At 37.6% G+C, this 275,835-nt stretch overlaps 3 protein-coding genes across 9 annotated transcripts; all 3 read right to left on the reverse strand.

Moving 5' to 3' along the window:
• Nucleotides 1-6,510: 6,510 nt before the first annotated feature.
• Nucleotides 6,511-60,174, reverse strand: LOC120313877 (mitochondrial intermediate peptidase). The gene is made up of 19 exons (XM_039356261.1): nucleotides 59,890-60,174; nucleotides 58,167-58,340; nucleotides 55,656-55,744; nucleotides 54,110-54,196; nucleotides 52,211-52,274; nucleotides 50,983-51,165; nucleotides 48,248-48,404; nucleotides 46,350-46,398; nucleotides 45,931-45,991; nucleotides 45,333-45,385; nucleotides 40,844-40,997; nucleotides 40,230-40,307; nucleotides 37,736-37,940; nucleotides 34,859-34,968; nucleotides 24,346-24,420; nucleotides 21,675-21,794; nucleotides 14,475-14,596; nucleotides 12,542-12,615; nucleotides 6,511-6,718 (listed from the first exon to the last, which is right to left on the reverse strand). The coding sequence occupies exons 1-19, from the start codon at nucleotides 60,055-60,057 to the stop codon at nucleotides 6,621-6,623; spliced, it is 2,121 nt and encodes a 706-aa protein (XP_039212195.1). The 5' UTR covers nucleotides 60,058-60,174; the 3' UTR covers nucleotides 6,511-6,620.
• Nucleotides 60,175-62,209: 2,035 nt separating this feature from the next.
• On the reverse strand, nucleotides 62,210-66,705 carry LOC120313796 (complement C1q and tumor necrosis factor-related protein 9A-like). Its single transcript, XM_039356071.1, has 4 exons — nucleotides 66,623-66,705; nucleotides 66,117-66,283; nucleotides 64,572-64,634; nucleotides 62,210-63,330 (listed from the first exon to the last, which is right to left on the reverse strand). The coding sequence occupies exons 2-4, from the start codon at nucleotides 66,280-66,282 to the stop codon at nucleotides 62,537-62,539; spliced, it is 1,023 nt and encodes a 340-aa protein (XP_039212005.1). The 5' UTR covers nucleotide 66,283; nucleotides 66,623-66,705; the 3' UTR covers nucleotides 62,210-62,536.
• A 6,112-nt stretch (nucleotides 66,706-72,817) lies between these two features.
• On the reverse strand, nucleotides 72,818-170,636 carry SPATA13 (spermatogenesis associated 13). 7 transcript variants are annotated; one of them, XM_039356282.1, is made up of 13 exons: nucleotides 170,196-170,636; nucleotides 122,413-124,221; nucleotides 105,336-105,692; nucleotides 100,239-100,383; nucleotides 89,339-89,475; nucleotides 89,015-89,194; nucleotides 86,719-86,904; nucleotides 84,828-85,007; nucleotides 83,866-84,098; nucleotides 80,799-80,928; nucleotides 78,506-78,878; nucleotides 77,644-77,718; nucleotides 72,818-76,751 (listed from the first exon to the last, which is right to left on the reverse strand). In XM_039356282.1, the coding sequence occupies exons 2-13, from the start codon at nucleotides 124,063-124,065 to the stop codon at nucleotides 76,570-76,572; spliced, it is 3,831 nt and encodes a 1,276-aa protein (XP_039212216.1). In that variant the 5' UTR covers nucleotides 124,066-124,221; nucleotides 170,196-170,636; the 3' UTR covers nucleotides 72,818-76,569. The 7 variants fall into 7 exon arrangements, with proteins under 7 accessions (XP_039212216.1, XP_039212208.1, XP_039212227.1 ...); XM_039356274.1 differs by lacking the exon at nucleotides 170,196-170,636 and adding an exon at nucleotides 131,590-132,546; XM_039356293.1 differs by lacking the exon at nucleotides 170,196-170,636 and adding an exon at nucleotides 131,590-132,542 and having other exon boundaries at nucleotides 122,425-124,221.
• Between the last annotated feature and the right edge of the window lie 105,199 nt (nucleotides 170,637-275,835).

Below are 275,835 nucleotides of genomic sequence, written 5' to 3' on the forward strand. Positions count from 1 at the left end.
AGAACAATTAACCAGTGGAACAACCTGCCTCCAGGAGCGGTGAATGCCCCAACACTGGAAGTTTTTAAGAAGAGACTGGACAGCCATTTGTCTGAAATGGTATAGGGTTTCCTGCCTGAGCAGGAAGTTGCACTAGATGACCTCCAAGGTCCCTTCCATCATCATCATCATCATCATCCTTATTATTATTATTCATAGAGACCTTGGTGTCATTTGATCATGGTTGTTTTCCTGCAGATGTTTCATTATCCTACCAAGTAACATCTTCAGTGTTAGAAGGGAGTGGGGTTTCCCCTAGAGCCAGAAGTAGAGGGAAAAATACTCAGAATAACAGATCTCATCAACCTCTGCCTTACCATCTTTGGTTGATGGACAAATATATCAAGAAATCAGAGGAACACACACGGCATCCCTACTTTTAGGACTCATAACTATAATACGTTGTCTAGAAATTGTAGCATTCCCCCATGCATACAACCAAAAGTATGGATCTGCTATAAGTTAAAAAAGGAACAACTAGAGAAACAATCAACAAACAACCATCTTGCTAAAAATCTCATGTGTTCATCAAATTTCATGAAATTTCAGCAATCTCATTCTTGAACCTTTATATAGAATCTTAAATAAGAATATCAACATGTCATATGAGAATACTAAATTCTGGTAAGTTTGTGGTATTTCGGGGTTTTTTTAAAGTTTAAAAATGTGTTTCAGAGTTGTCTGAACTCAGGGATATCACAAATATTTTGGTAATCTATGAGTGGAGTTCATTCCATAAACTGTGGTTTATAATTGACAGTGGTTGAGTTCACAGAACAAACTAAGTCTAAACAAATAAACAATTTTCTTCTTTAACAAAAGAAGTTGTTGCTTAAGTTTTCCATATTTCCAGCAATCAAAGCACATGTATAACTTTATTTCAGATTTCCAGTTGAATAGAGAATAAGACAAAAAAAAATTAAAAAGGAAAATTGACAGTGAATGCTTCACTATTTATTTCAAATTTTATGACTACCGTAAATGCCGGCGTATAAGGTGACTTCCGTGAGCGCTGAAATCGGCGCCAAAGACGAGGGTCGTCTTATACGCCGAGTCGTCTTATACGCCGGAAATACTGGTAGTTTCCGGCGTATAAGATGATGTTCTAGGAATGCGGCCCGGCTATAAAGACGGGGGTCGTCTTATATGCCGGGTCGCCTTGTACGCCGGCATTTACGGTACCTATCTCATTGTGATGATTATGTGCAGCTGATAGTTAAAATTTATGCTGACATTTCAATCTTTATTTGTTCAATTGAACTATTTTCTTTCTCCTGAGGAAATCTATAACTATTTCTCAACTTACAACCATTGGTTTAAAGACTCTTCAAAGTTACAGCAGCACTGAAAAAGGTGACTTACAATTGGTCCTCACACTTACAAACTTTGAAGCATCTGCACAGTTACATGATCAAAATTCAGGCGTTTGGCTGAATTTATTTATTTATGATGGTTACAGCAGTCCAGGGGCATGTGATCACCATTTGCAACCTTTCCAGCCAGCTTCTGACCAGCAAAGTTAATGAGGAAGCCAGGTTTGCTTAATGACCACATGATTAATTTAACTGCAACAATTCACCTAACAGTGCCAAAAATGTTGCAAAACCAGGCACAATTCACTTAAGAACTGCCTTGCTTAGCAACATAAATTCTGGCCTCAATTGTGGTCATAAGTCAAGGACTACCTCTATTAATCTTGCAAAGGATAGTGTTTGCCTCGCAATTCAGTGCCACTTAAAAAAGTATGATTGATTTTCAAATGGAGCTGTATCAATTCCAAAATTATTTTTCAAACTGGAGAATCAGCTAAGTGGAGACATTTATTGCAAGTACCAAAGCCAACTAACTTGGTCTCCTGTTGTTCCTTATTCTGCAAACACACAAACACATGCTTGATTTATGTTCTTTCTCACAGACTATTCACAAAGACATAAAGCTAAGCAGCTGTTTAAATTTTTGCTCCATCTTTGCCTTTTGTTCCAGTATTTAACAATAATCACTACCACCACCAGTTGGGTAGCTTCAAAGCTTTAAGCAAGAAAGAGGGGAAAAGGAAAAAGAAAAAAAAAATCAAAGCTTTTCTAAAACTAAAAGAGCTGCAACTATTTTGAATGATTCATGAACCATAATATCCATCCACATGTTAGTAAAGAGTGACCATATCAACCAATCTGGATCAACACATCAGCAAAGAAATAATTCTTCACAGTCCAGATCTGTTTGCCCTATTTATTTATTACAAAAAAGCTCTGAACTCTGTTGCTATCTGTCATGCTTCTATGAAGGTTCTCTATTATGAAATCCTGCTGGAGGATGGAAGGCTTTGTTCATAAAATCAACAAAATAAGCATCAAGCTTTGATGTTATTTCTTCAATCACATTCATTTTTTCTATCAGTATTTCTTCCAAGAAGCTCTGAGAACATTCAGTTAAGGTAATGTTCAAAGAAGGCAATATGTTGTGATCGAATACAACTTTCAGATTCTAAGCAGAATGAAGAACAGTATAAAAATGTGTTAAATGCATAAATACAACCACAGAAAAGATAATCAAATCAGTCATAGTCTAATTCAGCCCAGTTCTCATCTCTTCCAGGATCCAATTAGCATTGTATAATTGGCTCTGTTTATATGCTGAAATTAATAAAAGAGAAGTCTGCCTTCAATTCTTGATCTTGGGAACTGGCAAACCTAATGAATCTTTCAGAGTATGCCTATTAGTAACCTGGGTAAACTATGTTTACATTTATTTTTTAGCATAATGAGCAAACCAGGTCACTATGTATTGTTCAGCAAAACATACTTAATCAAATCCTGGTTTAGCATCTTGTATAAATTTAGCCAAAATAATGCTCAGTACAAAGCCTCAGAAGCTTGCTGAGCCCCATAACCCTCAGTTAAAAGTTAATTTTTGTAACTATAAAAAGTCTGATTTCTTTGCACCATCAAGGCAGAGAAGCAAGTGGCAGCATTTATAGGGACTTAAGTAGTTATGCCTCCAAGTAGCAATAGCGTTTAGGCTGATATACCGCCCCATAGCACTTTAGAGCAGTCTCTGGGTAGTTCACAATGTTGAAACATTATTTGCATATTGCCCCCAACAATCTGGGTCTTCATTTTACTGACCTCGGAAAGATGGAAGGCTGAATCAACTTTGAGCCCCAATGGGATAGAGTTCCAGGCTGGGGGCAGAGTTTGCTTGCAATACTGCACTTTAACCACTGCACTAACAGGGCTCTGCTGTGCTGTGCTGCCTCATTGTGGCAGGTGTGTGTTCCCAAGAAGGATGAGTGAAAAACATCAGGAATCTTAAGCTAAAAGTATATATTCCCAGTAGGATCACCTGAGGTCAACCTAATACTGTGGAACAGCAATATAGGGAGATCTTGGAGGCAGATGATCACTTTAGTGACAATGGCAAAAGGCATCAATGGATATTGTTTGGAGAAGGTAATAATAAAGCACTGTAATTTTTACAAGAAAACCATATAGATAGAAAAATCTAAAATGATTGAGAATATGATGTTAGATGATGGGCCCTTCAGGTCAGATGGCATTCAGCATAAACTCAATATGAGCATGAATTCCACATGAACTCATCAGAACCAGTTTGGTGTAGTAGTTAAGGTGCTGGACTAGAAACCAGATGACTGTGAGTTCTAATCCCATCTTAGGTATAAAAGCCGGCTTGGTGAGCTTGGGACAATCACTCTCTCTCAGCCTAATTCACCTCACAGGGTTATTGTAGGGAAAATAGGAGGAGGACAGAGTATTAGATATGTTCACCACTTGAGTTATTTATAAAAAACAAGAAGAGTGCGACAAAAACTTAGATAGATAGATAGATAGATAGATAGATAGATAGATAGATAGATAGATAGATATAGAGATACATAGATATAGATATCATGGTATTGAGGAAGAACTGAGGATCTTTTGGAGTACTAGTGGTATTCATGAGGTGGCTAGATGAATGCCTTTGTTATTGATGTCGCCATATGGGAAAAGATAATCCAAAGCTGCAAAGATGGAATTACAATAGGAGCATAAAACATAGCAAATATGAACACGGGAAAGCTCAAAACAGTCAAATGAAACAACTATGTCTTAGGCATCAGGGAATTGAGATGAAAGGGATCAGGCACTGATCAATCAGAATCAAACAGTTCAAACAGGATCAGTCAGAAGTCAGAAGTTTATTACTTAGGATAAGAAAAACAAAACAGAAATTGAAAAAGGCAATCCCTGAGTAGGTGGCAACTGTTACCTTGAATTGCTCCGAGAAACAAACAGGTAACGAATATAGCTCAGGCAGAATTAGGATTATGTGTGCGGTATATCTGGCACTGTTACCCGCACAACCGTATTCTGCCCGAGTTGAAGTTTCCAAATGCTCTTCAGGAGCAACCTATGTAGAGTGTGTTGCAATAGTCTAAACAAGAGGTTACAAGGGGATGAGTTTATCACCCATCTTTTTCCAAGTGCAGGAAAAGAAAGGCTAGTATTGCTTTTGTCATTATGGTAACATTATTTACTTCATACTAAAGCTAAAACGATTAATTTAAAATGAACTGTACTTTTCATAAAAACCTTCTACTCAAAGAAAATATGATAGGTTCCCCACAGTTACAGTTAGAGCCAAATGAAGTGCAAAGCATTAATGTGCTTGACTAATTGTATGACTTCCTGGCATTGTGAGGAAAGCAAGCATGCATGGACACTTCTATTTTAAAAAACAACAACAGGATCAGTATGGCACAGAACTGCATCAATGTGCTTGCAAAAGGAGTGCCCTGCATACATTGTTGGAAAGGGGAAGGAGCCCCTGAATGACAAGCTGTAAAAACATACTTGTAAAGCTTAGAAAAGGCTTTAAGGGACAAAGTTATGTGCCTCGGGCACTCACAGAGTTTGCCACTGAAAAGCTCCAGAGAAAAAAGACGGCTACTTCTTATTGCAATCCGTGATCCAGGCAGCATTCACCTTCTAACCTGCAACTCACAAGGAAAACAAAATATTTAATATTGATTTCGTTCACTCTTTCTACTCCTGGATACTTTAACAGTGCATTTGGCCTTCAGTGATAATTTCCTCTTTTCTTTCCTCATTTTTCATCCCCTGACCTATATACTCTGGAGTAGAATAGTGAAGAAAAATCAAATGCAAGACTTAAAACAGGGGTCCCCAACCCCCGATCTGTGAACCGGCACTAATTTGCAGCATGCCAGAAACCGGGCTGCACAAACAAGCAAAGTCCTATCTGCAGGATGCAGGCAGCGAGCAAAACCGCACCCCCTCCGATCCATGGAAAAACCTCTCTCCACAGAACTGATCCCTGGTGCTCAAAAGGTTGGGGGCCCGCTGACTTAAAGAGAACTTCAAATACACAAAAGTGCTTTCTGAGCCCAGCAACCTGATTTAATCAATTTAGGCATAATCATTTTGAATCTTGGGCATCTAATCCAGTTGCATATTTAAATATATGTGCAATTCTTTAAATTCTTGATGTACTCTGCAGCAAGAGTTTCATTAGGAATACAGAAACACACAGAGACAAACACTTTCTCTCTTGCATTCGTTGCATCTAATGCATTCTTTTCCTTTATTTTCCTTCATAAAACTGCCAGATAAGATCCTGTATTTTCATTCTATTGTATCTTTCTTGTTCAAGATATGGTCTTTTGGTGACCTGGGAATTATGAATGCTTTCACGTTAATGATTCAGTCTTGAGACGGATGGCCAAGTAGCTGGGGAAAAGTTACGACATGCAAAGATTCAGAGGAGACAACGTTTGTCCAAAGCTGCATAAAAGAAATTAGTTTGTTATGCAGCAGTGAGAGTTGAGGAACATAACCGGAAGTTCATGGTGTAGCAGGAATGGGATAATTAAGAAAGAAATATATGTGATAAGAGAAGAATGAATGATGATGGAACACAAAAGTGGATGACCAGTATGAAAGAAGCACATTCAGATGATTTAATCATACAGAAGAGCTGAACAAGGATTGGACTATAAAACAAATATATGAAAGAAGAGAGAACAGAATGAGAGGAAGAGAAATACAAAAAAAGTCACGGTTGGATAGAGTTGATGAAATTCTTAAAAAAAAATAATAACAAGAAATTTAAAGAACAAAAGGCCAATACAAAGTGGAATATGATATATGATAAAGTGGAATATGATATATGATAGTGTTTACATAAACTATATTAAGGTATATTTCTTTTCTCTTACCTTTAATTTCTTTTGCTTGCTACTACTTAACCTTTGTACATGGCATCTTGGTGGTGGGTATGTATGTAACCTGCTTGCTGTACTGAGGATTTATGTCTCCTTTTTCTGAACATTTGTGAGGGAAGCAGTTATTGTAGTATACATATATTCAAATAAAAATAATTCCAAATATGTGAATGCTGCACCAAACATGCTTAAGTTCTTATCTTTCTATAAAGAAAAAAAAAACATTTTACTTTTCAAGTAAACCATTTATTTTATACACACATTTTTACAAATGCCAATCAGACAGAACTTCTATGTACACTGTTAATACATCCAAAAACTTTCAAAATATTCTTCTCTGTTATTCAGAATCCATAAAGAATGTTTCAAAGTCTTGATCTAAGTCTGAAACAAGGGCATCCACAAAATCTTCCACTGATGGTTGCTTCTGTAGCATACCTAGGAAATATCAAAGGGAGATACTCAAAACTAACTGAATGTTGCTTCTAAACACCTGATAAAAATTAACCATAACTGAAAGTACAATAAGCCCCACCACAGTGAATTGCCCTTACAAAGCTGTCCAGAACCTCTGCCTTGAAACATGGAATCAGTGAATTGAATTGGAAATGTCAAATTATCAACAATTAGCACTTTATTCCCCAGATAGTAATAAGGAACAAAATCTACTATTTTCAAAAGAAAGGTTAAGAAAATATAAGTCTTTCCTTCCTCTAGAACTATTCATTCTTCCTCCATATATTTATCTGGCAATTTTCTAGAGACATGCAGTATTCAGGTCCAAATCTGGAAAGCACGTGTTGGATTTGATGTCATTCCCCCCTCCCCCTCCCCCGGATTTCTACGGCTGTTCATCTCATGGCAATAACTCTGGACAGCATACAAAGTTTAAAGCAACAATTTAAATAATCCAAATTGTAAATGATGAAATCGCAAACAGCAATTCCAATTTATAGCAACGCAACATTAACCAGCAGAGATCAAATGTCTGGAGGAAGAGATGGGTTTTTAACACCTTTTGTTGGGGCCATCCATTATTTCCAGAGACATGTTCTTCTACAGAAGAACCACCACAAAGAAGGCATGACTCCTAAGTCCAACAAGATGACATTGTTTCATGGAAGGGACATGGAGCAGGCCTTATCTGCTAAATCTGGTGGGCAGGTGGCGACCTGCCAATAGATGTTTAAAAGAAGCTATGCCTTTTCTGGGCTTAAAAATATACATTAGATTGAAATAGACAATAAAGAATACTTTTAGGAATACCATACAAGTCTATAATCCTCATTCATGTTCACGAGGTGAACAAACCACCTCAACAGTTCTTTTGTGCTCATCAGTCACTTTTGTATTCAATCTACATTCCATCAGCAGTAATTCATTCTTAACCTATCCGTTCTTGTTTTACCACGCACACTTCACCCCACTGCATTCAACATTTATGTTTCTCTTGACATATTCCACTCTTCTATATGTCTAAGTGGGCAGAAGTACATTCTTATAGACAACTATTTTCATTTCTTCTGGCAAACATTCATTCTTTTCTACAGACTGCATACCACCCACATCCTTTCTACCAACATCTGCACATCAGTTTTTTTTCATCTGTTTCTCGTCTTCTATAAACATTCCCACCAAAGTACACAGGTTCATCTATTCGCTATAGTTTCCTGCCATTTATATATAATTTGCAATACTTAGGCCCATTTCAAGCAAAGCTACTGTGCTCCTTGATATATTTCTGAGCTGATATAGAGATAGTCCTCAACTTATGACAATTGAGCCCAAAATTTCCATGCTAAGCAAGACAGTTAAGTGAGTCCTGCCCCATTTTATGACCTTTTGTTGCCACAGTTATTAAGCAAATCACTGCAGTTGTTTAGTGAATCATGTGATCGTTAAGGCTTCCCCCACTGACTTTGCTTGTCAGAAGCTGGCTGGGAAGGTTACAAAGGGTGATCACATGATCCCGGGACAGTGAGACATTCATAAATACATGCTAAGTTGCCAAGCACCTCAATTTGAACTCAAGGGGATACTGCAACAGCCAAAAGTGTGAAAACTGGTCATACGTCACTTTTTTCAGTGCTGCCGTAACTTCAAACTATCACTAAACAAATAGTTGTAAGTCGAGGACTACCTGTATATTCTTCATTGTGTCACGCCCTAATTAAGGAGGAATATTGCAGGTATGTACCCAGGATGCAAACTGAAAGCACTTCCCAGAAATATCTCATTGTATATTAATATAATTAAGATTGCAAATAATTTCATCTTTAATACTATGATCAATGTATAATTAATATAGTCATATTGGGGTATTGTTAACAAATTGGAGGATATAATTTCTACTACTTCTCTTTCAACCCTTTTTCACGCCTCATTCAAACATTTATGTTCTAGTAAGAGGGAAGAGAGACAGCTAGTGTAGTGGTTAAAGACCCTGGGCTAGAAAATGGGAGCCAAAAGTTCTAGTTCCACCCTAGGCACAAAGCCCACAGGGTGACCTTAGGCCAGTCACCGTCTCCCAGTCCTAGGTACTGTATATGCCGGCGTACAAGGCGACCCGGCGTATAAGATGACCCCCGTCTTTGTCGCCGAGCCACATTCCTAGAACGTCGTCTTATACGCCGGAAACTACCAGTATTTCCGGTGTATAAGACAACTCGGCGTATAAGACGACCCCCGTCTTTGGCGCCGATTTTAGCGCTTGCGGAAGTCGCCTTATACGCCAGCATATACGGTATGTGGCAATGGCAAACAACTTCTGAAATCTCACCAAGAAAGCTGCAGGGCCTAGTCCAGTTGGTTGCCAGGAATCAAGACAGGTATGAGGACATGCCTGTCCCTATACCTCTCCCCTCCTCTCCCCAGAAAAGGTAAGACAGAAAATGGCCCTGCCACTCAATGATGTTTCTCTTCACTGGTTCCACCATTTTTCATAAGTTGGGTGGGCACAGGTCACGTACAGAACAAATTCCCTCACGCTGCTGGCATGAGGTTTTGATACACAAAATAACTTAGGAAGAACATTTCCGGGACTGCCTTTTGTGGAAAAAAGAGGGCTTTTCCTTAAACAAAACAGGCTAGCAGGATCAGCAAAGACACTCTCAGAACAGAACAGCCAACCTGAAGGCTGCAGCATCTCTTTTCTTTGCCTTAATTGCTACCTGGCTTGGAAGGATTCTTAGTCATGCCAAATGTGGGCAGAGTTTATTCAAAACAGCTTTCATACTAATGCTGCCGGTGTCTGTCCTAATCTCAGTGATACCAAAATTATGCATGGTGTGTTGTGACATCATGATGCAATCTCCATTCTTTTATGCTTGTTGAAATTGTACCTAAGAGGCATAATTTGCTTTGAGACATGTATTTTGTCATTTGCTTCCTGTACATACCTATGACTAATACATATCACCAGTGCTTTTTTTTCTAAAAAAAGGTTCCATCCAAAAAAAGGTGCCGGAATTCCGTTCTGGGCGTTCTATGAGAAAAAAAGCCCTGCATATCACACAACACTAAGAAAAGGTAGCTTGTAGAATATTTTTCTCAAATTTTGTTGCATCCAGAGATAGTATTTTCCAACTGCAATTTGAAGTTTAACTGTAATTTAAATTGCTTTTCTACTTTTCTAGTAGAGAATGCTGGATAATGATGCACTGGTCTTTGTAGTTTAAACAATCAATGATGATTCAGAACATCTGCTCGTTTATATATAGAAGGAAAAGACACAGCCTAACACACACAAGCATGCCTTTCTTGTACCATTAACATTTTAAAAGTTACATTAGGAAAATTCCAATATTGTTTAACATTAGAGAAACAAACTTTATAAAAACACTGCTTCTCTCTGATGTGAATCATTCCTTTGGAACTGCCAACATAAATATAACTTTAGTACACAATTTAGAGTAGTAGTACCTAGTAAATCGCTCAATTTGGTTCAGATATTTGGGTTTCTTTCTCCTTTTCTTCTTCTCCTTCTAGTAACACTACAAAATGCTTTTAGCCAAACTGAAATATTCCACTGAAGCCTTTAATATATATCTACAAGAGTCAACTAGCGTGAATATGCATTTTTGTGTGTACAATAGTAGTTCCCAAAAAGAAAAAAGAAACATCGGGTGAAAGCAGGGGTGTCAAACTCAATTTCATTGAGGGCCGCATCAGCACTGCAGTTGTCCTGGGGGGGGGGGGGCTGAGTGGGTGTGGCCAGGGTGGGCATGGCCTACTGGGTAGGCGTGGCTAGAGTGGGTGTGGCCTACTGGGTGGGCACGGCCAGCTCTACATCGTTCGCGTCAAGGGTGCCTGTGGGAGCCTGGGCAGGAGTGGGACAGATCTGAGAAGAAGAGGGTGGGACCAGGGCAAACGCCAAGGCATGGTCCACTGGAAGAGCCTGCTGAACCCCTCCCCTAGAGCCCATCAAGCCGGATATGTGAAGTAGGCGAGGGCCATTTGCTGGCCCCTTCCAGGCATTTCTTCATTCCTCACAAAGGGTGACACCTCCCCAGCGTGCACCGAAGGGGCGGGGCTGACGCGGCAGGGGCTGGTCCCTTGCTGTTTCCAGACAGCCTTGGGGAGCTAAAACTGAATGCGTTTCAGCATAGATGGCCACCACAAAATTGTACATTGGCTCCCGGGCGGCCAGGGCCGGGGCCAAGGCAGCGGGGGCCATTCCCTCACTGTTTCCAGGATGGCTTCATGGGCCACATGAAACCATGTCACTGGCCGCATCTGGTCCCCAGGCCTTGTGTTTGACATGTCTGTTTTAAAGGATAAATAGTGCAAATTAAAAAAAAACCAAACCCACAAAATAAAATGTAGCCAAACATTTTTACTTTTAACATTATTTTGGAAATTTGAATATATGCATTATTTTTTCTATTCCAGAAATAATAAGTCAATTGAATGAGAAGCCTTTGGACAAGCACAATGATAAATGTCCTCCTGTGCCACCCAAAAAAGCCATTAAATTCAGATCAACACTCAGACTCAAATCCCACCTCAGCTTGTAAGTTTAGAAGTAAAAGCCATCTCCAATATGGGAATAAAAAAGTCACTGAATGTACCATCTCCCCCAGCCACCCCCAGCCCCTGAACATACCAAATTTAATGGACAGCTCATCTATCATTCTTTCTTTGACCCTCTGGGGCTTTTTTTAAAAAATAAAGTACTATTTTATTATATGTTTTACCAAACCTAAAATGATACAATGAGGTCAAAGACTGAAAACCTACAGTATCCAGAAGCCGTATTAACAAAATCCTTTTTCTCATGAAAAGAACTAAGTATTTCCCTCAAATACAAACTAAGGGCAAGACCATATCACCATATCTTGGTCTTCACGTTTCCTGTATGAGCCCCAAGGATGAAATGACTGCAACAACCTACTCCTTTTTGAGATATGTTGTATATGGTGGGTGGTGCTGGATTTAAAAACAGAGCTTTTGTAAGCTAATGTATTTGTGCTAATTGTTTCCAAATCTATAGTAATTCATCCCAAATCTACAGGAACTCTAGGGATCACTTTAACTGAAGTCCACTTCCATATTAAAACATTAACCGTTAACCATGCCCTTCCTGCCCCCCCCCACCCCCCAAGCTTCAACCACCTGCAAACTGCATTCATCAAACATTGCAGTAAAAGGCTGCTATCTCATTATTTGGAAATTTTGTAATTATGCTGGTTCCACTACTTTGATTAAGTTACTATTTACTGCTGCTTAATTGCTAAGCTAAAATATCCATGACATCTTCTAAATGACACATACCTTTTAAGTAAACATTAAACTAACCTGCACTTACTAAGAAACATTCTGAGTCAAGATATCCACCAGCAATTGAGTATAGAGTATAGAAATACAGAGCTATGCCCAACAAATAGCCACTTTTTATTTTATTTCTGAATTTATATCCCTCTTCCTGGCTTCACTGTAGTAAAAGGCATCATGTGCCTGCCCTTGATAAGGAGGGGAAAATAATTACACTAATTATGGCACTAATAGTGAATACCATAAAAAATGAGAAAAAATAGAACAATGCTAGAAGATTACAATATATAACAGCAATAACTGAAAGCATTCTGTGGTTTCTAAAGATTGTCTCTGAAGAATAAGAATAGATGGCCATAACTTATGTTCATAAGGTTTTTTAAAATACATAATAGAAATCATGTTGAATTACAAACCACAGCCATTCCTGAAAGTTACTGAGGGAAAGTATTGTCAGAAGCAATAAAAGGGTAACAATATTTATATTACCTTGAACCATGAGCATTGGTTCTTTGCCACCACCATGTGCCAGCATTTCTTTCCGATAACGTTCACCCATTGCTCTGAAGGAAGAGATAGCATTATGGTTCCAATTATCTGTAATCACAACCAGTTCAATTTCACGTCACACCTCTCTCCAAGTTCCTCACTAAACTATCAAGAAACAAAATATCTAATTATTTAGATTTTACATTTAAAAAACACACGTGCCAAAGCACAAAAGCACTCACTAAATAAATTTATAGAGCACGGTAAGCAAATTTTAACAAATTAGTGGTTCCCTGTAAACATCCAGAAGAAATTAATAAAGAGAAATGGCAGCTCTCCATGTTCCTGACCATTTGACATGATGATTATAACTGATGGCAGCTGTACTTGAAGAAGAAACGAAGCATCACAGATTGCCCATTTTGGGTCCATGGAGGAGTGGATAGCTCACACATGGAACTTGATATGGGAATTATATATAGGTGAACCACCATGTTATCTAGACAGGTTAAGTGTCTGTACTGTAATAGAGATAAAATGATATAATCATATGGAAAAGTCCTCCTGCTCAGTACAGGAATCCAAATCAAAGCATCTCAGGTGGCTGAGAAACCTTCATTAATTCTCTGGGAGTTTGTTTCCACTCTGCTCTTACCATTCAGAAGTTTTTCTAATCCACTTTTCTGCAATTTAAATACATTATACTGTGTCTTAGACTCTGGAAGTTGAAGAAGAGGTCCTGACCACCTTCTAGATGACATCCTTTCATATATCGTCCTCATTAGTCAAATCTAAATATATTCATAGCCTTCGATCCTCCTTGCAAGCTTCACTTTGTAGTTCTCTGATCATCCTTGCTGCTTCCTCTGAATATGGCTCCAGTTTGTTTGAATTCTTCTTAAAGTACATTACCCAGAACTGAACATCAGATTTAAGCTGTAACTTGATCCTTAAAGAATATAGTAGAACTATTACTTCTCATGCTTTGGAAACTATGCATTATACTTCTATTGATGCACCTTCAAATTATATTTGCTTTCATTTGCAGCTTCAGTATGCTGCTGATTTGTATTCAGTGTGCAATCACTGAGCAGACCAAGGTTTCTTCCCCTCAGGAACTACTATCAAACTAGGTATCTTTTCTTAATAAGGGAACTGCTGATGGCTATCACAAATCCTTAATCTTTTAACTTTTAAAGCTAAAGGCAACGTCCTTAACTGCCTGCTCCATTGTACGCTACATAATTACAAAGTTTATTTCTATTTACAGCAGGAAAAACAGACAGAATTGACTAATCCGCTGTGTCCCCTACTTTAAGAAGGCCAACAGGTGCAGTGACAGTTCTCTATGGCTGCCCCATTCTTCAGAACACATAATTCCATGAGATATGCCTGGCCCCATTCCTTCCCTGCATTCCGTAAGAAACTAAAGAGAATTTTATTCCTTTGGTTCTGGGTTACCTTTATAGATATATGCATTTATTGTTTTTGTTCTCCTTTTTGTAAACTTTCCAGAATCTCCATGGACCGGACGATCAAAAAATATTTTAAATAAACTGCCAATGATTAAATTTGCATCATTCCAAATAGCCCAAATGAGATTCTCAGTTTAATTCATTTCTCAGCAGATGTGCGCAACAGAAGAATCCTATCACATCCTATATGTCTGCATACACCAGTTGAGGTTCCAAAGTGTTCTTCTTGAATTTCTCCCGTATCCAGAAGCGTAATGCATTTGGGCATGTATATAAACCAATGCCACAATAGGTCCCCATCTCAACTCAACTTACAATAAATGCTTTCCTCCTGGGCTTGATAAAAATATTGTAACAAGAAAAAGAAGAGCAGTATAGATGAAACAGTTCAATGATATCTGGAGGCTAATCAACATTTCTCTTTCAAAAAGTGCAGCGGTCTGCATTTCACTTCATACCTGTTGAATGGATCCTGTGCAAAGCACTGCTTCCATACCATAGATGATACAGCCCTAGACATGAGATAGGAATAGTACTTAGCACCATAACCCACAAGATGGCTGAATCGGAGTTGCCAGGCCTGTACAAGAAATGGAGTTTAAAAGGAGGAAATGGTAATTCTCAATTATTTTTGTTCTGAAACTAAAGTAACCATTTATAATTCACACATATGTACACACTGTATGCCAGTCACACTTAAACTAATTATTTTTATACAAAAATCGCTTTGCAAGTTAGAGATGCCATTGTATTTTATCTTCTATGCTGATAAATGAAATGCTGCAAATACAAAAAAACTTACAGTAGAGGTAGATCTTTGCTACCAGTCAAAGAACAACTTCCCACTTATCCAAATACAAACATGAAAATAAATTACTGTCAGCCCTTCAAAGTAGGCCAGGTCAGGGAAGACATCTCTCAAGGATTATGGAAATTCTATTTTATCACTGTAGGTTATAAAAACAGAATCTTGAAAGGCTTGCCAGAGTTTTCCTCTACTTCCTCTCATAGCAAACGAAATCATGGCTTCCTTCTTTCCCAGGACTGAATTAGTACTTTCTCTTACAAGTTCTAACAATTGTAATCTTCCTTTGTCAAGGAAATCTTTCTATTCCTCTGCAAATGTCTGTCTGTTAATTTTAATATTAATTGTCTGTAATGGATTAATTCGCTGTTTCTATTTTAAATACTGCTAATACCATTTCTGAGCAGTGTTTTAAAAGCCAGTAACATATCGCTAGGACAGTTGGTAATTTTAAGATGTGTGTTCATGCTGGCTGGAGATTCTGGGATTTGAAGTTCATACAACTTAATGTTGACAAGATTGAAAAACACTGCTGTAGGGAAAAAAAGGTTACCTTTGTTAACTGTTAAAAGTAAATTTAACAAGGAAGAGGGGTGGCTAAGAAATATGATATATATAAAAAAGCCTACTAGGGCATTTTGGGAATTTTTTAAGATGTCAGTTCCATTATTTCAACTTTGGATGTATACATATGCATGTTTAGTTTCAATTGCACTGAAAAAGTGATTTATAACCATTTTCACACTTATGATCATTGCAGCATTCCCATGTCATGTGATCAAAATTCAGATGCTTGTCAACTCGTTCGTATTTATGACGGTTGCAGTGTCTTTGGATCATACGATCACCTTTTGCAACTTTCTGACAAGCAAAGTCAATAGGGAAGCCAACTTCACTTAACAACTGCGTTACTAACTTAACAACTGCAATGATTCATTTAACAATTGTGGCAAGAAAGGCCATAAAATGGGGCAAACTCATTTAACAAATGTCTCACTTAGCAACATAAATTTGGGGCTCAATTGTGGTCATAAGTTGAAGACTACCTGTACACACCTATTGTATGCACCAGTACTAGCTAATTAATTTTGTAAAATAGAAAAATAGTTAATCAAAATATTGTTACTTTGATGGAATGCTGCACCATCGTATTATTTGGAAGTTATTCTCAATATTTCCAAATAAACTAGCACTCTACCCTGTGATAAAATTCTATCATTTTTTCTCAAATAGTCATTGGTCTTGTTTTTATAAAATGTTTGTTCTTATAAAATAAAGTGTTCCTTATGTTCTACCAACAAACAACTATTCTTTCTATAATTGCTTGCAGACTGCCTGAAACATAAAAAGAAAACATTAAATAAGAAGCATATTTTAGCTTTCAAATTAAAATCAGCATTTTTTCTCCCCACGTAACTTTCCTAAATCATTGTCTGATAATGTTTTCAGCTTCAACTTAGATTATTCCACTGGAAGAGCAAAAATATTTTGGCAGCAGTCTGTATACTTTTCCTCCGTTTACCTAGTCTTTTTCCCATAATACAAAACACAGAGAACATTTAAAATTACAATATGTAAGGGTTTTCTAAAAGTTTTGGTCTACAACAATCTTTTTCACCTGAGGGTTTAATGTTTCAATAGAGGAGAAGGAGGTTTAATGTTTGCTGTATTGTTTGAACAGAACCGTTTTTTCTCCTGATTATGAATTATTTCAAAAATGGACTAACAAAATTGTGAAGGAATACTATTTTTACAACTTCAGATTTTCCTCTCCCCCAGATGTCTGATAATGAGAGAATTATTTTGATTTTCCAGGAAGTGGTTTTCAAATGTTCTTCTTTGAGGAAGCTACTCTTGCTTGAGAACAACTATAGAGCACTGGACAACTGCTCAAGTTGAGCCTTGCCATCATCCCAAGTAAACTAACTAGACAAAGCTCAACCTGGCAGATTAATAAATTCCTTTTATTTTATTTTAGCCTTCCAAGAATACATATTTACCTGTGCAGTATGGCTCTATTATTTTTATCCTTCACATCTCGTCCACTATCTTCTCTTATTGCTATCATTATTACGATTATTATTTTGATATTATGATAATTATTACTTTGTTGTTTTGCATGTACACTGAGAGTTTATGCACCAAAGACAAATTCCTTGTGTGTCTATCACACTTGGCCAATAAAGTATTCTATAGGAATGTTACTACGTGCCTCTGAGATGCTCAGATGGAGGAGAGATCCTGCTTCTAACCCAGTAGGATTAACTCTTCAAGACTAATTGCTCTTAATACCCCATCCTCCATAAATTTAGCCAACCTCCTTTTAAATCTATCCAAGTTAGTGATCATTACCATATACTAAGTTAATGAATTCCACTAGTTAATTGTGCATTGCATGAAGAAACAGTTTGTTTTGTCTGTTCTAACATCTTGAACATGTTAATGCTCAGTTCCTTTTTTCCAAACTAAAGCGTTCCAGCCACCTTACCATTCTTATGGGTAAGGTGTTACAGCCACTTGATTATTTGAACTGTCTTCTTTTGTACCTTTTCCAGCTCCAAAAAGGCATTCTAAAATCATATAAAATGCTTCTATTGATGGCCCTCTAAAACAGAATGTGAATATGTCTTAGAAAAGCTCTACAGAAATTTTAGTTTGCCCAAAATATTTTTTAATGAACATGCATCTATTAAAATGTAAGATGATAAAATAATGTATTCCATAGAATTAATTTGTCAAGGATAACAAAAATCTCCTGATTTTGTTATCTACATAACTAGATAAGATTATTGGGGCTGAAATTTTACTTTTGAACTGCTTAAAAGTAGTTGTTGGAATTCAGACAGTGTACAAATGCTGACTCAGGAATTCTGGGAATTGAAGTCCACGAGTCATAAAAGAGCCAACGTTGCCTACCCCTCGTCTAGTGCTTTAATTAAGAAATTTATATGATAGTAAAATTTAATTAGTTGCCTGTCTCTTTAGAACACCAATATAATGTCACTTCAAAGTCTATAGAACCTATAGCAGTGATAACAAACCTTTGAGAGACCGAGTGCCCAAACTGCAACCCAAAACCCATTTATGTTTCATCGGGTGCTGGGTGGGTGTGGCCCATTGGGTGGGCATAACCCATTGGATGGGCGGGCCAATTGGGTGGGCATGGCCCATTGGATGGGTGTGGCTGTGGTGGTAACGGCACACTGGGTGGGACTAAAAAGTTCAATCAGTTCCAACTTTGCAAGAACTTTTTTTTTCCCGCAAGAAGTTGAAATTGATTGAACTTTTTTTTTTTTTTTTGCACACGGCGGTGGAGGCCTAAAGCGAAAAAGTTTTATAAAACCCAGCTGAAGGCCTAAAACTGGGGTGGACAGCGCACATGCCCACAGAGAGGGCTCTGCATGACACCTGTGGCACGCGTGCCATAAATTTGCCACCATGGACCTATAGAATTGGGTATGTCTAGTTTAATGAAGAGAAGGACAAGGGGGGACATGACAGCAGTGTTTCAATATCTCAGGGGCTGCCCCAAAGAAAAGGGAGTCAAGCTATTTTCCAAAGCTCCTGAAGGCAAGACAAGAAGCAACAGATGGAAACTAATCAAGAAGAGAAGCAACCTAGAACTAAGGAGAAACTTTCTGACAGCTAGAACAATTAACCAGTGGAACAACCTACCTCCAGAAGCAGTGAATGCTCCAACACTGGAAGTTTTTAAGAAGAGACTGGACAGCCATTTGTCCGAAATGGTATAGGGTTACCTGCCTGAGCAGGGGGTTGGACTAGATGACCTCCAAGGTCCCTTCCAACTTTATTATTATTATTGTTGTTGTTGTTGTTGTTATTACCTATGTTTGTGATAATGCATTAGTAAAAATTTGTTGAATTAAGATTTGAGCCTGGACTATAGAAAGATTTCCATTTACAAATAATATTCAGAATGCATGTCATACATGGAAGCAGGCATATATGTACCTAGTCCAGCATTTTCCAAACTCCATGAAAGTCATGTATGCTGTTTTGTGAAAAACTGTAACGAATGAGATGAATCACATCAGAGATACATGCTTTGGGGAAGTGAACCAAGGCATAGGGTATAAAAGCAAGATAAATTATAAAAAATACATTGTAAAAGGCTCAGAATTATTTCCAAAGAGAATTAAGACTTTGAAGATAGAGCAAAATTGGCTTTTAAGTCATCCTGTTAAGAAAAAATTAACACCTGAGGCCCTAAATCTCCTCAACTTTCTATATGTTCAACAGATCCCAAATTATAATCACTGCTTCCAACTCTACTACTGAATAAAACACTAGCATTTTATGATCTAGAAAACAAAATGGCCTGTTGCAAGTTGTTCCTCTTTCTAATTTTATGAAGGCCTTGTGAAGCCTGGCATTAGAAATTATTTAAGTGTTCTTTTTGTGTAGTTAGAAGTCTGGCATGTTTTTTGTTTGTACCCATTGTGAATAAGCAATTCTTTGTGTTAACTGTGATTTTTGAAATCTAGTTTTTAAAATTACATTATGCAGAGTAACAAAAAGAACATGTAATAACTTGAGAATGAAAGAAATATTTATCCTCAGGACACATAATAGTGAACAAAGTTCTGTGGTTGCATATTTGTAGACATTGATTTATTGCGTATTTTAGGCTTAGATTGAAAGTAATTTTGTACTCAGTGCTATTTAGACATACTTCATAATCTTCTGGTCATTAATATTATTACCTTTTAATAATGCAAACTTATGATTACCCAAAATAAATTTCACTGTGAGACTCAATCCCAGGTGTAGGGAATTATAACCTAAAATCATATATAAAAATAAATGGAACCCAAAAATAGAACGTAAAAAAAGATTTTAAAAGACCCATGACATTTTGAAAAGTGAGTTAAGTAAGAGATTAAAGGTTTCCATTTATAACGCTTCTCTGCTTTTATTAGCAACTCATAAATAAACCAAGTAGGACAAGAGACATAAATATTTTTGTAGTAGTTTATATTGGAAAAGAGGAAAGGAATTTCACATGCAGTTAAGCACTTAGGTGTTTTTAGAAAGATACCATATGGGTCTTGAATACAGAAATATACCAGCCATTATGGAGCACAGGACTGACATAACAACCAGTTGTTGGGATTTGAGAATCTTCACTGCAATTACTGAGACTAGTTATCAATATGTCCATTAGATCTCAATGGAACTTAATTCTGTTAATTCAGTAGGCTACCATTTGCCATGTGAGTCTGGGCAGCTTAGAAAAATAGTGACAGCCACCTGGGAGTCAGGAGCTGGAAGCTGGACCCATGTACTATCTATGCTGTGTTGTGGTGGAACAGTGGTTATAATGCAGTATTGCAGGCTAATTCTGCTGACTGCCAGCAGTTCAATCCTGACTGGCTCAAGGTTGACTCAGCCTTCCATCCTTCCAAGGTTGGTAAAATGAGGATCCAAATTGTTGGGGGCAATATGCTGATTGTGTAAACTGCTTACTAGTATAAGTTGAAGTGCTACTGCTATTGCTCTGCTAATTTAATGGATCTGTTTTTTAGTGTGGCTGCAGTTTTGTTTTCTGCTTTCTATACCTTAATATTTTTAATAACGTTAATCGCCCAGAGATATGACTTTAAGATGACAGTCATGTAACTTGAATTAACAAATAATAAGTTTAAAAAAATAAAAAAAACACCCACTAAAACAATGAAAATATCTTGTACTCGAAGCAGCTCATACATCCATAACAAATCAAACCAAATAAATTAGGTTCCCTTAACTTCCTGGCCCAATGCTGGGGGAAAATCCAGTTCTTCAATGCCTTACAAAAGACAGGCAAAAGTAGAGACCTCTGGGTCCCTCTATATGAAACCTAGCTGTGTCTATTTAGGAGTAAGCTTTACTGAACTCAATGTGATTTACAGTGAATATACAGCATTGCAATATTAATTTTCTCTATACGATGGTGTTATCAGTAATGTACCTGTTTAGATACAGAAATGAAAAGCTCTTCTTTGAAAAGTAGCCATGAAGATTTTGAAATTAATGTTAAATTTATGAAATGATCCCTATGAAGCAGCCACCACAGAGTTTTTACAGAACACTCCACAAAGAGGCTTATCCCATGTTCCACAAAGAGGCTTATCCCATATTCACTTCATGATCTGTTTCCTACATTCAGCTTCTTCAAGCTGGTTTTACCATGTATTTTAAGATGACCCTGTTCAAAGTACACATACTTAACTAACGCAGTAAATTACAAGCATTCCAAAACTTAGTGTTATTTTCAAAACTGATTCAAAAATGCAATTTTTTGAATTTCTGTTCTTGTAAACTGAAGTGATAACAATGCATATTTGATTCTAAAAATAGCCCACCTGCTTTTTATAAAATATTAACAACTCAAACAAACAAACAAACAAAAACCCTATGAGATTACATGTAATTCTAAAAGGTTCTCTCATTGGTGCATGTCAGAGTATATCTCTCTGGATATTCTATGAAGTGTACAATAGAACACAGGAAAAAAAAACAACTGGAGAAAAGGAAATGGAAGAGAATAACATTTATCCTGTGTTCCCTCTCCTTGAAATGTCTATAGCATCCCAAGTGGTTCCCATTAACTTTGATAGGAATTTACTTAATGGGAATGCACTAAAAGTAAAGCCGCAGAATGGGGAAAGTCAGGCAGTTCTTGAAATCCTAATTATGAGAATTTTAGGAAAATATAGTCATTAAGAAATCATTACAAAATGCTTAATAGGATGTTGAATATGCCACTAAAAGAAAATACCTTTTGGCAATTAATATGAAAATGACAATTGCTAACCTTTATTTTTCTTAATTTATGAGATATGCTACTCACAGTGTCAGGAACATACGGCAATCCATAAAATTTCTCTTGAGTTTCCTTTAAAATTTCTGTGGTTGACTTTTTTAAAGGATGTTTCCCATGGTATATTTGATCCAAGACAGCATAAAAAACCTAGACAAATATATTGATAGAAATCAAATGCAGAAATCCAACATACACACACATACACACACACAAACATACAGCATTCAGAATGATTAACCAGACTTGGAGCAAAATTTAAAAAAATAAGACTACAGTAGATGTACTTTTTGGTTCTTCTTCAAGAAAAATCATATTGAACAACTTACATTTACAATTATTTTGTTGATGCATTCAAGTTTTCAAAATGAATCCCATCTACTTTTATGGGACTGTAAGTTTGATCTTTAAATGATAGCATACTTTTGCATATAATATGTTTTTGTACATATTATATTCTTAGACTACGAAAATTTTACCCTGCAAGAAGTATGGATAAAACTTCTGTTATTTTATATAGCTGAAATAAATTATGGAATGATTTCTGAAATTAAGATTAAACTACAGGTTACACACATTTAGCTTACACATTTAGCTTAACACTGACTTAACTACATCCAGATATTTCAAATAAATCTAAGTAACCAATTATTAGCTCCAAGTTCTGTGAAAGTTGGCAGAACATTACAACCTGCCTTTGCTGGGACAAGTCATTTTGCTGGACATCTTTTTATTTTTTGCTCCAGGTGTCTGGGAGGCTATTAAATGTATCTGAGAACTTTTTAATTGCTAATTGTTTTTTTTTGTGGTGGGGGAAACAAAACTTAATACATTGGAGTGATTCAAGTATACTTTTAAAATATGACTTTTAATATAAAAATTAAACAGCAGTCCATCTATCTGCCTAATCTAGAAATTATTTTTCTGATATTAAAAATAAAAACTAAGCACCTTTATCATCATGGATTTGGTATTCTACATTTCCCAATATAATTATGGATTTGGAAGAGAAATGAAATGGAAATAGCGAAGAATTTAATTTACTATAATTATCTAAGCCTTGATATCCTGCAGTGACTTGGAAGAGACAGGCATGTAACCACAAATATGTTTCAGATTGTCCTCGTTCTTTGCAGGATGAGGTGGATGACCTAGGTATAACTCTTAATCCTCCTGCAATTTCCAATGAAAGCTTATGTCAAAAGAACTGTCTCTTTGCTCTTCCCCAAAAAAGTTTTTATGACTGTGCTATTATTACTCTTGCCCTCAAGGCAGTAAGGGCCAATGCCTTTCAGAATGGACTATTTTAAAGACAGCATATCTAGAGGACCAAGAGTCAGCATCTTCATTGGGACTTTAGGACACCAGATAGGTTCATTGACTGGTCAGATTCCTGCTATGTGTCATCATCATCATCCTATATTTTTTCCCCCAGGGGTGGGGTCCACTTTTCAGGTCAACAAGCACCATCTTGCCATCTTGATGGCATCATCTGATCCCTGCTATGAATATTGAAAAAAAAAGGCAGCCCAGGCATAGATACTTCCTCCCACCTTTTAAACTCTATCAGAGGTTCTCTAAAGCCAGAGCTTTGGGAACATTTTCAGATTTGAGCAAGATCCCCTCCTCCCCTTTAAAGTTAATGCTTCTTTAAAATTGCTCACAAAAATAAGAATCATTTCATGTTGTCATCAAGCTAATTACATGAAGCAAACTGAAGAGATTATTTGAACAAAGTTAATCTCCAAACAACCACCACTAGCAGAGTTAATGAGTTACATGGATTGGTTTTCACTCAATACCGGATGAATTGACTAAAATGTGGATTATGTGTTATGCATTCTCCCACTCTCAACAATGCATATCATTTTTTTTCACCAAGTAAAAAAGGGAGTTATTTTGATGTGATTTCCATCCCTACTGAGCTTGTAAAAATATTTTTTTACTGCTTAATCTCCTCAAAAGTTAACCTAAAGGTTTTTTCATTATTTCAGAATACACATGAAAAGTATTTTCATAAAAGAATATTTGATGAAACCTGTATTGAGTATTTTGTTGCAAATAAAACGAACTGTCCTTAAAATGAAAATAATGGAAGATGGGGAAAAAGTTAAGAATACATGACATAAATTAACCTTAAATAGATCAATTTAGGAAGGGAATAAATTAGATTTTTATTTAAAAACATGCATTCATATAAATTATGCTTTGGATAAAATAGGTTCATTTACTATAAATTTGTTCTAATTTATACATTGTTGTACACAACCCAGATTCACTTTTGATGAAATTTGATAAACACACAAATAAATAAAATGTAAACATTTTTAAAGGATTGTATCAGTCCTGTTTAATTTTTAATTTTGTAAAATAACAAAGTTAGATTAACAAACCATCTAAATCCACTCCTGCAATGTAAACAACCCTTTTCCTCTCCTCCGCAGATTATATTGTAAACTGGTGGTTTCCAAGATATTTTACTTAAGGGGCAAACAAACGAAGCTTCAACGCATTATATGATTACTTATTAAAATCATAGACAATGTTAAAATAAGATTTTTTTAATACTCCAGTGTTGTTAAGATGTTGCACAAACTCTACATTAATCAATTACATCTTACAATTTAAGACTAGTGGACTAATTTAAGCTTCGTTACAATTTCTAAATATATTTAACTTCACTTTGAATCAATTAACCTACCTGAAGTTGCATATCAGCAGCAGCACATACTTTTTTAGATTCACAGAGTCTTGACACCATGTTTTTAGGTAGTGACTTTAACAGAAAAAGAGAAGAAAAAGAGAACATGTTTCAAACAATTTTGATATATGATTAACAAAAAATAAATGCTAATAAAGGTAGGTTTATAAAATATCCTTAAGCTAAGAAGGAACAAAGTCTGGGTTTCTAATTGTTCTTTATAAAGAGATGCTTAGTTTAGCCCCACCTTGTTACCTTCTTATTACTGAAAGAGAAGTATTAGAACAAGTGGAAACACAACCAAAAGCACTGGAGAATAGAGAACTAAAAAAAATCAAAAACATATATATATATATATATTCTAAAATGTTAGGGTTGCATTGCCACCTGAGATGTTATTAAATTTCACTAAACCATATATCTTTTCAAAATATATAAACTGGCATTGTGCATGTTAATGTCTGCAAAGACCCCGATGCCTTTTATTGAGGAAAATGATGTCTTCTTTGGAAAAATGGATGGCTAAATGGTGGAGGCATGGCTCAATGTCTAGAATAAAATAGAATAACTTTGCATTTAAAAAGTAAATCTGATGTAGATTTTAATTTTAATTGGAGACCATTCTTGAATTACAATCTTATGCATGGAATCATAATACATAAAAAATGGACTTTATATTTTAATGTAATATAAACTTTACAGTACTGATTCAATATCTTTTTTGGTTATCTATAGTCTTTTTTTATTGATTTGAACTGTCTTAACCAAGCATTTTTAACTTAAAGCTCAACCGAGGACTACATTATCCAGGTGCAGCCTGCTACTTCTTAGGCCATGTAATCCTGCCTAATAAACTGAAAGCTTTTCTTAGCTTCTAAAAAGTCTTGGTAAATCTTCAATCACACCACAAACTTTTACATGTGAAATATATACAATATACTAAAGCAATACAAAGAGCAGGTCTGGTGTTGTGGCTAGAAATTGGTTGACCGTGAATTCCAGTCCCACCTTTGGCACAAAACCAGCTGGGCAACTCTTTCAGTCCTATGAAGGAGGCAGTGGCAAACCACTTCTAAAAATATTGCCAGAAAAACCAAGGGTCATTTATAACATGCAGTATAAGACAGACAGCTTAAAGACTAGCAGAGTATATTCATGATCCCCAATTAGCTGTGAGAAAATATGGCAAAAACTCCTTAAATTTCATAACACACAGACAGATTCAAAATCAATTCAACTGGGAAACTATTTGCATCTTAGAGCAAGCCAAATAAAAAATGCTAGGGAATTCCTGAAAGCCTGGCATTCAGACAAATCAGCCATTATTAGACACATAGAGATACCTACCTTTACACAGCATTCAAAAGACAATTTAAAAAAACAGGAAGAAAACAAAAAGACTAAAATATATCCCTTCCAGTATTTAGATAAATAATAATAAAAGTAAAGTTGGAAGGGACCTTGGAGGTCATCTAGTCCAACCCCCTGCTCAGGCAGGAAACCTGAAGAAAGTCTTTGAGACCGATAAAATGATGTATCTTATATATCATTGATATAGTCCTTTTATAGGCCAAGTAGTAGCTGATACAGTAAAGAAGCCAATGAAGTAAAGAAATAAAGAATGAATATTGACTCTGCCATGGATTAACTAAATTGTTAACTATCTTGGCTTATTTAACATTGACATGCCCCCTTTAGTAATATGGTTTTTAAAAGAAATCTGACTTTAATACATAGGCTGAGAAAGGATAAGGAATAGGCACATTTAGAAATATTTATTTTTGTTTTTTATATTAATAATAACAATAGTAAAGTTGGAAGGGACCTTGGAGGTCATCGAGTCCAACCCCCTGTTCAGGCAGGAAACCCTATACCATTTTGGACAAATGGCTGTCCAGTCTCTTCTTAAAAACTTCCAGTGTTGGAGAATTCACCGCTTCTGGAGGCAGGTTGTTTCACTGGTTAATTGTTCTCACTGTCAGAAAGTTTCTCCTTAGTTCTAGGTTGTTTCTCTCCTTGCTTAGTTTCCATCCGTTGCTTCTTGTCCTGCTTTCAGGCACTTTGGAAAATAGCTTGACTCCCTTTTCTTTGGGGCAGCCCCTGAGATATTGGAACACTGCTATCATGTCCCCCCTCATCCTTCTCTTCATTAAACTAGACATACCCAATTCCAGCAGCCATTCCTTATATGCTTTAGCCTCCAGTCCCCTAATCATCTTTGTTGCTCTTCTCTGTATTCTTTCTAGAGTCTCAACATCTTTTTTACATCGCGGTGACCAAAACTGGATGCAGTATTCCAAATGTGGCCTTACCAAGGCATTGTAAAGTGGTATTAACACTTCATGTGCTCTTGATTCTATCCTTCTGTTAATGCAGCCCAGTACTGTGTTGGCCTTTTTGGCAGGTGCAGCATACTGCTGGCTCATATTTAGGTGATTGTCCACTAGAACTCCGAGGTCCCTCTCACAGTTACTACTATTGAGCAAGATACCCCCTATACTATACCTGTACATTTGGTTTTTCTTGTCTAAATGTAGAACCTTACTTTTTTCACCATTGAATTTCATTTTGTTAGATAGCGCCCAGTGTTCAAGTCTGTCCAGATCCTCCTGTATCCTAAGCCTGTCTTCTGGAGTGTTGGTTATTCCTGCCAGCTTGGTGTCATCTGCAAATTTGATGATTTCCCCACCTATCCCCTCGTCCAAATCGTTGATGAAGATGTTGAAGAGCACTGGGCCCAGAACAGAGCCCTGGGGCACCCCACTACACAGTTCTCTCCATGCAGATACGGTTCCATTGAGGACCACACGCTGAGTATGGCCAGTCAGCCAGCTATGGATTCATCTGGTGGTGATGCTGTCTACCCCACATTTTTCTATCTTGTCAAGTAGTAGGTTGTGATCTACTTTATCAAATGCCTTACTGAAGTCCAAATAAATTATGTCCACAGCATTCCTCTAATACACTAATTTTGTCACTTGGTCAAAGGATGCAATAAGATTTGTCTGGCATGATCTATTTTTGACAAACCCATGTTGGCTTTTAGTAATGACTTTGTTTGCCTCTAGATAAGCAAGGATCCATACCAGGCAAACTATCAGGCAGAAAACAAATCAAGGAACCACCAAGGAAGAAACTATTTGGCCTGTTTTGCCAGGAAACTGTATGTAAACTGTATGTATGTTCTGCCAGGAAACTTGTATGTAAACAGGGAGCAAACCCCAACTCATTTGCAGTGATAATGCTATCTAATCGGGTAATGAATCAGCTGCAATAAATTCAGAGAGTACCAAGGACTCCACAGTTGCAAAATAACTGCAGGGACTTAACTTAAGTAACTTAAAGTTGCACACCCATACATACACACACAACAATATATTAAAGTCTATACCAATTATTATATCTGGTGAATAAAACAAATCAGCTGCATAAAAGCTATTCAACACAAAAAAAATTAAAGTGGAAGTGAAAAATAGATAAGGAATGTTCCTAAAAGTAAAGGCTTTTTTGCATAGTAGTCATTCAGGCAAGATTATAATTTTTCCATCCAAAAACAGTCATATAATTATAAAAATTTAGGAACATTAAATAAGCAACGCTGTAATTTTCTATAGCACCATTTAACCAACACACATTTGTTCCGTACAGTAGTAATGCAGCTCTTCTGGGCCTTATTCCCCAGCTTTGGATCCTTTGATTAGGGTCAGACTTTTTAACTAAAGAAATAGCTCTCTTCTCCTCTCCAAACTGTAAAGAACATAAACATACTCAAAAAACACAGACTTCAATGCCCGACCACACACAGTCCTAATTAACACCATACAGATGAAAGCTAAACAAATGGACACAATATTTTCTTCCTAGCTCTTCTAATAAAAGAAAGTAGCTGATAATTACTACTTTACCACGTAATCTTTTACTCCTCTGGGCTCCAGAACTATAGCCCATAATGATGCAGTGGTATGCATTGATTAAACAAGGATGTGGCAGTAGATATGGAGAACAGGCCTAAATTAAATACACATACAATACTGCATCATTGTGTTACAATCTACATCTTCACTCACACTGCAACATGATAAGTATGTTCAATACAAGAAGGGCTATAAGAGGTTCTAAATATTTTTGTTTTCTTGTTAAAGGAGGTTTATGGCATTTTTGGCCTAGCAGTTCTTAAAAGTAGGTAAATACAACCCTTAGATGAACAACAACACCTGACATATTATACCATGTCATTTATTTTTCCAAAAAGAAAGCCAAAATGGAGAAGCCACATGTAAAAACTAAGCAAATGTTATGATTCAAGAGCTTATAGAACAACCTTTAGCAGCAATAACGTGAAGTAATCATTTTCTGTAGGACTTTATCAGTCTTTTCACATTGTTGGGGAGGAATTTTGCCCCACTCTTCTTTTACAACATTGCTTCAGTTCATTGTGGAGTTGTGGGTGCTTTCTGAGCTTAGTTGTTTGCCTGAAAACATTTCATTACTCAACAACTTAACCTCATCAGTGAGAGTCTCAATCTTGCACTTATGTTACCTAGCTGGATAAAGAAACATCTTCAAGCAAACAGCCAAGCTCAGAGAGCACCAACTGCACACTCCAACTGTGAACTATATGTATTTTCTTCTTTCATGATTTTATTAAAAATAAAAGGAGGTGAACGAGCTCAATTATAACATGAAAGATATATGCAAGTCCCATGTTAAATTAAAGAAGATTGCCAGATTCCATGATTTGATCTTGAACATATACCTAACACTTTTTAGAAGAACATAAAATAACAACAACAACAATAATAATTCTCCCCTTCAGATATGCTGAATTTTGAGTCTAATTCCAAAATGGCAATGGCACTGGGTTAGGAAAACTGAAATTTTAATTCACCTGCAAAGCACTCAGCTGGGAGGACGATGCCTGAAAATAGTTTTCATGTTCAATTGTTCATTGTGCTGTTCATACTTGCTTTTGATATCAGCCTTCCCCCCCCAAAGGTGTTAACATTTTTTTTAAAAAAATGCAGTAGTGATCTCCATTATTATCTTCTCAGTTGCCTATTTGGTTTGAACAGCCATATGTTTTGCAAGAATAAGTAGTGAATGAGTGCACAAGGTGAAATGATTATGCAAGGCAATTTGAATTTATCTTGTATCATTCAGAATAACAGAGTTGGAAGGGACCTTGGAGGTCATCTAGTCCAATCCCCTGCTCACTATACCATTTCAGACAAATGGCTGTCCAATCTCTTCTTACAAATTTCCAGTGTTGGAGCATTCATAGCTTCTGGAGGCAGGTTGTTCCACTGATTAATTGTTCTGTCAGGAAATTTCTTCTTAGTTCTAGGTTGCTTCTCCCTTTGGTTAGTTTCCATCCATTGCTTCTTGTCTTGCCTTCAGGTGCTTTGGAGAATAGCTTGACTCCCTCTTCTTTGTGGCAACCCCTGAGATATTGGAACACTGCTATCAGTAAATGAAACCTTCATATTCAGAAACAGGAGATCTATGAGTATGCAAGGAGACATACCACAGAAGATGCTTTTTTTTGCTGCCTTTAGATGTGGAAAGAAAGAATTGATTTCTGATATAATTCAACATCTTCTTTCATTTTAAATGTCCTTTTGACTGGTTATGTCTTACTATGGTACCCAAAACATTTAAAACAGATTTTTCCATTTGCACATTTGGCATCTCCCCACTGAAGTATTATTTTTTTTGACTAAAAAACTAAAAACACTGGGAAACCTTTCACAGCAGTAAATGGGTTTATTTTATGGAGCTCTAATTCTTAGCAGAGCATCAGTCAAATTGACTTTTCCAATGTAATTTGCATTTTTCACAGTTTTATATTTTAACTGTTTCAAATCACATTCCCCCTCCCCAAAAAAGGGTTCTGAACTGTCAAATGTCATCCTGTTTAAGACAGGACACAATAGCAGAACTCTGATAATTGATGTTTTGGCAAACCACAATCCCACAAAGATACTGAATAGAAACTCAGGTTTGCAATTCCCTGGAGCAAATGAAGGGAGTTCTTTGTTATTGGGAATTGGGCAACACAAATAAATAATTTACCTCTGTGCCACAGTCTTTAGGATACTTGCAAGGAGGAAATACTGTATTATCCTAGCACAGTTGAAGCACCATATTAATCCTGAGATCAGAGCTTCAGCATCGGAACAAAGATGTATCGCACGTGATATTTTCCTCCATACCTTTTTATGGCAAAACCACATTTATATTCATCCTGTTGTATGTGAAAATTATAGAACAACTTATTTGGAAGACATGCATATTTAAAAATTGCTTGACAGCAACAGTAAATATGCAATTGTTGCAAATTATATGTATGCACTGTTTTGACTGACAGAAGGTCTTTAAACATAAGAAAAAGTCTATATATGAAGCACCTCTAATTATAATTTATTTATTTCAACAAGCTTTGAGCCAAGATACCTCAAATAGACAACTTACAAAATTTGGACCTCATGACTCCCATGGCACTGAAATTTGACAAAGTTCAGCATTGCCATTTCAAGACCGCCCTGCTGCTGCATTCAACCATAGTTACATAATAATCATTTCCAATCATCTGTAACAGCTTCCTCAAGACAATGGGGAAACCAGGGGGAAGGTTAAATCTGATTAGGATTGCTGATGCTCCCTACCATCTTCCCATAAGGGAAGTGGGGAAGTTGGCAGGAAGTTGCAAGTCCAAGGCTAGCAGGTAAGTAAGTGGCTGTTACCTGGTGGGGGAGGGAGCAAGGGAGTAAGAAGTGCAGCAAGGTCAGGGAGGGTGCAGAAGAATGCAGCGCAGCTCAGAAAGGGCGTACAAAAGTGGGGTCAGAGGAGGCTGTGGTGCAGGGAGGGTGTACAGGGTGGAAGACTGGAGGAGGATGCATAGTGGGATAGAACTTACCCACAAAACTTGCAACCTTTGCTGCCAGCTTCCTCACTGGCATTGTCCCTGCAAACTTTCTAAAAGCAAAGTCAGTGGGGGAGCTTGTAGCAAATCTGTAATGGTTTTTGCTCTCGCTGTTTTTTTTGCCTGCTCATGGTCATTCTGTTGAATGATATTTAGATAAGAAAATATCTCTGAAACAATGACCTAACTGAAACCATCACCCAATAAGTCATGGGTTTTCTAGTTATACTTAAGGCTAGAATTTCTAAATACCTGCTAAAAATGAACAGAAAAAGTATCATGTTAATGATTTATGACTCTTTCAAAACGTCAACATACCTTTTACAGAAACAATCCAGTAGACATTAATTGCTAATCATGAGTTTACGAGAGGCAACATAGCTTTTATTTACAGAACCAATGACAAATTAGAGGAAGGTGAGCCTAAATCTGGAGTACTATGTACAATTTCGAGCACTACATTTCCAGAAGGATAGTAACAGATTAGAACAGATTTGGAACACGGTGATGAAAATGATACAGAACTTGAGGACATGACCTATCGGGACAGGCCGAAGGAACTTAGGATATTTAATATGGAGAAAGAAGACTGAAGGAGACATACTATCACTGTTCAGCTAATAAATGGGTGCTGTAGGAAAGATGGTCAAGAACTATTTCTCACTGTCACAAAAATTAGGACCAAATATAATGGGCATAAGTTGTAATGACCTACATTTCATATATTTATAAAGAAAGAACTCCTAATGATAGAGTCAGTGTAATAGGGGAACAGTCTATCTACATATATTAAGGCTTCTCTCCATCTCTGCAGTTTTTTTAAGGGCCTGCATGGCCACCACTAAAAGATGATTTAATGTATGCCTGTATTATTAAAGGTGTTTGGTCTAGATGATCCTCACGGTCCTTTCCCAAGTCCATAATTCTTTTATTCTGTTTATCACATGGTCGAGATATTTAAATAAGCAGAACATGTATATTCATTTAAAAATGAAATTTAGAGGAGCAGCCCTCCTCCAGAAGAGTCTATTTAGGACATACCGAAACATCAGGAGGAAAGGATAGAACAATGACTAATTGGAAATAGATGTAAAGAAACAAATGGAGGGAAAAGGTAGAAGTATCAAAATCCTGCTATTCACGGTTAGATGATATTAGAGACCAGCTGAAACAAAAAACAGAGAAAGAGTAAAGAAGATAGTGGAAATCAACAGTCATATACACATATTGATGAACTCAGTGGGGTGTAGTTAAGTACACTAAGTAATGTATAGCTTATATTGTATAGGTATATACAGGTTATAAAATTAGGAATAGTCCAAAGGAATAGTCCTAAGTACACTAAGTAATGTATAGCTTATATTGTATAGGTATATACAGGTTATAAAATTAGGAATAGTCCAAAGGAAGTAGAATTCCTAATATATAATTATCAGTGGATTGATATGTGGATTGCACTGATAGTTATTCTCTTAGATGACTAGATAAATTCAAACACATTACAGAAATTCATACTGTTTCTGAAAAGCTTTAGGGCAGAGTAACTTGAAAGGTCCTCAGGCTGTAGAATTTAGTGAGAAATATGACAAACCATTAGTGAGAAAAGAAAACTGCCCTTGGAATTTCCTCAGTTTGATCTAGCAAAGCAAGTCTTATGTAAAAGACGATATACAGACTAGACTTTTATTGAGAAGTAAAAGCTGTTTTAAAAAGCACTATTTACTGAGTGTTTTCACATAATTCCTTTGTTTAAGGAAATTTCACTTCTTAGTTCTACTTTTTTTTTGTTCCATAACCAAGAATCTTTGATGAAAAGCTTTTTGCATAATTTTTTGTAAAACTGACATAATTAGGAGCACTAAATCAATGCAACACTTTTCAGTGAGCATAACTAATGAAGAAAAAAGCAAGCATGTTTTTGGCTCCACTTCTAAGAGATTGAAAACAAGATTTTCCTAAAACAAGATAGATTGTAAGCAAGCCACATTATCATAACAAACAACAGGTTTATTCTCAGATTCTGATTACACATATTTATATTTAAAATTACAAAGTATGAAACATTTAAACAATCATTATTTTTAAAATAATTCAATTTTTTTAAAAAATATACATAAGAGGCAAATATTTAAAATCATTAAAACAAAAAAGCAGTTTCAGGAATCAATCCTAATCCTACCATCCTGTCTATTAATCAAGTCAAAATTAAAGTTGACTCAATTGCTTCCTGGTGCACAGCAAGTTTATGCCAATCAATTTCCACAAGAGATCAGACTTGGGAATATGTAAGAAAGATATGGGTTCTAAATGCTTGGCTCCAAATTTGTAAATTAAAAAAAAAAACCTACAAATTCTGTTAAGGCATTTGAAAAAAATAAGAGATGGCAGGTAGTAAACAATAAAGGTGAAAACTGAGTCTATGGACCTACTTTAAAGAAAGCATGTTTACCATTATTCTGTACAAATAATTCCTGGATGCATTTTTCTTTCAATTCACAATTCTATTTCGTAATTCCAGAAAGTGATTAAAAAGTTAAATTTCCTTTGCAATAGAAATATCTATGTGATATTAATGTTAGATGTTTAGGTTCTGGAATATTTTTAATTTAATAAGCAGTATTGTATAAGCAAAACACTTCCAAAAACTGTTGGAAATAAAACTGCATGGACTCAAAGACTATGTGGATCATTTCTGCTCCAAAGTAGGAAAGGGTTTTTTGAAGGGCATGGGCACTGATGTTATACTTCCTCATATCTCCTTAGAGAAGCTGTGTCTTTTTATGGATTTGCTTTGTAGCTCTGCAATCCCAGGAAAATATGTATTGCGAGATATGGAGACACTGGCAGCCTGCCCATGCTGACTCTGAAACATCTTGACACATACTGTCAGCACTTCCTTACTTCAAACACATTCTTGGGAAAATATGCAGCTTCTTTAAAAGGATGCCAATAGTTGTGGCATGCATGCCCACGTCTTTTCTAGAACACCTTTTTTGCTCTATATATCAAAAGTGCTGCACCTTCATGTACACAAGCAGATCTACTGAAACCTCTTGAAGAACAGTCATTCCAACCTAATTTTTCAACTGAATTTTATAAAAATAGTCCTTTACCTACAACCTAATTCAAGGTCACGATGGCACTGAATAAATCGTCATAATTAGCAGTAGTTATGTTCTGGGCTCTTGGCAACCGATTCACACTTAGATGCAATCCTGCTTTATGACCATATAGTTTGGTGACGGAAATTCCATTTTCAACTGCCATCATAAGTTCAGGAGTACCTGAATGTCTGTCTGATCCTGATAAATAAGGAAAGTCTGCTATAAAATACTGAATATCTGAAACAGCCTTTACCATCTTTTGGATCCCTACTCTATTAATGTTTTGAAAAATCTTATAATGCATAAAAAGCTAAGATAATACTGATTTGTAACAGCCTGTTTTAGGAAGAGTTTTTAAAAGACAGATTCAACAACTACACTTCTGTTTGTATAATGGTTAATGTGAGAGGAGAAGTGAAGAAAATAAAATACTTTTTCACTTAACATTAGGTAATTGGAATGATTTAGGAAAAAAATGTTTTCCTACCTGACCCGTTTTATAGTGTCTTGCAAATTGGTTCACCACTCGGTAATCATTTGCAAAGTATTCCATTAAGATAGAAGGAACTTCAGCAAAGTCAGTAGAACACCTTGTACCTATAGAAATGATATAAAAAATTGATACACAGGAAGCTAAAACATTTTTATTATTTTTTTCTGTCTCTCTCAAAACCTTTCTCAACTTTCTGTTTTGCACTCATGATAAGCTGTAATAACTCATTGTCGTATAAATATTTCATTTTATAATATCACTCAACTTATTGGCAGGAAAGCTAAATTTATACAGTACTCCTACATATTTTCAGCAAATCACAAAGTAAAACAAAATATTTGAACAACCGGGCGAGGCACCTTATGAAGCTGTGAATCACCCCTTTTATAAACTTACGCCAGGCTGCAACAAATCTGGTCAAATGTCTAATTGCCTTAACTCTATGCTTTCTTAAAATATCAAACTATGCCTGAGAATTTAATCCTGTCTGCAAATATTATCATCCCCATCTGTTTAATGAGATCACATATCTAACATTCATATTGTTTCCTTTATTGTTTAAGATGTCAATCATTTAAAAAAACAAGTTTTTTGGTTTGCTGCTTCTTTTCAACTATTTTGAGACATCTGATGATGAAATAATTTCTTTCTATTACAAAAGTCATTCCTCAAATCAAGCTTTTCCTCTCCTATACTTGCCTATGTGCTTCAAGCCTTTCCAGAGTGCCAGTTTCTGGAACAGCAAATACAGAATCTGTTATTTTGCAAAAATTGTACCTAAACCTTCCTCAGAAAAGTTGCTTTTTGGAGCGGGAGACTCAAAAGACACAGCATAATAATGTCAAGATGTTAAGAGAATCATTGTGGCTGGTGGTCTACATGGAATATAGATTTGATTCTACCCATACTGAATGTGTGTCAATACACAGGACTTCTAAGATAATCCCTAGGTTGCACTTGAAAGGGTGTCATATTGGCCAAAATGTGTCTGAAGTGTCCAGTACTGTTCTTACTGTTATCAGAAATATGATTACAGCTGGTAATCTAGTTTAAACCTTATCCATCATACTAAAAAGTATGTGAAAGACTAATGGTAGGATGGCTAGCAAAGTTCAGCATCTATGACACCATACGGAGAAAACATATCACATGGAAGAGTGAGATTCATGTGTAGGAAAGTAAAAGCTAAGGCACGAATTAACAAAAGAAACAAAAATGCACTCAGCATATGCCTGTGACCCTCTTCAACACTGGAGGTTAGGTTTTAAAGAGGGGAGTGGACAACTATTTGTCTGAAATAGTATAGGGTCTCCTGCTTGAGCAAGGGGTTGGACTAGAACGGGGATCCTCAACCCCCAGGCTGTGGACCGGCAACCATCCAAGGCATGCCAGAAACTAGGTTGCACAAATAAGCAAAGCCCCATCTGCGCACATGCAGGATGCAGGCAGCATGCGAAATCAGGCCCCTCCCCATCCCCTGGTCTGCAGAAAATTCTCCACAGAACCAGTCCCTGGAGGCCAAAAGGTTTGGCCGCTGGACTAGAAGACCTCCAAGGTACCTTCCAACTCTGTTATTCTGTTAAGAGAATGGAGAAAGGGATATAAGTTTGAATAAAGATAGCCTGTTCCTATTGATTGATAAATGCGTGTAGGAAAATAAAGGCGGATAAGGAAAAATGCATGTAAGAGAATAACTATAACAAAAACGAAGTGAAAGATATTGGATAAGGCATACACAGAGAAAAAGATAGCTGTAAAGAATATAACGTGCAAGCAGCAGACAAGCATGTGAAGCTCCATTTATGCAAGCAGCAGGCACACATATGAAATCATCCCCTTCCTCTCGCTGCCACTGCTGTTCCACGGAGCCAGAAAGATTGGGGACTGCTGATCTAGGAGACTAAATTAAATTCTTGCAATTGCACATGTCAGTATTCATGAGACTACCAGCAGGAAAACATTTTTAACAACAATGGTATGCATGACAGGGTTGCAAGGAAAAAGTGTATTCTCCCAAAAGAACATCGCTACTCATTTAGAGTTGGCAAAACATTACATGGATAAGCCAAGCAAATACTGGAAAATTGTTCTGTGGATAACAAAACCAAAGTGGAATGTTTTGGCTTGAATGAACTTACCTGGATTTATTTAATAAGTAAGACTATATGTTGGTTGACCCATGATGGTGCAGTGGTTAGAATGCAGTATTTCAGGCTAAATCTGCCCACTGCCAGGAGTTTGATCCTGATCGGCTCAAGGTTGACTCCACCTTCCATCCTTCTGAGGTTGGTAAAATGAGGACCCAGATTGTTGGGGGCAATATGCCGACACCGTAAACCACTTAGAGCACGTCAAACTTGCGACGTATTGCGACTTTTTTCCCATTGCTGGCAATGGGGTGGGTGCGGTTTTGGCATGACGAATCCAGCCTGCAGGCCGGCAGTTTGACACGCCTGACTTAGAGAGTGCTGTGAAACACTATGAAGCAGTATATAAGTCTAAGTGCTATATAGCTATTAGTTCATTTTGACAGCTCTCCGCTACTAAACCTATTTTTAAAAGTTTTGAAAGTGGATGCATTTGTTTTGTTTCCACATCAAAACATGTTTCCATTCATGAAGACCTTTATATGCAGTACCCCCTAATAAAAAGCTATGTGTGACTAAAAAAGAATTGTGCAGACCTAGTTTGTGTCTTATTCAGACTAAAATATTTATACTGCTAGGAATCAGTTTGCATCTAATACAGAAGATCATGTTAAATAGATTAGAAGCCAGTATTAAACAAGGAAATTATTTTTTTATATGCAACAAAAACCAATATGTAGTGTACACATCATAAAATACTTGGCTTTTAATACTGATTGCTTACCTGTGACATGTTGATAACGTGTTCTTCCCAGCATGGAATGCATAGCATGTCCCATTTCATGGAAGAGATTCTCCATCATTCCAGGAGTGAGCAACGTTGGTGAACTATTATTGGACTGAGGTAAACTTAGCATGATGACGACAACAGGAAGTTGATATTCTCCATTTTCTTGCAGTCTGCCTCCACGGATTGTAAAGTGACAATCCTATATTTAAAAAAAAAAAAACACACAACACACTCACACAACCACTCTCTATCAGAAATATTCAATATTTTGCCATGTTAACATCTGAAAGTAATATCAGCACAATTTGTAAGAGTCACAAACTGTTTATAATTATAGCATTATCTAAAATTTTAATTTTTGAAATATATCAGAACTGATGTTGAAGTACTTTTATAGACTTGACTAAGCAGAACAAGGCCTTTTGCAGCACTTAAATCTTCTACATATTTTTTAGATTTCTTTTATAGTTTACTTTTAATTTCAACTGAACACCAAATCCCTGAATTCAACTGAAAATTTGAATGAAATTTAATGCACGCCTGCCAACCAATACGTAGTATGTTTTCTGGGCTTTGGGAGATCACATTTTCTGTAGATGATGTGTTATTTTTGAAGGATTATGGAAATTCCTATCTCCACTAAGCATTTCATTCCAATAGTACATGGGAATTTCCTAATTAAAGTGCCTTTTGGGAAGGTATGGGAACTTCTGGAACAAGGGAACAAGAAAAGCTCCTTCCATGAGCTTTCTCTCAGTCACAGATCCTAAAATGTAAGACAGTGTAATTTTATACTTTTAAACATATTCTCACCAAACCCAGAAAGCAATATCTTTACATAGAACTGTACTATCAGATCTAAGAATGGGACCTGATATGTATATTGCTTAACACAATGTTCCAAAATGGCCAAGACCAAGCAAGAAATATCTAAGATGATAGTGTTATTAAAACATGCAATTAATATAGACATAATTTTATATCTAAAGTAATCTAACCTAACCACTTTAAAGGAAAAAACAGTTTCCAAACATATTCATTCTGATTTGGAAAAAGTATAATCCAGTTTTAATGATTACCATTCTTTTTCAGTTGTGAGAACATCCTCCAGGTATTACTGAACTACAATTCCCATCAGCCCAAACCAACCAAGAATTATGAAGAATTATGAAAGTTATAGTTCAGCTACATCTGAAGAGACATAGATTCCTACCTAAATTCTGATATAATAGAATTCATTAGTTGAGTTATGTCTACTTTTCTGTCCTTAAAATATTCAAAGTTGAATGAATATATAAAGAATAATTTTATTAATTCCAATGTGGTTTTTGTTTCAATCACAGAATGTTGTCATTTAGTAGTAGTAGTAGTAGTAAAGTTGGAAGAGACCTTGGAGGTCATCTAGTCCAACCCCCTGCTCAGGCAGGAAACCCTACACCATTTCGGACAAATGGCTGACCAGTCTCTTCTTAAAAACTTCCAGTGTTGGAGCATTTACTGCTTCTGGAGGCAGGTTGTTCCACTGATTAATTGTTCTCACTGTCAGGAAGTTTCTCCTTAGTTCTAGGTTGCTTCTCTCCTTGATTAGTTTCCACCCGTTGCTTCTTGTCCTGCCTTCAGGTGCTTTGGAAAATAGCTTGATTCCCTCTTCTTTTACAAAAGGCTTACTGTATACTGCTATTTGAAATAGGGTTTTGGTTTCAAATACCAGTGTTTGTTTCTGATACAACAAGAAGGAAAAAGAAACTCATGCTCCACTGATCAATCAGAATACGGAAAAGTAAACTATCTCCTTGGATATGACTCAAGACAAGGGTCCCCAGCCCATGGGCCATGGACTGGTACCAGTCTGTGGCACACCAGAAACAGGGCTATGCAAACAAGCAAAGCCCTATCTGCAGGATGCAGGCAGCACATGAAATCACGCCCCCTCCAGCCTACGGAAAACCTCTCTTCGTGGAATCGATTCTTGGTTGGGGGCCACTGCCTTAAGAGAATATAGCCAGTGGTCAAAATATTCTCTATGCACTAAAATGAAGAAAGGCCACAAAAGAACTAAACATTAAAGCATTCTTTCCCCCAAAGCCCAAAGTGATGGGTTTTGTCATTCCCTCATTTAAGGCTATGTTAAATGTTTTATTAAGTTGTTTTCAAAACAATGGTTACTGAAAGTTGTCATCTTTTCAGGCCGTAATTCTGGATATCTGAGGTGGGACAGAAGGAATTTGCAAATATCTACTTCTAATGCAGGAGACATCAAAAAAGGAAAGTAGTTATTCTGATTCTCGATTATCTGCACTATTTTTGTATTCTTAAACATGTTATTATTGCAAAAATACAAAAAAAATACTTGGATTTAACTCAGATTTTTTTTTACCAAATGTAATTTTAGTGGCATATCCTTAATTTGCTCTGAATAATCAAATAAGTTTTATTGGAGGGTGGGGATAAGATAAATTCAAAGTGATCATTGATGTTAGAGAGTTACCTGATGAGGCTTGTCTGGCCTTTGAAAAAAGTCACAGTAAATATATCCCAATAATCCTTCTTGTTCATGGACAACTGCCTAAAAATAAAAGGTGAAAGTTGAAAAATTGGCCACGTAGTGAACATTGATAATTTCATACCAAAATCTAAACAGAAAAACTGTCTAACTGCATTCCACATTTGATTTTCATCTAATAATGGAGGCAGTTTGAAGACAGAATCAGTCTGAATTAGTTTTGTCATATGAGCATTTAGTGGAATCCTAGCTGTTCTCAGAAACCATCTTAGTGATTGCTAGAGCTTAAAGTCTACAAATGCACATAAACCTAGTAAATCTTATTTTTTCCTCAATCACAGATTTAACACTGAGTTTAATTTCCATACTGTTAATTTCTCCCAAGTCCTACTTAAATCAAATAAATTATGATTGATGAAATAGAATTTCAGCAAGATTAAAGCAGACCTAATTTAGCATAGATTCAACTCAAGTAGCATAATCAAAGCTTTAAATAGATAGTGGAGAAAGATTATTATTGTTATTTCTACTTAAAAGATGTAGTATATTTATTCCTTTTGTCTCTTAACTATAAGACATTTAGAAATTAAATCTCTTACCAGTTTACGAACATCTTCACACCACACTTCTCCATTCTCAGGCTGTTCAGCATAGAGAGAGATTCCTAGAAGCTTATTGAACAAAATGTTCAGTCCATCCATACATGCCCCAAGAGAGAAAAAGGGACAATATAGGGCTGGTTCAATATTATACCTAAAACATCCAAAAAGAATGTGTGTTACAAAAGAACACGAGGCTGTCCCACCTAAATACATCACCAACTGGGTGACTTTGGGTCAGTCACTCTCTCTCAATTCAACCCACTTCACAGGGTTCTTGTTGTGGGTAAAATAGGAGGTGGAAGGTATATATGTTCATTGCCTTAGATTGTTAATAAAGGCAGGATACAAATAAATAAAATAAAAATAAACTATCTCATATATATTGATACATGTATATGCACTTGCTAGCAAGACTGGAATTTTATGAAAATTGCTGAGCTTCTGCCCCCAAATGTAAATTATGTATAAAAAAAGGTATTTTAGACAGTTTGTATTTCCACTGGTCTTTATGCTTATTTGAATCACATTGATGGGACATTCTGTCTGAAGCAAGGAAACCCAACAACCTATTGACATCATGCTGGACATTACCGCTGGGTGTGAGAAGTGAGATCAGCTAGATGATGGACTCATAACAACATCTTGTTTTAGGCATGATATCAGATCACAATAGTTACACAAAACCTAATAAGCACAGTAGAGTCTACAATATATTTGGTTGCCAATATATTGATTGTGCCATATGAAGTAAGAAGACTTGATTATAGGAAACTGATATATTGATTGTGCCATATGAAGTAAGAAGACTTGATTATAGGAAACTGAAAGTATCGAGAATATAGCAAACAATGTAAGGACATAGTAACATGTACAAAAGATAGGTAGAAGACTGGCAGATGCATCTATAAAGACCAACTGTCAGTCAGAAAATATGATGAAAACTTTTTAATTTCACAAAATTTGGACAAATTCAACCACAGTTTCAACTGGCAATCTGATATTTTAGATCAAGCCAAATCCCCAAATGCTAGGGAATTCCTGGAAGCTTTGCATTCAGACATCATTTATCACTAGACACATAAACTCCATTTAAAAGTTATAATCAAATGCCTTTAAAAAATTTTAGAAATTTATGTGGCAGCCCATGTTACTTGCATAATTCCAGGTGGCTAATAAACCAGTTCATAAGAAAAATATATAACCCCTGTGATCAAAACAAAAGGCATAGTTAAGTTAATCAAATAAATGTGGGTCATTTTGCAAATGCTTCTTGGGAGCCTTAACTATTCCCAAAATACTGAGCAGAATATTCTTTTCTACCTTCTCTCTAATGTTCCTGCCTATCTTTATCTTTCTTTCTGGGTTTGTAGGCCTTACGAAAGAACTATGAACTACAGCTATTCATTAAGCTTTGGAGAGCCATCTGAAGCCTGGAAGCATTTTGAGAATCAAAGTGACATTCAAGCCTTGCTACAGCATGCCAGCTTCCTAATATAATGTAATTATTGTTGATAGTATAGGTATATTGTATTATATTGTAATATATTCTATTGTAATATATTGTTTGCTTTTTAGAGCAGATTTTGAAATTTATATCAGAAGTAACATTAGACTAATATATCACATAACCAACTGAATAGAAAACTTTTTATTGTGTGATAGCCCAACATACATAGCAGTAAAGTTGATAAATTAAAGAGGACATTGATTTACTTGAACTGAAATCCTGATTCATATTAAAAGGAACAGTTTGTAGGATCGGTGAAGGTTTCTGAAGAGGAAAGAATCCAAGGATTTCAGTTTGGCTCAATAACATTTTTATAGGCAAGAAGTCAGGTTGACTGGTCCAATGAAGTAAATAAAGTTTGTTCATTATTATTCATGAACAGCATGATTCAAACATTAAAGACTGCTACTAAAGGGCAATAATTTCAGTGGGCCATGATAAACAATTATTTCTAAGCCTGTATGCTTCCAATGGTCTAAATAAAATACAGGCATATACAATTACTCTCAATTAGTCTGTACGTTTGGGGAAAATATGTTTTGTAAGACTGCCATCAACTTTGCTAAATGGGTTTTTGATAGCCTTAATTATGAAAATTATTATATTTAAATATCTATTATAAATTATTCAGCTGAAATTTCATGTGGCATTCATTTACCACAGTTTGCAAGGCAAAAGATTCTGTATTGTGTTGTCAAGAAAAAAATAAACCTTTAGATAAAGGGTGTTCCACTGAGTGGCGATTTGCCAGAGGTCCTGTCATTTTGTCCACACTCTTGAGAATGGGAGGTTCCTCAACATATTTTCTCTAGAAGTCCTGGTCATACAGTCAATTTTGTCCACAAAATTGCCTCATGTTAGGCTAAAATATTGGATTTAACTCACAATCACCCATGGCTTTGTGGTTAAGACACATTTTGAAACAATCTACAGTATATTATATATATCCATTTTATGAACTCTCTCTCTCTCTCTTCAGACTGCAACCTTAAGCCGTCTTAATAGATCATCAATGTCTAAGATTTTTAACCTACAACATTTCCTGTGTAGCATCCATATGTGTATACATGTGTATGTGTATTTTTCCTCATTTATAAACAAAATCTGAATATATTTTTCAAAATTCATAGAAATGTATTTTAACAGTTAAAATAATACAGACCATCCAAAATTGATCACCTAGATGCTCAGTGTGCCTTCAACCCAAGTTTAATTTGATGTTTGAGGCTTCTAAATAAGCAAACATAGGAAACCCCACTGAGCTTCATGGGATTTATTCCTAAACATACAGTTACAATCTTAGTAATAAATATAGTCAATCAAAACCTGGTGAATTGTACCCTTATGCACAATTTTCCAACTAAGACTGGAAATTATGTTCATTCATAGCCCAATCCTATGCATGTTAATTCATAATTATGTCTTAGTACCTCATGCAGGACTTATTGCCAAATATCTATTTACAGGATTAGGGTCTTATAGAAGCCTGAGCATGTTTAACTAAAATTACGTACCATGCTAATAATTCTAAAATCTACTGGATTTTACACTCTAAAATCCAATAGAAGAGAGAATATGTAGTTCAGAGTTCAAGTGTCTTTAGTGCTCTCTAGGTTTGGTTGTTTGCTTGCAGATGTTTCATTACCCAACTAGATAATATCATGAGTGCTAGTGAGTGTGAAGTTTGCTCCCTGTTTGTATACAATAGTTTGCCCCGCCAGTGTTTGTGGGGTGTGTGGTTTTCTCCTTGTAGTTTCTTGATTAGAATATTATTTTCAGCTTGTTTATTTATCTAGTGTTAATCTCCACTTATTGGAGTATTGGCTGCTGGAGATGACGTGTTCTGGTCTTTTTGTTTCCTTCTGAACTTTTTTAGTGTATATTTTGAATGGCATATAAATTTGGTTTACTGTATTTCTATGTGTCTATGGATGGCTGATTTGTCTAAATGTCAAACTTCCAAGAATTCCCTAGCATTTTTTGTTTAGTTTGGGCTAGGATTCTTAGTTTTTCAGATGAAATTATTAATGAATCTGTCTATGTGTTGGGAGATTAAGGAGTTTTCACTGTGTCTGGGATTCAAATTCTAGAGCCTCAAACTGCCTGTTTCTGGTACAAGAAAATACACCTTAATTAATTAGAGACGGTTTAGCAATTTTTTAATATTAGCAATTTTTAATATATGCAAAGCAAACTTATTTCTCCCAAGAGCTGCATTTTTTAAAATGACATTTATTAATTTAATCCCATTACTTCATCTTGTATGCTACTCTGAAAACTCAAAGCATGTACAACTACAGTATTATATTAAAATACACAAAATTAATTGTATAATCTTAAACAACAATAAGTCCCTAGTGTGTCACTATCTGGGCAGCAAAATCCTTCAGATACCTCAAAATATGTCTCTGAGGAACCATGTTTCATAGTTTTTCAAAAATATAGTACTGAGGGGATTTTAATATAGAGTAAAAACAATAATGTATCACAGACCATTATTTAAAAAAATACAATTCCGAGTAGAATGCAAATCACACTGCTACTGTGAGATAGTAAATCTAAAAGACTGCTCATCCAAAATAAAACTTTACAGCGGTGGAAAAAAAGAGTTATATTTAGGCAAGAACTCCCTCTAGTGTTGAAATATCTGAAAATGCTATTGCGGTTATCATAGAGCTAGGCTGAAAAATTTTGCTGTGTCCAATAAGATTTATCTGCTTCCTTTCCCTTCCAAACTAATTCATTGCAATTATAGGATCCTCTGTATTGACTCTGAAGATAACTGAAGTGATTATTGGAAGATTTCTCTGCTCTTTGGTTTAAGATTCCAATTTAAGGTATTGACATGGTAAATATCTTATTTGGGCAGGAAGAACCCCAAAAGGAGTTATTAGGGAGTAAACCTAACCTTTCATGCCTAAGAACTCTTAATAATAATTAAAAAAAACTAGAGAGTTAACCGATGGGTCCAATGCTTACCTCTCAGCACGTAAGACACCACTAAGGTATGGGTGATCCCAAGGCATTAATTTCTGAAAATGAAAGAAACCAAATCTTGAAACACTAGCAGAGTATTCTAGCAGGTATCATATCGAGGGTTAAGTTATTATGAATGATATTTTAATATACTGTACAGAGGGTTGTGTTTCTGAAAGCTTTAACCGTATTATTTTTCAAATACACATGCTATTTTATTATTAGGGCTGTATAATTAAAGTATTAAAAATATAAAAACAAACAAAGGCAGAAAGGAAAAAGATAACGATCCAGTTTTATACAATATGTATAATTTCTCAAGTCTGATTTCATTCTTCTCAACCTTATATCAATCCTGAACAGGTTTAACTTAAGATACCATATTATATTTTCTATCTTAACATTTTATTTGTAATGTTAAAAGTAGTATCTGTCTTTTAGCATTTTATTTCTTAAAAAATATTAATCCTAAAACCAAAAACTGAAATGACATGAATAAAAACAAAATTCTATCAAGTCAATTTATTGTTGGAATTATTGCAAAATTTTTAAAATTAGGTTCAATTTAGATAAGTTAAACAGGAAAAAATGCATCACTTACTGATTTGAAAGGATATAGTTTCATTTTCATACCTTCCATCATTTCAAAATCCTTTTGAGTGCTACAAAACAATTTTATAATTAATTTTTCTTTAAATTCTTTAACTTTAATTCATACAAAGATAAACATAACTCAAGCAAAAACTGAATAAAACTTAATCAGAGATGCATATATTCTTCATTTTTCAGGCCTTTTCCAATAACATAATACTAAAAAAATATTGGGAATATTTTCTTCTCCCCATTATTAGAAAATAATTAAGAGTGTTTAATATTTTAATTAAGGTTTGAAAAAGAAAATAAAAAGAATGAGGATATTTTAATTCCTATTATATTATGAAATTACAATTACAAAATTATTTTTGCTTTGAAACAAAATTAATTTGCTTTCTGAATAAAATTAAATGAAAAAAGACTCACCGACTGAATAATTTATCTGAAAGCTTTGTAAGAAACTGCATTACTGTCTCTAAAAAAAAAAGAAACTTTTAAGAAATAACACAACTGTAGTTTTTATATAAAATATATTTACTAAACTGCCTACAATTAAAAACTGAATTAAAATCACACTAAAAAAGGCTGAATAGTAATCAGTATTTTAGTACCAAGGTAGCTATAAACAATGCTAAAACTGAAAATATATTGCTGAATAAATCCAAGTCTCTGAAGATAACAATGAAATGCTGTTTTTGAGCCTTGTAGAGAAATAAAATGGGCAGAATTTAATAAGCAGTAATATTTAACACTGAATTCAAGATGAAAACTTGGGTATGGTAATCCTCACTTGCCAACAACCTCATTCAGCGACCGCTTGAAGTTGCAACGGTGCTGTTCCCTTTTAGCCTGGCATCAGACATGACTGAAGGGAGGAGGGTTCTTCCATGGAACAGGAAACTTAAACCCTGACTTCTAGGGAGAAAAGGTGTTAACCCTGTCACATGATTGTCATTTACAGTTAGTACACATCCTATGCTTGACCTATGTTTATCCCCCTTGCAGAGCAGAGAGATTGGAGAGGAAAGAATGTAAGCACACTATAGATAATACACACTGAAAGCATTGCATTGGCATTTGTTAGCACACTATACAAACAGACTGGTATATTCCTTATTCTGTGAAGGGGGAAGAGAAAAAAAAGCAATTTCTGAAAGCAATCTCTTCTGTGTCTGACCTGCTACCTCCCCTCTGTAGAGAAGAGAAATTGGAGAGGAAGAGATTACTAAGTAATTAGGCACACAATGGTGTATATACTAGGCTGTTTGTGCAATGTGCTCTTGACTGCTAGTCCCAGTGCATTGCTTTTGATGTGTTTTTCCCTTGTGGATCTGCTTACTCTTTTTTAATCCCTTTCTCTCTAATGAATGTAACATGTAAACATTAATTCCCTTCTTGTTAATTATCCCAGCTTCAGGATGAGCATTCCAAAGGATGGGGGAGCAGTGTGATTAGTATTGTCAATTTTAGAGCTGGAAAGGACTGTGGTAGACTTAACATCTGTTTTGCTTAGGGACAGAGTTGCCAGTGCTAATTGTGGTTACTAAACTGGACTACCTGTATTAGTACGTAAACCCAAACATGGAAACTTCAGCATTAAACTAGACTATTCACTGAAATCTATACAGACAAAGAGCAATTTTAATGTGGATCAGTAATCATTGCAATAATAATAATCAACAATAAAAGAATAAAAGTGTTTCCATTTGCTGATTTTACTGACACTTGTTTCTTTGGAATTTTTTTCCTGTAAAGATCAAATTAACATACTGTGTTGATCATAGTGTGGCAAAATGAAAATCTACTCTAGGAAAAAAAATATTTTTTAAAAAATAAAATCCCGCAAACTTTTAGAACAGTGGTTCTCAACCTTTTTAATGCCGCGACCCCCAACCGGTCGTAAGTCGAGGACTACTCAACCAGTCGTAAGTTGAGGACTACTCAACTGGTGCATTTTGGCGGGCTCAGCAGGGCAGAGACAGCCTGGACAATTCCTATTGGCTTTTGAAAGCCAATAGAATTAGACTCTATTCAAGAGAGTCTATTCTATTGGCTTTCAAAAGCCAATAGAATAAAAGGGAGTAGCACAGCTAAGGAAAAGGGGGAAAAAATGGCGGACTGTGTTGTTTGGCGACCCCCGTGAAATGGTTGTTCGACCCCAAATGGGGTCCCGACCCACAGGTTGAGAACCACTGTTTTAGAAGATTACAAAATGTAACCATTATATTTCTAGCAAAACGCTGCTCCTAATTCTGTGCAGTAGTCTGTATAACTAGCACTGGCTCTCATCTCTTCCTTCTCCTTCAGTGCAAAGATGCATTTACCTGGGGTTTGGGTCATTGTTCCTTGAAGAGCTCGATGAGCAAATGTATCATAGCCAACTAACTGGGCCAGAGCATTTCTACTGGCAAGCAATTCATCTAAACATTGTAGTTGCTGAATATTCGGGTATAGAAAAACTTTGTAGGCGACTTCACGTACCTAGAGTTAACAACAATGAAAACAATGAATAAACTTATATAAAGTAGCATATAATGTTGACAGTTAAACTACCATCACCATATGTGTTTTATAATAAAAGGCTTTTACAATAGAGGAACTCCCAAAAAAATAGACATAAGCAGTTTACAAGTAAGCCCTTAATTTATTGACCTCAGTATCAGACTTCAGGTACCTTGGCTGTTTTTTTTCCTTCTCTGATAATGAAGTGGTTCGCTACTGATAATATGAAAAAATTGATCATTATTCCATTTGACAAACTAACAATATTTTTATGAATGTATCTTGTCTTTTTCCTCTTTTTTGTATATATCACATGTCACAGAGTCTTTTAAACTACACCTAATTTGTGACATTGCCTAATTTGGTGAATTCAGGACAGCAAAAGAACCAATTACAACACAAGCCCTTAAACAACATACTCAAGCCCTCACCTACTATTGCTCACTATTCTCCACTCTTCCCCACTGCTAAAATACTCCTTGTAAGTACTGCTAAAAAAACCCATCTCTTTCTGGTTGCTTTACTTCCACAGACACACACCTTCCCTCATGTGTATCACAGCACAGCTTTTATAGTCAGCTTTGCTGTACTGGTGAGAAGGCTTAAAGCAGGGATCTTCAAACTTGGCCCTTTTATGATTTGTGGACTTCAACTTCCAGAATTCCTCAGCCAGGCTTGCGAGGCTAAGGAATTCTGGGAGTTGAAATCCACAAGTCATAAAAGGGCCAAGTTTGAAGACCCTTGGCTTAAAAGGTCTGCAGAGAACACAGGTGCTAGCAATTTTCTACGCTAGCCTGCTCTCTCATAGGTCATCAGAAGATATAGCAGAGGGAAAAGAGCTGGAGTTGACAGGAAAGTGTTAATACCACCTTTTCTTCCCAAAAGGCAAGGTTAAGCTTCCTGTCCCAAATGAGGAGTCATTTTCCGTTCAGTCACATCTGATGCAAGGCTAAAACAGAATGCTCTGAACTGCAACTGATTGATCCAATTTCCAAACCTGAACTTCTGATGGAGGATTCTGCATAATTAAGCCTCAACCAAATTTTCAGAACCAGTAGGATGGCTTCCATAATTGAGTTTAATGCATACATCCTAAATGCCTGATGAATCTATTTTATTCCTGTACCTGAGATTCAGGATAGCTCTCCAATCTCCATCTCCAAAAACCAGAAGGAAAAAAAACAGCAGGGATTACCTCTTCTGCAGTATAAAATTCTGTTGTATTCCTATGCTTAGGTTCTGCTTTGTCCCTTAATTCTGGAATTCTCCTTTTTCTTGGAGGCAGGAGATGAAAGTTCTCCTTTTTCTTGGAGGCAGGAGATGAAAAAAACCTGTCATTCAGCTTTCATGTACGTTCTAGCTCATTCTTGTAAATGAAGAATACCCCCACCAGGCCAAATCTTTACAGTGATTTATTCTACCAGATTGTTTCTGGTTGTAGTGGTTTTTCTCAAATCACATGCCCACTTGCTAAAGGGCATTTTGGTTTTTGCCTCCTTTGCCTCACTATTGAGTGGGTGCTTTGGCTATTAAGGTTGGCAGCCCAAGACATAAGCATCTTTGTCTGCTATTAGAAAGAAGGCAGAGGTTTCAATTTTTGATAAGGAAAGAAAATGTAGGACTTCTTTGTTTGCAATTGTTTTTTTTTTCCTTCCTTGCTTCCCTTGTCCTTCAATATATCTCCATATTCATCATCCTTTAACTCACCAGACTACACTCTGCTAGCATAAGAAGAAACCTAGTGGCTCTGGGTTCTTGATTTACTGTTGTTTACTGTTAGCTTGTTTGTTTCAGTTGGCAGTTCCTTGATTGGGGTGTTGTCTACTTCTTGATTATTGTCTAATTAATCCTGGTGTTAATCTCATTTGGATGTTGACTGCTGGCTTTGGACTTTTTATTTCCTTTTTAAATTTTTGTCTCTTTTGAATAGCATGTAGATGTTGTTGATCTCGATGTGCCTGTTGATGGCCGATTTATAAACAATAGCCTAATGAAGGACTCACCAAGACCACTCCTATACCAATGCTGACAGAGTAAGCGATTAGTATATGACAGCACTCCCTCTAGCACTGATGACACTGCCTAATTTGGTAATGAAATGCCTGCAAGAAAACAACCAAGCTCAAAGAAGACCAAGGATTCCACAAAAAGAAGTCTTCTAGTTAGAAATGGTGGCGTTAAATGTTTTCTCTTGGCTTCACTTCTGGAGATTGAAAATTGAATTTTTCTTCCACTTACTACTGATTCTTCCACAAATCAAATATGAAGAAATTATAATAATAAAATAAAGGGAGAATAATTAGCAGCATATTTTGCTCTTATATCTTTTCTAATCATAAAATTGAACCCGCCACCACAGTTTGCAGCTCATCATATGTAATCTGAATATGCCTCACTTCAAATTACAAAAAAATCCTTCCTTCCTGTTTCTACTACTTGGATTATTTATTTTGCTCCATTTTAAAATGGTACACTGTAAAGATGACCACTTATAAAAGTACTCATATATTGCTAAACAATTATACAAACCATATTGGGCTATTTTATGCATACATACCAAATCATCTGGATTGTCTGCACTGAGACAACTGATTTGGGCAAAATTGCCTTCAACTGCAAAGTTATGGCGAATGTGTTCTGGTAACAAATGCTTTTCAATCTTGTTTGGAAGATGAGACCCCAGGAGAAATTCATTACATAAATCCAAAATTTTGACATTAAGATTTACTGCATTTCTGCGCTGCAAATAAGGAAAAAAAATAGGTATTTTTTTGAAGAATCAATATATTAAAATGTTTACAGAAAACACTGAAAATAGTAGCATCCATAAATTCCCATTGAGATTAGTACTATGTGCCTGTTGATGGCCGATTTGTAAACAATAGCCTAATCAAGGAACCACCAACGCTGACAGGGCAAGCCACTAGTACATAAAATGAGTGCAAACCCCACTCCATTCTAGCACTGATGACATTGCCTAGTTTGGTAATGAAATGTCTGCAAGCTCAGAAAGCATATTTAGCTTATCTACACAAGACAATTTATGGATTCAACTGGATTCCAGCAAGTTTGGGATATAACACGTGTGTTGCAAGAACTGCAGCATTTGTTAATGGTATCAGGTCTAATTCAAAGTGATGGTTATTCCTATAGAGTGCTTTATGGCTTGGGTTCTCATGATTTTCAGGACTGTGTAGTCCAGGCAATTATGTGCACTCAAGACAAGTTGGTCAAAAAAAGGAGGAAATTTTTCAAGGTGGCAACACTGTCACTCTGAAACTGCTTGCCTCCCATGTTGTAACCCAGCACTCCTCAACCTTTCCAGCTTGGTGACCCAGCCTGGCACGGGGAGTAGGGAATGTGTGAGTGGCAGGCCCACACAAAGCTCCATTCGCACACACATGCTCTTCACTCACACAAATGGAGCTTCCGCGCGAGTGGAGGATGCTTGCACTTGTGCACGAAGCTCTACTCGCGTGAGCGGAGACCACTTGAGCAGACTACCCAGAGTCACCTTGTGATGAGATAGGCAGCAAATAAATTTAATAAATAAAATAAATCAATCAATAAAGTCAGGATTGCCCAACTCTATTAAAAGTTTAAAATTTATTTGCAGGTTGACTAGTATGAAACATTCCAAATGGGGTTGATGGCAGTATGAAGGTATACAACATAATGTTTGTTTTTAATTGGCTGTTTTTTAATTATTGCAAGCCACCTAAAGAGTATGTGGCATCAAAACGACTGCCTACTTGCAATATTTAATTTCTGTAAGTAATAAATACCTGTTCTTCATTCAAATGAATACCACTGATCTCAAAATCAAACATGAAAAGTTCTGCCACTCGCCTGAAAGAATAAAATTCCATTGACAGAAAATAATGTCAGATGAATAATAATATAAACCAAATGTTACAGATAAAATACTAAGAGGTGAATTTAAGACATGCAGGTACAAAAACTATTCAGTTCAACAAAGCTCACAAAAAGGTAAGCAGCTACATTCAGATAGTCCTCAACTTACAACAGTTTGCTTAGTGACTGTTTGAAGTTACAACAGCACTGAAAAAAGTGACTTATGACCATTTTTTACACTCATGACCATTGCAGCATCCCCATGGTCATGTAATTTACATTTGGATGCTTGACAACTGACTCACATTTATAACCCTAACCTTTTGACAATCAAAGTCAATGGAGAAACCAGATTCACTTAACAACAGTGTTACTGATTTTATAACTGCAGTGATTCACTTAACAAATGTGGCAAGAAAAGTCGTAAAATGGGGCAAAACTCACTTGACAAATTTCTCATTTAGCAGTATAAATTTTGGGATCAATTGTGGTCGTAATTTGAGCACTACCTGTACCACAGCCTACTTGTTTCTCTATTCACAGTATCATATGTTTCTCTATTCACAGTATCATATGAAAAACAAAGATGTGTACAAGATGTGGTATTATTTAATTACTGTAACTGATAGAAATTCATTTAAAATTAAGACACATCCCCCTTCCGTTTTATGACTGTATATTTAGAAATAAGTCACAGTAAGTAAATATTGCTTGTTTTTAAGTTAGCATGCAACCTTAGTTATTAGGAAAATTATAGTTACTAGAGAAATACGGCAAATAGATGCCAGATACCTAAGATAGCACTTACAACAATAATATTATTTATAATTTATTGATTGACAGATGGTGCTGGAAACAAATGATCATATATAAATATCCATCTTTTAGACAATGGAATATAATTCTTTATATGTCTTAGTTAATAGGACAATTAAATAATTTGAATTCAAAAGAGAAGAGATTATTCAGAGCACACATAAGCACACACCTTTCATCTATTAGTTCTTCCTTAAATTAATCATTTTCCCTGTGATTCCATGGTAATCCCAGGAAAAGACATAGCTTTTTAAGAAGTTGACAGCAGGTATGACACCCACACCCATAATCAGAATCATTTTTTCCTCTTCAAAATCAAGACTGCTGCATGTTTTATCCTATTCAGTTACAACCTGTAGCATAAGCTAAATCTGCCAAAAACTAAAGGCAATCTTAGTTTGTAGATTAAACAAAACACATTATTTCATTTGATCTGATCTGTGTATACGTTGCACATATATGTATATAATTTCCTTGTCTTGTTGGCCAAATTTTATACTAGGTTGAGTGTAGTCTTAGTCAACTATGGTAAGAAGCATACAGGAAAAAGAATGCAAAAACAAAATTGTAAATTATGCCTCTAGAAAAAGAAAGAAAAGAAACAGAATTAAGCCAAAACAGAAACCAAAAATAATTTAAGCAGTCCAGAATAATCAAGAATGCCAAATAAGATGAACAAGAGGCAATTTTTCAAAGGTTTCTTTGCAATCAGAATTGGAAGTAGATTTTGAAAGGACATTAAATATGCAGTTGAAGAAAGGAACAGCTATCAAAGGAGAAAAGTGGAGGTAATAGGGATATTGATGCAAATAACCCTTGCAAAAATCAGATTACGGTGTTTTGTAAAAATTCTTCAAGATTGGAATAAATAATGCACTCATAGATATTATACAGTCTGAAACAAATTCACAATATGTCCCACAGTAACATATGTGCTGATCTAGTGGAATATAGTATTCCATGTTCACTTTGAATATTACAAGAAAATTCTTACTGTAAAAATTAAAATATACCTTGTTTGAGGGTCAAGAGAATCCATAACATCTTTATCAATTAACAATCTTCTCAGACTCTGACATAAATCCACATTTGTGTTTAATCTAGAAATATAAAAAATAGATATATTCAGTATTACATTTACAATTAGGTATTACCAGTTTCTGTATTTCTCTCATGTTTTATAAACTTATTCAACTTCAGAAAAAGTTATCTCAGACACAGCCAGCAGAAAGAAGACAGCAAAGCAATTTACATCACAAATACTTTTTTTCAGCATATCCAAGATATGTAAGTAACTTATTAAAATGATAAACAAGGCAACAGAAAATATAATCCTAGAGTGATTCCAATTTTAGATGTTAATATGGAATTACCATATCTTATACACTCACTTTTTACAGAACATCTGCATGATATTTTCATCCAATTATTCAATTACTGCCTTCCTGTGTTTTCTGTGATTTTTCCATTTTTTTTAAAGGCGGGAGAAAGTATGGCTTTTGGGGGGGCAGGGGCAAGAACACAAAATGTGAAGGATATAGATCACTTTACATCACTTCCCCCCCCCCCCTTTTCCTCTCTCTTCCTGGGTTGGGTTTCAGTAAACCAGTATACATCTAATAGTACGGTAGAACTGTGCAACCTAGAGGTCTGTTTCATGTATGACATTAAGACATAATGGATTGTTTCACATACTGCAAAAAACAAATCATATTTGTTGCCAATCACTATGTGTGAACAATATAAGAAATGATTAATCTGACAAGTAAACTTATAGCCACTCAACATTTTTTCAATTGGTGAATGTAGTTTCAAGAAACATGTTAGCTCTTATAATTCATTATAAAGACCTATAGTTTCGCCATGGCTTTTCTTTAGGAATATTTCTTTTCTTAATAAACTAGACTTTACTTCATGGGAATAAATAAGAATACTTTGCTATTGATTAGTGACTAATAGAGGCACACATTCTACCTTGAGTCAACTTCGATGATTATAGAATACAATAAAAAATGGTATAAGAATACTTTCTGCTGTATTGTCAGGCACAAGCAATTAGAACCACTCATGAATAGATTCAGGCTGTAACTTTATTGTTTATCATCTATGTTGTAAGAATCTCACCAGACTGCTTGCCTTACCCTGGGAAATGACCAGACAAGACTTTATATTTGGGGGGAAGTCACGCTTATGCAGTTTGTGACTGTGCAATGGCTCCAAACTAGGCCCTTGTTTGACCCCCTCTCTGCAATCTAGCTGGCAATTCCCTAATAAGTTTATCTGTCCTAATATTAAGTAGGTTTGACTCTGCTTAGTATTTTTTAAAACTCAGCCAATGTTGTTAGGTGCCATTTCCTGCTATCAAGTTATTGATCACTTCAGCGCAGATTAACCAGACAAACCAGCTTTCCTCAATCTCAGCACCTTTCAGCTACACAGACCTCAATTCCAAGAATTCTCAAATAATAGCCAGTCTGGCTGGAAATATGGGGAGCAGAAGTTCATACATCTAGAAGATAACTGTGGAAGGATGATACAAAAATATTGAATAAAGCATACTTTTCTACCATAGTACCAATGCTTCTGCAGGCTTCCTCAGCAGCATCTCTAAACGCAAGATCAGGATGGGCTATTTTCACAAAGTCAGCCTGTTATAGTAAAAAATATGAAAGCACAAAAAGATGAGAAATTATTGCATTAGCAGTTGCAGAAAAACAGAAAAGCTTGCTAACCGCATAAATATTGTACCTGATTTGAAATATTCATAATCATATATGTTTTCAAAGAGCTATTAATTAAAATTACTCCTTACATTAACATTTCTGTAACAGTTGAAGAAGAAAAAAATATGGATACATTGTTCAGAACAGTTTCAAGTATGGATTGTATACAAGATCAGGAAATGGTTTAAATACTGTCAAGCGGCTGTTTGACAGCATGTACATGCAATGGATAAGTTGCAATGTATCTATGTGTATTATAAAAAAAATCTGAGAAAAAAATCTGAAAAACTGTTATAGAGGACAATCTTTATGGGCCCACCAGTGAAAATCATGTCACATGGAAGACTGAAACTTGGAATGTAAGAGAAATAAAAAAATGATAAAGAGCATGAATAATGAATAATGAAATGTGTTGTGCATTTGTGAAATTAAAAGGGGAATTAAATAACGGATTGAATGAAGACAGTATGAAATGGAGTAGAGTAGGTCATTTCATACAAAGCATTGTAGAGATTAATCTTCCAACAAAAAGGGATGGGAAATAGACATAAGGAGAGCAAAGTGAAAACTGCTTGAAATACAGTATCTGGCATTATACTAATAGAAAGAATTAAAAGAATATTCTAGGTGGAACAATGGAATAAGAACAATAATACATAGAAGAGATGGATTACTAAAAATGAGAATAAGAGAAAGTGACTGAATAATGTGTCCAGCAAAAAAACATGCAAAGAATGTCATCAAAAGATCAAGGAATGGTTATGATTAAAAGAGGCACAGAATATGCAAAACAATTTTGCCGAAAATAGAAACATTGTTTAAAAAAAGTAAAATTGAAACAAATGCTATGTTAGTGTCCAAGAAAAAAGTTATAAAAACAAGTCACAAATGCTGTGAAACTCCTTAAAAAAAGGTAACCCTGAAGCTATAGATGGTGTAATTAGAGGGATGTTAGTTGTTAAGTGTTAAAATACAGATGTGTCCTACTTATAGAGCAGCAGTATGATGTGTACATTGGTGTCTCAAGCCTGGAAGAATGCCATTATTCTTACCTAGTACAAAGGGAAAAGTAGCAAGATGAATGCAAAAACTACATGGAAATTAATTTAAGAATGCCTGGAAGGTCTTTTCTACCCTTTCAATTTTTACTGAAAGGGTAAAAAAGCTAATATGTAAAATTTGAAAACTGTCATGCAACTTTTCTGAATCTGAGAGCATCAGATTTTTGCTCTCTTCCAGCAGATCATTCAGAAATGTATGAATGTGATGAAAAAAATGCTTGCATATTGAGAAAGTCTATAGCAGGGGTCCCCAACCCCAGGTCTGTGGACCGGCACCAGTCCACAACATGCCAGAAATCAGTCCACGCAAATAAGGAAAGCCCCATTTGTGGGATGCAGACAGCAAGTGAAACCACGCCCCTCCAGTCCGTGGAAAAATCTCTCTCCACGGAACCGGTACCTGGTGCCCAAAAGGTTGAAGGTCACTGGTCCATAGTAAAGAAAAAGGACGCATATAAAAGAAATAAGGCTTGCATGAGAAATATGGAATGCTTAAAGAATTATTCAGCATTACCCTAGTAGTGCCTCTGGAGCAGAGACTTCCATTTTGATAGCCAGTTTGGTCTAGTAATTAAGGCACCAGGTTAGAGTTCTAGTCCCATTTTAGACATGAAAGGTAACTTTGGGCCAGTCACTTTCTCAGCCCATAATATCAGATTCAGACAACAACCCAGTCAGTCAATTCTTGTTGCAACTAATCACTACTTGGTTGATACCGACCCCCCCCCAAAAAGTGAACCTTGCACTTGTAGGGAAATGCTAGGAAGAAAAAAAAAAGAATGATTCAGAACTAAGAAGAAAATAAAAGATGGATATATTATGTCCCCTTGGTAATGTTGATTAAAAGATAGCAGAGCAACAATATGCAATATAGAACAAATGTTTCAGACTGTGTAGAAGAGCAGTCTGCTGATTGATCCACATATGAAAGATATGTAAAGATATGTAAAGAAAAGCAAAAGTATGTTTAAAATAAGTAAATACAGTGGGAATGGTATATTTAAGGACTATGTGTGGTAAACCAGGATGATCAAGAATAGATGGGTGCTGAACAAAACTGGACTGAAAACACGTGAATGATCGCTGTGCAAGAACTACATTCAGGTAATTTGATTAAATACAAAAAAAATGAATTAAACCTTCCATAGAAGCATAGGTTTATATACTAATTTATAATTATAATTCATATTAAATTTCAGAAAGTTATAGAATTCAAATTAACCTAGAAGTATTGCAATGTCAATGAATTAACAAAACACAATTTCAAAGATATAGTATTGTCTTACCAGATCTGCTACTCTACATAAAGCATCAGAGAGCTGATCAAAAACCAACACAATCTCTTTCCCAGGAGGTGTAATGCATGCTTTTTGGACCAATCGTTCTGCTTCTTGCAATGAGTTTTTTTGAGCTTCTTGAAATCCTTCTGGACAATTAAGTTCAGGTACACCAAACAGACCCTAAAACATAGAAAAGAACTTTACCAACATATATTTTTAATGTAATATTCTAATCTACAATAATTGAATATGGTGAACCAAAATGTAATTTTACCAGATAAATAAGCTTTACAGTAATATGAATCAAAATCATAATTACATTAAATGCAACTCCTTTGCACATTTTCCTGAGTTCTCAATCAATTTTGATTTGGAGCCTAAATTACTTTTTCAGCATCTAATTCTGAAAAATTAGAGTTTGTTAATTTGGAGAATTCCAGTAAACTTCACATAAATCTTCTCCAGGAAAACTAGTCCTCATAACCCCAATCCAAAGGTCAGAATGATAAAACTCTATCATGTCTGGAGTGTTCAAATACAAGCCAATACAGATTTATGCTCAAATGAATGTCAATATACCAAAAAAACCATTGCAAAAGACAAATTAGAACAAAAATTAAAATAAGCAAGAAAATGGTAAGAGAACACCTATCTGAGTATAAATCACCAGGACCTGATAGATTACATAGAGTTCTGAGGCAGCTGGCAGATGTTATTTCAGAACCACTGCACCACATCTTTTAAAAATCCTGGAGCACCGGGGAAATACCCAAGGATTAGAAAAGGGCTGATGTCCCATCTTCAAGAAAGGGGGAAAAAAACAGACCCAGGAAACTACAGACCGATCAGTCTAAAATCAATACCTGGGAAGATCCTGGAAAAGATAATCAAAAAATAGATTTGTGAACAACTAGAAGCAAATAAAGTTATAACTAGTAGCCAGCACGGGTTTGTTAAAAACAGATCATGCCAAACCAATCTTACTTCATTCTTCGATAAAGTCATACTCTCTCAGAACCCACCTCACAGTGTACGGATAATAATAACAGTTCAGAGTTATCAAAAATCAATACTAATTCAAAAGCACTAAAATAATAACAAACGTGCACATCTGCTTGTCTCAGGTCCCTGGAAAGGACTTCATAGGTAGACAAAAATGCCAAATCCAGCCTGAACCTCTGAGGAATTCCTCTGCGAGGAATCATAACAATAATTAAATGCCCCTTTCCAATGTTTTGAACACAATATTCCCAACTTTTATAATAGTAACCATTAAACAACATCTGCCTATCCTAAATGCTTAGGAATAGGTGGATACCAAGAAGAAGAAGAAGAAGAAGAAGAAGAAGAAGAAGAAGAAGAAGAAGAAGAAGAAGAAGAAGAAGAAGAGGAGTAGTAGTAGTAGTAGTAGTAGTAGTTGGAAGGGGCCTTGGAGGTCATCTAGTCCAACCAGTCAAATCCAGTCTAAATATCTGGCTGAAAAAAACAATAAATAATAACGTGCTCTTCCAGCTCACTAATACAGCAACAACAACAACGTCCCGTTCCGCCTCTCTGAACGCAGCATCCCCCACATACATAATCCCCTGCCATGGCAGGGATGTGGCAAAGGATTACGGAAGCTGTAATCCAGCTCATTTGGAAGAAAGCTGCTGAGTCTCTTCCAATATAAAAGCCAAGGATGGTCTGGCCGTTTCCGTCCCCATCTCACTCCAAGCTCGCCTCTCACCGTTTTCTGCCCCACCGCCAGCCGCTGCTGTTGGGCATTGAAGGCAGCGCCCACCGGGGACCAGCTGGTGCTGACCCATTTCTTCGTGCCGCCGCAGAGCCGGCCCAGCCTCGCTTGCTTCAGAGAGCCCGAAGCCCTGCGTGCCACTCGGTGCCATCCAGCCCACATGGTAGCCAGGGGACCGCTCGCCTCGGAGAGACGCACCGCCCCCAAAGCGGCCAAGCGGTTCCGGATCGCCGGGACGGCCTCTTCCGCGGCCCGGCCGTGAGAAAGAGCGTCGGTGCAACCCGCTTTTCCCCGCCCTCCAGCGGTTTTGCTCTGCCTCGCGTATTCGTTAAGGCACTTACAGTACGAATAGGACGGACTTCAACTCCCAGAATTCCCCAGCCAAGTAATAGCAAATGCAGAACGCTGCAGAGGAGTGCGCTATTTACAGCAAGGCCGGGTGATTATTATTTTTTAGAAGGTATAGGTAGTCCTCGACTTACAACAGTTTGTTTAGTGACCAAAGTTACAATGAAAAATATGACTTATGATGGCTATTCACAACCTTTGCAACCCGTGATCATGTGATCAAAATTCAGATGCTTGGCAACTGGTTCATATTTATGACGGTTGCTGTGTCTCAAGGTCATGTGATCCCTTTTTGTGACCTTCTGACAAGCAAAGTCAATGGAGCTTCCAGATTCACTTAACAACCAGGTTACAAACTTACCAACTGCAGTGTTTTACTTAACAACTGGCAAGAAAGGTTGTAAAATGGGGCAAAACTCAAACAAATGTCTCACTTAACAACAGAAATTTTGGGCTCAATTGTGGTTGTAAGTCAAGTACTACCTGTACTTGGTCTTCAACTACCTAACATCAGCAACAGCTATTGATAGTAGTTTGTTTTTTCCCCAGCAGATAAAATGTAGTTTTCCCAAGTCTCATGAGACTTTGGCTGCTACCTGGACACACCTATACTATTTTCTTTTACAACACAGATTTGGTTTTCCATCTTTTTGTTCTGGGGGAATTTTTTCTTCTTTTCCAGTCTATCAGGAATAATAATAACAAGAACAACAACTATAATAAAGCAGCTTGATCTTTTAATCTTAATCAGCAAAAGTCCAATAAAAAATTATTAACTTTAAACAAGTAAATCAATTTTAACGTTCTTTCTTTTCCTTTACACAGGATCTTGTGATTTTCTCTAAAAATACAAAAAAAGAGATTCCATGTCTTATATTTATAAACAAATCTTCAAAATCTTTGAAAGATGAATTTCAATTATATTCTATCTCTTTTTTTAAACTCATTTTTATACTGTCAGACATTCTAAAGAGAAAGTTCTGGATGCATTGTGCCAAATATCCTTAAATTATCTATTCTTTATTAGTAGGTCTTCTGCTTTAATTATAATCTTTAATTCTTTCTGGTTGCCTCTAGTAAATACAGTAGTGACTGTTTAAAATGGCATTGAAAAAAATGGTTTATGACCATTTTTCACACATACAACCATTGCAGCATCCTCATGGTCACGTGATCAAAATTCAGACTCATATTTATGATGGTTGCATGTCCTGGGGTCATGTGATCACCTTTTTGCAAATTTCTGACAAGCAAAGTCAATAGAAAAACCAGATTCACTTAGCAACTATTACTAACTTAACAACTGCAGTGATTCGCTTAACAACTGACGCAAGAAAGGTCATAAAATGGAGCAAAACTCAACAAATATTTTGCTTAACAACAGAAATTTTGGGCTCAGTTGAGGTAAGTTGAGGACTACCTGTAGCCTTCAAGGTCTCTTATTATATTCTTTTCTCACCAGAACATTTTCACAGGAAGAGATTTCTTACATTTAAACTCAAAATCTTTATATATTTTTAATAAAATGTTAAACTATAGGAAGTATTCTTACAATTTTTTCAAAGTCTCATTTCCAGTGAATCTGTCTCCTTACCTGTTTAAAAACTTTCCAGAATCAACATTCTAATCACCCTTTTGCTTTTTATTTCCTGATTTATTTCTGATTTTGTTTTTTGCCTTTCTCAGATCCCAAATAATCACAAAACTCCAGGGCAATAGTAAGTAAAAATTTAAATAATTCAGATTTTTTTTTCCAGGCAAGGCATAATTATTTCTCTTTTCTGCAAGACAGACCCTGGCTTTTTCTAATATACTCAGGAAAGCATGGTTAAAATAAATCATGATTTAATGCAATATGTGATCAAGGAATCACTTGTTTTAAAGGACTGAGGACAGTAGGAATGAAAAATAAAAGAAACCCAAGATTATTTGTTCAACAAAATTTGTTTATTTTATTTTGCTTTATTTAAACATATTTAGGCATAAATATATAGTAGTGGATTTTGTGATTTTATTAATTAGTCTAAAAATATTTTTGTACTAAGTTAAACAAGTTTACTTGATTAAAACAATAACAACAAGGGCAAAATAATTTTTCTATCGTGATTTAAAGAACTATGTAAGATATTAGAATTTAGGAACCATATAAACAAAGTAATGCACATAGTATTCAGCATCATTCTGCAAAAAAATGCCTGGGAGTTCTTGATTTGGTTTCATGAATTTTGATGGAAACTTCATGTGAAAACTAGGCTGTGTCATATAAGTGACATACATATTCAAAACCAAGCAATCAGCTGGAGGGCACAGATGCTGGTGCTTCTGAGGTACTGAATAGAAGAAAGCCACTGAAGACAGTGTCATCATCTGGATCTGCATACAATCCGTTATAAGTCTCTCCTCCATAACACTGCAGCCATATCCGATCCCCTTTCTGAAGTTCCAGGACGATTCCTCCAGAGGCCTGGTCTTCGACCCCTTGGTACATATCTGCAGTGTGGAGCATCCTGTGCTCATTTTTAACTAGAGCTACTCTCATATTCCTTGAAAAAACAGTGATGTGGTAGGTAAAATAATAGACCCCAGGGATTTGGCAGGTGAACACTCCAGTTTCTGTGCTATAATGGTCGAAGCTGTTGTATAAGACTTTATCAAATTTGATGGGAACATTGAGTGGAGGAAATTTAGCGGTGAGGCCTACACTGAAAGCACTTTTGCCAATAACTGGGGTACTGCCAAGATTTCCCTTTTCTCCCCGTTCTCCCTTCCAACCCCTTTCTCCCTGATTGCCTTTACTGCCTTTTGGTCCGGGGCCTCCTATCTCTCCTTTAGGACCCACGTAGCCTTTTGGACCTACAGGTCCCCTTAATCCTATTTCACCTTGAATTCCAATTTCACCTTTATTTCCTTTGGGGCCAATTGGCCCAAGGTCCCCTTTTATCCCTTTCCTTCCTTGTGGTCCTAGCTCCCCCTGGTGACCTTTGTCCCCTACCGGTCCAGGAATTCCTTTTGGCCCAAATTTCCCAGGCCAGCCGCGCTCTCCTTTATCACCTTTGTTCCCTTTTTCTTCAACTCTGCCGTCAGCCCCTAAATGAAAAGGAAAGACCTTGCAGTTAATCTTTTACAGAGTTGTGAAAGCATCTGTCATCTGAGGGATGAAAGTATAAATCCAAGATAACGGGAAGAGACATTTATTATTTCTGTATTATCTAACACAAAACCAAGAGCAGATGAGGTGAGACTACCTTTGATTTTTGAGGAGAAGGAAAAAGCAGAAGAGGATACTAGGTTCCCCCCCAGGCAAACATATGAAATGAGAGAGTCTCAGATTATATCAGAATGAACAAGTTTGGAGAATTGGGGTCTTTGGAGTCTTCCTCCAGAAAGTGTGGGGTTTTTTTTTCCTTCTAAAACTTCTTAACACCATTAGGCCTGTTGGAGCTGGCCAGAAACCATATCCAGGCTCTTGACCAAGTTAAATTTTGTACTCCAGCCTAAGGTCAAATGGCAAAAAATGATGTAATCTGTTTTCACAGTGGCTGTGCTTAATGTAATGTTATGGCTTAACAGAAAAATATATATATTGCTTTAAAGAGTTTGAGACAGGTGACAAGTTCCTGCTTCTGTAAGCATAAAAATGCTTTTCTAGAACTAAATCTAAAGCAATGAACAACTGTACCCTTAGTCCATGATATCCAAAATGAAATTATGTGCTGAAGACACTACCAGTAGAAGAGTACAGAATTAAGCAGAAACATCACAATGCTGTCAGGAGATCAAATATGCTCTCATGAAAGGTGCTATGTTAGAATGGCCAAACTAGAACAAAAAGTCTTGATCAACGCTGCATGCTAAGCCTTCCAACCTGCAGTGGTATTCCAGTAAGTGGCAAGACATCACATTGAAACTGATGCATTGCATTTTCTTCACACAGAGTGAGAAACTTATGGGCCTCATCAGCTTTCCTCAATCTGGTCCCTGCCTATATTGACCATTTCTGGAGGACATCAGACTAGGGACAGCTGATAGATCCCATTTTTCTGGCTTTTTACAAAATTTTGTAAACATACATGATGATTGTCAGTTGTTTTGGGAATATTGCTGCTCACCTGACAGGATTTTAAAATTGCATCTTATATAATTTGTCCATGAGGTTATAATAAATACTTTACATGAAAATGAATTATTATATGGCTATTTAATAAACAACTACCCTCTTTGTTTTCCTGAAACAAAGCACAGGTTATTGTATGTATTATGGTCAGCAGAAGATTACCGGTGGATAAGCATATCCTCATATTCTGGATGAGACCAGCTTTGGCTCCTACCTTGTTCCCCCTTATTTCCATTGATGCCATCTCGGCCTGACTTTCCTGGATTTCCTGGGTCACCTAATAGTAGCAAAAGATAATGTTTGTTCATATAAATGAAATAACATTCAGAATTTCAAACAGACACCTTCATAATTCACTGGAGTATAAAGAAAAGGAGGAGCTACAGCACAATCAGGTGTGTAAGATTTTGTTGTCATAGCTTATCTCTATAAAATATAGTCCTAGAATTCCTCTGGAATTGATTTCTTTCGTATTTGTAGCAGGGCAGACATCAATGATTAAGTGACAAAGAAAATGAATAAAAGAAACAGACAGTGCTTACTATCTTGTGTTTCAGTCTGGCTAAAGCCATAATGAGATGATTTGGTTTGGGTTTAATGTGTTGTGTTTTCTAAGATATTGTACTTTCTTCACGATATAATGAGTATCAGTATGATACAATGGATGAAATATTGGGCTAAGATTTGGGAGACCCATCAGTGGATATTTAATGGGTGACAACACAGCCTGTCTTAAAAGGGTATTGTATGGCATAATTAAGAACATTGTCCATGGGGTCGCGATGGGTTGGACACGACTTTGCAATTAACAACAACAATGGCATAATTAAAGAATACCAGATATACTATTCTAAGTTCCTAGAGGAAAAGCAGAATAGAACTCTAACAAATTGAATTAATAATGTTATGGTTTAGCATGTAATGTGAACTTAGATAAAGATAAAACATAGTTAAACAAACCATGCTTAGCATGCCTGAATCAGGCCATTTTCTCCTTGGGTAGTATTTAACATGCATATATGCTTAATTTTGTTACTGGCAGTGACTCTGTGTCAATGAGGCATCTCCTGCTTTTGTCGATGAGCCAATGCCTTGAATGGCAGTACTATAGCTCTAGTATGTATATTCAGTACATTACATATGATGGACCTTTACTCCTTGTAAAGGACACTAAAATTTGGTTGACATTTATCAATCTGTTAGGTAGGGATTGTTGGTTTTATCACCTGGATGGTTCTGCTGTTATGACAGGGAGTAAGCTGCAGATTTCAGTCACACCCAATCATTCTTCATTCTTTCCTTCCAAATGTATATTCAGCATTTGAAAACAAATGTAGCTTTCTCTTCATGTAAATCAGTGGTTCTCAACCTGTGGGTCGGGACCCCATTTGGGGTCAAACGACCATTTCACGGGGGTCGCCAAACCACGCTGTCCACCATTTTTTCCCTTTTCCCTAGCTGTCCTACTCTCTCTTATTGGTGGCCACACCCACTTGGGGGTCACCACAACATGGGGAACTGTATTATGGGGTCACGGCATTAGAAAGGTTGAGAACCACTGATGTAAATGATGAGCCACATTTTTATAATATTTTCATTAACTATTTGGTATGACCTTCAGAAGTCAACAATCAGGCTGCAAATTGACTATTACAGCTTTGGACAAAGATTGGAGTATTTATTATTGAGAATATGTTTTTATGCATGCTTCAGAAATATTGCTGAACATACAGTTCATTGCAATAAAGCAATATGATACCTGTGTCTCCTTTTTCGCCCTTTGTTCCATCTCGTCCATCTCGTCCTGGTAAGCCATTGTGTCCAGGGTTCCCAGGAATTCCAGGAAATCTTTCAACACAGCTGTTTGGCCTTGGCATTTCTTCTGTGCTGACTGCAACAGCCAGCAAAAGAATCCAGAGTTTCATTCTATCGGATTTCAAATAGAAGAATCAATATATTACTTTTTAAAAAAAAAATCAGCAGTTACACTTTGCGAAGTAAATGCTAAACTTGAGTCATAAACAGATATTAGAGTTGCAGTGACCATTATTCATAATCCTGGAAAAGATATTTTAGTACATCATCCATGCCCAACTTGGTAGCTTCTTGGTAGCGTCTTGAACTTGGAAATTCCATTATCTTCCAGCCAATTTGACCAATAATATCCGCTTGAGGAAGGCTAGCATAGATAATATGGATCAATTATAGGTTTTATGAAGGAGGCTGATAATCAGTTATTCTAACTAGTTTCCATTCAAGGCTTACCTTTATTTATTGCTGCCCAGATGGATGTTTTCAGACATATATTGTACTTTCCTCCAATGGTTGTACATGAAGGAAAAATAAAGATAATCATTTAGTTGGTTACTAAGTTATAAAGAGTGTTATTCAATCTTCAGAAATGTTCAATGATTAATGTAGAGATAGATGCCAAGATGTTGATGTGGAATGATTTTGGTATTTAAATATTAATCTCCAGCAAACTGCCGAACACTGATATTAACTGCACAGAGTTCTATCACCTTCTACACAATGGGGGCTTCAAAGTTATATTGACTTATGGAGTTGTACTGATCTAAGCTTCTGTTTCCTTGTATGTATGTTTCAAGGGAAACATATCTTTGCCTCTTTGAAAAAGGATGTATATTGCATCCCTTCTCTGGAGCCACCTCGTAAACAGGCACTGCAACCAGGAAGATTCAGAACTGGCAGGAATCTGATTGCCTGCACAGAGCACTAACTCATTTCCCCATCGAAGTGATACCTATCTATCTATTTGCATAGAACATGCTTTCGAACTATTAGCTGGACAGAAGCTGAGATGAATGACAGGAGCTCATCCTGACATGCAGTGCTAGGACTTGAACCACTGGAGTAGAGATCACCTTCACCATCATTAAGCCATTGAGCTACTGCGCCTCTTTGCCTACCTGTTGACTACAGTATATAATGATACCATATCCATGAAGAGTATAACAATTATTCCTTCTTTTAAAGTTTTAAAATACAAGATAATATGTGAACATGGAAACTTTGACCAATGGATCTCTACTTGGGGGGGGCGGCTGATTTAATCCAAAAATATTTTTGGCAATTGTAATAGCATGTCAGTGGTTTATTCAAATCCTTTAGAGTTTGTTGGTTATGGAAAGATTCCTCAGAAATCTCTGGAGAATTAAATGGTTTGGCAGTGAAAATTAGGGGAAGTTGAACAGATCACTTTGTCAGTAGGAAATAACAGACTCCAGACATAAGCAAAACGTTCCTCCTTTGTGATTGGAGGAAAATCAGTAGATCAAAGCTGGCCATTTTTATTCCACCAAAACTGGTGTAATATATTAACATTTTCCAAAAAAGGAAGAGACTTGTTAATACCTAATCAGCCTCATAAATAATAAGTGATATTCTCAAAGGTGCCTTTTCAAACTGGACTGTTTTTTTCCTTGAGGAAGAAGAACAAAATGTTTCATTTTGATTACACAAACAAGTAGTGATAGCATTTTTAGAACACAGAAACAATAAAAAAGTGCCATTTTCAAAATCTCTATTGCTCTCTTGTCATTTTAGATATGATAGAAAACTCATTATCAACAAATGCCTTTGGAATGATTGCACACTAAATCGTCTTCTAGGCTGTTATCAACGTGAAACAAATGACACGGTATATTATATTGGTTGATAGAGAAGCTAATAGGACAGGGATCTTCAAACTTGGCCGTTTTATGACTTGTGGGTTTCAACTCCCAGAATTCTTAGCCAGCGTGCCTGGCTGAGGAATTCTGGGAGTTGAAGTTCACAAGTCATAAAATGGCCAGGTTTGAAGACCCCTGTAATAGGAGTTTAAATAATAACACCACTTTTGAAAATAATTATGAGGCTATTTCTAAACATTAGCTTAGGAATTAGGTTATTTCTGAACACCAGTTTATCATATTCTGTTTACCAGTTTTTCATATCCATTTTTCTATTCTATTCTATTCTATTCTATTCTATTCTATTCTATTCTATTCTATTCTTATTCTACAGGAGGACGATCGAGAGCATCCTGTCATATAGCATCACAGTCTGGTTGGGAAGCATCACTGCCTTAGACAGGTAGGTGGTGCAGAGAGTGGTGAGGATGGCCGAAAAGATCATTGGCAGTTCCCTCCCTCCCATCCAGGACATAGCACAGAAGCGTTGCTTGAGCAGTGTCCCTATTTGGGACACTACACATCCTCTTCACGACCTGTTTTCCTTGTTACCTTCTGGGAGGAGGCCTCGTGGTATCTGAAGCAGAACATCCAGATTCAGCCATAGTTTCATTCCATATAGCATTAACCTCATAACTCTCAAGCTTCCGCCTTCCATTATATATTTAAGATGGACAGTGTTTAATAATTTGTTATGTATACGTAGGAATGTGGATCTATACATGTGTTGTATATAGTATGTTTAGGTGTGTCATGTATGTGTTCACTTTGAGAGTGGGCAACTAAATTTTATTTTTGATGTGTGCCGTTGTGCCCACAGTAAAAAAATGACAGTAAAGATTATCTTCTCTTCTCTCTTCTCTTCTCTTCTCTGTTGTTCCATTCCATTCTTTCTTCACCAAGAGTTACTTTCGATAATGAAATAGACAGCACATAACTTAAATAAATAAATCAATAAACACCTTTTTAGAAAGAGTGCTCCAGAATTTTTCTGAGTGTCAGATGCCAGGTGCAGGATGAAGCAAGGTGAAAAACAAGATTGTGACATTAAGAACAGTTCCTCTCATTTCACCAGTGTTCTTCTCTGCCTGACATGTCACTTATACTATTTCTGAATGGAATGCAGTAAATAGAATATGTATGTGTAATTAAACATCCCACTTTGATTTGTGGTTTACTGTGAATGGCCATGCGAAAGCGAAATGGATGGTTTTGGGCCAGACACTCTCTTTCAGCCAAACTCGCCTCAAAGGGTTGTTGTTGTAGGGAAAATAGAAGGAAGGAGTATTATCAAGTGTTGCCATCTTGTGTTACTTATAAAATAATAAAGGTAGGATAAAAAAAAATCTAAAAAAAATAGCCCCGAGACTCAGTGGTCATATCTGATATCAGGAAGCAATGCCTTTTGTGCAAATTATTAGTGGTGAAATTATTTCTTGGTGTTAAGTATTAGGCTGATGACAAAGGAGTAATTTTAGTGAACATTCAAACTGTTCCCCTCCCTTAGTCACTTTGACAAATACACATACAGTTTAAGTGTAATTTATCAAACAATACAGTTGGCTGAATTCACAAAACCCATTAAGTTGCAGATTATAATATAGAGCACATGCTGGGATTTACAGGTCATATTTAGGCAAAAGCAATTATGACCATATAACATGTGACTATAGCAATATTAATGTAGAATGCAGAATATGTGTCCCTTCATTTGAGTTGAACATGGCAAACAAGGCACTTAATGTTTATGCACTATGCATTTCTATGAAAATTGAGAACATTCTTAAAAGTTTTTTGAAAAACAGAAGTAGGCCAAATAAATAAAAGCACTTTCTTTTTGCTGTCAATAAACTTCATTTTTAAATTTTCACTTTATGCACTGTGAAAAATCACACACACAAAAAATAAACTGTATAGTAACATTTATATAAGACACTGCTGGTAAATGTGCACATTAAAATATAAAGTTAGAAGATAAAAGGAATGTACATTTCTATATACATTGCAGGAAAACACATTTGATATAACATATTAATGCAGATAAATCTAGCTAGAGGGATTACAGCAAATACATAGCAGGCTAAAGGGACCATATACACACATTGAATTTCAGCTTCCACAGCCTTTTGAAAACGAAGACATGCTCTATGACTGAAACAAATATGGGTAGTGCTTGACTCATGACCAGAACCGAGCCCAAAATTCCCATTGCTAAGCAAAACAATTGTTGATGACTTTTCTTGCCATAGTTGTTAAGTGAATCATTGAAGTTGTTAAATTAATAACACTGTTATTAAGTGAATCTGGCTTCCCCATTGCCTCTGCTTGTCAAAGATTGCAAAAGATGACTATATGATCCTGGGACTCTACAACTTTCATAAATACATGCCAGTTGCCAAGCGTTTGATCATGTGACCATGGGGATGCTGCAATGGTCGTAATTGTGAAAAATGGTCATAAGTCCATAAGTTTTTCAGTGCCATTGTAACATCAAATGGTTACTAAACAATTGATTGTTAAGTCAAGGATTCTACATGGATGCAGAAAACAAACTGTATGAAAGAAAAAAGTCACAGAAAACTTGCAAAATAAAATATACAAGCTGAATACTTTGTACACACATATTAACAATTTAAATTGATTTTTTTTCAGAATGCATTTATTATAAAGAAATCTCATGTACACAGAAAAAAAAGCAATTGATAACAATATTGTTTTATTATGGCTAAGTTCCTTTGGCTGGAGCTCCAAGTTAACATCTAAAATATTATTATTATTTTTAAAAAAGTGCCCTCCGACAAAATTTCAACTAACTTCTTCACTAACACAACTTTTATAGTCAAGGTTTATTTTAAGTTAGAAATTCTGGTTTCTGAAATCCAAAGGGTGTCTGTTTTGCATAACACTTAAGAGCTGTCCAAGGTGGAATAATATGGCAATAGACCAGGGGTAGGCAACCTTGGCTCTTTTATGACTTGTGGACTTCAACTCCCAGAATTCCTGAGCCAGCAATAGACTGTATAGTAATACTAGCCAAGCTTTTCAGTTTAGTTCATGAGAATATAACCTCTAGTGAACTTATTTTAAGAAAGTATTGGTGCATTAAGTGTTTTGAGCTCAACATTTTCCATTCTGAGTTTGAAATGATTTTTAGTTTACGATAACTGTTCCAGCCAGTTCCAGAAATATTCCAATGCTGTTTTAACTATTCTGTGGTGTTCTGAACTTGAAACAGTACCATTCTGAATCCAAGACACTTCCAGGATAGTCAGATCAGCCTGGGAAACTTCCATAAATCAGAACAAGCCATTTGAACTTAAGACGTATTTTGAATTTGAAATATTGTTCACCTTGTTAAAATATAAATTATTAATGAATCAAGGATTCAGAATTTGGCACTTCTCTTTCTCAACAGAAGCAAGATGGAGTTTTCTGTTTATTCACACAAGGAGAATTCTTATTAATCTAGAGTTTAAAGAGGCTGTGTAAAAATGGCCTACAGTCTTCATACCAGTAACTTTCCAGATGTTGTCCATACCCAACCAGAATGGCTACTATCCTGAATAATAGAAATTGATCATACAAAATCTGGGACTCCAGGTTTGCACAACATTTAATATGAGAAATTTAAAACCATGGATGCTGGGTATTCAACTTTGTGTTTTATAATATTTTGTGGCAAAGACTTTGGAAGGAATCTAAGAAGTTAAACCAAGCAACAATCAAATTCAACAACCAGTTATCCACTTTTCTGAATGTAAGGTGGAATTGGTACAGCTTCAAAATCAATCATACTATTTAAAATTTGAAGTTCTTATCAAGCCAAGTTTATGATCAATTGGAAGCATAACATTCTGAAATGTAGTTTAATTTCCAGATAGGCCAGGTTTAGTTAACTTTGCATGTCCATTTTGCCTTTGTGTTTCTGAAATGAGAGTTGTGTACTGTTAGCAGTACGTTTTTGAAATCAGGGTTTTTAAATGTAAGAAAATTGAAAATTTCTGGGAAAAAATGTAGAAATTCTTATGTTTTGGGAAAGGGATCCAGTGACAAGTAGAAAATTTGAGAACAAATACTAACTTTGACTTGGCTTTTCAGAACTTAATCAGCTGAAGATGATAAAATATTACCCAGGAAATGTTAGGCACTTAATTTGTTAGGATAAATAGCTTACAAGAGTTCTTGTAGTAATCTAAACTGTGATCATTTTTATCAGATCTTTGTAGTATTCCAGACCAAATGATTGTTAATATTGAAAAAGCCTAATAATTTTCTCTCTTCAAATACTCTTGCAAGGTGCAAAAGCTTTTCCTTCATAGAGTATACAATTAGGCTGCAAATAGCTAGCTAACAGACTATTAACAAAAACAGTTTGCCAAGCAAAAAGTTGAATACAGCCTTATTCTTTCATAATATGAATGGTATAATTTCCCTCTCTGTAACATTTGAGGATTTTCTGAAGAATGTAACATAGTTATCAGTGCATCTGCAAACAAATTTGAAGAATTCTATTCTATTCATTTCAACCACTAAATCTACAGTGTTTACTGGAAAAGGAACTGGGAACACGCAGAGAATAGAGAATGATGTTTTAATCCTCTCTCTTTTGTCTAGACAAAATAGCAGATATCCCTCACTACTTCTCATACTGAACTAAAAGAGAGTACCAACAGTAATGGTGGTCTCTTCTTTTAATTATAAATAGCAGTCTCTCCATCTAAACCACGGGGGTCAAACTTGATCATGTCACATGATGCATCGCAATGGGTTTTTTTGCCTTTGCGGAGCTGGGGTGGGTGTGGCCTGCGCATGATGTATCTGGCCCACAGGCCGCCAGTTTGACACCCCTGATCTAAACAGTGTAAAGAAGACTTAAAGCATGTTTAACAGATCTTTCTGGGGTGGAAATATGAAAAAGTGAGAAGGGGAGAAGGAGGTCTTCCTGGAGAAAAATATGGCTATTTTGATATTATGATTAGAGGTAGAAAACCTATGCCTCGTATTCTAAAAATTAAGAGTACTGAAGTTTACTTATGGCTGCAAACCATAAGTAAAATTCTGCGACTTTTTGATATTTGGTGGTAAATAAAAGGAAGTAGATATATAAAACTTCCAACATGCTTAATGCATCTATTAAGAAAACTTTTGCCCAATTTTCAACCTGCCAAAATGATAAAAAATCCACATGTCCTCAAAAATTATTTTAGCATAGCGAGCCTCAAATCAGAAATGTTTGGTCAGCCATCTAAAATATACTATAGTCTTTTGTTACAAGTCCCAATTATTAGACACAATTTTAGGGGCACATTTTAAAAATATGAATTTTTCAAATTTTAAAAAGTTTTCATTTTAAGAGAGCATGCCAAGTTATTAAGATAGTTTATATGTGACAAAGGGGGATACAATTTCTCATTAGGCATGTTCCCCTTCACTGGGGTTTCCAGACTGCAGTTGGACAGCCATCAGTCAAAAGTGTTCTTGGAGCTCATGCATTGAACAGAAGGTGGATCTAGCTGGCCAAGATGGATGGAAACTAATTAAGGGGAGAACCAACCTAGAACTAATGAGAACTTTCCAGACAGCAGGGACAATTAATCAATGGAATGCTTCCCTTCAGAAGTTGTGGGTGCCCCAACATTGGAGGTTTTTAAAAAGAGTTTGGACAGCTATTTGTTTGAGATGGTCTAGGGTTTCCTGCTTGAGGAAGACCTCCACGGTCCCTTCCAACTCTGTTATTCTGAATGATACAAGACAAATTCAAATTGCCTTCCATAACCATTTCAGCTTGTGCACTCATTCAGTAGTTATTCTTGCAAAACCTATGGCTGTTCAAACCAAATAGTCAACTAAGAAGATAATGAACTGGAGATCACTACTGCATTTTTTTAAAATTAATAGGGGGGGGGAAGGCGGATATCAAAAGCAAGTATGAACACACAATGAACAATTGAACATGAAAACTATTTTTAGGTATCGTCCCCCCAGCAGAGTGTTTTGCAGGTGAATTAAGATTTCAGTTTCTCTAATCCAGTTCCACTGCTATTTTTGAATTAGACTCAAAATCCAGCATACCTGAAGGGGACGAAGGGCTGTTTTGAAGGATATGTTATGCTATGTACTGAGGCATATGTAGCATCCTTGTTATTAAAACTATCTGTTCATATTTAAACATTCTTGTTAGTAAAGACATTTCAATGTGTATTAAAAATGAAGATGCACCAATTCCTTTCAATCTATTCATAAAATCAGTCAGAGCTAATCAGGATGCATCTTTCGTTAGCATTTTCATTATATCAGAGGGTTTTTATTGTCTATTGCTGAAGCTGCCAATCGTTAAAAATCATTATAATACCATATGTGTGTGCCTGTATGTACATAAAGGTAATTGTCCAGTTGGGTCCGACTCTAGGGCACGGCGCTCATCTCCGTTTCTTGGTCAAAGGAGCCAGCATTGTCCGAAGACATTTCTGTGGTCATATAGCCAGCATGACTATATACCGAGGCACATGAAACACTGTTACCTTCCCACTGAAGTGGTACCTATTTATCTACTTACATTTGCAGGCTTTCGAACTGCAAGATCGGCAGGAGCTGGAGTAACAGGAGCTCACCCTGCCACACGGCACTCGGGTCTCAAACCTGGGCTGTTAGCTTTCCAGCTGACAAGCTCAACATCTTTAACCGCTGAGCCACTGTGCCTCCTATATGTATATACCACGGCACAATGAAGTCAAACTTTGGAACTACTGAATCTCCCTAAGTTCAATCTTTAATACTGAAGCATGTCTGAAAAGTGTTGCAGTTTAGCTGGATGGCAACCTCTCCTAGCTATATCTGCTCAAAAATAAGTTCCGATGAAATCAAAATGGTTTACTTTCTAAATTTCTATTGAGGAATGACTCATATACATGTTTTACATTTTACCTTATCTAGTTGAAGCCATAGCACTTCATACAGTTTAGCCTTTCTTTTGGGTCAAGCTGGCTAAGAAATTATAGTCCAACCTATCTAGGAAAGGCTTTGTAACAAAAATAATATAAAAATCCCTGAATTTGTTTTCGCTGTCATAAGTTGTTTATGAAATACTCTGAGCTAGTTTTGTTAACCATGGTTTATTGAGTCATGGTTTACAAACTGAGCCATGACTTACAAACTGCAGAGGCTGTGTTACTGTAACAGATTAAATTGAACACACCCATTATAGCTTAGGATTTTCAATATCCAGTGTTTTACTATAAGCATTAGCAATGTAAGAGGGTGACCAATAGCATGCCATAAACCCTAATTTATGGCAGTTGTCCCGAGGGAGGGTATTTTTAGAAACCCCGTGTTAAAAATCAATTTCATTTCACAGAAGAGAACAAACCAAATCAAAACAAGGACATATCATTTTAATAGTCTATAAATAGGCCATGTTTCTAATCACGTTTAATCAAAATTCATTTCTAATGTCACCAGATGGTCCTAGTGTTGGATACTCTTAACAGAATGCCAAACAAATAATTCCTAAGCCTTTTCTGGTTTGTCTGATGCACATAAGAGCAACCACATAAAAAGATCATGTTGGAACTTGTTTAAAGTTATTTTTGTCAGAAACCTGCAAACCAGATGGAATGAATATATTTATGGGATTGAGTAAAAACTCTCTCAGGTTCCTTTTTCATATCCTTATTTTTGTATAGCCACACTGAGGCCATTTAAAACACTCCTAAAATAAAAAAAACACTTCCAATTTTTCATAAAGTACAAGCAGGCATACCGGAAACCAATGATGTAATTTTCATGGACTCAAGAGCAGAGATAACAAAATGAAATCCATTTCTTGACGATCAGATACTATATACAGCAAAATACCGGTTTTGGTAAGATTCCACCCTGAGTCCAAGGGGGACTTTCTTCATATAAAAATACATGTTCATATATTTATGATATCGAGTTCACATTTTCTTCCTTTTGCCATGAATGTGTCCTGGAGGAAGTCTAAGTCTCACTTAACAGAACAACACAGCAAACAAAGACAAATAGGAATAACTAAGCAGTTTTGTCAGTACCAACAACTTGATGATGTAAGAGCTATAGGAAGGATGAGACCACCCTTTGCCAAATTCTGCACAAAGGCAGAGAAACTATCCTTCCTGTTTTTAAATTTGGTCAATCCATTCACTATTAAGCCTGTCAAAATGACTTAAAAGTTTTGAACCATTCCTTTGGTACAAGGATGACTTATGCACATGCCCTTTTCTGAGATAGCAGCAATTTGCTACTGTGGTCAAATGGTAACTCTCCTATCAGTCTGTTTATTGATTCAGGACCACATCCATTTCAGATCATTCACTATCTCCTTCAATAAACCATGTCTTCTTCATGTTGCTCAATGAAGGTTTTGGTGGAAAATCAGAAATCAACCCATATCTTCTATCCAGGGCAGAATCCAGATTTTCCAGCTGGACCAACAAAAGCTTTGCTGGTAAATTGTTCCCTTTTTCCAGATGGCCTCTCAGGTCATGGATGTTGGGCTGTTCATTTCTTAAATGGTGTCAGTTTGTTAAAAGTGTGCCAGAAAAGGGATGGTTTCCGCTTTGGTTCTGCTAGGGCAAACACCTGCTGCTGTGGAATACTAGTGGGCACTGTAACATGACGCTGATGGATAGGATGCAAACTCTGGTGTGGCGGTGGCACTGGGCATCCATTATAACTGACACCTGTAGAAGAAAACAATAGCCAAAGATTATAATTCAGGACCTATTCACATGACACTTTTTGCTATACATCAGGAAATAGGAATCAGAGGCCAGGGCAGTCTCACCATTAGGCAAAATTACAAGGACCAAACATGGTAAATTGGAGCCAACTCCCTTTGCTGTCCACCACTTTACTCATTATAAGTGTTAAGAATGGGAGTATACAACAGATAGAGAAAAAGCTCGTGGGGTAATAGGGCAATAGAAGAAGGGAAACTGGGAGATCTTCTTTTCTACTCAAGCAGCAGTCCTTCTCCTACCTCAAATAGCATGTTTTTTGAGACAGCATTGCTGTGATACTCTAGTTTTCCTGAAACTACATACCTGGCTAATTCAGAGAGCAGGATCCAAAAAGAAGCTGATCCAAACAGCATGTTTAACCAAATCTTCTAAAGACAAAATGTATTCATATAACTTGTTTAACCATTGTTAATTTCTTTTGTGTGTATTATGTAAACAGAGCATGCTAGTTTATGATTAAATTATTGTGTAAACCTAGAAAATGAAACATATTAACTAATACAGTGAATGGGTTCTGGGAGTCATAGTTCAACACTATATATATATCATAGGTTCATCATCCTGTTCTATTACCAGGGACCCCCTATATCTACAGTCATGTACTTATGAACATAATGATACATATGGATTAACAACCAGGAGTGATATCTTGCCAATATCCAGCTAGTGAAGCATAGGAAAATCTAACCCGTTGCATCTACACTGCCTAGTCTATGTGCCACTTCTTTATACCTTTAATACCCAAGAAAACAAGATTATTCATCTGAAAGGAAAGGTATCTTGGGTGAACCAGTCTTTGGTCATGGTGGGGGAAGATGCTTTAAATATTCACCTTTCATTTTTCCATTTCTTGACTTCCGTGCATTTTGCATTGCTTGCTTCTTTTGGTTTTCTGAGATTTCCATTCCTATGTTTGAAGGATAAATGATAGAAATTTTAATGCTATTTCAAGAACGAGATTGTAATATGTTGTTAAAGCAAAGTTCAATAAAAAGCATCACTGAGTAACAATCTAATTTCAAAAGAGGAGATGCATCACAATTTAATAAGAGTGTGGACTTTATACATAGAAAACCTCAGTTTCAATTCTCAACATCTCTGCAAGGATGTCATAACTTCTGAAAAAGGTAAACAAGCCATTGCCATTGAGTGTAGAGAATACTGAGAAAATGGACAAATGGTTTGATTCAGAATAATGCAGATTTGTCATTCCAGAACAGTTCTACCAAAACGAACTAGGTAAGTGGAAATCACAAGGAATTATTCCTGAGAATCTGGATTTGCCCCTTTCAGTCATAACAGTACATAACAACATATTTAAAAGTTGTTCATTATTTAAAATTAACCACCTAACTCTGGGTGTTGAGTCCATTGATACCAAAACCCCATCAGAAATAAACAAAATATTGCACCTTGGCTTTAATTTTAAAAAAATCAGTAATGCGATCCTTCCAGCCCATTGATGGAACGACTCTAAGCACAAAGCATTTAATCACAATCAAACTGAATTTTAAAAAATCATAAAATTTTACATGCTACAATCTCACAACATTTGGGTTACATCATGAACATTTTCAATATAGTTTTGGTGATTTGGGGAGTTAGGCAACGAGGCCAGTGGGAGAGACTGTGCAATGGGAAAATATTCCAAATTTCCACTCTAAAGTTTTCGCTTAGCAAAAGATAATACTTACCCATTTCTTTGTCTTCTTGCACTCGTCTCCTCTCATTTATACAAGCCTCCAGCCACTTTTTTTTATCACCTGGCTTTTTCCCACAAAATAGGTGAACTTCTTCTGTAGCATTATTTACAATTTTGAAAGCATTTTTTACGGAGATATTAAAGTCTTTGTCTTTGCCATCCTCAACATCTACCACCTCCATTTCGTCCATGTCCATCCGGCCTTTGTAATACAACATGTCCCTTCTCAATAAATCCTTCTTACAGAACACAAGCTGATGGTCAAAAAGAAAGAATGTTCTTTGCTGACTTTTGCCTTGTTTGGAGATTTTGGTCAATTCCCCTGAGTGGATTAATTCAGAGCTTTTGCCTAAGATGTCTTGCCCCTAAAGCATTTGTAAAAAAATGAAAAGAAAAGGAGATAGCAAATTTTACTTTATTAGCACCATGAATGATGTTAGATAGATAAATAATTCATGCTTCTATTAATCTTTACTATTAATCTATTAATCTTTAGTCTCCAATATGGTAGCCACCAAGCCTGAACTGCTTGCCACTCTTTTTTTATACCTATGTCAGTAAATGTAGCAAAACCTTCCCTCACCAGAATGGGGAAGACATCTCACTCCACCCCATCGCCAATTTAAAATATTAGAGCTAGCTGTTACCTATGTTAACTATCATCAATAGATCCCTGACAGGAGGTTCATTTGTCCCTCCTCTCCATCTCCAGTTAAGCCAGTGAAATGGTCTGTTGCGTACATAAATATTGAAGATTATTTCTTGGTGAACAACAGCCACAGACAATATCTATCCCTGTCAGAGACCCTTGTGGCAATACTCTAAAGCAGGGGTCTTCAAACTTGGCCCTTTTATGGCTGGCTGAGGAATTCTGGGAGTTGAAGTCCAAAAGTCATAAAAGGGCCAAGTTTGAAGACCCCTGCTCTAGAGTGTTTGGTGGGACGTAAGCTTTTCTCCCGTTATTCACCTGGAGCTACTATCTTAAAGTCACTAAAACATTGTTTAAGTCACTTAAGAGAAGAACTGTGAAGTCTAGGCTACACAAAAATCAAGACTTCAGTAGCACTTTTTCAGACTAATACTTTTATTGAAAGGCCTAAGCTTAGTCATAAAAGCTTATGCCTTTTAACCCTAGAGAAAAGAGAATAAAATATAAATGTACTTGCAATTGCAGCAGCTTCTTTTCTTGTCTTCCTTTATCTTTTCTATTTCACTTTTTGGACTTTTTCTCACATACTTAATACGTTACTTTCCTTACCTTTCTCTTTCAAATTTGTATTTCCATTAATTTTTTAAAATAAAAATTCCATAGGGATTTCTTTCTACTGAAGAACGTGATCTTTGCCTCTGTCTCTTTTTCTCTGTTTCAAACTTTGTGGTTGTGCTTATAACCCTGTTTTTAGTTATAGCAATATGTGCAGAGGCCCTAAATGATAGTTGGCCACTCCAAAACAGAATTGAACAGGCTGATTCAAATGTTTACTGAATTCTGAACCTAAACATACATGATTGTACTGGATTTTAGATTTAAACCAAATTATCTCTCCAATCCAAGGGTTATCAGAAAGGTACCTAAGGATTCCAGGATTTTATTATACTCTTAAATAGTGCCCCAGTCTCCAAGATCATGGACTATGATTGCCAAAATCTCTCAAAAAATGGAACTGTTTTAAAAATCCCCCCCCCCAAGTTGCCAATCCCAGTTCAATGAGATTACTTGCAGCAGTTTTACAAAAATAACCAAAAACTAGGAGAGCCCAGTTAAGTAAAAATGCCTCTCCTTTGCACAGATTATACCCTCAAAATGTAGAGTGTGAAGAAAAACTAACCAGTATTCAGGAAAAAGAAAAACCTATATTGACTCTAACTTCACCTCTTCTCAATTTCAAGTATACAACTAAATATCACCCAGCTGCTACAAAAATCTCTGTAAAATCCCCAAGTAAGTAAATAATTGAGTTCAGTGATTTCTAACATTGCTTCTTGGTTTGGAATGATTCTGCTGTTCTTAAGATTTTTTTAAGCCTTTTGGAGGAGAAGCAGAAACAATTTGGTGCAGCTGAGTTGTTGAGTTTTTAGGACATCAGCCACTTGATGAATCATTGAGAAAAATAAAAGTGAAATAAATTAATAAATTATTTGAAGTAAATCATAATCACCACAATGGAAATGAACAACCACCTTTTTACAGTGGAAGCAGCACAACATAAGAAAACACCCCTTGAAACAGTGGGGAGAAACCCTGGGTCTTCAAGCTTGAAAAATGCCTGGCAATGTTTCCTCACCTCCCAACTGACAATGGAGACTTGCCAGCGAGCAATCTTGTCTATACTTTCTAGCCTTCGTTTGCGTTCATTGATGAGGCAAGCTACGTTCTTCATGGTTTCGTGTGCTGCCTTGATATTGTTATAGTCACTGTTAAAGAAAGAAAGATACTGGTCAATCCCTGCAGAGGATGCATCTTATTCATTTACTAGATTAATATCCTACTTTAATAAAAAAAAGTGACCCTGAGCAGTTTATACCTACCTGATTCAGTAATCAAGCCAAAAAAATACAAAGTCAAAACAATAGCAAAAACCACAGGAATGATCAGTCTAATAAAGGAAAAAAAATAATTGTAATACTCCATAAATACATCGCATTAAGCATTCTCCTACAAGAGGGAATTATCCTATCTGCCAAATTCCAAAAGGTTGCTGAAACAGCAATGTCTTAATAGCCTTACAAAATGCCACACATATAGGAAACAATCTATAGTCTCTTTAGCATCTTCTCTGACAGACGTTTATGGGCAGTGGTGAGAGTGGCAGGAGACTCCATTTCTACAAGTACCATGATGGATTCTTCCCACCGAACAGAGACAATGGCTCTAACAGCAACCCCTTTGTTAGGCAGAGAGAACATGGGGCAGCTCAGATAAAAGGAAGGCTGAAGCCTTTTCTGTACAAAGCTCTACAAATCTTTTCAAAATCTCCAAGACAGCCCTGCATTAATCCCAAAGAACAAAGACAACAAATATCTCCCACACTCCTCTCTATCTGGAGTGTAGCTGCAGTTGAAAGGGATTTATATCCAAAAAGGGTGCATAAGATAACCAGCGCAATTTCCTGTCCAGGTTGCATATTAACTGTGTTTTTTTAAAAAAATGAATCCCACACTTAATTGCCTCATTGTCTGAGCACTTTTACAATGGAAATTAGAGCTTTCAGTCTTGTTGGAAAAAACAGATTGCCTGTGGAGCAATTTTTGAAACCACCTTTAAATTTAGAAAAGATGTTCCAAACAACCCCTACGGTACTTCTGGCATGATTCATCTAAGAAACCTCTAGCATGATAACAGTCCTGTAAAAAGACCGTATGATTTCAACAAGTACATTTTTGCAATTAACTGAAAAGACCATAAACTGAGTTCTCAACTGCTGCTATGGATACTTCAAACAGTGCAAATTTGCCATTTTCCTCTCATTCCTTTTAGAGAAGTGACCCACAGGCCAGGGGGCCAGCAAAATTGCCAAACCATTTACAACATTCCTAGAAAGCACTGAAAGACCAATACATTAAATAAAAATGTAACATTCAAAATCTTCCACGAGTATTAAACTCACACAATCCCACCATTTTCAAATCAGATTTCATGAGCTTATATGGGAACACTGAAGTCTTGTGAGTTCTTGCATGACTCCTAGATAAGGGTGCTAAAATCTCACTAGCAATTTAAAAAAAAATTGATGGCAAGACAGCCTGCATAACATTAGGCAAGAAGGTTCAGTGACTGAAAAGGTTATAGACCTCTGTAGCTCTGATAACAACTCCCTAGGCTCTTAAGCAGATTGTTCCAATTAAAATAATCACAGAGCTAGTACTAGGGTATACCTAGGACTGACCTTGTCTCTGAATTACAACTCTCTCCTTGCATAGTTACTGACTTTTATGTTCATTCTAATGGTGAGATAGAATGTGCTGAGAGGTACTGAGTGGCTCAAAGAAATCTAGGAAGAAGTTAGTTTGTGTTAGATTACATTTCCTTTTTTCATCAGCCTGCAATGTCCATGTAGGAAGTGGGTGATTTATACTGTTGCGAGGGTATAGGATTACAAGAGGGATGTACAGTCATGTAGTTTGAAAGTCATGGGAGCTGTCATCCAGCCTATCTTTAGAGCTCTCGGGTGAAAAGTTGGATATCAAGCAAGTAAAGTTCCTCTTTATTTGATTACGCAGTCCATGCACTTTCAGTCCATTCAGAATAGCAGAACTTATAACAGACATGTTAAGCAATCAAAAAGTATTAAAACTCTGAATCATAGTTTATCATCCAACAGATCACTTTCTCTCACACTAGTAATTTCCATTCAGTTTGTAAGAATTAGAAAACAGTTCAGTGAGGTGTGGAGAATTGATTGGTTTATCTTCTAAATCAATCTTTCCTACCTTAGTAAGTAGCTACAACTCTCGGCATTCCACCCATTGACTATGCTTGCTGAGAGCTACAAAAAGTTGTAATTCAAAAACTATATCCAGAAGGGCCTCAGCTCCTCAATCTGTCACAAAAATTGACAGTGCTGTCTGTAAATTCTGGGAGTTGTAAGTCCAGCATATCTTGAAAGTGTCGGGCTAGGGCGGTGTAAGGCTAGCTCAACTATGTTTTTAAGAGGTTGAGGATCCCCTCTCCACAAGGTTATAAAATTGTTTCAAAACAATTGTTTCATCTTATCCTTGTCACACTGCACAAAAAATGCTAAAATCTCAATAGGTCTCCTGCAAAATGATTGAAATCTAATAGGATTTTGTCATTCTTGTCCAAAAACTTTACGAGAGCCAACCATTTCCACTTTAAAATTTAATTCCATGGGGTATAGGGGTATCATGGGCTGCATGTGCTGCGTTCCAGTCCAATTTAACTGAATGCTCTCAACTAAAATACATAATTTACATTTCAGCACAGTTTAACAATTTTACCTACTTCTCAAGATGGTTTAGAAGTTTCTTTTCACTATCACTAAGAATTGTATATGAAGAGGACATACAAATTTAAACCTGTGCTTCTGGAAAAATTGAAAGGCAAGGGTGCAATTGAAGGGCTCTCTTTTTTATTTGTGTGCTTGTGATGGACATGAAAAAAGGAGGAATGTTTATTGCACCCATCATGGCTGCTTTCATTTGATCATATCCTTTTCAGGGGTAGTCAACACTGGCTCAGGAATTCTGAGAGTTGAAGTCCACAAGTCATAAAAGAGCCAAGGTTGATTACCCCTGCTTTAGATCATATCCTGCAAGCATCCTTGGTCAGTGGATAGAAGCTAACCTGAATGTGGAACGTTCCCACAGAAAAACCTAACCAGTTGGCCTTACCTATGATCCTGAGTGGTGTACTTCAATAATTCAGCAAGCTGCAAGGGATATTTACAGATTTTCTGAACAGGAGTGAGAAGGAAACCATCAATGGCAATGTCAATCATTTGCTGAAGGAGGCGACAAGCTTCAAAAAAATGGCGATATTTGCTCTGCTTCATCAGGTTGGAAAGCTCAAGGCAGGCTCCAGGGTGATTGTTACAATACTCAGAATAGATTGCAAATCCTTCTTGCTAAAAGTAAAAACAAAAATACAAAAACAATTTTAAAATATCTCGCAGCTGGAAGGAGAAAACTAAAGGCACAGATAAACTGCAAGCTGTAGAAATTGCTTTCGCAATCCTGCAGCTGTTTCAAAGTGAAGAAAGGGAGAGGACAGGGATGTAAGACACCTGGATTTCCTGCAAAGGCACAGAAACAATATGACTGTTTCTCAGAAAGCTGACTAAAAATGAATAATTGAGCTTGGCAATCAGTCAGGCATGCAGGACCCAGAATGAATGAATCCCTGCAGCAAAGCCCCTTAGTGCAGCCCCAGCACCAAACTGTTGAAAATCTACAGCACAGTTCTCTAACGTTTAGAGATGAGAAACACTAAAAACTGGTATAAGCCTAAAACAGAGGTGTCAAACTCGCAACGTCACATGACAAGTCGTGACGTATTGTGACTTTTTTTTTCCATTGGGGTGGGCACAGTTTTGGCATGACGCATCCAGCCCATGGGCTAGCAGTTTGACACCCAAGCCCTAAAATATACTTACTATAAACCCCCAAGTCCTGGCCCTTTTTGCATAATCAGCCTCCTCATTCTGACCTTTGCCTCTTCAGAAAACATAACTTTTACTGAATTATGCTGACGTTAATTCTGCAGTGTTGTCTCACTGTAGGTTTCTCCAGTTCACCAAATTCCCTTTCTCTTGCTCTTTACTACTTAGTCAAATGAGGCTATTTAACCAACTTACATGCTGAAGAAAGCAGGATCCTATTTCACTTAAGTGGGGCTCTTCTTTGTTGTACTGCTTTTCTAGATCTTTCAAAAATTTTCTTTGGAATTTGTAAATATCTTCAATATTTCCAAATATGGTGCTTAGCTGGGCCGATGTGAACATTCCGGTATGTTTGCGACATTGCCGAATGTATCCCTAAGAAATCCAACCGAAAAAGGTCTTAATATTGATCAGGGTAACTAAAAATTGAAGGTAAGCACTCTACCACTTTACATTAAAAGAAGTTCAGTCATAACATTTCCTTACTTGTCTACTGCAATCATTCTGTAGATTTCTAGGGAACAATTATTTTACACAACTCAAAGTCAATATACAGGGATTGAATTCTACAGCATTACAGAATTAATTTACTTTAAGGAAGTAACAACTGTTTTAATTCAGCATCTGGACAACACATTTCAATTTGCTCCCAGACATCTATATTATATTTCTATGGCAAGAAAATCTAGTGCAGTATACTGGAATAGGCTCATGACTTGGTTTTCTGCTGAAAAAACACACCATAGTCTGAGTAGTAGCAAATGCCTTTCCGTATCTTTTCAAAACAAAGTTGGGGAAATATTTATAACAAGTCAGTGTCTCTTTCACTTGGGAAAGTGATCGGAAGAGCTTTTGATAGACACAGGGTCAGTTGAGACAAAGCAAAAATATTCAATAGAAGTCATGATCACCAGCAACCTTTATTCTGTAAAACAGAAAAAGACTTTTTTTCAAATTTTATAATAAATATTTGTTATTATGGCACTGACTTATTAAAGGTAGTCCTCAACTTACGACTACAATTGAGCCCAAAACTTGTTGTTAAGTGAGACATTTGTTAAGTGAATTTTGTCTCATTTTACAACCTTTCTTGCCTCAGCTGTTAAGTGAATCACTGTGGTTGATAAGTTAGTAACCCAGTTATTAAGTGAATCTGGCTTCCCCATTGACTTTGTTTGTCGGAAGGTCACAAAAGGTGATCACATGATCTTAAGACACAGCAACAGTCATAAATATGAATTAGTTGCCGAGCATCTGAATTTTGATCACATGATCATGGGGATGCTAGAAAGGTTGTAACTGTGAAAAACGGCCATAAGTCACTTTTTTTCAGGGCCGTTGTAACTTTGAACAGTCACTAAATGAACTGTTGTAAATTGAGGACTACCTGTAGTTCCTTTCTTCTCTTTGCCCATGTTGCCTTTCCTGTCACTTTCTTCTGTTTTTCTCTGTTTTTTCCATACTGCAGCCTTATGTTGACTGACTCAGATGGACTGACCTGCTGGAAATGACTTTGTCCACAGTAATGACCTGATGTTCTTCCTGGACTGTGTGGACCAGATAACCTTGCTGGGATTTTCTCTTACATCATTATAGCTCCCATCCAAGCCAGGAAAGACCCTGTGCTTTGTGGTTTCTATTGACAGAATTTCTGCATAAACTCAACCAGTTGACTCACCCTTGTACTTGATACCTTCCTGTCTAATATCCATCAATGGACCAGGAACTAAATAAATATATAAAACATTTCTGTCACTTGGGCCATCACTATTTCTCAAACACTAATTTGTTCTGTACCAGGAAAAGACAGGGGAAGGTGGCCTTCCCAGTGGTCTGGGGAGCAAAAAAAAAAAAAAAAAAGATAGAAGTATAATATGGCTTGTAGCCCATACTTGCACTGGGGCAATGTGGATGTGTGAATCAGCTTAAATCACATCACAGAAAAAGAAAGGAACAGTCAGAAGGGTTTTTGTGATACTGCTTTTCATTAGGGACCACGTCACTTTTCTGGACGGCTCATAGACTCTACACGACAAAAGTTGGGTTCTTTTCTTCTCCCTTATTACATTATCATTTTATAGCTTACCTCACAGATGTCTTTCAGATGTTTGATATAAATCTTCTCTGTGTTCATTATTTCCTGAATTACATTGGTTCTCATCTGATCTTTGTTTTCTGCTATTTTTTGGCGATGCTTTTCAGGATCTATATTTGGCTCTTCATTTTGGAGGCCACTAGAATATTCTTCAGGTTCTTCTTGATTGACTCGTAGCTGGAATGAAAAGTAGAATGGAGACCAAACAACTGAATTGAAAAAGTACACCTATATCCAACATCATTCCAGAAATATAATGTCAATATGAGGGCAATGTACTTGATATTTTTTAAGTATCTTCTCTAGGTATACCTAGGATTATTTCCCACATTCATTACCATATTTCTACAACCGTTATCAAAGTTTCCCTACAAATAATCATGTCAAATAACATGATGGCGATTATATGACCTTTTCAGTTGTGCTATCCCATTTCTGAATGCCCTCCTTAGAGCAGGGGTGTCAAACGGCCAGCCCGTGGGCCATGACCATGGAGATGCTTCAATAAGTGGGATAAATGGTCATAAGTCACTTATTTCAGCGCCATTGTAATTTTGAATGATCACTAAATGAATGGTTTTAAATCAAGGATTATCTGTATTTCATATTTTCATAGAACAATTTTAGAGGCTTTCATGGCTATAAAATAGAGTAGGAGTTCCCTGTGCTCTGGACAGGTTGTCCACCTGTTGTTTTAGATATTACCAGTTAAAAATCAGTATGGAGAGGTTGCATTTTAATTAGAAAGATACAACAAGTGATCTCAAGAATAATTTCAATTAACAACAGCTTAACTGTCAACAGTGGAACCTCTTAGCCTTTATATTGCCTATTTAGCCTTTACAATATGCTTTTTGAAATCATTACTTATTAATGGTTTTCTCCTGCAAGCAGAAGAAAAAATGATATTCTTCAGAATCAGCAATTTGGAAAGATTAAATGCCTGCACACAAGGGAAATAGTATTTGGGAATGAAAAAATAAAGCTGACTTTGGTCTCTGTCTATGCTGATGATACCCAATAATACCTCTCCTTCCCTGGCTAAGTGATGCTATCCTGGTGCTGGACCAGTGCTTAGAAGCTGTAATTGATCCAGAATGCAGCAATGATGTAGATCTGAGTGCTCCACATTTTTCCTATATTACAGCACTGCTGTGTGAGCTACACTGGCTTCTGGTTTCTTTCCCAGTGCGATTCAAGATGTTGGGTATCCCCTTTAGAGCCCTAAATGGCATGAGACCAGGCTACCTGCATGACTGCCTCTTCCTGAGGATATTTGCCCATCCCACTAGGTCAGATAGATTCCTTCCCTTAAACGAGGGGTCCCCTGCCCATGGCCCACTACTGGGTCATGGCCCATTCGGAACCGGTCTGCAGAAGTGGCAGGTGAGAGCGCATGCGAGTGCAGCTCCATTCATGCATGTGGTGGTCATTTGCGCAAGCAGCTCCATTTGTGCAAGTGGCACGCATGCACACTTGTCTGCCACTTGAGCAAACGGAGTTGCACATGCTCGCACGCATGCCTGCTACTCCACGGAACCATCCTTCCCTACCACCACCAGTCTGCCAAACCAGAAAAGTTTGGGACCACTGCCTTAAATATCATATAGTGAGAGCCTCCTCTAAAACTGCCCCTGCAGTTGTGTTCCATCCTTTCCCCAGAGTTCAGGTAGATTCAACCTCCTTGCCTTCTGAAAGGTCTTGAGGAGCTGTCTCTTCTGGCAAGCATGGGGGTGGAAAAGGCAAAAGCCCAGCAAGATGATGATGTACGGAAGACTACTGCCCCAAGGTGCAATAATTTTACTTTATAATTTGGGGGCTACTAATGTTTTAGCTGTACAGTACCTGGAGTTGTTGCTACAATATAAACATCAATATAAGTCTTTTGAAATAAACAGACAAGCAAATAAATAAGCAAATACATAAATAAATAAGGTCTCTATACTAGATTGGGAAGCTGGAAAAAAAACACATCAGAAGAAGGCAATGGCAAATGCATTTGCATTATTGTCATAACATTACCCAAAGATGGTCCATGTCACCAAGAATTGAGCTCAGCTCAAGAAAGATTATTCTATGTACAGTACAGTACAAAACAAACAGAAAGAAATGGAAGAGCAGGACAGTAATGATTTTAATAGATGGGAATAACTTGAAAAATGAAAAATAATCCAATGAATCCCTGTAGTCTAGAGGTCTTGGTGGGAAAGAAAGCAGGACAGAATTTAACCAGGTCTCCAAGGATTAAACAAGTGCTTGAAAGCTAGAGAGGTCTTGCTTCACTTACTCTGACAAAACTGGCTGGAAACCAAGCTTCCTTGTCTTCATTTCTTCCCCACCACCAATCTTTATTGGAAGCTTCAAGGACTTGGATGACTTCTCCAGCTTTGAAGGCTAATTCCTGATCATCCATGGTCACGTGATCCCAGAGAGCCTCGGCACAGACCACATTTCCATCACTTATCAGCTGCAATAAAAACATGTTGTTAAAAGAAAAAGATCTTGCTATACCCAAAGGGTAAGGATCAGTAGCCACTGCAGTGACAAAAATGTGGAACCTTTTACATATTTTCGGTTGCAATGTCTGGAAATTCCAAAGTTAGAAATTTACCTCACTGACAGCTAGCTGCTCGCCTCCAGGCTGCAAGTACCTTGGGTGGGCATGGCAGAGTTCTTCATAGCCGTAATCCTCTTCACTGCCATTATCATCCACTAAAGCTGGAGATTCAGAGGTACCATCTGCAGCACCTGGCGGGAAAGGGAAATTCTGAGAAATTAGGTATTGTCAAACCATTACATATTTGTTTTACAAAATGCTTTCTTAAAATGGCACCAGATTCTGATTTTTTATTTATCATAACCACTTGCATGAACAGTAAAGCATACCAATCTACTAGAACAGAAAAAAGCTACTAAAAACATATTCAAAGTAAGGAAAAGAATTGAATGCATACAGGTGGTCCTCAATTTACAACCATTCATTTAGCGACCGTTCGAAGTTACAATGCCACTCAAAAAGTAACTTTACAAATGGTACTTATTTACAACTATCATATCATTCTAACAGCCACATGATCAAAGTTCAGATGCCTGGAAACCGGCATGAAACCAGCTCAGACATTTGTCTGAAATGGTATAGGGCAGGGGTAGGCAACCTTGGCTCTTTTATGACCATGCTGGCTCAGGAATTCTGGGAGTTGAAGTCCAGGAGTCATAAAAGAGCTAAGGTTGCCTACCCCTGGTATAGGTAGTTTCCTCTTTGAGCAGATAGTTGGACTAGAAGACCTCCAAGTTCCCTTCCAACTCTTGTTATTCTGTTATTAATTAGGTATAATGGAAGAAATCCTTTTTTTAACAGCTCCCCCCAATTAACTAAGGATATCCTTCTTCCCAATTTAATGCTTTGTGTCATTACACAGAAGAATATTGTTATAGGGTATGTTTCCAAGATTCTATCAACACAGTTGATTAGAAATTTTCTCATAATGTATAGATGAGAGTAGTCACCATCCCTTATTTATTTATTAGGCTTTTATCCTGTCTTTATTTCTTTATAAATAACACACGGTGGCAATTGTATCTAATATTCCTTCTTCCTCCTATTTTTTCCACACCAACAACCCTGTGAAACGAGTTGGGCTAAGAGAGAGAGTGACTGGGTCAAAGCCACCCATCTGGCTTTCATGTCTAAAGTGGCACTAGAACTCACAGTCTCCTGGTTTCTAGGCCAGCACCTTAACCACTATGCCAGGGGTAGGCAACCTTGGCTCTTTTATGACTCGTGGACTTCAACTGAGCATAGCTGACTCAGGAATTCTGGGAGTTGAAGTCCACGAGTCATAAAAGAGCCAAGGTTGCCTACCCCTGCACTATGCCAAACTGGCTCTCATTTTTGAAACAAAGCCTGAGAACCAATGAACAGCAAGGTGTAAATATATTAATTATTTAAATACTAGTGTTAATATATTTTCCCAAAAATTCTGTGCCTGCACATGCCTTACAGAAGGTAGGAAAGCCAGTGGCTTTCAATTGCTAATGTCCTTCCATATTGATTACGTTGGATGGGAGACCTGAGAATGGAATAGTTCAGGAGAACAAAACAGTCACAGGTTTTCCATTATCCAGAGTGATGTTAAGTCATCTTCTGAATAATCCTCATTTCAATGTTTGGAGAAATGTTCTCTTGTGAAAGAGAACCTTTTCAGTGGTGGTGGCCCCATAAGCTAGAGAAAAAAAGGCGCTCACATTGCTATCTTTTAATAAAGGGTGATTTTTTGTTCTACCAAAGTTTCTTTTCTTGTTTCAGATGATACCTATTTTAAAAAAAGATGTAAATTTGGAGGAATGGCAGAAGGGTATCAATAAATTCATTTGGGCTGGGAAAAAAACCAAGGGTTAAATTTAAGATTTTGCAAGATGCCCGAGAAAGAGGACTTAAAGCATCTAACTTGAAATTATACTATGATGCAGCAGCCTTAACTTGGATAAGTGATTGGCTTAATTTAACAAATAAGGATATTCTTGTTCTTGAAGGGTGGGATTTAATGTATGGTTGGCATGCATATTTAATTTTTAATAAGAAAGTGGACCGGGCTTTTAAATTACATATTTTGAGGAGTGCCTTACTTCGAGTTTGGAAAAAGTATTATTATAGGTTAAACTATAAAATACCTATCTGGGGGATTCCTAGACATGCAATTGAGGGGATTTCTAAGGGGATGAACTTTGATAAAATTTCGTATAAAGAATTATTAATCTGGTCAGGTTCGGATTGGCATTTAAAATCTCTAGATGTATTAAGGCAAGAAAATATTCTACAGTCATGGTTTCAATATTTACAAATAGTGGACAGGTGGACTGTAGATAAGAAAGAAGGAATAACACTAGAAGATGGAAATCTGGTTATTCAGATTAAAGATCAGAGTCAGGCCCATATAAAAAGAATTTACAATGCTTTAATAGAATTAGACTCTGAAACAGAATTGGTTAAAGACTGTATGATTAAATGGGCTCAGAATATCCAGGATCTGATCCCATTGGACTTATGGGAGACAATTTGGATTAGAAATGTTAAATTTACACAAGCTCAAAATTTGAGGGAAGATTTTTATAAAATGTTTTACAGATGGCATTTAGATCCTAAAAAATTATCTTGTATGTATCCAAATTTACAACCCAAATGTTGGAGATGTGGTAATATGGATGCAACATATTTTCATGTTTGGTGGAATTGTAAAAAGATAAAGGCTTTTTGGATTATGATTTGGTGGAACATTCAAAAGATTTTTAAAAGGAAGATAAAGTTTACCCCTCAATTATTCCTATTGGGTATCTTTGTGGATTTAAATGACAAAGAAACTACTTTAATGTTGAATTTATTAACTGCAGCAAGGTTAGTAGGCTCATATTGGAAGAAGGACTCATTGCCTACTTTAGAAGAATGGATATTTAAAGTTTCTAACTTTGCGGAAATGGCAAAAATTTCTGCTTATTTGAAGGATCATACACAAGAAAGATATACTATTGTATGGAGAAGATGGATAGATTATATTCAGAAAAAATATGGTACTATAAAGTTTCATTTATTTTATGAGTAAATTTTATAGTAACTGCTGTAGAGATTTGTTTATATGTTTTAATTTAAGGGGAGTTAAAGGTTAAGTATGATGTTTTTTTTCTTTTTTCTTTCTTTTTCTTACTTTTTTTTACTATTGTTAACCTTCTTATTAATAACCCTGTACTCTGCTCTGGGAAGCGAGGGGGGGAGGGTTGAGGGTGGGTGGGTGGGTGGGTGGGTGGGTAATGATAATATAGTCATGGCAAATGCTTGGGCATTTCCCCTATGCTGCGTTCATGTGTGTGAGAGGGATGAGAGGGGAGGAAGGAGTAGGGAGGAAGTAGGATGGTTAGAGGAGATGGGGAGGGAAAGAGAGTAGAAGGGGAGGAGAGAAAGAAGAGGGAAGTAGGGAAGGTTTAGAGAGGGTGGACGCAGCCTGGGGGGAATGGGCAGGCGGTACCAATGGTTAATTGTATTTTGTATGAATAAATGGAAAATAAAAACTTTTTTAATAAAAAAAATAAAGGGTGATTTTTGTGTTCTTCAAAAAAAATTAATACTTTACTTTTGTTATCCCAGGAACAGTGCATGTAAATAATGATCCATCAAATTATATCCTTTCTACTTTTGCTACTACAAGTTTTAATCTTTTTAAGGCACTGCATTTCAGGAGTCTTAAATTTTTAGAGCTGTACAAAATATTTAACTTACAGATATTTTAAAGTAGACTAGATCTGTCCTCCTGAAAGCTTCAGACTAATCTTTTTCTTTAACTTCTTTTGTTTAGAATAAATCAAAAAGGTAAGAGTAATTAGAATAAAGTATTTCACTGATCACAATCACAACATAGGAAATATTCCTATAAACAAGAGGCACACAGATTAAAAACTGATGAAGTCACAGAAATGCAAAACATATTTGAAAGCCATCTTCATTAAGATCCATCATTGGTTTCTAGCTTAATACTGCATCTGAATTTAATTGTCTAGCTTTTTAGCGAGTTTTAAAGCAGATACCCATTAAGAAGGTAACACAAATTGGAGCTGATTCATCCACCGAAATTAGCTTTGACTCTGTATAGCTAGCTTATTATTTCTTGTTCACTGTAAGTATCACTCTATTGTTTACTGTCTGAAGCAAATAAGCATGGGCAATTTTTAATCTCTTGAACAGGAACATCAAAACCAAAAGCAACAGCGAAGTCATTTTCATTATTTTTCAGTCTCACGATTCTACTAAGCTTTCCAGTTAAAACATGATATTTGATACCCAAGTCTAGGCCTATGTTTAAACAATTTAAATCCCAAATGCCACAAAGAATAAATGGAACTCATCTCCTACATCAACATACTTATCTGAAGGCTTTCCAGGCTCCAAAACCGAGTTTTATCCCCTCTGGCTACCATTCTGCTATCCAGAAGATCATTCACCTTGCACCTGGTTTACATTCAAACCAGGAATCCTTTTTAATCCGTAAACAAAATTTATCACAGGTCACGGAAGCTGCAGCTATTGGAAATGCCGAAATTGCTTATTCATTGCTTTGAGCGTCTGTTGCTGCATTTCAGCCAAACTGTGCTTTAAAATGACAGCTCACTCTCTGAATGTATAGCTGTGGGTTTAGTGCCCTCAGTGACATCATGGGAAATCCATAGGAAGTTATGAAAGAAACAAAGATATACAGACAAATAGTGCACATGCAGCATTCATCCATATAAGCCTAGCCAATTCTTTCCTTATTGTCATCAAAGCACTGATTTATTATTATTATGGTTGGTCAAACAGTCAACCAGATGTTTACACTATATCTGGCATTTTTATCCACCTATCAAGTTCTTTCCAAGGACCACAGGTAGCCAGATGCTGTTTGAACAGGTTACAAGATGTAATCTATTCTAAGTAAAGCTGCCTTTTGCAATTGACCAAGGATGATTTTTGTCAATGCCGATGGAGTTCAAATAGTGCTCCAGATGTTTGGGGATTGCACCCAAGGAACTATTACTATTGTTATTATTATTATTATTCTGAATTAGACTTTCACTGGTCATTCAGATCCATCTTTTTTAAAAAAAATATAAAACAAAAACCTTCACCTTCCTTTCCTCAAATGTTGAAGAGCTACATTTGTCTCCACAGCATTTACATAATAATAATTCACTTTATGCAAAATGTGCAGACATCGCATTATTGGAGAATGAAAAATTGCACATTTCAGCTCTTGATGCCAGGATTTCAGCAGCTGTGCTGGCCCACCAGCTTACTAAAGTAGTTGGGTAAATTAAATTCCATGGGCTAAGGCGGCTTCTACATCAGTAGGATTAGTTGCACAAAGATTTATCAGCTGACTCACAGTTCAAACCTATTTTAAGCCAGGGGTATAAAAGAGCTGGTTCCTCAGCCCACACGACTTCTCTTTAGTCTTGCCAAAAGACTAATTCCATCAAACTGCCATTAGGAACCAGTAATTTTTGTCAGTTACTAGCAACAAGAGAGATAGAAAAATAAATAAAGCCATTCCCTCTTACTGCTGAAAACTCAGCTTTATTATCTTCTCTCTTTGAATCCAAACCCATTGGCCATTCTGTAAGAACAGCTATTTAACATGAAGAATTGGACCTGAACCTGCTGCTTTTCTCCTCCCTCACCATCCTCTTTTCCTTTTGTGACATGATTTCTAAATCATATAGGCTTACAGGCAAGGGATTGTTTTTTTCATCAACTGTACATAAACCATTGTGAAAATCTTTATAGTCTAAAAAACAAACTCGAACTATATTACATAACTGTGAGATACCCCTGTCCATTTTTCGAAGTGCTGTTTCAAAGTCAGAACTGCCTGATTTTTATCTGCTTCTGGCCTTTCCCATATCATATCTGTAACCTTAGATCTCAGCTTCAAATATACTTTCTCAGCTTCAAATATACTTTAGCCTTTGGACTTCAGCTCCTTCCAACCTGCCTTTTCTGGAACATTTGCCTTCCGGACAGCCATTTGTCCGAAATGGTATAGGGATTCCTGCCTGAGCAGGGGGTTGGACTAGATGACCTCCAAGGTCCCTTCCAACTTTTTATTATTATCATTATTGTTGTTGTTACTTTTGTTGTTATTATTATGTCCTGAATATACAGTGGAATCTGCCTTTAGAGTCTTGATCTGCTGTCTCTGGAAATTAGCTTTGTGAGATGCCTTTTCTGGATCACAAAATTCAGTACCAATGGTGCCAATTGCTAGGATTTGAAATTGTTAATGAAGTAGAATGCCACCTCACAACTTCAACATCTACTCAGCCTGTGAATAATTAAATATCATTGTGCAGCAGCAAGATAATTTATTAAGCAATCAGTTCAACTTTAGTAGTTGTACAACTGCACAGACATTTTTTTTAAAAAAGTCAGAGAATTTTAATTTAGTGAAGGTAGCTTGTGGACTATTTTTACTTCTTAAAAAATATCAGCTGTACCACTGAAGGAGGAGAATATATCATTGACTGAAAATAGATATTAATAAATAAGTTACCTTAAACAATATGGATCTTATTTTCCATGGATAGGTAGCATATTATTTGGATAATCTTCAAGAGAATAGTATAAGAATTTAATTTTTAAAAACTCAATCTAATACACTATATATATTATTCTTTAGTAATATGTATTCCAGTGTGTCTGACAGAGAAAGTACATTTTTGAATTATGTTGGAATTTAATAAATACAAATGAAGTTTAAATGGTTGAAGGATGTTTTCAAAATGTATGTACTTGTATAGATTCTAGAAAAGCATTCCTAAGGACAGCATTGCCAAGCTAGATCTTATAATTAAGGCCTTATTTGCTTTTTTGTTACTTATTTCCTTCTATTGATTCTAAGGATTTACAGACATCATCCAGTATTCTTCAAATGGAGGTGATAAACCTTTTTCTTAAGTACTTCAATAATCCATTGGTACCTGTTACAATAATTGGAGACGAAATGATAGGAGAGAGAATACATCTTAGCTCAGTGATTCTCAACCTTTCTAATGCTGTGACCCCATAATACAGTTCCCCATGTTGTGGTGACCCCCAAGTGGGTGTGGCCACCAATAAGAGGGAGTAGGACAGCTAGGGAAAAAGGAAAAAAATGGCGGACAGCATGGTTTGGTGACCCCCGTGAAATGGTCATTCGACCCCAAATGGGGTCCCGACCAACAGGTTGAGAACCACTGTCTTAGCTGAAACCAACAATCACAAGTGCTTTGCTTATTTTTCTAAAAGTAGGCATTTGGTTTTCTTGATGCAGCCATAAGTGGCCCAAAACGTTATAGCTGTGCAAACCTTAAGCACAGAAACTAGCTTTGTGTACTGTTGCCTTATTTCCTAGCAGCAATGTAGCCTAAATCAGAAGGGCAAAAACAGATGAGAAATATGGGGGAGTGTACAGAAATTAGTTGTAAGTATCCATGTAGCTGAACTTTCCCACATCTGATGAAAGCAAGAGGCTGACCAGGGAACTTGAAATAATCTATGACAAGCTGTCCTTTCCCAGCACAGCAATGGTAGTTACAATACAAGGTCAGAATTTATCTCTTTAATGTCTGCACTGTGCTGATCTGACACATTAAGCAATAGCTCCTGTATCTTGCTGTATTTGACTTCCTTTCTGAAACTAGCAACAATGGAAAAGTCTACTTTTTTTAATCAAAAAAGTAACTCAACTGTACTGTATTTTGATGTTTTGCAACTCAGAGCTTTAAAAAAAAAAAAGCCAAAAACCCCTCAGTGCTCAATTCTGTTGGCCTTATCAGTGAGACACCCCACCCTCCTGGATCGCAGCTCTCCCACCGTTTTGTTCTCTTACTCAAAAGATCTTTGAGGCAATACTGTAGTTTTGAAATATCCATGCAAGTCATGTGGTTTCCTGGACTTCAGTGACTCAATGGGAAATGAACAGTCGGGCATTGTGTGGCAATTTCTACACTTGGTGCCTGCAGGCGTCGGCATTTTGCTACCTTTTGAAAGAAATGGCTCAGTTGTGATGGAAACAGCTTTCTATTGGTTAATATCAGCAGAACTCAGAATAGCTCTTGGGAGTTATAATGGGAATCTATCTAACACAAAATAAATTCCATCTTTAGATTCCAGGCTTGACCTACGAGATTCACTGAAGTATGCAGAAGTAAGCCAGAAGCAGTAGCATTTCTTTTTAATAGTTTTTATGATTGTTTATCACCCAGAGTCATTGGTTGGATAAGGGTGCTATACAAATTGAATAAATAAATAAATATCTATTTCACCCACATCAAGCTAACAAGTGAAAAATGTCTCTAGGAAACAGAGTACCAAGTATACAACCTTCTTAAGGTTCTTTAAAATTTTCTTCTCCACCACCAGTATTCCCATCCTCCCCCTAATCTGGTACAGGTATTTACAACAGTTCATTTAGTGACCATTCAAAGTTACAATGGCACTGAAAAGAGGTGACTTATGGCCATTTTTCATACTTATGACCATTGCAGCATCCCCAGAGTCACGTGATTTACATTTGGATGCTTGACAACTGGTTAATATTTATGACAGTTGCAGTGTTCCGGGGTCATGGGAATCACCTTTTGTGACCTTCTGGCAAGCAAAGCCAATGGAGAAACCAGATTCACTTAACAACTGTGTTGCTAACTTAAGAACAGCAATGATTCACTTAACAAATGTGGCAAGAAAAGTCATAAAATGGGGCCAAACTCACTTAACAAATTTCTCACTTAGCAACATAAATATTGTGGTTGTGAGGCAGTATTTGCAGTTATATTGGTACTGATACTGTTTTATTATTATTGTTATTGTTGTTGTTGAAATGTGTGTGCTGCCTGACCTTCAATGATTGAATCAAAGAAATGACAATAAAATCAATGAAAGATAAAAATAAAAGATGGTTAGTGCAATGAAGTGAGGAGACTAACTCACTTTAACTATCAAGACTATTGATAAAGCTCTACGATACAAGAGAAACAATTTTCCCCAGCAGGAAATAACTCTCTTGATGACGAAGCTACTTGAAGCATTACAGTACCTTTCTCAGGCTTGCAAATAAGCTGCCTGATAGGCTGTTTAAATGTCTCCCCAAAGTCCACAATTGACTACTGAGTTGCCAGAAGTATCAAAGCCTTAGTGCTATAGCTTTTCATTCCCAGTAATAAAATCCATCCAATCTACAAATTAGCTCTTTTTATTTTTCAGAAATATTGCACATGGAAAGAGAGTGCATTTTCTATCTCTTCTTCCAAAAACAGAGTGATACGTAGTTTGCATGTATACATTCAGGCATGGGAATCCATGTACATGAGTATGCACATGTGTGAAGACCACAATCCATCCAACATAAGAAAACAAAAAGGAAACTGACTGCCTCTAGAACATATCCAACGAAGTGGATACCCATGCAGCTTTATCCAAAATGTCTGACCACTCAGCATAACCAACACATACTATGAAAAAGAACACTAACATACATCAAAAATATCTCAGAAACAACCAACAGCTTGTTACAACTACATAGCATCACTGTGGCACAGAAACCAACTAAAATTCTCCAGAACGTCTCTAGTAAGCCAAAAGACACAACTCCAAGAAGAAAAATCAGGAGTCATCTACACCATTCAGTGTAAGGACTGTAATAGCCACAATGTAGGACAGACAGGCAGAAGACTAGCAGAGCACATGCATGAATACCAACTGCCAGTCAGAAGATGAAAACTCCTTAATTTTACAGCACATGGACAGAATCAACCATATTTTTAAATAGGAAACTGTGACCATTCTAGACTAAGCTAAATCCAGAAACACTAGGAATTCCTGGAAGCTTGGCACTCAGGCATATCAGCTACTAATAGACAAAGAGGTAGACCAGTTTATAAATTAACATTCAAAAGAGACAATAAAAAGTGAAGGAGGAAACAAAGACCAGAACACATCTTCCCCAGCAGCCAATACCCAGATAAGTAAGGATTAGCACCAGACAAACAATCCAGCAAACAATGCCCTAATCAAGGAACTATCAAGGAGAAAATCACACAACTGCCAAAACTGGAAAGAAAAACTATTGAATAAGAGCTCACTGGTACTAAGTCTAGTTGGGTAATGAAATGTCCGCAAGCAAACAGACAGCATTGAGGACTCCAGACAAGCCATCAACTAGCAGCTGAAAACAAAAATAAGAAACCAGGAATGTGAAAGTACATCAAATTGATTGTATGGTGTTAATGCTCTAAAACAGATTATTGTCCTGACTGCTTATTTCCAGCAGGACAAAAAAATAATGTAATAAGGAAACTGGTAGGTTGGGAAGACCAGATTAAAGCACACCAATTTTGCATGCCTGCTGAAATATAATGTGATTTTAGCAAGGAAGTTGCCAAAGCAATATTGTAGCAATCCTTTCTATTTTGAACAGTAATGTTATCATAATACATAACGTATACATATGGGCGTACACACACCCACATAAAGATGTAGGTTCGAGATGCATCAACATGCACATGTAGGGCACACCCCCACTCTCACACATGGATTGGTAACCTGATACTTTCTATATCTTTTAAATTATAATTCCCTTAAGAACACCACTTAGTTTAAGAAAATGTGGTGGCATCTATAAAAAGAATACAAATCTCCAGGCTAAAATACTACGCACGGAGCATACGTGACTCTATTCTATTTTTAAAATATTTATTTTCTTGATAAAAGAAGAAAGAGCCTTGCAATTAAGCAAACATACAAACATTAAAATACCACAAACTTCTAAAACTGTGATTCTGAGGGTACAGAAAAAAAAATCCAAGTTGAAAATATGTTTGAAGAAGACAATTATTTTTAAGAGGAATTTCTACAGAAGCTGAATTCCAAAGTGTGAGTGTTGAGAAACAGTAAAGTAAAACTTTTGAATATTCTGACTTTATTTACTTTTTTCATCCCAAATGAAACTCACCATTGGATGCTCTCATGTGACGCTTACACCCAACTTTATCCAGACCAATGGGAGTGCTTTGAGAAAAGGTGAAGGGGCGGAATCTGGCTGAGACAGCTTTGTAGGGGGGAACCTGATGTGCTGGTACCGGAGGCCGTGCCACAGGCTAAAAAGGAAAAAAAAAAAATCTTTTATTACAGCAGTGCAGGAAATAATATTTATTTGGAAATTGTTTTTGAAACAAGCATAAAAGAAGCTCTTGCTATAAATTAGCATTAAGCTTCCATTTTATTCTCAAGATCGATAATCTATTTTAGCGCTAATTAATTCTCCAAATACAAAAAGAGATAAAATCTGCAGGATATCCTATCTCCTATCCAAACTTAAAGGTTGGGGTGGGGGTGGGGGGAAAGGATAGCAAGAAATTTAAAAACAGCCCTGGAAATAACAAACCTGCTTGATGACCCCCGGAGGCAGGATTGGCATACTCTGGGTCCCTTTGTCTAGGGGAGGCATGCTTCTCTGTCACTGTTCTTCACTTTTGGAATACAGGTAGTCCTTGACTTACAACAGTTCATTTAGTGACCATTTGAAGTTACAACGGCACTGAAAACAGTGACTGATAACCAATTTTCACCCTTACGACCGTTGCAGCATCCCCATGTTCACATGATTTACATTCAGATGTTTGAAAGTTGGTTCATATTTATGACGGTTGCAGTGTCCCAGGATCATGTGATCACTTTTTGCAACCTTCTGGACAAGTAAAGTCAATGGGGAAGCCAGATTCACTCAACAACCCTGTTACTAACTTAACATCTGCGGTGATTCACACGGGGCAAGAAAAGTCATAAAAGAGGGCAAAGCTCACTTAACAAATTTCTCTTAGCAATATAAATGTTGGGCTCAATTGTGGCTTTAAGTCAAGGACTACCTATAGCATTTTCTCTAAAATTCCTATGGCCCATTTATTATGATTTTTTAAACTCTCTTTGCATGCCTCCTTGAACTACTTATGATTAGGTGGCTTTATAAATGTATTATTAATAACCGTACTAGTCATTTTCAGGGACAACTGATCAAGTAATGTGAAAATGGAGAAGAGAGGTAATATATTAGAACATCCGGAAGAAAAGATCTTGCAGGCTGACTGACATATTGAACAAACCATATTTTGCTGCAACATACTGTTCCTCTGCTACCTCTGTTTCTACTATGAGGTGAATATAATTTCTTGTATACAAGGGTGTCATTCATGCAAACATGGAAAATATCAGAGGGTTTGGGAAAAGTCTAAAGCTTGCAGATATTCAGAATATATTTCAGGAAAAAATAGTTTATTGAAAAAATTAAATCCAACAATATATGCTACCTGACTTCTTGGAACTAAGTGAAAGCATAGGAAAGAGAAATAAAGTGAAATAAAACATAGGATTATATAGCTTGCTGAAGCAATAAACAAAAGCAAAAGAACTTCCTTTTTTTTGCATGGCCCATCTATTATTTAGCATTTTAATATGTTTGTATTAAAATACATGCACATATTCTATCAATTAGAGTTGGGCGGCCATAATAAATTCAAATAATAAATAATTATTTCATATTCTAAAGAATCACTGAATTAAATGTTGACTAAATTTGGGAGGGGAATAAGAAGGGCAATTTTTCTTTTCTAGCTGAAATTAGTGATACTTGTATAGTTTAAACACTGAGCAATTGACATATATGAGGTGTGCACAGTAATTTTTGACGGAGTTCATTTAATGATGTATCAAGACTCTTAGAAGTTGATACAATCAAGTAAATATAGCAAAACTAAATTAAATGAAATGCAAACTTAAGTTACTATGGAGATACTAGTTACTCTAAAGCAACAGTCTCCATAATCACCAGAGTACTTTTCATTTGCAGTCAAAATGTACAAACACACTAAACCCAGAAACATATTAACTCTCATTAGTATTATTATATTCACCATTTAAATTCTAGGATGGGCTCAGGTAAATATAGCTTCCTATAAGCTCCCAAGAGCTTATAAAATAAATAACAGGGAAAATTTCAGACCCATTACTGAAAGGGTTCTTTTGCGGGGGGGGGGGGGGTTGCCATGTTATTAAGCATAGCAGGAAGCAAAGAAGCAACCCATGTGGGTCATTTTATGTTTATGGTTTATGACAAGGGGTTCTGCAGGGAGGGTAAAAAAAAAGTCAAGATGGCAGCTGCAACCGTACAGCTGAAGCTTCACCCTTACTCATCACTGGGGCTTTGATCATGGGTCACAATCATCATCTTGGCTTTTTTTTAATCCTTCTTACATAGGAAGGCCCTGGTTTATGATTTGGCTGAAACCATGAATCAGGGATAGAGCATTTGATTTTCATGACCTACTTTTTTCTGGTCCTGTTCACAAATGCAACACAACAAATATTTTTAAAAGCAATTTTTAATTCATGTTTTCATACAAATGTCTAACTCTAAGCTTCTTCTTCTTCTTCTATAAAAATAAAATATCCCTTTTCATTTTTGCTTATTAGCTCTTTTTAACTAATTTGCTCTTAATGAAGAGGAAGTGAGCACTTTTCACATTTCAGTTCTAAAGCTCTGACAACCTCTTTGTCAGGTTTTCACAGCCTTTCAAGTAGCTCTTTTATCTGGAAAGCTTAATATTCATTGAAACTGAAATGCTTCCTTCTAAATTAAATTGTCAAGCAAATGAAAGTAGTATTAGTAAGGGATTTTGTTTTGCTTTCTGGCATTCTACTAGCTTACAGTCTAGATTGATTTTTTTTAAAAAAGCTGATTAAGAAACAGAAATACAACTTAAATATCCTGGTATTTTTGTGCACTTTCCCTCATTCTTTGCATACAGCTGATTTCCTTTTTCTTTTTCTTAAAATAATATGATATTTACAAAAAACTTCAAAATCTGTTTTGATCCATCATCTTTACAGTGCTTCTTCTCTTCCAGTTAAACTAGATCAGGTGTAGGCAACCTTGGCTCTTTTATGACTTATGGACTTCAACTCCCAGAATTCCTGAGCCAGCATGGTTGGCTCAGGAATTCTGGGAGTTGAAGTCCATCAATCATAAAAGAGCTGAGGTTGCCTACCCCTGAACTAGATGGTTCACTAATAAAACCCTCTACGTCCCATTTTCCTTGTGGGTCCTATACAAGCACAAGGAGTTTACAGTGTTTTCTAGACATTTGTTTGCAAGCATTTCAGCTTTTTATTAACACTGGCAGTAAGATAGTATTTACTTCAAGCCTACATCCAGTAAATATGCAACAGAACAGCAAACTTTTACTGTAGAAGAGAGCCTGGGAGAATAGAGTATGAGGGAAGCAGGAGGGTGAATCATAGGTAAAAACTGCCCATCTTGTTGAAATTGTAAGAAAAGTAACAACATAATGAAACAATATTTGTGATGTTTCCACAATGGGAAGTTTAAAAACAATAGCCTAGTTTTTCCCCCAATAAATGAATAAATACTGTAGTGACTGTTACATTGTTAGTACAAAATGCTGCCCTGAAAGGAAATTAATATTAAAGTAAATAATTCAAGGGTGGGAGGGTTTTTGGTTTTTTTGCAAAACTTCTATATTTATCTGTGAAATAAAAAAAGCTGTCTTTGCAAATATTCAAAGGCAAGAACAGAGAACATTTCTAAACAAGGTATCTATACCAGAAACCTACAGATAATACAGCTAGACCTATTCAAAATCTACTGAGTTCAGTGAGACGTATTGTAAAATATAGTTTTATTTAAATGAACTCCACTATTTCACTCCACATACATCACTCACACAACTCAAAGTCTACACATTTACAGAGTTTGTATCACAAATAATTGTATTCATACATTCACAATTTGAATTCTGAGTGAATGAAATAGATGTATCTTGTTAAGAAAAATTATTTCCCCTTTTTTTGGTTATGTCTGCAAAATTTGTTTTTGGTTACAACGTGCCATCACACAAGCAACATTTAAGAGTGGGCTGTATGTCTAAAAATATAAACATACTTTTTAAAAAACTGCAAGTTAAAAATAAGAATTAAGTCCATATGTGTAATTGATATAGCATAACAACCTATAAATGAATTGCAGATGGGTATCTTGAGGTTGCAAGCTCTTGAGAACATTTGCAGACAAACTATTGTTTATAACATTCCTTCTTGGAATTGTAACACAATAATGTATAGCTTCCAATATTATAACTTGATTTGTATCTTCATTTTGTTTTTTAAAAAATCAATAGGCCCTTCGTATTTCTATGTTATTTATTACTTATACTTTCATAATCAAAAGGTCAACTTTAGATGAAAGTCTGCAACTAACTAGTCCCACAAATTAGAGTCATGATATATCAGATTATTGTGACTTTCTTAAAAGGATTTTATAATGATGGTTGCCTGCTTTGGTTTTTTTTTCTGACAGAAAAGTTGGATAATGAAAAATAAAAGAATAGACATAGGTAGCATCACAAAGCAATTCTTGCATAATACATAGAGGAATATATAACCATTCCTCTCGATGATCATATTATGTACATGATAACAAGGTCTTTGATTTTCAATAATTATGTTAAAATACCAATGAAATAATAACAAACATTTATTATGCTTTTAAATTTTTGTAATTATGAAAATCATATTCTAACTATCTAGGCCTGATTCATGAATCATCATGAATCATGGAGGGTCTCTTGTAAATCTGCATTAAATTGCTTATATAAATGCTCCAATTGCTATTCATAAATGTCTTAATACTCTGAAATATCATGTTACTTTTCTTATAATGCAACATTATCACTACTGTTTTATTACAGAATGAAGAAGTGCATAGTAAAAGAGAAATATCTTAAAGCCTCAAATAGAAGCATCAACATTCAGGGGGGAAAGTTAATATACTATTGTGTACAATTATAGAGCAAGGATTATCTATATAAAAGTATTAATTAATCTGATATCATGCTTTTAGAAGAATAATTATGTGGTGGTGATTTGGAAGAAGCAGAAAGAAGGAATAGGAGTGTCCACTATGTTGAAGGTTACAGGGAAGAAGAGAAGGATGATCTTTTGATTGAGTTTTTTTCAGTGAGTGAATTTTATTTCTTACTTGTGCAAGGAGAGCAGTTATTTCTTCTGTTTGGTTATTCTCATAGTAACTGACTGCACCAATGACAGAGATGGGTCGTCTTCTGTCGCCTTTTGGGTTGGTTACTGCACAAGTTCCTGATTTAACAGGGGGAGGCTTGGTCTCACTGTCATTCTCCAAAGAGTCCATTTCCTGGGAATCCATAGCAACAGAATCTTCTGGAATGGAAAAACTTCTAATTGCCAATTGGCCATAATCTGAGAGGGGCCGAGGCCGAGATCTTTTTCCAGAACTCCATCTTCTAGTTGGGACTTTTTGAGCATCTGTTTTTTCTTCATCTTGGAATGGAAACTTCTTCCAGTGATCATCAGTAACAACCTTTTTTCAAAGGTGAACAAGTCAAATAAACCAAAAATATTTTAAAATCATGTAAGGATTTAAGCTGTTCTAAATAGGGTCTATATATCATGCAATTTCCATTTCCATTTATTTAATTTAACAAAATTTATATGGCCACCCAATTTCTTCTCAGTGACTCCATGTGGCTCACAAGGATAAAAAAACAATATAAAAAAAATCAATAAAAAAACAATAACCCCCCATCCCTGGCAACAAAAGTAAAATAAGCCATTTGATGAGATTATACATATACAATCAACCATATTTGATAGCAAATGTGATAGACTGTGGTAAAACATTAATGGAAAAAAGCCAATGGCCAATTCATAGACATTTTTCTTTTGTTAGGAAATTTTACCAAAATATAAGCATTTTTTTTAAAAAAGGAGATATTTATCCAGTAGTTTCTAGCATAAAATAGACCAAGGCATAAAATAATGTTTTCCGATCTGTGATTTCCTGTGTGTTATAATTATAATTCTTACAAAGACCAGGTTGACTGTGGAATTATAACTGATGCAGTCAAAGGTGTCCTCAAGAGACTCATGAAAGAGAAATGATGGCACATGTATTAAGACATGGCTTATGGATTTCCATATGTTAAAATGTACTTAGGGAAACTACATAATTTAGTTATTTGTGCAATGACATTATAACATGTTTTGTTGCAAAATGCAATGGTTATACAGTATCGCCAACTGTTTGCTCTTAACTGAGGGATATTAATATTGAATAATGGGGAAGTTATGGGTCATTGTAGGACATGAAATATACGGCTATGATAATTTGAAATTACTTTGGAAAAAAGCCAAGATACATTAATGACTTGCTATCTCATTTTTCTTTTGTACTACTGTTATCAAAAGTGAACCTTATGCTTCACTCTGCAACTTTCTTGCTAAGTTGTGAGTTCCATGAAACACAGAGATTTAATTAAGAGGACACATGCATATTGTTACATTCATTTTCTTAGCTATTTTTTCAATTAATTTGCAGAAGATATTAGGTTTATTCATCATGATAACTCATTTTCTTTTATCCATGTTGGCTGAGCAAGCCAGAAAGGGCTGGTTTGTAAATCATGGCTTATGAAGCTTAACTCTTGATTTACATAATATGCTTAATGGAAAATGAACAGATCATCCCTATCCACCCCTGCCATACATACATATTGTGTCTCAGTGCAATCTGTGAAACTAGAAACTATCTTTATATTGGCAGATGATTTTGAAACCTTATCTGACGGGAATGAATAGAAACAATTAACTCAAAAAGATTCTAATATCTATACTTAAAAGAACATGCCTTCCTTTGAACAAAATCTACAGTACTCTTCCTTAACCCAATAACCTCCAGATATGTTGAATTTCTATTCTGACAATTCTCCAGCTGGCATAGGCCTATGCCATCTGGGAGATCATGGTAACTAACATAGCTAGAAGCATCTGGCTAAAGAAAGTTGGCTTGAAGCAAAGCTATAGAAGAGTCTCCTCAATAGTTTGGTGATACTTTCCAAAGGCCAAATGTCAATAACAATGGGGCCAAGTGACGACTTACATAATTATAGTTGCTCCTTACTTGAAATCGGCAGCAAGTTGTCATCACAATGAAGATATGAGAAGAGAAAAAGCAACTATTATGCTATCAACTGATCCATTGATCTGAATTTTGCTTATAACTAACTGAAAGAAAAGATGTTTGAGCAACATTTGGACTATGAAAGTAGGGACCCTACCAGTGGTCCAAAGTATATTTTCCAATCTGATACCTTCCAAGTATTATGGGGCCACAACTCCCATAATTCACTAGCTAGCATGCCTGGGAATGGCCATTTTAGTCATTTGGAAGGACTCAGACTGCAGATGATAAACATTCCAATTAGAAAATACCAAATATTGGTAATCATCTATACTTCCCACTCGCTTGCTAATTTCACCCTCTGCTAGGATTTCAAGACATAATGCAACATATTATTAAAAATAACATCCAGTTAGAATATATATTTTCAAGTCCTAAAGATATGAAATTGTTATGGATAAAGATAAGCAAAATATTGCAAAGGCTGTAATTTTAAGCACCATAACTGAGGAAAAGACTGTACTGAGCAGTCTTACTTCCAAATACTTACACAGCCTGCACTCTGAATTGTCCTAACTTTCACCTGCTTATTAAGAAACAACTCCCTGCATGAGCCTTACCTCAGGCAAACAAGTCAGCAATAGACCTGGGTAACCCACCTGATGAATGTTTAATTGAACATGCATCCCCCTATATTCAGAGTTACTCTTGAATATATCTGCATAAGACTGCAGTCAGACATCAACTTCTCTGTGTTCAAATGATTAACCCCTTCCTTTATTGTACATCCTTGTTACATAGTACAATATTAACAACTTAAATGAAACTCTTCAATGGTCTACTCCCATGCTCCCAACAGTTGGCAGCAATTCATATTACAGAACTTTCTTCTTCTAAATGTGTTATCTGATTGAAAACAGCATAACACTGAAGTTAAAAATAGTTATACTAGTTTACACTAGTTAAACACTTGAAATTATACACCAGACAAGGGCAAGCAAATCAGAAAGAAAACTTTTCCCAAGAGCATACCTTAGCATTGGACACAGTCACTGCAGACCCACATAGACAGTGAGACATTAAAATATTGGTTAAAGTCATCCTTCTGTAATTTTCATTTCATTTTAAAATGAGCTGAGTTTAAAAAAAAAAGTACGCCTCTTAACACAACTCACAGACTAATATGGTCATCTCCATGACCTTGTACCTTTAAACTAGAGAAGGACACGTCACATGTCCTCTTTTATGTGCTAATCCATTATTGCCCTAGTGTAAGCAATAAAACCTGGCGAACTATTGGAAAGATTACAACCAGCTACATTCTGCCCAAATTATAATAAAAGTACAGCTTGTTCTGCATTCTCTATGCAGAAGCCCAAATGAAGTCTGTTTATTAAGTTGCTTTAAATATTTTATTTCATTTAAGTTACTAACAGTGCATTATTATCATTTCAAAAAGAGATAGATCTAAAATTTAATATATTCTATTCAGAATAACCCCATTTATGGATTACTGCCTTGTCGTGGCGAAGGGGCTTGTGTAACTCAATGAAGCTATAAGCTATGCCGTGCAGGGCCACCCAAGACGGACAGGTTATAGCAGAGAGTTCTGACAAAATGTGATCCACTGGAGAAGGAAATGGCAAACCACTCCAGTATCTTTGCCATGAAAACCCCATGGACAGTACTAAAAGGAAAAAAGATATGACGCTGGAAGATGAGCCCCTCAGGTCGGAAGGTGTCCAATATGCTACTGGGGAAGAGCAGAGGGCTAGTACTAGTAGCGCCAGAAAGAATGAAGCGACTGGGCCAAAGCCGAAAGGACGCTCAGCTGTGGATATATCTGGTGGTGAAAGGAAAGTCCGATGCTGTAAAGATTTTTTCTCCATAGGAACCTGGAATGTAAGATCCATGAATCAAGGCAAGCTAGACGTAGTCAAAAAAGAGATGACAAGACTGAACATCGACATCTTAGGAATCAGCGAACTAAAATGGACAGGAATGGGTGAATTTAACTCAGATGACCATCAGGTATACTACTGTGGGCAAGAATCCCTCAGAAGAAATGGAGTAGCCTTCATAGTCAATAAAAGAATAGGAAAAGCAATACTGGGATACAATCCCCAAAATGACAGAATGATCTCAATTCGAATCCAAGGCAAACCATTCAATATCACAGTAGTCCAAATCTATGCCCCAACCACTGGTGCTGAAGAGGATGAAATTGACCGGTTCTATGAAGCCCTACAGCACCTTATAGAATTAACACCAAAAAATGATGTCCTTATCATCATGGGGGATTGGAATGCTAAGGTAGGAAGCCAAAAGATAACCGGAATAACAGGCAAGTTTGGCCTTGGAGAACAAAATGAAGCAGGGCACAGGCTAATAGAATTTTGTCAAGAGAATACGATGGTCATAACAAACACTCTTTTCCAACAACCCAAGAGACGGCTCTACACATGGACATCACCAGACGGTCAACATAGAAATCAGATTGACTATGTGCTCTGCAGCCAAAGATGGAGAAGCTCTATACAGTCAGTAAAAACAAGACCAGGAGCTGACTGTGGCTCAGATCATGAGCTTCTCGTTGCAAAATTTAGGCTTAAATTGAAAAAAGTAGGGAAAAGCACTAGGCCACTCAGGTATGAACTAAATCATATTCCTGATGAATATACAGTAGAGGTGACAAATAGATTTAAGGAACTGGATCTGATAGACAGAATGCCTGAAGAACTATGGATGGAAGTTCGCAACATTGTACAAGAGGTAGCAACTAAAACCATCCCAAAGAAAAAGAAATGCAAGAAAGCAAAATGGCTGTCTCAGGAAGCTTTGCAAATAGCTGAGGAAAGAAGGGAAGCGAAAGGCAAAGGAGAAAGAGAAAGATACACCCAATTGAATGCAGAATTCCAGAGAGTAGCTAGAAGAGATAAGAATGCCTTCTTAAATGAACAGTGCAAAGAAATAGAAGAAAACAACAGAATAGGGAGGACCAGAGATCTCTTCAAGAAAATTGGAGATATGAAGGGAACGTTTCATGCAAAGATGGGCATGATAAAGGACCAAAATGGCAGAGACCTAACAGAGGCAGAAGAGATTAAGAAGAGATGGCAAAACTACACAGAAGAACTATACAAGAATGAGCTTAACATCCCAGATAACCACAATGAGATGGTCATTGACCTCGAACCAGACATCCTAGAATGTGAAGTGAAATGGGCCTTAGAAAATCTGAGCAACAACAAAGCTAGTGGAGGTGACAGTATTCCAGCTGAGCTATTCAAAATCTTAAAAGACGATGCAGTAAAAGTGCTACACTCAATTTGCCAGCAAATTTGGAAAACTCAACAGTGGCCACAGGATTGGAAAAGGTCAGTTTACATTCCAATTCCAAAGAAAGGCAATGCCAAAGAATGTTCAAACTATCGCACCATTGCACTCATTTCACATGCTAGTAAAGTTATGCTTAAAATCCTACAAGCTAGACTCCAGCAGTATGTGGATCGAGAACTACCAGAAGTACAGGCAGGATTTCGAAGAGGCAGAGGAACTAGAGATCAAATTGCCAACATACGCTGGATCATGGAGAAAGCTAGGGAGTTCCAGAAAAACATCTACTTCTGCTTCATTGACTATGCAAAAGCCTTTGATTGTGTGGATCACAACAAATTGTGGCAAGTTCTTAAAGAGATGGGAGTACCAGACCATCTCATTTGTCTCTTGAGAAACCTATATGCGGGTCAAGAAGCAACAGTGAGAACCGAACACGGAACCACTGATTGGTTCAAAATTGGAAAAGGAGTCCGGCAAGGCTGTATACTGTCGCCCTGCCTATTTAACTTATATGCAGAGCACATCATGAGAAAGGCAGGGCTAGATGAATCAAAAGTTGGAATTAAGATTGCCGGGAGAAATATCAACAACCTAAGATATGCAGATGATACCACTCTAATGGCAGAAAGTGAAGAGGAACTAAAGAGCCTCTTGATGCGGGTGAAAAAGGAGAGTGCAAAAGTTGGCTTGAAACTCAACATTAAGAAAACCAAAATCATGGCATCCGGCCCTCTCAATTCCTGGCAAATAGATGGGGAAGAAATGGAGGTAGTGACAGATTTTATTTTTCTGGGCTCCAAGATCACCTCAGATGGGGACTGCAGCCAAGAAATTAAAAGACGCTCCTGGGGAGGAAAGCTATGGCAAATCTAGACAGCATTCTAAAAAGCAGAGACATCACCCTGCCAACAAAAGTACGCATAGTCCAGGCCATGGTTTTCCCAGTTGCAATGTATGGCTGTGAAAGTTGGACCATAAGAAAGGCTGAGCGCAAAAGAATTGAGGCCTTTGAACTGTGGTGCTGGAGAAGACTCCTGCGAGTCCCTTGGACTGCAAGGCGTTCAAACCGGTCGGTCCTAGAAGAGATCAACCCCGACTGCTCTTTAGAAGGCCAGATCCTGAAGTTGAAACTCAAGTACTTTGGCCACCTAATGAGAAGGAAGGATTCACTGGAGAAGAGCCTAATGCTGGGAAAGATTGAGGGCAATAGAAGAAGGGGACGACAGAGAATGAGATGGCTGGATGGAGTCACTGAAGCAGTAGGTGTGAATTTAAATGGACTCCGGAAGATAGTAGAGGACAGGAAGACCTGGAGGAATGTTGTCCATGGGGTCGCGATGGGTTGGACACGACTTCGCAATTAACAACAACAACAACATTCAGAATAACAGAACAGCAGAGTTGGAAGAAACATTGGAGGTCTCATAGTCCGTCCCCTTGCTCAGGTAGGAAACCCTATACCATTTCAGACAAATCCATATTCAATCCATACTGAATAATGTTTCTGTTTATGTGTCATTTCTGCCTTCCAACTATGTTGGAAGTGCAGTTCCCAGAATCTCCACAGTGGCTGGAAATCTTAGTTGTTAAAACCCGTCTTGGGTGTTATAGCCCAGTGGTTCTCAACCTGTGGGTTGGGACCCCATTTGGGGTCGAACGACCATTTCACGGGGGTCGCCAAACAACGCCGTCCACCATTTTTCCCTCCTTTTCCTTAGCTGTGCTACTCCCTTTTATTCTATTGGCTTTTGAAAGCCAATAGAATAGACTCTCTTGAACAGAGTCTAATTCTATTGGCTTTCAAAAGCCAATAGGAATTGTCTAGGCTGTCTCTGCCCTGCTGAGCCGCCAAAAGTCCCATCCTGCAAACGGTGTTGCACCAGTTGAGTAGTCCTCGACTTACGACCAGTTGAGTAGTCCTCAACTTACGACTGGTTGAGGGGTCGCAGCATTAAAAAGGTTAAGAACCACTGTTATAGCCCATCTGTAAAGCACATTTGGAGAATCCATAGTATATACGTGCATGTACACATAGACCATAAAATATAGTGCATTGTCAGGTAATGGAGGGATCAACTGTCTCAACCTTTCTTACCTTCACTATGAATTTTCAGACTGTGATTAAGCAGTTCCCCTTCCCAAACTGCTCCCATCATTTAGGCCTTCCGGAAGAGTATTAAAACTTGATTTTGTTGGCTGGCTAAGGGCCCCGAGGGGGACGCTCAGTGCTAGATAAGAAGACCTCCTCCTTGTGCTGTCTGTCTCTTAGTCCTGGTGTTTTGTTTTTAACGGCTTTAAATTTTTAATTTGCATGATTTTAATATTTTAAGTATTTTTCTATTTGTCTTTTCATAATCTGTAAGTTACTCAGAGTCACCCTATAAGGGAAATGGGTGACATAAAAATGTAATTAATAATAAAATAAATTACACTCTGGGATCATCTAAACCGGCAACTGATCAGCTTTCCATTTGTTAAGGGTTTTTTTTAACATCCAAAAGAGAAGAATAAAATTATCTATGTATCTTATCTACACTAATTTCTCTGCAGCTATTGAGCAGTCACAAAATGTAATATCACTTCCAATCTATAACCTAAATAACTTGTTAATTGTTATAAAAAACCAGCTGAGTTAATAGCTGATTAAGGAAACATGAATTTGTAGCTATAGCAAAATATTTTGATATTTAACTGCAGCTCAACTTTGTATTAAAAAATTTAAAAAATTCTGTTTCCTGTAAGCCAGACATGACAAACTCGCAACGTCATGTGATGTCGCGCAACGTATTGGGACGGTTTTGCCATTGCCACCAATGGGGTGGACGCAGCTTCCGGATGATGCATCCGGTCTGCGGACCGGCAGTTTGACACCCCTGCAGTAAGCCAACAAATCAATTATCAGTACCTTACACAAATCAACAGCCATATGACAAATTTTAATGCAAACTTATTAAAGTGTCATTTGGCCTTTATGTTGACAAGTTTTTGAAACCCAGTTCATTGAGCTTTAAATTCAGAAAGTTGTTTCCAAGGTATCAAAATTTAATCCTTTTCCATTTTTAGCGGGTTTTACAAATATGAGATGGACCAATTTGAGCCGAATTAAAAGTGTTTCAAGGTTCTCTTCCAGGAAATAACCCATATCTTCTTCAGGTGACTATGACTAATATATTCCAGATCTTATGTGCTGCCATAATCTTTGGAGATGATTTTTTTTAAAAAAAAAACAATTCTCGGAACTATGAGAAAACCCATCATTTTTCATAGCTTACCGTAAACTCTGTTTGTTAGTCTGTTTCCAAGTAACACTCAGAATAATGAATAGCCTGCATTTGGCTTCTCGTTTCTTGTTAGGAATAGGGCTTCTGCCTCTCCTGTCATTTAAATGGGTTCCATCATTCAGGTTAGCTCTTTCATAGTCCCTTCTTGTTTCATTCCTCTGTACATTTCATCATTTTTTCTTGACTGATGATTGTGTCAAGGAATGCAAAATTCTTAGCATTCAAAGTGGAGAAGGGACAAGAACACTGCTATCATTAAAAATCCAAATGGATTTTTTCCCCTTTTCTCTGATTACTCCTCTAGTCTCCTGATACTGAAAAAGAATGATCAAATTAATGGCTTTAATGTTTCATTTTCACTTGATGGAAACAAAGAATTCATAGAAAGATTTGTAATTTGTGATGCAGCAATGACCTTGCCTCCCATACTCCAGATGGCTTGAAATATTTGCAACATGAACAGGGATTTTTTATCTGTTCCTAACAAAATGCTTCTAGGACAACTGGCAAATGAGTTCATATTAGCCATGCAAATCTTCATTTACTCATTCGTCCAAAGCTACTTTTATTCTTACCAATCTAAATTGTAAAATCTGAACAATATATTTGGGAATATAATCCCTTATCTTAAAATCTAGGGGAAATAGCTGTGTGCACATGTAGTTTTTACTTGATTTTTTAAAATGTATTTGTATGAATTAAAAACATATTAAACATTAATATCAACTACCGACTAGTGTAATTCTCAGAATTCCTAACCAGTTTAAGCAACTAGCTAAAAATTGCCATTTTATTATATCTTTAGGAGGGAAACACAATCATGACCTATCTTAACCAGTCCAAAACTAAGGCAGTCAATTTCTTTTAGGTTAATTTTGTGACCAAGTTTTGTGATAATCACTGTAATTATATTACAATTATTACAGTTAATCTTGAGTGCATAGTAAAAGTTGAAATCCCAACAACTGGAAAACACAAGGTTGAGTTTTAGATTTTGGATGTTCCTGATAATCACAGTTACTGAAAGATACATTCAGAAAAATAGCTTCCTGAAAGTTGGAATGGGGTGGGGGAAAACAGTGATGGGTTTATTGTAAATGTTTTTGAAACCAAATAGCAAATTAAAACAATCCAATCTGATTTTCCAAACTCCCAAAATGGACAGAGTCAGTTTGGTCTAGTGCAGGGGTTCTCAACCTTGGCAACTTTAAGACTTGTGGACTTCAAGTTGCTGGCTGAGGAATTCTGGGAGTTGAAGTCCACAAGTCTTAAAGTTGCCAAGGTTGAGAACCCCTGGTCTAGTGGTTAAGACACCAGGCTAGAAAGCCAGAGATGGTGAGTTCTACTACCACCTTAGCTTATGAAAGCCAGCTGGGTGACTCTGGGCCACTGGCTCCCTCCCAGCCCCAACTCACCTTACAGGGTTGTTACTATGGGGAAAGTCAGAAGAGGAAAGTATGTTGGATATGTTGACCACCTTGACCTATTTGTAAAAATAACCAGGCAGGATGCAAATAAATAAATAGATATGGAGGTTAACTTTATATATACAATCCTGTTTAGGTATGCCTATTTCTGCTGTAGGGATATTCACATGAAAAAGGATCGACAGAGAATAAACAGAGGTGTTTTGCTGTAAATGTGAGTTTGATTTTTCTTCCTGCAGAAATATACTCTCCAAGCACAATGTATGAACAGTGTTATATAACGGACTGCAATCCTGCACATTCAGCAGGTAAAGCAAGATCCAGAGCAGATGCTGGAAAGATTGCATAGGCTTTGCTTAGCATTGGCATTTCTTAAAGTCAGCCTTCTTCAGTCTAGCAATTATAATTCTATTACTCTGTAGCACAATGGCTGGGAATTATGGGAACAAGCAGTCCCAAAGCTCTAGGAACCTCTGTCTTAGGATATTCAGTATTCTAGTCATATCCATATTATGCACACCACTCTCAGGAGCAGACATGCTATTGTGGCTTGTTTTCAGAAACGGTTCATAGAAAATACAGTATATTTGATCCAATATCAGTGCATTGAGCACAGAGAAATTCAGGAAGACTAGAAAGTTAAGCTGGTTTCTTCCATGCTGCAATCTGCAACTTTAAAATACCATATTATAAACACAGATTATTATTATTATATTATGCATGTGTGTGTATTTCAAGGCAAGGTAAGGCAGCAAAATATCTAACACTCTTTTGTCCTATTTTTTTTCCACAACATCTAACTGGCTTCACGTCTAAGGCAGGACTAGGGGGCAGTCTTCTAGTTTCTAAGGAAACACTTTAACCACGATACCAAACTGGGTCTCTGTTTCTCAGATGAAACATTATAGTCACCAAGAGACAAAGCTGATTCAAAGCCACAAAAAATAAAAAGAGTTGAGTGATAATTAGGTTTATTGTCTACATTTAAACATGTGAAATCTAGGTGATGCAACTGCACCTTGTGAAGTCAGCTCTACTGCTCTTCTTCTGCAACAGCTGACAGAGAGGAAAACTAAGCTGGCTTCTGCACCCTTATTATGGATAATGATTAATTCATTTGCTCAACTGTTTAGTTAATAAAGGTCACAGGCTTCATTACAGATCTAATTATATTGTAGTGCTTGAATGAATCGTGCCTACCATCGCTTGATTATATTTTTCTATAAATCAAACTTCATTATGAAGTTTATTAATCACGAACCTGGGTTATCAAATCACCATCTGCAAGGGGGGGGGAGAATGATGAAAACAGCATTGTAACATCAGTCCTGCTCCTTTTCTACATGTATCATAAGATGGCATGGTCCCTAAATAGGGAGGAGCTGCCCCCAAAATCCTGCTTTTGTCATTTATCATTAGCATTTGGCAAGCCACAAACAAGCCAGCATGCTGCAGCAGTAATATTGGCTTACTCCCTGTACAATTGTTATAAGGAATCAACATGTATAGATGTTGTTTTATTCATTTATTAGTAGATTTTTATTCCATCTTTATTATTGAGTTACTTTATATATAATTCAAGGCAGCAAACAGTCCTAATGTTCCTTCTTCTTTCTATTTCTCCCACAATGACCTTGTGAGGTGTATTGGACTCAGAGAGAATGAGTGGCCCAAAGTCGCCCAGCCAGTTCTTTATTCCTAAGGCGGGACTAGAACTTACAGTCTCCTGGTTTCTAGGTCACCACCTGTAATTATTTACAACTAATATGATATATAATAATAATAATAATAATAATAATAATAATAATAATAATAATATAAAAAATGGAAGGGACCTTGGAGGTCATCAAGTCCAACCCCCAAATGGTAACCCTATACCATTTCGGACAAATGGCTGTCCAGTTTCTTCTTAAAAACTTCCAGTGTTGGAGCACTCACTGATTCTAGAGGCAGGTTGTTCCACTGGTTAATTGTTGTAACTGTCAGGAAGTTTTCGATTTGTTTTTTTTTTTTTGATGTATTTTTCACTTAAAAAACATTTTCTATGTGTTTTCTTCCTTTGACAATGCATGTATTTTTTAAATGTTTGTAGGGGTTTTCTTCCATTTCTCTGCATTCTTTTAAAAGCAATAAAAGACTAACTTTAAAAAAGACAAATTGTTGTAAGGATGAAAGATGGTAATTAAGTTATATTTCCATTAACCCTACCTGTAATGAAAAAGTTACTATAACTCAGTAACTTATAAATTGAGCTCTAGTTTTTCAGTTAGGATAGATACCTGACATATAATATTATCGATATGCATTATCAGGAGTATGCACTCATTTTTATAAATATTTCAGAGTTGCTTTTTGGCCCAGAATGGGCCTTCAGAGCAGGTATAGTTTGTAAACTTAAAACAACATATACACATAGCAAAAAATACAGTGGAAAAATAATATATTTTTTCTGAGAAATAATGTTAATATAGTCAAATTCACTTAAAAGCCATGCCCGGGGGAAAACATCAGTAACTTGTCTAAAGAAAAAAGAAGGATCCAGCCAAGATCATCAGGATTGAAGCTATCAGATTATACCTGCAAAACTCCACTCAGCCACCAGAGGGCAGCAGACTTAGAGCTTTGTGTATCTCTCTGCTGCAATCTCATTATTGCCTGGAGTTTGGTAGTCCAGATCTAGAAGCTCCAATCAAATGCTCACACAGTGAACCTATATACAGGCAGTCCTTGACACAATTGGGACCAGCATTTCTGTTGCTAAGATGGTTGTAAGTGTGTTGCAGATATTTTATGACTTTTGCCACAATTGTTAAGCAAATCACTGCAGTTGTTAAGTGAATCACGCGATCAATATACAGCATATCCCAGCCCTGATGATCTTACACATAGAGGGAAAAATGGAATTAAAGGCTACTTTTCGTTCAGCCAGATACCATCCTTTGCCTTGTCTTACTGTGTTTTCAAAACTGAACAAATAGCAGATCACATCTGGTGATTAAAAAACAAACAAACAAACAAAACAGTGGGTACTCCAGGCACACCTTATTAAAAGATTCTGTAAATCTAATGGGAATTGCGAAATTCCAAAAATTAAGGGGATTTTCTGGATAATTAAAAGTTTTAGATGTCAGAATATCATAAATTTTTGAAATTTGAATCTGTTAAGTTTTCCATGCATACCACTAGGGGGCATGTTGAGAATACAAACAGATTGATCTCCAAGGCAACATGGACAGTTTTCCCCTTAAAAGAAGTTAATAAAATTAATGGAGGGCTTTAATTTTCCATCCGCTTCATGAAAAACCTGGATTTATAGGTTCAGTGATTATGAATGTGCTGATTTTGCTACATCAACACCAGTAAATTAAGTTCTCTGTGTTCGTTGTAGCCGATACAGATTAACATTTGAATTTTGCTTCTGAACTAGGAACACAAAACCTTTCAGCTTTTATTTCAATTTTTTAATCCCTGTGGAGAAAGATTCATTCTATCTATGGCTTCTCCATTAAATCAGTAGCAACAGTATTAATTTACTACAATCTAAAAACTTTATACTATTGTTCTATATATATAATTTATTTTGTGGTCACAGACCAAAATGCAAGAGCAACAAAAGAGAACACAAGAAAAATATAATCACAAACAATTAACACCAGAAGCCTTGGCTAAAGGGAATTACAACGTTCTCCTCTAGTAGTTACAGCTCTTAAAAGAAATTTAGAAACCTGAGAAGTAATATAGGAGGAGCTATCCCCTAGACAATATAAGACCAAATTACTAACATTAGAACCAGAGGGATCAATTCCAAGGAGAGACAATAATTTAATTCTGGCTGTGTTATACATGATAAGACATGCTCCACAGTTTTAACTTCAGCCCTGTTACAGGTGCATAATCGCTCACTAAACGGGAGCCTCTTGAATTGCCCGTTGAGTAGTGCTGAGGGTAAGACATTGAAACCGGCTAGGGAAAAGACTCTTCTATACTTGAGGATGGTTAGAGTATAGAAATAAGAGGTCATCCTCAATCCATAATTATTAGAATGGCTAAAGATCAAAGGGGAGCAGGTTTTGCTGGCTCTGGCTCTTAAGTATTGCAAATCTATGTCCACAAACCGTTGGACTACCCTAAACAGGCATCCTTAACTATTGTTCTATTATTGGTTTAGTGGCTGAACACACTGAATTTCCCCAAATCCCATACTTGGTATTCTTTTACCTGGATGTTGGAAATTATACCCTCCTGCAGTTTAAACCAGGTGTTCTAAACTGGGACCTTATAAGGCAAAGTGCGACTTCTACCCATTTTGCTATGTCAAATAAATATTCCATCTGATATATGCATCTCTGATTGATCTGCTGAAAGTTTATTCCAAGGAAGAACATGCATGGGATTCAGAGATGAATGTATATAAAACAGGTTCAATACAAAAACATTATCCATTAACTTTTCAGTACTGTTCTGTGGTCTTCTCTTTCATACAATGAGACCCCAACTATGGAAATAAAGTCTGCATTACTTTGTTAGATTTATCAGTACAGAGTCACTGGTGAGGGTAGGGACTTGGAAAGCCAGCTGGGGGATTTGGGGTTGGTTATTCTCACTTAACTCAATACACCTCACAAGGTGATTGTTGTGGGCAAAATGGGAGGAGGCATATTAGGTATCATATGTTTACTACCTTGAGTTATATATAAAAAATAACTGAGGTGGGATAAAAATAAATAAATCAGATGCAACAAGCCAAAGCCAGATAATTTTTCACGTATCAACAACATAAAACATTTTAGAATAAACTTGCAGAGTCTTCACACAGTTATAGGTAACTGCTCTAAATAAGCAAGATAGGATAACATCTAAAAAAGTGGCACAGCACATATTCAATGACATAGCCACAAACAGGAGGAAGAAAATGGTTTATATAATTCTTTTCCAGTACACTTTACTGCATCAGTGATAGAGCTGTTAAATTCAGTAAAGTTATGAAATCTATAGTTGTATTATAATCACAGAAAAAAGAAAGAACGAAAGAAAGAAAGAAAGAAAGAAAGAAAGAAAGAAAGAAAGAAAGAAAGAAAGAAAGAAAGATGCCTGTCTATCTCAATTTATATGGAAGCTTTTAAAAGCTTTCTGAAACATCATCACTGTCAGCGTATTTTGCAAGTTAAGAATCGTAGTTAAGAAACAGGAAGCAAAATAAAAAAGAGCAGTTAAGTTTAAAGCCACAAGTTGTTAACTCAGTTTCCTTTTCCTGTTCTTCCACACACTTCTCGTGTTTAGTTAGCATAGTTCTACTCTCAGGCTTCAACCTTCAAACTTTACAAGAACACTGAAAAGGCAAGAGATTGTAGATGGTAATTGGAGGACAAGGGCAAAATGCTTTTAATAGGATACTTAAGTCTTTTCCAGTAAAAATCTTGAGCAACCACAGGCTCTGGACCTTAATTACTGTAGGCAAAATTCAAGCCATTCTGTAAAGTCACAAGGAACAGAAATTTGCATTTTAAAAAATCAAAATGAATGCCCAAACCATACATACAAGTCTGGGTATTAAAATCTATAATGATTAAAGTTGTAAGAAGGACAATTAAAATGATCAAGCGGCGAAGCAGTTTTCCTATGAGGAAAGGCTGCAATATTTAGGTCTTTTTAGTCTAAAAAAAAAAAAAAAGAGGAGACATTACTGAGATATACAAAGGCAGTGTGGATAGTGAACGAGGAGAAGCTATTTTCTCCTTCCCCAAATATTAGACCTAGAGGTCACCCAGTGAAATTGAATCCTGAAAGCGTCAGGACAGGCCAAAGGAAATATTTTTTATACCACATGTAGTTTAACTTTGGAATTCACTACCTTGAAAGGCAGCTTGGCTGGTTCAAGAAGGGGTTGGATCAGTTCGTGGAAATCATGGGGATCCATGACTATCAGCCTTGATGATATTGTGATTATATCTGAAGGCCACTTGCTGGGAGACCAGAGGCTTCCTGTGTAGTTGGGTGGCTACTGTGAGAAGAGACTGCTGGATTAAATGGGGCAGGAGTCTAATCCAACAGGACACACTGCTTATGTTCTCAGGACGTAGCCAAAAACTATGACCACAACACTTTTCTTACTAATACAAAATAGCAATAGCAAAAGCAATTAGACTTGTATACCATTTCATAGTGTTTGGCAGCCCTTTCTAAGAGGTTTTACAGAGTCAGTACATTGCCTCCAACAATCTGGGTCCTTATTTTATTGACTTCGGAAGAATGGAAGGCTGATTCAACCTTGAGCCAGTGAGAATTGAATTGCTGGCAGTCGGCAGAATTAGCCTGCAATACTGCATTCTAACCACTGTGCCAACTCGACTCTTAACGCCACCACGGCTCTTAAAATGTTAAATATTTTAATGATTACGAGTTATTTGATGCTATATACCGTAGATTAGCACTGCTGAGAGGAGAGAAGCAAAATGTAAGGAAAAAACAAGAAACAGTTTACAAAAATCATAATAATTGCATTACATCCCAGATGATACTTTATAAATTGGTGATAGAAAATAATGGTATCCTTATTCTAACCAGTGGATATTTAAATAATTTACCAACATATATTGCCATTTAAACACAATATATGCCATATATGCTATACTGATATTCACATATACATTATGCATTTATAAGCTTAACAAGTTTGGCAAGCTGGTTGCCAAATCAGTTACCAGTTTACTACCATCAACACAATGGACATGTAGTTTGTACTATATGTTTTCTGTCAAGAATCCAGCAATCTTCACTACACCTGCTTGGTCTTGATCCTGCCCCAAGCTTCTAACCTTGTGAAATACAATAAAGCTGTCCTTGAAAATGTCCATAAGCAACCTTTCCACTAGAGCTATTATGATTCTTGTGTATAGGGAAGCAAAATAAATTAGTGCTACTTTCATTTTTAAAAAAAGTTCTATCCATGGGGATTTATTTCTGCAAAAATAAAGGAAAGCATTCTACGAAAGGTAAAATACAAATAGGCACAAGATAGCTAAACCACAGGACAACCATATAAAGCATTACCGATTGTTTTAAAAAGTGGCTTACTTTCCTTCTTACCTCTTCCTTCTTTTCATCAGCACTCATAGCTAAGTTGAGACTCAGCTGAGAATGGCTGCTGATGCCACTGTCTTCATTTGTATCGTCATAATACACGGCTTGCACAGAATCCTGGAAGCAAACAGGACTCCTCTTCCCCAACTTGGCAGACGACCCCTCCCCTCTTCCCTCACTTTCCACTGAGCTGAGCGACAGGGTACTGTACCGGTCTGGACAATGGACATCCATACTGCACTTGATGCTTTCAGCATTAAGACTCTGAGGCTTGGGAACAGTGGGTCTAGCAGGATGGTTGGGGGGCTCAGTGCTGTATGTAAATAGGCTGGAATTTTTTGATCCATCAAAATCTTCATGGAAAACTTCATCAGGAATTGACCCAGGGTTCTGAAGTGGAGGTGGTGAACAAACCAAGTTTGAAAGATTACAGGATGACATCCTACAGCCAGTAGCATCAACATTTAATGGAGATGGTGATCCAGCAGAGTCATCCTCGGAGCACTGGGTGCTGTACCTGGAAGGAACTGAGGCTGGGTGACGCCGGGATGACAAACACTTCTGCCAATCGTTCTCAGTGCTGCTGGAAACCCTGCGGGAATAGTCCTCATGGAGCCTGCTGTTTGGTCTTGTCTTTTGGTTCTGTTCACCAGGGGAAGAAATATCAGGCCTAGGACAGTCCTTCTTCAAAGCACCATCAGTTACGTTACTGACAAGTTTCAAAACTCTGTCAAAATCCCTTGCTCTAATTGGGCTCTTCCAACGTTTTGATTTCCGCTCCGAGTTCCTGTTGGTTTTGTCTGAGTCAGTTGACGAAATACTCGTGGTTCTTGGCAAATGCTTTTCGTTTACAGCTTTCAGGTCAGTGAGGTTTGAGGTTGACTTCCTTTTGAATGAACTCTTTTTGAGAAAATTCAGGTTATCACTGCTCTTACTCCTCCTATAGATCACTTTGGGACATTCTGGATCTTTTCCTACAATTTCACAAATCTGGGATTCCTGCATGACAGGGGAGACTATTTTAGTATTGCTCTGTGGGTCCTGGGTTCTATTACCATCTAATAAATTTATACGGCCAGTTGCATAAGCACGTCTGATGCTGCGTGATCGATGAGTGTTCCTCAGGAAGGAATCTTCCTCTCCATCAGAATTATCAGAAACCACCGTGATATCATTGGCGCTGTGCAAGTCATGTAAAGGTTCTGAATAAGAATACCTGTTTGTCTGAACTCTCACTGTTGTATTGTTAGGAATGTATTTCCTGATTTTGTTCTCTGGCAGGTTATCCTTTAAGCTATCTGGATCCTCTTTGGCTGGAATTCCTTGGAGAACTGATGATTTTAACTTTTTAAAAGATCCCATTTTTTTAAGGGAAGACAAAGCATTCCATGTTGACGAGTTCCCCATAACTATAACTGAACGAGGTCGTTCTACATTGGAGCTGGATCTCTTCCGAGGAGTGGGGAAAAAATGCATTATTTTGGAAGGACTGGTTTTATCATCCTGATTGTTATTTCCATTTTTGTTATTTGTGCTGATCCCCCCATTATGACATAATGAGGTAGTATTGCTCCCTGATTCTTTATTATCCATTACTATACAGATAACAGAGGTGGCATTTCCCAAGCCATTCTGCCAAGTTGTCATGTTTTCAGTTTTTGTACAAGAACATTAGGCGTCATAGTTCATGTTTTCTTGATTTTCATCTCCTCCATGCTGAAGCCTTTGTTAACCTGTACATTTTTCAAGCTCCTTGTTCATAGATATTTTCAATGAATTCAGCTCTTCGGTAGTCTGCACTGCCTGCACACAAAAAAAAAATCAAAGTCAGCATTTAGGATTTTTTTTCTATTCAGAAGAGAGAGATTCTCTGTATGATAGAAAAGGTTTGTAAGGCTCTCTTGAATAACTGAGAAAGTCTTTAAAGTGATACCATAGTAATCTTGTTATTAATTAAATGAATATTATCATATGTTACTTACTCTACTTACTTATATATTGGTAATAGGCAGTTATTTCTAACATTAATCCTTTCAGCCAAAGAAATTCAATCTACCAACCACATAACTTTATCAGAATCTATTTGAAGCTTCCATTGGTTTAGACCTGTTACTGAGTGACACATCATAATAAGCAAGCCATTCACAATTTGAATTGACACATCACACTAAGCAAATCATACAGTTTGGACATCTTGTAAATAGATGGGGGTCACAATTCAATCTTCCAGCAATGTAATTTTCTGTTAATTTTGTGCTGAGTAGGGATGGATATTGTAAGACTGGGGATATGAATGAAGCTTTTGGTGACTAAGCTGGTCCCATACCTGCCTTTAATCTCTTCCCCATAATCCTGGAAAGATACCAGAAATCACACTGTAGAAATCTGGCCATTTTAATAACTCACAACTGATCAAACTCACACATATTAAGCTATAACCTGTGGTTTACAAACCCTTTTGGTTGATATTTATATCACATTATGCAAAAACCAAGCCATAATGGCTTAACACAATTATGAACTCGACCTAAAATAATAGAACCTTGGAAATGGAAAGGATCATCTCAGCCATTGGGCTGAATCCTATCTTCAGGGCAAAAATCTAAATTAAAGCACCCCAGCAGATGGCTGTTCAGTACTGCAGGCCACTTTAGCTGACTGTGTTCAGCAGGTCAGCGGTTCAAATCTCACCGGCTCAGGGTTGACTCAGCCTTCCATCCTTCCGGGGTAGGTAAAATGAGGACCCAGATTGTTGGGGGCAATGTAAATATATATATACATTGCTTACTGGTGTACACCGCTTAGAGAGTGCTTGCACTTAAAGCGGTATATAAGTCTCATAAATAAATAAATATATTTCATGAAGGTGAAATAAAGAAATTGCCTCTCTGGATAAATAATTCCATTGTCAAACCCTATAATATTCAATCAGAATCTGCCGTCCTATAACTTAAATCCATTATTCTCTGTCCTGCATTCTGGAACAAGACAGAACGTATTGATCTTCTGTGTGACAATCTTTCGGGTGTTTGAAGAATATTCCCTTCAATTACCATTTTTGAAGGCTAAACATACCCAGCTTTTTCAACCTCTCTTGATAGACCCCTGACTGTGTTCATTGCCTGTCCCAATTTCTCTGAATTGTTTTCAAAATGAGGCATAATATGGAACTAGACCCAGCAGAGGATGTTAGGTCTAACTAAGGCAGAATAAAATGGAACAATTATTTCTTGTCCTTTGAAAATAGTTCTTCTGATGCAGTCTAGATTTTGATTTGCCATTTGGCAATGCTGGCTCACTTTGTAATGCACCGATATTCCAAAAATGTTTTACAAATATCGTTAATACACCAGGTTATCAACTATCTTGCACCTGATAATTTTATTTTTGTTTCCTAAATGAAAAATGTTTTGCTTTTCTCCCTGAGCTCATTTCTCCAACCTATCAAGATCACTTTGAATTTTACATTTCCTGTAAATTGTTAACTCTCCCTTTTAGTATTATGTCATCTGAATATTTGACAAGCATTTCCTCAATCTCTTCATTCAGCTAATTAAAGAAAATACTGAAGAATATAGTATAGGCCCAAGAATGACCTCTATTGCAGGACTTGTTAACCAGTGGTACGGGTACCACCTGTGGTACATTGGCACCTGGCAGGTGGTACGCGACCATCCTAGAAAAGTGGTAGCGGGGGAGGGGAATGATCTGAACCGGTGGCAGCATCGCACAAGCCTGAGCAACAGATGGCTGGAGATGCAGGGCTGTCAGGGCTCAGCGGAAGCGCCAGGATCAGCGCCAGGCTCCATCTGGAGTTAAGCACTGATCCTGGCGCTTCTGCTGAGCCCTGAAGAAGCACCGATCAGCTGGAATGTTGCAGCATCTTCAGGGTCTTATGATTTACATTCAGATGCTTGGCAACTGATTCATATTTATGATGGTCACAGTGTCCCAGGGTCATGTTAATTGACCAAAACCTGCTGCAACCATCCAGCAGATGGGGGGGGGATAAAAACCAAACACCCCCACCACACCCCCGCTGCCAATCCTCAACAGAAATGCTCACAACAATGAAAACCTCGGACAGGAGGAAGAGTGCCGCCGGGCAGGCAGGCAGGTGTCTTGCTCGGCTGTGGCTTGGGGGCACTTTTTTCAGTGCCATTGTAACTTCCAACAGTCACTAAGAGAACTGTTGTAAGTCGAGGACTACCTGTACTTTATCACTTTTTTCCCTTTTTTGGGGGGGTCATCAAGTTTTTGACACCTTGCTAGGTGACTGGTGGTACTCGGATGTTGCCATATCCTAAAAGTGGCACAATGGGTGAAAAAGTTGAAAAGCCCTGCTCTATTGAACCCCACTTGCTATCTGTTTTCAAATTGATGAACCATTAAGAAGCACTTCTTGAGTAAGATTCTCATGACACTCATATCCTTTTAATTATCATACCATCCAGCTTGCCTGGTTTCCTAGTCAGCATGTAATGGATATGGACTTCTGGTTCAAAGCCATGGCTAGCTAGATGTCCCTTTTTTGTAACATAAAAGCATTATGCAAGAACCAGGCCACCAATATCTCTCCATGTTAAGGGGAGAAATTGAGATAGACCATGTGAGTCTCCACATCAGCCTCTCATGAGTAAGCCATAGGGAAGTCATTTTACAATATGCTTATGGGTTAAACATCTGGAAATCAAGGGAGGAAGCATCTTTATTCATGGTCATCAACACCTTTTTCAAAAGAACATTAAGCTTAACCAAGCTTCACTGCTTAATTATTCTGATTTTGCATTAAGGATTAAGACCCTTCAGATCAGTAAATTATACCACATTTGCTAGGCAAGTTGCCTTCTCCCTAGAGCTTTTAAATATAATTTTAAAAGCTTTTGAAAAGTATTTTTTTTTCCAGATTAAAAAGAAAAAGGGTGCTTAGAATATGAGTTTTAGAAAATTTAACAACAGATTAAGGGCTCAAGTGGAGTTGCAATTACAATTTTAAATTTTTGGAAGAATTCTTCCCATGGGAAATTGTCCTTGTTTGCAGTTTCTTCAGTAAAAACAAGTTAATGGAATTTTAATTGTTGGACACTAGAGGAGAGCTAGAGGATAACAAAAGAATGGAAAGGCGAGACATATTCTAGCGGTGAGATTTTTTGATGAAAAATTATGAGAAGTAATTGCATAATTGAAAAATATTGACATTATTGTAAATGAATAGATGGACTGCTAAGGATGCAATGGAAGAAGAACAAATGACTCTAGATATGTTTGAAATTAATCTGAATGAGGATATGAATGTGACAAGTAATGAGGATAAAGAAAAAGATATAATGCACTTTCAAATGAAAAAGAATGCTCTAATTTATTTATCAAATGTACATGCTGTTCATCTCACGGCCTAAGGCAACTCCAAGTGGCTCACAACATACTAAGACAAGGATTAAAAACAATATAAATACAAAAACAGATTAAAATTACAAAAGAATAAAACAAACTAAAAAAGTTTAGAATAGTAGTGGCTTCTCTGTTATTACACTAGCTACCTCCAGCCAACAGCTGCTCCTTCAGGGCATTTAAAGATAATGGCCAGAGTGAATGACACCTTGAATGACACTCAGAAGCACATTCACAGCCAGAATAGCTTGTACAACAGTGGTGTTACATAGGCCACCTGACGAGCCTTCAAAACTGTCTGCACTGCTGCATTCTGGACTCACTGTAACTTCCAAATACAGGTAGTCCTCGACTTACAGCCACAATCAAGCCCAAAATTTCTGTTGTTAAGTGAGACATTTGTTAAGTGAATTTTGCCCCATTTTATGACCTTTCTTGCCACAGTTGTTAAGTGAGCTACATGGTTGTTAAGTGAATCTGGCTTCCCCACTAATTTTTCTTGTGCTAGTCAGAAGGTCACAAAAGATGATCGTGTGACCCCGGAGACACTGCAACCATCATAAACACGAACCAATTGCCAAGCATCCTAATTTTGATCACCTGACCGTAGGGATGCTGCAATCATCTAAGAGTGAAAAATGGACATAAGTCACTTTTTTCAGTGCTGTTGGAGCTTTGAAAGGTCATTAAACAAACTGTTGTAAGTTGAGGACTATCTGTACTCTTCCAGGATAGCCCCTTGATGCCTGATGCCTAAAGGAGATATACAACTATCAAATCAGAAAAGAGAGATGGATTTGTTTATTTATTTTGCTGGACCTACAAAACAGATCTGTTAAAGTTTTGAAGAATTTTTTGAGAAGTGACACAAAAGGATGAATCCCTCCTATGAGATGTACAAAAGAGACTTGCTGAAGTTGTAAAAGATTGGGGGATAAAAAAAAGATGACAAGAAATCAAGCTACAAGACTCTATTTGAAGGTGTTAAGAATTAAGTTGTTAAAAAAATTAGGGAAGGAATACAAGGTTGATTTAGTTGACAAGGGATTAAGTTATACCTGACAACCCCTACTGGACATTTGCTGATAAGGAATTCATGACAAGATGGATGTTGTTTTTAGCTAAGAGATGAGATATGAGGTGAAGAGAATATATATTTTAATTTAAAAGATGGTGATAGATTTAATTACTTGCTGAGATGAGAAAGTTTCTTCTATTTTGTTTTTCTCATTATATTTTTCCTTTTATATTTTTGAAGTTTGTATAGTTTTTATTCTTTTTAACTGTAGTCTCTAATAAAATTATTTGAAAAAAGCATGTTATGGTTATGTTTGCTAAATTATGTCTATAGCAGTGATGGCGAACCTTTTAGAGACCGAGTGCCCAAACTGCACCCCAAAACCCACTTAGGCATCGTCGGGTGCTGGGGGGTGTGGCCCATTGGGTGGGCGTGGTTGCGGTGGTAACAGCAGACTGGGTGGCACTAAAAAGTTCAATCAATCAATTCTAACTTTGCAAGATCTTTTTTTTCCCTGTGAGAAGTTGAAATTGACTGATTGATTGAACCTTTTTTTTTTTTTGTACACGGCAGTGGAGGCCTAAAGCGAAAAGGTTTTATAAAACCCAGCTGAAGGCTTAGGACTGGGGCGATGCTGCACATGCCCACAGAGAGGGCTCTGAGTGCCACCTCTGGCACCCGTGCCATAGGTTCGCCACCACTGGTCTATGTATTCCCGCACTTCATTAAGGCGATTAAAAAATGTCATAGTGTTAGTCTTCCAAGATTAGATCTTGACAACATGCTAATTTCTGATAATTGCCACATTATTTTGAAAGAGATTGCAAATCAATCTCTTTATCATCTGTTGTAGAATCTTCCCAGAAACCCAGGTCAGATTCACTAATTTATAGTTTCCTGAATTTTTGTTTACCCCTTTTGAAGAGAGGGACATTTGTCCTTCTCCAATCATCTGATATTTACCAGTTCTCGATGATTTCTTAAAGATAATATTCCTTTCAAATTTGGCCAACTCATCTGCCACTTCATCCATTAACCTAGGATGCAATTCATTTGTTCCTAAAGATTTGAATTCATTCAACATGATATTTCTTGCTTACATTTGTATCCATCTCTTGCTTTAATCTTGCCTCTTTATCCAGTCTTTAAAATTCCCTGACAAAACACAAACCAAATGCAACTTTTATCAAGGTCCTTCAAGCACAAATCACCTACAGTATTCTGGATCTGTTAATACTCAGTGGAAGCCATTCTTGTAAACACTTCTTGAGCTAATTTAGGAAAGAAAACCTCCCTTAGCAACCCAAGAAATTGGGGAATAGATTTGCAGGACCTGAAGCTACTATAATCATCTTTAAGCCTTTACTTTTAGGACATCCTTGAGATTTATGAAAGCTATAAATTCTACAGTCAAAATAACGAATGGAATCAATGCACTGAAATATAGAATTAATCAATATTACAGGGGAAGAGGAAGAAAAAGAGACATCTAGAACCCATCCACATAAATAAGCAATATATTCTTGACATTCCGTATGGAGTATTGCTAATTCAAACAACCATTATTAAGTATTTCAACCTTGTTTTAATTTCTAATTAAATACAAAAATATGCTGCTTAAGCAATCTTTTATATATACTCCATAAAAACTCTTGGAAATGTTTTGTTTCAATTAACTTCATCCTAAATGAGTACCATTTCCTTTATATTCTCTATTTTCCTTCTTTTAAAATTGACAGTACACAGCAGCAAACAAAAGCTTAGTGTGTTTCCCAGAGATATTCAACATCCTCCTTTAATTCTGTTTTCCCCGCTGCCCTATTCAAATCTTTTCAGCTTCACTCACCATTCTGCAACAGACATTTCTTACTCCCACCAAGACATGCTTAAATCTAAATATTTACAAGGGGCTGCTTTAAATGTTGCGGGAACTGTTTTTCAGATAACTTTCAGGAACTTCAGATTCAAATACTCCATCAGCATTTCTCTGCTGACAACTCAAAATTTGTTTAAAGTTAGTTTTAAAGTTTAAAAAGGGAGAAAACATGACAACTGTTTTAAGAGTCAGAATCCTAAACTTATGAAATAAGTCCGAGTGAAATGTTTACTTCTGAACTTCTCAGAGAACACATACGAGACCAAAACAATTAAAGACAAGGTTAAGAAAAAAGGACAGTGTGGAATAAGACTTTTCTCCCTTTGTGTATTTTCCAAGTATACTAGATTACCTCGATCACGTGGTATTTGCTGTCTGGAATGACTAGGGTTATATAGTTCAAAACATCTAGGGCACCAGGTTGAAGAAAGTTACAGCAGGACAAGACATTATAATGGAAGGCAGTCACCGCTTACACACAATACTTCTAAATACTAGAAGCAAAAGGCGTGACTAGACAGTGAAAAATAACATTGCAGCGAACAATGGCCACTCAAAATTATTATTTCAATGCATCGATTTCTCACTGGGCAGCCAAGGATGACGCCTCCCTCCTTACATTTCTGTCTTTTTACTCTTTCCAACTTTCTCTTTGCTTTGAACTTTTACACAACTTCTGAACCCGGCACCTGCTGGGCTCCCAGGCTCTCCTTTCAGGAATCCCAGAAAAAAAATTTTTTAAAAAAAGGAAGAAACACCAAGTGCAAAAAACAAAGTGCAAAAGTGAATCAGCAGCCACCTCGGTGCGCTCAAGCGACAAAGAAAGCAGGGAAGCCTAAGCACGAGTGCTCCTCCCTCCCTCCCACCAATGGTGGCAACCAGTTACCTGGAAAAGGGAACGGAACGTCTGCATGCGCCGAGCACCAGATCCGCATCGGACTGGAAAGAAGCAATCGCCCGGCGGGGGTCCCCTAAACGCTTCTACATGGGCGCAGGAGGAAGAAGACAAGGAGCAGCAGCAGCAGCCTTCTCATGCCTCCCTCTCTCGCTGCTGCTGCTGCTGCTGAGGCGTCGTCTTTTCCCCTCCCCTGGGTAGCGGAGGCTAATCTGCTTCCACGCATCACTATGGCAGCAACCGGAACAGAGGGTGGGGAAGCCCTACAGGCACACTGGAGCGGAGAGGAGAGTGGAAGGCGTGCAGAGCGCTTGGAGGGACCAAGTTGGTCATGAGAACAGGGACTTGGCTAGTATTACTATCGGGTTGCCGTGAAGTTCTCCCCACTTTCTGTTTGCTTCCCCCCGCCTCTTCTCGCTCCGCGCGGGCAAGAGGGGAAAAAGCGTTGCAGGCTGACGCTCGTCGTTGGTGCTTTTCAGCCCAAAGTCCACCTCTATTTGCAAAAGGGCAAACCGGGACTTTCGGGAGCGGCCGGGGTAAGGGTACGAGGAGACAGCCGGGGTAAGGCCGTCTGGCTTCTCACTTAGCAGGGCGCTCTCTTGGAGAAGCCAACACTCAAAGCGTCGATTTCCCCCCCTCTTCCCGCCCTCCTTGCGACCCCGCCGGAGACAAAGGGAGGCTTCTGGCGAAGTTATCTGAAGAACCAGTAACAACCGGGCCGGCCGATGGAAAGGAGCCGCTGTATTTAACGGGCCACCGGCGAAACTTTATTTTAAAACACACCCTTTTGTATGTTGGTTCAGGCAGGGCAGTGATGCATTGTTGTAAATCACTGGTGTGACACAACTTTTCTCATTCTGGTGCCCTCCGGTTCTCTTGGACTGCAGTTTCCAATAATCCCCATCTAACAGTTCACCAGATGGAGGAAAGTTGCTGTGAGTGGTAATGTTCATACAATCACTTTTGCAGAATCATAGGAACTAAAAGCAGATTTCAGTTTGAAATACATTTGTTATTATTAGTTGTGACCCATCGACCCCACGGACAACGTTCCTCCAGGTCTTCCTGTCCTCTACCATCTTCTGGAAATACATACCCAAGAATAAACTTTCAGTTCAATGGCTAGTTTGCCACGATTAGGTTCTTACTTACATGTCGCAGCCTAAACCATGATTTCCTAATTATAGTGACAGGCTTTGAAATAGCCAATGCAATCAAGTTAAGGCTTAGCATCATATAAACATCAACTTTAAACACAGAGTAATGTTTTTCAATTGGGACAACCGTAAGATATGTGGACTTCAACCCCGAAGATTCCCCAATAGGGAATCTATTGGGACTGGAAGTCCACACATCTTAAAAGTTGCCAAAGTTGAGAAACACTGGAACAGAGAATAAAGAAAGGAAGCACAAGCAGTTTAACAAGAATTTCATATAACTAGCTCTACAGAGCAGCACATCTCAATTATTTTACAAGCTAGAAGATTTAATTTTCCGTCCTGTTGAATGATAAAATACCTAATTCAGTCAATGCCTCTGCTAACAATAAAGGATGGGAAAGTCAAGTAAAGATTAGATAGTAATGAATGCAAAGGTTTTAGAGAACAAATTCTAGATTGGTGAAGGACAAAAGAGCTATTATCAATTGACAGGAATGACTAAATATTTATTGCAAAGAAGGGTTTAAAATATTAGGAAGGATAAATTATCCAAATGTTACAGGAAGCTAGTTGAACCAAAACATAGGCTATTTTTTTAAAAAAAATATGTTTAATGTTTATTGTGGTTTTTATGAGTTTCCCAACACATTTATCATGTCTATAGCATTTTAAATTTGCATTTATTTTTGCATCACACATTCTATAATTGTTGTTATTCCCATTTTATAAATGATTGCTATGATCCACTAACTCAGTGGTTCTCAACCTTTCTAATGCCGTGAACCCATAATACAGTTCCCCATGTTGTGGTGACCCCCAAGTGGGTGTGGCCACCAATAAGAGGGAGTAGGACAGCTAGGGAAAAGGGAACAAAATGGTGGACAGCATGGTTTGGCGACCCCCATGAAATGGTCGTTCGACCCCAAATGGGGTCCCGACCCACAGGTTGAGAACCATTGCACTAACTTATCAAAATGCTATACTGTGGCTGGGTTTATCCATCATGTTAAGTTATATGAATATGAATAGGTGTCTGCTGGGTTGGGGTAAATTACAAAACATTTCTTTCAATGCAAACTCTGTCTTTATAGATTTGCATATGATCTCATGATGGAGATACGTAAACAAAGAGCTTGTGCTGTGATACCACAACACAGTTTTCATCATTTCAGCTACGATGACTAGGAATGGACGTCTATGATGATATGGTTTCTTTGGAATGGCTTTATATGTTAATCAATGCAGCCAATATGGTTATGAATCATTGTTTATGGCACATGTGAATTTTAATCCTAACTATTGTTAATATTCATAACTCAAGGAAACTCCCTCAGGCCAGACTGACATTGTACTGTCTGTAGCACAGAAGAAATATACTGTACTTGCTTCGCTAGACTTTGCAAAAATAAATATTAATCTACTGTTATATGTTCTTTTGCATTTGGTTTATTGTCTCCACCTTTATTTTTCCTTTGGGCAGTTTCACTAAACTTTCTTTCAGTTCAGAACTAGTTTTTTGTTTGGATATCAGGGAGTCTGTGTAAAAAAAAGCAGATCTAAGTTTATATCATAATATACCATAATGCAGCATAGCATAGAAAGCCGATTTCCTATCAGGCTAGAAACTGGAAGACCATGAGTTCCAATCCTTCTTTAGGCACAAACCCAGCTGGGTGACTTTTATGCTAGTCATTTTCTCTCAGCCTTAGAAAGGACACAATGGCAAACTATTTCTAAAAAAACTTTACCAAGAAATCGGCAATAACTTGTCCAGATAATCTCTGACACTTGCATATGACTGAATGGAAGAAAAAAAATGTGTTGCATACCTTTACTAATTCTCAAATAAAGTACAGGTAGTCCTCGACTTACGACAGTTTATTTAGTGACTGTTCAAAGTTACAATGGCACTGAAAAGTGAATTATGACTGTTTTTCACACTTACAACCATAACAGCATTCCCATGGTCATGTGATCAAAATTCAGATGCTTGGCAACTGATTTATATTTATGACCGTTGCTGTGTCCCAGGGTCATGTGATCACCTTTTGCAACCTTCTGATAAGCAAAGTCAATGGGGAAATCAGATTCACTTAACAACTGTATTACTAACTCAACAACTGCAGTGATTCACTTAATAACTATGGCAAGAAATGGGACAAAACTCACTTAACAAAAGTCTCATTTAACAACAGAAATTTTGGTCTCAATTGTGATCATAAGTCGCGGATGATCCGTAATTCTTATGAATGTAATTGTTTAATACAATGTTTATGCTCTATAGCAGTGGTTCTCAATCTGTGGGTCGGGACCCCATTTGGGGTCGAACGACCATTTCACGGGGATCGCCAAACAACGCAGTCTGCCATTTTTTCCCCCTTTTCCTTAGCTGTGCTACTCCCTTTTATTCTATTGGCTTTTGAAAGCCAATAGAATAGACTCTCTTGAATAGAGTCTAATTCTATTGGCTTTCAAAGCCAATAGGAATTGTCCAGGCTGTCTCTGCCCTGCTGAGCCCGCCAAAAGTCCCATTCTGCAAACGGTGCTGCAAGTTGTCTGCAGCGAAGGCGAGCTATCTGGAAGTTTCCACCCCTCCCTGCTGAGCAACTACTAAAAATGTAAGTAAAAAAGGGCCAGGGGTGGGAGGCCGGCGAGCGCAGGGAGGGTTGCTGGTGCGCGTGGGGCCCGGCGGGTGCCTTACCTCCCTTGGGCTGGGCCAGCTGGTGGCCCAGCTGGTGGCCCAGCCGGTGGTCAGCCTGCGCCATCTCTGCCACTTGCCAGCTACGCCTCGGCCGGCACAGGGGGTGGCACCATGCATGTGCGGCATTCCCGGGCAGGAAAAGTCCTCGACTTACGACCGATTGGGTAGTCCTCAACTTACGACCGGTTGGGGGTCGCGGCATTAAAAAGCTTGAGAACCACTGCTCTATAGGTTTACAGAATTTAGGCCCAAATATTTTCATTCAGAGTTACTAGCACATACATAGATGTGTCTCTAAGAAAGATAGAATAAAAACAGCCTCAAATTCTTCTGCATTTGGCCTGCCACAAAACAGATTTATGTCTTCCTCGCTAGTAGAGTTGTGGGAAAGTTATCGTTGTCTGCAATGGAAAACTACAGCTTGATGTGGTTTCTATAGCATGAACCAGAGGTTGGAACAATAGGACACAATGGAGATATTTTTACAGGGCGAAGTTTAAGTGGCAGTATTGAGAGTGGAAATCAGGTGAAAATGTAGAAAATCATAGTAAGAAAAATAGTACAAAGATAGGATACATAGGGAAAAGGGAAGCAATGTTGGTGCCAGCAGAAGAAAAGACAATCTGTTGTTTAGCAATTAAATGAACTAAGAGAAAGGAAGAGAAATGAAAGCATCTTTGGAGATAAAGGATAAAGCAAATAAATGGAAACTGCTCTGTATGCACAGTTTCTACCTTTCTACCTAGTATCACATTTTCCCACCCTAGCTATGACTGAAATATTTCACTCAGGAAGGACAGAACATAGAATGTTGCTAAGCAAGATGTCTATGGAGATTCTCAGTCATCCAGGTCATAGTTATGCCAAAGGTGCTTTTTCACAAGGCAACTGGACTTTCTTGTTTTTTCCTTGAAGACATTTCACTTCTCATTCAAAAAGCTTCTTCAGCTCTGACTGGATGGTCAGAGCTGAAGAAGCTTCCCGAATGAGAAGTGAAATGTCTTCAAAGAAAAAAAGAAAGTCCAGTTGCCTCGTAAAAAAACCCTTTGGGATTGCTAAGCAAGACAGTTGTTAAATGAGTTGTAACACAATTTTACAATGTTTTTTGCCACAATTGTTAAACGAATCACTGCACTTGTTAAGTGAATCCTACAGGTAAGAGAATCTAGCTTCTCTATTGATTTGGCTTGTCAGAAGGTGATCACATGACCCTAGGACATGTAATCGTCATAAATACAAGCCAAGCCAAGCGTCCGAATTTTGATCATGTGACCACGGGGATGCTACTATGGTCATAAGTATGAAAAACAGTCAAAAGCCACTTTTTAAATGTTGTAATTTCAAGAGGTCACTAAACAAATGCTTGTAAATCAAGGGCTACCTGTAATTTACAAGGTTAAATTAAGCAGATTTCAATTATTTTATTGTTGACTTAAACAAAAAAAACCCCAAATTTATTGGGGGTTACAGTACTAGCCATCCAATTCAGTTTCATATTTTATATACAAGCTCATGGTTAAGCACATGCATTGGGCAAAAAGATGTCTCAAGGTTTCTTTTAATTTGAGAGATATGAAAATAACTTCCTATCTCCTTTTCTATGGATACATAACATCCATTATATTGATCAGAATAAAGCACGCCCCCTTAAAATAATGGAACTTATAATTTTAATAATGATGAAACTTATAATGAAATAATGAAACTTATCAAAAACATACGAAGAACGGTTGTAGGAATTGGGTATGGCTAATCTAAAGAAAAGAAGGACTAGGAGAGGGTCAGCTAATTTTCCAAAGCACCAGAAGGCAAGACAAGAAACAATGGATGGAAACTAATCAAGGAAAGAAGCAACCTGGAATTAAGGAGAAACTTCCTAACAGTGAGGACAATTAATCAGTGGAACAGCTTTCCTTCAGAAGTTGTGGGTGCTCCAACAGTGGAGGTTTTTAAGAAGATACTGGACAGCTACTTGTCTGAAATGGTATAGGGTCGGCTGCTTGTGCAGGGGGTTATACTAGAAGACCTCCCAAGATCCCTTCCAGCTCTATTCTGAATTGAATAGTTTTATCAGTCATCCTTCTTCCTGGTTGCTGAGAGCTTATAGCCCTCCACTTGGCACAGTGTTGTCATTAGGCTGAGAGACAAAAGACTGGCAGAATGATGCAATCTGAGAAACGAGACCTCTGCGTACCAGGTTACCATTATCCTCCCTAGGAACAGCTCTAGCCCACCCGCCCACCTTTCCCACTGCAGCTGGACACAGCTCAATGATGGATTCAGCCTTTCAGTCTGGAAGAAAGCTATTTATATCCTCATTCAGCCTATCTCTGATGCTATTATTGTGTTTTCTCCCCATCCCCAAGAGGCATTATCCAGGCAGCCTGGTCTGAAGAGATGCTTCTTTATTTCTTATTTATTATAAATGGATCATTGTGCGTAAACATAAAGGAAAACTTCCTGTTTCTAATAAAGACCTTGCAACTTAACATCTCCCCCATCCCCATCTGATTTCTAACTTAATGTTTTTAAAACTCAGAAGTTAAATCATGCATGTGGGGGGAAAAGGCCAGTCGTGGCCACTTTTCTTCAAATTTTAATTTAACTGGATTATCTAGGTTTTTAAAGCAATTAGAGCTAATAGGTTTCCTGTTAAATGAAAAGAATATTCAGATTCTACAGTGTCATATTTCAGATGGAAAGAGAGCAAAGAACAATACACAATCCATGCCTTTTAAATTAAATAGACAAAGCATGTGTTTTAGTTTAAAATCTGTTTTACACTTGAGTCAGTACAACAAGCCAGCCAATAAACAAGAAAACTATTTTCTATTTAGAACTGTCACATACTACAAACTTACAGCCTTCCAGGCATTGTTCAAAGCTTTCAAAAACCATCCATATAATCAGAATGGGTAGATCTTTTCTACATATTAAGCCACAATTAAAATGGTTTTGAAAAAAATTAAATATTCTTCCTTGAAACACTTATGGTTTGAATGTGTAAATATCTATACGGATGAGATGACAACACTTTGTACCATACATTGATTCTCACAAAAATAAAGGACTCTGATGTACATTTTGAGTCTCAAAGTGACTAGCTGAGATTTAGAGATAATGTTGTACTTTATTGCATCAATTTATCCCTGAAATAATGGGAAACTTTCTCATGAACAAATGAATCTATCAAAGTGAAAGATGTCATGGTATGAGCAGTAGTTTTAAACTTATGTAATACCTTTCATTTCTCCTGCTAGCCCTATGCCCCTCTAAGCCATTTCAGATTTTGCAAAGATAATGAGGAAGTGTTAAATGCTTTAAATTGCCTGTTCTGCACCACATGTGAAACAGTTGTAGGCAAGTCTGTATAGACATACATTCACATTCAAGCAGCTATTCTAAACTATGACTTACAAATTCCTAAATCTTCCTCATGGAATTCCTCTTATTTCAAGAATTTATTTATTTTTCCTAGCTGCACTGGAGATGAAGAGAAACAGCAGTATTTACCTTTATCCGTTCTAACCTTCTAAAACGCCTTTAAAAACTGGCTTTTCCTAGGTGTTGGGATAGTTTCAGTCTGGACCCAATGATTGTGATTGGTTATGCATTGGCTTAGGGCTCAAGGAGTTGTTTCTTTAGATGTTTTATTTTATTTTATGTTCTTATCACTGTTATTGTGAACCACCCAGAATTAATAAGATGGGTAGCCACATAAATCTCATTAATTAATTAATTAATGCAGCTTTTCCCAAGCCACTGCTTTGTGTATTTGTTGAACTACAGCTCCTATGATTGGTAGCTGGAGGGATAATCCAAGACACTCAAAAAAGAAGTTGGATTGTTGTAATATCTTATGACAGTCAGATTACATTCATACATATACAGGTACCCATTGTGTAATTCTTTGGGGAGGGGGGACAAGCAACATTTATACTCCTTTATGCAGAAAGGGAATAAGCCAAATAAATTAAAGGCATGAGATAAGAAAACATAGCTAAATATACTTTATATGTATGACATTTATTGCATTTCTCCACATCTTTCTATTCTTTTCCACCACCATCACCATCATCGTTTTTATTAAATGCTGCCTGATTCCCAGTGAGTCTGGGACATCATGTCCATACATTGCTTCACACATTGCCCTTTGTTCTTTAAACTTCCCACTTAGTTTTTTTTTAGGTGTACTCATTCCATACAACCATGACTTTCTTGGTCTTCTCTTTCTGTTATTATTCCATCATATATTGTTTTGTCATTCAGTCCACATTCATTCTACCTACCTGGTTAAACCACCTTAATGTACTTTATTTATATTGGTTACTTATTTGGTCTTTAATCCACATTTACTCACCACCCATTCTTGGGCCTAATTCTGGTTGTTTTACAACATAATTTCTTAATTACACTATTCCTACCTCATTCAGTTTATGTTTCTCCTGATATACCTACAGTATATATAAGAAACAACCTTATATATAGCTGCTTTTGTTTCTTTGTTTTTGCTTCATTCATTCCCCATGCCAAGAAACCATATGCCACCGATTACCTTTCTACCAGTATTTGTAATTTTGTAATTGTAGTCCATACATTTCCTCATCTTTAGGAAAAAATTTACCAAGGAACATAATTTCATCTCTTTGCTCTAGCTTTTTAACCATTTATGTCTAATGCAGCGGTTCTCAACCTGTGGGTCGCGACCCCATTTTACGGGGGTTGCCAAACAACGCGATCCGCCATTTTTTCAGCTGGCGGTACCGCGCATGCGCGCCGTGCATGGGGGGCCGCCGCGCATGCACATCGTGCATGGGGCGCCACCACGCATGCATGCTGTGCATGGGGGCGCCGCCACGCATGCACGCCGTGCATGGGGGCGCATCCTTATGACCGGGGTCGCCGTATAAAAAGGTTGAGAACCACTGGTCTAATGTGAAATCATTCACTCCATTTACCATGGTAATTACCTTGGTCTTTGAAATATTAATTTTCTGCCCTGGGCTCTTTATTGCATTATGAAATTTATTTAATGTAAACTGGAAATCAGATTATCAACTAACACAGGTCTTCTGCATCCATAACCAGCACACCTGTCCTTAACCACGAGAGAAACTGCAATGGCTCCGGGCTGCACTTGCTAGTGGGGTTAATGCGGGGGGAGGGGGGAGGAGAGGAAGGGAGGGGCAAATAACAGGGTCAACTTACTTGCCCTCTGTAATGGCCATGACTTTCCACAGCAATTCATTTCTCGTAGTTATGAAAACCTTTGAAAGGTTAGTGCTGGCCTATCTGAAAACCATCACAGATCCGCTATTAGACCCCTTGAAATTTGCCTAGGGAGCAAATAAATCAGCAAATGATGCTGTTAATATGGCTCTGCACTACATTCTACAACAGTGGTTCTCAACCTTTTTATAGCCGCAACCCTGGTCGTAAGTCGAGGACTACCAGCCCAGGAGCACCACGCATGCGTGGTGCCACCCCCTGCACCGGCTGAGGCATAGCCGGCAAGGGGTGGCGGCAGGCAGGCCCGGGCGCTCCCGGCGGCTGCGGCAGGCAGGGCGACCACCGGCTGGGCCACCAGCTGGCCCAGCCCAAGGCAGGTAAGGCACCTGCCGGGCCCCACGCGCACCAGCAACCCTCCCTGCGCCTGCCACTGCCCTGCTAGGCTTACCTTGGCCGCCGCCCATTTGGGGCGGTGGCAGGCAGGCCCAGATGCTCCCGGGCGGCTGTGGCAGTGGCGGCGCAGGGCGACCACTGGCTGGGCCACCAGCTGACCCAACCCAAGGCAGGTAAGGCACCTGCCGGGCCCCAAACGTGCCAGCAACCCTCCCTGCGCCCACTGGCCTCCCACCTCTCACCCCCAGCCCTCTTTTACTTACTTTTCAGTTGCTCAGCAGGGAGGGAAGCTCTGCAGACTGTTTCCCTTGCAGCACCGTTTGCAGACTGGGGCTTTTGGCGGGCTCAGCAGGGCAGAGACAGCCCTATTGGCTTTCGAAAGCCAATAGAATAAAAGGGAGTAGCAGAGCTAAGGAAAAGGGGAAAAATGGCGGATTGCGTTGTTTGGCGACCCCCGTGAAATGGTCATTCGACCCCAAATGAGGTCGCGACCCACAGGTTGAGAACGTTGTTCTACAACATCTTGAATCTCCAAAGACCTATGCAAGGGTCCTTTTTGTAGATTTCAGTTCGGCATTCAATACCATCATTCCAGATATTCTTCTCACTAAACTAAATCAGCTAGCTATGCCTGACCACACCTGTAAGTGGATCATAAGCTTTCTAACAGACAGGAAGCAGCAAGTGAAGCTAGGCAAAATCATAGCAGATATCTGTACAATTAGCACAGGGATCCCCCAGGGCTATGTGCTCTCTCCACTTCTCTCTATATACCAATGACTGCATCTCAAAAGATCCGTCTGTTAAAGTACTGAAGTTTGCAGATGATACAATAGTGATTGGCCTCATTCGAGACAACAACGAATTGGCATACAGATGGGAGGTTGAACAACTAGCCTTGTAGTGTGACTGGAACAATCTTGAACTGAACACACTCAAAACTGTAGAAATGACAGTAAACTTTAGTAGAAACCCTACTATTCTACAATCTCTTACAATATTAGACAACATAGTATCAATAGTTTCACCTTCAAGTTTCTGGGTTCTATAATATCTCAAGATTTAAAATGGACACCTAACATCAAAAATGTAATCAAAAAAGTACAACAAAGAATGTTCTTCCTGTACCACCTCAGAAAACTCAGACTGCCCAAGGAGCTGCTGATACAGTTCTACAAAGGAATTATTGAGTCTGTCATTTGCACCTCTATAACTGTATGGCTTAGAATTGCAACCAAACAAGACAGACGCAGACTTCAGTGGATAGTTAGAATTGCAGAAAAAACAGTTGTTACCAGCCTGCCTTCCATTGAGGACCTACAGTATATACTGCACGAGCAAGAAAGAGGGCTATAAAAATATCTACAGATCGCTCACATCCTGACCTACATTATTTCAACTTCTTACCTCAAGATGATGCCCTTATAGGGCATTGCACACCAGAACGACTAGACATAAGGACCGTTTTTCCCCCATGCCATCACTCTGCTTAATAACTAATTCCTATAATATTGTCAAAGTACTAGTAAAGATGTATTACTATGATACTCCTCATCTTTCCTATTACCTATCCTTATCTTCTTATGACTATAACTTTGCTGCTTGTATCTTACAATTTATATTGGTTTTTTTGTACCCTAGTATGATTTATGTTGCTTCCTTAGCTAATACTCTATGACTATCACTAAGTGTTGCATCTTATGATTTATGATGAAATGTTGTATTTCACGATTTATGATGAATGTATCTTTATGTTGTATATGATCATGATTATCACTATTACTTGTACGTACACTGAGAGTTTATGCACTGGAAACAAATTCCTTGTGTGTCCAACCACACTTGGCCAATAAAGAATTCTATTCTATCTATTAAAATAAATATTAACAAATTTAAAAAATACTTATTTTGAAGAAAGCAAGCCTGAAAGCAGCAGATAAGCAACCTCACGAAGAACAATGGTTACCCGTTGCTTAGAAATCTAGTCTTTTGTATTTAAAGAATGAGAAGTATTACTTGTAATAAACAAACAAACAAAACATAAGGACATTTAAGGTCCGAGTCTTATTCCCTGTTCACCACTGAATTATTTGCATAGACTCCCACATCACTCTACTTTTGTTTCTTTTCTTCTATTTTCATTTTATTCCAAGACTGACTTTGATACCACCAAATATAGATTTATTCCATATTCAAAATGTCTCATCAGCCAGTATTCTTCACTAATTCTCAGTATTTAATCATAAACAATCAAATCCTTAATATATTTGTTTTGAATAGCTGTCAAGGCTTCTTTGATAGGCACTTGGGTGAAGAGGAATATGACATCGAAGCTCACTAGTAGGTCGCTGGGCTGTAAGTTTTGTTTCTTTATGATCTCTATAAACTGGAATGAGTTTTTTACGTGTGAGGTGATGGATTCTCCATAGGGCTGTAGTTGTTTGGCGAGATATTTGGCTAGGTTTTGTAGAGGTGAGCCTATGGAGCTGACTATAAAACCCCCCAAACACATCTTAGATCTGACCAACCACTGCCTATCCAACACATACTTCATCTATAATGGACAAAAATACAAACAAACAGAAGGAGCACCCATGGGATCACCCCTCTCACCTGTCATTGCCAACCTCTACATGGAACACTTTGAAACCCAAGCTCTAGAAAAATCGGATCACAAACCCAAACTCTGGCTCAGATACGTAGACGACACCTTCATAATCTGGCCACATGGGAAAGAAAAACTGGACAACTTCCTCACACACCTCAACAGCCTACACCCCAAAATACAGTTCACCATGGAAACAGAAGCTAACAACCAACTTCCCTTCCTGGATGTCTTAGTCTACAAGAAATCCAATGGCTCCCTAGGACACACCATCTACCAGAAGAAAACACACACAAACCGCTATCTGCACGCTCTCTCACACCACCACCCAGCACAGATCAACTCTGTAGCCAAGACACTCATCTCCAGAACAAAACGCTTAGCTGACGAACAACACCTAAAACCCGAACTACACACTCTCACCAATGTACTAACATCCAATGGATTCCATAGAAATAAGATTACAAACCTAATCCAAAAAGAAACCCCCACTAAAATCCAAGACAAAGAACAAGAAAACGGCAAAGCCCTCCTCCCATACATAAAAGGCACCACAGACAGAATCAGTAAGATCCTCCATAAACACAACATCAAAACAGCATTCTGCACAAACAGAAAAATATCCACCATCCTTAGAAACCCCAAAGATAAAATTGAATTAGAAAATCAAGGAGTATACGAAATCCCATGCACCACTTGTCCCACCACATACATCGGACAAACCAACAGAAGAATAAGTGCACGCATTGAAGAACATAAGAACTCAGTCAAAAAAGAGGAACCAACATCTTCCCTGGTCCAACACCTTAAAGCCACAGGACATGAAATTGACTTTAAAAATACCAGAACCATTGCCAAAAGTGAACATTTTAATAACAGAATAATCAGAGAAGCCATCGAGATAGAAAAACGCCCACACAGCATGAACAAGCGAGATGATACCTCCCGCCTACCAGCCATTTGGAAACCCGCCCTTATTGACAAACGACTCCCTAACACAAAAAATGATACCAGACCCACACTCACAAAAACCACACAGGATGTCACCACCACACATCCACGCAAAAAACAAACCCAAAGCCACACCGATGACGAGGCACGACCACAAACCAGAAGCCAGACCACAGCTGCATCATTAGCCACTTTAAACCCCTCCAATCCATACATGAAGCAAACTGACACCCTCCATGAAGAGGAGACACAACCACGAACAAGAAGCCAAAAAATAGCAAGGCAGCCCAAAATCTTAAACCCCTCTGCAACTCAGACTAACCTGAGCACAACCAAACAGAACACTCCCCCAGCCAATCAGAGCACAGCCAAGCCCCTAACCATTCAGAACACACCTCCACCCAATCAGAACACAGCCAAGCTCCCACCCAATCAGTTCATACCCCCACTGGCAGTTAAAAGGAAGAAACAGCTAAGACCACACATTGCTGCTCAAAGCACGAAGCTGAAAACACCAGCCTGAAGATGACGAATGAGACTTTGTCGAAACGTTGCCAAGACACTTCCAATTTTACGCGGGAGAAAACCCGAACAACCAAAGATCTACATACAAATACCCGCGAAAACCTCAGAAAACATATATATATATATATATATATATATATATATATATATATATATATATATAAACATTTTACTATTGATTCCTTATAATTTTTTAATCACTATCTTTATGCCATGGTCAGCTAGGCTCAAAGATAGTGAGATTTATGGCTTTATGATTATGGTTAATAATATGATTTTCACATGATTGTTTTTAAGAGAAGGCATAGACCAGGGGTGTCAAACTCGCCACGTCACATGAGGTGTTGTGACGTATTGTGACTTTTTTTCCATTGCCAGCAATGGGGTGGACACGGTTTCGCCATGACGCATCCGACCCGTTGGCTGGCAGTTTCACACCCCTGGCATAGACTATACTATAACCTCACTTAAACTTCTGCCACAAACAACAAAATCAGTGTTGAGTTGGTAGGCTTTATCAATCTAAATTATAAACAAACAGACAAGTGAATAAATGTTCTCTGATAACAATAAAGACAATGGTAGTTTGTTTTGGCCTATTTTAACCAGTTTGCTACAAGCACCATCAAAGTTCAATTAATCACAGGCATGCTCCTATTATTTTGCACAATTTAGCAACTCTAATCAAGAAACTGACCACTTTGCAAACCAGCATACCAGAACCCACATATCATTCAGGAAAGATTGTCTACAATTATTACTCTGTAAGAATTTCTCCTAATTTCTAAAGAAGCTAAGATTTACTCATAATATTGGTACAAAAACATTTTGAACAATTGACTTCTCTTGTACAATTGCTTTGGAATGACGTAAAATGTAATTCTAATTAAATCCCCTGTGATTTTCCAGTGATTAATTAAAGACACATTTCTTAAAACATTCCATCCAAATGTAGGGCAAAAGGCTCAATCATAGCATTCTGTGAACTTGTGAAGGTGCTGAGCTGTGGGAATCAGGCTTAAGTTCCATGGTGTGACCAAATGTGAAATTGATACAGAAAAGATATCTTGGTTTTAGGAAAGTAAAAGTTGTAAGAAAGAAACTCAAAATGGCTCCATCTCGGGCTCTGAAGTAGAGCAAGACTCTGACAGGTTTTCAAGATCCTAATAACCCAAATTGCATTACAGTGCTTTCCTAATGACTTCTGTTTCCTATGCTTGTCTACCTCAAAAGTTAATTACTGCTTGCCTGAAGGAGATTCACATTTTCTGACAGGCTTTTTTAAGCAGTATTTTTGAAAAGGAAATAACCAGAATGAAGCTATTTTAATCACAACAATATAGTCCAGAGGACCTGATCCTCCATGTAATATCTTATAGACCTCCTCAAAGGGTACAAATCTGGCTACTTAACAAGAATTTCATGTAATACTTTTCATACCAATGATTGTAGTTAGCAAACAAACATATGAAATAAAGGGTGAGTCACATAATAAAGAAAATTCCACGTTATAACAATAAATTCACACAAGACAATAACAGTGAGGCTTTATGTAAACAGTCATTTTATGTAAAAGAGTAATGAAACAGAAAGTATTTAAATCGTATGTTATACTTAGGTGAGGTATGGAGATATAGAATTGTTACACTCCCATGTGAAGGTGACAAAAGGAAAACATCTACTAGCCAACAGCAGAACAGAAACATACAGACACAGTCACATATTTTATTGAACAGATTGAACACAAAAGTGAGTATTGACAGTATTACAGCAACTTGACAAGAGCTGCAATATTTTTTTGCCTCTGTAAGTGGTATAGGAGACTACAGAGCCACACAGGGTGGAAACAACACATATACCACTTTCATTGGCCATGTATTTCTGAGAGGCACAGGAACCCAAGCAAGAAAGTAGCACCTATGGTGTCACCTAAGTTGCTGCTCTTGTAGGTTTTGTGTTATGTATGGTACAGGTGAGGATGGTGGGGAACGTCCTTTCCTCTGTGAATATTCAATGGTGATCTGGTTTACCTGTGGAGAGACAACACAGACATGGGGGTAGTAATGATTAATGAGTAGTAATTGTTACAAACATGGTGGGATGGGTTGGTTCAAGAATAATATTCTGCTCCTTCCCAGTCCCTTTTTATTATTGCTGGCTTCTTTTGAGACTTATATTGGAATGTTTGCCCAGAAGACAATACAATAACTGAAACAATACTCACCCATCTCATGTGAAAATATGGAGTGATTTCTGTTTCTAGCGACTATTCTTTTGGGGGAGCCTCACACTAATCCTGAAAAAAAAAAAAGGGATTTCATGAGTATTGGATCTTCCTGTTAAAAACAACTAAATGCTTGATATTTCCAACTACTGTATCTATTAGGGCTGTGCAGTGTTCCAAATTCAGTTCCAAAAAGGAGAGCTGAAATGTGTAAGAACACAAACGGAGCAACTCTCTGCAATTCTTACAGCAGGGGCATATTTTCTCTGAATTCTCTCCCACATATACAAACTATTAAATAAAAAGTAAGGGATGAATGTTAACAAAAGCAGAAGCCTCTCACAGACTAGGATTAATCAAGTAGGAGATAATCCTGGTTCACACATCATTCTATGTTCTAAAGCAGTGGTGGCGAACCTATGGCACATATGCCAGAGGCGGCACTCAGAGCCCTCTCCGTGGGCATGCATGCCATGCCCAGAGATGGCAACCATCCCTCTTCAACCAACCGCCCGCTAACTCACTGAGGTCCCACATGGCCGGATGCATCCCAGCACAGCTGGTTTCCCTTCCCCCCATCCCATCCCTCCTGGCCTCGCATGCTCTCCTTTTCCCGGGCACGACCCACTGCATTGCCTCCTCAGCTGTCAGCTGGCTGTCCAGCTCAGAGGTGGCTTCTCTGAACTGCTGGTGGCAGGCTGCGGAGCCCCATAGTGTGCCAGTCGAAGGGCTGGCAGACTGTGACTGCTGATGGACACTGTTGCCCCCCATGTGCTCGCTGGCCTCTGTGTGCAGGGGCCGATGGTGCCAGGCAGCAGCCGCCCCGGCCCCTGCCTTGCCTTGCCCTGTGACAATGGCACCCCTGCCCTGCCTCGCCTGCCTCACTTCACCCCACAGGATGAGCCTCCTGCCCACCGCCCCACCTGCCAGAGACCCCCTAGATCTTCTCCAACCCTGCCCAGCCCTCACAGGCGTCCCTCCCCACGAGCAACATCAAGATGACCACACCTACCTTGGCCACACCCACCCAGTGTGCCGTGACCACCACAGCCATGCCCACCCAGTGGGCTACGCCTACCTGGCACCTGGCGATAAATAAGTGGGTTTGGGGTTGCAGTTTGGGCACTCAGTCTCTAAAAGGTTCGCCATCACTGTTCTAAAGCAATTCATTCATTTTTGGTTTGGCCATGTGTGACTATCTTCTATGAGCCAGGGAGTCTTTTAAATTTCAAAATCATGTTTTAAGGAATAAGATTCTTCCCTACCCCTTACCCATGAGACCCTCTTGCTTACCTGTGTGATTTAATGGGCCCTTGCACGCTCACTTCCAGTTGATCTGGTTTTTCTAATGAGTATTTGTCGGTCTGGACTTCTTCAGAATACCTGTAAGTGTAAGTTCCCTGAAATAAAAGAGTCATTTTCTCATATCTCATCTTCATCTCAAGAGGTTGGTCTTGGCTATTTCACTAACTGCAAATAGTCTTCTCTTGCAAAAAGGCCCTTTCACTGTGGCATCCGAGGAAGCAGAGAAATGGAACTTCATATCTTGATATCTAAACAGTATTCCATTGTGGGAATACTCGGACCAGTTTTGTATGTGGTTTTAGAACTAAATGGAATCTTATCCTCCATGGATTAGGGTGTAGAACAAGAAAAGAAGATAGTTGTCTGTGTCCTCAGAAGTAATTTCTTTTGCTAGAGCAGAGATGGGCAATTGATGGGAATCCAAAAAGCATCCTACATCACCATTGCCAAAATTAGGTATTTTTCCACCATTGTAAGCAAGAATTGCATTAAAAACAGTTTCACAATTCCTAAAATATGTTTAATAGCTTTTAAAAGCAAAAGAAACCTGGAGAAAAATGCAGCGATCCCAACTACTTTGCTCTTCAGTTTCTGAGATTCCCTTCCAAAAAAGTTTCGTGCAGCTCTCAGAAACAAAAATGGTCTTCAAGAATGCTCTCATCAGGAAGAGTGTTAAGCAAACCTAGGCAGGTGCTTTCTTCCAGGTGTGATATTAGGCCAAACTAGCTGGGAATTCTGGAAGTTGTAGTTACAGAAATGTTGGACAAGTTATCTAAGAGAAAGCAGTCAGAACTGAATCTCAAGTTTCTTCAGTATCTATTAATCATATAAGTAGAATTTATTTGCCTTTCTGTAGATGGGTGGTGTTTTGGATTACACGTAATCTACCCAACAGAGAAAGTGTTTAAGCCTGAGGCTCCCAACAGGAATGTGCTGACAAATTATCATAAAGATATACAATTTGTGGAATTTAATCAGCATAACGACTGATTTCTGTGGTTGTTGGCAGGACTTGAATTTGTAAGTGAGTTTTTATTTATTATTATGCCTGAACATGCCAAAGTTAATTTAATTTCTCCAAAGAAGCTGGAGCATATGTTGATCCAATGTGCCATGCAGATTTTTTCCTTAGATAAAGCGGTTGAGATTCTTCACTCCTTAAGGCAGTAGATCAGCAGATGTTAGACATTGACTTGCTTTCTGTGATTCATATTTATGCAAATCCACACATGTAATGATTTGATTCAAACCCATTTTCTAAAATTTCCAGTTGTTGAATAAACCTTAGTTTGCTGAATTCATACATTGTGTCATGAATGAACAAAAGCAACCTGCAAATGCAGGTTATGAAAATATGTCCATATTTTTTCATTTAGTTTCTGTTCTGAGCACACCTACAGGTAACAGCAATTGAGCCCGGAATTACAGTCATAAATTGGGGGTCACCTTGTACTCATGCCCAATTTTATGATTTTTGCAGCGATCATTAAGTGAACACTGTGGTTGTTAGATGAACACGGCAGTCATTAAATAAATGTGGTGGCTAAACAAACCCATTTTATCCAATGGGTGTTTTCTGCCTGAAACCAGAAGCAAATGTTAGAAACTTTAAAAATAATGTTGAAAATCACAATCACATGATCGTGGGATGCTGTAAACCTGTTGCCAAGTATAAGTACCTTTGGGGGGAGGGGTCGATCGTAACTTTGAACAGTTGCTAAGTGCCTGGTTTGTTAAGCAAGGACTACCTGTAGTCTTAAGACTATCTTAAGTTTACGCATATTCCAAAGATTTACATGCAGAGTTCAATGAGAAAAAAATTATATTGTCAAGTGGAGGAAATCAGGAGCCGAGAAGATTCAAATAATAAAGGTTTACTACATGCTAACACTCTCTACAAGAATCCAAACTACTAAAGATCAAAGCAAATAGGCAGTAGATAAGTCAATGGAATTCAAGGTGGGGTGGACTTAGATATTTTATGGGTGTGAAGGGACTCAAGACTGGTGATGGCTCTTGACCCCTCTCTTGGGCTCAGCCTGATATCTCCTACAATATATATATAATAAGCCATAAAACAATGCTTTATAAACTATATTCATACAAAATATTATGCCAAAACCAAATAAATCACCTATTTTCACTCAGTACAATATGGATTAACACCACTGCAGATTGTGGTCATTTTCTTTCACATTGTTAATGAAATAAAAAATCAATACTTACAGTATACAGGGCTAATCTGACCATTAGAAAGAATGAAGCAAGGATTTTGTTAGCTGATGAAATTAGAGAAGCAGAAATTCCCTTCTTCCAGACCTGTGTGCATTACACAATCTGCTCAATTACACTGAACAAACTAAGCTAGTCTGCTATCTTCAAACATGATAAGACATCCTTGTCCCTTCACCAGTTTGAAATAAACTGTTTTGTCAGTAAATTTTTCTATGGTTCCATATATCAGCAGTCCCCAACCTTTGTGGGTCCATGGACTGAAAGCAGCGGTGGCAGCTGCAAGGGGGGGGGGAGGGATGGTTTCACATGTGCAACCTAATTCCATGCATGCGCAAGTGAAGCTTCACATGCTCACCCTTGTTTGCATGGCCCTCTTTCCAACAGGCCACGGACCAGTCTATGGCACAGGGGTTGGGGAGCTCTGTTGTATGTGGACTGAAAATAGAAAGAAACTTCTAATTCAGTTATTTTATAAACAAAAGAAACATAATGATTGTTGGGGTCTTAAAAATACATTACCTGTAAAAACACTTTTCAGGTAGAAAAGACCATCTGATCCTTTCATTTATAACAGAGTAAGTGCAGGCACCATTTTTTCAAATCCGCCTCACACAAGAATTCTTGACTTAACATGACTGACTCTCTTGCACATTCAACACAAGAACAAGCGATGAACCAAAGCAATGCTTGGCGTCTCTTTACCATTTGGGGTAATTTCACGTCAGATATAAGTCCTATATAAAAGGCTTTTATTCTCATATAGTGAGAAATTCTTAGTGGGTTTGAAGAAACTAATCTGTTCACAGAATATACTGAAAGCTTTCCTACTTTTCCCACAGAAAGAACAAAATAAGACAGTAAAAAAGGACTATTGTATTAGATGACTTGAGAACCTTAACAGTGTCAAGCCAAGAAAATGCAACTCTTTGTATTTAAAGGAATTAGATTTTTTTTAAATTAAATTTTTAACCTGGGTTGTGAAATCAACATTTTCAGCTATGCATACTATAATTTGACAAGTGCATTTATAGCCTCTGTTCACAATCTTTTACTATGTAACAATATTTTAATGTCCTATTAAATCTATGTTTTGCAAAGAAATCACATTTAATCATTATATTAGCAGCAATATATATTTCCAGAAATTATTACACCTAATTATAGAAGTAGGCAGAAATAGACAATGTTTTAGGCCTTTTAGGATGAAATCCAGAAAATCACTATACATTATTGATATTTAAATTTCAATATTCTGGAGGAAAAGCAGTTGTGACCTATTTAAATGCTCATTTGCATTAGTGTCTAACACAAAGCCTCCAACTTTTCTTTTATTAAATAAGAATTAGTAATCCAACTTACCCTGCAGTACTTATGTTAAACAAGTAACAAATAGCCCAGTTGTACTAACATGGCTCAATAGCACACTGACAAATTGTTTCACAATAACTTTACGTGTTTCCTAGAACTCATAATCAATACTATCAACGTTTTGAGTGGTGTAAGGTGAACATTTAAAGTAACAGAAAAATTCAGCAGGTAAAGCTTTTTTTCTACAGGCTGAGAAAAACATCTTGGATTTCTGTTTATATTTTTAATTGCCTCAAACAGAGTAATAATACACACTATCTAGTAAGTATTTACTTCTACCTACTACTCTTGTACTAATTTCATACAGATTAGATATGTGGTTTTGGCAAGTGACATCCTTCAAATTCTGTTTTAATTAATAATGTTAATTTCATTAACTTCTGTCACTCCAAAAAAGAGTGGACTGATTAAAATAATTTGCTTTCCATGAGATTTAAAATGGAAACTAATAGTTACTCTAATCTTATACCAAAAATATTTGGTAAGCCTTTCTTTTTTTACTGAAAGAGTTCTTTGTTTATATAAACCTCCACCTACCTCCCAGTTTTTCTTTAAAACAGTATCTCCATAAGCCTAACTTCCTGCAGAGGGAAAGGATGGCTTGCCAGATTAGCCTACTCTATCACCCTTTAATTTACTTTAATTTGCTATTATAGCTCTTGTCCAAATTTTGTTTTAACCGTTCTGTTTACTTATGAAAAAGCACTAGATGCACTTTTAGTAAATACAATCATCTGATAACAGTTCATTCTGCATTAATTCAAAAGCATATCCTACATATAGCATGGTTGTAAATTTGATAACTGATTTTAATCACATATAATGCCCGGCATACAGTATACTGTACTGTAAGCACTTCAATGTGACCAAAAGGATTATTTTATTGTAACTCCACAAAATGATCTGAGGTATTAGTGAAATAATTAAATTCCTAGAACTTCTGGCTGGGAAGTTCTGGGAGTTGAAACCCATGCATCATAAAGTTGCCAACATTGAATTAAATCCATTCAAAAATTTCCAAGGATGAGTTTATATTTGACTACTATTTTCTTCAATTCACATGAATCCCTATGCTTCCCTAAATCAGTGCCCAGAATTTTTGGATTATAGGCACTATGTCTTCCACATAATGATGAAAGTTATAATTTAAAACAGCTGAGGGCACATTATGTATACCTTTCATTCCTTCAACGTGTGGTCCTCAATGGAACCGCATCTACATGGAGGGAAGTGTGTAGTGGGGTGCCCCAGGGCTCTGTTCTAGGCCCAGTGCTCTTCAACATCTTCATCAATGATTTGGACGAGGGGATTGATGGGGAACTCATCAAATTTGCAGATGACACCAAGCTGGCAGGAATAGCCAACACTCCAGAAGACAGGCTTAGGATACAGGAGGATCTGGACAGACTTGAACACTGGGCGCTATCTAACAAAATGAAATTCAATGGTGAAAAAAGCAAGGTTCTACATTTAGGCAAGAAAAAACAAATGCACAGGTATAGTATAGGGGGTACCTTGCTCAATAGTAGAAACTGTGAGAGGGATCTTGGAGTCCTAGTGGACAATCATTTAAATATGAGCCAGCAGTGTGTTGCAGCTGCCAAAAAAGCCAACACAGTGCTAGGCTGCATTAACAGAGGGATAGAATCAAGATCATGTGAAGTGTTAATACCACTTTACAATGCCTTGGTAAGGCCACACTTGGAATACTGCATCCAGTTTTGGTCACCACAATGTAAAAAAAGATGTTGAGACTCTAGAAAGAATATAGAGAAGAGCAACAAAGATGATTAGGGGACTGGAGGCTAAAAGATATAAGGAACGGTTGCTGGAATTGGGTATGTCTAGTTTAATGAAGAGAAGGACAAGGGGGGACATGATAGCTATGTTCCAATATCTCAGGGGCTGCCACAAAGAAGAGGGAGTCAAGCTATTTTCCAAAGCGTCTGAAGGCAGGACAAGAAGCAATGGGTGGAAACTAACCAAAGAGAGAAGCAACCTAGAACTAAGGAGAAACTTCGTGACAGAACAATTAACTAGTGGAACAACCTGCCTCCAGAAGCGGTGAATGCTCCAACACTGGAAGTTTTTAAAAAGAAACTGGACGGCCATTTATCCAAAATGGTATAGGGTTTCCTGCCTGAGCAGGGGGTTGGACTAGATGATCTCCAATGTCCCTTCCAACTTTATTATTATTATTAGTTGTACAAAGTTGATGAGTTGGTGTTATGCACATCAGAAAGAGAAAGTAGATGTTCTAAGAATCAGGACACTGAGGCTCAAGTCTTCCTTCAGCCATAGACAGTCACTAAATCCCCTTGGGCCATAATTCTCTCAGCCCAATCTAATAATGTTTTGTTGTGGGAAAAATAGAGAAGTACTTTGTATGTCCCATTGAAATTCTAGATATATAAATTAACAAACAAAACAAATCTAAAACTATCAAAAAAACCTGGAGCTTTTTCCCTACAAAGAAAGATAATGGTTCTTTGATAACTTCTACACAATATTATCATTTTAAAAAGTGATAGATATAGAGGTGCAGAGCAGTAATTTCCTGACCTTGACAACTTTCAGTTTGTATGGACTGACTCGCAAACTTCTCAGTAAACAGGCATTGTGGCTATCCAGACATGTGTAAGTCACCAAAGTTTGGGAACCAGTGTTTTAGAGAGAAAGGACGGTGAACTGAACTCAGCTGAAGAGCTAATGTTTTCTACCCTATGGCTAGCTGGATATATTTATGTACAGTGTCAAGGTTCTGATCAATATGAACAAATAATTCAGAACTCCGAGGCAGGAAAGTTCCTCAAAGAACATGCTTATTGGATACATAATATTGGCAAGTTCAAAAGTGAAACCAGGTCTAAACTTTCCCTCCAAAAATCAAAGTAATACAATGTAACAATTCCCACCCCTCTGTTCATATTACCCAATAAAACACTTGGCAGGTTTTCTGACTTAACAATCCTCCCCCTGAAAGATTCTAGATAATTTTAAATATAGTTTAGCAAAACATTAACATCTTTAAACTTTAATGGCACCAAGAATCTGGTTCACCGTAGTGACAATATTTAACCAATAAGAAATTACAAGTAGATGTATGAGGAAGATTATTTTAATTTGTTTGCTCTATAGAGATCCTGGGTGATTGTTGATTTCATTGGACAAGGAAATGATCTTAGCAAAGGCTAAAATAGATGCTCTTAATATCCAGATCATATAGCTAATACTGGGACAAACACAAGATCCAAAGTAAAACTCCTTGTGTACATTGTGTCTCAGATTATCTCATTGTTTGTGTTTATCATGGAAGCATTGAAATCTAGGGCAGTGCAGTCCCCCAGCCCCAGGCCTGGGAGTGGAGACCACTTGCACCAAAGGATGAGAGGATTAGAGCCTGAGATCAAATTCAGAAGCCCAGGCAACAGGACACCAAGCATACAAATTTGTCTTTATAGTCCATTTCCTAGACTAGTAGAAGCAGAGCCCTTTGCCAACCCCACCCCTTGCTTTGGAATCGATATTGCTGTAAGTCTTGAAACCTGGGAGGGAAGATTTCTGAAAAAGGAACATCTCCACCTTCATCCAAGCAGATTTCAATAATAATAGACTAAGTCTATTTTTTCATTTACTATAGGATTTTATTCTAGGCAGACACGGTAAGGCTAAGGGCATTAGTGAATTGGCCACCAGGACCCTTTCAGAGTCAGAAATAAGGACAGCATCACATTATTGCCTGGACTCCCCCATCGTATTTATCTTGGCCAGTCCCTGCTGGGATTGGCTCACCCTGCCTATCTTCTAGATCAGCGGTTCTCAACGTTTGTGTGACGGCGACCCCCGTCACACAAACGTTCTGCACATGCGCGGTGGCGCCCCCTGAGGGGAGAAAATGGCAGATCGTCTTCTTTGGCAACCCCCAAAAAATGGTCGATCGACCCCAAATGGTGTCGCGACCCATAGGTTGAGAACCGCTGTTCTAGATGGACTTCCCTCCCCAGCACATCTATCAATCCCTCACCTTTTCTCAAGACTACCTACAATCCACCCACATGCTTGGGAGACCAGAAATATTATTGTCCTCAGGTTGGCCTTTCTTTATCAATCTCTTCCATACAATTTGGTGGCAAATCAATCTCTAGAACTACTTTTACTGGTTCTAGAAAAATGCTTCATCGAACTCCTCCTGGTGCCTATCATATCCTTCAGCTCACTATCTCTTTCCTGGTGTGCCACCCATGCTTCCCTGGGATCAGACTTCTCCATGCCCCTTGGCACCCTTTCTTGGATGTTGTTGTGGGACAGCTACACTATCCCAATCGGATATTAACATGCCTCAAAATCTCTTGGTCCATTCCACAGCATATTGAGTCTTTCATGGCAGGACTCAGTCAATCAGATACCCACCTTCTAAGCCCTGTCAATTCTCTTTGCACTTCACCAAACATTTATCAGCACTTTTCATTGAGGTAGAAAAGAGATCAGGAGCCTCTCTTCCAGCTCTTTCCAACTTTGACCAACCTCTTCAAGCTCTGTTGCTAACAATGATCCTGATTTCCCTCTCTTGATTTTCCTGTCAGGGAGCATTTTGCTCCAGTGAGCAGCCACTCCTTTAAAAATAAAGCAGCAAATCTCTTATGAAAACTAAGGAATGGACTTCGGTCAGGAGAAGGACAGACACTGGAAGAAGGGAGACTTTTGCTAGAATGATTAATTCAGCTTGAAAATAATAATAAAGAAGCTGAAGAAACAGTGGACCACCTGGTAAGCTGTTGCAAGAAGATTGCACAGACTGACTACAAGCAGCGGCATGACAAAGTAGCAACAATGGTGCATTGGAAGATCTGCAAAAAATATCATTTGCCTGTAAGCAAAAACTGGTGGGATCATAAAATAGAGAAAGTCATAGAAAATGATAAAATTAAACTGCTCTGGGACTTCAGAATTCAAACAGACAAGCACCTGCAACATAACACCCCAGACTTAACAATTGTCGATAAGAAAGACAAAAAAGTCTGGATAGTGGACGTGGCAGTGCCTGGAGACAGCAGAATAGAAGAGAAAGAACTGGAGAAGATAACAAAAATACAAAGACCTACAAATAGAAATAGAAAGACTGTGGCAAAAGCAAGCAAGGGTAGTACCAATAGTAATAGGCTCCTTGGGTGCAATCCCAAAACAACTGGAGCACCACTTGAACACCATTGGCATTGACAAATTCGCTATTAGTCAATTGCAAAAGGCGGCCTTACTAGAAACTGCTTCCATCCTGCGACGATATCTGTAATACCATCAAACATCCACATCTGCCTATCCCAGGTCCTGGGTAAGGACTCGATAGGTAGACAAAATGCCAAATCCAGTCTGAACATCTGGCTGACTGTGTGATGATCCATAATAATGATGATGATGATGATGATGATCTTTTACCACTTTACATTCAAAATTTCAGAGCTGTTATGTTTTAAGAGGCTTTTAAAACAATTTTAAAGTTGATTTTTTTCCCCCTTCAGTACCTTCTTGCTGTCAAATTGTTTTAGTTGGAGGTGAGAATAACTTATTTGTTTGTTTGGCTTCTGATTAAGACTGTGAGTAATAAACTGAAAGAACTGCATGATGATAGGCAACCACTGAAAAGACCTTTACAACTTCTCTCTATCCTTTGAGTTTGCCATCAGTAGCCTCTAGTATTCTCAACCTTGTCCATGGAAAATTCTAGGAATTAAAATCCACAAATCTTCAAGCTGACAAAATTGAGAAAAACTGTTTTAATAATGTCTTTGTGTGTGTGTGTGTGTGTGTGTCCCTATGTGTGTGTATAAATAGACAAACACAATCTTCCTCTTTCAATGCATGGTTTGTTTAATTTTTGTGGTGGTGGTAAGGTAACAGTTCTGAAAGCTCCTCCTGAAGCTGTTGATAATGTTCATGTTGCTGCTATTCTGACTGAATAACATCCTTTATCATCATCCCATTTAAACTTCATTTAATTGCCCAAATTGATGAAAGATAAACACTCACGGTATGTTCTGGGAATATCTAAGTATGCCCAAAATGCTAACTCAAGGCTTTTATAGGCAGCCTTCTTTTCAGACAATAAACTAAGCTATGAACTCTTCTACTCCTGTCATATATCAGAATTTCTTTAATTAAAAAAAGACTTGTAATAATAAAGATATTAATATCCATTAATGTAACAACAACCACCTGTTGAAATGTAAGCTTTCGTCTCCTTTGACATAAATAGAGCAGCAGACAGGGCCATTTATGCCACAAGAGATTATGCACCATTCTGGGGACTTTCCTTGTTCACAAGGCTTCCTATCTGCTCTATGACCATGGGAAGTTAATTTTCAGATTATTTAGATTATAGTATAGCTTCTGAGATCTTCCTGCAAAAAGATTAGTTTCAGGTATACTTTTAGGGTTTACAAAATCCTTTTTGAAGAATTGGTTAGAAATGGGAAATTCTCAAAACACCTCAAAGGAACAAAATATAATTTGTCCCTTTATTTAATTAGAAAAAACTGTCGCTATATGTAATAAAGAAAATTGCTCAGTTGCCTTTACGTATATTTTTCTTTAAGGGAACCACACAAAATAGTTGGCTATAACATCTATTTAATACCGTTTCCAAAGGAAGAACTGTGTAAGTTGGTAGTAATAAAAAGAACAATCTTGTGGTTCCTTAAAGACTCTGTTAAAATTAAACACCTATTAAACTATTAAACTCCATGACAGTTACAGTATAATGATTTTTTTTACTTTTTAAAGAAAACAATGAAGCTGCTTCTTGCTGTGTTTTGTACCCTGTTTTTTCAGATTTTATTATCCCAACTGCCTAGTTGTTGTTTGGGCTGGTAACACACTTCCCTACATACAACTAGGCTTTAGCCATAAAATTCCGTAGGGGCTTATGGGATACCCAGGTCACTCTCCTGTAACTAAAGATGGTTGGAAGCTGATACTTTGTTCTTTAGCATTTTGATTTATCACGTTAATTTTGTTTTAAAGAAAAGAATCAAGAAAGTTACAAATAAAGTGTTTTGGCATAAAGTCCCAAAGTGGCAACCATGGGCAACTCACTGGATATCCTTGCATCAGAGGATGGAGGATTTTAACCACAAGGCAGTTGCATCAAAGCTACAAAAGGGAAAAGCATATTTTGGAGAATATGGCCATAGCTTGGGCTAACCATGTAATTATTTTCAGTAAAAATAAACCAGTTCTGTAGTGTCTGTTGTCAATGATCCGTCTACCTCCAAATCCACTTTGAAACTGGAAAAAAATCAAATATCTGCAGCACAGTCTTTTGCATGTCTATTCAAATCTGGCTAAAGGTGCCCACTTAAGAGTATTTCCAGCTAAACCAGTGGTTCTCAACCTGTGGGTTGCGACCTCATTTGGGGTCGAACGACCATTTCACGGGGGTCGCCAAACAACGCAGTCTGCCATTTTTTCCCCCTTTTCCTTAGCTGTGCTACTCCTTTTTATTCTATTGGCTTTCAAAAGCCAATAGAATAGACTCTCTTGAATAGAGTCTAATTCTATTGGCTTTCAAAAGCCAATAGGAATTGTCCAGGCTGTCCCTGCCCTGCTGAGCCTGCCAAAAGTCCCATTCTACAAACGGTACTGCAAGTTGTCTGCAGCGAAGGCGAGCTGTCTGGAAGTTTCCACCCCTCCCTGCTAAGCAACTACTAAAAATGTAAGTAAAAGAGGGCCAGGGGTGAGAGGTGGGAGGCTGGCGGGTGCAGGGAGGGTTGCTGGCGCGCGTGGGGCCCGGCGGGTGCCTTACCTGCCTGGGCTGGGCCAGCTGGTGGCCCAGCCGGTGGTCACCCTGCGCCGTCGCTGCCCCTTGCCAGCTTCGCCTCGGCCGGTGCAGGGGGCGGCACCATGCATGCGCGGTGCTCCTGGGCAGGGAAAGTCCTCGACTTACAACCAGTTGGGTAGTTCTCGACTTACGACCGGTTAGGGGGTCGCAGCATTAAAAAGGTTGAGAACCACTGAGCTAAACATAAACGGAACAGCAACCATGATAGCTACTTTCATTGTACCTTCCTGAACCGATATTTTGTCATCCTCAATAAAATGTTCTGACAAAAGTACAATGAGAAATTTCACCTTCTGCTTAAGTATTAATTGAAAACAATTCATATTTGTGTGTGGGTGAGGGTAAAGATATGCAAAGTTTCCGTTTATGCTGCAGAAACTGGTACAAATGGTACAAGGGGTTGACCAATCTTTTTTGCGTTCTGTATTCACTATCAGGACCTAAAATCTTCTTGCAAAGTCATAAAGAACATTTTTAAAATGTGCTTGTTTAATGCTTAATTCCATCTCGTATAAATTCTGCTTAGATGCTTGGCATTATATAACCATTTTTAATACGCATTTAAAAGTTTATATAAACTCTACTTCTATAATTAGCCACAATTGCTTGTAAGCTAGTATGCCATTCAGTGGAAACTACAAATACTCTATAGTATTTGGTTTCTCATTGGTAACCATCCTCCCAATCCCTCCCCAGCCCTCAGGAACTAATTAAACTAATAGCCAAATAATGATTTACTTGATAAGTATTATTACCTTATGTCATGGTATTGGTAGACTATGACAGCTAAAATGGTCTTTTCACTAACTATATCATCATAGAAAGGAAGGCTAATTGTGTTTTCTATCAAAATTCAGAGATCAGTTTGCAGATTCCCCATTACTCAATTACTACTGAAATTGAGAATCAAGTCACATATAGTGCAACAGACCTGTTTATTATTTGTAGTATGTTTCCTATGTGAATACCAATTATGAATCAGAGATATATATCTATAGTCCTAATTATTAGTGGACAGTGGTCAAGATTTCAAACAACTACAGGTAGTCCTTGACTTACAACTACAATGGGTCCCAACATTTCTGTTACTAAGCAAGTCAGTTGTTAAGCAAATTTTAACCCATTTTATGACCTTCCTTGCCATAGTTGTTAAGTGAATCACTGCTGCTGTCTAGTTAGTAACATAGTAGTTAAGTGAATCTGGCTTCCCCATTGACTTTGCTTGTCAGAAGTTTGCAAAAGGTGATCATTATGACCTTGGGGCAGGGAAACCGTCATAAATATTGTCAGTTGCCAAGCATCCAAATTTTGATCGTGTGACCTTGGGGTTGCTGCATTGGTTGCAAGTGCGAAAAATGGTCATGTCACTTTTTTCAGTGCCGTTGTAACTTTGATGAACTTCTATACATGGAGAACTATCTGTATTCCCTAACAGATGAGCTAATTGTGGCTGATTTCAACAAAATAAAATAAAATAGGGGAAGGCCTAGTTTATTCTTGAACGGGAATCTGCTAGAAAATCCCAAGACTACAGGCTAGACCAGTGGTTCTCAACCTTTCTAATGCCGTGACCCCATAATACAGTTCCTCATGTTGTGGTGACCCCCAACCACTTATACATCACTGGGTACCAGGCATGGCCAAAGAAAAGGGGGAAAAATGGTGGACAGCCTTGTTTGGCGACCCCCGTGAAATGGTCGTTCGACCCCAAATGGGGTCCCGACCCACAGGTTGAGAACCACTGGGCTAGACTGAAATAAAATAAACATCCTGAAAAAAGCCAAGAACAAGCTATTACTGTTGCCCAGAAAATATAAGGATGTGTTCATGTTGTCATCAGCAGTCAAGCTCAATTCAAAAGAGTTTTGTCTTTTGGGCATGGCTTCTCTGTTTACTGCTTCATGAGGTCACCAGAAAACTGTGACTCAGGTAAGGATCCTTTGTTCACCTGTCCAGCTGAATGAAATAATGTGGTATCTTGCAGAAGCCATCCTTCCTAAGATTTGGGGATATGAGTAGGAGCAGCGGAAAACTTAGCTTATGTTCATGTTCTCAGTTTTTTCCTTTTTTATGTATCCATCTGGGATACTGTTGATATGGTGATAGAACTGCTGGCATTGTTTGACAATTCAAACAAGCTACTAAGCAAGACATGATGTTGTGGGAAATGATAAAGAATTAACTCCTACATGAGTAGGGAATCAAAGAATTAAGTCCTAGAGATGTAAGCAATCAATAAAGCACTATGTATCTTGTATTCCATTTTCATCAATGATAACCTAGAGAATTCGATAAATCTATGAGCATGGCATTTTATATTGTTTTTGAGACAAGACACTGCAGGTCAATGTTTGTTATAAATTGTGATTTTGCCTGCACTTGTTTTCCATCTCCTATTGGTGATAACCTTGCTACAGTCACTGCAGTGTTCTTCATTATATATACAGATAGACCTCAACTTACAATTGATCATATAATGACCACATTTATGACAGCCATAAAACGGGTGCTTTATGGCTCATAAAGTACATTGGCCACCATGAATGATTGTGCCACCGCCCCCCCCCCCCGGTCTCGTGACTGCATATTGGACGCCTGACAACAGCTCACCTTTATGACAAGTTGAGTGTTCTGTAGTCATGTGACCACAATTTGCAACTTTTTTTCCAGCAAAAGCTCCCATTCAAATGAATGGATTTGCATTTACAACCATCACCTTCACTTAACAACCACCACAAAGATCGTAAAATCACATCAGGTCATGTGGGTTCCTTAACTTACAACTGTAATGACTTACAACCAGATTTCCAGTTCCAACTGTGGTCATAAATCAAGAACAACTGGTATATTTAATGTGTTGTCCTCTATGGTATATTTGATAAGAGAATTGTCCCTCTCTTGCCTGCATTTGTGCTAAAAAAATGCTTAGTACAGGGCAGTGCACAAGTCTATACTATTTTAGGCTCAAAACAGATGCTAGGAAATGAGAATACAACTTGAAAAGTTACTCCAATTCTGCACCATGTAACATATGCAAAATTCCATTCATGCAGAATTGCAGAAAATGTGAATTATATAAGCAGTTTTATGAAATTAGTATTATAATTATAATGATGAACTTGTTCCTTCCTTAAAGCATAACTTTTAGCATGGCAAAGCATTCCTGCAAATTATGCTTGCTTTTTCCATCATAATTTGGCATTGCTCACCAGCAGGAACAACTACTGGCAGATAACACTGCACTTGCTGTACTCCATAGACCATCTGTTCCAATCTGCATTTCATTAGCACTCAGACATACTTATAACTGGCATACCAGTGAATGCCAGACTGTCTTTTTAACTCTGATGGCGCTCTGGCTAAAGCAAACTCTTTTTTTAAAAAAATGGATTTCAGCTGTAGCATTTTTGTGGAACAAGACGTATGACAATATTCTGTATATTTTTAATGCAAATCTACATTATAATTTAGGATTTAAAAGTAAAACCATTTTTTAACCAAAGCAATTTTAGTTCATGTGTGTCCAGTCTTTTAAGCAATAATCCAATGATCATTTTCCTGGTAGCAAGTTTCATTTGGGAATTATTCCTGCTCATATACGGATAAGTTTGTGCTGATAATTCAGCTTTTCAGCTATAAAAGCCTCTTATCTGGGCTCAGTTTTTTAAATTATAAGTAAGAAAAACTTTAAACAGGTATCAATATATATATTGATAATTATAGTCATATTATTTATGTAATAATAAGTACAGCAGTACTTATATTATTATTCATACTGAAAATAGGTACATTTAAACTATAAAAAATTAACACCTGAGAAAACAGCTCACAAGTTGTAAAATGCATATATAAAGAAAATATTGGGAAATTAAAGCAAAATGTTTCTTCTCAATCATAACTTATAGAAAGGAAGTGCAAGATCAGTGTCATTGGTCATAACTGAGTCTGATTTCTGAATATACAATAATATAGAACCTCTTAAAAACCATTATGTGTTTGTATTTGCATTGCTATGTGATGTATTGTGTAAATGAAAAAAGTTCTGGCTTGAATTTGGTTAAAATTCTAAATTGGTTAGAATGTGAAAATGGTAGTTAGAAATTAAACACCCATTATTTTTCTTTTTTTTTTCTTTTAACATTTATAAATCACAAGAAATAACAATGGAGTAGAGACTTTCGTTTTTGATATTAAGCTCAAAAATTTAAACTTTTCTAATATTATCAATTAATTCAATGCATTTTTCAACTGTTTACCAATGCTATACTTATTGATTGTATGGCTTAGCCAATCTTACGTTCATTAACATTTTAGAAATCATATTTAACATTGATATAAACTTTTATGCTGCCCATTCAATTGAAGTGCTAGTACTGATGTACATTTAAATGCTACACAGATTTTTTTTACATAGTTCACTTGTTATAAGCAACTCTTTTGTACTCTGCATGTAAAAGCTATTCGTAATTATACAAAAACATATGGCAATCCCCCATATATATATATATATATATATATACAGTATATATATATATGTATGCATGCTTGATTCCACTGAAATTCTGATGCCCAGCTGTGTCAGATATTTTGCTGAGAATTAAATTGGACTCTGCTGCTTTTTAATAACATTTTAATGGCTCAAGCTGTGTATTTCTTGCTCCTTATAGTGATTTTAAAGATCTCTGCTTGGCAGTGAAAATTTTGTCTTACAAAACAAAGATCTTGTATGCAGTTGTTTCTAGCCCATCTTTTAGACTTATGCAAAATAGATGTCTGTTCCACTAAATAATCAAAGCTTTAACTACTTTCTATATTTCAGAGTTCTTTATCCATTAAGACTGGCCATAAGGATAATTTTAAACACACTGTACCAGCTCTTATGCTCCTGAAGTGGCTCTTCAGCTAGGGTTGCCTAAGCCTGGGCAACCTCTGATCGGCAGTAAAAACTCTGTATTTCTTTGCTGTTCTGTCACAACTTTACCTTCCAAAAATATGATAGTGGGCAATGAGCTCTTTCATGTTACATGTAGTCTCAACTTACAGCAGTTCGTTTATTGGTCATTCAAAGTTACAAGTTTTGAAAAAAGTGACTTATCATCATTTTTCACACTTATGACCGTTCCAGCATCCCATGGTTCACATGATCAAAATTCAGATACTTGGCATCTGACTCATATTTATGACAACTGCAGCATCCCAGATCACGTGATCACCTTTTGCAACCTTGTGACAGCAAACTCAATAGTAAAGCCAGATTCACTTTACAATGTGTCACTAACTTAATAATTGCAGCAATTCATTCAACAACTGTGACAAGAAAGTTCGTAAAATGGGGCAAAACTCACTTAACAAATGGGTCACTTAGCAACAGAAAATTTAGGCTCAGTTATGCTCGTAAGAGCTACCGTATTGCAGGAGAATCACCAGTGGCCTCTATTAAGGAAATCCAGCTGCATCAGTCTTTTAGTGGCGGACCTGAGGCCACAGTGCAAATGGCAATATCATCAGGTAAAAGAAAAATGACAGGGAGCAGAAAGCATACAGTAACTGAATGCAATTAATATGATTGTTTTTGATAATTTAACAGGGAAACACACACACTTATAAGGATTCCATCCACTTCCACTCTAATGATTGCCAGATTAAAATAAATTATAAAGTATGTGGGCAAAATAATTTAGAAAACCAGAGTAAATTCAAATGTGTACGATACCCGTATAATAAAATAATAGAGTTGGAAGGAACCTTGGAGGTCTTTTAGTACAATACACACAAAAGCTGAATTGCATAACATGGTTACTATATTAATCCATTTACTGGATTCAAGCAATAGACTGAAGCATAAACTAATTGGAAGCTGGATTTACAAAACCCTCCAAAACACAAGATTAGACTAACTAAGATTAGAAATGCTGTACACCAAAGTTAGCAAATGCAAACATACTGTAAGCATTTGAATTTTAAATGACCCCAGTTAAATTTTTCATGCAAATATGCAAGCCATAAACATAGCCTAGCAGATATATTTATATACAGTTTTACATATATAAAGAATTCCAAGACCATGAATTCTAGTTCCACCTTAGGCACAAAAACTATCTGGGTGACTTTGACACACTCACTCTCTCTGAGCCCTAGGAAGGTGGCAATCACATACCACTTCTGAAATCTTGCCAAGAAAACTGCACACGTGTACACACACACACACACACACACACACACACACACACACACACACCTTTCTAACAACCTGGAAGAAAAAAAGAAAACTGCAAATAGTAAATATCCATTTTATAATATATATCCAGTACTGTCTGTGATATCTGTATATATAAGTAGAAACTGCCAAGTGCATCCAAGAATTGGGATTGCTCTTATGTTGATACCAGACTTACTAGTGCTTTAGGACTGAGGATCTGATTAGTTAGCTGAATGACTATGAATCTCCAAAATACATGCAAAAATAATGTGAAGTGTTTCTAGATGTGTACACAAAAGGCAATTCCCAACATAAATTCCACTCATCCAACAATTTAAACCAGGTATCAGAAACTCGTATCTCTCCAGATGTTGGGTCAAACTTCCTGATTCCTTATCATCAACCAAACTGCCTTAAGCTGGTGAAAGTTAATGTTCAACAATCTGCCAAAATGCCTCTCATGCCCATCTTTACATTTCAGACAGAAAAACGAAGAACAGCCCATATAGCATGGAGCCAGGAGAGGTTCTTAAAATGATTGGTTTTTTTTAAAACATCCTTTTGAAAATCATTGTAAAATATTATATGTGAGCCATTTAGACAATCCCTAATGGAATGGCATGAAAGAAATATTCTAACAAATAAACAAAAATAGGCCCCAAATGACTGTACAGATTATGGTGGATAATTAGGATAGCAGCAAACAGTATTCTCTCTTTCTTACTTCCTATTTTTATTAAAGATTATACTCAAGAGGCAGTTAGTTAGGAATGTGTATAGATGGTTAGTACAGATATGCATAATTACAGATCTAGGTACTTTAGTACAGATATGCATAATTACAGATCTAGGTACTTAGTTTCAAATATAACATTGGTTATTTAAATGTACCCCTGTAAGCTAAACTGTGCCGCTGTGCTTATGTACTGATTAAGCAGGCAAGAATTTACCTTTCACTTAGTAAATAGAAAGACGTGTCACAATGGTAGATATTGGGATCCTCAACCCCTTTCCCCGCTAGAAAAGCATTCCATAATAGAAAATCAAAGTGCAAAAAATATGCTGTCCTTTTATGTACCCTCCCTCCCACAGCATGAATATCTGAATGAACTTGGGGGCACATGTAATTTTTTTAAAAAAATGGCCCAGAACAAATAAGAAAGGTGCTGGCAATTTTTTCAGAATCAGATAAAATGAATGAGTAAAACAACATTGGTCAATGCATAATATAAGGAAGGTGACAAGTCTTTGAGATTGTGAGCTGTGGAACAATGACTAGAAGCTGGGTTTAAGTAGAAAGCTAAATTGCATAATGTGTATTTGGAAAATCTAAATAAATGGGCTGCACCACAGTTCCCAAACAGTTGAATTTTGCATAACATGTATTGATCGAGGAATAATTTAAGGAAGATTTCTCCAATCCTAGCAATCCAGAGACTTCAACTCTTGCAAAATTGACTGATTCGATGACTCTAATTCTGATTCTTGCTTCACAAAGCTCTTTTGATTGAAGTTTTGGGAATTATGTTCCCAACACATCCTGAGAATGCCAGGCTGGAGAAGGACGACCTTAAATCTAGCTGACCTTGGCAGATTTGCTAAAGTTAAAGTTTCACATGGGTAAACTATTTCTGACTGTTTTCTGCCCAGTGTACCTAGCACCAAACAAAGTTTTCTTTATGACCATGTCTCATATCAGCTATCTATTAATGGAACTGCCAGGTTTTCTATTAATGTCCTTCATGGTCACTCTTTTCCTATTTTTTTTTTTTGTTAAAAGGATCATGAATACAGGTCGGCAGAAAGCAGCAGAGAAAGATTCTTTCAGCTGTTGCTTTCAGGAGGCCTTATGTCTCATTTTAGAAAAGAAAAAATGTATCTTTTACCAGTTGAATCAGGATTGGATGTAAAAATGCGGGCAAGAGCTGCCATGTTTCCCATTTCAAGAGCTGATTGAGGACATTGGTTTATTTAATTCGTATTCCGATTTTATTATTTTTACAAACAGCTCAAGGCAGTTATGCATTGATCTATCTAACATCTATTTTCCCACAACAATCCATCGGGTGATCTCTCCCATTTGGTGATTGGAGGAAGTAGCCACTAATTATGGATTTGAAGACTAATATCTTCAGGTTCCTGGTCATCTTCTGTAACTTGAATGTAGTAAGTAATTAACTTACATGCATTCTTCATGCTCACCCAGACTTGCTATGAGCTTAGGAAGCCTGGACAAGCACACAAAAGGAAATTACTATTGTGTAGGTACAGAATGTATGTTGAATGTATGAACATCAGAGGCATATGCCCTCTCCAGGTTCTACAGTGAGTCTTTCTTATATTCAGATTGCATCCACCTTGCTCAAATATAGTAACTGAAAAAGAGAAAGGTGATGATTCAAACATTTCAGAAGGAACAAACAGGTGGGTGGGAGGATTTAAGGTCACGGAAGGAAGAATGTTCAGTCTGTCAAACACTTTGAAACTTAGCAGTAACAGATGCTTGACATGAGTTCTTATATTACCCTCCCTCACAATTCCATCAACCTGTTCTCTATTGGACTAAAACACAATTTAATACCAATAAAATATCCACACCTCAGAAGAAGACCGCTGCATAAATCAATCTTTGCCTAACATGCACTTGATCCTTTTTTAAAGAGAGAAAGTAATAATTAAATATGGGTACAAAATATATATAATAAACATTTGCAGTAACAAAAACATTATTTTATACAATTAGTTTGGGAATATCCACAAGCTGTTTCTGCTGTTTCCTTCACTTTCCTTCCTGTCAAAGTGCACTTCTAATATTAGCCTTTGATGATGATACTTTACAAAAGGAACTTCAATCCTTTAAAAAATGCATTAATTAAACATTCTTATTGCCTGTTAAAACAGAGGGGGAAAACTATGAAAGAAAGACAATGAATTCCTAATTGAGTTGCTGGCTCAGAATAACAGGATGGTCGTAACTCTTAAAGGTTTATGGTGCCTATTTTTTCCAATCAGATCATTCAGGAAATAAAATGGTTTCCATTCACCTTTTTTTTTTTGAAACTAGTTTCTTAAGAGACTTTCTTGCTGCATTTGTATGCATAGGCAGAAGATCTGTATCTATCCTGACTTAATAATGTATGTCTGATCATCTCTCAGGAGACAGAACATTATTATCCCAGGTATCCAAATGAGCACAAATTCACACACCCATATTCCAAGGACTCTGTTAGGAAATTTGCAAGGTTGAACTAGCTAAGAATTAGGGATCAAACAAATCATTGAATCTCCAGATGCTGGGCATTGTTGCAATGCAAATCAATTTCAGTCTGCTAGATCCTGTTCTGTTTACAGATGCTTAAATTGGTTTTACAAAATAGACCCCCCTCATCTCCCACCCACATACAATATTTATTTCCAATATTTATTTGTTTTATTGGGCACTTCCAAATATGCTTTGCATGGGTGATTGGACGGCTCCAGCTCTTTTACATCTTCAATTTTCACTTCCCCAGACGAGCTCCTTGGATGCAGTTCCCATTCATTCCAGCCCTTTGGCAATGTTGGCTGGGGATAGTGGGAGCTGCCAGCCTATAGATTTGAAAGGAGTCAGTCTGGGAAAGGCTGTAAAATCGCACCTTTAGATCGCCTAAACCTTCTTAACAAACGTCATACACCCCCAAAGTGCTTTCTTCCACCACTGCACCGCTTTTCCACAGGAGTGTGTTTGTGTGTGGGGTGTGTGATTTACAACACTGCAAAGTGCCCTCTGGGTTGCTGTCACCACCTTTTTATTACCCATAAAAAGGAAAAGAAGAGGGGGGGGGTCGAGAGTCAGAGGCCCATTTGCGGGACAACCCAACAATCTCACCTGTCTCCTTTCCGGTCCGCAGGAGGTAGTCCGGGCACGTGGAAATCCTTCCCCGGGAGGACACCGATTCAAAACGATCCTACCCCTCCTCGCCTGGCAAGTTAAAAAGTTTCCGTGTTTCCAGCAAAACACCCCAGTCCAGTTTGCGGGTGTTATTAGGATTAAACTCTACTCTCCTCAAGCCTCAAGGATCTCGGCTTCGCTTGGCTTTTGACCGCTCGAGTCTCCAGATGGATTCGGAGCGGCCAGTCCACCTCCCTCTTTTTCAGGAGCAACCTCTCCTACCAATCCGTTGCTCCGAAGCCAACCTCTCCTCTCCCTGTCCCTTCCAGCCTGCCTCGCCTCTCTCTCTCTCTCTCTCTCTCTCTCTCTCCAGTGCTGTGGGAGGCGAGCTTGGAAATGAATGTCAATGCACGAAACGAACACGTTTCTTTCTTTTTCTTTTCTTGTTTTTGTTCTCAATCTTTCTGGACACGTCTGTTCTTTTTTTTGTTACATTTTCATTTGTCTTCCTTCTTTTTTCTTTTGAAGGCGTTTCTTTTGAAAGAACCAGTTACAAAAAGAAAAAAAAAATCCTCTCTCAATGATAATTTTGATGGAGCCCCGGCTTACAAACAAAGAAGGAAAAAGCTGAAACTGTTGAGAGCTGTGAAGAATCAGAGCAGATCCAGAATAACAAGAGTTGGAAGGGACCTTGGAGGACTTCTAGTCCAACCCCCTATTCAGGTCCCCCATATTTTTCTGCAAGAATCATTGTCCTTCCCCAGGTCTTCTTGTATGCACACACTTCCCTTTAATATGCAGTGGTAAGCAAAGGTCACTGCTCACAGCTAAAGGCCATTCAGAATGTTTGCATTTCATAAGACCACCGCCACTATAAATGAAAAGTAAGAGTAATTTCTCTCCAGTCTGGAGTAGAATATCTTATGTGCATTATTAAGAATTTTATTAAAATAATCATAATATAAGATACTGATGATGTAAGGAAAACTTCTACTGCTTAATGTTAAATATTGATCATCAATATCAAACTCATTATTTGTATTTTTCCAAAGACATATAATCAAAATTACATACGGAAAATTATTTGTTCTTTGAAATTCCCCTTCCTCCCATGCTCAGAGTTTAGTATAAAGATGGGGTTCCTCCCCCTCCATCTCCCTGCTGGATGATTTGTTCTCCATGTTTTCTAATCCAGGTTGATGATTTCCAAGTAGAAAAGCAGAGATGTGTGGATGCAAATTTGTTCTTCTGCATTAGTTGATGAAGAGATCAAACATTTTATATACAAAATAATATTTAAACAATTTTGGAGCACGGTGTTTCCGACAACTATCTTCTTCTTGAGTTTAGTCATCTTTGACCTAGATGCAATGCAATCAACATTTCCAAATAGGATAATCACATTGATTTCTAGCTCACTCTGGGCAGGTATCCAAAGAATTGTAATATCACCTGATGCTAGAAATAGTCCAATTTTGGGCAAGTGCTACATCAATTCAACTACCAAGGGTAATTTCCATATAAATTTGATTTCATTTCTAAATTACTGTCTTTAGGAAGGCTCTAAGGAAGAAAACAACCATGGAACATTCATAGATGGAAAGAGGTACTTCCTGAAATGCTAAACACCATACAGTATGTGTATACTATATTTCCTTACACACAGTGTTCACTTTTTGCCTGAACATAGACATATACACAAGCTTTATTTTTTTCCCCTTAATGATAGCTATGCTCATGATTAGAGGATATTTTTCTGGATTAAGATGGGAAGCAAATTTGTACCACATAGCTTCTCTAAATCCAGTTTTCAATTCTGTCCTGTATATTGACAGAATATAGGGAAGAATCACTCTAACCTAAGACATTTTGCTGCCCAAGATACTCCCTACATAAGGCAGAAAATCTTCCAAATCCCAATTCTCCTAACCCTGATAATAAATGTGCAATAATAAATTTGCTGCATGTTGATACCATCCAAAACATACTGCTTAAGGTAGCCTGTTTACTCTGTCCTAGAGAAGAGCCAGCTTCCAGGCATAGAATGGAAACAAAATGTTTTTGATGGCTGTATCCTTATCTAAAGTCAAGGTTGGAGGTCAAAAAGCTCAGCTTGGATGCATAAAGTCCTATTCTCCTTTTCTGCTAAATGCAGATATGAACCACAGAGCTCTTCTAGGTCAAATGACCATTATTCAGAATGCAGAAGTAGCAGCTAGTGAAAGTCAAAGTTATGGAAAATTCAATTTATTTTTGCTCCTTAATATAACTATCCATTTTAAAGTGCAATTGAAGGTGCTACTGTTAGTTGATGCTTCCTTCACTAGAGCTGAAGAAAGAATCAACAGTCCAGGTAGCTTTTATCTGATTCTTTATCATGAAGACCATAATGATCCCCCTCTGCATCCAGACATTTATTCACACAGAGAAGGAGCTTTTTTAACCTGGCATCCCTCTCCAACTATTTGGGAACAAACTTTGGCCATGGGGGGAGAGGTGGAAGATTCCTAAAAAATTGAGTTTTAGGGAAGGGTAATGTGATTAAGGTCCACATTTATTATATTTTCTAATGGCACTGTATGAGAATAGTCCTTAAAAAAAGGTTAGTTGATGCTTTTGCTTATATATGAGCAGACTGTGATCTCAGCCCTATTTTGTTGTAGATGTAGTAGTTGTAGTTTAGAAAATGTATGCATTGAAATATATGCACATACAAAATATATTCCTCATTTAAAAAAGGTCTCTCTCACACACATGTGGCACACCCTCAGGGAGGTGCCAGCAAGTATAGGCTCAAAGCATAAATCATGCTAATATTTCCAGTTCAATATTCTTGTTTATGCTTCTAAACTTCACAGCCAGTTAGAACATTCTGTCTACTTTCAAGAGGAAAGTCCTATCCATTTCCTCTTTTTCTTTCCTTCCCCAATTAAGTCACCCCTCCACAAATATTATTTTGAGAGAGATAGCCAAACCCTACTTGATATATCCACTTATTATCAAATAATTAAAAATTTGCAATGAATGCAAGGTAAAAGTTAAAGACAGATCTCTGATCACTTTCACTGCAAAATCACACCAATTTATTTTATATTATGGATCATTTAGAATCACCAGTCATAAAAATATAACAGTAAAAATGTACACTCAAAAAACATCAGTGAGGGGAAAGCAGCAACATCTGTCAGCTTTGGATAATCAGCTGTGGCTGATACCAAGGACCATTTCAGGTAGAATTAGTTGTAATATCTTCTAAAATGTGAAGTGGCATTTTTATATAGGCTGTGGTAGTGTGGCTTTATTGCCATAGATGCTTCTCAGCTGAATTTCATGCAGGCCTCAGAGTAGTCTAATTTTAAAAACCCTTTGCAAGCAGACATTTCAGAGTAGTCTAGCCCTTCTCTGCAAGAGAGAAAGAAGAAAGCCTTGGGAAGGTATTATAAATAAAGCTCTCAAAAAGAGTGATAATAGGTGACTCCATCTACTTTTGGCTCTGGCTACATTAACTGTCATAATCCAGATTTGCCATGCTTACTACACGTCTGTCTTTCAGCAGGTAATCCCTGGGAGAAATAAGAACCCTAAAAGCAAAAAGCTTATATTTACCTTCTGGTCTTCTGCTTCTTAAAGGGTGTTTCTAGACTATTCCTTACTTTCCATCATTTTTACTCTTAGACATTGCTTCCTTTCTGTTTAAAAGCCTTAATTATGTATTCACACAAATCATTATGTTAAGATTTTAATAATAAGTTAAATTAGACTATATAAATGTATGATCTGAGCTTGCCTTTCTGTTGAAACAAAGCTAATTCAAAGGCTGAATTAATATATTTATTTGAATCAACTTTTATTACATAGGTATCTTTCCAGAACATGATCACTTTTTTCCTAATAGTCAAGACATAATTTATCTAAACTAATAAACTCCATTTTTTTTGAATATATACTTTAACAATGCATTACCGTCTTTGAATCTCAACTTCCTTATAAAAACCCAGTTCACCACAGTAAGAATATCTAAGCTATAAGAAACTATTAGTGGACATGATAATAACATCTGCACTACAGCTTCTTCAAATGTGTCACAATGCTAGCACAGAAAGGGTGGGATACAACTTTAATCAAATATACTTTGAGAAGTCCAATAAATCCTAAAAGTATTTTAATGAATCAAGTGAGTGTTTAAATTGTTTACATATTAAATACTTAACATTTCTTCAAAGACTGATAATTCCCAGTTGCCAATACTGAGCACTATAGCCTGCTTGGAGCAAAACAGGTTGCGATCTAGACAATTAGCCATCTCTGCTAAAGCACTTGTAAAAGTTGATTTTGACACTCACAACATGTGGAAACAACACTGGATAGAAAACCCCCCCCCAGTGATAAAGCTTTCCCTGCATCTTTGAAAAACCACCTGGATTTGATTAGCCCCTTGTGATATGGACAACACTGAACCAAATTTGAACTGGTCATTGTAGATGTGCAGACACCCTCTATAAGAGGAGCAAAATATTATCACCAAATTGTGACTATGGGGCTGAAAAACAAACTATCCAACACATAGTGATGGGGTGTCAAATTATAATGAAGATTTCCCTGATTTTCTAGCTGAATGAAGTAAAAATTATCTTTGCAACTTAGATATACATTTGTAATTTTCCTGTTAAGATTTCAGATTTTATATTCTAGGTTTTGTATTTTACCTGTGCTCCTTTTTACTGAAATATGATATAATGTGCCATATGATAAAATAAATCTTCAAATCTAAAGGCACTGATTTTACAATACAGGTAGTCCTTGACTTATGATTGTAATGGAGCCTGGAATTTTATTTTAAGTCATGTTGGTTGTAAGTCTAGGCACCCACATGACCAATCCACTTTTACAACTTTTGCAGCAATCTTAAAATGCTGGCTAGGAAATTCTGGGAGTTGAAGTCTACCCAACTTAAAGTTGCCAAGTTGAGAAACATTGTAAAAGAACATCAAGGCCAAACAATGAAACTAAAAAGGGTTTAAAATTTATATATCACCATTCAGCATTAGGTACATTATATTTCTATGACAATGCTTCAAACAGAGCAGTAGTTGCCTATCCCTTAGCAGAAGGAATTCAAGTATCTTTTCTTTGTAGTCCAGCTGATCAGTTGGCTAGTGGGAAAAACAGATAGCACTTTCTATAACAAGTAGGTGACCAGGAGGAAAACTTGCTAAAATTTGATTCTGGGAGGAAGAGAAAAGCAAGGAAGATTTCCTTTGCATCTCAAATATCCGTTTTAAGACAAGTGGTTTTGTTTTTGTTCCCATTACCAGTAACAGAAAGGTGCCATCAATCCTGGCCAATTAATTAACAGATTGATCTGTTATCATAAAAAGTAGATTTTTTGCACCACTGCTGTGGCTTTTTATTCTACAAGACAGTCAGCTTTTTCATTTAAATTAAACTATTAAGCATACATTGAAATACCTCTCATTGAAACTGAAGTTTGAAGTGCTTAAATCTGGTTAAAGCAAGCCATTGAAAATTATCTAACTAGTTAGGGTTAACTTTCACTGCACAATTTCAAATATTTTACTATTTCAACAGGGGGATTATAAGTATTTATAATGATAACTGCTAGATCTGCTTAACATACCATTCCTAATTTTTAAAAACACATGCTGAGGTAATGTTCAATATTAACATTGCTTATCTATTGCAAATTTCAATTGAAATAATATACTTATAATTGTTTACCTGCTCTTATGAATACCACATAGTTATGTCTTCGTAATCACATCATCAAAGTTTCATTTCTGCCCTCAGTATTTTGCATAATATTTGAAAAATCCAACAAGAATCTACAGATTGACATTGCAAACATCCACACATACTGTACTAAGAAATAGCCTACAATGAACTGTATATCATAATCAAACATTAGAAGTTGTCCACAGGGAATGTTTTATGACATTCTGAATTATGTCATAAAATGTTTTATAAAATTAGTCAAAATTCAATTTCATGGCAGTCATGAGTCCCAGATTTTGGGGACATTCTAAGTTAGCCCATTTGAAATAAGTTGGTTCAAAAATTCTCCTGTGATGTACCATTTTGCACAGTTAAAGGTTATGGGAACAAGAATTTTAGTAGTATATAGATATAAACTTGCAGCACTCCAGTTTCAGGTCTTGTCAACTCAATTACCAGAATTCCTTAAAATGATCCCTATATATACTTAGTTGTCATGATTTCTTTTACAGGCATTCCGGCTACAGCGTTTCCATTACATGCTGTGTGGCTTCCTGAAGAGCCAGACATCTACCAATATCCTATGATTTAGTCCATTAGGATGAAATTCTGTGGTCCTATTTAAGTATCTTTTAATTCCAAATGGAAACAAGAACCGCAGCAGGCCACTAAGCTAAATCTACAGAAAAGCTTCAGAAAATAAGTCCTCTACCTTTGCAGAGGATGGAATTAGTTCCAGTTACATATGAATTAAATTACCTGTTCATAGTAATGGAACCATTATTAGATGGATCTCCAACCCCTTTGATCTGTATGTGACCTGCTATTTGCCTTAGGCCAGGCTTATGGTATCATAGAAACCATGAGATCTGAATTATAGGCCATCCCAGCAATGACACAAATCAGCAATGTCATAATGCAAACCCTGTCATTATGTCCTTGTATCCCAATGTATATGGGTAATAATATTTGCCTTATAATATCACTATGCCTGATTTGCCCCTCCCTTTGGCCTGCTCCACAGCCACAGTGCCTGCAGCACTTGGGTTTGGCTAGTCTAAAGAAATGAAGAAACAGGGTGACATGATAGCAGTATTCCAGTATTGAGGGGCTGCCACAAAGAAGAGGAGGTCAAATTATTCTCCAAAGCACCAGAGGGCAAGACAAGAAACAATGGCTGGAAACTGATCAAGGAGAGAAGCAACCTGGAATTAAGGAGAAACTTCCCATCAGTGAGCACAATTAACCAGTGGAACAGCTGGCCTTCAGAAATCAGGGGCGCTCCATCACCAGAGGTTTTTAAGAACAGGCTAGATAGTCACTTATCTGAAATAGTACAGGTTCTCCTGCTTGAGGGGGGGCTGGATTAAAAGACCTTCAAGATCCCTTCTAAGTCTATTCTATTCCATTCCATTCTATTCTATTTCCAATTCCGGTTCCAGTTCCCATTCCCATTCCCATTCCATTCCATTCCATTCTATTCTATTCTATTGTATAAGAATTTTACAACAGAATTAATATTTTTAAAAATCAAGGGAGTATAACAACCTAAAATATTTTAATAGCTAACAGTGGGAAAGGAGCCTTTCCTATGTCCCCATTGCTGGCATTGCTAATGCCAATAAAGAAATAATGGAAATAGGTTGTGCCTAGAGGAGAGGATCCTTGATGGCTGCCTAATTATCACCACCTGATATCAATAGGCCCCTTACATTGGTCTTCACCTTCTTTTATAATGCCATCAGTTTGTGTATCCCCAACAAAATGGGAACATTTGTGCTGTTGTAATAATAATAATAATAATAATAATAATAATAATAATAATAATAATAAAGTTGGAAGGGACCTTGGAGATCATCTAGTCCAACCCCCTGCTCAGGCAGGAAATCCTATATCATTTCAGACAAATGGCTGTCCAGTCTCTTCTTAAAAACTTCCAGTGTTGGAGCACTCACAGCCTCTGGAGGCAGGTTGTTCCATTGATTAATTGTTCTAATACTTGAACTGCATTTGAAAACCTGCAGAGGACAGTACATGGACTTCATTCACACATGCCAAGCAGGATTTTTAAATTGTGGTTTGTTAAAAACCAGCAGCGGCCTGATTCATGCATGATTGCAACCATAGTCATAATTTGTACAACATAATCCCGTTATGGTTTAGAATTCAGGGTGGTGTTCTTGTTGCTGAGGAAAATATTATGGAGAACTCATTGGGAAAATGTATTCACAAGTGATTGATGTGGGTTTGGATTTACCTACGTGCAAATCAACTACCTCAACCTCAAAGGAACCCTTTGGAAGGACAGCTACTGAAGCTGAAGCTCAAATACTTTGGCCATCAAATGAGAAGAGAGAACTCACTGGAAAAGACCCTGATGTTGGGAAAGATTGAAAGCAAAAGAAGAAGGAAATTGAAGAGGATGAGATGGTTAGATGGGGTCGCAAAGAGTCAGGTATGATCTAGCGACTGAACAACAATGACAAAATCAACTATCAGAATGAGGTGGTGTTACATAAAAAGCCCAATGAAAAACTACTTGCTATGTTTCAGGTTGGAACTTTAGAACTGACTGCTGCCCACAAGTATTCACCATCAGTTACTTTTTAATGTTGATTTCTCTAACCTACTGATATCAACCTGGCTAAATGAGAATTGTATGATTTCTAATCCAAGGTAATCCTGGATTAAATAAGAAGCCCATTGTTTTGGGAATTGCTGATCTGCATCTTTGGAGACAGCAAATTCCATGAAAAAAATTACAGTAGCCCATTTACTGTAAGATGGCTTTAGGCCATGGTTTTGCAAGGGAGAGTAAACTTTGATGATGTAATGTAATTTGATAAGCTGCTTTGCTCCTAGTGTTTTTTGAGTCACAAAGAGAGCCAAACCTGTTTCTGATTTCCTTGTTCAGTTTCACCTAAATACAATTGGCTCAGTATCTGAAGATAATCAATTACTTTCCTCTAGAATTCTTCCTTTTTCAGTTTATATATTTTGCACCATTTCTGCTGTATCTGCCATTCCACCTCTTCTCTCCACCCCTTTGGTAACACAGCTATAGTTCCTCTTTTTTTCTTTTGCACTCAAACACAATTGCTCAAATAGTATTATTTAAAATAATATTACTAACCCTAGACATTTAAGTCTGATTAGAGAATCTATCATGCTTCTGTAAATATACCACACTTGAGCTATTTATTCAGGAAAGCATCCCCATGATTAGGCACAACTTCCCGATCCTGGTTGTTTCCAATTGTGTTGTTTGACAATTCCCAGAATTTCCATGAAGAAGTTGCTAACATGGATTTCTGCAAGCTGTAGTCTCCAGACACCTACAGGGACCTAGTTTGAGGAAGGCTGGATTATGCTACTAATAATGCTTTCATATTTTTTCCTGTCACATTATTATCCAGTATACTATTTTTATTATTTCATTTATACTGGTCTGGACACCTCAAGGACAACATATATGTTTCCAAACCAAATGACAATTAATAAATAACATTTTAAACTTTTTTGAAGCTTGTCAATGGACTTTAACACCTAGTTAACCATCCTATTGCAAAATCACTGAAGCCTTAATGAAAACGCTGAGCTTATCCATGATTACTTGGAAGTGTATCACCATCAGTTTCATTTAATATGTGGATGGGATACTCTGAACATTTTGCCTTTTTTAATCTATGAATAGAATGTAATAACATGGGTTTGCCACCTTGGCACATTGAATACAAGAAAAGCAAGTTAAAATAAATTATCACCATTACTTTTAAGATACAGCAGGCAGAGATATCAAACAAATGCCAATGACACATCCAAACAGTAAAACAAAACATGTGTTTACTTTAGTCTGCTGAAGGATTACGGGGCAAAGTCTGAAGGGTGGTTTTAAAAAATCATTTCTATAATCCAACCTGCAGTGCACAAGTGTTAATAATTAAATAACAGCAACCAGAAGCTGCTTTTGAGAAGGATTAATTTTGTTTTGCTATCTTTCAAAAAGGAGTTCAAGCATTTTGAACATACAATTACTTTTGGTTTCTGCTTCTCACTTGTAGCATAATAGGTAGTGAAGAGAGGCAAGAGAGATGGAAACAGAACTTTGGAATGAAAGAAATGTTTTCTGTATGTATGATTGGATCCATGTCTGTCTCCATGAAAAGTTTTGTACAATCTTCATATGAAACTCATTGTACTTTTCCCTGCTCCAATGTGATGAAATTGGAGCATGAAAATTAAAGGATATCCAATAAAAGAATTTGGCCACTCTACTGTATAACCAAAGGTAAGGAGATAGACATAAGCCAGATGATTGCACAAATGAGACAGAGCATAGACAGAAGTCCTAGAGACAATTCCTGGTATGTCAAGATCATTTCAGAGACAGACCACAAAAAAATGTAAAATTTGTCTGGACTTTTTCTAAGAGCAAAATCTTTTTTTTCCCCTCCTTGTTCTGGAATGCAACATTTTTTGGGGTTTTGCCCAGTTGGCCTAAGAAGTAGTAGTACTAGTTTGTTTCATTTTGTTGGTAGGTTTTTCACTTATTCCATACCCAATAAAATTACTTTTTCCTAAGCAGTGTGGCTTTTCACAGATATCCTGTTGTGAGCTGTTTGTACTTGCATCAATCTCAAACCATCTGCATCTCAACATTTGCATTACTGTTGGTGACGCAACTTTTCAGTTGGCTAAGCAGATCATGCTGGCATTTGGTTAAAAAACCAAGCTGGTTATTTTCACCTTCTGTAAAGTCAAAATCCTGTTTCTATGGATTAATAAATGGATGCAATTTGTCAGGCCATGTCCCCCATAGTAGGCATTAAATGGGCATTCCCTTTCACAAAAACTCTTTCATGAGAATGCCAACATATATTTAGAATCCAAAATGATTTGGGACCATGTACTGATGATCAGAAGAGCAGGAGGAATAAGCAAATATCATACAATAAGGGAAAATGAAGAATAACATCAAGACTATGCCTATGCCTCAGGATACGTTATGATTTTTTCTTCTGTATTCAACTAAATGGAAGGATAAAAGAGGACAGGTAGTCCTCAACTTATGACTACAATTAAGTCCAAAATTTATGTTGCTAAGTGAAAGATTTCTTAAATGAGTTTTGCCTCATTTTATGACTTTTCTTGCCACAGTTGTTAAGTGAATCATTGCATTGTTAAGTTAGTAACATGGTTGTTATATGAATCTGGATTCCCCATTGACTTTGCTTGACAGAAGGTCACAAAAGCTGATCCCATGACTCCGGAACACTGCAACTGTCATAAATATGAACCAGTTGCCAAGCGTCTGAATTTTGATTATAGGACCATGGGGAAGCTGCAATGGTCATAAGTGTGAAAAATGATCATAAGTCACTTTTTTCATTGTTGTTGTAATTTTGAACAGTCACTAAATGAATGTAAGTATATAGGAAATTGAGGACTTCCTATAATTACCTACCAAAGACATTACATAACCGCCCCACCTTGTCAGGCCGGGAGGTATGTTACAGATTCCGTCATTCAAAGAATTCCAACAGGTGGGATCCAGAAAAAGAGTCTTCTCTGCTGTTGCTCCCACCTTTTGGAATATTCTCACCACAGAGGTGAGGTGGGGGCCCCACGCTCCCAACCTTTGACTTGGCTCTGCTGACTTGCTTGGGGCTCACAGAGGAGCACACAGCCGTGGGGTTGATTAGTGCCTTACAGGGCCTTTTACAGTTTCAATTTTAATTATTTTATTCTTGTTTTAATTGCCTTGTACGGGAATGTAATATTTGTACATGGTTTTATGTTTTAATTCTACACTGCCCAGAGTCATTCTGTGAGTGAGAAGGGAGGTTTCCAATTTTGATATATAAATATAAAAGAAAAAAGAACCTGGTCACTAGGTATTAAACATGGCCCCACAGAAATGAGAGTCTAAACTCCTTCAGTTTGGGCTCAGGACTTAGTAAATACATGGCATTTTCCTGGCAATAAGATAGAAGTGGATTGTCATTGTCTTCTGTGGATGTCCTTTCAACTTTGTAGTCTATTTACAGCCTTGGGGCTTCCTGATAATTTCCCATGCAAGTGCTAATCAGCTCCAATCATGTTTAGCTTTTCAAGATCAGCCACATTCTGCAAGATACGGCTGCTAAGTTTCCCTGAAAATAAGACCTGGTCTTATTTATTTATTTTATTTTATTTTTTGCCTCCAAAAGAGGACCAAGTCTTATTTTCAGGGTGGTGAGGGTGGTGGAATCAACAGCTCCACCCAGCTGGCTCACTTCTTCTGTGGCTGAAGGAGCAGCTTCATTCTGCAGCTGAGAATGGAGCTCCGGCCTGCATTTTGCCATCAGAGGCCTTTCCGGAAGGCCTGTGGAACCAAGAACCAAGCTACAGATTCAATCTATAGCTCGGTTCTCAGCTGCACAGCCCTTCCAGAAAGGCCTCTGACTGCGAAATGCAGGCCCGAGCTCCATTCTCAGCTCCTTCAGCCATGGAAGAAGTGGGCAGATTAGTCAAGTGTTGATCCATGGGAAGCCTGACTGCAATGGTAAGCTCCACTCCCGTCTTAGCTTGATTTTTAGGTGTGCGCCTCGCCCCAAAACTAGGGCTTATTTTGGGGGTAGGGCTTATATTAGCCCCTCCTCCCAAATCTAGCTAGGGCTTATTTTCAGGGTAGGTCTTATTTTCAGGGAAACACAGTACTTACTATAAATTTTAAAACCATATATGTTGATTAAAGTGACCAACTGTCCTCCTTTAGGGAGGACAGTCCTCCTTTTGTGAGTTCTGTCCTCCCTCAAAAAGTGTCCTCCTACATGTCCTCCTTTTCGATATTTGAAGACTAATCTGCAGGGCTTTTTTTTCTCCTAGAACGCTCAGAACGACGTTCTGGCACCTTTTTTGATGGTTTGTTTTTCAACTTTTGCATAAGCTGTGCTACTTCTATTGGCTTTTGAAAGCGAATAGAATTGCTGCTGAGCATGCCAAAACACCCAGCCGGCAAACTTTGCACATGTAAGTTGTCTGCAATGAAGACGAATTGGCAGAAACTTTGCACCCCTCCCTGCTACCCAACTACACCATCTCCTAATTAGTCCCAAAGATACCTGGAGGAGACTGGAGTGGCGATGGTAACCTTCTCTTGATCTTCGGCCCTGCTAGGGCAATAATGGCTGTGGGTGTAAGAAGCAGGGGTGGCGGGGCTGCTGCAAGTGGGGGTGTGAGGGGCAGCAGTGGCCGGCTGCCTCCCATGCTGTGGGAGCTGTGGGGCCTGCTCTACATGGGCTGCGCAGGGTGGGCGGTGGTGCTGGCGGGGCAGCTGCAGGCGGGGTGTGTTGACAGCGGGCTGCCCCCCAGGGCTGGAGCTGGCGCAGCTGGTGCTTTGGGAGCTGTGGGACCTGCTCTACACAGCGGGGCAGCAGTGCTGGCGGGGCAGCTGCGGGCTGGGGCGCGGCATGTAAGCATAATTACAATATAAAGTGTTATTGTTACAAATGTTTTTATTATGCATTTATCGTATTATAGTGTATTCTGTATTATTGTTGCAATGAATAAAATGTTTCTTTTATTTACGATATTTTTTTATTCAATTTATTTGTGTCCTCCTTTTCATTGTAAAAAAGTTGGTCATCTTAATGTTGAGACTCTAGAAAGAATGCACAGAAAAGTAGTAAAGATGACTAGGGGACTGGAGGATAAAACATATGAAGAACAGTTGCAGGAATTGGATATGTTTAGCTTAATGAAAAGAAGGATTAGGGGTGATATTATAGCAGTGTTCCAATATCTAAAGGGCTGCCATAAAGAAGAGGGGGTCAACCTATTCTCCAAAGCACCTGAAGGCAGGAGAAGTAGTAATGGTTGGAGACTAATCAAGGAGAGAATCAACCTAGAACTAGGGAAAAATTTCCTGACAGTTAGAACAATTAATCAGTGGAACAACTTGCCTCCAAGAGAAGTTATGGGTGCTCCAACACTGAAGGCTTCAAGAAGAGATTGGACAACCATATGTCTGAAATGGTATAGGGGGTTGGAATAGAAGACCTTCAAGGTCTCTTCTAACTTTGTCATGCTGTTATTAGGACTACTCTGTCTGGACTACAAAAATCCACAATATAAAGTTAGATTTTTGTGAACCTTTGTGCTGTCATTTAGATATTTGCAGTTTAGATATTCCATGCTTAAACAATGTTGTTATACTGGCTTTCCAAATTGACTTGCAAAGGTGAGATCAAAGATACCGTAGTACTGAATTTTACAAGTTTATTCTGTGGATTATTTAAACAGGATCCTGGCAACAAGTTCTTTTAGTAGATATTTTTGCATATTTCACTACTATACTGAGTGAGAAGAACATTGCCTAGTTCATGTTCTCTGTTTTGCAAACATTTTTTAGATAAACTAAATTGACATGTTTGGTAGAGGGCCCTTATCTCTGGAATTCATTATTGTGGATTTTTAGAGCTCAAAGCTGTTTAGTAGGTTCTTTAGCTCTCCAACTATATAGTGGACATTCTTTGGGTTCTTGACTTTTTCCATCATATTTCTGTGAAAACTGAGGACGTGGAAGTGAAGTTTTATGATTTTATAATGGAGTCAGGTGTGTGCACATGAAATCTCTCCGCATAAGGGATCAGTTTCTAGATGCTGTAGTTATAAAAATGACATGACTAAAGATCTGGAATGCCGTGGTCAAAGACACTTATAGTATATCAAGATAACTGAGACTTCAGCATGGCCTTAAAGTATGGGCTTTTTAGAAAAATAGGATTCTTTGTTTTCAATTGGAATGCATTTGAAAAAGTATTGGAAATATATTCTGTTAATGAGCAGACTTTTATTGTACACCATTACTTTGAGCTTATATTGTAAAAGAAGGAAGAACTTTTAGAAATTAGTAAGTGCAAGAAATAATTTTATAATTCAGCAATGTAGAAAGTGAATTGTAATTCAAATGCAGCAATATGCTGCAATCTTAAATATTAAGGAACAAGTTCCATTGTACAGAAGGATTTACTTTAGAAAAAAACAAGCCTAGAAACTGAATTGCTAAAACATTAACTGAAAGAAAATATCCTTTAAATGCATTGTAGTTCAGATTTTTAACTTTTGAATAAAACCGGAGTGTAGTGTGATTGGCAATGTGGAAGCTGAGCATTAGGCATGTATTTACTCAAAGCACAGAAAACCTTTAATGTTTCTATCTATCATAAGTTACCCTTCTCCCCATTATGTTTTTTTGTTTGTTTGTTTAAGTAAAAGCCGACCAGAGAACTTGTCTCTGTCTCATTCTAGTAATGTGTATGTTATATATGTATGTATCTATCTCAAACCCATCTGGCACATTTTTTCACAAGCAGCAGAAAGCAGATGGGCAACCTGTATGTGCATAGTATGTCCTCTGAAATATTTCATGAATGGTAAGCCAACCAAAGTCAAATGAGATTACCTAAATGGAACAGAATTGCAGATTCTTATTCCTCTGCTCCAAACAATGAACGTGCTTCTTGATTAGCATTTTTACACAAGAAACTATTAAAAAAACCAGATACCCAATCCAGCACCTTCAAGCTTATGTTACTGGTAGCAGTGGTCATTAAAAAGGAAGAATTGTAGCTCAGTGGTATCTCCATTTAAAACTGACAAAAATAGGCATTAAAAAAAAAAATTACATCACCAGGATTCTTTGAATAAAACAACAACAAATAATAGAGCATTTAATATACTATGTCTGTAATATATGTAATATACTGCTCAAAAAAATAAAGGGAACACAAACGTATAGGATCCTGTACGTTTGTGTTCCCTTTATTTTTGTGAGCAGTATATCATACTTGTCCTAGTAGCTTGACTGCCATAGAAGTGTGCTTTAAGGACTAACTTGCATTTCCTTTCTTGCCTTGTTTCTTTTAAGTATTTCATTTATTATGCGTAGAAAATGTGCTGACAAATCTCCAGATACTAATCTTTTTTCACTTTCTTAATCCCCCTGCATTAATTGGTGGCCTATTTTTTTACCTAGCCAGTTTTGGCTGCTCTCAGAAAGCTAGGTTGTGCTGGATCTTGCTAGCATTATAATAGACAGGCAGTATCTACCAGGCTCATAGACCAGATTAGATCAACAAGTTACAAGCACATCCCATTTGTGCCAAGAGAACCACGTAGATGTGTTCTGAAGTCCCCAGGAGCTGAGCTCAAGTCAGAGTAGGCTTTTCTGTGTAAGTGACAAGGTAAATTCATTACAAGAGTAATGCGATGTTTCTCAAATTTTAAGCTTCAGTACTATTTTACTCATATTTTTAGAGTTTGGAAAAAGGAAAAAAAACTAGCTTTCCTTCAGAGAGAGTGAAATAAAGTACACTAATCCTCAGGCATTTTGCTGGAGTAACTTTCCCTAAATTGGATTATTAATGGGCTGTTTTATTATTTTAGGATCAATTCTATGTTTATGATATGAATTTCTTAATTTCTTTATTATTATCAGCTCATCTAGGAAGACCAGTTCAGGAAATTAGCTTCACAGTAAGACTAAAATTTCTTTGATTGAGATGGCCTATAATAACAAGTCACAATCTTACAACTCAGATTGTGCTGATGGTCTTTCCCTTCCTTAATTCATATACCAGTGAATTAGAGGGACATCTGCTTGACCCATTTGCGAATATTATCTTGTTATTCTGAACTAAAAAAAAATGTTTTAGCACCTTTTACCTAGGTAACAATTCCTGCATATTTCCATCAAAGTCATCTTTACTTTCTACTCTTACTCTGTTGTTAAGGCAATCTTATTAATAAATATAACCCAGACCTGTGATTAAACAGGGCACTGAAATGGCTAAAGAACTATAAGTAAACATAGCAACAATTTGAATGTTGTCAAAAGTTAACAGACACCAGAATATTTTGCTTCCTGTAGTTTAAAGTGATATACATTAAATTAGATTCTTGTATTGTACATTTTGAAATCATTTAAAACAGGCATGTCCAATATTACCATGTTTTCCCCAAAATAAGACCTGGTCTTATATTAATTTTTGCTCCAAATGACTAATTAAGGCTTATTTTCCTGTTAGGGCTTATATTCAGGGAAATACGATACTAAATGGATCCATCTGTGACGATCTTAACTGGGGCTTATTTTAGGGGTGAGGCTTATATTACGAGCATCCTGAAAAATCATATTAAGGCTTATTTTCCAGTTGGGTCTTATTTTCGGGGAAACACGGTAGAGCCACAGACTACATGGCCCTGGGCAGCTAGTTACGCAGCCCCACAAGGTCATAAACTTTTAATATTATATTTATATACATTAAGTATATTATATATACACAAAAAATCCTTCCTCAAGAAAGACAAGACCACAGCACACTCCCAATTTAAAGATACTTAGAGAAAAAGAACTGTGCTGGCACCAATCCTCCATTATTCTAACATTTTGTTTTCAGACAGCGCTAGATTTAAACTCATGGTAGTGATCTCTACCCCAACTAGAGAAGATTCTTCAGACAGTTCCATGCCTAGCTACAGGTCTTCAGACTTCGTATTGGATGACAGAAAACTGGACTGAATATTTCACGGAGTGACAAAAAAAATCTAATCTGTAGGTCAGGGGAAAAATAAAATATCACAAGAATTTGAAATAGTACTTGGTATTTTTGCAAGATTCCATTCTTCCTTTATAAGTAAGGAGTGAACAGGTGTTGAAGTATTTCAAGAGGTGGGGACAGGTTAACCTTATCAAAGATCAGTAAACACTGCATATAAGGTAATGCCATATATATGGTTTGTCATTTGTGATTAAGTCACATTGCAGCAGAAATATTTCTTAGGTATAACTGACTATTAGAAAAGAATAACAACCAGAAAGCAAATATAGCAGCCCCAAGGCTAAATAATGTATTTTATTTAGACAAAATTGTGCCCTTAGGGGCATGTCCCCTTGAACATGCATGGCTAGTCTTATTTGAGAGGTACAAAACAGTACATTATTGATTTTATTTGTTTTCACCCTGAAATATTCCTATGAGTCAATACTGTTTTCAAATACTGTACAGCTGCACTCACTTTCTCTTTTCAATGGGTTTTCCTTTCTAACATAGATGTTGGGAAAAAATCAGTGTTAAAAATCTTGAAAAATTTCAAAGGGGAAACGACTGCTCCCATAGTATCTGTTAATATCTATTAATCAGATGGACTATGAAATATATTTTTGGAAGTGTGCACTGCACCTATTTATCAAAAAAATAAATTTTAACTTCTGGAATTAAGAAATGTACTCATTTATTTAAGAGTTGGATTGGACTCTATTCTCTTTATCTTAAGAAGATCACTTAAAACAGATCTCTTTAGCCAGGCCAATAAATATTAACAATATTAGTATATTGTAGTAATTATTACAATTAATGTATAAATTATGATATCTTATAGATAACACTAATTATCTTATTTTATTATTTGCCTTTTTTTATAACTCTAGCATATAACAAACAGGAAAGTAAGCTAAAAATGAATGAGTAAATTTAAATCTTATTCTGATGACAAAAATGGATCCAGGTTTTGCTTAACTACTCTCTATTTAGGATTGGAAATCTAGAAAAGATGCTAAGGTAAGTTATATTTGACTTTACTTTGACAATGAAACAAGAATCTTAAATACTACAACAGTTGGAGAGAAACTAAGTGAAGGAATTATAAAGGAAAAAAGAAAAGAAAAAGAGCAATTATGTCCTTCTGTTTTTACTTCTTCCCTGAAAATGATATCCTGGGACTATTTTTTCCTCAAGATGGATCAAACAGATATGCTAGATCATTTTCAGATAATGGTATAATTCCAATTACTGATTAATTGACTCCCTTCAGCAATCATATAATTACCTCAGCTTAACATCATGCTAGGGGCTGTCTTCTTTTGCTATAAAATGCTGGCCTCCATATCTCCTAGCTCTTGACAGCTGGATAAAAGGTCCTGACTACACCGTCATGAACACCTTGGTGGCTTTCTACTATCACAAACATACCAAATATTTCTTTCTTCTGCCTCTTTTTATGGAGGGGTTTTGAGACGAAGAGACAAGGCTGTCCTTGCTGACAGAAGATGAACAATAATGGACTGAAATATAAAGCTATAAAGTCCTGCTTTTCATTGTGAAGTCAGAAGTGACGTAAGTGAAGTGACATAAGCACTGGTCAATTGGCAGTGCCCTAGGTTCCTATGTCTGGGAATATATAACTGATCTTATTTGTCATCTTACTACTAGGTTGTAACTTTTTCACAAATGATCACAAGTTGCAGATAACTTACAATTTCTCCCTTACTAACATATATGAGAGGCACTTATCCTAACTTATACATCAATTTCCTATATGTATTTGTTGCTGTAGTAAAGAGAAGAGCACAGCATCCTATTTCTCAAGCAAACTACTTGCATTTTGTGGTCCAATATAGTTAGAATGTATTTATCTCTCCTTCTATCACATAATAAAAAATAGCATCATGTTTTTGGAAGGATTTTTTTTTAAAAAAAGGGAACAGATTTAGTCTCTGTCTGCTGGATGTTTGAAAGATTTTTACCACATGTAAGTCACTTGACGACTTACTTGATTTAGTCCATCAGTATTGCCTATGAAGAATTTTTATTAAACATTACTGAAGACTGGCAAGCCAAACAGTATGACTGCAAAGTATATTTTGGCTTTTTGGTTTTAAAAAAATCACTATTAAATCAGGCCCAGGATCAGAAAAAAAGATCAAACATGGGAACAGAGGAATGAATATGTCAACAGGAGCTTCCTTTCTCCAACAAGAGAAAAATGTCCCACTTTGTACTCTGAATAGTGAATGACCTCTGTAGTTCTTCTCAACCTTTTTTTAAAAATGCCCTAATAACAAATGGTTACTCATCTCAGAAGATTTTATCTCTATACATACTAATTTTAGTTATAGCTATTCGTAACTTCAGATATCAAATAGATGTTTCTGTACAACAATGTTACTCATTGTGGAAATATGGAAAATGATTAAAAACATAAAAACCATAATAAAAAACATAATCTGCATAAATATGAAAATTTATATAATATAAAAACTACAAAGTAAATTTATTAAAGCTAAAGACCAATCAATGTAAAATTAATATATATGTTATTTGACGTATTATTATACATGCTGGTGTAAGCATATGCTATATTCATTTAATACAGTAGATCAGCCTTCAATAAATATTTTACAATGTTTCTTACAAACCTTCAATGTAGATAAATGGATTACCTAAATCCACTTTAACATGGCTTGTGGATCAGATTAGAATCTACTTTAATTGCCCTAGTTCGTTTATTACCTTTTCTAGAAAAGGCAAAGCCATGTAACCTAGATTCTCACAGCAGACAAATCCATAAAAGATGCTCACAATTAAAGTTTCATTATTTTAGCATCATTGTAGTCAGTTCTGTATGCCTATAAGAGAAAGTGCACTTGTTTTGCAATAAATAAATATTCATTTATTTCATAGATCATTCTGAATCAGTTCCCCAATGTCAGTATTTCAAGGGTGAAATGTCGAGGGTGCACCTGTGTTTCCCATAGATTGCTCTATATGGTTATAGGAAATTATGTTATCTTATAAATTGGGTGTATAGTTCAACTCTGGATTGGAAAGAAAACTCGTGTGCCTCCAAGTATGTTTGATCATGAAGAGGCATTCTCTTTAATTTACCACTCCCTTTGTAATGCTCTTGAAATAATATGTCATACCTGGCAGTTCTCCATTGGTTGTTACACCTCAGGCTATGACAGTTCCACCATTTCTCTCTTCTTTTATCTGCCTCATTTGTTTCCCTGTTCCTAGCTCACAATAGAGCCTCTTCCTGCTGCTGCTTTTAATATGAGCAACAGATAAATGCACTGAGTAGGGTGTATTATAATGTGGCATTATGATGTCACTTTTAAATCATAAACCAATGAGGTCAACTGTGATGTATATATGGCAGCCTTGGTTACCATTGTTAACACAAGCAATCACTTTTGTTATCTCCTCTGCATTAAAACTGGGAACCAGTCCATGTGGTCACTGGTTGCTGAGCACAATGCTCATGATGATTTGCATGTCTGAATGAGCCCAATTCTGTGGAGAGAATTTCAAAGACAACTAGACAACCTGTGATACACTGGGTCAGAGTTTCAGAGATATTTCCTTACCTAAACAGAAGAACAGAATGACCACAGATGGGCAAAAACGCAGCAGGGGCAGGAGAAACTTCCAACTTCTTGCCAACTTATTGCTTGACTTTCGTGTAGGAAGCTGGCAAGGAGCATTGAAAAAGATGATCATGTGACTATAACTGATGGTGGCTGCATGGTACCACTAAAACAGGCACAATTTTGCCAAATTTCATGGGAGTTATAAGTCTCAGATTTTGGACACATTCTGTAAGTTAGCTTATTTGAAGTATGTTGACTCAAAAATTGTTGCTTATGATGCACTGTTTTGCCAAACTGCACTATATATAATCAAATAGACAAAAGAATTTTAGTACTATATAGTTCTGTTTCCGGAGAATCTCTTCATTCATTACCAGATATGTGTCTATAAATATTTGCTTCACAAGCAATGAATGGGAACTGGCCCAATGTTCCATGTTTGCTACATTCATTTAAAGTAATAGCTGCTCACATTCATTTCTTTTTTATTAATATATATTATATTTTTTAACAAATTAGGGCATTTAGTATAATAGGACATTTTATGTTGTTAATACATAAAGGATTAACTCCCAGTATACTACAGCTTAAAATATTTAATTAAATATCAACCAGATATATGAATGTCAGTTCTCAAGAATGGCCATGGTGGCTAAGGAGTTTCTGGGAGTTTTGCTTTGTTTTGGCTTAGTGTGCTGTGTGATTCTAGCCATAACGGTTTATAAATTATTGGACTGGTAAATCGTAGTTTGCTTAAATTCAATCTATATGAATATTCAATCTAATCTACCATACCGTATAAGCACAAGACAGTTTTAAAATCTTTTGAAAAGAGATAGAAATGTTTTAACACCCCACCGAAATACGAAATAAGTCAATTATATATCCCATCTGCTGAGATTTATACGAGAGATTTTCCTTGTTCTTGGAAGATTCCTTACTACAGAACATTGGAACCATTCAATGCGGTAAAGAAGCATACTAGTTATATATTGAAGGCCAGTTTCATAAAGTTCCAATTTAGAAGCACAGAGAACTTTATAATCATGCATTGTTCCAAATGGAGCACATGAACAGATAGTGTCAGTGGGAAGTGATAAAAATTGAAAATAAATAGGTGTTGCTATTTTGCCTGAGCTGGAATGAGATAAAAACACAAGCCAAGTTTATTAGAACTTAAGACTTTTTTCCCCCATGATAGGAGATGCAAGGCAGTTAAAAATCAAATGCAAACAAGAAAAATATTATTACTAAATCTTGAAAGATCTCAATAATGAGAAAAGTCTCAAGTTCCTAGGGATAGATGACAGGGTGGAGATTCTGGGACTTGAGAAGGATGCCAGAGAAGTACTGGTCTATGATCATAATAAAGATTTGATATGATTTGACTTGATGCAAGAGAAGACCCTTAACTTTGAGGTGGGAAACAAGTCCCTGAGAACAGGAATGTTTTTAAAGGAGCTTCTTTTGCAGAACCTAGTAAGTGACAGCTTCATAGAGAAGTATCTATAAAGCAAAGTTCTAAAAGTCAAATTCTAAATCATTTAGGGCAGACATGTCAAACACAAGGCCCGGGGGCCAGATGCGGCCTGTGAAGTGGTTTCATGTGGCCCGCAAAGCCATCCTGGAAACAGTGAGGGAATGGCCCCCACTGCCTTGGCCCTGGCCCAGGCTGGCCCAGAGCCAATGTACAATTTTGTGGTGGTCATCTATGCTGAAACGTATTCAGTCTTAGCTCCACAAGGCCATCCAGAAACAGCGAGGAACCAGCCTCTGCCACGTTGGTCCCCCCCCCTGGGTGCATGCTGGGGAGGTGTCACCCTTTGTGAGGAATGAAGAAATGGACCATGCCTTGGCGCTTGCCCCGGTCCCACCCCCTTCTGCCAGAAACCCTCAGATCTGTCCCACTCCTGCCCAGGTTCCCACAGGCACCCTTGACGCGAACGATGTAGAACTGGCCATGCCCACTCAGTAGGTCACACCCACTCCATCCATGCCCACCCAATAGGCCACACCCACCCTGGCCTTACCAACCTGGCCCCCTAAGGGCAACCACAATGCTGATGCAGCCCTCAATGAAATTGAGTTTGACACCTCTGATTTAGGGTATTAAAGTTTAGAACCAGCACACTTTGGAAATGTATTTGGAAGCAACTTGCAACAAGTAATTGCAGTTTTCCAATGTCATCGAAGGAGAAGTTACCTGGCAGGGAGAATGATTAATCAATGGAACAGCTTGCCTTCTTGAATTGTGTATGTTCCATCTCTGGAGGTTTTCAAGAAAAGATTGGAAAATCATTTGTTTGGGATGGAATAACAAACTCCTGCCTTAGGCATTGGGTGTGACCAAAGAAAATGTCTCAGTCCACCCTTACTCTTTGATCAAATTTCTGCCAAGATGGTCTTTAATGGCTCTTTGAAAAAGGGGCAACTCACATGATGTAACAGTTGCCGAATGATTAGAACTCGTGTCAAATAATGGACAGCTCAGTAAGTGAATCAAGAAAAGTGAACTGTAAATCCTGTCACTGAGAAAATCAAATACTCTTTCTCCCTTACAGGTAAACATGTTGAAAGAGCAAGTTAAATAAGAAAAGTTAATTATATACAGATTTGACTTCCTTTTTAACATGAGCACAGCAAGCTTTAAATATGGACACCCAACCAGTCCTATTAGAGCATTCATTTTCACTAAGTTTATGCCCTGGATCAGAAAATAAGTTTAAAGGCAAAAATAAGATTTATATTTGAAATGACCTATATAGATAGTCCTTAACTTACAATCACAATTGAGCCCAAAATTTCCATTGCTAATATTGCTAACTTGCAAGGCAGTTGTTGAGTTGTGCCCCATTTGGGGATATCTTTGCCACAGTTGTTAAGCAAATCACTGCAATTATTAAGTGAATCATATGGTTGTTAAATGAATCTGGCTTCCCCCATTGACTTTACTTGTTGGAAGCTGGCTGGGAAGATTACAATTGGTGATCACGTGACCCTGAGGCAGTGCAACTGTCATAAGTATGTGCCAGTTGCCAAGTGCCTGGATTTTGATCATGTGGCCATGAAGATTCTGCAGTGATTGTAAGAGTAAAAAAACAGCCATAAGTTATTTTTCAGTGCTGTTGTAATTTCTAACAGCCGCTAAATGAATGGTTGTAAGTCAAAGACTATCTGTAATTGTAACTGTTGCGTCCTTCGCGAAATGGCAAGACACGAGAAGCAGTTGTAGTTCTCAAGACTTCTTTATTCTTAGTTCAGCTTACAGTTGGAAGACGCCGGCAACGCCCAAAACTCTTGGCCTCTTATATAGGCCATTCCCGGGTCAATCTGCAACTTTTGGCGTGCCAGCACTTGCGCATGCGCACAAGTACTGGCGACAGCCTGTCTGGTCCCGGGCAACTTGCACCTGCCCAGGACCGTTTGCAATGCCCCGAGCCTGCTTGCACAGGCTCAGGACATAACACCCCTTCCCCCCGGGTTAAAACTATTAACCATGCCATAGTAACACATAACCCATTGCGAGTGTAGTGCCATACTACCCAATGCCAGGTATTACTTTTGCTTCCATTAGTCTAAGTGTTCTGTTCCCTCTGTTAACTCTGTTTTGCCAATAGAGTTACAAAATCTTCTAAATACTTAGGAGATTTCCTGGCTCTCTGTGACCTCCTAACTTCTGGGTACCTGCCAAGTACTCCTTGACTGAGGGGTGATGCGTGCCTGTCCCCCTTGTTTTGCCTTGGTGGTTCCCAAGGACTGTGCTCCAATGCCTGGCCTGCTTGCTTGCCCACCGGGCTCATCAGGCCAGAGCTTCTTTCTTTGTTTAACCTGGTTGTCCTGCCTTGCTGCAGGCTCTCTGGCCCCTCTAAGTGACTGTCACTGTTGGGCGATTCTGTAGAACCTCCAAGGTCCGTCCAAGACCTGTCAGGAGGTTGTCTGTCCCCTGGTTCCCGTTCTGTCCCAAGGCTTGTGGGGTTTTCAGTACTGTCCCAAAACTCAGTTGTCCCCTGAGTGAAGTCAGAGGTGTTGTAGTTGGGATTTGGTTCCTCGACCACCTCCCTGTATGTTTGCCCCCTTCTAGGGACAGGGGTAGTGTCGGGCCAACTAGAAGGAGTGTGTGCCAGCTCTCTTGCGGGAAATGGTTTATTGGGATGCTCCCGGGTATCCTCCCTGACTGGAGTACTGTGTGATGTGGGTGAGTAGTGATTATGCCCCCGGGGTGACTCCCTGGCTGGAGTAGGCGTTCATGCCTGGTATCTAGTTGGGCTCCTTAAATTCCTGTTTGGAGCACTCGCGGAATCTTGAGATGAGCCGTTTGTGGCTTCCTCATTGATAATGGGCAGCAGCCCATGCCCTTACCCTTGCCCAAAGGGGTCCCCCTCCCCCCCTGGAAAAGACCCAGGAGTCTCAGCGGGAAGGTCCCGTCTAGGGTGAAGTTGGTCGATGTGTCGACGCAGGACACGACCGTTGTCCAGGGACACCTCGTAAGACAGAGGACCTGTGACCCTGGATATAGAAGCGGGGACCCATGAATGATCAGGCCCGTAATTACGAGTCCAAACCGGGGCACCCACAAGGAGTTGTCTAGGTGCCCTGGGGCGTGTGTAAGAAGAAGGCAGTCTATCCGGATGCAACCGGTCAAGCTTGGTAGTCAGTTTGCACCCCCAACGAAGTTCAGCTGGGCTCCTCCCCGTAGAAGTGGACGGTGTAGTGCGATAAGAAAGGAGGAAGTCAGCCAACCTGTGATGCCAGTCTCCGTAGGTAATTTTCTTCAAGGCGTCCTTGGTGATGCGAACCATGCGTTCAGCCATACCGTTGGTGGACGGGTGGAAAGGCGCAGAGGTGGCATGACGAATCATGTTAGCCTGTAAGAAAGCTTGGAATTCGGAAGAAGTGAATTGAGGGCCGTTGTCAGACACGAGGACATCTGGAAGCCCGTGTGCAGCAAAAATCCCCCTCAGTACTTGAATAGTCTTTGCAGTGGTGGTGGAAGATACAGGTACAACCTCAAGCCATTTTGAATGACTGTCAACTAGAACCAAGAAGAATTGACCCTGAAAGGGCCCAGCGTAGTCAATGTGCACCCTAGACCATGGAGACTGTGTTTCCTCCCATCTATGTACAGGAGCTTGTGGCATTTCGGGGCGCGAGTGTTGGCAAAGGTGGCATGCGTGCACCTTAGCTTCAATGTCACTATCTAACCCAGGCCACCACAAATGGCTGCGCGCGAGCGCCTTCATGCGTACAATGCCAGGATGACCCTCGTGGAGGGAACCTAAGATCCTAGTCCTCATTGAGGTAGGAATGACAACTCTGCTTCCCCAAAGCAGACAACCCTGGAAAGTGGACAACTCGTTCCTTTTAGACCAGAAACTCTGAAACTCAGTGCCAGGACAGCTCTCTGGCCATCCAGATAAAACCCAAGAAAGGACACGTGAAAGTGTGTGATATGTGCCTGATTCAGCGGTTACATCCCTGGCATTCAAAGGAGACTTGGGCAAGGCCTGAATGGAGAGAATATTGATAGCTGGAGCAGGGTCAGCTTCTATTACCGGCAGGGGTAACCTACTGAGGCCATCAGCATGGCCCATTTCCTTCCCAGGTTTGTGAATTAGGGAGAAATCATAGGCAGAAAGAAAGATAGACCATCTTAGCATTCTGGGGGAGATGATTTGGGGAGTTTGCTTACGTGTGGTAAACAGTCCCAACAAAGGCTTATGGTCAGTGAAGACCGTGAAATGCCTGCCATATAAAAAATCATGGAATTTTTTAATTCCAGCAACCACAGCTAAAGCCTCCCTGTCTATTGAGCATAATTACGCTCAGCAGAAGACAAGGTTCTGGAGTAGTATGCAACAGGAACCTGAGTTCCATCAGACCTGAGGTGGCTTAGTACAGCTCCTACCCCATAAGGAGAAGCATCACAAGCGATGCACACAGGAAGGGATTCATTGAAATGTGCGAGTACACTGTTAGAAGTGAGTAAGGCCTTGACCTCATTGAAACTTGCCTCATGTTTTTGTGACCACTGCCACACTGCCTGTTTGTCTAATAGCCTGTGAAGAGGCTCAGCTACACTAGCCTTATGTGGAAGAAAGGAATTGTAGAAATTCAGAAGGCCCAAGAAAGCCTGTAGTTCGGCCTTAGACTTTGGCCTGGGAGCATGCATAATAGCTTTCAGTTTGGATTCAGCAGGGTGAATCCCAGTAGCATCAATTTTGAATCCCAGAAAATCAGTAGAAGGCACCCCAATTTTACATTTGTCCTTCTTAAGCTTGAGGCCCGTTTTCCTGAACCTTAACAGGACAGCCCTTAATCTCTCAGCTAAATTGTGTGTAGAATCTCCTGCAATTAAGACATCATCAAAATAGGGGCAAACCCCTGGTATACCCCGTAGTGTGTTTTCCATTACGCTTTGGAAAATTCCAGGAGCGACATTTACTCCAAATTGTAGCCTCTTCACCTTGAAGGCCCCTCTGTGGGTCACAATGGTCTGCGCTACAGCAGCATCATCATCAACAGGCAGCTGTTGATATGCCTGAGCTAGATCAAGCTTTGCAAAAATGCGCCCACCCTTGAGGGAGGCCAGATTATGACTGACCACAGGAACAGGATAGGCATGTTGCTGCAATGCCTTATTCAGAGTGCATTTATAATCAGCACAGATGCGAATGTCCCCATTTGCCTTGAGAGGCGTGACAATGGGGGTTTCCCAGGGACTGGAGTCAACAGGTTCTAGAACTCCTTGCTGAATCAGTTTGTCCAACTCAGTGTCAATTTTACCTTTTAAAGCAAAAGGGACCCTTCTTGCTTTAATTCTAATGGGAGTGACAGTGGGGTCTAGTTTTAATGACACAGGGGGTCCTTTGTATGTGCCCAGCTGGGGGCTGAAAACATCTGCAAATTCTTTGCAGACTTCTTGTAGGTCAAGTGTTTGCAGACTATTGAGCCCTGTGACGTGTATTCCCAAGGCCTCAAACCAATCGAGTCCTATGAGACTCGTTCGTTCACCCCCTACTACTATTAGATCTAGTGGACCTTCAAAATCCTTATACTGTACGTTAAGGGTGGCCTCCCCCTTAATACACACTCTGGAGTTTTGAAAGTCTGTAAACACAATGTCAGAAGGCCTCAGCTTGGCCTGAGTTCCACTACCGGAACAAATCTTCCTAAACGTTTGCATGGAAATGATTGAAAGTGCAGACCCCGTATCCAGTTCCATAGCCAATGGAACCCCTTGTAGCTTCACCTTAAGTGACAGCTTTTTCTTAATGGGCTTGTGTGTGCCTGTCCTATAGATGCTTCTTCGCGAAGCGCAAAACCCCACCCTGTTTTGGCTGGGAACCCTGGTACCTTTCAGGCGCAATTCTTCCTGAGGTTGTACCTTCTGACGGCCCAGGCACACAGCTGCAATGTGTCCTTGTTTTCCGCACGCCCTGCAGATAGCAGAGCGGAACTTGCAGTCGGTTCTCTTGTGGCGACCTCCACAACCGATGCACTTGGGGAGAGCTGAAGAGCTTCCTTTTTGTTTCCCTTCCTTTGTGGGGTGGAGACGGTCCACTTCCTCGTCAGGATCCTCCTCAGAGTTCCTTTGGACTTCTTCCTGGTGCACGGACGCAGCATCTGGACTGTTTCTGATCGGCCGCATGTTCTTGATGGCGCCGCCCGCTGCTTCTTCTGCGGTGACCTCTCTCAAGGCATCTTGGAATGAGAAGTCCTCCTTGGCAAAAAGTCTCTGTTGTAACTCTCTATGCCTTAGACCGCATACAAATCTGTCCCTCAGTCGTTCTTCGAGGTCTTTGAACTCGCAATGTTTGGCGGCTTTCCTCAATGCGGCGATGTACTCCTTGGCTGATTCTCCGGGTCATTGATCCCTCTGCTCGAAGGTGTGGCGCCACGCGATGACGGACATCTTGGGCTGGAAGTGCTCCTTCAGTAGCTTTTTTAGATCTGCGTAGCTGACAGACTCTAGAGGGACAGGTGCTGCAAGGTTCTCAGCGATTTCGAATGCGTCTTGACCGCAAACGCACAGCAGCGTGGCAGCCTTTAAACTATCTTCCCGTACTTGATTTACCTTGAGGTAGTTTTCCACCCTGGCTACGTAGGACTCCCAGCTCTCTGGATGTGAGACGTCGAATTCCGAAAGCCTTCCAATTTTTGCCATTTTGTAGAAGAAAGGGTCTATCTGCCAGCCTACCCCCGAATGCATGCTGGATTGGCGGGTAGCTGCCGAGTCAACGCCGTTCCTGCCGCTCAGGACTCACTCGGGTAAGCTTACACCTTTTCGATTGATGTAAGGAATCCCATCCTCGTCGCCAGTGTTGCGTCAAGACACGAGAAGCAGTTGTAGTTCTCAAGACTTCTTTATTCTTAGTTCAGCTTACAGTTGGAAGACGCCGGCAACGCCCAAAACTCTTGGCCTCTTATATAGGCCATTCCCGGGTCAATCTGCAACTTTTGGCTTGCCAGCACTTGCGCATGCGCACAAGTACTGGCGACAGCCTGTCTGGTCCCGGGCAACTTGCACCTGCCCGGGACCGTTTGCAATGCCCCGAGCCTGCTTGCACAGGCTCAGGACATAACAGTAACTCTATCCAAATGTAGCTGAACAATCATTCCCATTAATTTGTCTATGTGAGCAAGTGACAGGTTTATTCCAAAGGTAAAAGGGTTAAGAATTTATGAAAAGAGACTAGTTTAATATATACAATATTGTTGGTTAATTCTGTAATTTCTCCTGCCAAAAGCAACTCGGATTGCAGGTGAGTGTTTTAATTATGATTCTCATCAAGCAAGAGATTGCTGCAAATCCTGAAAAAGGCAGAAAACTGCTTAATATTAACAGTACGCATTAGGTATTAATACATCTACGGCATTATGAAAAGTGGGAAAACAGTACTATAAAAGGAATAAACAGCGCCCACCTTACTGGTATTTTGAAGGGCTCTGAAGATGTGGCTCATTGCTCAGGCCCTTGGCGAGCAATAATTATTACATTTATTACAATAAATGTAATAGTTATTATAAAATTATTATTTAGTATATGTTGATCAGCCAGGACACTACAGTGCTAGTACAAAACAGTTGTTTGGCTGCTGCTGATTGTTCATTCTGTTCATGCTCACACACCATCCAAAGTGCACCCTGGGAGCAGACTAGCTCTACACTCATAAGACTTGACCATGTTCAATCTCAAGTCTTTGCAGCATCACCCAGGGCTTTTTTTTTCACCTCCAAAGGTACCTCGCATTTGGGTATCGCATTTGAACAGGTCCGGCACTGGTTGAATTCATACTGTCGCTCAAAGCATGTTTTTTCCCACCTAGGTGATACCTATTTATCTACTTGCATACAACATGCTTTCGAACTGACAGGAGCTGGGGCAAATAAATAGATGTCATTCAACTCACTCAATGCTTAAACTCAAACCACCAGAATACAGACCTTCTTTAGCATCATTAAGCCACTCACATTATATAAAAGAAAGAATATGATGAACATATATGGCCCAGAGTATACTTATAAGATCTGTTATTATATCTGGTATAAGTAACTGCAGCAATACTTGGAAAAGTATAGCATATGTTGTTTCAGAAAAACCTGCAGGTAGAAGAATCTGATTTTGTAATTTACATAGTTGAATTATGGGAAAAATAGAACTGATAGCAACCATTTCATCAGCTCTCTGAACGTTTTTGACAAGCCACTGGATGTGAGTCATTCTAGCAGAGCAGTCAGAAGTAATTGATCCCTATTTATAAATGAAAAACACTCCCTGTAGCTGTTGAATATATTAGAAATAAACAATTGTACGTCTAAACCAGTTTTCTACCTGTGTATTATAAAAACACATTGTTATTTCTTTGCTATTATTGTGAGACAGAAGCAATACATACAGTAAGCCATGGTTAAAAGCATAGAAGCCCTGCCAAATAAAATTGGGTGGCAATGCTACAATCTAACTAACAGATACTGCACCATTACAAGGTAGGACTGGATCCAGTGGTGGGATTTAGCCAGTTCGCACCGGTTTGATAGAACCGGTAACTAATTTTTTGTTGACTTTGGCAAACTGGCTGATGCCCTAGCCCTTTTTCACAAGGCCCAGAACGTACCGCTGGAAATGCGTGGACACCACTTCTGGAAGTCCGTTCTGAGCCTGGGAGACCTCCCCGGCTGAGAATGGACTTCCAAAAGTGGCATCCATGCAGAGAACTGGTTGTTCAGTTATTTGAATCCCACCACTGGCTGGATCCAAACAAGGGGATTAAAATCAAAGTGTGTAATAATTCAGGACAGACAAAAAAGACCCATTTATCATTCAGTCACCTCACTATTCCCTCTAGAAATTTTTTTACCTAATACTTCTGAGAGTGCCTTCATCTCTGTTTATTTTCAGATTGGAAGCTTACAGAGAGCAACTTTCTGCTTTAGCCTGAGCATCAGCATCAGCAGCAACAGCCTACCACTTACCATTTCTATACATTCCCTATAGCAGGGCTTTTCAACCTTTTCACCCATTGTGCCACTTTTAGGATATGGCAACATCCAAGTACCACCAGTCGCCTAGCAAGGTGTCAAAAACTTGATGACCAAAAAAAAAAAAAGGAAAAAAGTGATAAAGTACAGGTAGTCCTCGACTTACAACAGTTCGCTTAGTGGCTGTTCAAAGTTACAACGGCACTGAAAAAAGTGCCCCCCTAGGCACAGCCGAGCAAGACACCTGCCTGCCCGCCCGGCGGCGCTCTTCCTCCTGTCCGAGGTTTTCATTGTTGTGAGCATTTCTGTTGAGGATTGGCAGGGGTGGGTGGGTTGGGGGGTGTTTGGTTTTTATTCCCCCCTCCCGTCTGCTGGGTGGTTGCAGCAGGTTTTGGTCACTTCACATAACCCTGGGACACTATGACCATCATAAATATGAATCAGTTGCCAAGCATCTGAATGTAAATCACAAGACCCTGGAGATGCTGCAACATTCCAGCTGATCAGCGCTTCTTCTGGGCTCAGCAGAAGCGCCAGGATCAGCACCGAGTTCCAGCTGGAGCCTGGTGCTGATCCTGGCGCTTCCGCTGAGCCCTGACAGTTCTGCAGCTCCAGCCCTCTCTCGCTCAGGCTTGTGCAGTGCTGCCACCGGTTCAGCCCATTCCCCTCCCTCACTACCACTTTTCTGGGATGGTCGCATACCACCTGCCAGGTGCCAATGTACCACAGGTGGTACCCGTAGTTTTGGTTGAAAAGCCTTGCCCTATAGGAATAGGTCATATCTCCCTTCCTCCATCCATTTCTCCCAAAAATAAAGTTACATTTTTCAGGCAAGAAGAAAAGTTATTTTCATTATTCAAGATCCACCAAAGATCCAACCAAATTAGGTAGGGATATAAGTGGATAGGCTTCCCACTGAAGATGGCATAGTGGGATATGAATAGATGAGATATTGAAAGGAATTTTTTTTAAAAAATAAGTTAAGGCATGATTTTTGGCCATGCCTGCAACCTCTTTGCTTGTCTTTTTGTAGCATCCAGCAGTCAAATTAAAATCTCCAGATGACCATCAACAGAGTTGCTTTTTGGTAATATGGGTGGCAAACAAATTTAATAAATAATAAATTTTATGTGTTGCCTCATTCCAGAAATGATGGTTACAATCAAATCAGGATATCATGCTTGGTTTACACTTCATTCTAAACTATAATGTAGCTTGCTTCTTTGTGGCTTAATACAGTGTGTGATTTGTGAACCTAGTCTTTTTGTTGATTTAATATTATGATGTACAAAAGCAGATAGCCACATATTTGCAACTTGAAAAAAATGCAGCTCATTTTCAGTTTAGAACTTCCTGGTTTAATTATAGTTCACATGAAAAATGTATGTTCATGGAGGCCATGCATTTAATAATCTGGATTGGGCCAATGATTAACTATGAGAAGGTATAAAAGAATAACTATTATTATTTAAATAATAGTAGTAAATTGGAAAGATTCAAACATGGTAAAGGAAATTTCACAGCATGTTGAAAAGGAAGCAAAATTGGGTAATAGGGCCATATTCCTATCAGGCTTAGAGTAAATATTTCTTCCATGATTAATGTTTAATATTATTAAATACCTAGTAAATCCCACAACATTCATTGTGAGTGATTACAGTGATAGGGATCATCATCATTTTGCAAGTTAGGATTTGAAATTCCTACATTGCATATGTATTTGATGCTTCTTATATCATTCTTCAGACTGCTCTTTGGAATATGTGTTATGTTGATATTTTCTGTAAAAAAATAAATACTAATTTTCAAGACATGATTTAGGTGAGTTGTATTCTCTCACCATCTGAGGGAAAATAAATAAAATAAAAGCAATGAAGCCAAATCATGAGCCTATTGGAGAAAAGGGATTATAGGGAAGAGAAGAAATACAGCAACAATTACACATCATTTTTTTTAAAGACCCTTCATTTTTTTTTCTTCTTGATCTTTAAAAAAAGAGCTTTTTTCATATACATTCCCAGTTTTATAGAATGTAGAGGATAAATGAAAGCCAGTCTAATTGTCAAAAATATGTTATTTCACCCAATCAAGAAACTCTTCCTTTTCTGATGTCATGGGACTAATCAGAACATTAAAAAAATTGCTTGATGGTTGAATCCTCATTCTCAAGGCCCCTGGCTGGTGGAATATTAACGACAATACTTTATTCTTCTAATTATGCCATGGTTTAAAAAAAAGATTATTTTAAAATATTTACTATGGGAAAAATCATCTATTAAAGTATCATTATTCTTGTATCAGAGACCATTGCTAAGTATAAATATTCACTCACAATGTCTATTTTGGATATAAGTCATATAATCACATGAAACAATAAAAAGTGACAGTATCTTCTTTTATTCTTTTCTCTTTCAAATCCTTTGTGTATTGAACAAAAATTATTTTAGCAGATATGGAAACTGGGTTTAATGCTCTGTTCAACAATAATACTCCTTGATCTGAGATGGCATTGTTTCAATATATATTACAGGGTATTTACAGTAACAAAACAAAATATCTCATATAAAGTATTATTATTTTGTTGGTGATTGAAAGTTTATAGGAAAGAGCTGTCTTGTATAAAATGCTTATATTTCTTCCTGAATAAAGCTAACATTACCATAAAGATACATTTTATGAAGAAGGCTTTTGAATCTTAAAATACGGCAAAATATCGTGATCACATCTTTCTAAATGGAAAAGGGGGGGGTGAGTGTGTAGCTTCCTGTGGAGAAGAAAGTCAAGCCACTGAATTGCATTTTTGACTGGAAAATAGCCTGTTTACACTCCCCTCTGAAGAGTGTTGTTTGTCACAGTGTTAAAAGGTCAACCCAGCCAATAAATATCCACAGAGTGAGCACTGTGCCCCTTTGTGATCATGACAGATTATTTAGAAAATGCATGAATAGTTGGAGATCTCTCTCAGGGTCACTGGAAGATACTACTTTGAAATCTAGGACTTGCATTAAATCGAATGCATGGGGAATTTTAAGGGATGTTTTGAGAAAGCTCTTACAATTTTCTATGGTCTCCATGGAATTCTGTTGGAGAAAAAGACTGACAATCTTAATGAAGAAGCAAAACAACATATCCCTCTGAGAACCTCAGTGTCTGTGACATCTAGTCCTTCGATAGCAGAATGTTCGGGATAGTTTTCTCAAACTTGACAACTTAAAAGATGAGTGGATTTCAACTCCCAGAATTTTCCAGCTATCCATGGAGACTCCAATAGTCTCCCAGACTGTAAAGGAGATGGCAAGAGAATTGTACTTTCAGACTTGCAAGATTGATGTTAACCCTACTGGGTAGACCAGATAGGAAACAATCAGATGAGCGAATTCTATTTGATTGCAAATATACATTAACAGACTCTTGCAAATCTAAAAATACAATTCCTCTACCATCTCCTTTATACTCTGAGAAACTACAGAGGGTCTCTTTGGAGCCTCTTATCCTATCTGCTATCCTGGTGTGACTATGCTGTCTCTTATCCAATCATTCCCTAGAGAGCATTTCTTGGGCTAGTTTCCCAAGGTCTTTCCCACACACCATTAGGAACTGGCATCAGAATTTGGAAAGCTAATTTAAATTAAAATGCTAGACTAAGTGCCTTTTAATAGTAGAGGAATCTTTAAATGTGTCTTCTCAACTCACATAATTTGATCAAGAAAAAGTGGATGCTATATCTCTTAATAATGTCAACACAACCCTTCTAGAAAATTTAGACAAAACTGATCTGGGGAAAAGTCTGACATCTATTAAAAGAAGAAGAAATGCATCACCAACAAAGGAGACAAAAAGAGGTTATTAATTTGTATAGTGTTTACATATGTGATCTTTAAAACAGAGATACATTCAACATCGACTAATATGGTGTTCCATTAAGTGTGGAGGCTAGGATGTGAGAGAAGCTCATCCCACAAGGTAGAGTACATATTGCTGTGCCCCAACTGTGGTTTGGTTGTTATTTTCTGTGGCGTTTTGTTGTAGTGATTTTTTTTATTTATTATATACAACCTGGAGTATATAAAGCTGCACGTTAGGCAGCTTTATAGAATCTAGTAATTAATTAATTAATCAATCTATCAAATTAATGAATTATTAAGGTTTTTTACCCCAATGGAGAAATGAAAGAAAACGTCAAGACTCCTGTTCAAACTTTCTCTACTTCTTTATATTTAAATATTTAAATGGTTGATCTTTATGCTAGGTATGAACTGGACAACCCTTCAGATAGATGAGCTTAAAGGGTATAGACACACTCTATTTCAGACTAAAGTCTAGTGGCTAGTTACTAGCTGTTCCAGCCCAATTCCCAATAAACGGAAGCACACTGGATGAGAACTCTGGAGGCAGGTGAATAGAAAACCATGCACAGGTAACTAACCTTGGATTTTCTTGATGTCAGTTTGGCCATTCTGAGAAGTTCTTATGTTCTTTATTGTCAATCATGCCAAGGAATTGATTCTCCAGGGTTAGTTGATTCCCCAGAAAGTATTCTAGGTTTTGTATTATAGCTATAGTAACTTTCTATTCCAATTGGAGGCATGGTAGTCAAGGGAATAGAGAATTGATACTTAAACTTTGAAGTACTTGGTTTCAGTTTGATGACATCCAAATCATTATAGATATTCCAGCCATATAAATAATGACTCCTTGTTATTTGTCATAGGTCTATAGTTGGCCACAAAGGGAAATGAAGTTTGATTATTTTGCATTATTAATGCAAAAATGGTTAGTACATACATATATAGTACAAAAAGAAAAATAGAAGCAACTGAATTTGTAGATTGGCATAAAAAACATGAGATTAAGTATTGATCAAAGTCTTAAGAGTTCAACATAATTCGGATAATAAAGTTGACACAAAGCTGATTATTATTTACAAATATCTGGTATGATAAATTCTAGAATTTTTAAATATTTTCTATATTTTTCATTATTTTGCTTCTATGAATAATTGTATTTTATTTTTAAGAATCAAATGCAATATTTGGAAAATGAGGTGAATCACTACTTTTCATTTGTAGTGATAAATCTAACACATCAAAATATGTTCCCAATCTCTTTCTGATATTTTGGAATTCTTGCACACCTCCATTAGGACAGTGACTTTGATAGACCAAAGAGAAAAAGATATGTGTTGGCATAGGATGTAAAGAAAGAAAATGGGAATCAGATGAACATTTTGTCCCAAAGCTCTCAAAGGCTTTTAAAAATCTTTGATACAGATTAAAAATAAAACTCTACCCACTTCAAGAGTAGATAAAGGAAGTCATACATTAGTTTTAAAGATCTCATCTTAATTTCGTTTTTGTCTTCTTAAAAGAAAGATGTGGAAGAACATAATACAACACTGAACTAAAAAAAACCTTCTGGCTTTAGAAGCATAATTACAAATCCACATATGTGAGATATAATTAATTGTAGAAAAGTCCTAATTTAATAGATGAGACAAGAAGTTTTGTTCATATGGAATACTTGATTATTAATGATGCTTAAAGCAAAAGAACTATTTGGGATCTTAACTAGAGACTCTTCTAACCACCCAGGCTGGAATATACGGTACTATCATTCTTACCCCAATTATATTGCCAATAATAGAGACAGAAATGAGGGATTAAGTGGTTGTGTCCACACAACAAATGTGTCGCTCCAATGCATATCTGGTTAGCTACAGGATTTCAAAGCCAATGAGGCAGCCCATGAAGTTGGAAAGGAAAAGATCTCTTTGATGCTATGCTAAGCAGGATAGCCTTAATGCATCTAATTCTAATCCATTTTGATTAATGTCCCCAAATGAGTTTTACTGACAATTGATTTTGCCTTATGGAGAAAATGATTGAAGAGGACAGGTTACAACCCCACTGCAACAAAAGCGGAATTGCTACATGTAAGAGTTAATATCTTCCCCCAAACAAGTAAGATGAAAACTTCTACCTCTTGTTTTTCTTTAATTAACTCCTCTCTGGGTTGCTTCTGGTCTTATCTGCACCCTCCTGGCAGAAAACAAAAGACACAGGCTTTGTCTGGTTTGGCCTTATGTAACCATGCTGAAGGGAAGGCAGGTCACAGTTTTCTCACAGTGCCTGGAAAGGTTTGGGGAGTGATTGATGGGAACATCGGAAGCTGTTTTACATTAAATCAGTCTACTAATGGTCTACTCATAATAGCTAGTGGCTTTACCACTTAAGTAGAAGTCTTGAAAACTGGGGTCTTTCATTAAAGAGATCTAGAATTGAATCTTGACTTTCTATTGACCAGTAATTTATTTCTTACACAGAACCAAACCCAACATGGAAGTTAAATTAATAAATATCATATAACAGGGCAACCCTAAAACTATATCAACTAAACATAGTCACTATCAATAGAGAAGAATATTTGTAGCTCAGTGTGTTGAAATGAGGGTACTATTTGAGTTTTGTTGTTTTCTTGCAAACATTTCATTACCAAACTAGATAATATCATCAATGCTACTAGGGAGTGGGGTTTGCTCTCATTTTATATTCAGGTGGCTTGCCCTGTCAGTAGGAGTGGGAGTGGTCCTAGTGGTTCCTTGGTTGGGCTGCTTACTATTAGCTTGCTGGGGGTATTGTTTGCTTCTTGATTGTTGGTCTAATGCTAATCTTGGTATTAATCTCTGCTCATCTGGGTGTTGATTGCTGGTGAAGTGTTTTGATCTTTTTGTTCCCTTGTTGGCTTGTTGATTGTCTCTTTTGAATCATATGTAAATTTTTATGTCTATATGCCTATTGATAGCTGATTTGTCAAAGTGCCAGGCTTCCAGGAATTCTCTTGTGTTTTTGGCCTCCGCTTGGTCTAGGATGGTAATAGTTTCCCAGTTAAAACTATGGTTGAATCTGTTCATTGTTGTGAAATTAAGGAGTTTTCATCATGTCTTCTGACTGCTAGTTGGTGTTCATGGATGCGTTCTGCTTATCTTCTGCCTGTTTGTTCTATATAGTAGCTGTTGCAGTTCTTATACTGTATATTATAGATAGTGCCTGCTTTTTCTTCTGGAACTGCTAACTCTTTTGGTTTACTTAGGGTGTGTCAGAAGGCTTTACTGCTTTGTGTGCTATAATGATAGTGATAGTCTGTTGGTGGTTTTGATGTATAGCAGTGTTATCCTTATGTTTATTTATTTATTTATGAGACTTATATACCGCTTTAAGTGCAAGCACTCTCTAAGCGGTGTATACCAGTAAGCAATGTATATATATATATTTACATTGCTCCCAACAATCTGGGTCCTCATTTTACCTACCCCGGAAGGATGAGTCAACCTTGAGCCGGTGAGATTTGAACCACTGACCTGCTGAACACAATCAGCTAAAATGGCCTGCAGTACTGCACTCTAATTGCTGCGCCACCTTGCTTGTGCTGCATTGGGTTAAGTGATCAGGCACTTTTTGATGAAGTTGCATGGATATCCATTTTGTTGGAAAATGTATGGATGACCTGTTTCCTTTTTGTTGTTTACTGTTGCTGCACTGTATTTGCACTTATCTGAACAGTGTTCTGACACAGCTTCTCTGGTGGGAAATAGGGTTATTACCTTGATAGCAGACTCTTGGTTTGGTGAAAAAGGATGCATTTCTGCCTTTTTCCTAACTGTAGGGAGAGTGTGGGCTAAATACATTTTTTGGGCTGTTCATTATTATAATCCTGAGAGAAAGCCCTTCCAGTTATCTAAATTTCTGGCAGCTGATAGGTAGGTAAGAAACAAAACTTCAAAAGAGCATATCTTTTGTTCTAAGTAAGGAAGCAGCATCAGAGGAGACACAGTCCCACAGCCAGATCTGAAGCCATTTAGGGTTGTAAAGGTCACATCAAGCTTAAATTGTACCCAGTAGGAAACTGGTAACAATATAGAACTTTAAGTATTGGCCTCACAGGTTCCATGAAAGCTACAAGGCAAACCGCATTGTCATTGAATTTTGCATTAATTGCAATTACAAGACACATTTCAAGGGGAGCCCTATTGTAACAGCACACTGCAGTAGAACTGTTATCAGCAGAATACATCTCTTTCGGGATGAAATATGATGTACTCAACATTTTCCTAATGCTATTCAGGGACAACCATTCAAATATTAAATTCATTCTCCCAACTTTGCAATTTTACTTATTGACCAATAATTCATTCCAAAATCTAAAAAGAAAGAAAGAAAGAAAAACAAAGAAACCAGGAACAAATCCCACCTCCCAGCAACAAAAGCAGCAGGACCAGTTATAAACCTGCCTGTCGTGCTATTGTGCTTCTAGTAAAGGACTGTGATTTTTATTACTTCCCGTGATAAGCTGCCAAACTGGCCAGGCAAGGAAAACAAATGTGTGGTCCCAAGTTTCTGTATCACCAGATGGTTAGGACAATCAATCACTGAAATCTAGAAAAGGTTTTACAACTTTTTTTTTCAGGCAATTTCAATGATTTTTACTCTTGATCAGTATCGCATCATGCAACTTTCTTCTCAATTTTAAATAGTTTCAACATCAAAAGTTTCACAAAATTACCATTCCAGTGGTAGATTTGATCATCTTGAAGCTGCATCTGCAAACAAATACTCTAGTTGCCAACTTCCTTTGTTTCACTTTAGCACTGTTTTCTTTTCAGTTGCACTGCCAGCAGAAAATTCATATTCTTTACATCGGCCTAAAATTGCAGGATCTATTCTTAAACTGTGAGTGCTCACAGAAGAATTTCCCTGTGCTTGACAGAATCCCAGTCCATCCTATTGCATTATATGGATTTAAAGGATTTAAAATACATGAAGAGGAAGTTGTCTCTGCTGACAATAATGCTTATGATCCCATAAAGCAGAGGTCTCCTGGTGTAGCACTAGCAGCACCCGTTCATGCATGTGGCATGCACTGGTGCCGTGCGCATGCACAAATGGCCATGCACCCCCCGCAATAGCTAGCGGCATTCACACATGCGCAAACAGGCCGTGCAACCCACCCAGGCTAGCAGTCCCTTCACGCATGTTGAAACAGGCCGCGGACCCTTGCCCCATGCTAGCACCCCTGTTTGCACCCACATGCACGCGCAAATGGGGCTGCAGGCACTAGTGTGAGTGGGGGGAATGCGCACCCCCACGTGCACACACCAGCCAGCCATTTCTGTGGCCCGCTGGCCAAGTTAAATCCTGAAGGAAGGAATTCAGGAATTTAGTTAAATCCTGAAAGAAGATATAAGAAGGAAATACCTCCTATTTTTTTTAATCATAGCACTGTTGCTTCTGTCAAAAAGGAGATCTGTCTTTGGAATAATATTAGAGAATTTCTGCTTTGCCTAAAAAAAACCAGAGAAATTTTCCATCCAATTCTGAACAATTAGAAAGAAACATTTTTTTCCCTTCTAATGAACAGATCTCTGGAGCCTTCAAGAACTGCCTCATGAAGGTCAAAATCATAAAGTCCTTTCTTTAGTCATTTTTCAGCCTAGAATGAAAGTGTAACTAGGATTTTGCATTACTGGGTTTTTTTCAGTTGTCATGAACTGTGATGTTTACAACAGAAAACCCTTTCTTAATTTTAAAGTATGAACTCAGAAGCGAAGCTCTTTTTTTCTTTGTTCTACAAATATGGGATTAATTCTAGTGCCACATCTGTATGTGTATATTAAAAGACTGCAACAGCTTTCCAAAGGAAAGAATGCTCCAAATAATGTGTGAAATTCTAATAGACCCATTCATATGAGCATTTGGCAGTTGGCACTCCCATGCCCCCTCTAAACCTCATACCATCTTTAAGAATCCCATCGAAACTGAGCAGGCACCATGCCAACATACTGCTTTCTGTTCCAGTGTTAGAGCTTTGACTCAGACTAGACGGGAACAAAATGACTTGAATGTCAAGGTTTATTATCTTCATAGGGGAAAACTATTTACAACAACAAAAAAAGAACTATTCTGGATGGACCTCATCCAAGGCATTGCCAAGAACATTAACAATTCGAGCCCAGTGAGTCATTTTTTTTTCCTCCCCTTTAATACAGAGGAATCTTTTAAAAGTAGTTTCACTCCAGATTAATGCCAAATAAAAAATAATAAATAAATAAATGTTTTGTTTTGTTTTGTTTTGTTTTAAAGCAGACCTGGAAACAGCAAGGCAGCCCATATTCTGATGCCTTAACATCAGAAACAAGGCAGCCCAAATCCTCAGTCTCATAACATGTAGAGTTGGCACCTGGACAATTTACAAATCATATTATATCATTAATTAATTAACCCTCCATGTGCAGGTTGACGTGTTCACACAAGGCAAAAGATTTATGTTTTTATTCATTTATTTATCAAATTTGTATAGCTGTCCATCTCACCAAGCATAGCTCTGGGCAGTGCACAACATTTGTATAGATTTCTTCCCTACAGGTGGTTACAGTTTAATATTCAGTTCACAGAACAAGGAAGCATAGCAGCTGGAAAAACTGGAAATTAATAAGAATGGAGAAAGAGTTTAATTTAGTTTTTGCTTGGCTATGGAGAAATTGAAGGATTATTTTTAAGATCCAAAAAGTCATAACTTTAATTCAATGTTCAGGAAGGAAGAAGAAATGGTAGATATTTTTGAGGAAGAAGGAATTCTTCAAATGGCAGAACTGAAGAAGTGGAGGCCATGAGCAGAGACTGTATCTAAAAGAGAAGGAAAGAGGGAAAGACCATGGGGAATTCTGAAGATTTGGGGCTAACAAAGTTGCTTTGCAAGCAGTCTTGAATCCAGTGCAAGAAATTTAGAAAGAGAAATCAAATAAATAGGAGAAATAAGGAGAAATACTCTGGTAAAGAGACAGCTTGACAAATATAACAGGACCTAAGTGTTTCATAAGAAGGTGTATGCTGAGTATCTGATAGTTTCTCATAAAATTTTTATGAGGGCAATGAAACTTTTGAACAAAGAACCAAGCTCAGAGAATATCAAGGACTCCACAGTTCAGCCCTTCTTATATTCTCTTCTATTAACAGATATCAGACTAAATATTTTCTGAGGTACCTTCCAACTCTATGATCAGAAATTGCTGCTCCCATTTTGGGGGGCAAGAGGGTTCATTTGGAGTTTGAGAGAAAACATGGCTAAGCAAGGAAACCCTAAATACCACCTAAGTCTCAGAAGATAAATAGATCGAGATGCTTCCTGAAACATCCTCTTTTTTAGAGGGCACTTTCTAACTTCTAGTAGAGTTACTTCTAGTAACTCTTGACATTTATCTACTCAATATAGCAACTATATTTCCTCTTAAAACTAGTCTACTTCACTCTTCTGGCTGATTTTTTCCCCCCCAAATAATTATCTACAACTTTATCATTTTCATGGATCCTTTTATATTATCACCCATTACCAATGTTGAAATGCTAGTATTCAGAAGAGATCTGGACTAAACCTATAAACAGAACAAAATAAATTTATCTCAAATAGTTTCTAATAATTACTCAGTCTTGATATCTTTGAGCGATTAGTCCATCGGTACACATTTGGGCAGTGTTATCCAACATTAGCAACTTTAAGATGTGTGGACTTCAATTCCCAGAATTCCAGCAATGCTGGGTGTGGAATTCTGAAAATTGAAGTCCACACATCTTAAAGTTGCCATGGATGAGAAACACTGCATTTGGGAAAAGGCAGAAATGTATAGCAGTATTTCCAGCCCTACAAATCACTGCTTAGTTTGTGTATTTACCTCAGGTTCTGAGTGACAGCTAGATAATGAAGATAATGGAAGATTGACAAATTAAGGCAGAAATACATGGATTTGTGGCAAATTCAATTAGGAGTTGTGTCTATCAGCTGAAGAATAAAAATGGCATTCTGTAACTTTCAATCCCTTTGTCTTTGTGGTTATTTGTCACAGGCATTCTATGTGCTTGACAACTTATTTTTGTGGTGATGAGTGAAGGCTGTCCTTGTCTATAAGTAATGCACTGAAGCAATTTAGCAACCATCCCTTCTGAGTTTCAGAATTTTTGTTCAGTCTCTGCCAAATGTTTCTGAGGTGACAGCTGGAATGTATGCATGTAGGTTGGGATAAAGTGCTTCTCCCACTAGTAGCAGAAATAAATTATCAAGCACAGCCCATTAAATACTTTTCACAGTATCAATCACTAAGCTTAGATGGAAAATTCAATAGAATTGAAATGAAATATTCCTTACTTTCAAGCATATGTTTACTCAGAAAACCTCTGAAGCAAGGTGGTGCCTTTGGTGATGAGTACATCAAGACTTAAATCACAAAAGATGGAATAATGAAATAATAAAAACAGAAAACAAATGTTATTTTTCAAATCATAAATGTAATCAAGACACATTTCATTCTCATTCCATAACATTTTGTTATTACAGTTCTCATAAAATTTTTGAATTCTTATCCTGTTCATAATAGAGGATACATAATTTTGTCCCCAAAAGGGGTTGAAATGTGGTATTCTCCCCAGAGCTTCATATAGTGGCAGTAATGTCTCCTTGAGGATGGTTTTAAATCATCTGAAAAATTCTGCAAGCTGCTAGGTCATGTAAATACAGCTATTCTTTCTTTTGGAAAATTATTCAGGAGAAATGCTTTGAACACAAAGGTAGCACTTCTCTGCTATTCATTAGAGCAGCCATATCAGCTGGCTGATTTCATGAATAGCTGATGTTGGTGCTCATGAATTGTTCTTCATTTTTCAATTATTTTCAAAATGTGCATAGTCTTAATGAGTAAAACAACTCCTTATAACTTAACATTGTTTTTATGCTCAGGGTTTCTCAGCTTCTTATATGTTTACTTTTTAACAGCAATCTGTGCTAGAAAAGCAAAAAGCTATTCCTTATTTTGCAGCTGTTTTCCACCACCTAGTTCAGCATACAGTAGAAATAGTTTAACGAAGAGAAGGACAAGGGGGGGACATGATAGCAGTATTCCAATATCTCAGGGGCTGCCATAAAGAAGAGGGACTTAAGCTATTCTCCAAAGCACCTGAAGGCAGGACAAGAAGCAATGGGTGGAAACTAATCAAGGAAAGAAGCAACCTAGAACTAAGGAGAAACTTCCTGACAGTGAGAACAATTAATCAGTGGAACAGCTTGCCTCCAGAAGCAGTAAATGCTCCAACACTGGAAGTTTTTAAGAAGAGACTGGACAGTCATTTGTCCGAAATGGTTTAGGGTTTCCTGCCCGAGCAGGGGGTTGGACTAGATGACCTCCAAGGTCCCTTCCAACTTTACTACTATTACTATTACTAGTACTGTAGCAACAAGTTGACTACAACTGCTATCACTTCCCGTCAATCTTACTACTGAACACTGGTTACAGATAATACAGTACAGTACAGACAATATGGGCTTGTAGCCTCATCCATCAGGAATGTACCAAGTTGGGAAGACTTGCAGTATAGGAATAACTAAGGAAATCTAGATTTTAATTTATAACCTGTCACTCAGGAGGACGCCCCACTTAGCTCAGATCAACCTGAGGAATTTTGCTGCCAGAAGTCCACACGGTTTTCCTCAGTCCACACAGAAATACTGACTGAATTGCTTATCCTGTCATTTCAAACTCTGATTTTCACTATTATACTTGAGGTAGCAGGGTAGTTAAGGGGTAGGTTATCTAGCATTTATCATTTGTGTCCTGCATGAGTAGGGAATAGCTGGAGGGTTCATGAAGAGAAGTTCAAGACCATCACTGGTGCATTTTAGCATTTGTCCAGTTATGCTCAAATTAGGACTGGTTTGATGGGATTTCACACAGAAACTCATAGAGATATACACAGATATATAGATAAAAGGCATTACCTAATTTATTATTAAAATGAAACTTCCATAGTCAAGAATGGAACCGTCAATATTAAGGGGAGAATAACCCAGTGGTTTCACTGTAGATATGATCTTGGAGGAAGAGAAATGAAGTATGTAGATCAGAGTTGAGCATTTTTGCCCGGTCAAGGGCTGCATTGCTACATGGAATTATCTCTTGAATCAAACAGTGAGTAAGTCTCAAATCCAAAAAGATTTGGGTGTCCTTTTCTTGGTGCTTTTTTACTCATCCCAGGCAACAGGTGCAGAAAAAACTCAGATAATAAAAATTTGGTGCGGACTTTTGGGAAGGATTTTGAAATTAGGAAATATATTTAAAATTAGCTGTCTTAGGGACAATACTTTGCAATGTACGTTAAGGTACTTTATAGTAATCCTCGACTTACAACCACAATTGAGCCCAAAATTTCTTTTGGTAACTGAGTTTTGCTGCATTTTACGACCATCCTTGCCTCAGCTGTTAAGTGAATCAGTGCAGTTGTCAAGTTAGTAACTCAGTTATTAAGTGAATCTGGCTTCCCCATTGACTTTCTTGTCAGAAGGTCACAAAATGGGATTACATGACCCCGGGACACTGCAACCATCATAAATATGAGTCAGTTGCCAAGCGTTTGGATTTTGATCATGTGACCATGGGGATGCTGCAATGGTCAAAAAAAATTTCAGTGCCACTGTAACTTTGAACTGTCACTAAACGAGCTCTTGTAAGTTGAAGACTACCTGTAGAGAGAAGGATATTTCTGTGGATCAACTTTTATGTGAAAAGTCTTTGATTGGATCATCATGAAGATGAAGCCATCCCATCCCATTTAGAACCTTAGCCAAACAAAAATGTTGCCCTTATAAATATGGACTGAAAAGGAAGACACAAGATATCAAAATCTGAAAATAAATTTGCCTTTTTGTTCACTTTTTCTATGACTGGAAAGAGAAAGATATGGTTTGTTCACTTTTCCTGAAACCATTCAACAAGTTATTTGCATCCAATGGTGGATTAAATGCAGCAAGGAAAATAAAATCAAATTAATGCTTTCAGATTACTTACTGTGACAAATTCTACTTTTGTAGGCCCAAATATTATAGAAATTCATATATAAGTGATATTCCAGTATATGAATGCTGGTAAATAATGGAATATAAAATCATCATGCTGTTTAATTTGTTGGGAACCTAAAGCAAGAAGATAAAATTATGAATATGTTTCTCAGACTTTCACATGCATTTTTGTTTTTTGTCATTTTGTTTGTGACTGACCTCTGGTGGCGTGAATAACAACTGCACTATCAAATATAAATATAAAATATAAAACTGCATGGGATCATTTTCCAAGTTTTTTTTTTTAAATTCTTAATATATTTACAATCTTATTCTTTATTTAATACTGGTAAAATTGCTTCCTCCTTCTTTCCCTCCTCGTTTTTAGAATAAATAGCATTTCTGGCTAGAAAAAAGACAGACAAAACAAAAAACAGACAAGGAACCCTGTAAAATGTTAGTTTTCAAGGTAAAACAGATACAATGAAGAAGAGCCGAGGTGGCGCAGCAGTTAGAGTGCAGTACTGCAGGCCACTTTAGCTGACTGTGTTCAGCAGGTCAGCGGTTCAAATCTCACTGGCTCAGGGTTGACTCAGCCTTCCATCCTTCCGAGGTAGGTAAAATGAGGACCCAGATTGTTGGGGACAATGTAAATATATATATATATATATGTATATATATATACATTGCTTACTGGTGTACACCGCTTAGAGAATGTTTGCACTTAAAGCGGTATATAAGTCTCATAAATAAATAAATAAATAAATAAATGAACAAACAGCATTTTGCAGCAAGATTATGACAGTCTTCTCATTGCTCAAAATTTGGTTAAAATTTCAAATCTGGAGAATTAAGAGAAATCGATCCTCCGATTCAATGTGAGTTGCAGTGCTTTATTTGAAAAAGGATCAGATGATTCCAGCAGATTATTAATCATTCTACATTCAAGCAAATTGGCAGTATCTATATTCACTGTGTCCACTTTTTCTACAGAAAAGGGATGAGAGTGATGCCTTGATTCCACAAGAGTTCCTGCTTAAGCATGTATTTACATAGCTGATTAGCCTGTGATAAGCCTCCTTAAGTTACTTCATCTTTGATTTGTTTACATAACCTTCAGGTTAATGAAAAACCCAACAAGTGGAAATAAAGGGAAAGACCGTCCTAGACAATAATATTCTCTTGACTGTCCTTTGTTTTGTAGACTTTCAAAAACACACCTGTACAGAAAAAGATTCTACGACCAGTGTTCCAAATATATGCAGAAGGCCCCATATTTGAAAAGGCTCCTGTCAGATGTGGTTAAGTTATATACCCATTGAAGAGCAAGTTCATGCATCATACTAAACTTATAGTTTGCTTGAATTTCTTAAAACAGCAAGCTGGTTCACACACATATTGTATATCATAGTATACAAACCAAAACAGCTGGACTGTTTTGTCATGAGCCACTATCAGTTTGGGCTGAAACCAGAATGGGACAACCTGCTACCATCATCTTGCTACAGCCAACTCGCCATGGTTACCTTGCTACAGCCAATTCACCATGGCCAACTTGCCATGGGACAACTTGCTGCAGACAATGCAACAATTCAATTTAATTATTTTAAATAATTAACATTTTTTTTTAATTTTTGTCAATCACATTTCATTCTTTCCCTCCTTTGGCATCATTTCTTTAATTATTCTATTCCATTATTTCTTTGATATTAGTGTAACTCTTGTCCTCCAGCAAGTTGTCCCATGGCAAGTTGGCCATGGCGTGTTGTCCCAAAGTGAATTGTCTGTGGCGAGTTGGCTGCAGTGAGTTGGCTGTGGTGAGTTGTCATGGACCTGGCTGAAACTGTCACCTATGAACTTCTGGGTGGGCAGCTCCAAATCTCTCTAGGCTATTCATTGTTGCTTAAGGATCCCAATTCAGGCTGCTATAAGGATGGTTGGACATTAATGAATGGAATTAGGAAGGGCCTCAAGTGAGTGGAGTACCTAGCATGTGTGACTATCAGAAGCAGATCATTTTGTAATACCCCCATTCCTTTGCTGCTGCAAATCAGTTTGGTGGGGTAGTTAAGACATCAGACTAGAAACCAAGAGACTGAGTTTTTTTTTTTAAAAAAATAACTTTATTAGATTTTTTGAAAAAATTAGAAAGATAAAAATTAACAAAAACTAATATTTAAGATAAGAAAAAAAACTAAAGAAAGAGAGAACAAAGCCACACTCACCATTAACCATTAATCCCCACCACTGGTGTGGAGGTGAAACCTGTTTCATTTTGATCAGGAAGAAGTGTGATAGTGCTGCCACAATAGCCCAGTCTTTTAGGCTGTATTTGAGGAACCTCAAAACTGATACAGTATGTGCCAGGGATGAAGGAATTTCATGATGACATTTGTAAGGATCAAAACCCAACATCAACAGAAGATCAATTCAAAGTAAAGATATTGTTTTCAGTTATAACTATCTCTCAGATAAAACATAGATTTGCAAACATGGACTTCTACAGGAAGACAAGGGGAGACAAGTGACATTCTGTGGACAGTAACCACAATGCAATCACTCTGACTAATGTATGTTTTTTAGCAAAACCGGCTCATAGCTAACCACTGGTTTCCTTAACAAGTGCAGCATTTGCTTAATGATCATGGCAATTGGTTTACAACTGTGGTATTCACTAAATAACCACTGCTAAAAAGATTGTAAAATCAAGTCAATCACATGGGTGACCCAATTTACAACTGTTAGAACTGTGATAGGGTTAAATTAAAGTTGTAATTCTCCATTACAGTTGTAATTCAAGGACTATACATATCAAAACTCTCAATCAAATATTTTCTCAGTCAAAGGAAGAGAGCAAAGTGGGAAAGGTGAAACAAAAAGAGGACAATTATTCTTACAAATTTAATACATGAAATAGCTGGTTCACACATCAGCTAAACTATGTATAATGTAGTTTCAGTGATCTGGTTTCAATATCCCCACTACTCTTTGTTTAAGTTAGTGTACAAATTCTAAATATTCCCCAAGCATCTTATACAGCATTATTATTGATATTGCAACAGTTTCAACACTGTAGACAGTCCAGTTTTTAAAAATGTTTGAAATGATTTACTTGCCCATTGAAAAGAATGTGATTTTAGCTCTCATAATCATCACTCTGGTTTCTCTCAAATCATACCAATCACATTTAAAATGTTGGTCTACTATTCTAAAGCATAATTGTTTAATTTATTTCATCTTTGAATTGGTCCATAAGAAGTTGATTTTGTGTCATCTGACATTCTTTATGATGCCTTTTGTTCCGATCATAATTTCATGTGTCTCTTCTCAGCTGTTCCCACATTACTTAAGAAAGCTGTTTCCTTCAGGATTTCAAAGCACAAATCTGGAACAGTTTATGATTTCTGCTGTGCAAAACCTCTTCTTGAAAGTATATGTTGGATTTCATAACAATTCAGTCTGTGATGAAGATGAAATCTTTCTATAGTTAATAATGTTTGCTTCTTTGAAATATAAAGAGATGATTGTCCCAAAGGTGCTTTTTCAAAAGGCAACTGGATTTTGTTTTTCCTTGAAGACATTTTACTTCTCATCCAAGAAGCTTCTTCAGTTCTGACTTCTGAATTGGATGGCTGAGAATCTCCATAGACATAAAGAGATAATTCTACAGTAAATTAACCTTCTTGGCCAACTGTCTAAAATATCTCTTTGCTTTTATAACTCAGTAATTATTTATATCCTTGATTCATTTTTTCTCACTTTTCAGACATTTCCTGCTTTGTGAAATACCTCTCCCTTTCTGTTCCTTGCTCAAAGAATCAGAGCAACTTTATGACATAACAATGTGCTGTCTTTGACTCTTTAAAGCTTTAATCCTGCTAATATTCATCAGTCTGGTGATCTCCAGATTTGTCAGAACCAGTAACTACAAACCAATATATGCCCCACTGATACATATTTACATTCCATTCCTCTCCTTAATAGTCAATATTCTGTGGACATTGCAACTGCTTATCTTCAGTGGGGTTTTTTTCAAAATTTCACTTCTTGGAAATTTTTCCTCTAAATCTTTTTGGGGGGGGGGCACTTCTATGTTCTTTGCCGTTTTTCAAAGTGCTAATGATCCTTTTTCATGAATGATTCCAGCTTAATTTCCTAAGCAATAGCTCTGGGAAAATTAGTTTTTATACTTATTTTTGTTATCTTAGCTGTTTCCGGCCTTCTGCTTCCTTTTCCTTTATGCACTGCCTATATTTAGGCAGGCATTTTTAATTACACCAAGGCATATACAATGAAGCTGCAATGAAAAATAAAATTCTTAATTATGCATCTCTAATTGTTTCAGCAGAACTGGAGGAGTGTATGCTATTTAGGCCAGAGTCTGCCCTCTTGCTTCATACGAGAATCCAAATTAAAACTTCTCTTTAATGTCCAGAATTTGCATGAACATATTCAGCATAGGAAAGTCCACCAATTTGCTCATTAAGAGCTGCTGATGAACTGCTGCTTTTAGGAATACATAAATAAAGCAATAATGTTCCCCCCCCCACCATACAATCCTAATCTTTCCTGTTGTGTCAATGTATTATTCATGTATTTTATATTAGGATGACAAAAGACACTTTATGGTGTTCTGATCACATTGTTGCTTATAATCACTTTATTAAAAGAAAAAAAGGACATGGAAATTACACATTTCTATATGTATGGCATTAAATTCATTCAGGTTAACAGACACTCTAAAATACTGTTTAGAAACAATAAACTGTCATAGCATCAGTGAAAAGAAGATAAATTTGTCTACCACAAGATGGAGCTTTCATCATGATTCTGCTAAAGTGTAATAAAGGGATTCCTGGATTGTCTTCAACCTCTAGAACCAAAATGATTATAGTCTCAGCTCGGGTTTCTTGCACCTTTATTGTCACATCAATTTTTATGCATGACAACCTATGGCCTGTATAGCGCTGGAGAGTCCCACTATAAGAAGGTTTTGCCCACTGTAAGAGCCATCCTGATGTAAAAGCTTTAACTCTCAGAATACTCAGCAAAGGCCATGATATTAAATGAATAATAAAAAAAACTTTTTATTACATACTAATTATTACATACTGTCCTCTACCATCTTCTGGAGTCCATTTAAGCTCACGCTTACTGCTTCAGTGACTCCATCCAGCCACCTCATTCTCTGTCGTCTCCTTCTTCTATTGCCCTCAATCTTTCCCAGCATTAGGCTCTTCTCCAGTGAGTCCTTCCTTCTCATTAGATGGCCAAAGTATTTGAGTTTCAACTTCAGGATCTGGCCTTCTAAAGAGCAGTCGGGGTTGATCTCTTCTAGGACTGACCGATTTGAACGCCTTGCAGTCCAAGGGACTCACAGGAGTCTTCTCCAGCAACATAGTTTAAAGGCCTCAAACATGAGAAAGGCAGGGCTAGATGAATCAAAAGTTGGAATTAAAATTTCCGGGAGAAATATCAACAACCTAAAGATATGCAGATGATACCACTCTAATGGCAGAAAGTGAAGAGGAACTAAAGAGCCTCTTGATGCGGGTGAAGAAGGAGAGTGCAAAAGTTGGCTTGAAACTCAACATTTAAGAAAATCAAAATCATGGCATCTAGCCCTCTCAATTCCTGGCAAATAGCTGGGGAAGAAATGGTAGTAGTGACAGATTTTATTTTCCTGGGCTCCAAGATCACCGCAGATGAGGACTGCGGCCAAGAAATTAAAAGACGCTTGCTCCTGGGGAGGAAAGCTATGGCAAATCTAGACAGCATACTAAAAAGCAGAGACATCACCCTGCCAACAAAAGTGTGTATAGTCAAGGCCATGGTTTTCTCAGTTGCAATATTTGGATGAAAAAGTTGGACCATAAGAAAGGCTGAGCGAGATCACAAATCTGAAGTAAGGACTTGTCCCTGCTAGCCCTTCAAGGTAGATCAAACTAGGAGTCCAAAGTCATGTACAGTAGATCAATACTACCTTTACTGTAAAACTACAGTAAAAGAATCTTGCAAATCTGAATGTGCTTCTTCTTTCCTTCCTTTTATCTTCATGCAAACTTGGGAGAGGCTCTTATTCAGATTACATTCCTGCTCTAGACTCGGTCTGCTTTTATCTCACAGTCATCTTAGTAGCTGCTTTTTCTCCTATCCCTGAAGGCCATTCCCTCTTTGCTTACAGATCCCTTTTGTATTTTCCTTTTACTTTTGGTAAAAAATGGTCACATCCATATTTAATGACATGCATAGCATGAATGCTACAGGCAAGAAATATAACTGTAGTCCACTTATACACATACTACACTGTATAAACAGAAAGAGACAATTTTGCTCTCAGCAAATAGTGTACACAGTATTAAAAATGAAAAGTGACAGATAACACAAATCTAAGAGGAGGGAAAGTATTACTATGTATTATTGAACATTTTAGTGGCTTTTATTTCTAGAGAGCCAAAATAAATCATAATAGGTTTTCCTACTTGAGCTAGCTAAAAGTGAATTCATGTTTGTATTATGATCAATATGTCTACATTTGGGAATAATAGATCTGTGTAGACTGAAAGAGCAATGAAATCCAAGACAAATCTCCAAAACAACAAAAGTTACCAATTTGCAATTGGGGCTATGAAGGAACAGGATCAAACTGCTGTTTTAAGCAATACAACTTTCCAAACAATACATTTAATTGGAGTAAAACAAGAATTTTATCTCTACAATACAAAATGCCTCCTAATCCTAGATCAGTGATGGCGAACCTTTTAGAGGCCGAATGCCCAAAAACTGCCCCTGCCCACCCCCTGCCTCCAGCTTGTCCCTGCTCTGCCCCCACCCCGCCCACCCACAGGGCTACCCACTGCCTCCACGGCCCACCACAGATCGCCATGGCAGCCCAGAAGTGGTATGGCAGCCACACCCTCCGCCCGCAGCATCATCTCCACACAACAGGGCGCAAGTGCAGTGTCTTGTCCCCGCTGCTCAGCTGCCATGTCCTGGGCTATTTCAGAAGATACTAAGCCAGGCAGTTGAAGGCTTGCGTATATGAAGACTATTATAAATAACAACAATTCTGGGGAAAGGGCGAATGATTCAAATGAAGAAAGGAACCACAACTACCATCTATAATCAATTCTTCAGCACTACAGAGGGAACTTCAGATTGAACCCTGAGAAAATAAAAATCCAACAGGAACAAGTGACATATATGCATGTACAGATAGTATTCATTTAGCGACCACAATTAGGACCAGAAACATGGTCACTAAGCAAAGTGCTTACTAAGTAAAACGATAACTATGCTTGTAATCTTACTTCAGCTTTCCTTTGCTTTACAGACCTGTGAAGGTCATAAATGCAAGGACTGGTTATAAAATTACTTTTTCATCACAAACATAACTGTGAACAGTCACTAAATGAGGAAGTCACTCAATGAGAACTATTTGTACTGTCAGCCAAAGGATTATATCCAGTTTCCAAAAAGGTTAAGAACTTCAGACAGCTCAGAATATGGCACTGCCAAAAGATCTAACTGAAATACAGCTACAGCATGTATGCAGAAACCAGAAGTTACAGCTACTTATAGGATGTCAGACCTTTGCAATGGTTATTTTAAGGTAGTAGAAAATTGGTTTTTCATTTATTTTGACTTGTTAGTATAGGGGTATCAAACTCAATTTCATTGAGGGCCACATCAGCATTGCAGTTGCCTTCAGGGGCGGGTGGGTGTGGGTCTCTGGCAGAAGGGGGTGGGACCAGGGCAAATGCCAAGGCATGGTCCACTGGAGGAGCCTCTCAGGCCATGCGGGGGTGGCTGGATGGTGGTGCGGGCTGCCTGGAGCTCTGGGCAGCAGAGGTCAAATACCCAGCCTGGCCCTCCAGCACCTGTAGCACCAAGCCCAGCCCCACTTCCCCAAGGGGGCGCCCAGCTGCACTTACCTCCTCCTCAAGGCTGCTGCTGCTGTGCTTGCTCTCTTTAGCCAGGTTGCTCATGATGGGTACAAGGGCAAAGTCAGAGGGAAGCCCATTCCATGGGAGGAGACTCAGCTTTGTATCCAAAGCTTCCTTAGCAATAGAATGGGAGACCTCCAGGATAGGTCAAGAGGAGGGGGCAAGGGGATGGTGAAAGGGCAGCAGAGCAGGACCTAGGTAGGACTTCCCTCAGACCCTCCCTCTCCTTCTTTCCTTCCTTCCTTCTTTCCTAAGTACAGAGTGGTGGGAAAATATTTGAGAAGGGAGGGAGAAAAACAGGCAAGAAACACAGCTGGGGAGGTGTCACCTCCCCAGCATGCACCCAGGGAGTGCGGCCAACGCAGCAGGGGCTGGTTCCTCGCTGTTTCCAGACAGCCTTGTGGAGCTAAGACTAAATGCGTTTCAGCATAGATGGCCACCACAAAATTGTACATTGGCTCCCAGCCAGCCTGGCCCAGGGCCAAGACAGTGGGGGCCATTCCCTCACTATTTCCAGGATGGCTTCACAGGCCACATGAAACCACTTCACGGGCCGCATCTGGCCCCCGGGTCTTGTGTTTGACATGTCTGTATTAGTACATGAGAAAAGAAATCTAGCAATGAAAAGAAACTGAATTGAAAATTAAGAATTGATTAAATCTTAATAACATATAAAAGGAAATATTCACATATTCATTCTATTTTGTACAAGAAAACATTTTTCTTATTTGTATTATGACTTCATAAGTAAATAACCTGTTTAGTGGTAATCTGTAAAAACCTATGTTACAACTTTGGAAAGTGCTTTCAAATAGGCAAAATGTATTTCTGAAATACATACTTTAGAAATTCTCTAGAAAGAGTGCAGAGAAGAGCAACCAAGATGATCAGGGGACTGGAGGCTAAAACATGCAAAAAACGGTTGCTGGAATTGGGTATGTCTAATTTAATGAAAAGAAGGACTAAGGGTGACATGTTAGCAGTGTTCCAATATCTCAGGGGTTGTCCCCAAGAAGAGGGAATCAAGCTATTCTCCAAAGCACCTGAAGGCAGGACAAGAAGCAACGGATTGGAAACTAATCAAGGAGAGAAGCAACCTAGAACTAAGAAGAAATTTCCTGACAGTTAGACAAATTAATCAGTGGAACAACTTGCCTCCAGAAGTTGTGAATGCTCCAACACTGGAAGTTTTTAAGAAGAGATTGGACAGCCATTTGTCTGAAATTGTATAGGGTTTCCTGCCTGAGCAGGGGGTTGGACTAGAAGACCTCCAAGGTCCCTTCCAACTCTGTTATTCTATTGCATTCTAAATTCTGAAACAGCATTTCACAATTAAGATTCTTCTCTTCTCGTTTCCCAGATGTAGATTGTTTGGGGATTGATTTATTGATTTGAAACCACATAAAGAATTGGAAAGAAGTCAAGACCAGACTGCAAAATGTCCCTGAGGCAAATCCATACTGCTGACTTTCAACATACATATTTTTCCTGTGATAGATGATGCTAGTTTATGTTTATAATTAATGTTAGCCGTTGATTTTATTCAGCATTATTCCAATCAGTCAAACTATAGATAGGAATAGCTACTTAACACATTGGCAAATATTGTTAGCTGATTATAATTAACATTCAGATTTGTTGAGGTTGAAACGTTGGAGCTTTCCTCCTTTTATGTCTGTTTATGTTCACTTTCAGTCTACCTACAGTTTTTGACTTATCTTCCATGAAATGGAGGGGCAGGCTACTGAGATTGAATATATCATGAAACATAATGGCCCATATTCATGTGGTCCCAAGACCTTGTTTGGAAAAACAAAGAACCGCACTTTCTCCCATCTTCAGGCAAACCGTTTCTATTCTTCAGATTACATGAGTAATTAGCCCCCCTACCCATTAATCCAAACTGAAGCTTCAGAATATTCAGAAGGCCACTTATTTCCCAATGTGTGGCCTTCAGAATAGACACAATAACCAATAGCTTTCACTATATGTCCCTGTGTCTATGTGCATATTTGTGAGAGAAAATTAATCAAATCAGCTGATTTTACCAACTGAGGGAAGATAAACAGGTTGGGGAAAGGGGGAAGGAAGGCAAGAACTAGATAATTTAAAGTGGTACATTTATTAAAACAGAAGAAAGAGACCTTCTTTAAGAATTTTTTCTTTGGTTTTGTTTTTCCTCTCCAAGCTGACAGACCTGAGACAAATTATAATAATAGTAATAATAGTAGTAGTAAAGTTGGAAGGGACCTTAGAGGTCATCTAGTCCAACCCCCTGCTCAAGCAGGAAACCCTACACCATTTCGGACAAGTGGCTGTCCAGTCTCTTCTTAAAAACTTCCAGTGTTGGAGCATTTACTGCTTCTGGAGGCAAGCTGTTCCACTGATTAATTGTTCTCACTGTCAGGAAGTTTCTCCTTAGTTCTAGGTTGCTTCTCTCCTTGATTAGTTTCCACCCGTTGCTTCTTGTCCTGCCTTCAGGTGCTTTGGAAAATAGCTTAATTCCCTCTTCTTTATGGCAGCCCCTGAGATATTGGAATACTGCTATCATGTCCCCCCTTGTCCTTCTCTTCGTTAAACTAGACATACCCAATTCTCGCAACCGTTCCTTATATGTTTTAGCCTCCAGTCCCCTAATCATCTTTGTTGCTCTTCTCTGTACTCTTTCTAGAGTCTCAACATCTTTTTTACATCGTGGTGACCAAAACTGGATGCAGTATTCCAAGTGTGGCCTTACCAAGGCATTGAAGAGTGGTATTAATACTTCCCGTGATCTTGATTCTATCCCTCTGTTAATTGTATGTTTAGGAGCTGATCTTCTTCATTCCTGTGTTCACACTGAGCACCACCAAAGTCTTCAGAAAGTCTACAGTTTACCATGGTCCTGGCTGAGGTGCAAATAATTATTCTCCATCTTTTAGATAGAAAAACAGTATCTTACCCTCTGTTGCACATTATCTCTGTTTGATTTTATTCAGCATTATTTCCAATCAGTCAAGCTATACGTAGGAATAGCTACAGTATTGGCCAAAATTGTGGAAACCTTTTGAGAAAAATGTACAGTAGAAATGCCACCTTTGGTTAAGTTTCCACCAATTTTTCTTCTAATTTCTTTATAACTGTAGCCTTGTTCACTTAATAATACTATTTTATATCACTTTTTGGGCAACTCTTTGCGCCATTACTTTAATTTTATTACATTTTACAAGCTCACTAAATGAAAGAATACAAAAAAACCCAACCAACTTGATAGCGATTACATAACACACTGACAAATGTCCTCCTCTCAGCTTCAATACATGACATCAATAACTGAATCCTACTGTGATCTGATTGGCTCATTGCCAAAACAAGATGACACCTGACTGGCTCTCTAAACACTCATGCTCATTGGCTACAATCAGATGAAGGAAAGCTACCTAATATCAACCTAAGCAAGTTGTGCTTCCTTTTTCTGGTTATTTGGCTATAACTTTTCTTAGAATACAGTACAGATAATTGAACAATCTTTGTTGCATTACATTCTTGATTAAATTATCTTTCCATTGATATATAATTTTATGGCACTACTCCCCAAAAAAGTGATGTTATTAGCCATCAAATCTCAAAAATACACTTTTCCCAAAAGGTTTCCACAATTTTGGCCACTACTGTACTTAACACTTATTGGCAAATATTGTTGTGCGCTACCCAGAGTCACTTTTTATAAGATGAGCAGCTACATAAATTTGATAAATATAAATAAATAAAACATTGTTTCTTTCTGAAATACACTTAGAGGAAAATTTATAATATTTTCTGAAAGTATATAAGAATATAATAATATTAATGCAAGTACTCGGTGCTAAAATGCGAAGCCCAATTAGATAATACAGTAAGACAACTTTTATTAAAATGGATGTATTTTTATCTTTACAAACTAACAGTCTTGCACTGGAGAGAGAGAGAACTAAGAAAATGAACTAGGAATCATTGACTTACTTAATTAATCTATTTACATAGCTGCCCATCTCACAGCAGTGATCTGGGCAGTACACAAAGGATTAAAATCAACCCAATAATGTAATACACAAAATAAATACCCAAATATTAACTTGAAGTTATTGCTAAATTTATTTTTATTTAAATCAATTTACAGGACCACCCACCTTGCAGTAGTGACACTGGGTGGCTAAAAGAGATATTAAAAGGCAAAAATGATAAACAATAATGAGTGTACATAGTGACAGCCAAGGACCGCATAAATCATTAGCAGATGACATGGACTGAATTAATATCCAGATCTCCATTCCTAGGAAAACAACCTTGTTTTAAAGCTTTCTAAAATGCCACAGGATTGGGACCAACCAAATCTGGGCAAGTAAAGTACTTCAGAGGACAGCATGGCAATTGAAAAGGCTTACTTCCTGTGTTCCACTGGGGTACATTTCTAGAAGGATCAGATTTGGAGCACGCCCCTACTACCAGATCTATTGAGGCAGGAATAATAATAATAACTATAATGATTGCTAATTATAATAATACAAGTGCTAATTAAAATTGCATTTACATAGAACTTTGGAAAGGGTTAAGCTAAAAAAAAACAGCAGAGAAATTTATTAGCTGCACTTGACCTGAACAGAGAGGCAATTAGTGGAAGACATGTGACATGTAGTAATAATGGATTTCTGACATATAGTACTAATAAATTATCACTCATTTTGGAATCAACCTACCAGCAAAATTAGCTAAGCATTCTGAATTTAAAAGCTTTTGTTAAGTCCAAGTTAAGATTCTGGTTTGCTCTTTTTTGGAGAAGTTAGTAAAGGTATTCCTTCCACTTGCCAATTTGGCTACATGACAAAAAACTAAGAATGCAGCAGAATGGGCAATAGTCCATTTATGTCTGTAGAAATTAGATTAGGAACAAGAAGTTGCATGTCCTGTTCACTCAGGTGGATAGAGCAAGTCAAGGAATGGATTCCTGGCTGTAAGAACTCTTGGATATCTATAGGACAGAGCAACGTGAAAGAGCTGAAAGAAAGCAACAGGATGATAAAGACTCCTGCATTAAGTGTAACCAAGTTAACATTAGTTTGTTTTTATAATCATAATTTATAATCTAATTCTTACTGCTCCTGAAAAACCCCAATATGACCATAATTTTGCATTTAAAATACTAAGCATGATGTAACAGCTTTCTATATGTAAAGGGGCTTTTACAAAGCTTTTTATTTTCCCCCTCCAATAAAACAGGGAGTCCTCGACTTACAACCATAATTCAGAACATTTCTCTTGCTAAGTGAAACAGCTGCTAAGTGAATTTTGCTCCATTTTACAACTTTTCTTGGCACACTTGTTAAGTGAATCTCTGAAGCTGTTAAGTTAGTAGCACGATTGTTAAGTGAATCTGACTTCCCATTGACTTTGCTTGTCAGAAAGTCTCAAAAAGTGATCTACATGAGCCCGGGACACCGCAGCCGTCATAAATGTGAGTCAGTTGCCATGCATCTGAATTTTGATCACTTGATTATGGGGATGCTACAACAGTCATAAGTGTGAAAAATGGTCATGTCATTTTTTCAGTGCTGTTGTAACTTTGAACAGTCACTAAATGAACTGTTGTAAGTCGAGGACTACGTGTAATGTCTGAAAAGGGATGTTTTTCAAGAGAGCAATAAAAGACATTTTTCAGAAAATTTACCTCTCAGTTATGTCTTACCTCTTACTCGAAGGTTCAGCATGACTCTTTTCTTTCTAAAATCTATCCTGTCTGAGCATCAAAACCATAAATCATTTTTTCTATTTTATGCAAAAGGTCCATAAGGATTTTCCAGTTAGTAATAAACATAAATATTGTCTTTTCTCAAAGAAGTCAATTTGCCCATCTCAGCAAGTTCCATCATCTTCACCCAACCATGCCTGCATTTTGGGTAATACTGAATCTTTCCATTGTTTAGACAATGATCTTTTACAATAGCTGTAAAGAATATTGGAAGCCTCTTCTTTGTATATTTTTTTCCTCTTTCTTGCACTTTTATCTTTCTTTTGGATTTCTTTCTATGTATGTATGTATGTATGTATGTATGTATGTATGTATGTATGTATGTTACTGTTCCAACATCCTATTTATTTAACATATAATGTAGCCTCTATTCCATTGCCATGCAGCATACCAACAAATCAAAATTTGATTTATTAGTGGTATAATGAAACCGGACAGTATTTCCCACCAGCAATCTGTAGCATTGGCCAGCCATTGCTGTGGCAATATAAAGTCTGTCTTCATTTTGATATATTATCACAGTTATGGTCAGATTATGTTATAAATTGCTAAAGCAGAAATGCTCATACAATGAGGCTCAGCCCTAACTACGTAGGCCCCCATTAGTCTACCTGGAAGACTATTATTCAGCTATTTCCACTGGAGGGGAGAAACAAGAAATAAGCAATGGCAATTTAGCAGCTGTTTGCAGACAATGCTAGATTTATCAGTAACCCTTAATATCATCACATGCACACATAACATCTGGAAGGTATTAAATAAGGAAAGTCTGCTTTAGATATAGGTGAAAGAACTAGAATGAAATAACTAAAAAAAAATATTAAAAAACTAGCTTCCTGTTGGTAAGGAATCTTTCTACTATAAAAAAACATTGAATATCAAGTTCAAACACTCACATTATTCAGTTAGTCTCAGGGCACCTTACTTCAATTAAAATAGGATTACTCAATCATAACTGGCCTGCATATGTATCTAAGGCTTTCTTTTATTAGTCCTGGATTTATTCAGCCTTTTCTACCAGAAATCAATTAAAGAAGTATTTTATGTATTTGCAAAATGGGTTTTCCGACATAGGAAAAATCAAGATATTCTAGACTTTAACTTCCATAATCTCACATTGATTGAATTTTATTGAGGGTTGAAGTCTAGCATAGTTGTTTGTAAAGACTGATCTAAACCAAGCCACCTGGGTGGTAATCTTTTCTGGCCCTGGTATCATTGTACAGTTTTGCATGATGGTTAAGATATTTCCTTAAACTGACACAGAATCTTATGAGATGTCAATGTTTTATGCTGAAGTCTCACAATCTATAAACTCATGGATCCCAGAACTGATACTTTTTTATGGTGGAAAAGAATGAGTTAACTCTTTCTTAACCACAGTGAACTTACCTTCATTTTTAAATTGGGCAGGGGATAGATAATTCATGCTACTGTTAATTGCCTAAGTAGCTATTCCCAAGTAATGTAAATTGAAATAATGCCTTTACCAAAGCATATGGACTCTGAGGTAAAATATGGATGATTCCAGAAAAACATCATAGAAAGAAGACAGGCGTGTGTGTGCGCGCACAATAATAGAAGTTATTGTACACATTTTATTTTATTGTCCATTATATGCCATGGCAAAGGACTGGCTTGTTTACCATTACTAGTCACAACATCTCTCTGGGATCTTAATATATTCTTCATATGAATGTAGTTTACAACACCACTAAATGAGTTTGGATTGAATTTTATACATTTCTTTTTCCAAGCCATGAGTGAGCTTTTTCAGTATTGCAGAGAAATACCTGCTGCAAAAAAAACCTGATAAAGGTAAAGGCATTCCTATAGCTATTCTTATATTTAAATCAGCCATTTTATATTTAAAAAAACCAATCATTGCTCAATGAAAAGCAGATGATTTGGGAAACCTTAAATGTTCTCTTACTCATCTTGACACTTAAAGTAGAGCAGTAGTACTGAAGTGAAAGCTGAAAGAGATTTGGGACTCTCTTCCCCTTCCTTAACAGGTAGCATTTTAAATCCTTTTATTATTAAATTTATACCCTGTCTTTCATTATATGAGGACTCAAGGCAGCTTTTTTTGGGAAGAAGAAAAAAATGGTTTTCTATCTAGCCAATCTGTTCATTTCAAACACAGAATCTTGCCAACAAATGTTCCACACCAGTCAAGAAGAGAAAAAATAGCCAATTTGATCCAAGAAACTGATACTCCCATGGTCAGTAAGAAACATTTATCAAGGGGACACATACAGGTGATCAGGCTACATTTACAACTTGAGGACTTGCATTTACAAAAAGCCACTTCAGTTATTCAAACTAGTTATCATATATATTGAGTTAGGGAAACCTGTTTCATAATAAATTATCACATGCATATTGTTTTCAAATAATCTAAATTGTAATTAAGTGTACTACACAATGGGTAATTTATTAATTTATTACAGAAATTTTAGTAGGGTGTTGATTTTTAAAGCATTTTTTATATTAAAACAATTCATTCAATATATTTTCATTAACCCAATACAATTCTTTTTTGTTCTTTAAAACTTTGTTTTCTAGGAGCAAGAGATTTTTTATAAAGTTTATGACATAACCCGCAATTACTTCTTATGACATGCTGATTAATGGCATGGTTGATGCTTCTCCCTAAAAACTAATAAGTGAGCTAGTTAATTATTATCAGCTGCAGAAGAGAAAACAGATTGAAACTATGTCTCTCTCTTGAAAAAGTGCTGAACTGAACTGTATTCTTTGGTCTTTTCTAGGGCTTCTCACATTGTCCTACAATCACTGTGAATATTTTCTGGTATCCAAACACAAGCATTGGATGTACCATTCTAGATTTCAAATTTCTGTTTTAGTGGTTTTCTCTGCTCTTGATGTAAATGTTAAGTGCATGTGTGCGTGCACACACACCCCTAAACATTTGAAATTTCCCACCAATGCATTTTACAAGCAAGGGCTTTTAATGACCATTTCTTGTTCTAAAACACTTCATGAAGAACAAGTTCCTAAAAAGATTGTTGGCCTTTTCCGTTTGAAGAGTGCAATAATATGCTCCACTAGGCTAAACATACCCAGCTCCTTCAATCTGTCTTCCTAGGACTTTGATTCTAGTTCCCTGGTTATACTTATTGTCTTCTCTGAACCAGGTTATCTGAAACTTCTGAAAGATGTGACAGTTAAAAAATATAGTAAATAAATAAATATTCATGATGACCAACATAAAAAAGAGGAAAGATTTTCTTGATGTATAAGCATTTTCTTTTTTACAGCTCCATCACATATGCTAATTCCTATTCCATTGATAATTAACTACTTTTCGTTAGTACTCTTGCCAAGTCACATATCTATTCTTTTTTTTTAATCATTAGCCTTCTCATTGACTGTTTCTTCAAAGTCTTAAATACAGCTGAAAAACAACGATCAAGTTCGCACATTATACAAAGCCATGATTAGTTATTATCTGAGTTTGTATATTGAATTCTGCATTCAAAATGTTACATGGCAAGTAGGAAAAAGGGGTTCCAATGAAATTTTGAAATGCATTCAAAATCTCTCCAAATGAAAGAATATATCTTGTGGATATATTCAGAACAATTTACAATTGTTCCTCTGAAAATGCTTTTTGTTTTAATCTTCCTTTTAGACTATAACATTTGCAATTGTTACTATGATAAGGGAGGGATAGAGAAACTGTCACTGAGCCAGATTTTTTCAATTAGCCATTGAAAGGAACATTTTAATAGAAATCAGATTTCACAATAAGCTCTGGAGACTATTGCAGGAGAAGACAAGGATGTTTCAGTGGATAGCTAACTAAAAGGTACATTTTCATATATACCTTTTGTATACAAAAACAGTTTTTTAAAAAATAATGCTCAGTACTTGAAAAAACATGACTAATGAAAAAGTCAATCTGAACCTATTACAGAAGAATTTTCATCTTACAAGCCAAGCAAAGTGCCAAATATAGTCACTGAAGCACAGCCCAAATCATCGGAGATCATACTGCTGAACCAATACAGATTTAATCAGAAATAAATCCCCATTGTATCCTGATTTGCTTCTTTAATATATTATTTCAGCTAAAATGTTTTCTTTAAATATAGATGGTAATTGATTACAAACCACATAGAAACTCACAAATGCACTACTTGATTCGGATAATGTAAAGTTTTCTTTGAGTTCAGTTTAACTCTTGGAGACTTCATAAATTTTCTTGGGAACAAAATATACATGGTTTGCCATTTCCTTGTTCCAGGATGTTACTCCAATTTCTGAGTCTAGTGATTGTGAGAAGTCTTCCATCTAAATGTAAACTAACCTGAGCCTGTTCAAATTCTGATCCAGTTGAAGTCACCAGATGCTACTATCTGAAGAGACTTAATTTTTATAATTATAATTTTTTAGAAATACAAGACATGTTAAGTCACAATAGGGCATAAAGAATGGAACTTAGATTCACAGGTACAGTATATGCAGTACTTTGATCAATAATAGTGGTTTTGAGAGGGATCTAGGTGTCCTGGTAAACCTTAATTTAAGTATGAGTCAACATATGCTGCAGCTGCCAAAAAAAAAAAGCCAATGTGGTCCTAGGCTATCTCAATAAAGGGATAGCATCAAGATTACATGAAGTGGTAGTACCACTCTATACTATAGTGGTGAGGCCACATTTGGAATCTGCATTCAGTTCTGGTCACCACAATACAAAAAAAAAAAAAATGCTGAAGTCCTAGAAAGACTGTGTTGTTGTTAGTAACAAAGTCGTATTCGACCCATCGCGACCCCATGGACAATGTTCCTCCAGGCCTTCCTGTCCTCTACCATCTTCTGGAGTCCATTTAAGCTCACGCCTACTGCTTCAGTGACTCCATCCAGCCACCTCATTCTCTGTCATCCCCTTCTTCTAGTGCCCTCAATATTTCTCAGCATTAGGCTCTTCTCCAGTGAGTCCTTCCTTCTCATTAGGTGGCCAAAGTATTTGAGTTTCAACTTCAGGATCTGGCCTTCTAAAGAGTAGTCAGGGTTGATCTCCTCTAGGACTGACTGGTTCGATCGCCTTGCAGTCCAGGGGACTCGCAGGAGTCTTCTCCAGCACCAAAGGCCTCAATTCTTTTGCTCTCAGCCTTTCTTATGGTCCAACTTTCACAGCCATACATTGTAACTGGGAAAACCATGGCCTTGACAAAAAAAAAAAAAGATATGGGATCTGGAGACTAAATCCTGTTAAGAATAGCTAAAGGAACTAGGTATGTTAAACTTAATGAAGAGAAGACGAGAGGAGATGTAAAAGCAGTCTTCCAATATTTGAAGGACTGCCCCCATTTATTCTCCATAGCACATGAGGGCAGAACAAAAAAACATGGATGGAAACTCATTAGAGGGAGATTCAATCTGGAATTTCCTAACAATAAGAACTATTAAGCAGTGGGAAAGCTTGCTCCTGAAGTTGTGGGTGCTCCACCCCTAGAGCATTCAAGACTAGAGACCTCCAAGGTCCCTTCCAGCCATATGATTCTATGGTTCGATGGGCAGGATACCTCTGTTTGCTGACATAATGCAGTAGAGAGCTGGACCTAGAGAAGTCTGAATTTCAAGTAAGTGTTGAGAAACAAAGCAATTCTGAATTCAGAAGATGTTTCATTTTGGGATGAAAACATTTGTTTCATATTCAAAACAGGCTGCCTCACTTCAAATTCAAGACAGCCCTGTTTAGTGTTTGATACAATCTGTTTTGAGCTGGAAGAAAAGCTTACAAAATGGTCAAAGCAACCTGTCTCAAATATGAAACAACTGTGTTTTGAATTAGAAACTATTTAAATTTGAAGCATTTTGCACATCACCAGAAGGAACTATTATCCCCTACTTGACTCAGGCTGCATTTAAAAAAGCAGGTTCTGATCCAATGAATCTGTTGATATTGTTGATATAGTGTGTATTCATTATAAAAAAAGGCCAACAGCATGTGAGAGATAATAAGAAATGATACTGAAAATAGGGATGCTGATATTATAATACCCTTATATAAATCAATGGTGCAAATGGAATATTGTTTGCAATTCTACTTGGTATATCTCAAAAAGGATATAATGGAGCTAGAGAAGATCCAGAGGAGAGCAACAACCTGGTGGTGCAGCAGATAAAGTGCAGTATTGCAGGCAAATTCTGCCCACAGTCTGAAGTTCGATCCTGATAGGCTCAAGGTTGACTCAGCCTTCCATCTTTCTGAGGATCCAGATTGTTGGGGGCAATATACTGACTCTATTAAACCACTTAGAGAGGGCTATAAAGCACTATGAAGCAGTATATAAGTCTAAGTGCTATTGTAATGATTGAGGGGCTGGAGCTATTTTCCTATGAGAAAAAGTTGTGATATTTGGGCCTTTCTGGTATAAAAAGAAGGCAAATGAGGGGGGAACATAATTGAGGTATACAAAAGCATGCATAGTATGGATAAAGTGGATAAGGAAAAGCTATTTCCTCCAAATACTAGAACCAGAATAACTCAATGAAATTGATTCCTGGAAGAATCAAAACAAACCAAAGGATATCTTTTCTTTACACAAAGTATAATTTAACTTTGGAATTCACAATAATGAGAAGTAGCTTGCTGGCTTCAAAAAAGAGTTGGACCAATTCGTGGAAGTCATGAGGATCCATGGCCATTAGTCCTGTTGACAGTGTGATTGCTTTTGAAGACCATTTTCCAATAGACTACAGTAGTAGGCTTCCTTGTGGAATTGTTTGGCCATTGTTCTCACTCTCTTTCTCTCCTGGAAGGAAGAATGGCAAATTACATCTGTTCTGTTGCTGAAAAAACAACATGAATTTGTGTAATTATCAGCAATCAAGACCATTTTGAAAAAGATGTTTTTAAATTTCATATTTGTAATTTTTAAAAAACCAATATTTTTTTATTCTTCCACCTAATGAGGATGGAATTCTTAGAATGTTCATTATTACATTAAAACATTTTGTACTTATATGCCTATTTATTTTTGCAGTGGGATGTATTGTTTTCCAATACAAAATTACTTCAAACTGGTTGTCATTTTAGTCAGAAAATAGCAAGTAATAAGCAGATGCTTTGGGCTCATGATCATGAGGGAATGCGGCCTTTGGCAACCTAATCCACTGATTTTGTACTAGCAGAGTTCACGTGAATAGAAAGTCTTTGCCAACCCTTTTCAGATACAAATATGCTTTATCTCTTTCTTTTTTTCTTCATACACAGTGCAAGATTTTTGGGAAGACCAAGTTATTCCACCTTGTCTTTTGAAAAAGAAAAGTGTTGGTGTATGAATTCAATGAGCTGCCTTTTATCTATTTTCTTAATTGATGTTTTAATTTTTCTTGTTATGTAATTGTTTTTATCTTTTTTTTTAGCAGCCTAGAGGATATAAATTGAACACATTGGCTGAAGCCTAGACAAAATGAATGCTTCCATTACTAGCTTTACAATCAGAAGATTCATATACAAGTTTCTTTAGCTTTAATTAGATATACACCCAATACTTATCTTCAGGATCAAGATAAAAATTTCCTATTAAGTCAAGCATCATTCTAATCTATGTTTTGTTTAAACAATTCATAGTGGATTTAGTTTAAGCATCAGACTAATCCATAAACTAAGTTTAACAATTCACAATGTCTGTCTGACAAGAGACTTACAACAGATGCTAAATCCAAACAAATTACACTGCAGTTTATTGTAGTATTCTCATCCAGCCACAAGCTTAAAAGACTTATGGTAAGGCTAATCTATATACAAGGGAATAGTGCATTAAAAATGAACATATTATGGTTTGCAAGTTAGAGCAAACATATAAAACTCCTGTGCTTACAGTAGCAGATTCATACACAAATACTATATAATTTGCCTGGTATGGACTTAATGTGTTTTGTGAATTCAATTGCTTGTGATTTCTTTCTTTAGTTAGTTATTAAACTACGGCTAAGCACATTTTAGTAACTGTGTTTCTGGACCACTCATACTTTGGCAGCACTATTCAGCAAGTGAACCACCTACACCAGTGATGGCGAACCTTTTAGAGACCGAGTGCCCAAACTGCAACCCCAAACCCATTTCTGTATCGTCGGGTGTCGGGTGGGCATGGCCCACTGGGTGGGTATGGCTGTGGTGGTCATGGTAGACTGGGTGGGTGTGGCCAAGGTGGGTGTGATCACCTTGAGGTTGCTTGTGGGGAGGGATGCCTGTGGGGGCCGGGCAGGGTTGGGGAGATCCAGGGGGTCTCTGGTGAGGCAGTGGGTAGGAGGCTCATACTGTGGGGTGAGGCGAGGCAGGGCAGGGGGCGAGGGAAACCAGCCATGCTGGGGTGCATCCGGCCATGTGGGACCTTGGGGAGTTATCAGGCGGCTGGTTGAAGAGGGACAGTTGCCATCTCCAGGGCATGGCGCGCGTGCCCACAAAGAGGACTCTGAGTGCCGCCTCTGGCACACATGCCATAGGTTTGCCACCACTGTCCTACACTGTTTCACAAAGTCATTCATCTGGACCTTCATATTCTTAGAAGCTGGTTTCCATCAATTAGAAGATGCTATGTTGTTCATGAAACACCAGCAAGGATGCTAAATTTTTATAGACATTATTTTGAGCAGACAAAATTTCTCTCATCTTTTCTGAGTACTTACAGCAAATATATTTTTTTTACTTGCAACTGCTATACCAATTTGCAAGCTTAAAAGCAAAACAACCAGAACAACACAGCAATGAATGCCTCACAATGGAATCAATGAAGCTGATCTCACTGAGACCCCAAAGTGTGATTGAATAGCCAGGTCTTCATAGTGGCTGAACAAAAGCAGGAGAGCTCTATTCTCTAGTCAGGGTATTACACAGCAGGGAAGATCCTTCCTCTCACTTTCGTGCAGTGTACTTCAGCCAATGCTGAGAAGAAGAGCAGAGCTCCTATTAATGATCACAAGGGATATTTTGACACAAAGCAAACACTCTCAACATATACAAATGCTATAAAAACATTAGGAATTGTGCTTTATTAACATGAAAAAACATCTGCAATATCCGCTGGTAGGACTTTATTATTATATATGTATAAGCTGCCTCCATTTTTGTCAAAAACGTTTAGCACTTTTTTCAACTTAGATGTTCCTCTGTATGTGGTGAACTGCAATTCCTATAATTCCCATCCAGAATTGTGACCCTTGTACTTTAACACATTTGGAAGCTACTAAGATGTGGACAGTTCTTAGATGACCACTTACTGAGGCCACACATTGTTCAAAGCCATGGTTTGTTGATTAAATCACAGTGGATGGGTGTATGCATCATTGTTTACAAAACCAAGTGGTTATGTTCATGCATACGATTAGGAAAACAAAACCATATGACACCTCATATGTGAAACAAGCCTATGAGTCTTCAGTCAATGCACAAGAGGAGAAACTGGTTTTGTGAACATAAAATTAGTTAATATTCCTATCACTGTTGCAGATCTCCTCTTTTTGAGTTTAGAATCCTATTTATTATGCTTTGTACAAATGGATTAACATTTCAGGCAGCCACTATCCACACAAAAATACTGCCCAGGCTCTTCAAATTTCTCAATTAACAAATGTGGGAAGTTGAGCTGAAGGTCAAAAGATGTGATCCTTTGCTGCCAGATCAAAGCAGCTCTTTGCGACTCAAATTATTCAGTTTGGGAGAATGCTGTAACTCACAAATCTGGATGTTTTGTAATGAGTAAATGGGTTTTGGGCAGCTGACTTTTGCTGCTTCTGCTAGTGGGCTTAACGAAAGGTTAAAGCCATGTAATCAAGACTTGAACCAAAAACTCTGAGGCCTCTGTTGCCGCCCATTTCCCTGATTGCTTGTCTTGGAAGATTTGTAAGGGCTTGGAGAATTGAGGGAAGGCTGTACAAGCCAGACCCATCCGCCCTTACATGCCATCCAGCATTTATTTTGAGAACATATGCATCATTTCAGTCTCAGGACACTTAGCGTCTCCTTTTACAAAATCAACACCATAAAAAGACAAACAACCCCGACTCCTTTTTCTAGTAATATTCTCAACAGTACAAAGCTCCTTCTTGGAGTGGTTGTATATACAGCAAAACACCCAGTGTGTAGAGAAACCACAGGCAGAGAAAAGCTTTTTGCAGGTGTCTCTGGCCTCTAAAATCTCAATCCTTCAAAGGCTTACAGAAATTCCTGCCCTGTCTGTTCCACCTGATCCACCAATTTGGCCACATGAAAGGATGTCCCAAAACCACATTCAGACTTTCTCAGCACCTTCAGCATGTAAGAATGACTGACTTTCTGATCCACATCTGAAGGACTTATTCAGATTTAAATTGGAAATCCCCAGTTCAGACAAGAAATGCAATTTAATTTTGGAACAAATATTTCTTAGCTCTTTAACATACTGTACAACAGACACAAGTGAGTCTTTTCTATCCTGATTGATTGACTGATTAGGTGCCATCACTGTTGGTTTTTAGCTATCTAGCCTCTCCTTATTTCTTTTGTTTAAAATATTTTTTATTAAAAATTTACACAGAAATAAAAGATAAGTATGAAATAATTCAAAGTAAAAGTGAGAAAAAGATAAGACAAGAAGTATGAAAAATACTATAAGTAAAAGAAAAAAGAAAAGATATATAAAGAAGCAACTTTTGAACTTCTTTGCAGCTGTTACAAACTTATTATTTCTCCTTCCATTTTAAAGATATATCATACCTTCCTTTTCCCTACATTCAACCCTTTTTAACCAGTTAATTCCCCAAATCTCCAATTTATTTTTTCCATTTTCAGCAAAAAGTCCAACAGAGACTTCTAGCTTCTAATAAAAGTACTTGTTGATCTATCCCTGATGAAAGGCCATTTTTGCCATTTTTGCAAATTCTGTTTTCTTCACAATAGTTCATTGTAGGCCTTTATCATTTTTCCAACTTCATGCATACAATAGTCTCACTTTTTGTATCATGCACAAAAAGCAATCTTCCACAAGACTTTTCTAATTAGCTATCCACAAGTCCCAATAAAAAATTGTTTTATCTGAATATTAATCTTTAATACTTTGTAACATTAAATGTATTTATATTAATATATATTTGTTTTTTCACAAGTCTATCATGCATGGTAAAAATGACTCTTCATGTTTTCCACATTTCCAAAATGATTAGAATTACCTTTACGTATCTTACCTAATTCCTCTGGTGCCGTATATCAACAGTACATCATTTTGTAATAGCTTTGTCTTAAATTGTAAATTCACAATTTAACCACATTCTCTTGCATTGATCCATCTATATATTATGCCATTCTAACACACACTCTTTAACTTGTTATTCTGTTTCAAATGTCAGCAAAAGTTTACAAACACAATAACTGAATTCATTGTGGTTTACCAATATGTACAAATCCTGCTTTAAGATTTGCTAGGAAATGTTGTGTAAGCCTTTTGAGATTAAAATTCTAGCAGAGATGAGGACAAAAGAAGACACTAAGACTTTGAAACTTTAAAAATAAAGGAAAGTGTTTAAGGGAGTTATTCATGCTCAAGCATCATACTTCTCAGCTAGATAAGTATTTGCTATAATAGACTGTGTTGCTTATTATGCTCATGTTTTGCTGTCATTTGGCCTCATCTTTTTATGTTTGATTCTTCTCTAGGAAACAGAGAGAAAGGAGTTTGTGAGAAAGACTTTATAGATAAACTCTCTGTTAATAAGTCAAGTGTTCTTAAAGAGGAAACCTAGAAATTTTCTTTGATTCCTAAATGTGATTCAAAAGCCACCACCACATATCAAAATCTCCTCCAGCACTTCAGAGACTGAACAAAAAGTCTTCTGGGAAGATCAGTTTAATTTCTGCCCAGCAGCATCTCTAAGCATTATTTATATGCTGAGTCTCACTTTACTGCTTAAACAGTGAAAAATGCCATGGACATCTCTTACCTAGATTTGGGGTACTTTAGAATAAAGTCCCCCTTTATGGATTACTGCCTTGTCGTGGCGAAGGGGCTTGCGTAACTCAATGAAGCTATAAGCTATGCCGTGCAGGGCCACCCAAGACGGACAGGTTATAGCAGAGAGTTCTGACAAAATGTGATCCACTGGAGAAGGAAATGGCAAACCACTCCAGTATCTTTGCCATGAAAACCCCATGGACAGTACTAAAAGGCAAAAAGATATGACGCTGGAAGATGAGCCCCTCAGGTCGGAAGGTGTCCAATATGCTACTGGGGAAGAGCAGAGGGCTAGTACTAGTAGCGCCAGAAAGAATGAAGCGACTGGGCCAAAGCCGAAAGGACGCTCAGCTGTGGATATATCTGATGGTGAAAGGAAAGTCCGATGCTGTAAAGATTTTTTCTCCATAGGAACCTGGAATGTAAGATCCATGAATCAAGGCAAGCTAGACGTAGTCAAAAAAGAGATGACAAGACTGAACATCGACATCTTAGGAATCAGCGAACTAAAATGGACAGGAATGGGTGAATTTAACTCAGATGACCATCAGGTATACTACTGTGGGCAAGAATCCCTCAGAAGAAATGGAGTAGCCTTCATAGTCAATAAAAGAATAGGAAAAGCAATACTGGGATACAATCCCCAAAATGACAGAATGATCTCAATTCGAATCCAAGGCAAACCATTCAATATCACAGTAGTCCAAATCTATGCCCAAACCACTGGTGCTGAAGAGGATGAAATTGACCAGTTCTATGAAGCCCTACAGCACCTTATAGAATTAACACCAAAAAATGATGTCGTTATCATCATGGGGGATTGGAATGCTAAGGTAGGAAGCCAAAAGATAACCGGAATAACAGGCAAGTTTGGCCTTGGAGTACAAAATGAAGCAGGGCACAGGCTAATAGAATTTTGTCAAGAGAATACGATGGTCATAACAACACTCTTTTCCAACAACCCAAGAGACGGCTCTACACATGGACATCACCAGACGGTCAACATAGAAATCAGATTGACTATGTGCTCTGCAGCCAAAGATGGAGAAGCTCTATACAGTCAGTAAAAACAAGACCAGGAGCTGACTGTGGCTCAGATCATGAGCTTCTCGTTGCAAAATTTAGGCTTAAATTGAAAAAAGTAGGGAAAAGCACTAGGCCACTCAGGTATGAACTAAATCATATTCCTGATGAATATACAGTAAAGGTGACAAATAGATTTAAGGAATTAGATCTGATAGACAGAGTACCTGAAGAACTATGGATGGAAGTTCGCAACATTGTACAAGAGGTAGCAACTAAAACTATCCCAAAGAAAAAGAAATGCAAGAAAGCAAAATGGCTGTCTGAGGAAGCTTTGCAAATAGCTGAGGAAAGAAGGGAAGCGAAAGGCAAAGAAAGAGAAAGATACACCCACCCAATTGAATGCAGAATTCCAGAGAATAGCTAGAAGAGATAAGAATGCCTTCTTAAATGAACAGTGCAAAGAAATAGAAGAAAACAACAGAATAGGGAGGACCAGAGATCTCTTCAAGAAAATTGGAGATATGAAGGGAACGTTTCATGCAAAGATGGGCATGATAAAGGACCAAAATGGCAGAGACCTAACAGAGGCAGAAGAGATTAAGAAGAGATGGCAAAACTACACAGAAGAACTATACAAGAATGAGCTTAACATCCCAGATAACCACAATGAGATGGTCATGACCTCGAACCAGACATCCTAGAATGTGAAGTGAAATGGGCCTTAGAAAATCTGAGCAACAACAAAGCTAGTGGAGGTGACAGTATTCCAGCTGAGCTATTCAAAATCTTAAAAGACGATGCAGTACAAGCGCTACACTCAATTTGCCAGCAAATTTGGAAAACTCAACAATGGCCACAGGTTTGGAAAAGGTCAGTTTACATTCCAATTCCAAAGAAAGGCAATGCCAAAGAATGTTCAAACTATCGCACCATTGCACTCATTTCACATGCTAGTAAAGTTATGCTTAAAATCCTACAAGCTAGATTCCAGCAGTATGTGGATCGAGAACTACCAGAAGTACAGGCAGGATTTCGAAGAGGCAGAGGAACTAGAGATCAAATTGCCAACATACGCTGGATCATGGAGAAAGCTAGGGAGTTCCAGAAAAACATCTACTTCTGCTTCATTGACTATGCAAAAGCCTTTGATTGTGTGGATCACAACAAATTGTGGCAAGTTCTTAAAGAGATGGGAGTACCAGACCATCTCATTTGTCTCTTGAGAAACCTATATGCGGGTCAAGAAGCAACAGTGAGAACCGAACACGGAACCACTGATTGGTTCAAAATTGGAAAAGGAGTCCGGCAAGGCTGTATACTGTCGCCCTGCCTATTTAACTTATATGCAGAGCACATCATGAGAAAGGCAGGGCTAGATGAATCAAAAGTTGGAATTAAGATTGCCGGGAGAAATATCAACAACCTAAGATATGCAGATGATACCACTCTAATGGCAGAAAGTGAAGAGGAACTAAAGAGCCTCTTGATGCGGGTGAAGAAGGAGAGTGCAAAAGTTGGCTTGAAACTCAACATTAAGAAAACCAAAATCATGGCATCCGGCCCTCTCAATTCCTGGCAAATAGATGGGGAAGAAATGGAGGTAGTGACAGATTTTATTTTTCTGGGCTCAAAGATCACCTCAGATGGGGACTGCAGCCAAGAAATTAAAAGACGCTTGCTCCTGGGGAGGAAAGCTATGGCAAATCTAGACAGCATTCTAAAAAGCAGAGACATCACCCTGCCAACAAAAGTGCGTATAGTCCAGGCCATGGTTTTCCCAGTTGCAATGTATGGCTGTGAAAGTTGGACCATAAGAAAGGCTGAGCGCAAAAGAATTGAGGCCTTTGAACTATGGTGCTGGAGAAGACTCCTGCGAGTCCCTTGGACTGCAAGGCGTTCAAACCGGTCAGTCCTAGAAGAGATCAACCCTGACTGCTCTTTAGAAGGCCAGATCCTGAAGTTGAAACTCAAATACTTTGGCCACCTAATGAGAAGGAAGGATTCACTGGAGAAGAGCCTAATGCTGGGAAAGATTGAGGGCAATAGAAGAAGGGGACGACAGAGAATGAGATGGCTGGATGGAGTCACTGAAGCAGTAGGTGTGAATTTAAATGGACTCCAGAAGATGGTAGAGGACAGGAAGACCTGGAGGAACATTGTCCATGGGGTCGCAACGGGTCGGACACGACTTTGCAATTAACAACAACAAGAATAAAGTCATTAATGTTCCACTAACATTTTGCAATATTTAAATTTTTCAAATAATTCAATGTAGCAAGGTTTGTTTTAACCAAATTTATTGTCCTGGAGGTGACTAGGTACAAACAACTATTTCCCTTTTAATTATTATGTAAAACAAATGGGCAGACTTCAGAATTGTGGAATCAACTTTGTTCATTCATGCTAGCTGAAAATGCTTCAAGATGTAGTATCATCACTTCTGGAGAGTTGGAATTAGAATTAAAAGTAAGAACTATGAAATCCAGAATTTTTTTCAAGTACCAGAACAGAATATTTCTGAATCAATATCTAGTTAGATTCATTCCCAGTTCTTAACTTCAGCAATAGTCAATGTGCAGTCTGTTGCTTATAGAATCATCCATAGTTCAAGGCTAACAGCAAATAACTTTATCCATCTATTTATTATTTGTGAGAATTAGTAAGTTTTTTAAGAACTACAGAGGGATGTAATATAAAAGAATAGGAAGAATATTTTTCACAGCTGCTTCACTCCATTTTAAGTCTTTTATGTGGCAGACTTTACACTGTTTAATTTATTTACACAACCTTATTCATCTTTTATATCATCTGAATATATTTGCAAGAGACAGTGACGTAGTAACCATGGATGTCCTATGAGACAACGTGGTAAAACATGGTAACATGGAAAGCAATCCTGATTCTGCTTCATGAAAACCCTACTGGTTTGATAGAGGCAACAACCTAGCTATGAACTGTAATGAGCTTTACCAATGTTATTTGCATTTTTGAGAACTTTATTTCAGCTAAAGCTAAATCTCCCTCAAATGGGGAGTGAATCTGCAAACTTATCAGATTTTCTGATATTCTCTAGAGTGCTGCAGTATAATTGCATCTCTCTCATTTCATGCTGACTAGGGAGTCCTGGCACAATATAATTGAAGAGCACTCAGTCATGGAAGAATGCATACGTGTACTCAACTGGGAATAAGGTTTATAGCAAGCCTATTTGTGAGGAGACATATATGGGACTACCTTGTAGGAAGCATAAAAGTTCAATTCATTTAAAAGTTGGATTTAGGAACAGAGTCCACCTTGAGCTAATTTCTTAAGTGAAATTTGTTCCTTAAAAGAATTGTTCATGAAAGGGATGGAGTGCTCAGAGAACACAACTGTTCTATTCATCCACAGTAAAAGATGAACATAAGAGGCAGCTGATTCACCCCCTTGAAAACTACAAAAGCTAGCTTTGAAGCTGGCATCCCTAAGCATGATGTTGACAGCCATTCATCTGAGCCTCTTGGATCCACTTTGAAGTTTTCTTCTCTCCCATTTTTAAAAACTCTTTGCAGACAGCTATATAAAAAGAGAAAGCATCATAAAGTGTTCTTTCTGTTTAAACATTTTAACATGATAATTTTCTCTCCCTTTTATATTTCACATTTGCTTTCTAACTAATATGAGCCCTTATTCTACAGTTCAAAAGTAGAAACATCTTCTCAGGCTGTTGACCAGATTCTGCTGATGTCTGTATGTTATTTTTGCAAATAGATGATGACATCATGTAACATACAAATGACACATAAATATTTTGACAATAACCCTATGAAAATGAGATATGTTGATACTCAGTGGTTTTAGAAAAAGCAGTTCAAGCGGCAAGCTGGTGAAAGCCCAAATTATCATTAAAGGTGGATTTTTTCTCCTTTTTCAAATAAATTATTATTTAAAATTGTATCCTAAGGTTACAATAAATTGAGCATAATATAATGATAAATATAAAAATTATAGAACATTTAATAATAATAAAGTTGAAAGAGAACTTGGAGGTCATTGAGACCAACCCCCTGCTCAGGTAGGAATATTTTTTAATTATTTAATATAAATAATAATCCAAATATAGTAACATTACTATAACATCAATTCATGTAGAATTTCCATACTCTTTGCATTCTTCAAAAATGCTGTCAAAATATCCCTGACAGTCATAATTCATCAGTTACAAGGCATAAGTCATGTTAACAATAACTTTGGAATTATGTATGGTTTTAAGTGTAACATAATTTTAAGTACAGAAAGAGACTCCTTCAAAAGAATATCAGGGTCAGTCAGTCAAATGTTGTAGATAAGATCACATTAGTGAAATGAGTGCATAATTTATGCTTGAACAAAAGGTTTTCTCTACACATAGAAAGCATTGTAACTGAGAGAATATGAGCATTGTTTTATTTTCTATATTCTTTTTGTGGCTGAAGCCCAATTTCCCTTATGAAAATATCAACAATTCTATGTAAGAGACAGTGGTTCACTTATAAAAAGATGCCATCATAGTTTCCTTTTTATGAATTAATCATTTCCTTTGAAAATATTTTCTTTTCCTAGCCTGTAAGCTCTCAGGGAAGACATAGCTAGCTCTGTGTTATTAAAGCAGCCCTGAATTTTATTATTAAAAGACAGTGAAAATGTACGATATCATAAATGAATGGTATGTATGAACTTCCGAAGGAAGTCTATACAGGTATTGTGATGCAGGGATTTGGGCATTAAGGATCCAGTTGAGAGCATTTGGATAAGAATATAAAGAAGGGGAAACAACAAAGACAAAGATATCACTGTTCAGATTGTGCTATATATTGTCAAACTAGGCAGAAGGTCTGGATGATGCTCTCCTATGTCAGATTTCAGAATTTCAGAGAGCAGAAACATAGCAAAGATGGAATAATTCAGTTACCCAGACATCTGTTGGAAAGCTATCTTGGATAAGATTGCATGGTCCCAAAAATTCCTTGTGGTTTTGCTGACTGATTCATTTTATAAAAGTTTGAAGAAGAAATAAATGAACTTGCTCTCTTAGATGTGATCCCAGCAATTGGGAATTGCTGATTGAAGAGATAAAAGCAGAAGGAACATTGGGAGGAAGTTATTATGTAACATTGGGTTTTCAGATACCGCAGAATCTAATGTACATGCACACTAAATGCAGGTCACCCAATTTCAAAAACAAAGTGCTAGGCAGGATCTCATGGCTAGAAATCTTCAAGCTAAAGAAAGTACAAGAAAGTTGAAAACATCTGAAAATGTCTTTCAAAATTTTGAAGGAGTTTATGTACAGTATGTCATCTCAGAGCTTCTGAATGGACATCTACAAAATAAATTTCAGCATGGGCAAATACATAGTCATACACGTGATTATGAAAAATCAGAGTGTCTATAAAGATTCTCAGTCATCCAGGTCATGGCTGTCCCAAAGGTGCTTTTTCATGAGGCAACTGGACTTTCTTGTTTTTCTTTGAAGATGTTTTGCTTCTCATCCAAGAAGCTTCTTCAGCTCTGACTGGTTGGTGGGGAATGGAAAGGTTTATATTCCTTGCAGACAGCTGGTCATTTGCATTCTTTTAGAGAGTCATTGAGGCTACTTGGAGGTTTACCTGTGTCCTCAGAGTTACCAGAGTAGTGCAACTGTGTGTGGAGCCTTTTTGGCTGCAGGGTGTTTTTTCTGCCCTATGTCCTTTCACTGTTGAAGACAGGTGCAGGCTATTGGGGATGAGTCGGTGTTGAAAAAGAAAAACAAGAGAGTCCAGTTGCCTCATGAAAAAGCACCTTTGGGACAAGCATGATCTGGATGACTGAGAATCTCCATAGACATTTAGCTATGCACTTTGGCATGAACACCCTTTGAATGGTGAGGGAGCATAAATGGATTTTGAGAAAACATTGCAGACTACAGGAACCATTTGCGCTTCAGTCTGAGATGCAGACAACACAACTTTGGGGGGGGGGGGAAATGCACCTTTTGAAAAAATCAGAGCATGAGTATAGACCAGAGAAAAAGGATCTAAATGGGTTGTTGATTTTTTTTGAGGTCACAAACTGAACAAAGTCAAAATATGATAGCGCAATAAAAAAATTGCAATCAGAGGCTTCAATCACAGAAATACAATATAATACCAACAGAAATGCAATATAGTATCAAGATCAAGAAATATCATTGTTCCTCTTTATTCTGTGTTGGTAAGTTCATACTTAAAATATTATGTCCTGTTCTGGGCACTGCATATGTCCAGATGATAATAAAAATTTAAAATGGTTCAGGAATGGTTGAGGAAATTGCATATATTTAGCTTGGAAAAAAGTGGAGTGGGGAAATACGATCTCTGTCTTCAAGTATCTTAAGGACTATCATGTAGAAAATGGGGTAAGGTTGTTTAAGGATGTTTCAGAAGATAGGACAAGAAACAATGGGTTTAAATTATTCAGAAATAGACTTCAGCTGAACATCAGGGAAAAAAATGTTCCTGATGGTAAAGAGTTGTTACAATGCACAGGCTGCCTCTAAAAGTTATGATTCTCCTTCACTGGAGGACTTTAAACAGAGGCTGGATGGCCATCTATTTTGGATGCAGTAATAGTGGATTCTTGCACTGGGCAGAGAGTAGGACTAGATGCTTTCCAAGGTGCTTGTTCACAAGTGTCACCTCAAAATTGGAGAAGAGGAAAACATCAGCGGCAACATTCATTTCATTTACCTTGTAGAAAAAAATAATAAAATGTCATAACCTTTGTTTTAGTTAAATAAAAGGTGATTTAGCACATCTGCTCAGCATGCCCTTACCAGACTGACATAATTCTGATGAATGGGAAATGGCCTCAGGCAAAGCAGTTTTCCTTTCATTGCCAGTACTTCTGATATAAATTGCTTTTAGTGCCCTAATTCTCTCTACCAGCCTACAAGGACTGGTTGACAGTTTAATGCAGAGGTCTTCAAACTTGGCCCTTTTATGACTTGTGGACTTCAACTCCCAGAATTCCTCAGCCAGCATGCCTGGCTGAGGAATTCTGGGAATTGAAGTCCACAAATCATAGAAAGGCCAAGTTTGAAGACCCCTGGTTTAATGAAACCTGCTGTGCACTGAGGGAGCCTGAACTTAGAATATACCAATTCCTTCATTCCACAGTGGAGCTCCACTGCAGCATCCTATTGTAAGTGTGTTCTTTCAATAGGGTGGCTGTTGCTGTGATTATTATTATTACTATTATGCTATTGAATATTCCAACTCCCAGTGTCTTACAACAAAACAAAATACAATGGAAACATCTACTGTAAGAAAATAAACATATAACACATCCAAGATAAGAAAAGAGACTTTACAAACTGAGATCTGAAAAGTCCACCTAGAGTAGAGGTGTCAAATTGCCGGCCCACGGGCCAGATGCATCACACCAAAACCATGCCCACCCCATTAGCGGTAATGAGAAAAAAGTCACGATACGTCGTGACATGTCACGTGAGTTTGACACCTGTGACCTAGAGCTTCTCTGCAAAGCATCAGAAATGGTCTTGTAGGTCCTGTTCAAGGGAAGAACTTTCCTCATGACATGTTCATAACCTAGGAATCCAGTTCCTCAAATTGGCATTCCTTTGCCTGCCCTTGACTGAATGTAGGCTAGACTATGAGTTGAAAAAAAAGTTGTAAAAGGCAATGGAAAACCACTTCTGTGTTATTAGTAAGAAAAATCCATTGATGTGTTACCAGGAACTGAACTTGTGAATTGTTAATTTTACATAGGGCTGTCTGGTAGCTGAGAGGCAGGCATATCTTTTACATCTTCAGAAAATAGGTCTGAAAGAATTTCCCTTACAGACAACTTTTTACAGGGTTGCCTTCTGGAGAAATGCCATTTTTGCTTATTGAAGGCCACAAAAGATAGGTAAAGAGGTTTTTGAGTACTAGGGATAGCAGAGGTCTTTGTAAAACATTTAAAAATATGTCTATAGCTCAAATGACCATTGGCTGCATTTTCTTTTTTTTTTACTGAATGTGTTTCCCATGGAAAGAGGTTTTCTCTAGAAGACAGTAGGAATAAAGTGTAAGTTTGTTTGTACTTTTATAATTGTCACTTAACTATAAAGCTAATCTCTTTTTAGAATTTTACAATCTTGGGAATAGTGCTCCCCAATCCAACTAGACGTAGTCTCTCTTTCTGACAGATCATAGATTTATGACTGTCCAGAAGGCTTCCCAGATTTATTTTTTCACCAAGAGGAACGGTCTCTGCTTCTGATTTGTCAACAACTGCTAATAAGACCAAATTCAAGTGAAAGGTTTTTGGATAGCAAGAATGCTACATATAGCTAACAGGCAAGGTGAAGTTGTGTTTTATTACTGCCATCTTCTGATAGTAATAATAATAGCAGTTGCTGGTGTTGAGGCAAATTTGCTTCCGTGTACATGGTTGCCCTCTCTTTCATTGGTGGAATTAATCATTATGGGCTATTTATAATATTGCATTACTAATCTTCTAGAGCAACCATACATAACTTTATCAAGCAGAAGACAGATTACTGATTTCATACAGTGCTTCAAGACCCAATTTTTAAATACTATAAATGCTTTAAAAAGTAAAAACTGGCCCCAAACTCATAAAAGCTCATATAAGGATATAAAGGTGCTCTCATGATCTTTGAGCCATTTATTATTAATATTAATAATAAAGTTTGGAAGTTAGAACATCAGGCAAGTCATCAGTCCCTAAACTGCTAAGTCCTGTTAAGGCAATAATGTTCCTGTCTTTTTTTCCCCCTCTGGAGAAATCCATTTTTTCAGATTGGCAGTTCGATGTCCACAGGTGTGGATCCCAAAAGCCAAGGTGAGAGCATCAACTGTGCGATTAAGCCCTGCTGTTGTCAAGCGCCAGGGAAATCAGAAGTTCCAGGCAGTTCAAGTGGGTATAAAGATCTATTGCAAGCTCAAGCTCTCCACAAGAATCTGACCTACTAACCTTCCAAGCAAATTGGCAGTAGGTAAGAGTCAATTGAATTCAAGGTGAGCTGAATGTAGATCGGTTGTGGGCACAACGAGACCCATGACTGATGATATGTTTGACCCCTCCCTCAGTCTAAGCCTGGTCGTCTCCTGAAATCCTGTTTTATAATCCAATTCATGTAAAAAGGGGGGTGGGGCATTGATTGCATGGCCACTGCTGCCTCGTGACTTATATATATTATGCTGTAAGCTAACTAAAATTGTTTAAGACAAGATGGGGGTGCCAAATAAATTTAATAAAAATATCAAATTTAGAAACTGCCTATCTCACTCACATAGCAACTCTAAGTGATGCACAGTTAAAAACATAAAACCCATATAAATATTATATATCTCACTAAGATGCAGTTAAGACAATAGAATAATTAAAGTTAAAAAGGTAGGGGGGAGGGATTTCAAGATGCTAACCAACTCCAAGGTTGTGTGTCCATCTTTGATACCAAGCAAGGTCTTTAGATACTCCCAAAAGGCCAAGAGAGTGGGGTCCCTCATCACCTCTAGGTGAAAAATAGTCTAAAGTGCAGGGGCAACAGCAAGGAGAGCAATTATCAAGCAACTGAAAAATTTTAATTGATGCGGTCTGTAATATACCCTCCCCGCATGATCAAGTGAGACAGGCTGGTGTAATGGGGAGAAAAGATCCCGCAGGTAGCCTGGGCCCAGGATTTTTTTTTTTTTTTTATCCTTGTTGCTTAACAAAACTAGCAACTGGAATCAATAAATGAAAAACCAAGGAAGTTAAAATAGACACTACTGCTTAAAAGGACAGAAGTCTATACCCAGAGGGAGAGAGCTATATCTGTGATGGTTAACCTCTGAACTATGAAGTCCCTGTGAAATTTATCCTTGCCTTGAACTATCTAAGTCCCCATAATCAGGTTGCTCTTGCATCTTAGAATCTGATCTGTAGCATCAGAAGTAACCAACCTCTCAACTCATATTGCTTTACAGATACAAGCAGAAGTTTCTTGCAGGATACCACAAGTTGTCTGTGTGATCAACAGGTCTTCTCTTAAGCCATACAGGAGAATATAGATTGTGAAAATATATGTGGATTCTTTTATAGCTCTCTGTGACATGTGTTCTGGGTTGGAATTTGTCCTACAACTCGATCAGGCCAAACATAAATGTAGGTCCTACTGATTGAATTGTAGATTGCTTATATTCGCTCAGAAGATATTCTTTGTAGGGCAATTTACAGGGAGGTATTTTTTTTTAATAAAAATTGAAAACTCACTCATCTGTATGAATCTTTTCTTGATTTTGTTTGTGTCTAAAATAATAATTTGATAAATTGATTTTGTTTGATGTTTTCAACAGTTTATACTTTATTATATTCATTATAACTGTTATCGTACACTGTTTTTTAATGAAACACATGTAAAACACTGCAAATAAATAGAGCAATGATATTAAGAATGACATCCCCAGTGAAAACACCAACAGTACAGAGGAAAAAAGTGTGAATTTCAGCAAGATAAGCACTGAAACCAAAGGAAATATAGACTGTAATTCGCACACACTGAGCCATAAATTAATGAAACTCATTTAACCTGGAAAGTTGAATGAACTATACATAGGAAGTTGTTTATGGTTCAGTATCTTTCAGGAATAGAAAATTTCAAGAGTCTAGAAAATTAGGCTGAGTACTCAAAATCAAATTTGCTAATTGAGGACATACATCTCATCCAAACTCAATCATTATAACAAAATCAGGATATTGGAATTGAAAAGGGGTTTGTTAAGATTGCCTGGTCTATTTTGAAGTTGTGTTTATTCATTTAACTAACAGCAGGACAGGTTGAGAATCAGATACAGGACAATATATGATATCCACCTCTGTTTGTCTCTCTCTGTCTACCTTTTGTCTAGCATCTCATAAGTGCATAAAGATTATGCAGTTTCCTGTGCTATTCAGGTACGATCCTGATATTTATGTTTCAATCTTTTTTTTTTTTAATATACCCATGATGCAGAGAGATCTGACTCTGTCATGGCTCTTCAGAATCTTCTGCCCTTTCAAGTTTTTCTTTCCCTCCCAAAGTCCTTCCTATTTCATTTTGGCTTACCCAGAATTAAGTCACTCATTCTCACCTCTTTGCTTGTATCTTTCCTTCAAGAATCAGTCATGAAATTCCCAGTTGAAGGATCCATCCACTCACACTTTAGTGTATGTGATGCTCCCCCTCTAAATTTTTCATGCTGCCAGTTGTCAGATATTCACTTAATTACCTGGTGAGTTTCCTGATGTCTTGTGTTATGTGTACAATAGATAACAGATGGCTTACTGAGTGGGGGAGCACACTGTGAGCAAAAGACTTTGTTGTTTATCAATCTCAGGAAAAAAGAATATGGAGGAAGGGGGAATATTTTGTGGACTAGGTAAACATTAAGCAATTCAGAAAATCATTTCCAGCTCATCAGGGGTCCCAATTCTCTGTCTTAACAAAATGAGAGGTGGTAGCAGCACATTGATAGGTGTGAGTTCTGTGAATGCTGGCTTACTAAAAGAAGTTTAGGTAAGAATCCTGTTTTTTTGTGAGAAGATAAGAAAAGTGGGTAATCTTAGATCAAACCTGAAAGGAGTAAAAAAAAATATTTGTCCAGCTTGCACATCAGCAAGGATAACAAATATTTAGTTGGTACACTCAACAAGCATCCAGTATTCTCTGCATTCTGAACTTAATGAAAAATAACAGAATAGTTTGAAAGGTAACAATTACCACATTAAGTAGGATTTAATTGTGGCATGAACTGGCCATTTAGAAAAGCCCCAAGTGCAAATGGCCTTCAGAAAGGGGCCTAAATATGAACCTGAATTCTACTTTAGGCTGTAGATATTTTTTTCTGTTGCCTGTGCTGTTGTTATTGCTACCTGTTGTTTGGTTCTTTAGGGATAACTGGATTTTTCCACCAAAATGCTTGACGCACAGGCTGGTACACATTTTAGCCTCCAACTTTGTTCTCAGTGTGCTATCCCCTATGGGAGAGGTATGCTATCCCTCAAAACTGACTGCCTTTGATTAAATTTAAGCTTGTCTTCCAGCTGGAACTCTTTCAGGTTAACCGTCCCTAATTGTTTTGGACAGGAACCATCTGTTAAATCTCTTGGTTCCCAAGGAACAGAACAGAGCAGAACGGTAAGATTGAAGAATAATGTTGTGGGTGAGGTGTTTCATGAGGACATGAAACTACGCCATGATAGCTAATTGACCACATGTTAGTACAAAGGTAGAGATCTATCCTGAATCTCTAATCAGTGATTGACTAGGATCCAACACGTAAGGAAGCTTTGAACTGTAAATCTGGAATAGTCTCTTTTTCTCTCTGAATTTCTCTGAGATGTTTTATGTCAGTCATTTAATGCTACTTAGGTCCTCTTCAACAACAAAATGTAATAAATTGACATTTCCTCCAGCCTTAAAAGTATATAAACAAATTTTAAGATGAAGGTGCTTGCAGAGAGGGCTAAACTGACAGCCTTGATTAGAGAAAAGATATTATTTAAGATTAATGCTGATTGGAAAGCCCTTTTGGACCTTTTTGCACAAAAAAGAAAAAAATGAAATTATGATATATGGATTTTATGACTAGAAAAATAGTAAAAGACACAAAAAATTAAAAGTTATACTGTAACCATAAAGAGTTTAGTTGAAACAGATATTGGGAGCTCTGTTCAACTCTGTTATTCTGTTAGTTTAAATATATAATTGTTACAAAAAAAATCAGAAATAATTTCTTCATATTTCTTTTTTCTGTACTTTTGATGGTGCATGTGGGCTGCTTGTGTGTCGAGTCTGATGCATGCATACTTCGTCCACACTGGTTGTGATGGTGCTGCTCGGCTTGTGGCACTGCTAGGCTTGTGATTGGTCATGTGGTTGTGCACTGAGTGCTTATTGTGGGCGGCGATCATTATGTTTCATTACACAACTGACGTGTGTGGGTGTGTGTATAGTGATTGACTACGTGCAAAAGATGAATAATTTATTTTAAAAAATCGGTGAATTGAAAATCTTTTTTTAAATTGTAGTGTAAAATTGACTGTGAACATTTGCCTTAAATACAATAAATTAAATTTATGTTAAGAACTGAATATATAATTTTTTTACTAAAAGATTAACAAGTGAGTTCAGCACCTTTTTTCTTACAAAAAAAGCACTGAGTATATGTGCTTTATTCATGGAGTGAAAAGCTGTCAAAAAAAAGTCAGACTAGTGGCTGTGACCTTACAATCAAAGTTTGCCTGTTTTTTAAAAAAATACCTGTTGCATGTGTTATATACATGAAAAAGGTGGAGCTTTGATATTGCAGTCATATCTGTCATTTTGACTGTTTTGACCCCTCTCCAGGGAATCCCCCTGTAACCTTGCCAGATTTGTTTAGTCTACAACAAGGGTAGGCATCTGTGGCAACTTTATGTTACCTCAGGAATTCTGGGAGTTGAATTCCACAGGTTGTAAAGTTGCCATAGTTGCCCATCTTACTCTACAGTATTGGTGTTTTAAGAAAATACTATGAAGAAATAGAGTTTGAGAAAGTGGTCAGGTTGTAGTGCTTGACTGGTTGTCAATGCTATGAATTTCCTGGAGAAGAGTATATGAGAGATGAATAACTCCATTTATGAGCAGGATGATGACCAGTAATGTCTACAGATATCATAAAAAAGACAAAATGTTGCCATGATTTTGTGATTACAGCTTGGTCCATTTTTTATATACATTGTACACAATGTACATAAAAAATGTCTGGAGCTTCATATATACTGTCACAGCCACCATTTTGACTTTTTGATACAACCTGTGGAACAACCTCTAAGGCAGGAGTTCCCAAACGTTTGGGCACCAGGGATCAGTTATGTGGAGAGAGGTTTTTCTGCAGATCGGAGGGGGTGTGGTTTTGTATGCTGCCTGCACCTCGCAGATGGGGCTTTCTTGTTTGTTCGGACCAGTTGCTGGCATGCCACAGCCCGGTACTGGTCCATGGCCCAGGGGTTGGGGACCACTGCTCTAAGGATGTCATTTGGGGGGAGGGGTGAAGATGAAATAGGTTCTGGAGTTAGTGCATATAGGTAGTCCGTAATCTATAGTACAACCATAATTGAGTCTGGCAGTTTTCAGAAACCAGAGATTAACACTGGTTTATGACAAAATCATTGTAAATCACATTCATGTGACTCCAGTCCAGGGCACTGCAAATGGCTCTAAATGGAAGCTGGGTGCATCCAAAATGCAGTCATGTGACCGGAGGAGGGCAATGTCAGAACATTTAATCCAGGTCATAAATCCCTTTTGGAGGGTTCTATTGAAATCTCAAATAGTTGCTAAGCAAACAGTTGTAAGTTGAGGACTATTTGGACAATGTTTCAGTCTAGATTTCTTTATGAATTGTATTTCTTCGCTGAAACCTATTTAGATTTATTTTTTTTATTTTCCATCTCTCATCTACGCATTTGCCCAGCACCCATTCTAACAATTTTATATACTGGCCCTTCTCATTTATGTCCCACAAGCTGATCCTACCATGTATTTGAAACAGAGAATTAAAATGGCATTTCTAAAATCCAGATTTACTATATCCAAGAATGCAGCTGAAATGGCCACAGCTGTATAGGAGAAGCCTTGGCTTTGGTTTTCTTCCAGGATTGTTCCTTCTTGATTTATATGTTCTTGTCTCTGCACAGTAACTCACTCACATCAGTGTAAATCAGGGTTAAACAGCTTCGTCTTTCATTTAGGCCAATATCCTGTCTCTAAGAGCAAGCATTCGGGGATGCCTTGAAAGGAATATAAAACATCCCAGAATGAAATATCCCTGTTCCTGGCATATTATACTTTCCCATCCCTGGAAAGACTGTGATTTTGCCAACAAGAGCTGCTTCCTGTCTTATTCAAACCCCAAAGAAGCCGCTAGCTGATGTTTTTTTCCCTTTGCCATAATGCTGCTTCTGTTTCTGATTTCTATTAAAATCACAACTTCATGTTCTGTAGAGATGCATGCTAGAGTGACATGAAGAGATGAGAGGCTGATAATTGTATTCAGAGGCCTTCCTTTAATTTCACTTAAAAGCAGTCATTGAATAGTTGTGGTACAGAACAGTGGGAGGAAGGAATGATGTTGTCATCATTCATCTCCTGCAGCCATGTTGGACTGCAACTCTGTCAGCTTTAGAGAACTGAAGTTAGAGCCCAAATTATCTAGACAGCAACAGATCAGAGTTGTTATCCTTTCCCTGTGGCCATCTTGTTCCATTCAAGTTAAACTACAATTCAAAAACTATACTATAATTGCTCCATCAGTTAAAAAAAATAGTATTTGTATCTCCCTTTATTGATGCTGTTATGATCCAGTTTTCTCTCCCACTTGGGAAATAACAGCTATTAAAGGTATAAAATATTGTATGGAGAGGTGGGGTAGGAGCTGTCAATCCTTTGTGTAAAGCAGACTGATTTAAAATAGTCCTTCCAATTATGTTGTGATGACAATTTCCAGAATTTCACACTTTCCCTAAAAGTCAATTTAAAGAACAGTTTATTGCTACTACAATATTAATAATAGTTAATAGTAGCTAGTGCTACTACAATATTAATAATAGTTATAAAATCTGTGCATTGACATAATTTCTATCTGTCAACTACAAAAGACCACACTGCTTGAATCTGACTTACAGTATATTATATCAATACATTACAACATCCCAAGATCTTGGATATGAAGGCCACATCAGCTGAAGAACTGGCAGTTGTGATTTCATATTTTTGCGTATATAATAAATGATAGGGCTAAAATGCCAAATCCAGTCTGAACATCTGGCCGACTGTGTGATGAACCATAATAGTTAATAATTCAAAATAATGCAATCAAGGCCCAAATTGAAAAATCATCAAATGATTCAAAGTACAAATTGTGCAAAGAGGCAGAAGAAACAGTAGATCTTATACTCATGGAAGAAGATTGCACAAATTGATTATAAACAATAATATAACACAGTTGTCAAAATGATTTCCTGAAACATCTTTACAGTTATCATGTGCCAATAATAAAAAATTGGTGGGAACATATAGTTGAAACAGTAGTTGAAAATGAGCAGATAAAAATATTGTGGCATTTCTGAATACAAACTGATGGCTCACAACATATCACATTTAATTGTGATTGGAAAAAAAAGTGTGGATAATTGATGTCACAATACCAGAGAATAGTGGAATAGAAAGAAGGCAAAGAATTGCAGAGGATCAGAAAGTATCAAGATCTGAAAATCAAAGTTAAAATACTATGGCATAACCTTGCATACTGGTTATCTGCACACTGGATGTCATACCAAAAAATCATGGACAGCACTTTGTCAATCTGCGCATTGGCAACATTTCCATGTCAATTCAAAAGACCACACTTCTTGGGTCTGCACATGTAATACACCAATACATCCCTAGACTCTTGGGAAAAAATCCAGTGCATATGAAAGCCATCACCAACTAAAGAACTGGCAGCTGTGATTTCACATTTTTATATAACAATAAAAATAATAAAAAATTGTCGATAAGAAAGACAAAATGTCTGGATAGTGGATGTGGCAGTGCCTGGAGATAGGAGAATAGAAGAGAAAGAACTGGAGACGATAACAAAATACAAAGATCTACAAATAGAAATAGAATGCCTGTGACAAAGGCAAGCAAAGGTAGTATCAGTAGGAATAGATGCCTTGGATGCAATCCCAAAACAACTGGAGCAACCATTTGGACAGCATTGGCATTAAGAAATTCACCATCAGTCAATTGCAAAAGGCGGCTTTACTGGGATCAGCTTCCATCCTGCAACGATATCTATAACACCATCCAACATCCACATCTGCCTATCCCAGGTCCTTGGTAAGGACTTGATAGGTGGACAAAAATGTCACTCAGTCTGAACATCTGGCTGACTATGCTATTATTATTATTATTATTATTATTATTATTATTATTATTACTACTACTACTACTACTACTACTACTACTACTACTACTACTACTACTAATATAGCAATACTACTCTTTCCATAAAGTATCTTCAATTCTGAATATTTAAAGCAAAACTACTGCTTAGAACATTAAGATGGCTTCTCGTAGTCATGTCCAGACTTACTTACTCATTTATTTTCCACTTTTCTCATATACAATTCAAGGCAGCTAGCATACATAATTCTTTTTCCTCCTCCAGCTCTTCTCTACAACAACTGTAGCTGCACGAACTTTAAAAAAGATTGGCTGCTTTAACAATTCGGAAAAAAACACTACAAAAGTGTTTTCCATGCTTCATGTTTTAAAGCAGAGGTCCCCAACCTTTCGGGCACCAGGGACCAGTTTTGTGGAGAGAGGTTTTTCCGTGGACCAGAGGGTGTTTGGTTTTGTGTGCTGCCTGCATCCCATGGATGGGGCTTTGCTATTTTGTGCAGACCAGTTGCTGGCATGCCACAGCCCAGTACTGGTCCACGGCACAGGGGTTGGGGACCCCTGTTTTAAAGTACTTATTTTGGAGAAAGCTGAGATCTCATTTGAGAAAGCTGAAACCATATTATTTGTCAGTTTTTTCCAATGTGAGTAATAATTTGAATCTTGCATGATTCAGTGAACTCACAAGATTATGGTCATTTTTTTTAGCGTTTTTGAATTCAATGAGTGGAGAGTGAGTAGATACTATCTAGGGATTTAACAAGTGCCCTGGCACATGCTGCTATAGCATTACTAGCTCCTGGCATTTATAATTTATAATTATTTCAATAATTTTTGTCATAGCACAAGGGAAACCTTATCCAATCTTGGTTGCACCATATGGACTTTGTCTATACTTTTTAGCCAACATAGTATATAGTAGGAATAAGAAACGTATTGCTCCTCTGTTGTTGAATTATGATTGTCGGCAATACCAGATAGTCTGGCCAAAGATAAGCAAGGCTGAGTATTGCAGCTTAGCAGCATTTGAAGAGCCACAGGCTCCCCTGCACCATTACTGCTTTAAAAAAATATTATTAACACATAGATGTAGAAAGAATGGCAGAACCTGGGGGTGGAGTTGAAAGAGGAATAAGCCTAAAATCCCTATGTAGCCACAAGCGAAATAAGTCCAACCCCCCTTGAATTCCGTTGACCTTCATCTAACCCCAAGCAGGTACTAATGTTAGTTGAGAAGGTTTCTGTTCATAGATATGATTAGCAATAAATTGGTTAATTTCACATGTGAACCCGCTCCTTAGTGTCTGACAATACAATTGTAATCATCTCATTATTAATGGGAATATCCAAACAGATAAGGAACTATGATCAGAAAAACTGTGTTCTAAGTTGTGATTAGAAAAGTATGAGATATTTTACTAGTGCTCCAATTTGAGCAGAGAGGCCTAGTTTCAAAATGTCTTCCAAGGGAAAAATGCATTTCACTAAAAATATCTCATGGTGGGAGTAAGTGGGGTTCTTCTGGTTTGGAGGCAGGTGCCAAAGTGCCATAAACAATTTGTCTTTCATTGCACAGGGAAGTTTCAGATAGCCCAGGAGGCTTCAGAGTGATGAAAAGATGTGTAACAGAAAACATAACTATCAGTAGGGGCATATTTGGTATCTCCAATAATAAAGTAAGCTCAAAAAGAACAGCCAAGAAAAACATAAAATCTCAAGCACTCTGAAAATAACTTAGAAAATCAAAAATGCATGCAGCAAGAGAGAAAAAAACATTTGAAAAATTGAAAAACCAATTTCAGCACCACATTAAAATTCCCTTCCTATCTTTATGTAGGGCATAAGGTTTCATAACAGTCCAAAGCCAGAATTATGTAATTTTTTTTTTGTTTCTCAAGCTAGTAAAGATTAACATATAGAAACCATAAGAAATGTGCACAAATCTTAAAGGGGAGGAAAAAAAAACCATTTTCATGTATATCATGCTTTCTAGATATAAAGAAAGGAGGAGCAAGACATCAAGAGTTAAAATGCATTTTATAGTTATTCTTAACCAGATTTCAATTATTTATTAAATCATTCTTGTGAAAAATTTAAACCCATTTCTTCTGTGATTAAAAGGGAAGCATCAGAGTGCTGTTGCCGATAATGGACAATCTTCATGCCTGGGTCACAGGTGGACTCTTCCATGCTTGATTTATTTTATTGCCCAAAAGAGTAGGAGGAACTGAAAGAAGGGATGTTGTAAATAGTTTATTGCCAGCCTAAGTTTCAAAGAAAACAAACTCTAAATTGAAAATTTGACCTTAAAATTCCTCACCCCTAAGTTTAGTTTTAGTCACCAAGTATGTTTCTCAGGATCAAATTCCTACAAATCTGCTACATATTTTTAGAACTGCCACAAATTCAGAGGTGCTTTTGCAAGCATTGGTTTTGCATTGCAATAATAAATTATTCAGAATTCCACATACAATTGGTCAGTCTTCTCAAAACTATCTCTGGGGTAATATAGTTGTGCTCTTAGAACACAGTGGTAAAGGAATACCACCTACCCCAAACCTTTCTCAGTCCAGAAACAAAACAAAGCAACATTATTAAATGAATTAGTTTTTTATTTTTTCAGAAAAACTCCCTTAATGACTCAAACCCTGGATATGATTGACTGTGACTGTTTTTATCTTGGGAGGGGGGGCAGGGTTGGCTGGTTGCAGAATGTTTCTCTTTAGTTCTATAGATCTATTAAGTCTAGCCACAGTTCAATATATCCAGTGTGGTTTGCTTTTTTTCTATAAACATCATCAGGACACCGATTATGATTGCTCAGTGGTTTTTGCCATTGTCTCAGCAGCAGCCTCATTTCTTGAATGGGGAGGAGAGGAGGACAAATATTATTTGGGGGCTAGATGTAACCTATCAGTTTTTTATCCACTAGTTAAGTTATGAAATAGAAATTAATCTGGGTGAAAGACAATAGAAGGGAGCAAAAGTAGGAGTTACCAGAAAACATTAGAAGTGTAGGAAATTTAAGGTAAAGTTAAGGTAAAACTGTTTAGCTCAGCTACTGGGCATCCCATGCTATTTTCTTGGTGACAAGCCAGAAGTGATTTTCATTGTTTTCTTATGTAATTTTTTTCTGCATCCCAGTACATAGGCTAAAAGATTTCATGGTGGTCTCTTATAAAAATATTAGACAAGTATTATAAAATAAGTTGACTAGGTGATCCCATTTGCTGAAACAAAGGAAGAATGAGTGCCGGTAGCTTAAAAATGCATTTCAAGCTGATTAGGGCTGGAAGGGGCTCTTCACAGTTCCACGGCAACATTCTTATACATCACCCCATCCACAATCTTGAATTCAATCCAGATTTTTTCTGTGGAAGATTTTAAGTGTAGGATGACATAATAAGAATCCTTTTTATTATATGGCAGAGCAAGGCACAACAAAAATATTTTCAAGTTTCTCTTTATTGGCAAATTTGTCCAGGTAAGCTAAATAGAATGTTGTAAAAATTTTTGAATGAGAAAGAGCAGGTTATAATAATAATAATTAAAAAAACACTCAAATTCTTTTTCAAGTACTTGTTTTGCAGCCAGAAAATGAAATCATTTAAGAAGCAGTTCTTTCTACTCCCCATCCTGGAAAAAAAAAAAAGTATCTCTGGATATTTTCAAGATGATATACACATTTATATATTTTTCTCCATCTGCGTATCAAAGAGACACACAAATATAATAAAAAATAGTTAAGAATAATATCATTTTCTGCTTCCAGTATCACAGTAGTAATGTTTACAAATAGTTAAAGCCTGAAAGTGACAGGACCACACACACACACACAATTTCCAAAGAATGCATCCTATTGCATATTGCAGAACCCACTTCTGTATAAATATATCTAGAATTGACTCCTAAGTATGTTCTTAGGAAAGTGAAAATTGGTTTTTAAATACATAGAAATTTTCCTTGTTTTAGTGAATTCACAGGTGCCCATATCTTTTTTAGATGGTTTTATGAATGAAAAACAGTGGTTAACAAAACCCACACAGCTATTAAAAAAAGAAAAAGAATGTGTTTTAAGAAACCACTGGCTATTTCTTGGACCATTAAGTATCTTCCTTTCCCATCATCCATACATGCACAGTCTGTCTCTCATTAACAAGCTGAACATTGCCATCGAGACATGACAGCATCTGGCGCTGAATCTGTGAATACCGTAGAATTATTCATTGCCATGGTTACAAGTGCTGGAAATACTCCCCTCTCCTATTAGTGTAAACACAGATCCTTTCAAGACAGACTAAAAATCAGAGCACTTTAAGCAATTAATGAAAATTATACATTGTCTAGGTGTGAAATTCACACACATTGGAGCTGCACAGCTTTCCAGGAAGAAAGAGAGAAGGTACCCAGAAACTCATTCGGGATTAAAACAAATCAAGATCGATTTCCGATCAATAGAAGAGACGTTAGCCTGTTAATTTACTGTGATGCAGAAATAAAACAACAACAACAACCCTTCCCTTCCCCAAGCAAAACAAGAATAGCAGTAAAATGGATACCCCTGCAATTTTCTTTTGGGTTTAAATCAGTGGTTCTCAACCTGTGGGTCGGGACTCCATTTGGGGTCGAACAACCATTTCACGGGGGTCGCCAAACAACGCAGTCCGCCATTTCCCCCCCCCCCTTTCCTTAGCTGTGCTACTCCCTTTTATTCTATTGGCTTTTGAAAGCCAATAGAATAGACTCTCTTGAATAGAGTCTAATTCTTGTTGTTGTTGTTGTTAATTGCGAAGTCGTGTCCGACCCATCGCGACCCCATGGACAACGTTCCTCCAGGTCTTCCTGTCCTCTATCATCTTCTGGAGTCCATTTAAGTTCACACCTACTGTTTCAGTGACTCCATCCAATCATCTCATTCTCTGTCGTCCCGTTCTTCTATTGCCCTCAATCTTTCCCAGCATTAGGCCCTTCTCCAGTGAGTCCTTGCTTCTCATTAGGTGGCCAAAGTATTTGAGTTTCATATTCAGGATCTGGCCTTCTAAAGAGCAGTCGGGGTTGATCTCTTCTAGGACTGACCGGTTTGAACGCCTTGCAGTCCAAGGGACTCGCAGGAGTCTTCTCCAGCACCATAGTTCAAAGGCCTCAATTCTTTTGCGCTCAGCCTTTCTTATGGTCCAACTTTCACAGCCATACATTGAAACTGGGAAAACCATGGCCTGGACTATACGTACTTTTGTTGGCAGGGTGATGTCTCTGCTTTTTAGTATTCTGTCTAGATTTGCCATAGCTTTCCTCCCCAGGAGCAAGCGTCTTTTAATTTCTTGGCTGCAGTCCCCATCTGAGGTGATCTTGGAGCCCAGAAAAATAACATCTGTCACTACCTCCATTTCTTCCCCATCTATTTGCCAGGAATTGAGAGGGCCGGATGCCATGATTTTTGTTTTCTTAATGTTGAGTTTCAAGCCAACTTTTGCACTCTCCTTCTTCACCCACATCAAGAGGCTCTTTAGTTCCTCTTCACTTTCTGCCATTAGAGTGGTATCATCTGCATATCTTAGGTTGTTGATATTTCTCCCGGCAATCTTAATTCCAACTTTTGATTCATCTAGCCCTACCTTTCTCATGATGTGCTCTGCATATAAGTTAAATAGGCAGGGCGACAGTATACACCTTGCCGGACTCCTTTTCCAATTTTGAACCAATCAGTGGTTCCGTGTCCAGTTCTCACTGTTGCTTCTTGACCCGCATATAGGTTTCTCAAGAGACAAATGAGATGGTCTGGTACTCCCATCTCTTTAAGAACTTGCCACAATTTGTTGTGATCCACACAATCAAAAGCTTTTGCATAGTCAATGAAGCAGAAGTAGATGTTTTTCTGGAACTCCCTAGCTTTCTCCATGATCCAGCGTATGTTGGCAATTTGATCTCTAGTTCCTCTGCCTCTTCGAAATCCTGCCTGTACTTCTGGTAGTTCTCGATCCACATACTGCTGGAGTCTAGCTTGTAGGATTTTAAGCATAACTTTACTAGCATGTGAAATGAGTGCAATGGTGCGATAGTTTTAACATTCTTTGACATTGCCTTTCTTTGGAATTGGAATGTAAACTGACCTTTTCCAATCCTGTGGCCACTGTTGAGTTTTCCAAATTTGCTGGCAAATGAGTGTAGCACTTTTACTGCATCGTCTTTTAAGATTTTGAATAGCTCAGCTGGAATACTGTCACCTCCACTAGCTTTGTTGTTGCTCAGATTTTCTAAGGCCCATTTCACTTCACATTCTAGGATGTCTGGTTCAAGGTCAATGACCATCTCATTGTGGTTATCTGGGATGTTAAGCTCATTCTTGTATAGTTCTTCTGTGTATTTTTGCCATCTCTTCTTAATCTCTTCTGCCTCTGTTAGGTCTCTGCCATTTTGGTCCTTTATCATGCCCATCTTTGCATGAAACGTTCCCTTCATATCTCCAATTTTCTTGAAGAGATCTCTGGTCCTCCCTATTCTGTTGTTTTCTTCTATTTCTTTGCACTGTTCATTTAAGAAGGCATTGTTATCTCTTCTAGCTACTCTCTGGAATTCTTCATTCAGTTGGGTGTATCTTTCTCTTTCTCTTTTGCCTTTCGCTTCCCTTCTTTCCTCAGCTATTTGCAAAGCTTCCTCAGATAGCCATTTTGCTTTCTTGCATTTCTTTCTCTTTGGGATGGTTTTAGTTGCTACATCTTGTACAATGTTGCGAACTTCCATCCATAGTTCTTCAGGCACTCTGTCTATCAGATCTAATTCCTTAAATCTATTTGTCACCTCTCCTGTATATTCATCAGGAATATGATTTAGTTCATACCTGAGTGGCCTAGTGCTTTTCCCTACTTTTTTCAATTTAAGCCTAAATTTTGCAACGAGAAGCTCATGATCTGAGCCACAGTCAGCTCCTGGTCTTGTTTTTACTGACTGTATAGAGCTTCTCCATCTTTGGCTGCAGAGCACATAGTCCATCTGATTTCTATGTTGACCGTCTGGTGATGTCCATGTGTAGAGCCGTCTCTTGGGTTGTTGGAACAGAGTGTTTGTTATGACCATCGTATTCTCTTGACAAAATTCTATTAGCCTGTGCCCTGCTTCATTTTGTATTCCAAGGCCAAACTTGCCTGTTATTCCGGTTATCTTTTGGCTTCCTACCTTAGCATTCCAATCCCCCATGATGATAAGTACATCATTTTTTGGTTTTAATTCTATAAGGTGCTGTAGGGCTTCATAGAACCGGTCAATTTCATCCTCTTCAGCACCAGTGGTTGGGGCATAGATTTGGATTATTGTGATATTGAATGGTTTGCCTTGGATTCGAATTGAGATCATTCTGTCATTTTGGGGATTGTATCCCAGTATTGCTTTTCCTATTATTTTATTGACTATGAAGGCTACTCCATTTCTTCTGAGGGATTCTTGCCCACAGTAGTATACCTGATGGTCATCTGAGTTAAATTCACCCATTCCTGTCCATTTTAGTTTGCTGATTCCTAAGATGTCGATGTTCAGTCTTGTCATCTCTTTTTTGACTACATCTAGCTTGCCTTGATTCATGGATCTTACATTCCAGGTTCCTATAGAGAAAAAATCTTTACAGCATCGGACTTTCCTTTCACCACAAGATATATCCACAGCTGAGCATCCTTTCGGCTTTGGCCCAGTCGCTTCATTCTTTCTGGCGCTACTAGTACTAGCCTTCTGCTCTTCCCCAGTAGCATATTGGACACCTTCCGACCTGAGGGGCTCATCTTCCAGCGTCATATCTTTTTTCCTTTTAGTACTGGCCATGGGGTTTTCATGGCAAAGATACTGGAGTGGTTTGCCATTTCCTTCTCCAGTGGATCACATTTTGTCAGAACTCTCTGCTATAATCTGTCCGTCTTGGGTGGCCCTGCACAGCATAGCTTATAGCTTTATTGAGTTACGCAAGCCCCTTCGCCACGACAAGGCAGTAATCCATAAAGGGGAGTCTAATTCTATTGGCTTTCAAAAGCCAATAGGAATTGTCCAGGCTGTCTCTGCCCTGCTGAGCCCGCCAAAAGTCCCATTCTGCAAATGGTGCTGCACCAGTTGAGTAGTCCTCAACTTACGATCGGTTGAGTAGTCCTCGACTTACGACCGGTTGGGGTCGCGGCATTAAAAAGGTTGAGAACCACTGGTTTAAATTTTAAGGAAGGGAAATGAATTGACTTAATGATCAGCAACAATCTAAGATTGCATTTAGACCAGGGGTCTCCAACCTTGGCAACTTTAAGACCTGTGGACTTCAATTCCCAGAATTCCCCAGCCAGCCATGCTGGCTGGGGAATTCTGGGAGCTGAAGTCCACAGGTCTTAAAGTTGCCAAGGTTGAGGATCCCTGATTTAGACATCACACAGAGGTTCCCAAACTTGGCAACTTTAAGAGCTAAGGATTTCACACTGCTGGCTGGGAAATTCTGGGAACTGAATTACCAAGGTTGGGAATCCCTAAACTGTCATGTTTTATTTGAGTTCTTTCTTTTACTTTGTCTTCTTCTTAGACCTTGTCCTCCCACACCTGCTTTTCTGGCCTCACGTTTACACTCACCTGGCATGACTCACCCTGCAAACCATGTCCTTCAGGATCTCAAATTAATCTCAGCATGACCAAACGAGATTACATCTTGCCAGCTTGCCTTTAATCAAAGTCAACTCATCTTGACATTAACACAATTTTTATTTCTCACCTGAATGGTAACAGTTACTTTGAGGAAAGATTAAAAGTTAAACTGGATAAGCTGAGCATGCCTTATGGAGGGCGATAAGGCTTCCTGAGTTTTTGATCCATAACCTAAAGTTATTATATGGATGGTTAAACGTGATTGAATTGCTTGGGGGCCAGGATTCCACAGTGTAGGCAATTCTTCCCTTTGACTCGCAGTGTTTCTCAACCTTGACAATTTTAAGGCATGTGGACTTCAACTCCCAGAATTCCACAGCCAGCAATGCTGGCTGTGGAATTCTGGGAGTTGAACTCCACATGCCTTAAAATTGTCAAAGTTGAGAAACACTGCTTAGAGAAAGTCCTGTCTGAAATGGAGGTCTTCCAGCATGTAAACTGTTTCACATTGTCTAGATATGTGCATCACACTAATGTGCTCTATTTCTTCTTGGTTTAGCCATTTGTAAACCATATTTTATTGCTTAATGTAAAATGGACCACTGTAGCTTTTCCAAGAAAACATCATTAAAAAAAACATGAGTTTGTTTGGATGTATGAACCCAGATGGCAAGCCAGAGCAGACAGGAAGACCTCAGAAGGAAGGAAATCTTAGAAAGAAAAAATAAGTTGTGAAGATATGATCAAGGCAAAGGAGAATTCTTCCAGGTTTGCATGACATGAACTGGCTGGGCTAAACAATACCTTCTATTTTCCATCTCTAAATCAAATCACCATCTTGGAAAAAATCAAATGTGACAAGATAAGATTGAAATCAAATCCTCAAAAGAAAAGCTCGTTAAAAAAATCTGCTGCCATCTGGAAAGCAGTAAGAGACATAGATTGGAAGAAATTAACCTTCCCAAGGGACACACCAAGATGTTAGCAGCTGTCCTAACAAGAGCAGTGGTGCAGGCTCCTGATACCTGTATACCCCTAAGTGGCTTTTGAGCAGTGATGTGGATTAATTTTGAATGTATTATGGTAGCAGGTGACTCCCCAAACCGAATGCTGTCCCAGTTTAATTAGAGTGATAGAACTACTTTTTTTCTGAAGGGGGATGGGGGCAGGTAGAAGTAGAAGGAAGTGGATACAAATGGGTGAAGTCATCTCACCTTGGAAAGGCTGGAAATAATGTATCTTTCTAGTGCATTTTGCATTAAAAAAAACTTTGTGATTTTTTGCAGTGACATGGGAACTCTTTTATATCTGCTACTTCTTTCTGCGTATGGTCACCTAATCTTGCTTTGTTGTCAGATGACCATCAAATGTTGTATGGCTAGTTGATCAGTCCTTGGAAGAAAAACTGCAAGACACTGGAGATCCCCTGTGCCATTGCAAGCAAGCTATTGCTATATTTTGCCTTTCTAAAAGCCTCATGCTTGCTTGCAACGGCCCAGGGGTTCGCCAGTGTCTTGCAGTTTTATAGCATTGAAGATTGATACTGTTTTGCTTCTGAAATGTAATTCCCTCTTTTTCTATAATCCACTTTTGCACATAATTGCACAAGTTGCAGATTTACTTTTGAGCCCATGAATAAAGAATCTAATCTGCAATGCCAAGGTAAACAACTACCTTTCTTAGTGATTTGTGCAAACTAAGGTGAACCACTGTCTTGTGGATAAATGGGTTACCCACTTCTGTATACTGGAGGCTTTGGGAGAGCTGTGCAATCATAGGCAATTGCTGAGAAAAGTGATTGCAAAGGGAGGGCAGGGGCTCCACAACTGGATGACACCAAACTATTTGGACTGCTATGGTTGCATTAGTGGATGACTTGTGATGCAAACTGGATGAATGAGATGCACCCCCTTAAAAACCAGCTCAAGCAAGTTGTTGACACTTCAACCATTGTATCTTTACGTAGCATCTAATGGGACTAGACCTTAGGGAAACTATTTTGCAGGACTCTGCTGCCTGTCAGACCAAAGCCCAAGAAGGGCAGGTGAAGTCCTGTTTGACACCTAGGTCATTGGCTTGTAGTCTCCAACATCTTGTTTCCTCTACATCTATAGGTTTCTGCAGTTTCAGATTGGACACCCACACCTTTTTTACAGTAGTTGGGCTATCTGCTTTGAACATTTAGTTGAGTAGGAAGCTGAGGCATATATCAAATCCAATAATTAAATACCATTAGAATAATTTGCAGAGCGTGCATGCTAATAGATGGTGGACAAAGCAAACAGTGGCAGAGTCAAAAATGCATGGAGCCAACCCATCCCATTTTCCCTCTTTTTTTAACACCCTCTTCTATTAACTTGTCTCTCCCTATACAATAAGACAAACTGCAGGTTTCAGACGTTTATGAAATTAGGCCCAGGGCCAAATCAAATTAAGCTGAGAGCTGCTGGTGGCCCAGCCCTACTCCAGTCAGTGGCTCACCTAGTATTTCTGAATAGCTCTCTTATTCTCATCTCCATCTTTTCCTGCTGACAATATCTTTCTTTTGCCGTGTGTTGCTTACTATGTTCTTTAGGACCACATCTTAGGAACATAATAAAATTATGGTTGTGGTGCCAGGAACCCCCTCTCCCTCCCAGTATGCAAAGACAGTCTATGTAGCAAGAGGTAAGAGAGAAATAGGTTGGCCCATTCCACTTTTTAATTAATTAGTGAAGAGGAATGATGGCTTGTTCCATTATGTTTGTGGAAGGAGCATGTCATGATCATTAAATATCTCCCATTTCTACTGTGTTGTTTGAATGATACATGTATAAAAGGACACAATTTCAATCATGTGGCTGCATGTAACATATTGATTTTTTTTTGACATTCACTGCAGATGCCCCTCTTTGTAGTCCAGATGTATCTTGTAAGTGTATTCTTGAGATTTATTAATGTCATCACAGTAGCTGATTATTCCAGACAAATATTCATTGCCCTCAAGAAACCTGTTTTCTACATGGTATGAAATTGGCACAAATGTTGTTTTCATTAATAACATAGATTATTTGAAAATACGCTAATAGAATGGTAAATACTCCAAGAGAATAAGTTGAATAGAAGCAGAAGGGAAGGACTCCAGAATATACTCATCTCACTCTTCTTTCTGAGAACAACTCCACATGCTGAGTAAATACACTAGCCATCACTGAAGTCAGCAGAAAACTATAACAATATAAAATTAACTACTGGTCTGTTGTACAACATATATATGATGCTGGCCTTATTCTTATTTTGGTGTGGAAGGTACATGCAGGACAAGAATTGGTGGATTTCCCTGGCTTTTTTTTCTTTTTCCTTCCCCAAACTTCACCATAAGACTCTGTCAATCACTGTCTTTTATGTGAGCTAGATGGGGGGGGGGGATTTTCACTGTTGGATAGATGGCGGATTTAGCCATCTGTCAAAATTAATTCTGGTTTGATATCTTTTTTTGACACATATTCAAGAAACCCCAAATATCAGCTGATATCTGTCAATTATGCTTTTGGACATAGAATTACCACTAAAATTGTGTCAAAAAGAAGCTTCACAATCTGATGAACTGAGTGAACAGACTCTCTTTAAATGTGCCTGTACTAAACATTGTAGCAAACCAGAGTTGGCTATTAGGCTCATGTTGGATTTGGAATTAGTACAGTTTAACATGAAGAAATCCATTTTCTTTTGTGGTTTATTTATTTATTTTATTGTTAGGGTAAGGCAGGGGTAGGCAACCTTGGCTCTTTTATGACTCATGGATTTCAACTCCCAGAATTCCTGAGCCAGCATGGCTCAGCTTCAAAACTCTCCCTTTCCCTTCAGCATGGCTGGCTCAGGAATTCTGGGAGTTGAAGTCCATGAGTCATAAAAGAGTTAGAACAATTAACCAATGGAACAACCTGCCTCCAGAAGCGGTGAATGCTCCAACACTGGAAGTTTTTAAGAAGAGACTGGACAGCCATTTGTCTGAAATGGTGTAGGGTTCTTGCCTGAATAGGGGGTTGGACTCGATGACCTCCAAGGTCCCTTCCAACTTTATTATTATTATTATTATTATTATTATTATTATTATTATTATTATTATTATTATGGTTGCCTACCCCTGGGGTAAGGCATTGGAATGTCAACTGGTCAATTGATGTTCCTTTGTATTGGTTATATTTCAAACTATGTCTGTGCTTTATTCAATCTTCTTCTTATAGATATTATTTCAGTCTTTTAAAAAATGAACCTCTTATATTTTGTCTACAGGGAAAATAATAAGACGCAAAATCCAAACTAAAAATCAGAGGTGTTAAAAGCATGTTAAAAATAGAATCAACAAGTAAAATGCTGGTTTGCAAAGGTTTGTTTTAAAAGCTGAAAAAAGGGTAGCCCTCAATTATCCAAAGAGGGCTTTCCAGAGAAAATGTAATAATGTGTGTGTGTGTGTGGGGTGCATTTCCCAGAAAGTTTGACAAACCTTTAGCATGTATAAGCAAAACTTCCTAGATTGTTTAATTGAAAAAAATTCAAAAGAGGCATTCTCTCTTGAAATGCTGCCAAGCCATAGAGAGCATTAAAGGTAATAATAATTTCTTTGTATTTCATCCATATTTGCAGCCAATGCAATGTTTTTAGCAGAAGGGTGTGAGGATCTTTTTTCCCCCAGAGACCAACCTGGTTGCTGAATTTAGTAACAATAAACTAGATAAAGGCAGCCCTATGTTGAGGATGTCTTATATTGTAGGTTACCAACATATGGACATTTCATTACCAAGCTAGATAGCATTATCAATGCTCATCACTAGCACTGGAAATGAAACATCTGCATGAAAACAACCAATCTCAGAGAGCACCAAGAACCCCACAGTTCAACCCTAAGCAACTAATATTCTCTTCTATCAATATGAGTAACACTTTTACAGTTATTTTCTTTCAGAAAGGCAAATAATGGCACATCAACTAAACCTTTTTTTGTAAAAAAAAAAAAAAAAAAAGGTGCCAGAACTCACACGTCATACAACCCGCCTTGCCTACCCTATAAGATTCCATCCCAAAAAGGTGCCGGAACTCCGTTCTGGGCGTTCTATGACAAAAAAAGCCCTGACTAAAAGTGATAAAAGGTTCTCCTAATCTTAGTTGCAATCTCGGGAATCAGCGATTTAAATTTAAGGACTCCTAAACATACTCATTCTGGGCAATAGGGAAAATGATCATCTCTGGATATTTTGTTGTTATATTGATTGCTATATTGCTATACTGACATTATTGTATTGATACTGTCATATTAAGTATTTGAGGGGCTTATTTTAGAAAAGTAGGATTTAAATTCAAGAAAAGAAAAGAAGAAAAATAATTTTAACAGGAGCATGATAAAATTAGTATTGATACTTTGAAAGACTGGTATTGGAGAAGACTCTTGAGAATACCATAGAAAGCTGAGAAAACAAACAAATGAATCACCAAAGAAATCAATGCAGAGTTTTCACTAGAGGTATAAGGAACCAGGCTCAGAATATCCTGCTTTGGATACATTATGTGAAGATCCAGCTTTCTAGAGAAGGCTGTAATATTGGGAAAGATGGAAGTAAAGAGATGATGGACAGTACCAAGGTGTGTTGTCTCAGTTAAAGTGGCAATGAATGCACTGTTTGAAGATCTGATGGACCAAATTAGGTATAAATCATCCTGAAGAAAATACATCTATGTGGTCCACAAGAATTAACACTAATTTGATGGCACACAATCAATCAATTGATCAATCAAGTATTGCTCAACAGCAGAAAAGGCACACTGTATTAAATTAGTTTTGACACACATGTACATACTAATCTAAACAATAATATATAACCATTATAGCAATAGCAATAGCACTTAATTTATATACCGCTTCACAGTGCTTTACATTCCTCTCTAAGTGGTTAACAGAATCAGCATACTGCTCCCAACAATTTGGTTCCTCATTTTACTGACCTTGGAAGAATGGAAGGCTGAGTCAACCTTGAGCTGCTCAGAATCAAACTCCTGGAGTGAGCAGTGAGTTAGCCTGTGATACTGCATTCTAACCAGTGCACTACCACAACTCTTATAGGAGGTGTTGCATTTCCCTTTTGAGGTTGGAGTGAGAGATTTGCTTTGGAGAAGGAAATTCAAACTGCAAAATTTTCTCCAATCTTTCACCAAAATTTCAAAGGCTGGTGGTTTGGAGGTGAAGAACAGAAGATGTTTAGTTTAACACAGAAGTTAATCATTTGACAGAATTCATTGTCTTCCTGGTCACCACTAAACTTCCAAATCACTTCCAGATTTCTGTTAACCCTCTAGCTGGCATACATTACTCTTTCCTATTGAAACCAGAGGGAAAGCATTTTTAATGGTCAAAACCATGTGTTCATGCATGTATGCAAAAATGTAGCTATTCTTTTCTTTCCACCCTGAGTATAAGCATAGAAAGTTTTGAGAAAGAGGAATTCTACCCTCCTTAGATTTTGCCATTGGCTCCAGTATAATTATTTTGTTAGTGTTTGGGTCAGATGCAAAAATTAGCCCATTCTTAGTTCCTTTCTGGATGTGCACTTAATTTTGGCATAAAGTGGCTGTAATATTTTCTTTCTGCCTTCCCAGGGAGTTTTTTTTTTCATGTAGGAGGAAACAGGCTTAAGTCATACTCTGCAAAAGTAGCATTTTCTCCCTTAATCTCATACTATCCAAGAGCAGCATCGAGGTGTACATAATCTGTTAGATATCAGCCAGTTATCAAAGGAAAAGCCAGATACTGCAATGACATGAAACAGAGGCAGGCTAGAGTTGGCAATAGAAACAGGAAATTTCCTGCTGGCATAATTTTCTGCAGAGTCCAGGATGGTAGAAATACTTCAGTTCAGCTGTGAGAAAAGTTCCTTAGACCCTATGGAAACTATCAACACTCTCAGGCCACAATCCACCTTATAAAAGTGTAAAGGTCATAACTAAAATGGATGTTTAGCAGGGATTGCCTAACTCCCATAATAAAACTGTTTTCTGTCCTATTCCATCAATATGACTGCAGAGTCATTGAATCAAGTTGCTAAAATAGCCACCTGTGAAGACCATGAAGTCCAT

Source organism: Crotalus tigris, unplaced genomic scaffold (assembly GCF_016545835.1).
Source record: "Crotalus tigris isolate CLP2741 ecotype Arizona unplaced genomic scaffold, ASM1654583v1 scf7180000017573.2180621, whole genome shotgun sequence".
Classification (NCBI taxonomy): domain Eukaryota; kingdom Metazoa; phylum Chordata; class Lepidosauria; order Squamata; family Viperidae; genus Crotalus; species Crotalus tigris.

Bases quoted from the DNA above. Each gene is read 5' to 3' on its own strand.
- LOC120313796 (XM_039356071.1), bottom strand. From the start codon at position 66,282: ATGAAACTCTGGATTCTTTTGCTGGCTGTTGCAGTCAGCACAGAAGAA. The intron at 64,635-66,116 runs GTATCATATTGC...TGCTACTATTAG, and splicing joins GGGCGAAAAAGGAGACACAG to GTGACCCAGGAAATCCAGGA. The intron at 63,331-64,571 runs GTAGGAGCCAAA...CTTTTCATTTAG, and splicing joins TGGAAATAAGGGGGAACAAG to GGGCTGACGGCAGAGTTGAA.
- SPATA13 (XM_039356282.1), bottom strand. From the start codon at position 124,065: ATGACAACTTGGCAGAATGGCTTGGGAAATGCCACCTCTGTTATCTGT. The intron at 89,476-100,238 runs GTGAGTTTCATT...CTTTCCCGCCAG, and splicing joins TCACATGAGAGCATCCAATG to GTGCTGCAGATGGTACCTCT. The intron at 89,195-89,338 runs GTAAATTTCTAA...TTTTTATTGCAG, and splicing joins AGCAGCTAGCTGTCAGTGAG to CTGATAAGTGATGGAAATGT.
- LOC120313877 (XM_039356261.1), bottom strand. From the start codon at position 60,057: ATGTGGGCTGGATGGCACCGAGTGGCACGCAGGGCTTCGGGCTCTCTG. The intron at 46,399-48,247 runs GTAAATGCATCT...TTTTTTTTTTAG, and splicing joins AACAATGACCCAAACCCCAG to AGACAGTAATGCAGTTTCTT. The intron at 24,421-34,858 runs GTAGGAAAACAT...TTTCTGTTAAAG, and splicing joins GACACTATAAAACGGGTCAG to TCACTACCTAAAAACATGGT.